Genomic DNA, 286,842 nt, shown 5'->3' with positions numbered 1-286,842 from the left:
ATTTACATCCAGGTGACACTGGTTAGTTTAGTCATCAAAGGGCAGCCTGAGTGGGAAGGAAAGGATCCCAGAGTGGATATGAGAGACATGATCATATTACCTACCTTCCTGGTCAGTGGTGTCCATGGAAATAAGGTCCCTAATCCTCCCTATACCCCTGCCCTGCTTGACCCAAGCTGTATGCCAGCCTTGATCTGTGATGGTCCCTCATGCCCCAACCTCAGTTAAGGCTGTTCCTCCTGCCTCAGGACCTTTGCAAATTCTGTCCATTATTGATTTCCTCAGCTTTATCTGTGCAACTCCTCAAGCTAAGGTCTCAGTCTGATTGTCACTCTTCCAGGGAGGGCTTCCTCGAAGCTGTGCACAAACCTCCTCCTCCTTCTCCCCTCCTCCCCCATAACACCCCTTTCCGGATTAGGTTAGGATATTTGTTTTTCTCCCTTATTACACACACTAAGTTCTATGGATTTCTCCTTCAGGGCACTTTGCACAGTTGTTACGAACTTTTTCTTTGGTGTCCATCTGCTGGAATTCTTAGCCACTAATGGTTCACAGATGCATCCTTCACTGTGCCCTACTGGTTCCCAGGAAGCTGCTCACTCCAGGTCACATGTGTTTCCAGGGGTGACCCATGGACAGTGACTGGCTGATGCTGGAATACAAAGAGCCAGCCTGCTTGCCTCGATTTGAGACAACTCTTAAGGGCCATCTGAGCTCTAGAGTGTCCCATAGGATGGCTGAGGCCTCAGTTATAATCACACGGCAGGCCAGCTCCTCTCTGCCCAGCCCTGCCTTCCTTGGTTCCTTGTCATCTTCTGCAAACACCCCCTTAAATACTTTCTGCACACAGCTCTCTGAATTAGTCTTTCCACGGACCCGCATCTGAGATACCCACCTTATCCACTTCTTTCAGAAACCTCTTTTTTTTTTTTCCTTATCAAAGCTTCTCTCAGAGAAGATTCTGAAAAGCTCATTTACGTGGAAGTACCAATGGTTAATAATAGCTCAATGGGTTTCCTTTCCCAGAGTCATCTGCTGTTTATGATGCTGTTTATCTGCTGCTTACATCAAAGCCTAGATAAAATTTTTAGGAGTCAGGGAAGTGGGTAATGACGTAAGGCTGGGGCACTTCGGATTCATCAGCAAATCTAGGACCACTCCTTGCCAGCAGTCTAAATGCCTGCACCTATGTTCATTGGTGAGGCGGATACTTTTCAGAACCATCGAGGTCCATCATCTTGGGGGGCTCAGAGGGAGAAGCAGGTGGGTGTGACAAAGAGGGGCCTTCTTAGCTGTGTGACCACTTCCCCTTTGGAGCTCAGTTTCTTCAACTATAAAATGATGGATTGTAGTACCCGTTATAAAACTGCATTCATGGATTGGCCAAAAGTTCGTTTGAGTTTTTCCATAAGGAAAAACTTTTGGCCAATCCAGTACATATGTGCTGTTATCAAGACAATTTACACATTTGTTTCTATACGTTAAAATGCCAGAAATAGATCCCTTGGAACAGAGGTTCCCAAACTTCTTTGTTCACAGCACCCTTAGAGTCAGTAATTTTCTATGGTGCTCTCAGGTCCTGGTGGCTCAGATGGTAAAGAGTCTGCCTGCAGTGTGGGAGACTCGGTTTCAATCCCTGGGTTGGGAAGATCCCCTGGAGAAGGAAGTGGCAACCCACTCCAGTATCCTTGCCTGGAAAATCCCATGGACAAAGGAGCCTGGCAGGCTACAGTCCATGGGGTTGCAAAGAGTCAGACACAGCTGAGCAACTAACACTTAGCCCAAAGGAAATACTAAAGAGGTCCTTTGATTAGGTATTTAGGTCTCAATAATGCAAAACGTGTTTTGTAGTCATCTACAAATCTAAAAATAGTACACATAAATTGAAAGAAAAAAGAAAAAGTTTACATTGATCTGTAAATAGCCACAGTTATTTACTAACGGGATGTGTGTTGGGCACAGCACGACTTCTCAAACCTTGGACACCATCACTCATTTCCTGTACCACAATGATTTTCACATGGTATTGGCTTTTTATCACAGCAACCACCAGAAAACGAACTTCACAAAGATATGACGTTGTTGGAAGGAATGTCACGCAGTCTAACATGGAAACTGGGACCTAGTAGAGCCAGCAGTGTGCTGAGCACCCGACAGATGGCGCTGTGCTTCCCTCAAAACTGGAAGGGTCCTGGCAGCGTCTTCAGCTCAGTTCGGTTCAGTCGCTCAGTTCGGTTCAGTCGCTCAGTCGTGTCCGACTCCTTGCGACCCCGTGGACTGCAGCACACCAGGCCTCCCTGTCAATCGCCAACTCTCAGAGTGTACTCAGACTCATGTCCATTGAGTCGGTGATGCCATCCAGCCATCTCATCCTCTTCGTCCCCTTCTCCTCCCGCCTTCAACCTTTCCCAGCATCAAGGTCTTTTCCAACGAGTCAGCTCTTTTCATCAGGTGGCCAAAGTAGTGGAGTTTCAGCTTCAGCATCAGTCCTTCCAATGAATATTCAGGACTGATTTCCTTTAGGATGAACTGGTTGGATCTCCTTGCAGTCCAAGGGACTCTCACAGTTCAAAAGCATCAATTCTTTGGCCCTCAGCTTTCTTTATAGTCCAGCTCTCACATCCATACATGACCACTTGAAGAACCATAGCTTTGACTAGATGGACCTTTGTCGGCAAAGTAATGTCTCTGGCAGTGTCTTAGTGGATCTGTTATTGTGCCCTGATGTCTCAGGGCACCTTTGGGAGCTGCCACCTTAGCATTAGGTCTTCCCAGGTGGCTCAATGGTTAAGAATCAGCCTGCCAATGTAGGAGACGCAGGTTCAATCCCTGGGTTGGGAAGATCCTCTGGAGGAGGAAATGGCAACCCACTCCAGTATTCTTGCCTGGAAAATCCCATGGATAGAAGAGCCTGGCGGGCTGCAGTTCATAGAGTCACACAGAGTCTGACACTACTGAGCACAGATGCAACACAACCTTAGCACTAATCACGATTATTTGCAGGGAGTCGGATTTTTGATAATTTTTACTTCTTTCTTTATATTCCCCACCCCCATCTCTTCAATAATGAACACATGATGCCTTAAAAGAGATCAGAATCAGGTGATCTGATTCAGAGGTGATAGCTGTACAATATCATGAATGTACTAATATTACTAATGGTAAATATTTTTTCTTTTTTAAAAAATAATTTTACTTTATTTTACTTTATAATGCTGTATTGGTTTTGCCATACATTGACATGAATCCACCACGGGTGTACATGAGTTCCCAATCCTGAACCCCCCTCCCACCTCCCTCCCCATATCATCTCTCTGGGTCATCCCAGCGCACCAGCCCCAAGCATCCTGTATCCTGTATCGAACCTAGACTGGCGATTCATTTCTTACATGATAGTATGCATGTTTCAATGCCATTCTCCCAAATCATCCCACCCTCTCCTTCTCCCACATAGTCCAAAAGTCTGTTCTATACATCTGTGTCTCTTTTGCTGTCTCACATACAGGGTTATCATTAAAACATCTTTCTAAATTCCATATATATGTGTTAGTATACTGTATTGGTGTTTTTCTTTCTGGCTTACTTCACTCTGTATAATCGGCTCCAGTTTCATCCACCTCATTAGAACTGATTCAAATGTATTTGTTTTAGTGGCTGAGTAATACTCCATTGTGTATATGTACCACAGCTTTCTTATCCATTCATCTGCTGATAGACATCTACTAATGGTAAATGTTATATCATGTGCGTTTCACCACACACACGCACACACACAATTTCCTTAAAAAAAAAAAGAAAAGAGAGGTCAGAGAAAAAAATGATTTCCATGTTTTTAAAAATCTCAAACCCTTCAGAAAAGTTGGGTGAGAAGACCAAAAGAGATGACTCTAAGCTGGGAAGCCGTAAGGCAAGCACCACCCACAACTTGCACCAGAGAGTTTTCACCGTGCTTGCGGTCCGCCTTTCCTTGGAAGGCAGGCTATTCACCATTCCATCAGTGGGCCTCCTTGTTGGCAGAGATGAGAACACAAGCTCTGGGAGGTTATCCTCCCAGAAGATGACGCATCAGAAAGACTTCTCTGGGGGGAAGTGGCCAGCAGGGGCCACAGGAGATGAGTGGTTGGTTTTAATTCTCTTACTTGACCATGCCTGCAGTGACTCTCACGCATGATATCTCTCTTGTGGATGCTGTACCTGTCCTTTCAGTCACATAGCTTGGGTCACCCACTGCTCCAGCTGCCAAGTAAATGTAGAGAAAGAAAGATGGGGTTGTTCTGCATGTGGTTGTGTGTGTGCACACCTGCCCCTCTGATAATATCAGGCATCTGAGCCATGCATGCCTTCCTTTGCTGGACTTCCAAGGGCAGCATCTTGTGCTGATCTGTTTTAGCCACGAGGAAAGATGGAGGTTCAAAGCTCCTCTAGGAGTGCTCAGAGGTGGTCATGAACCTGTTGCTGGAGGTTCAGATGGAGACACAGTGAAGGAGAATGCCACGAAAGAGATGATAATCTTACCACCTGGTCATCTCTACTTGCATCTGCTTCCTTTCCAATCTGGGACAGTCCCCTCCAGCTTTCATCTCTCTCTCTCTCCCTCTTCTTATAAGGCTACCTATTCTATTGGATTAAGGCCCCATCCTTATGATCTCATTTGACCTTAATTACCTTCTATAAGCCCCATCTCAAAATATAGTCACATTAGGGGTTAGGGCTTCAAGATGAATTTGGGGAGACACAATCTATAGAACAATGAAAAGTAAAATGATGTTTTCAGTATGTGACATGTAATATTACATATCCCTTATTGGTACGTAAGTGTGGGCCTGGAACTACGTTTAAAAATAACTAGATAAATAAATAAGAGAAGGTACTGAAATTGAAACATAACCTCCTCCACATTGAGGAATTTAAAATCTATTTGGGAAAACAATACAAAAATCTGTAAGTGTGAAAAACAAAAGATTAAAGGACAGTTTCAGATACATGTTTCTTCTGCTATCTGAAAGTAGAGGTTTCCTATGAAACCTTTTGTAAGTGAAAATGGTGTAAAGCAAAGAAGCAACTCCCTTAAAATACATCTTGCCTAAGACGCACAAAATAAGTCAAGATAAAGCATAGGTGCTCACAGACACTTCAAATCTATGTTGGCTCGATGTTGAGGTGCTAAGTGCAGCTGCTGGGGAAGGAGCTTGGCAGCGCCACTCTTGATGCTCAGGGTGCACACTGCCTCTGTCATAGTTCGCTGCAAAACAAATGCTGAATGCTTTTTACCTTCCACTTTCTTTTTTTCAAAAAAGCAAAAGTGGTCTTCATTTTCACTTATTTTTTGTAAAAGCAAAAGTGGTCTTCAAATCTCTCTCATTTAGGGAAATCAGGTACTAATGTACATCTTTCACAAAAGGGAAGTTGTATAAAACTTCTAAAAGCGAAAGAAACTTTTGAAAAGTGTAGGATACTTGTATATGTTCATGTACTGCTGAAGCCTAGCTTGAAGGATTTTAAGCATAATCTCATAGCATGCAAAATGAGTGCAGCTATACAGTAGTTTCTAGATTCTTTGGCATTGCCCTTCTTTACGATTGGAATGAAAACTGACCTTTTCAAGTCCTGTGTCCATTGCTAAGTTTTCCAAATTTGCTGGTGTATTGAGGGAAGCACTTTGTCAGTCTCATCTTTTAGAATTTTAAATAGCTCAGCTGTAATTCTGTAACCTCTACTAGCTTTGTTCATAATAATGGTTTCCAAGCTCCATTTGTCTTCAGACTCCAGGAAGTCAGGCTCTTGGTGAGTGACCACACCATCGTGGTTATCTGGGTCTTTTAGACCTTTTTTTGTATAGTTCTTCTGTGTATTCTTGCTACTTCCTTTTAATTCTTCAGCAGTCTGTGAAACAAAAAGTTCCAGATGTATAATCTGGGTTTAGAAAAGGCAGAGGAACCAGAGATCAAATTGCCACTGTATGGTGGGTCACAGAGAAAGCAAGAGAATTCCAGAAAAATATCTGCTTCTGCTTCATTGACTATGCTAAGGTTTTTGACCATGTGGATCACAACAAACTGTGGAAAATTCTGAAAGACATGGGAATAGCAGACCAACTTTCCTGTCTTGTGAGAAACCTGTGTGGAGGTCAAGAAGCAACAGAACCTTATATGGAACAACTGACTGGTTCATTATTGGGGAAGGAGTACTATACGGCTATAAATTGTCACCCTATTTTTTTAACTTATATGCAGAGTACATCATGCAAAATGCCAGGCTGGATGGATCACAAGCTGGAATCAAGATTTCTGGGAGAAATATCAACAACCTCAGATATGCAGAAGTGGGATATCTAATGCCAGAAAGTGAAGAGGAACTAAAAAGCCTCTTGATGAGGGTGAAAGAGGAGAGTGAAAAGCTGGCTTAAAACTCAGCATTCAAAAAACTAAGATCATGGCATGCAGTTCCATCACTTCATGGCAAACAGTTGGGGAAACAGTGGAAATAGTGATAGATTTTACTTTCTTGGCTTCCAAAATCATTGCTGACAGTGATTGCAGCCATGAAATTAAAAGCTGCTTGCTCCATGGAAGGAAGGCTATAACAAACCTAGACAGTGTATTAAAAACCAAAGACATCACTTTGCCAACAAAAGTCCGTATAGCCAAAGCTATAGTTTTTCCAGTAGTCATGTATGGATGTGAGAGTTGAACCATAAAGAAGGCTGAACACCAATGAATAGATGCCTTCAAACCGTGGTGCCAAAGAAGACTCTTGAAAGTCCCTTGAACAACAAGGAGGTCAAACCAATTGATTCTAAAGGAAATCAACCCTAAATATTCATTAGAAGGACTGATACTGAAGCTGAAGCTTCAGTACTTTGGCCACCTGATGTGAAGAGCTGACTCACTGTAAAAAACCCTGATGCTGGGAAAGACTGAAGGCAAAAGGAAAAGAGAGTGGTAGGGGATAAGACGGTTAGATAGCATCACTGACTCAATGAATGTGAATCTGAGAAACCCCAGGAGATAGTGAAGGATAGGGAAGCCTGGCATGCTACAGTCCATGGGGTCACAAAGAGTCAGACACAACTTAGCAAATGAACAACAACAACAATAACCTGCATATGTGGAATAAATGCCACAATGTACTCTAGTGTAAGGGTGAAGTGACAGTAGCTTTCATAATATGATAAAGTATCAGCCACTGCCTATCTCCTCATTGACACTCTCTTAGATTACATTAGGAGAAGACAGAGGATGTTAGAAATATATTTGGTCTACTGTTTTTGCCTGGATACCGATTACTTGATGATCAATCTCATACTGAAGCTTCATTTTTATGTTTTTAAAGAGTTATACTTAGTTTATAAAAATAACTTTTTATCTTGAAATGATTTTTGGACTTGAGGAGTTGTGAAGATAGTACAGAGAATTTTCTACATCCTTCCTCTAGCTTCTCCTAATGTCAACAGCTTACACAGCCATTTGATAAGGTTCACTTATCAAAATTGAAACATTAACATCAGTACAAAATTACTCACTAAGCCATAGACAGTTTTGAGTTTTCTCAGTTTTCTACTGACGTCTTTTTTCTGTTTTGAGATTCAGTCAATGATACCACATTGCATTTAATTACTGTGTCTCCTTAGGCTCCTAACCTGTGACAGTTCAACGTTCTCTCCTTGTCCTTCATGGTCTTACTGTTTGAGGAATACTAATCATATTGTAAATGTCCCTAAATTTGTCTGATATTTTCTCAAGGTTAGACTGGGGTTATGGCTTTGGGGGAAGAATATCACAGAGGTAATAGACCTTTCCAATAGCACCCCATCAGAGAATACATGACATCAGTATGTCTTATTACTAATGATGTTAACCTTGAATTGGTTAAGGTGGTTTTTACCAGGTTTCTCTACTATAAATGCTACTGTGTATCCCTTTTTCTAGCTATTTGTTATAAGTGAGGCAATCCAGCCCATGCTCACTGAGAAGGGAATTAAACTAACCTCTTGGGAGAAAACTAGTATGAATTTGTGGACATGTGTTTAAAATGCCATAGTAGTTAAGAAGTATTTGGGAGGGGGGGATGGGGCTACTTTGAGGCTGTACAAATATCCTGATTCTTCTTATATTTTGCCCACTGATTTTAGCATCTCTGGGTGGGTCTTGCCTGCAGCAGTTATTACTGCAATGATCTATTAATAGTAATAGAAAATAATTTAAAAAATAAGCATTTTCTATTTCCCTCAGTCCTCTAAATAGAATTCTTGGGACTTCCCTGGTGGGCCAGTGGTTAAGACTTCAGGCTCCCAATGCAGGGGGCACAGGTTTGATCCCTGATCAAGGAATTAAGATACCATATACCACACAGTGTGGACAAAAAAAAAAATCTGCTGTTTATTTTTTTATTAAATTACTTATGACTTCATGGGGATTTGTTTTGTTGCTGAAATTGTTGTAGCTTTGGCCGTTGAAAGTTCTTTCAGTTCGGCTCCTCTGGCTTCTGACCTTGTTAAAATCACTTTCTTACTTCCTGATACCACAAATGCTTTAGGTTCATTTTGCATTTTTCCTGTCCCAGACATAGAGTTCCTTTTACTGGAGCCTGGTTCCTTGTTCTGGACGATGGTATTTAGAAACCAAGATCTGGGCATGAAGTATGCTTGTTACTACTGAATGTCAGTGCTTCTAGATTCTCTTAGTGGACAGAGCTAGGAAATGTATCTATCTACAGATGGTGACTGCAGCCTAGAAATTAAAAGACGCTTGCTTCTTGGAAGGAAAGTTATGACCAACCTAGACAGCATATTAAAAAGCAGAGACACTACTTTGCCAGCAAAGGTCCATCTAGTCAAGCTTATGGTTTTTCCAGAGGTCATGTATGGATGTGAGAGTTGGACTGTAAAGAAAGCTGAGCACCAAGAATTGATGTTTTTGAACTGTGGTGTTGGAGAAGACTCTTGAGAGTCCCTTGGACTGCAAGGAGGTCCAACCAGTCCATCCTAAAGGAGATAAATCCTGGGTGTTCATTGGAGGGACTGATGCTGAACCTGAAACTCCAATACTTTGGCCACCTGATACAAAGAGCTGACTCATTGGAAAAGACCCTGATGCTGGGAAAGATTGAGGGCAGGAGAAGAAGGGGATGAAGAGGATGAGATGGTTGGATGGCATCACCGACTCAATGGACATGAGTTTGGGTAAACTCTGGAAGTTGGTGATGGACAGGGAGGCCTGATGTGCTGCAGTCCATGGGGTTGCAAAGAGTTGAACACAACTGAGCGACTGAACTGAACATCTGTCTACATTTGTGTATCTACAGTTGAGGCCTGTGAGATCTTGTTCCTTTGCGAGGGGTCAAACTTGGGCTCCCTGCATTGGAAGCATAGAGTCTTAGCCACTGGACCACCAAGAAAGTCCCAAGTTTTGAATCTGGACAATTATACATGCTTTTTTTGTTTCCAAAGGTTCAATCTGTTCATTTTCAGATCTGTCACCCATTTTAAGGGTACCGTTTGTTGAGTTTTTACAAATGTATATACACCTGTGTAACCACACCCACAATCAAGATAGTATGACCTCATCTTAACTTAATTACATCTGCAAAGACCCTATTTCCAAACAAGGTTGCACTCATAGGTACAACGTGTTAGGACTTCTACATATCCTATTGGGGGAACAATCTAATCCATGACTCTGAGCATGAAGATATGAAATTCATCCATGCTGCAATGTATATAAGTATTTTGCTTCTTTTAAATGATGAATAGTATCCTATAGTATGGATATTACACAATTTATTTATCTATTCTTTTGCTTCGGGCATATGAGTTACTTCCAGATTGGGGCTGTTATGGATAAAGCCTTTTGTAATATTCATGTGCAGACCACAAGAGCTCGAGCACTGAATCCTCGTCAGTGCTCAGGTATTGTCAAGCTTTTAATTCTAACCATTTGAGTAAATCTGTAGTGGAAACTCAATTTGTGGTTTTCATTTTCATTCCTCTGATGATCAGTTCAGTTCAGTTCAGTTCAGTCACTCAGTCGTGTCCAACTCTTTGCAACCCCATGAATCGCAGCACGCCAGGCCTCCCTGTCCATCACCAACTCCCGGAGTTCACTCAGACTCGCGTCCATTGAGTCAGTGATGCCATCCAGCCATCTCATCCTCTGTTGTCCCCTTCTTCTCCCGCCCCCAATCCCTCCTAGCATCAAAGTCTTTTCCAATGAGTCAACTCTTCGCATAAGGTGGCCAAAGCACTGGAGTTTCAGCTTTAGCATCATTCCTTCCAAAGACCACCCAAGGCTGATCTCCTTCAGAATGGACTGGTTGGATCTCCTTGCAGTCCAAGGGACTCTCAAGAGGATAAATGAAGTTAATCAGTGTTTCGTGTACTTGTTGACCATTGCATATTTTCTTTGGTGAAATGTTCACTTGACTTTGTTACACATATTTTATTGGGTTGCTTATCTTACGGGTTTAGACTGTTTGTTATATATTCTGGATGCAAGTCCTTTGTCTGGTATATAGATATATATAGTAAATATTTTCTCCCAGCCTATGGCTTAACTTCTTATTTTCTTAAAGGGATCTTTTCAAGAGTAGAAATTTTCAATTTTAGTTAGGATCAATTTATGAGTTTTTTTTTTCTTTTATGGTTCATGTGTTTTGCGTCCTACCTCTCTTAGGGAAAATAAAACGGAAGTAATCTTGTTCAGGGCTTCAGAGACAAGAAAGAGAGCAGGCTTATGAAGTGTCTCTGACCTGCCTGGACACTACTCTGACTACTTGTGAGTGTAGTCAACCCCATGAATTGCAGCACGCCAGGCTGTTACCAGTAAGTCGAGATATAGATAAGATTGAGAGTGGGTCTTGGAATTTTTGAGCCCCTAGCTGTCTGACCAGCCATGCCCAGTTATTTCAGTCACTCAGTCATGTCTGACTCTTTGTGAACCCCATGGACTGCAGCACGCCAGGCTTCCCTGACCATCACCTACTCCTGGAGCTTGCTCAAACTCATGTCCATCGAGTTGGTGATGCCATCCAACCATCCCATCCTCTGTCATCACCTTCTCCTCCTGCCTTCAATCTTTTCTGGCATCGGAGTCTTTTCCAATGAGTCAGTTCTTCAATTCAGGTGGCCAAAGTATTGGAGCTTCAGCTTCAGCATCAGTCCTTCCAATGAATATTCAGGGTTGATTTCCTTTAGGATTGACTGGTTTGATCTCCTTGCAATCCAAGGGACTCTCAAGAGTCTTCTCTAGCACCACAGTTCAAAAGCATCAATTCTTTGGTGCTCAGCTTTCTTTACGGTCCAACTCTTACACCCACACATGAATATTGGAAAAACCATAGCTTTGACTAGATGGACCTTTGTTGGCAAGGTAATATCTAGAATCAGACTACTGCTATCACCACTATCAGACCACTGCTAGTATAGCTGGTGATGATGTTAGGATAGCAGGGGCATCAGTTTGTCTCCATAGTTAACAGGCTTATGGGCTTGGGCGAGTCATATAACTTCTCCCAGATTAATGGGGGGAAGTCAGTCCTGGTCTGTGCCTTCTTAGCCAGTCTACTGTAGGAATAAGATGGAGATAAGGTGGGTAGTTTAATGAGGTCTGCTTCAAATTGCAGGCAGGCACACGAAGTGTGTGGAAATACCTGCCATCTCATCTTCATAAAACTGTGAGGTAGATATTGTTTTCTTCATTTTTATACATGGAGAAATTTTCATACATGGAGGCTTGGAGAGGCTAGGTAACTTGTTCCACTGAAAGAACTGGGAAGTGCTGGAATTGAGATAGATGCTCCTCTTTGCTTTCTGCCATAAGGGTGCTATCATCTGCATATCTGAAGTTATTGATATTTCTCCCAACACTCTTTATTCCAATTTATGCTTCATCCAACCCAGCATTTCACATGATGTACTGTGTGTATAAGTTAAATAAGCAAGGTGATAACATACAGCCTTGACGTACTCCTTTCCTGATTTGGAACCAGTCCATTGTTCCATGTCCAGTTCTAACTGTTGCTTCTTGACCTGCATACAGATTTCTCAGGAGGCAAGTTAGGTGGTCTGGTATTTCCATCTCTTGAAGAATTTTCCACAGTTTGTTGTGATCCACACAGTCAAAGGTTTGACATAGTTAATAAAGCAGAAGTAGATGTTTTTATGGAATTCTCATTGGATCTCTGGTTCCTCTGCCTCTTCTAAATCCAGCTTGAACATCTGAAAGTTCTCGTTCACATACTGTTGAAGCCTGGCTTGGAGAATTTTGAGCATTACTTTGCTAGTGTGTGAGATGAGTACAGTTGTGCGGTGGTTTGAGCATTCTTTGGCATTGCCTTTCTTTGAGACTGGAATGAAAACTGACCTTTTCCAGTCCTGTGGCCACTGCTGAGTTTTCCAAATTTGCTGGCATATTGAGTGCAGCACTTTCACAGCATCATCTTTTGGGATTTGAAATAGCTCAGCTGGAATTCCATCACCTCCACTAGCTTTGTTCATAGTGATGCTTCCTAAGGCCCACTTGACTTCACACTCCAGGATGTCTGGCTCTAGGCGAGTGATCACACCATCGTGGTTATCTGGGTCCTGAAGATCTTTTTTGTGTAGCTCTTCTGTGTATTCTTGCCACCTCTTCTAATATCTTCTGCTTCTGTTAGGTCCATGCTGTTTCTGTCCTGTATGGTGCCCATCTTTGCATGAAATGTTCCCTTGGTATCTCTAATTTTCTTGAAGAGCTCTCTAGTCTTTCCAGTTTTATTGTTTTCCTCTATTTCTTTGCATTGATCACTTAGGAAGGTTTTCTTATCTCTCCTTGTTATTTTTTGGAACTCTGCATTCCATTGGGTATATCTTTCCTTTTCTCCTTTGCCTTTAGCTTCTCTTCTTTGGTCAGCTATGTGTAAGGCTCTTCAGACAGTCGTTTTGCCTTTTTGCATTTCTTTTTCTTGGGGTGGTCAACCATGCTCAGGGCTTAACAAATACTATGACTCACAAGATGAAACAGCATTGTGAAAAGGTTAATGTGACATCAGAGCTGCAATTTGCTCACAAACTAGTGCTGATATCAGTTTGTAGCCTGGAATTATAAACAGGAATCCCCCAAACTGCAATTTGAAGTCTCGCCTGTGGAGTGATTGCACTGTCTGGGGCCTTTTCCCATCTGGGCCTCCAGATTGCTGGTATATGGGACCTCCCAGTGCTGTTTGAGTCTGGATATTAGTCGGCCCAATTTGGTGATGTTTGTGCTGTTACTATCTTCAACCGTTTCTATTTCTTTCTTTTTTTTTTTTTTTGATGATTGTATATTGAAAGTAGATAATTCTCTGTTAAATATTGAAATTATTTGTGTACAGCGAGTGATGTTTTTTGTTAACAAATCCTTAGAAGCTGAGACAAAAGTTAAAACTTTTGGTTCACCAACCTCAAAGTCATGGTCTTCTAGCAGTTTTAGTTTTTATGTTTAGGTCCTTACCCATTTTGGGGTATTTTTGTATGTGGAGATTGAGGGGTTTTTTTTTCATATAGTCATCCAATTGGTCTAGAATCATTTATTGAAAAGACTAGTCATGGTACATTAAAATACCTTATATCTTTGTCAAATCAACTTACTTCCATGCATGCGTGGATTTACTTCTGACTTCCTAATATGTCTATCCTTATGCCAGTATTACATGTTTTGATTAGTATCGTTTAATAAAACTTGAAATCAGGTAGTACAAGTTCCTAAATTTTCCCTTCCCTTCAATATTTTTGGTTATTCTAGGTTTTTTGCATTTCCACGTAGATTTTAGAGTCCGCTTGTTAATTTCTGCTCCCCCAGAGAAGCCCTTGGGGATTTTTATTAGATTTGCATCAAATCTGTAGATCATCAATCGAGGGTAATTGACATATGTCCAATATTGAGTCTTCTGACCTATGAGCATGATATAGTCACCATTTGTTTGGTAGTTTTTAGTGTATAAGTCTTACACATACTTCACTGAATTTATTTCCAAGTATTTTGGGGGTACTATTGTAAATGATATTTTCCACTTCAGTTTCTAGCTGTTTATTTTTGGTATATGGAAATATAATTAATTTTAATATGTTAACTTTGTATCCTGCAGCTTTGCTTACTTCACTTATCACGCTAGTGACTTCTTTGTAGATTATTTAAGATTTTGTATGTATGTAATTGTGCTGCCTAGAAATAAAGACAGATGTACTTCTTTTCCAGCCTGGATGCTTTTATGCTTCTGGGTCTTCCTATTCTAGTGGCTAGGACCTCCAGTAAAATCTTGAATAGAGATAATGATAGGAGACATCTTTCTCAATAAAAGATGATAAGACAATTAGATAGCTGTATGAAAAACAAATGAACTCTAGTGATTCCTAGCTCTATGTGGGTTCTGGGAATTTTTCCGTGTACAGCTCCCTGGTAATTGTTCTGTTCCCAGATATTCTTTGCTCAGCCTTGGATATTTACCCTAGTCTGCACAGGTTGGAATCCAGCCAAAGATTCAAGGGGACCATGCAGATTTTAGAAGTTCTTTCTCTGCATGACTGTCTTTTCTCTGGTATTCTGTCCTGAAAATTCTGGGCACCTTGGTCTCTCCAAACTCCAGTTTCTATCTCTTCAACCCATTGAGAGTTCCTTTCCTGAACTCTGCTTGGGTTCACCCACTCTACTCTGCATTCCAGAAACTGCCTCCACGCAGAAGATTGGAGTTCAGTCTGATCTCATTTGTTTCTCATCACTCAGTTCTGAGTTGCGTGTTGTCCAAAGTCTGAAAACAGCTGTTTGATTGTCTGTATTTGAGGATTCCAACATTTGTAGTTCTCAGGCATGTAAACCTCTGGTGACTCATATCCGTGTGTTGTTGGTGATTTTTGACTGCAGGTTCGTCATCTTTGGGCATCAATCACAAGGGTCTCCATTGGGAACACCTTCCCCCAGAGAGGATTTGTACTTGGTTGGGAGCCAGAGAGGTACATCTGATCTGGAACCCTCCCCAGCAGACCCTCTCAAGAATCTGAGACTTAATTTAGGAGCACCAGCTTCAGCTCCCCCAGCCTGCAGGTGGCTCCCTTTGGTGTTGCCAATAAGTATATTTACCTTCAGGTCCATATCACCGTTGGGTTTTAGCTTCTTGTGATTTTTTCCCCCTTATTTGAATAGTCTCTAATATTCTATAAGCTTAGAAATCCGTTCAAAAGTCTGTGTTATAATTTATCCAGGTTTGAGTTTTTTAACAAGAAGGCTTTTCCAAGTATCTCGTTTGCCATCATGTTGGAATCAGAAGTCCTGGTCATTCATTCTCCATCTGTCCTTTTATTTATCCACCCATTGATCATTTCTGTACGCCTTACTCATTCTCCATTGACCACCACACTGTTCCCAGCTCCTGCAAGATGCTTCAGAGAGAACAAGAGAAGGTGCTTGCCTTTCAGGAGTGACATAGTTGAGAAAGCATCTCTAACACTTGGACCCTCTTTTAAAATGCCCCTTCTTCACCTGCCAGCCCTTCCTTCCTTCATGGCTATGCTTGACCCTGGCATCGCAGGGCCCAGTTTTGAGCGGCTCCCAGTGCGGGAAAGGCTTTGTCCATGAGCTAGACTTCAGTGGGTCCAGGGCCACTCTGGACCTGGGACCTCTGTCTCACCCTTGAACTCACCCCTGCCCCTTACATGGTCACTGGTCTACCTGCGGCCTCAGCCCCATCCAGACTTCCTTTCCTGAAACTCCAGCAGCTGATGGGGTGGTGGGGAAAGGAGAGAGAGGCAAGGGTTGGAAGAATGTGAGTAGGGACACACTGTGGGGTGTCTGGGTCTAGAGAACAGGATCAGCAGGTGCAGCCCGGGTCAGAACAGGCCTGGCAGCATATGCTCACAGTCCCTGAAACAAGCCTCGCTTGTTAAAGGAGAAGACAAAGCAGCCCATCTTTCTCTGCGTAGACTTCATGCATCTTTGAGGCTTGTGGCTCCTTAAGGGCCCAGGTGGCTGCTGCTGTTCGTGTGTTTGGCCAGGCTGGCTGCCAGCCCGTGCCCTGTCTCTCGCCCTTGCATCCCAGTGTCTGAAGCAATAAATCACCCACACGCTGTCTCTGAGGGGAAAGAGGTCTCAACCTCCTGGGGCTGTGCAGAAACAGGGCTCCCCGCACAAACACGCTCCTTCCCACCACAGACCGGCAGCCTCTGTAGCTGAAAAGGATCGGGGGTGGTAGTTTGCGCAGTGGGGGTACTGCTGAGGGCGGTAAAGGGATGAGAGAGAATGAAGTCTGTTCTGCCCAGCGGCCTCAGGAATAAGGTGAGAGCAAAGGCCTATATTTCCTGTAAGTCAGTGCTTTCCAAACTTACACTTGCCTGTGACTGACCTGGAGGTCTTTCTCAGAGCAGATTCTGATCGGGGGGCAGGGGGCGCTATAGTGGGGCCTGAGGGTTGTTGTTGTTCAGTTGCTCAGTTGTGTCCGACTCTTTGAGACCCCATGGACTGCATGCAGCACACCAGGCTTCCCTGTCCTTCTCTGTTTCCCGGAGTTTGCTCAAACTCATGTCCATTGAGTCGATGATCCCTGAGGGATGCAGGACTAATAAGCTCCCTGGGTTGGCCACACGGCTGGTCCAGAGGTCACGAGTGGGGAGGCTTCAGGGTTTTGTCCCCTTAAAGGGTCACTGTGCTAGAGGCTGGTGGAGCTGCTCCCTGGAATCATCTGGAGAGCCTTAAAGGTGCCTGGCCCCACCCCAGGTGTCACTAAATCAGCATCTCTATGCCAGGGCTAGGACTTTGTGTGCTTTTGTTTCTAATGCTCCCCCAGGAGGTGTGGAGGTGCAGTCAGGCTTGAGAACCACTGGGCTGGATTACAGAAAGTCGACCCTCACCTTCAAATTCCGTGCATGCGAGCACGCTCAGTCGTGTCAGACTCTTTGCCAGCCCGTGGACTGCAGCCCTCCAGGCTCCTCTGTTCCAGGTCATGACCGATAACTTGCACTTGGGGAAGAATGACTGGAAACAGTTTAGCATCACACTCTTCCCAGGAGCATCTGCATTTTCACCAGGGGCCTGTTTGGCCATAAAGGAATAGCAGTGGTGGATCTCCGGGGAGGAACAAGTGGCCTGGCGAGGCCTGTGATCGCGTTCCAGCGATTTCATGCTCTGGCCTCGTGTCTTGGCCCTGAGCAGCAGAACTCCTGTTTTGGTCTGTCTGTTCTGCCCAGAATTCCCAGAGGTCCTGCAGCTTTCCACGGCTCAGGGGCGTTCTCTCCTCCACTCCTTTATCGTCTGAGTGAAAGAGGCAGCTGGGGACCCTTCCCCGCAGAAGGCTGTGCTCCCCGTTGGTGACCCCACACCACCACTGAGGACAGTAGGAATGAGGTGCTAAGGCCCCGGTCTTGAGTAGATCCCTCAAGGCCTGCACATCTGCTTTCCATTCCCTCTGCAGCAGGCCAGCTGAGCAGAGCCTTTCTCTTTGGAGCCCTGGGAAGATCAGATCTGAAGGCCGGGTTCAGGCCACCCTCCATCCTCAGTCCCCCAGGAATCATTCCTCTGAGACCCTCTGCTCTTCCCCATGACCCCCCTGGGAGGTGGCTGGCTCACGCTACAGTGGGGGGCAAAATGGTGGAGGTGGCACACATGTTGGTTCCATGGAGAATTCAGGAAGTGAGACGGTTGAGCCATTTAAAAAGAAAAGAAACCTGCTGTGTAGTACGGGGAGCTCAGCTCAGCACTCTGTGATGACCTAGGTGGATGGGATGAGGAGTGGGGCGGGAGGGGAGGGAGGGCCATATAGCTGATCCACTTTGTTGCACAGCAGAAACTAACACAACTATACCCCAGTAAAAAGAGGGGGTCACACAAGCATCAGGGAAAGTGAGAGTGTCTTCTCCACCTCATCTGTGAGGATTGCCACGAGGTCACCCAGGGCAAGTGTTCAGAAGGCTGAAGTCTCGTCCTCAATTTCACTGCCACCTCGATCACTGTCACCACCAGGCTGGTAAGAGGGCAGCTCGGCCACATGTCCAGGATCCTGTTGCTCTCACCCAGGCCCCCAGGCGCAGAGAGAGCAAGGACCCTGTAGGGTGGGGATGGAGCTCTTGGGATCAGGCTCTACTTTAAGGAATGTCAGGGTCATAAGGACAGCAAATGTGCAGTGCTTGCTGACCAGAGTGTCACTGACACTCACGTAGTGTCCCCTCGTCGTTGGGGCAGTGCACTGTGGCAGCTGGGAGCCTGGCCCTGCCTTTACCTTAGGTGGCTCATGGAGCCCCTTTGAGCTGGTTTTTTTCTTCTGCAAAGTAGGGGCAATAAAGTAAAAATTGGACTGGGCAAACTCAAGCAAAACATCCAGCCTAATAACAAACAGTGTATAAATGGTGGCACACATCTCTTATCCATCCTGCCACCATCCATCCATCCGTCCGTATGTATACCCATTCATGCATCTGTTTACCTATCACCTGTCTGTCTAATCTGTATGATGGAAGGATCCAGTGGGTCTTACACCTGGGGAGCCTGTTAGCTCTGTTGATTCTGGATCCTCTCCCAGAGATCCTAATTCATCAGTCTGTGATGGGGCCCAGAAATATGCATGTTAAACAAGCTTTCTGGGTGATACCTCTAGAGGTGGTCCTCAGACCCCTCTCAGAGAACACTGACCTAGGCCCTCACCCCATTTTGCCGAGGAGGAAATGGAGGCAGAAGAGGGTGACCATCAACTGTGTGCCTTGGTAATTCCAAGTCCTTGGTTAGGACTCGGCCTAACCCCTGCCTCTGTGAGTGCGGTGTGTGTGTGGTGAATGGGGGTGGAGGTGGGGTTGTGTCACCAGGGGCCCCGGTGGCAGCTGGCAGCCCACCACGCTGCCCTCTCTCCTGCACCCTCCCTGCCCACCAGCACTGCCCCAGCTCCCACACTGAGCCTGTCGAGGAGCAGGGATTTATTCCTTTGGGCCAGCTTTCCACCCTTTATTTCCTGTGTTATTTATGTCCCTTGCTTTTATCTCCTGCCTGGCTGGCCCGCAAGGCCCATTATGTCGCTTTGGCCATGGCCACATCAATCTCCAGCCCCGGGGGTCCGAGCCCCCCAGCCCATCCTCCTCATTTATTTCCCAAGTCTCCTCAAGGCGCTGCCGGCAGCTGTCCCCACGTGCGGATGGCCTCTCGGGTGTTGTCCTCAGAGGGGACCATTGTGAAGGGGCCGTGGGCCCATTGGATCAGACCAGCTGCAGGAGGCTCGTCTGGGGCACAGGAGTGAGGTAACCGTTCAGGAATCAGCATTGTGGAGAGGTGCAGTGGGCTGGCTGTCAGGCCTTCCTGTCCTAGCCCAGAGGTGCCCAAGGAGCTCCCTTAGACTTAGACAAGGAGCAGCCCGTCTCCAGGCCTCACTGACTCCATCTGTGCCATGGGGGCTGGGGGTGGGCCGGGCTGACCCAGATACCAGCTTCCCGGGCTCCAGTATAGGTGACAGCTCTTTCCAAACTGTGTTTTATAAATTAGCAAATGTTCATGACAAACAACAGGAGGCAGTTCCATAATCTGTTTAGGAAGTTCTGGGTTGAACAGAGATGTAGAGAAGCTTCAAAAAGATATGTTCACCTCATAATCCCCAGAAACTTGAATGTGACCTTATTTGGCAAAAGGGTCTTTGCAGATGTAATTAAGCTAAGGTTGTTGAGATGAAAGGGCTTCCCACATGGCACTTGTGGTAAAGAACCTGCCTGCCAATGCAGGAGACATAAGAGATGCGGGTTTGATCCCTAGGTTGGGAAGATCCCTGGAGGAGGGCATGCAACCCACTCCACTGTTCTTGCCTGGAGAATCCCATGGACAGAGGAGCCTGGCGGTCTATAGGTCCATAGGGTTGTAAAGAGGTGGACATGACTGAAGAGACTTAGCACGCACACACACACACACACACAGATGAAATCGTTTTGGATTTAGTGAAGGCCTAAGTCCCGTGACATGTGAAAGGTAGAGAGAGCTTGGAGACTCAGACACATACACTCTGAAGCAGGGTGCCATCTTTGAGCAGCTGAGTCTGTTCAGCTGAAGCTGGGGTGGGGCTGGACCTGGAGACTTACCTACAGCCACTGGGGGAGGCAAGCAGTGCCCTAGAGTCTGAATTGAGGCACAGATTACACACCCAGTCTCCAGTCTCAAGCATCACCCCACTTCTGGGTCTCTGTGCCAAGTGACAAAAGCTCCATTTATTGGCCTTACTATGTGCCAGACAGTCTGTTAAACACTCTCCATAAACTATCTCATTTAATTGGGTAGCTCAGTGGTAAAGAATCCACCCACTAATGCTGGAGACGCGGGTTCGATTCCCGGGTTGGGGAGATCACCTGGGGGAGGAGATAGCAACCTACTCTAGTATTCTTGCCTAGAGAATTCCATGGGCAGAGGAGCTTGACAGACTACAGTCCACGGGGCTGCAAAAGAGCTGGACATGACTTAACGACTAAACACAACAAAAAAACCCCATGATATGCGGTTACTGTCACTCCATCCAACACAAGAGGATCAGACGCTCTGGGAGGTCGTGTAACACAACCGCGCTGTGGATTGCACACCATCTGACAAAGGCCTGGGTATAACCAGCAATGACAATCAACATGTTTGACAACAGGGGCTTTGGGACTCTGACCTCTTAATTAAGGTGCCGCCCAGGAGCCTGCCCAGTGCAGACCAGCTGAACATCCACTTATAACCAAAACAAGTATATACTGGAATCATGTTGGGAAGACAGTAGGCACCAACAGATTCCAGCTATTCTTTTCCTTGGTGTTATTTTCATTATCAATCACTCCTCCTGGGACTATGGGGAGAGCGAGGCATTCTGTTCTATTTCACACTCCATCCAGGTTTTCTAAGCTCTGATTTGCAGGTTGTTTTGCTGCTCAAGCGTCTGCAAGGGCTCCTGACTGCCTACAGGAAGTACTCCACCTCCTCTGCCGGTCATAGCTCTTGAGGACTGGCTCCAAGCTACCTCTGCAGGTGGATTTCCCTCCTCCCCTCCAAGGAGGCCTTTCTCCTCTGGGCTGCTTCCTCGCTGTGCCCCTGGACAAGCCATGCACCTCCCTCCGTGGGCCTTCACTGAGCCATTCACCCTCTTCAGATGCCTCTTCACTGAACTGTCCTTCACGGCTGCTAGAATCCAACCTCCAACCTTCAGAATACTCTGACATTCAGGGGCACCCACTTTTGAAAATCCTACAACTCTCCCTACTTGCTCACACTTGTTCACATGCCACATAGCATCTGTTTTTGCCTCCCAGCAGCCCAGTCACAAAATCAACATCTCGATGTCAGGAAGCCATGGCTTTGCTTCTAAGTCAGCACTCCCCAAACTTTAATGTGCCTATGATTCACTTGGGGATCTTGTGAAAATGAGATCCAGATTCATCAAGACAGGATGAGGTGTGACCAGCCCCAGGGTGATGCTGACCACACTTGGAACAGCAAGCCCCATGCCTCTCAGTCTTGGGAGTTTATAACTAAATGCTACATCTGGGCCTCACCCCGAGTCTCTTAATTAGCCGTGGGTAGTCTGGGCGCTGTGTTTTTAAAAGCTCTTCGGGTGATTCTGATGGGCAGCTGGGGCTAAGAGTCACTGGGCCAGCACCATGGTTGAGGATGCTTAGACTAGAAGCTCTTGGAGGACAGTGACCTGATCCTGGAGACAAGGAGCAGGCTGGGGAGGCTGAGGTACCATAGCATTTCATGATGAAAAGGAAGTGAAAGTCATTTAGTTGTGTTCAGCTCTTTTGCAAACCCATGGATTATAGCCCACGAGGCTCCTCGGTCCATGGGATTCTCCAGGCAAGAACACTGGAGTGGGTTGCCATGACCTTCCCTACCAGGAACTGAACCCAGGTCTCCTGCGTTGCAGGCAGATTCTTTACCATCTGAGCCACCAGAGAAACCATGGTCAGGGCACTTCGAGAACATCAAGGGAGAGTACCCACGCCTGACGACCCAGCCAAAAGGCATCTCTAAACCTGCAGAACCGGCTGCTGGGAACTGAGCCCAAGAAGATGTTAGCCAGGAGCTCCCTCCTTCTGCCCAGCAGCCCAGCGGGGTCAGTTGGTTCAGAAGGACTCCTGCCCTGGCACCCAGGAAACAGGCTACTGTGTGGAGTTAGAAGGTGCAGGGTGCCCTCTGCTGGGAGGTTTGAGCTATTTCTCTCCAGAGACTCCCAGGGTGAAGTGACCAGAGATGGAAGGGTACAGTGGGAACATATACTGAGGCCTGCTTCTCCTAACCCCTCGAAATGGGGGGAGATCAAGGCAGGCCAGGATGCTCTGTGTCTCTTCTGTCTTCTGATTCCAGGATGGGAAATATTTGACCACACAGAAATTACGCCAAGTCCCTTCCACCTTTTTGTTCTCATCACCGTGACCATCTTCGTCAGGTGACATGAAGTGGCTCATACTAGAGGTAACAGGACTAAAAACATTGATGTTTGCTCTATGTACTCAAGAGGGGCTGGGCTCCGGGCACCCGCAGATCCTGGTCTGGATTGCTCTGTGGTTTATGACACACAGAGGTCAGTGTGGGGTCAGCATCAGCAGTGATGGGAGTTAGACTTCAGTCTGGAGCCAGGGCCAGGGGTCAGCCTATGGCTGAGATCCAGGGTCATCCTTGCAGAGTGGGGGTCAGCCTGTGTCCAGGGTTGAGGCTCAGTAACCAGGGAAGCACCAGCTGGCAGGTCTGTCTCATTACAAGTAATGGCCACAGGTCTGCCTATGGTGAAGGAGGCCTGTGTCTAGGAGACCTGGGCAGGAGAGAAGAGAAGAGAGTAGAACTTTCCAGTTTCCTCCAGCTCCCCCAGGATGGCTGCTCCAGCTCGTCACCAGACTGAGGGAACGAGGGTCCAGGCATCAGTGCACCGTGCATCCGAGGCCAGTCCCCTGGGCATGATCCACAGAGGGCCCAACCCCTGGGCTCCAGGTCAGGGCCCAGTGCCTCCTTCTCACGTCTACTGGCTTTGACACATGCTCCGGACCAGGAAATATGGGCAGTACTGCGGGGACGGGGTCCATCTAGCGTCATTTTGGGGGTGTTGAGACTCAGCCTGTGGAGAGGCGTGGGAATTGGCCCTGCCATAGACCAGGGATATGAAAGCTGGGGTCTGAGGGTGGATTTCACAGGTATGTGGCACTTTCTGTGATTGTATCAGATTCTTAGAGGGGCCATAATCCAAAAACATAGTTAAGAATCATCGCTTAGGCCCATCCTCAAAATCCACCCTCCCACAACCTGTGTTTGTTATAGCTTTCTTCAGATACCACTGACAAACAATAAACTATACACTGTATATTTATAGTACCCAATTTGATAAATTTCAACATGTGTTTATACTGTGACATGATCACCACAGTTAAGATAATGAACATATCCACAACCCTCAAAATAAATCTGCCTTCCATCACTATATATAAAATTAGAATTTTATATTAATGGAATGATACACTTTTGGGGGTCCAGTTTTTTCCATGCAACTTTTTTTATATTTATGCATGCTATTGTGTATATCAATAGTTTATTACTTATTATTGCTGAGCAATATTCCATTGTGTGGCTTTACCACAGTTTGTATATCCACGCATCTGTTGATGGATGTCTGAGTTGTTTCCAGTTTTGGGCTATTACAAATGAAGTTGCTGTGAACATTTGTAACTAAGTATTTGTGTAGACATACGCTCTCACTGGGCTTCCCTGGTGGCTCAGAGGTAAAGAATCTATCTGCCAATGCAGAAGACATGGGTTTGAGCCCTGTGTCAGGAAGATCCTCCAGAGATGGAAATGGCAACCCACTCCAATAACCTTGCTTGGGAGAATCCCATGGACAGAGGAGCCTGGCAGGCTACAGTCCATAGGGTCGCAGAAGAGACACACTTGACTTAGCAACTAAACAACAACAACTCAGTTTCTTTTTTTTTTTTTTAAGCTTTAGTGTCATTCTTTAAAAAAGATATATTATTGATTTCTTTTTGGTTGCATGGGTCTTTGCTGCTGCTCAGGCTTTCTTTTGTGGGGAGCAGAGGCTACTTTCTGGTTGTGGTGTGAGCTTCTCATTGCAGTGGCTTCTCTTGTTTCAGAGCACAGGCTCAATAGTTGGGGCACAGGAGCTTTGTTCCCAGGCACGTGGAATCTTCCTGGACCAGGGATCGAACCCAAGTCCCCTGCATTGGCAGGTGGATTCTCAACCACTGGACCACCAGGGAAGTCCTAACTCACTTACTAATTCTAGGATCTTCTTGTCGGTTCAACGGGGTTTTCTGTGTATAGGATTGAAGAAGGAATTCATAGGGCCTGGACTCCACTTTAGGCCTGTTCATGCTGATCATGCTCGGCCACCTTTCCAATGGACTCTGAACTCTGTGTTTAGTGCCTATGAAAACAACAACAGAAGGATAAGACCCCCTCCAGACAGGGGAACCATGAAGATCGCATCTAGGTTACTCAGCGCCTAAGAGAAAACATACGCTAATCACCCCTTCCTCCAGACAGGCCTTAAATATTTCTGTATCAATTGGAGGGTAACCTCGGGTTTATTGATGATTGGCTAATTGTTTGACTGTTTGAGCACATGAGCACATAGTATGTGAATCATGGGGTTACTGGGATTGTATTTTCCTTGGTTTATGTAAGTCTCAAGGAATTTGGAGTGGTGGGTTCAGACACGTACACATGGGATATAAAAGATTTTCATAAATGCTGGTCGGGGTCCTTGGCTAAGAGGAGACTCTGCCTTGGGCCCGCCGGTGTAATAAACTGCACTCCACTATCTGCATGGTCCTTCTGAGTGAGTTTGTTTCCCAGAATGCGTAGCTACAACAGGATCATGTTATTTGCAAATAAAGACAATTTTGCTTCTGCCTTTCCAATCTAGGTGTTGTTTGTTTTTCTTGCTTGATTGCACTGGCTTCAACACTAGTACCATGTTAAATAGGAATGGTTCGGGTGGGCTTCCTTGCCTTCCTTCCAATCATATATAGCAAGGAGGTATTCAGTCTTTCACTGAGTGAAAGCTTTTATTTGCCCTGGTAGGTTCTGGGCAACCTCAAAAGGGTGGCATTTTAGGACTGTTTGGAGGACCTTGGAATTAGCCTTGGGCAGTACGCTCTTCTTTTCCCCTTTTTGGTTCAGACCTCATGGAGACTCCCAGTCCCTTGAGGGCAAAGATGTTATGTTTGATTCTGGTTCCTCATGCTATTCCTGACGTGGCTGGTAGGCTTGACAGATTCTTACCACCAACCAAGTCACTGAATCTTGCAGAAAGGGCCTATGTGACATGCCCTTCTTTGCTCTGTCCCCTTTGCTTTCCTCCTAACCCAAAGGCAGCCATCCTTCCCTCCTTCCCTTCTGTTCCCCTCCAGAAACCTGAATGGAAGGCGACATGAAAGCAAAGGGATCAGGTTTCCTGAGCATCAAGTTCCTTTCACGAAGAGTCCTCATTCAAAAATAAACCTGTGGGGAGGAGGGGCGGAGGGTGACTGAGACAGGAGGGAGCTGTTAGCATAGCTCTGCTTCCAGGCTGTATTTTTAGGGCTGGCATTTAGGCTTGGCCTGGGGACAAGAGGCTGGAAAATGCAAGGTATTTCCTCTTCCTGTCAGCTGAGACACTGTGTGTGAGTGTGTGCATGAGGCCCCTGCCACCTTCCCACTTAACACCTCCCCGAATGGCAAACAAGATGCACTTCCTCCACTGGCCTACTCTCCGCTCTGCTCTTGGCTAGGCTGATTACCAGTCCTTCAGTCCTGTCTCATCTTGGGACACTCTCGAGGTTCTTCCCCAGACCATAGCACAAACTGCTTCCTGCAGGGAGAGGAGCACCTTGTTGCCTTGGGGGTGGGCTCTGCAGTCTCTAGCATCCTGCATGGGAGACTCAGTGGTGACATAACTGATTCACTTGTTCGATTATTTATTCACATGTTGCTAGCCGTGTGGCTTGTGTGAGTTACTTAACTGCTCCGTGCCTCAGTTTCCTCATGTGTAAAATGGGGATAATAACAGAACCTGCTTTATAAGAGTGTTGCAAGGATTCAGTGCATCAATATTGATAAAGTGCTTAAAGTGGTTCCTGGTAGGTAATGAGGGCTCTGTAAATGGTAGCTGTTACAATCTGAGTGCCTATTGCATTTCAGCCTTGAGCTTGGGCAGGGGCTGGGGTTGGGGCTGCAGTGCTGAACTAAACAGATATGGTCTCTGACCTTTATTTGCTTATTCAATTAGAGACTTGGTTGCTACCTTTCAGAATTTTAAATTCTCAACCTCAGCTTTAGACCCGGGCCCTGCTTTCTCTCCATGGAGGAAAAGGTCTCTTTTGCCCATCACAAGGTGATGAAATATATAATCAGAGAGGCAATGACATTGATGTTAATAGCACTTTGTGGAATTCTTAGTGATTTTGTCCCTTCTCTGCTTTGTAAAGTTATTTCACTTTTCACGGTCTCATTTGCCTTATTTATGAATTGGAAGGGAGGACAGTTACCGTGGATGATCATCAGGTCTGTCCCTGCCCTTCTTTCCCATAAACAGAATCATCTCTTTATCTCTCCTTGCTGTCAGCGGCCTGCTTCCCGCTGCGGATGGCACGCCCTGGAGTTGTGCAGTGCAGAGCCTGTTCAGCTGTATAACCTAGCCTGCTTATGAGCCACTGAAGCACCTAATGTCCCATCTCCTGAGTTTATGCAAAGCAGGAAAAAAAAAGTATAACATCAGTCAGCTCAAACAGGAATGAAAAAAAGCAAAATAACACTTATCTGATTCCTCCCTTCCTTCCCTCCTCCCTCCTCCCCCGTCCCCACCCCAACTGTGTCATTCCCTGAGCTTGGATGGTTATTCTACTGTTGGTTTCTTTTGCCCAAGACTTAATTCAGCAGAGGCTTGTTGACATTCCCAGTCTTCCATTTGCAAATATTTATTAAACACAACGGGCTAGGCACCATGGTACATGCTGAGATACAGTGAGGCCGAGGTCCTTGCTCTCATGGGGTGTGCATTAGAGTTCAAGGAGATAGATAAGAAACAGGCAGACAGAGAGGCAGGACAGTGTCCAAGAGGGTTAGGTACAGTGTAGACACTCATTACTGGCTCTGGATGTGGGGAGGTGAGGGTTATGTACAGTGTAGACAATCACAGAGAGTCCTGGATGTGGGGAGGTGAGGGGGCCAGTAGACTGAGGGGAGGGAAGACATCTCTGGAGAGGTGACACCAGAGTTGAGTGACGTGGGCATCCTCACACTGGCCTGGCCAGGAAGGGCTGAGCCACCTTCTATGCTTGGCCTCCTTCCATCGCCCCCTGCTCTTTCTCTAGACCACCGCTCTACTTCCCGCCTCCTGAGAAAAAAGTCTCCAGTGGCCTTTCATCTGAAGAACGGAGGTGGTGTTCAGTCGCTCAGTCATGTCCAGCTCTTTGTGACCCCGTGGACTGCAGCACGCCAGGATCCTCTGTCCTTCACCATTTCCCAGAGCTGGCTCAGCTCATATCCATCGAGTCGGTGATGGTATCCAACCATCTCATCCTCTGCTGCCTCCTTCTCTTGCCTTCAATCTTTCCCAGCATCAGGGTCTTTTCCAATGAGACAACTCTTCACATCAGGTGGCCAAAGTATTGGAGAACAGAGGTGGAGGCTCATAAATCTTCATTCAGACTGAAACAGACAGATCCAAGCAGAGAAAGGAGTCCTTTAGGTCTCTGAGTGGATGTTTGGGGTGGGTCTCCCCTCTGAGCCAGCTGTTACATGGATATGTGAGGGTCACCTTGAAGGGAGTTGTGCATGCCTGCCAGGCTTACTCAAAGGTGGCCTAGGCTGGAATGATGGGAAAACCAGGGTCACTAGGTCAAGCTGGTGAAGAAGAATAGAATTTTCTCCACTCCCTATAAGAACAATGTGTAGAAGCGAGATAGTCATGGGTTCCAAACCCCATGCCAGCCTCTTACTGGCTGGCTAAGTTGGGGAAGGTACTTGACCTCTCTGTGTCTTAGGTACCTTGTTTGTTATAAGGGGCAAGAGGTAATCGTATATACCCCCACGGGTGCTCTGAGGATCCAGTGAGTTTGTACACACAGCGCTTAGAGCAGCATTTGGAATGCGTGAGCACGTGTGTTCAGCCTGATCTCATTTTTCAAGAGGATTATCTATCCACTGGCAAGTTTTCTTCTGTGTGTCAGAGACCTCTGTTCCAACGGTACAAATGCAGTCTTCATTCTCTCGTAAGAGGCTTGCCCTGGAAGAGAAGAGTTGTGCATGGATCGGGGGAAATGTCTGAGTGTGTCTTTTTAATATATGGAAGGAGAACCAGCACAGCACGCATGGGACATATGCCCACATTTCCCGGGTTGTGTGCATCAAAGTTTTTAGCTTGAAGATGTGGGTATCCACATTTGCATCTCTAAAAGGAAGTTCTTTGTTGAGTTCTATAAATGAAGGTTTTTATTCCTTCTCTCCACCCCCTCATCCATCCATCTACCCATCCATCCATCCATCCATCCACCCATCCATCCATCCATCCATTCAACATTCTATAGCACTTTATTTTTTTGCTAGGTGTTGTACTGCTTTTTGCTTATTTGTTTTGTTTCACCAAGGCAAACCTTAGTCCAGGTTCATGAGAAAACAGACCCTACAGCAAAGCTTGTGTGCTAATGCTTGATTGTGGGATACAATCCCAAAAAGCAAGAGTGAGGTGGGGTGGACGTAGGACAGTGAGGAAGAAAAGCAAAACCAAGGTGATCTGTTCCTGGGCCGGCCTCAGCTTCTCAGAAAACACAGCTGGTTGCTCAGTCATGAGGGTCGTCCCTGGAGAGGTCCTGCGGAAGCACTGTATCGGGCAAGCCGCTGAGGGCGGAGAAAGAACAGGCGGCATCTTTGCTGGCCCTTCCGCATCCACCAGGCAGCTGACTGCTCTGTAGTTCTAGACTGTATTGCTTGGCCCCTCCTGGCAGCCACTGCGGAAGCTGGAGCTTGGTGGGTCCCGTGGAGTCTGACCCTGGGCATAGTGGGTGTCAGGGTTTCCATTTGTGGCTGTGATGCAAGCTGCTCACCCACCGTCACGCCCATGGGAGGCCGAGCTGATGGGAGCTAAGAAGGAAACAAACAGAGGAGCAGAGGCCAGGCACCACTGGGAAAGGCCACTTTAGACAGGGGTCTGAGAATGCCTCTGGAGCAATAGTATTTGAGTTGAGGCCTGAAGGATTAGATGGAGCCCTAAGGAAAACCGGAGGAAGGGCACTCGCAGAGGTGGAACTGGCCATGCAGAGGCCCATGGATGCTCGTGTGTTGAGGCTGTGAGAGCAGGTGGGGCAGCCGGAGAGGGTACTGGGGGTGAGGCCGGAGACCCCGGGGGCCAGCCCCTGAAGAGCTTCCGGGTGGGATGTGGAGTTTGAATTTTATTCTGAGAGCCATTTGAGGGTTTGAGGCAGGAGTGACCTTAGGCAAAGTGCAGCTTTCAAAGTCAGGGTGGTCGCCACGTGAACAGATAGTTGAGCGCCACCTTGGAAAAGTTATCTCAGTGTCCAGGCTGGGTTCTGCCACCATCTGACTGTGTGGGACCCCAGGATCATCTCCCTGAGCCTCCTGCCTCCATGCAGGCAAGAGGTCCTGGGAGGCCTGGATGGAGGGGTGCAGGGGATAGGACCCCCCAATCTCAGGTGGGGAAAACGGCAGTGTTGGAAGCTTCTGTTCTGTGTCTGTGGAGAGGGAAGGAGGGACTGTGTTCAACAACAGCAAACCCCACTGGCCCTAAAATGCAGAGTGGTGAGGCTTTTCGCCTTTCTTTCTGTTGGTCTGCGGAGAGGGACCCAGGGCTTGCTTGGTGGTTTCGAGGCTCTGGCCAGGAGTCTGCCCTGGTGACGTCCTCACCTGACTGCTGAAAGGAGCTCTGAGTTAATCACCTTTGAAACTGCGGAACAGTCTTCTTTTTTTAAACTTTTTTGTAGATTGTGGTAAAACAATTGACCACTGTAATGATTTTTAGGGGTATGACTCAGGGGCATTAATCACACTCACATTGTTTGGAAGCATCACCGCCAACCATCTCCAGGAAATTTTTCCTTGGCCCAAACTGAAACCTTGTAATCGTTATTAAACAGCCACTCCTTCTCCCCTCTTCCTTCAGCCGCCGGCAATCACCATTCTAATTTCTATCTCCATGAATCCGACTAGTCCGGGTGCCTCCTAGAGGAAGTACTTATAAGCAGAATCGTATAGTATTTTTCCTTTCTGCGACTGGTGTATTTCACTTAGCATAATGTCCTCACGGCTCATCATGTTGTAGCCTGTGTCAGAATTTTATTTCTTTTTAAGGCTGAATAATATTCCCTGTGTGTGTGTATCTCCCCCAATTCGTTTATCTGGCCATCCAACAACTTGGACACTTGGGTTCCCTTCGCCTTTTGGCCATTGTGATTAATGCTGCTATGAACATAGGTATAAAAATAGCTGAGTTCCTGCTTTCAGTTCTTTGGGTGTATACCCCGGAGTGGGATTGCTGGACCATACAGTAATTCTATTTTTAATTTTCTGAGGTACTACCGCACATACTATTTTCCGTAGCAGTTGTACCATGTTATGTTCTGCGGGCCTTTCTTTAGTAGGAGGTGGCGGTGGGAGTGTCAGAGGCCCTGCAGATTAAAGGCCTACCACGCGCTCCTGGTGTCCTCCCTTCCTCTCCACAGTGGCTTAGGGTTGTCACGATGGTCTGGCTTCCATCTGCCACACTAACTGTGAGGTAGGGTCACTATCCCTCTTTAACTGAAGAGGACGCCAAGCCTCTGATTCTATGGCAGACAGCTGCTGCTCTTGCCTGCCCAGCCTCCACTCACCTCCTTCCGGTTTTTCCATTAGGGAGTCACCCTTCCCCCAGTCTCGGTGTGTGCTGTTCAGTGGGAGCCAACTCTGACCCTTGGCTGCAGGGGTAAGTAAGGATTCTGCTTCCTCTGGACATGGTGATTAATTCAGCAGAAGTTTTATGACCCAGACCTGACCAAACAAGAGCTGGTCGGCATCTTCCAGAAGTGTGCAAGAGTTTGGGGAAGTAGAGTTTGCTTTCAGCTGGGGTTAATAAAGAGACAGGATGGAGCCTCCAGCTTCTGGTGGCCATTTTCCCCACCTATTCGGGTGATTGTAATGGAGCATGAAGTCAACGCAGAAATGCAGAGGCAAGAGGTAGAAAGAGAGACTCAGAGAATGTTATTCAAGCACCCGGATCTAACTGTACCTGAAGCTCTTAAGTCTGCGCCTGGACTTTTCAATTACAGGAATCAAAAAATCTTCTTAGCTTAAGAAGTTGAGTCAACGTTCTCTCCTTTGCACCTGAAGGGAATCCCACTCAATTTAGAGGTTAAAAAACTTGCCCAACATCACTCAGCCAGGAAATGGTGATGCTGAAAACTCAAATCCTTAAGGGAGTTCCTGGCTTAGATCTGGATCCCAGCTCAGGATCAGGAGTAACCCTTGTCTGGCTCTCATTCAGAACTCGGAATCTGCTAGATGTCAGGATGCGGCATCCCGGGACAGAAGCTCCAACCTAGCCAAAGAATTGCAGGATCCAGCAGAGCCACGATGCACAGGCTTTGTGAGCTAAACCCATGCGGAGTTGGTAAATTACAGCCTGTGGACCAAATCCAGCCCAACCCCCGTCTTTGTAAGGCCCGCAAGCTAAGAAGGCTTTTTACATTTTTAAATGGTTGGAAAAAATCAAAATCAGAATATTTTGGGATATGTGAAAATTGCATATGTTCAGATTTCTTTATCCATAAGTACTGTTTTATTGGCTCATAGTCACTCACTCACTGGTTATCTGTGGCTGCCTTGCACTGCACTGCCAGACTTGAGTAGCTGTAACCAGAGACCGTATAAAGTATTTACTGTTTAGCCCTTTACAGAAGAAGTCTGCTGACTGCGGCCATATCTCGAGCTTCCCTTCTTAGCTTTCCACACTCTCTTTCCAAGCTAGTCTTCGTGTCCTTTTAAGCTTCCTCTCCCTCCATCTCTGCTCCTTAAAAGAGCAGGACCCTCATGAAATCAGTGAATGCCTGGAAAGCGCTTAGCACAGGCCTGGCACTTGGTAATGGCTCAGGAATGAAAAAGCTGCCATCAAGGAACCTGATTCAGCAGCTGAGGACATGTGTGGTGGCTATGTGTCCCATATCCGTTGCTTACTCCTTCAGTGGCTCCCAACAAGGTAAAAATAATAGTAGTATTTACCTCTTACGGTCCTTGTGACATCAACTTAGCCATTACATGTAGGGTTCTTGGAACGTAGGAAAGGCTCAGTGAGATCCTAACTGTTACTGTTCCTATTTACTTAATCTCCTTGGAGGTACCTGGAATCTGCCAACAACTAAACCTAGCCCCGGTCTGGCCCAGCATCCCATAGCAAGATCCCATAGCAACATCACCCACTGTGATGGGTGCAGAGACCTGCTGTCCTGACTCAGAGCTGTTATGTCATATCGAGCGGGGGCTCCATGTTACCCCTTAGGAAGCAGCAGGAAGCCTACCAGCCAGGGGCTAAGAGAGGGGTCTGAAAACAGGATATCCTGGGGTTGGCCCCTACCTGCAGAGGGGTGTGTGTGGTGTGTAGCTGGATGATACTGACTCATTTATAGGAAAAGAAAGAGCAAATGGGTCCAGTGCAGGATGGAGATGAGGGCAAGGTAGAAACAGCCACCTGAATAGCGGAGAGGGTGTCCCTTGGTTCAGACTATAGTAAGTTGAATGAGAACAGGTAGAATTGAAGGGTCCATGGGACTTCTGCCCAGGCTTAAGGCCACTCGGACATTCAAGAAGTCTTGTGGGAGGGGGTTATCTGTGGACCTGCTGCCTCTCCAAGTCTCTAGCTTTGTCAAGGCCTTGGGGCAGGGGGTGAGCTGAATATTCCTTGCCTGAACCAGCCCCAGCCCACTCGCAACCACTCACTGCAGTGCGTTCCAGGCCAGAGCCCAGCGTTGCTGCTCCCCATGGGGACAAGCATCCATTCTCTCACCCAGAGGGTAGGGCAGGGGCAAAGGGGCCTTCCTGGGCCATTTCGGGACCTGTCCCTCCCTAGTAACCAGATATGACAGAGAGCAGGGGACTATCCAAAAACAAGCCATGTGGACACGCACACACATGACACACACACCCAGCATGCTCTTCTAGCAGACACATCACACTCTACACCCACACAGAGAAGCGCACAGCCCTTTCCCACCGCACACCGAGACCCACATACGTCCTCTAACACACACACACCGTGCTGACATGGCCCGGCCTAACTATGAGCGCTACTCCCATGCTTGTTGGAGGCCAGGGCAGGCCGACATCAGCCTTCAGGAGTGACCGAGAGAACCAGGTCCAGGGGACATCACATAGAGGCCACCAGAGGGCCAGCAGGTTCTTACACACCACGTGGGCCAGTGATTCCCACACTGGGGGCACACGCTAGGGGCCTTTGTTGACAATTCTCAGGCCCCGATCCCATCTGAGAACTGGCAAACCAGAATCTCGATGGTGAGTGGGGGCTGGTGACCAGGGTAGGAGGGCTGGGATCTCACAGGCTTTCTCCAGTGCCAGACGGACTTAGTAACCTGCTCCAGCCCAGTCCCCTCACTGTTCAACACAGGAACCAAGGCTAAGAGCGGGAGACTGACGTGCCCCAGGTCACCCAGCAGTCTCATAGGAGAGCCAGGATGAGAACCCAGGTCTCCTCACTCCCAGTGCCCAGACTTCAGGTCTGCAGACCCTGTGCCCTTTCCTGCCCCCCACCAGCCCGAAGTGCCCCTCCTCTCCTGCCTCCCAGCAAGGGGCCATCTGGCTCTGACGCTGTGCAGGGGCAGGGGGCCCACAGCAGGCAGACTGTCCCCATCCCCCCTTCCCACGTGAGGGAGGCCTGGCTTAGGGCATGGAGGGCTGGGCTCCCTGCAGTCGCAGATGTTTGCCGCTGCATGCTGAGCCCTGATCCTGCTCCTGGGGGAGGCCGGAAAGGCGCATCCACACGCTGCCCAAACATCTGGACTTTGCAGAGGGAGCCAAAGCACACCATCCAGATGTTCTCAAAGCCCAGTGCTGGGCGTCAGCAGAAAGCAGACATCTGGTGGAGGTTGTGCTTATGTTGGAGGGGACAGAGTGGGTTTTGTTCAAAGATTCAAGGTAGTCTTTGAACAAAGCTGGTCATGGGAGTGAGCCTGGGGTCTTCAGCCTCCCACCCCGGTGTGTGGAGTGGGCCAGACCTAGCCTCTTTGAGTAGGATTCAGATCCCAGGGACAGCAGCCAGGTGGGGTGAGCAGTCATAAACTCACAATAATAGCTACCATTTGTGGAACACTCACTGTGTGCCAGGCACTGTTCTGTGCTTTACACATACTATCTCATTTTACACTGGCAACAACCTCATGGAGCAGGTACTATTACTACTCCCATTCTCTAGGCCAGCAGTCCCCAGCCTTTTTGGCACCAGGGATCAGTTCTGTGGGAGACGATTTTTCCATGGAGCAGGGGAGGAGGATGGTTTGGGGATGATTCAAGGGTGTTACATTTACTGTGCACTTTATTTCTATTATTATTACATCAGCTCCACCTCAGATCATCAGGCATTAGATCCCGGAGGTGGGAGACCCCTGCTCTAGGCAGCCTAGAGGCAGGGAGGTCATATCACTGGCCCAGAGGCAGTGCTGGGCTCATGTGGAAGCCGATGCAGGTCACCACTGACCCCCTATGCCATCTCATGTGCACCCCCATGGTTTCTAGGGGCCAGTCTCAGCATGCCCTTCCTTTCCCCAACACCATTTTCATATGAGGGATTTTTTCATGGAGGGGATGGGAGACTGGGAGGTGCCCCTTTTTCTCGTGGTTGAATCTTGGGGAGGGAGCCACGCCAGGCCTTCCTCCTAGGCTTGTGGGTGGCTGGTGGCGGTGGGTGCCAACTGTCCCAGGGCTTCCAAGGAAAAGTGAGCTCCCTGGGGCCAAGGCCAGCTGTGGCCGGCAGGGCTATTTATTTTTCTGCCCCTAAGCCTTTAAGTCATCTGTTTACATAGGGAGGAAAGGAGTTGGGCTCCGTGGCCCTGCCCAGCACCCTCCCTTCCCCACAACCTGGGGAATGGCAGGCTGAGCGAAGGACCCCCAAGATCCCGTGGAGGAAGCTCTGGAGCCAGAATCATAGGCCCACTGGGGGACACTGCACTGAGGGCTCTGACTGGAATCCTGACCGGCCCTGAGCCAAGGACTCCGTGCTCCCTCCACCCTTCCTGTAGCCCCGGTGGAATCCTCAGGCTTATAGGACCTAACAGGTTCTCAAGAGCAGCTGGATATCAGCCATTCACCCCTTAGTATAAATGGCTCCTTGTGGCACAAAATATTGTGTCCTTTCTCAAGGCAGCATCAGGGGAAGGGGTGACAGGCCAGGAATGGAGTTAGGGAGGCGTCCTGGGCTCTGTGGCCCTGGGAGAGGCAGGCCCTGCTTCTGGAGGCTGCTCTGGCTCTTTCAGCCCATGAACATGTCTCAGGATCTAGGACAGCACGCTCTGGGGCAGGCGTACACAAGGAGAAGAGGTTACTGATCTCAAGGAGCAGGGGAGCTGGGAGCATGAGGAGCAATCCGTGGATGTCCTCAGCAGCTGCTTTCCCCAGGTGTGGGAGGAAAGATGGGCAGCATCCCGGGGGGCCTTGCAGAGGAGGTCACACTTCAAGTGGCTCTAGAAACAAGAGTGGTTTCCCTAGCTGGAGAGCAGGAATTCCGGTGTGTGCAAGAGTCAGGTGCCCAAAACTCAGGGCTGACGTGAGAACAAGCAGATAGAACATTCAGGGCACTGACTGGGAGAGTGAGGCTGGAAAGGTTGGAGCTAGAGCAGGAGGGGCCTTGGGTGTCCCCTCAGAATCACAGGCAGTGGGGAATCTTTGAGAATTTGGAGCGAAGGAGTGACAACCTCACAGTGCCGACAGAGAGAGAAATCCAGAAAGGCGAGACAAGAGGTAGGAAGACCCTGTGTGGCCTGCGAGCAAGACAAGGCAGACAGACAAGGGAGGGCAGAGGTGTGGGCAGGCAGATGGACTGGGCAGACATGCACGGACCATATTTATCTCATTCCAGAGGAGCTCGGAGAAGGCAGTGGCAGCCACTCCAGGACTCTTGCCTGGAAAATCCCATGGAAGGAGGAGCCTGGTAGGCTGCAGTCCATGGGGTCTCAAAGAGTCGAACACGACTAAGCGACTTTACTTTCACTTCTCACTTTCCTGCAAAGAAGACGGAAATGGCAACCCACTCCAGTGTTCTTGCCTGGAGAATCTCAGGGACGGGGAAGCCTGGTGGGCTACTGTCTATGGGGTCGCACAGAGTCAGACACGACTGAAGCAACTTAGCAGCAGCAGCAGCAGAAGGAGCTTAGGAAGGGAATGTGGATAGAGCCAGGGAAAATAGAGCTTCAGGGTCCTCCTTTCTCTGGATCCTGCAGAGGAGGGGGTCAGAGGACCTGGAGGGAAGATGTTGGCTTGGAGGAGGGAAAGGTCCAGTTGGGTGGGCAAGCAGGACAGCCTCATAGCCAAAGAAGGGGAGGCACTCAGGTTCGGCTCTGAGTGATGGGCTGGATTTACAAGTAGACATAGGGTGGGGAGGGCATTCCAGGGAGAAACTGGCTGAACAAAGGCGAAGGGCACAGCGAGAGTCCACATCCTTATTTCTTCTCGAGCCCCTTCACCAGCATCATCTTGCAGCCTGAGGGTATTGATGACAGGATGTAAGCCAGGGCATCCGGCTGCTGTTTGACCCATGGCTCTCTTCTCCTGGCTCCCGGGACCCTCTCCCCAGTTCCTGCCCTTCTTGCTCTCCTTTGCTGCTCCCTCCCCATCTCTCCCATCTGATGTTGGCACTCAGGGCTCCTCCTGAGCCTGTCTGCCTGCTACACGCACCCATCAGGGACACCTGGGAGAAGAGGGTGGCATGTTGCAGACAGAGGGACAGCTCAGGCAGGCTCTGTGGTGGCGGAAGCTTGGCAGGTTGGAGGGACCAAGTGAAGACGGCGTAACTGGGGTGTCGTGGGCAGGGCAGAGATCTCCAGGGCTCTGTGATGAATCAGTTCCAGAACACAGAGCCTCTCAGCCAGGGGAAGGTCGAGAAAAATTGGCTCTATTTCCAGAGAGAGAACCGAGGCACGAAAGGGCCTTGAGAGAAGGTAAACTCTACAGCTCTCCGAATTCTGTTTCTCCTTGTGCCTGGGGTTCCTTCTTCCTTGTGGATCCTGTTTCTTGGCAGAGGGGCTAGATGGCAGAAGCGGCTGAGGACCGGGAGGCTTGGTACTGCCTACATTCTCCCACTAACCCTCCGTGGGACCCCTGCAGGCCCCACCCACCTCAGCTTCCTGTGGTTAAGAAGGTTCCAGGGTAGTCCGGAACCGAGTCAGGCCAGCAGTGAGCCCCTTCCCAGTCAGGTCCACACCTATGCAGGCGCCGGCAATTTTCCTGCCTCTGGAGGGGCCTCCTGTGCGGCTGTCCACATGTCTGCCTTGGCCAAGGCTGCAGCCTTCACTCATCTACTCTGGCCTCCCCCGGCCAGGACGTGCAGGGCAACAAAGGGATGAAAGAGCTGAGACTAGCTCGACTTTGAGATTGCTCTTCTCTGCCTGGCTTGCTGGAAGCCTCTGTCCTTCTTGGTACTCCTTGGCCTTCATTTGGGCTTCCCTGGTGGCTCAGATGGTAAAGCGTCTGCCTGCAATGCGGGAGACCTGGGTTCGATCCCTGGGTTGGGAAGATCCCCTGGAGAAGGAAATGGCAACCCACTCCAGTAATCGTTCCTGGAAAATTCCATGGACAGAGGAGCCTTGTAAACTGCAGTCCCCGGGGTCGCAAAGAGTCGGGCACGACTGAGCGACGTCACTTCAATTTGGAGGAGTCAGCCAGCCTTGGCTGCTGCAGCCAAAGAAGATGGCAGATGGACGTGCACGTCATCTCTCGGACTGACGTCCTACACCCTAGAGTGACCCAGAACTACAGGGTTCAGGCTCTGTCCTCCAAAGCATACTGGGCATTGGGGTCTCATCTGTCACAGAAAGAAAAGGACCAGATCCCCTGGGTGCTCAGGGGGCTGAGGCCATGCTTCCAGGGATACTAGCTGTCCCCTCCAGTGACTGGGTCACCATCAGACCCAAGCTGGGTGCTGAGGTAGAAAGAGCACTGGGGGCGGGGGGTGGGCAGGGGGAATCCTGGCTTTCCCATAACCCAGTGGGTGATCTGGGGACGGCCTCCCCCACATCTCTGAGTCCCCCATCCTCCTCTGAACGGTGAATGGTACAAGACAACCTCAAGGGGCCCCTTTGTTCTATAGCTTGTGAACACATGACTGCAGGGTCTAGGCTGCCTGGGACACACCCCTGGGGCTTGGAGGAAGGTAGGTGCTTCAGTTTTGGCCAATAGTGACCACAGGGGTCCACTGGCCCGTGCTTTCCATCCACAGAGCACAGCCTGCCTGCTGCAGCCACAGTGTAGCCAGAACCAGCTGAGCCACTGCCTCCTGCGTCCCTCTTACTGCTAGGTACCTCTCTGGGGCTTGAGGCTATCCTGGCCCTCACCTCGTGCCTTCATTTGCCTTGCTCTGGAAAGTCAAGCAAGACTCCTCGAGAAACTGATCATAAGCTCTGTGAGGGCAGGGGTTGTATGGGTCTAGTTCATGGCTTTACTTCTCGTCTGCTCAGGAAGGGCAGGGCCCTGAGTGTTCCTGTTTTGGGAAGTCCCACAGGATGGGCCCAGCGAGCAGGACATGGAACCCACTGGCCAATGCCCTTCCTCTTGGGGGTCCCCAAGGAGCAGAGAGGAAGACACCCCCTGAGATGCCCCAGAAGCAGGAGCCACAAGGAGGTGGGCCAACAGCTGCCTTTTACTCCACCTCTTGTTGGGAACTGCCCAGCCAAAGGACTCAGACATTTGGCTTCCAGGTCTAGATTTAGTTTTGATTCACTGGGTGACCTTAGACAAGTTACTTAACCCCTCTGGGCCCAAGTTTCTTCTTGGGAAAATTACAAGTAAAATTCTCATTGTTGTTCTTTTTTTTTTTTCCTCTTCACTTTCCCACTTCTAAGGGGAGGAGAAATGATGGGAGATATAGTCAACTGTGTGATACAGATATCAGGGGTTGCAGATGATAGAGGACAGACAGACCAATCCAGAACCCTCTGATGTGGCTTTGAGATCCATCACACACCTTCAAAACACACACACACACACACACACACACACACACACACACACACCCCAGTCTGCACTCCCTTTAACTCCCACAGTTTTGCCAATGCAGTTAGATTTTTCCATACCTGAGGCCCAAGAAGAGGCCCCAGGTTACCAGAGGAGCTGGGCAGACCTGTGCCGAGGCAGTGGTGTGCTTGTGTTAGCCATGGAGAGGGCTAAGTGTGTGATAATAATGGAAGGAGTAGAAGTTGTGGTTTTGTGGCTCCATAATAAGCTCATTTTCAAGTCTCGATTTCAGTGTTTTGAGACATTACTAGTATCTCCTCCTGGCCCACCTCCCAGTGAAAGAAGCCCATCCATAACTTTAGAGCTCAGGGCAAGGCAGCCTGGAGAGGTAAGCTCACTGGTGCAGGGTCCCACTTTGGTCGTGAGAAGTGGGCAGTGCTGCCCTCTGCCCCTCCCCTACTCAGCCTCCCTTGCCCCCGCCCCCCCCCCCCCCCCCCGCACATGATCCTGTTCCCCAAGCCTTTGAGAAGTCTGGTGAGTCAGGTCATTAGGACCCAGGGTCTGCCCTGTGTCTGAGACTCAGCGAGGGACAGAGAGGGGCCAAGACCAGAAGCAGGAAGTGGCAGGACACAGAGCGCGACTCCCGACCGAGCAGCTGGCCCCTGGCTGGGGTGACCGTGCTCTTGCCAGTTCCCAGGGTGGGGGTGTTGAGCCGGTGGAGCGGCTGTGGCCTGAGAGCCGCCTTGGCCCCCGACCTGGACCTTGGGGAACCTGGCACCCTCTGGCCTTCCTCTGGGAGGCCAGCCCCTTCCACCAAAGCCACTCCTGGCGGGACAGCTGATGCCCAGGCATTGGAGGGTGAGAAGCCTGGCAATGAGGCCCTCCACTGCCCTCTCACTGCCCCCCATGGTCAATCCACAACAGCGCGATGTCTCCACACCTGTCTCCTGGCCTGCCGGGGGCGGGGGCCTGGCAGGAGCCTGCTGTCCTCCTTAGCCTCCCCTAACCTAGGAAAGGCCTCCTCCACTAAGCACCATTCATTCCCATTTGGTCCTCTCCCCCTGAACTCCTTGATTTGGGATAGATACTGGGAATGAGAGGCTTCCCTGGTGGCTCAGACGGTAAAGAATCTGCCCACAGTGCAGGACATCTGGGTTTGGTCCCTGGGTCAAGAAGACCCCATGAAGAAAGGAATGGCAACCCACTCCATTATTCTTGCCTGGAAAATTCCGTGGACAGAGGAGCCTGGTGGGCTAAAGTCCATGGGATCGCAAAGAGTAGGACACGACTGAGTGACTAACACACATGCTGGGAATGAAGGGGTCATTCCTAAGGCTGAGGAGGGCTCAATGAGAGATGCTCTACCTGAAATATCTGAATTAATAAATGCACTTTCATTGCCCTGCCAAGTTCTGCAGTGGCAGACTCAATACTGACAAAGCTGTCACGGCTGTCGCTGGGCCATGTCCCTTTAATGAAAGGATGAAAGACTCTGGAGGCAAGCCCAGGTAGCAGCTGGGTCATGAGCAGTGATTGGCAAGTCTGTCTTCAGAATATTAACAATAAAACAACAACAATAATAGCTAATTCATATACCGCATACCGTTTGCCTGCCACTCTTTTTAGCACCTCTCACGTGCTAACTCATTTAATCTTCACAACCCTATGGGGAAGGTTTCATGGATGGGGAAAATGAGGGACAGAGAAGTTAAGTGCCTTGCCTGGGTCACACAGCCAGGAGATTGCCGAGGTGGGGTTTGGATATCTGCAGATAAGCTGCACAGCTCCTACACTTGAGCATTCATGCAGACCACCTCTGGATCCTTTGGTTGTTCAGTGGTCTCTCTGCCATCCTGTTGGTCCTGACTGAGCTCCACATACTCTTTCTTCCTGGAAGATAGGAAAGCCCACGCTGGCCTGATCAACATGCGCACTCCTTTGTAAAGGATGTACCCTAGTGGATCCCTTGTTGGTTTCCCCTGCGGCTGCCCCCTGCTCCTCACCCCTCCCTGGCATCCTCCAGGCCCCCAGCCCTGCCACCCCTTTGTGGGGACCATGGCCCCCAGGGCCAGCCTGGCTCTGCGGGACCAGTGATTACACCCTCCCTACGGAAAATCGCCCGCTGTGCCCTCCCCCTACCCTGTGTGCTCCTCAAACAGCTGAGCCCGTGCAATGTGAGAGGGGCGGCTCCTTGCCAGAGGTTTCCGGAAAGCATCCAGAGGTCACTGTGGGCTGGCTTAAGTAGGCTGGGCCCTGACCACCGCTCTGAATAGCCACTGTCCCTCCTGGGGCTGCTCCCTCAGCTCCAGAGGGGGCTAATTGGTGGGTGGGGAGCTGTGGAGGGCTGGATGCTAGTTTGCAGCTGAAGGAGGCGACAGGGGAGCCAGGCATTTGGTTCAGTAGCTGCCAAATAGCAAATGCCAAGAGAAGATGGAATGGAGCATACGAATCTTCAGGCTAAAACTGCCTTCCCAAGCCCCATCTTTGTCTTTAGACCCAACCTCCTCCCAACAGCTGGCCTACCCACCCACCCACCTAACAAGCCCACCCCTTACCTCTCAGACCACTACCGAGCCAGCCAGCTTGGACCCAGGCCACCTAACATTCGGAATGCACACTCCCCACCCCGACCTGGACCCACAGTGCTCATCCTTCTCACCTTAGCCAAGGATGCACGGCTCTCAGCAGGCCTGCACCAAGTCCGCACCCTACCTAGGTCATCTTGGGCCTGTATCCACTCACCTTCCACCAGATCTGTTGATTTCTGTCACCCAGCCTATGACCCCACTGCTGGGCAGCCCATTTCATCACCACCCTCCTCCCCCAGACCACTCCATCTGCCCCCATGGCCCTTCGCTGCCCATCCACAACATCAACCAACTGCCCACCTGCTTACCTAATGTGCAGCCTGCACTTCATAAATCAGCCACTATTTCCAGACCCAACTCCCTCCAGGCTCTAATAAATGTGGTTCTCCAGCTCTTCTGGAACTGTCCAAGTACGAGAGGCCTCATCTTGAACAGAGAGAGATTTTCTACTCAGGTCTCAAAGGAGCAGGGCATGTAGGCTGGGGCTCTTGAAAAAACATCGTTTCTTCCTCCCTTACAATTCAAGTACTGCCCTGCTGGGAGAGCATGAGATGGCTTTCCATACCCTCTGTTGCAAAAATCTCATTGGAAAGACAGAAAGTTTCAAAAACTAGGAGACAGCTAAAAGGGTCACCAGGAAATGAAATTCAGGAGGCCCCAGATGGATGGAAAGAACTCTTTAAAAAAAAGTTATTTATTTGCCTGTGCTGGGTCTTAGAAATGGCAACCCATTCCAGTATTCTTGCCTAGAGAATCCCAGGGATAGGGGAGCCCAGTGGGCTGCCGTCTATGGGGTCGCACAGAGTCGGACACGACTGGAGCGACTTAGCAGCAGCAGCTGGGTCTTAGCTGCAGCACGTGGGACCCTGCATCTTTGCTGTGGTGGGCAGGGTCATTTAGTTGCAGCATTCAAACTCTTAGTTGTAGCACATGGGATCCAGTTCACCAACTAGGGATTGAATTTGGGTTCCCTGCATTGGGAGCACAGAGTCTTAGCCGCTGGACCACCAGGGAAGTTCCCAACAGAGCTCTTTATCTAAGTTCCACAGAAAGGAAAGCAGAGTGGAATAGTGAAAGGGTCACAGGCGAGGATCAGGAGCCTGGGTTCTACTCTTGCCCCTGCCCCCGTGGGTGAGCTTGGGCACTGGACCATGGCAGTCCGGGGTTCTGGGTTTACACCCAGCTCTGTCACTAACCATGTGGTCTTGGGCAAATCACCTGGCCTCTCTGGGCCCTTTCAGTAAGATGGCAGTGTAAGGAGGTGACATCTGGCCTCCCCAGGCTCTGGCCCCACTGCTGTCCTTGGGCTGGTGGAGAGGCCCTGTCAGGAGCTTGGCCAGGCTTCTGGTGCCCTCTGTCCTTGGCACTCTGGTTCCAACAGCAGGAGCCCTGCTTCAACCACTGACCAAGCTCTGCCTGGTGCATGGTTCCTGTAGGATTCTCTGTGCTGAGCAGGGAAACAGTAGACAGGGAGGCCGCTCCAAGTACTTCCTGAGAGGAAGACATGTCAGCAACATCCCCACGGCCAGATTCTGTAGTCCGGGGAGAGTGGCTAGGCACCATTTCACATGTCAGCACCCACTGACTGTTCATGGCTGCCTGGGGCACAGCTCAAGGAAGAAGCCTGTGCTCAACTAGTGATGTCTGCATAGGGGACACGGAAAGGGGACATGAACGCCAGGGGCTGGGCCTCTGGGTTTGTTTCCCTATTGTTATCCTCAAACCTTTAGTAAAATCTCATTTAAAAGAGCATTCCCTCACTGTGACAGGAAATGAAAGGAGAATAGTGAGTCTGCCCCCTGGATCAGATGCCAAGTGGGAGCTACCTCCCATCCCCCCACTTCAAGTCAGCATAATGGTGGAAGGGGAGATTACCTGGAGATCTTCCCTAAAGGGTGACTCTCATGGTGCTGTAAAGTGTGGCCTTTGGGGCCCACGAAAGGTCACACTTCACAGAACCTAAGGGTTTCCCTGGTAGCTCAGTTGGTAAAGAATCTGCCTGCAAGGCAGGGACCCGGCTTCGATCCCTGGAACCGGAAACATCCCCTGGAGAAGGAAATGGCAACCCACTCCAGTAGGTTTCTTGCCTGTGAAATCCCATGGACAGAGGAGCCTGGTGAACTACAGTCCATGGGGTCGCAAAGAGTTGGACACAACTGAGGGACTAACACGTACCTTAAGTACATTTACCAAAAATTTTCAGATTTCCCCATGAAAATGCAGACTCTATGAAGATAACGTATAGTCTAGTGTCTGCTATTTCCAGTTGGATGAATTGTTAGCCCTGGATGACCCGGCTGTGTTACTTATCCACTCTTCTCCTTCTTCCTTGCTTTATTCATTCACTCCATTTGTTCACCCGTCCATCAATCCATTCATTCATTCACCCATCCCTTTATCCTTTCATTTATCCATCTGCCCATCCATTCATTTCTTTCTTCCTTTCCTCCATATTCACTCACTTTGTCCAGTTATCCATCCACTTATCCATCCGTTCATTCAGGTATCCATTCATCTATCTTTTCATTCATTCATCCACTCATTTACTCACTCCTTCAGCAAACATTCAGGGGCCCCGCCTCACCCCTACTGCCAGGAAATCTCTTCCTCCTTGTCAGCTAGGCCAAGGAGGACTCCCAAGCTCGAAAGTTTTGAAAAATGACTGCAGAAAGCATTCGAGTGGGCAGGGGCCTACCGCAGACCCAGGTAAGTCGCTTTCCCGGTTTGGCCTCTGTTCTCTGACTTGCAAATGGTCAGAGGGCAGTGGCACGAGAAGGAGAAGAGAGGAACTGCCAGAGTGACGGGCAAGCGAGCAGCTTCCTGGCCTCTATGTGCTGCCTGTGGGAGAGCGGGTCCCCGGGTCTATCTTCCTGAGGTCTGGGGGAGAAGAACGTGTCCTAGGAGCTGGCCTGGTCCAGCAGCCCCTGCACTGCTGCAGTGGGGCTGATTTCTGTGTGAGTGGGCACGTGTGGGTGCTTCTGAGGGGGTTGTGTGTGTGCTCATGTGCATGCGTGTGAGTTTGCAGGAATGTGTATACACACTGCACGGTACTTCCAGAATGTGAATGGGGGTGGGTTTCCACCCTGGGGGCCCTTCTTTAGAAGGAAATCACAGCCCTGCTGTCCCCACTGGTCTCTCCATATCCCCCACCACCTCTCTCTCGCTGCAGCCCATCTTCATCTTAGGAGGTCCGCTTAGCATAGTGGCAAAGATTTAAACTCTATACAGCGTAGATCTCAATCTCAGATCTGCCAACTACTGGCCAGTCATGTGGTCTTGGGCAAGTGACTTTCCCAGTGGCAAAATGGGTGTCGGGTGCTTCTGGGGACACAGGGGCACAGTGAGTAAACAGGGAACAGCCCTGCAGGCGTGCCCCCCGAGTTACACTAAACAGTGGGGCCTCTACTCTGAGTGGAGGCGGGAGTAGAGGAAAGACCCATTTCCCAAAAATAATGACTTCGACCCTGAACCCAAGCAGCTGGTTGGAGCTGGTGGCCTCTTTCTGGGATTGTTTATGTAGCTTTTCTTATAAACACAAAGGATGGAAAACAAAACAAAAAAATGTTTAAAAATAAATGAATGAATGAGAAACTGTTTGTGGGTGGCATGGACAGGGCCTGGGGCTGCCACCATCCTTTACCCTGAGGATTAAATGCTTGCATAAGCTTGGGGCCTGACCCCAAGGCTCTCTCCAGCCACCCTCTTTCTAGTCACACCTACCAGTCCTTGCCACCTTCCCAGAGAGGTCTGACTCCTCAGCACTGTCACCTGGTCACAATCATGAAGAATTCCTGGAAGCCCCTGCCAGGAATTGGCCCTGCTCTACCCACATCTGTGTGACCTTGGGCAAGTCACTTTCCCGTCTCAGCTTCTGAGGATCCCTAAGTATCCTTTCAGCATTAACATCCTGTGATTCCCTTCTATCTAAGAGAGTGGTTATGAAGGCACTTTGAGAAGAATAAAGAACCCCATCAAGAGATGCACACTGCACATTGTTGGAGGATAGGGGGCCCCCCTTAAAGGATTCTTTAAAAAATTCCCAAACTTTCCGTTTAGGGTTATTTTGGCCAGACTATGCCAAAGCCTTTGACTGTGTGGATCACAATAAACTGTGGAAAATTCTGAAAGAGATGGGAATACCAGACCACCTGACCTGCCTCTTGAGAAACCTATATGCAGGTCAGGAAGCAACAGTTAGAACCGGACATGGAACAACAGACTGGTTCCAAATAGGAAAAGGAGTACGTCAAGGCTGTATATTGTCACCCTGCTTATTTAACTTCTATGCAGAGTACATCATGAGAAACGCTGGACTGGAAGAAACACAAGCTGGAATCAAGATTGCCAGGAGAAATATCAATCACCTCAGATATGCAGATGACACCACCCTTATGGCAGAAAGTGAAGAGGAACTCAAAAGCCTCTTGATGAAAGTGAAAGTGGAGAGTGAAAAAGTTGGCTTAAAGCTCAGCATTCAGAAAACGGAGATCATGGTGTCCGGTCCCATCACTTCATGGCAAATAGATGGGGAAACAGTGGAAACAGTGTCAGACTTCATTTTTTGGGGCTCCAAAATCACTGCAGATGGTGATTACAGTCATGAAATTAAAAGACACTTACTCCTTGGAAGAAAAGTTATGACCAACCTAGATAGCATATTCAAAAGCAGAGACATTACTTTGCCGACTAAGGTCTGTCTAGTCAAGGCTATGGTTTTTCCAGTGGTCATGTATGGATGTGAGAGCTGGACTGTGAAGAAAGCTGAGTGCCGAAGAATTGATGCTTTTGAAGTGTGATGTTGGAGAAGACTCTTGAGAGTCCCTTGGACTGCAAGGAGATCCAACCAGTCCATTCTGAAGGAGATCAGCCCTGGGATTTCCTTGGAAGAAATGATGCTAAAGCTGAAGCTCCAGTACTTTGGCCACCTCATGCGAAGTGTTGACTCATTGGAAAAGACTCTGATGCTGGGAGGGATTGGGGGCAGGAGGAGAAGGGGACAACAGAGGATGAGATGGCTGGATGGCATCTCTGACTCGATGGACGTGAGTCTGAGTGAACTCCAGGAGTTGGTGATGGACAGGGAGGCCTAGCGTGCTGCGATTCATGGGGTTGCAGAGTCGGACACGACTGAGTGACTGAACTGAACTGAATTGAACTGGCCAGATCTGGGCCTAGATGCCCCCTGAAATATTAGTTGATGATCTGTGCAATGAGAAGACCTTCCCCCTTCCTGCTCAGGGGCCAGTGCTGTCCTGGGACAGATTTGCCCAGCACACATCCTGGAGGATGGCCGACCCTTTCTGCAGGCTTCCCAGATGCAGAGCCCAATGGCAGCAGTGACCGTGCTATGGTTTCTGGTCTCTTTCTTGCTCAGAGAAGACCCAGTGTGGGATCCTGGTACCCTATCCTGAAAGCAGAGGGCATAGTGACCCTGTCTTCCAGCCAGGTTCTCCTCCAGCTGAGGCTATCTGCACCTTTGGAGGTTTTGAATCCTCGCCCTTAGATGGAAATACAGATACACAGCTTGGGGATGAGGAGAGTGTGAGGTTTGACAAGATCACGTACATGAGTGCAAAGTCGCTTCAGTTGTGTCCAACTCTTTGCGACGTCGTGGACCATAGCCCATGAGGCCTCTCTGTCCATGGGATTCTCCAGGCAAAAATACTGGGGTGGGTTGCCGTGCCCTCCTCCAGGGGATCTTCCCCACCCAGGGATTGAGTCTGGGTCTCTTATGTCTCCTGCATTGGTAGGTGTGTTCGTCACCACTCGTGGCACCTGGGAAGCAAGATAGCAGAGGATGGCTAGTCAGGAGACCCAGACTCACCTTGGGTCTTTGGACAAGTCCCACCTCTCACTCAGCATTGTTACGGTTCTAGGTTCTTTTACTATAATGCCTAGTTATTGATCATCAGCCTTGTGGTAGGCACCATGCTGGGAACATTAGTGAACAAGACTTGACCCCATGCCCTTGAGGAGGGTACACTTTGGTACAGAAATGACCACTCTCCTTTGCATCAGCACTATTCCTCTCCTTTCTGCCACTCACTGCAGGCATTACTAATCAATCACAGCACTCTATAACACTGAGCCCTGGTGTAACCACAGGATCTCTTGGAACCCAGCACTCCAGGTTCCAGTCAACTGGTACCGGGTGGGGATTATCCCCTGCCCAGCCTTTCTCACAGGGTCATTCAGGGAATAAAGCAAGATGGTAGATGGGTGAAGGGAATGTGCTCTCAAAGCAAATCCAAGTGCAGAGTCTGCTTCTAAACTGTGCAAGCATGCAGAACCACTGACAGGGTAGGAGGGGGCTCCCTTCCTAAATATTCTTGACAGTGAAACCAAGGAGGCAAAGCAGTTTGTGTGCAGAGACCAGGCCTGTACCCCAGCACTCCATGGCCTAGCACACACGGCCTGTTCCATAAATGCCCATTGCATAAGTGAATGCATCCACCTGTCTTTGCCCAGCCCCCTTCACCTACCTGGGAAGGGGGCCTTGCTTCCTTATTCCTCCTTTCTGGAATAAGTTAGGCCAGAACTGAGGGCTCCAGGAAGAACTCAGGACAGACAGCTCTTCAGAAGGCAGATCTAAGGCCCCTAATGCAGAGAACTGCAGTCAAACGCCCCTCCCAGTGTCCAAATGGCTTCCTTTTTTGGCCAGAGCCTCCTGGGTCAGGTTGTCCTCAGTGAGGCGGGGCGCGTCTATTTGGCACTGTCTCCCTTCCCACTCAGCAGCTAGCTAACCCAGTGTTCAGGCTGATTGTGGAAACCTCTGGGGTGTCTGGGGCCTGAGGCTGCTCCCAGAATGTGACAACACTTGTGCATTAACGAGAAGGAGAGGAGGCTGGGGAGGGAGGCTCCTGGCCAGGGCCCTGCCAGCTGGGCTTCACCACCTACTTGTTTCCAAAGCAGGCAGGTGAGGAGTGGGGAGGTGGACTCCCCCGGGGGGAAATGGAGTTTGGGCTTGGCGGGCTCCACTCTGTGTGTTTTTGAACAGGAGTCTGGCCCTGCAGACCCTTTAAGGCCCCTCTCTCATCCGGCATCTGATACAAACCCAATAAGGCTCTGGGAAAATGGTGCAGCAGGATTGCTACTGCTGCTCTCACTGTGGAGAGCTGGACCAGAGTTTCAGTGGGTCACTCCAGGACACACAGCCTCATAAGACATCATTTTTGCCACCTTTAGAGAAACCTAGAGATGCTGGGGCTCCAGAGTCCACAAAAGGCTGCCCATAGGAGCAATAGAACACTCGTGGCAAGCACCTAGGCCCTGGAGTTAAGCAGTCTAGAGCCAAACCTTGCTCCCCCCACCCTCAAGCTAGGGGACCCTGGGCAAATGACTTAACCTTCCTAAGACTCACTTCCTCATTTGAAAACTGGGGGAAATTTTATCCATCTCATGAGAGTTTTAAAGAATTGTCTTTCTCTCTCTCTCTCCAAACATGAATTGAGATTTATTTTATGCCATACTCTCGAATGCACTGAGGTACAAAGATGGAAAAGTTGCCGGCTGTGCCCTTCAGTTTAACCTAGGCAAAGAGGTCAACAAATAATAAAATACAGTGTGGTTAGGGCCAAGATTCTACACACTGGTCTGGAGATGCTGAGGAAAGGAGTATTAATCGTTGGGATGGGGAAGACCAGGAATCAGGGTATTGAAGGATGAGTAGGAGTTTGCCAGGTAGACACAATGAGTTGGAAGGGTATTTGGGGAAGAGGGGACAGTCTTGGAAAGACTTGGGGGTTTGAAAGAATACCGCAGATCTGGACAACAGGATCACTGGTATGACTGACTCATGTGGTTCACCGCAAAGGTGACCTGGAAAAGTTGTTAGGACAGAGTGTTTATTTTGAAGCCAGGTAGTCTGCACAACAGATGGGGAACAATGGGAGGATTTTCTGCAGGGCAGAGGTATAAGGCCTCTGACCTGGGCTGCTGCTTCTGGAGCTGAGGTCCAGGCTAGAAGCTGCAGCAGACACCTGCATCCTTGGGACAGGAATGGGCGAGGGGAGCAAGAAAGAACAAAGAGCTAGGACCTGATCCAGAAGCCAAACCAGGAGGAGGTACCCCAGGGCATTGATGCCCCCAAGCCTCATGCTGACCTAGAAAACTTACACTCCACAGGAAAAGCTTGATGAAAGCAGGAAAACAGTCTACCAGGGGTGCTCTTGTTCCTTGGTTTCCATCCCCAGGCACTTGGCCACCCCAGGGAAGGAGGTAGGTTCTTGGGCAGTGAGGAACTTCACTTTCCAGAGCAGAAACCTAGAAACTCAGAGAAATTGACCAGGTCCCCCAGGGCACACAGCAGATCTAGGGCCAAGGAGAGACTGAAGGGAGGGTTTCCAAAACTGGAAATGCTGGGGCCTTATTTGCCTCTAATTGTGTGGGGGAAGACTGAGAGAAGAGCAGAGGAGGAAAAGTCATTTAGGGGACTTCGTGGGCAACACTGGCTGGAAGCCCACTTGGAATCTTTCATTTGCAAAACCCAGGCTCTTATAGTGTCCTTGTGCTGATTGCCCTGCGTAGGTGTGACAAGGGGGGAAAACAGAGGATAACTCAGGGACAGGTGGGAGTGCTTGCTGAGACAGAGGTTTAGAGAGACGCCCCCCCCCCCGCCCCGACCCCGGACTGGGAAGAGAAGAACGTCTGTGAGGCTATGGAGACCAGGGCCCACTCCCATGCAGGCCCCTGAGAGACCCCTAAGAACCGCTGATGGGGAGACCCTGGGAGGCAGGGGGAGTGAACATTAGGGACTTGGATCCCGGGTGCTAAGTGGTTTTAGTCATATCTGGCTCTTTGCGACCCTATGGATGGTAGCTCGCCAGGCTCCCCTGTCCGTGGGATTTCCCAGGCAAGAATACTTGGAGTATGTTGTGGTCCTGAGAGCTGCAGCCAAAGACCCCAGGAACAAACGGGGCAGCCAACTTCACCGCACCATGGGACGTGAATGATGAAGCTACCCCCTAAATCCTTGCAACTGTGGAAAGAAATGAGCTCCTCCTACCCCCAAAATGAGGCTTTCATAGGCTGTTTCCTCCTCTCCTGGGAAACTCAAGGTCATCTCTGGAAATGACGCCTCTCCTTTGATGCCTAAGCCAAAGCAATGACCCAAATGGTGGAATCTTTAGACAAAGGAGGGTGGGGGGAGCACCCAGGGAGGTCGGGGAGGAGAAGCAGTTCCTTATTACTGAGCACTGGCAGCAGAGGCAGCAGGAGTATGACAAGGAGGCTCCTCATGTTAGGTAACCTGGCTTCAAGTCCTTGCGCTACCACTGAGCGCTCTGTGCCCCTGGTTGGGCTGCAGGAATGCTGCTCCAGGGCTGGCATTGAGACAGGGAACTCACTGGGAGAATACTTGAAACAGACACAACCCAGAAGGAATTCGCATCCATAACATATCAGGAATGGTTACAAATCAGTAATGTTTTGTTTATACACAAATGTTTGTTACAATATGTTACAAACAGACTGCTTACAAATGACACAATGGAAAAGTGAGCTATTTTGAACAGACAGTTCACAAAAGGAACACAAATGACCGATAAACTCAAGCATGCTCACCCTCCTTGGTAATCAGGGAATTTAAAACACAGTAATGATTTTATCATCATATTGGTAAAACTTCAGCCTTATTATAGTGAAAGAAAGGTAGACAAGAATGTGAGACAAGGTCTCATCCCCACCAGGACAGAAGTGTAAATTGGTGCAACCACTGTCCACAGCAATTTATCTGTAGTGAAATATTAAATCTGAAAATGTGCGCAGCAATTTTGCTTCTAGGAACCAATTGAAGAAACATTAGCACATGTATACGATGTTCATTTCAGTATTAATGGTGAAATTAAAATGTGAAGCCAACTAAATATTTCCAATCAGTAAGATATCACTGAAGTATAGTTTATTTCACAACAGAACACAATTTTTTAGTTAAAAGATGATCCCTATATATTTATGTGGCTAAATCTCAGAATCATCGTTGAATGGGAAGGAAAAACCAAGTCATAGGTTGACATATGCAGGTAATCCTGAGTCAAGGTTCCTTTTTGCTCTAAACAACCAAGTACCCAACCTACTCTAGTTTAAAGGAAGAGGAGTTTATTTTATTTTATTTTATTTTTTTCAAATAGCAAGTAGTCTAGAAGAAGTAATTGTGAGAGCTGGGTCAGCTGCTCATTAATGCATTCTCAGGAATCTCCTTGGCCTTTCTTTTCTGCTCATTGCCTCATGGTTATAAAATGGCTACTGTAGTTCCAGACATCACATTTGTATTCAAGGCATGAAGAAAGGAAAAGGAAAAGGAAAAGGGTTTTCTCTTTGCAAAACCTTGGCTTTTTCTTTGGTAGAGGAAGCCCTCCTTGGTAGCCTTCCCCTAATATCTCATTATGTAGAACTGGATCATCCACCAACCTTTAGACCTTTATGTTTAACAGGTGAGGTTATCAGAAATCATTTAGAGTAGATTTTTTGATTATGTCTATTCTGACTGGTGTGAGGTGATACCTCATTATAGTTTTGATTTGCTTTTCTCTAATAATTAGCAATATTGAGCATTTTTTCATGTGTATCTTGGCCATCTGTATGTCCTCTTTGGAGGAACATCTATTTAGGTCTTCTGCCCATTTTTTTTATTGTGTTGCTTGTATTTTTGATATTGAGCCACATGAGCTGTTTGTAAATTTTGCAGACTAATCCCCAGTCAGTCGGGCCACATTGTTTGCAAATATTTTCTCCCCTTCTTTGGATTATCGTTTTGTTTTGTCTATGGCTTTCTTTGCCGTCAAAAGATTTTGAGTCTAATTAGATTATACCCCCCCCTTTTTTTTTCTAATTTCTATTAGTCTAGAAAAAGATACTGCTGAAATTTATGTCAGGGTGTTCTGCTTATTTTTCCTCTAAGAGTTTTATTGTATGTGGTCTTACATTTAGGTCTTCAATCCATGTTGAGTTTATTTTTGTGTATGGTGTTAAAGAATGTTCCAATTTCTTTCTTTTTTTTTTTTTTACATGTAGCTGTCCAGTTTTCCCAGCACCATCTAAGGAAGAGACTATCTTTCCTCCATTGTATAGTCTTGCCTCCTTTGTCATGGATTAATTGACCATGTGGGTTTATTTCTGAACTTTCTGTCCTGTTCCATTGATCTGTATTTCTGTTTTTGTGCCATTACCATACTGTTTTGATGATTGTAGCTTTGTAGCATAGTCTGAAGTTAGGGAGCCTATCATGATTCATTCTCACCCATTCTCCCTCATTTCAGCAGGTTTCTGCACATCCCTTGACTACATCAGATTCCATTAGCAGGGAAGAAAGGGGTGCCTGCTGGGTGGATGGTGGACAGTGTTGGCTACAGTTAAAATTTATATGGAAAATAAAACACACTCATGTTTCTATTTTTGTACCAAACACAAGGGTTATGGGGGTGGGATGGGAATAAGCAATGGATTTGGGTGTGACACTCAAAAGGGCCTTGGGTTTCATCTGCAGTTTTTAAAAGGAAGGCTGAAAAAAAGAAGACTGTTCATGTATCACTTATGTAATTAAAAGTTAGTTTTAAAAAATACTATCAGTGTTCAGCTTTGGCACCCCTAAATCTGGCCCAATCCCAACCCAATCCAACACTGCAGAAACAAAAGCAGTCACCTGGCCAGTTACTCCAAAAAGTTCAACACGGGGTCCCCTGGGAGAAGAGGGAGGAAATTGCCTGAGTGACTCTTGGCTCCAGGAGAAAAGTTGGGAGCTGATCACTTACGGCTTCGCAGCCCTTTCAGCAAGGCTGTCTTTGACAGACAGAAAGACAAGCCCTCGGTATTTCCTTGCAAATTCATGGGGCCTCCCTCTGGAGTCCTTCCTCCTTCTTCAAACAGAAACTGCAGTCTGATTAAACCTCCTGTCAAGTAGCAGCAGGGCAGCTGCTGTCCTTAAAACCGCTTATGAGAGGCTCAGGGGCACAGGAGGCAGGACGGATGGGAGTGCTGGCTGGGCCCGCTCAGCGGGGAGGGCTGGGAGGGGCAGAGGAGAAGACTCCCTGTGTCCGCCACTGGGGTCCACAGATCTGTGTCGCCAGAGTGCAGAGCCGTCAGTACGTTCTCCTAGCACATTTTACCGATGTCTCAGCACGTAAACAATCCGCCTGCAATGCAGGAGTCGTGGGTTCAATCGCTGAGTCAGGAAGTTCTCCTGGAGGAGGGCACAGGAACCCACTCCAGTATTCTTGCCTGGAGAATTCCATGGACAGAGGAGCCTGGCGGGCTACAGTCCATAGGGTTGCAAAGAGCTGGACATGACTGAGCAACTAAGCACCACCAGCACATTTTACTGGTCCAGAAACGGAGTTCCAGGGAAAGGAACTACCGGAGTCCACATGGTACAGAGGCTCTCAGCCTCGTCTCTGACTCACAGCTTCCCTGGAAAGCAGGAAGAGCAAAGGAGAGAACTGGGATGGGTCTGGGGGGCGACGATCGAAGGCTGTGGTTCTTAAGCACCAGCTCCTCCAATGCCCACCTTCGTTTCCTCCCTTGCCCTGCAGTGCCCAAACGATATTACAGCGCCAGAAACCCTGCTGAAAAGACTTGGTCTCTAAGAAGGTCCTTGGAGATCACCTAGTCCAGTGTGGTGTTCTAAGAGTGAGCAGATAAAAATCAAACTCAAAAAAAAAATGAAGTACATTAACTAGAAAAGATCAGTGTATTGCTTGAGGTAAGGGTCAATATTGTTTTGGGGAATTTGTCTGTGAGTGTTTTCGAGTCGGTGGCAATGGTGTTTCTTCCTTCGGATCCCAGATAGAAAGAAAGGAACAAAGAAAGAAAGAAAAAGAGCAAAAAAACCCCCACTGATTTGGTCTGTATGCATCATTTTACAGACAAGAAGACTGAGGTCAGGGTCGTACAGTGGGCAGGGATGGGACAGAGCCTCAGGGCTCCGTGGCAAGCCGCAGCTCAAGCCGCTTCCCTGGTGATGGGGCTCCAGATCTTGTGGGTCCTCCCAGGGCTGCAGACATTACAGGAAGCTCTTCCTGGCTGCTCCTACATTTGGGCTGCTTGTTTACCCAGCCCTGCTCCATGGGTCCCCAGCTAGAGGGACCCGTGCCTTTGCTATTCCTGCTATTGTAAATATCCAGATGTAATCACCTTGTTTCTCTCTGAGGCCTCTAGCTTGAAGAAGTTCCTGTTCCTTCCTGTGGAATCTGGAAGCGATCGTCTCACAGTGGCTGGGTGTGGTCTGGGGTACTGGTGGATGAGGCCCTTAAAGGGTATGAAGGACCAGGCCCCATGTTTCCGCTGGGAGGGCATCTGGCTGGGCTGGCTCGCTTGGTGTGGCCACGTCAGGACCAAGAAACCTGAGCTCCAATCCTGTTGTGCCTCCGCCTTGCTGCGCAGTATTGCACAGGTCACAAGGTCTCTGAGCCTCAGTTTGCTTCTCTGTAAAATAAGCTAATAATCCCTACCCTCACAGCAATGATCAGATTAAATCAGCGTTGATAGATAAGCTCACTGGTTTGGACATGGGTGATTTTTACCTGACTAGCATCTGAAATGGCACCCCACTCCAGAACTCTTGCCTGGAAAATCCCGTGGACGGAGGAGCCTGGTAGGCTGCAGTCCACGGGGTCGCTAAGAGTTGGACACGACTGAGCGACTTCACTTTTCACTTTCATGCGTTGGAGAAGGAAATGGCAACCCACTCCAGTGTTCTTGCCTGGAGAATCCCAGGGATGGGGGAGCCTGGTGGGCTGCCATCTATGGGGTGGCACAGAGTCAGACACGACTAAAGCGACTTAGTAGCAGCAGCAGCAGCATCTGTTCCTTACCCCTCACTCTTTCTGCTAAGTGTATCCAATTTTCTTTTGAGGGACCACATCTCTCACAGTTGGCCCCAGAGATGGGTGTGGCTGACCCCCAGTTTGCCCCTGTACTCTCACCCTTGACCCACACCTGGCAAGTCAGCGTGTTCTCTCTTCCTGGCTTAGTGATGGTTCAGGCATGAATGCATGAAAACGTGAAGCAAGCCAGACCAAGGGATGGAGAAAGGGGGCTGTTGTCTGCACCACTGCTAGGGCTTCTGAGCTGATAGAAGAGCCCAGAGCTGCAAGGAGTCAGTATCTGATGAGCCAACAGGCTGAAAAAGAGATCTGGGAGACGGGGGAGTAAGAGACAGCTTGCTGACACTGCTTGGGTTTCTCAGTCCAGATAGACATAAGGCAAACTCTGCTTCCATCCTCTCAAGCCAATGAATTCTCTTTGTGGGTAAACCAGCTTGACTCGAGTTTCTTTCACTGGCAGTTGAGAATGCTGACTAATTCAGTAGCCAAAACATATAAAGTGTCAAAAAAAAAAAAAAAAAGCGCCTTTTCTCTCTCTGGGACCTCCGAGGGCCCCTCCTCTTTTTGCCTTTCCTGCTCCTGCCAGCAGCCTCCCTGCCTTTCCTGGCAGTATCCTGCATGCTCAGTGCCTCCTGAGACCCTCTGTTCTCGCTGGCTGGGGAAGCGCCAACCTCACCTCTCCTGTGAACCCATCCTGGACAGGAAAGGGGACCATTAACTGACCACATTTGGTTCAGACATTGATTTCTTTAGCACAGGGCTCCAACTCACTCAGTTCTGCCCCAGTGAGTCCCACTCCTCCTCCAGGAAGCCTTCCAGGCCTTCAGCCCACTTGGACCATTTCAACCATGCAGCATCTCATCTCTGCCTGGGAAATTCCTCCCATTCACCAAGCTGCCCGAGTCTGAGCTCTGCCCTGGTCCTGCCCCCTTCTCCCCACCACTCCTCCCAACCCTCCACACCCTTCCCCTCTTCCCTATATGGGATCTGTCCCTCGGCTACTGCTTCCTGCCTGTCCCGTTCTTGGCAGCCTCTGCTCTGGCTCTCCCCAGGCTGTCAGTGCACTGAGAGTGGCGTCTCCTCACCTGCAGATAAGGAGGGCCATGCCGCATGTCCCCTGGCAGGTGGCCGGGACCTGCCCAGATGATGGGGGCCTCTCGCTCATCCCTCCTAACAGGTGATGGCCATCAGCCATCAGCCAATATGGCCTTTCACACTGAATTCAGCCTACTGACCCCAGCGTGGACTACTGTCCAGCCTGGGGGGTGGGATCCGAAGCATCTCCTCTCCTGTGCAACTTGGCAGTGCCTCTCAAGTTGCAGGGGGAAGTCAATGCTTCAGGGCCAGTCTCTAGCTGGAGGTGAGATGCACTCACAGTCTGGGGTCAACATCAGCTTGAGATACGGTCCTGCTAAGAGGTGCCAGATGAAATGTAGGACACCCAGATACACTTGAATTTCAGATAAACAGCAAATTATTATTAGCATAAATATATCCTGAATTTTGCTATACAAAGCTCATGATCTGAGCCACAGTCAATTGAAGACAGTAAGGAAAACCACTAGGCCATGTGGGTATGACCTAAATCAAATACCTTATGATTATATGGTGGAGGTGACAAATAGATTTAAAGGGTTAAATCTGGTAGACCAAGTGCCTGAAAAACTATGGATAAAGGTTCGTAACATTGTACAAGAGGAGTGACCAAAACCATCCCAAAGAAAAAGAAATGCAAGAGGGCAAAGTGGTCTGAGGAGGCTTTACAAACAGCTGAGGAAAGAAGAGAAGTGAAAGGCAAGGGAGAAAGGGAAAGATATACCTAACTGAATGCAGAGCTCCAGAGAATAGCAAGGAGAGATAAGATGAACTTCTTAAGTGAACAATGCAAAGAAATAGAGGAAAACAATAGAATGGGAAAGACCAGAAATCTTTTCAAGAAAATTGGAGCATTTCATGCAAGGATGGGCGGAAGTGGCAAGGACCTACAGAAGCAGAAGAGATTAAGAAGAGGGGGCAAGAATACACAGAAGAACTATACAAAAAAAGGTCTTAATGACCCAGATAACCATGATGATGTGGTCACTCACCTAGAGGTGAGCTTCCCGGAGTGTGAAGTCAAGCGCGCCTTAGGAAGCATTACTATAAGCAAACTAGTGGAGGTGACAGAATTCCAGCTGAGCTCTTTAAAATCGCGATAAAAGATGATGCTGTGAAAGTGCTGCACTCAATACATCAACAAATTTGGAAAACTTGGCAGTGGCCACAGGACTGGAAAAGGTCAGTTTTCATGCCAATCCCAAAGAAGGGCAATGCCAAAGAATGCTCAAACTACCAAACAGTTGCTCTCATTTCACATGCTAGCAAAGTTATGCTCAAAATCCTTCAAATTAGGCTTCAACAGTATGTGAACCGAGAACTTCTAGATGTACAAGCTGGGTTTCAAAGAGGCAGAGGAACCAGGGATCAAACTGCCAATATTTGTTGGATCATGGAGAAAGCAAGGGAGTCCCAGGAAAACATCTACTTCGGTTCATAGACTAGGCTAAAACCTTTGACTATGTGAATCATAACAAACTGTGGAAAATTCTTAAAGAGAGGAATACCAGACGACCTTACCTGTCTCCTGAGAAACCTTTATGTGGGTCAAGTTAGAGCCAGATATGGAACAGCTGATTGGTTCAAAATTGGAAAAGGAGTACAACAAGGGTGTATATTGTCACCCTGCTTATTTAACTTATAGGCAGAGTACATCATGCAAAACACCGGGCTGGATGAATCACGAGCTGGAATTGAGATTGCCAGGAGAAGTTATCAACAGCCCTAGATATGCAGATGATACTACTCTAATGGCACAAAATGAAGAATTAAAGAGCCTCTTGATGAAGGTGAAAGAGGAGAGTAAGAAAGCTCACCTGAAACTCAACATTAAAAAAACTAAGATCATGGCATCCAGTTCCATCACTTCATGGAAAATAGAAGGGGAAAAAGTGGAAGCAGTGACAGATTTTATTTCCTTGGGCTCCAGAATCACTGCAGACAGTGACTGCAGCCATGAAATTAAAAGACATTTGTTCTTTAGAAGGAAGCTACGACAAACCTAGACAGTGTATTATTGGCTATGGGTTTTCCAGTAGTCATGTGAGATGTGAGAGCTGGACAATAAAAAGGGCTGAGCACTGAAGAATTGATGTCTTCAAACTTTGGTGCTGGAGAAGACTCTTGAGAGTCCTTGGACAGCAAAGAGATCAAATCCTAAAGGAAATCAATCCTCAAGTATTCACTGGAAGGAGATGCTGAAGCTTAAGCTCCAACACTTTGGCCACCTGACGTGAAGAGCCAACTCATTGGGAAAGACTCTGATGATGGGAAAGATTGAGGGCAAGAGGAGAAGGGGGCTACAGAGGATGGGATGGTTGAATAGTATTAGCAACTCAATGGACATGAATCTGAGCAAACTCTGGGAGACAGTGAAGGGCAAAGGAGACTGGTGCGCCTGCAGTCCACGAGATCACAAAGAATCAGATACAACTTAGCGACCAAACAACAACATAAGTATATCCAAAATAATGCATGAGAAATACATTAATATTTTTCTGTTGATTATCTGAAGCTAAATTTTATGTCGGTGTTCTTTTTGTTTTGAATAAATCTGACAACCCTAGCTTTGTGGCTAAAGCTGGCAGAGGTTACAGTGGGTTGGAGAGGGATTCCCTGATACAAAACCTTGCAACAGGTGGCTGTGGAGTTGCTACCTCTGGAGAACTTCAGAGAAGATGAAGAGAGAGGGTCATTCTGGAAAACACATCACCGTCTGCTTGGAGGTGGATGAGCTTCCAGTACTGTCTCTGCTCTGAGTCATTAACTGCAGGCCTTCGTGAATCTGTGTTTTGAGGATCTGGCTGTATTTAAAGTACTGTGAACTCTGATCTCCTCCCCAGATCTCAGGGGTTAAGCTCAGGACTTCACGGTTTCACATTAGAACCGCAGAAGTCCCCTGCAGGTGGCCCTAAATGCCAAAGGGCCTGGAGAATAAAAGCAGAGGAGGGACGATTGCAACAGACATTAGCAGGAAGGGAATCAACTTCAAAATTAGTTTCTGCATATTGTACCCGAGTTTTTCATTGACTTTAATTGTTAAATTGGAGATGGATTCCTCTGGAGGGAAAATTCTGATTTCAGGATGTAATGAAATGACTTTTTTTTTCTTAAAAAAAAAAGGTAAATTGCATATTTAAAGGGAAAATATTTTCCAGTGTAATAATGGCAATATTGAAAGTAAGTTGCCAAGCTTAAATGCAAAATGATTACAAGTATGTGTTTGCATTTGGCCCAGAGTTTCAAAACACCCAGTGACAGCTTAATTGAGCAGAACACAAGGCTCATAAACCTCTTTCCTCAATTTCCTACAGCAGCAGACAGTGCTGTGCTTCTTGGCTGCCTGGGTTGCGTTTCAGGGCACACTGGAGCTGCTGAATTCATAGGTATGATCCAGTTTCCTGTAAGCAAAAGCAGGTGGAGGAGTTGACATAAAGCTGAGCAGTGATTCCACAAGTGGCACAGGTGATCAGGTCGGGGCAGGGGGGCAAACTGCAACGTAATGGATGGAACGAGTGGTTGCAGGGACACGTCAGGGGGGAGGACCCACAGAATATTCTAGAAGGTAGAACTCGAGTCTTTATATTTAGAATTAGCCTCAAGACTAATAACAGAACAAGAGCACATTTCTGTGCACTGTGTTTCTTCCATTGGGGGTCCATGTGTAAGCAGGAAGCCTAAAACAGGAAGCTTTGGCCCATCAGAGATACCCTGGAAAATAGCTTTGCAGCACCTAGCAGACACATATGGAGTGACCCACCTCCTAGTGAAGAAGGGAACTCCTCCAGGACTTATTCTAATGTGGGGCAGTCTGCATTATGGAGCCAGTCTAGCACAGGAGCGGGAGTGGGAGGCAGAGGGAGCCGAGACCGGCAGCTGTGGCCCAGTTTCCTGATATTTGCAAGCTTGGCTCCCATTGTGTTTCTCTGTTTCCCTCTTGCTCCACCCTACCTGGCTCCGTCATCCTCAATTTCCTTCTTTTCTCCACTTCGCTCTTCTCTGCTTCCACCAGGCCGAGGCGAGCCGTATCCTGGGCCGGGCCGTGCCCTTGGCTCTGGCCTCTGTGTGCCGTGTGTGGTGGGTGCACCGGGGGTGGTTTGTGGCTCAGAGGATGGAAACTGTTTTCCCCAGTTTGGAACGCTGGCCTTGTGTGGGGGCCGCTCAGATTTTTCCAGACGCAGTGTGCTACTGCAAAGAGCCCTGGTGTCTCCGTTTTGCAAGAGCAGGGTTCGGGTGGGGATTTTTAGGCTTTCTTCCCCCTGAAATGGAAAGGTCAGTGAGCAGATGACAACCCCCACAAAGGGAAGCAGAAGGATGTGGCTTTTGGCCAAACCCATAGCTAAGCGTAAAGGTAACTACTAAATGGGTGAATTCAGAGCAACTCTGGAAGGAGGGAGAAGAGACTGGAGAGCTGGAAAGCTTCTGGAGAAGGGCACAGGGAAGAATGAAGGGGCTGGGCCTGTGCTAGAGAGCAAGGGAGAGAGAGTGGTTCCAGGAGAGAGAGTTAGGGTAGGGTGGATACCAGGGTTTGAGGAGAAAGGAGGTTTGGGGAGGGCAGTGCCATGGACATCTCAGGGGAGAAAGTTTGAAATGGTCCATATGTCAAGGAAGAAACAAACCTCCTCTCAGATCCAGGATGGATAGTTCTGAGGGCAAGTAAGCTCAACTCAGCAGAGACCCCGTGCATGTGGCTTAAACACAGTTATTCATTCTTTTCTTTTCCCCCCCCCATTCATCAGACATTTATTAAATACCTACTGTATGCCAGGATTTAAGCTTCCTGCCCTCTGGAAGTTCTTGGGCTGGTGGGAGAGCCCAGCTTCCATAAACATATCCTGGGATATACTGTAGTAAAGCCTAGATGAACCAGTCATAGTTCAGGTGCTGGTGAGAGAAGAGGGGCAGGCCTGTCCATCAGGCAGCTTGTGTGAGGCCTTTGAAGGGTGAGAGAGCTGTCTGATTAGTCTCTCACTCCTCCCAGGCTCACGTGAGCTGGCCTCGACTCTCCCACCCGAATATTCAAGGGGGCTTCTCCCGCACTCCAGGTCCTCTGCTCTGTAGTGGACACCAGGCCTTCTTGCCCTGACTCTCCAGAACTTTCTGTATCAGTCGAGCTTTTGTTCACAGGGTTCTCCTCCCTGTAGATCCTCCCACACTCTGTGTAACCTCTGGTGCTCTTTTGGGTCACTAGACTAAGCTAATTTGAAAGAGTCATTCCCCCTAAATGTTGAGAATGAATAAAGCCTTCATGTCTAGCCATTCTGAATCATCTTCGTCCCTGTTAACACCATCATTGTCATCATATGTTTTGCTTTTAACAATTTCTTAATGACTTTAGGTTCCAGCAACCCAGGTGAAATAGACAAGTAGAGATTCTTGCTCCTGTCTACGTCATTCACCTATCCACCCAACCATCTATCCATCCATCCACCTTACAAAGTTGGCACAATCATGGGGGAAGGCTTACTGTGACAAAAAATAAACATGAGTAAAACTCCATGTGGAATTGGGCATTTCCTTTCTAGATTATTTACTAATTATATGCAGACATATATATCTATATATTTTTTCAAAGTTGGTACCATTTTTCAGAGAAGGCCTTGTTTGTTTTCATTTAATGACAGGTGACCACTGCTTCATGGGAAGGTGAAATACATAGCCTTACAAGGAGTCATGAGGACAAATTCATGTGAGAAAGATGGAGCCCATACAGGCCTGGGTGGAAAGCTCGGCCCTTGTCTCTAACCACTAACAAGGTCTCCTTCCTCTGTCTGGGTCTCAAGGAGACGCATCTGCAGAGCGAGGGGATTGTCTCATTGATTTCCAGAAACTCTTTCAGCTTTTGTTTCTCTGTAACAGCTTTTATTTATAGAGAACTTACTGCAAATGAGCTGATTTAATTCCCACGAGCCTATGAGTAGGTGCTATTTCTACCCTCATTTTAGAGACCAGGAAACTTAGGAACAGAGAGGTTGAGTACCTTCAAGGTCACACAGCAGGGCATGACACAATCAGGACCTGAACTCAGGTCTGTGTAACTTCAGAGCCTGTGTATTTGGTCACCACATCATACCATCTGCTGCATGTCAGTGGACCCAGGAAAGGACAGAGCAGGCCTGCTGTACTCGGGCTAGTAAAGACCTCGGTGCAGGGTCACCAGCATGGAGTTCAGAGTAAAGCAAGACATGCACCCTCCTAAACTAGCTGGGCTTAACCCCCAGAGCCTGCGGCATCACAGGGCATCCAGGGCTTCTGCCATTCCCTCTGCTGGGCAGGGCAGGCACGGCACAGGCTCAGCTGCCCTCGGGGAAAAACCAGTGCTTTTACTCCAAACCGGGTGTCTGGGCCTCCCGGCAGTGTAGGTTTAGGCAGTGTAGTTCCCAGAGACCCAAACACTGTCCTGAGGCTCAGAGGTCACAGGGAGGGTTCATCCCTGGAAACTCCATCTGTCCAGAGACTCTGGGTCAGGATCTGGCTGCCTCAACTGAAAAATCACCCCTCCCCATGAGACAAGCATCCTTCGTGAAGCAGCAGGGCCACTGAATGCGGCAGGTCTCTGCGTTCTCAATTATTTATCTACCCCCCGCCTCCTGCCACCCCAGTTATCCGCATCATCTGGCTGAGTCTTGGCGGCCGTGACCAGACAAGGAGACGGCACACCGTGGCTCCCATAGCTCCCAGCGCACCCGCATGGGAACGGGAAGCCTCAGCCTTGCCTTCCCTCTGCCCCCTCCTCCTCTTCCACCACCTCCAGCACCCCAGTCCGCCTGCAATTGAACCCAGATGCCAGGAAATATCTTGGTTGTACTGCTGAAGTGAAAACATATGGGTCTGATGAAAACTCTTCTGTTACAGTTTCATTAGTATCTTCCCCGGAAACTCACAGATGGAGGGGGAGACCTCCGAGGCCAGCGTCTGGCACTCCATGTGCAGGAGGGCGGCACACACGTGCCCTGCTGTCTCGGAGAAGAATCCACGCAGGCTGCTTGGGGGCTGGAGAGGGAACAGGGGAAGGAACAGAAGGCCCTCCACCCACCCGCTCTGAGCCCTGTCTCTGCCTTCCCAAGAAACTCAAGATCCTAGATCCTAGTTCTGACTCTGATGCTCACTGACTGTGTGATGGTGGGCAAGTCACAACACCCCTCTGAGCCTCAGTTTCCTCATCTGTAAAGTGACGGTAAGCGAGAGTGTTAGCACTCAGTTGTGTCTGACTCTTTGCAGCCACGTGGACTGTAGCCCACCAGTCTCCTCTGTCCATGGGATTCTCCAGGCAAAAATACTAGAGTGGATTGCCATTCCTTTCTCCAGGGGATCTTCCCAACCCAGGAATTGAACCCAGGTCTCCTGCATTGAAGGTAAATCCTTTACCATCTGAGCCAGCAGGGAAGCCCAAAATGATGATAAAAATGTCCTTTTCTCAGAGTTGTCGCAGTGCAGCCAAGGTACCTTGGAGAGTGGACGATAGTCTGAGAGTGCAATTGACTGACGAAGCAGACCCCCCCCCAATCCCGCAAAGCTGTGAGAACCAAGACCTTGTGTGACCCATTTGGCAGCAAAACTTGAGCTAAACGGACATGAGACTACTCATTGAAATTATGTGTCCTCGCTGGTGTGAATATCCATATTTTTGCCCCCCAAATATTATTATGTTTGATCTTGAGGTGCTGCCCCAGTCCCTGCTAGGAGTTTCACATGTTTAGATAGACATTTCAAACCCCAAATGTTCTGAAGGCTGGAACACATCCAGCCACAAGGGTTTGGGGTAGGGGTTTGTCAACCTGTTTTTGGAAATGAAGGGGAAATTCATTTGTGGTTTTAGGGGATTTTTTTTAAAAGGTCTAGAGTTGTGCTGGATTTGAGGTCTTTTTTCAAAGGCTTCCCACTCCGTCCACATTTCCCAGGTGTTAGCTGTGACCCAAGAATAATTAATCAGGATTCTATCAAGCATGTACCAAGTATTAGGCACTGTACACACAATATTTTATAAGTATTATCTATTGTAACCTCCCAACAGGCCTGTGAAACATTTCTGTGATTTTCACGTTTTACAGATGAGGAAATGGGGGCTTGGAAGGTGGGTGACTTGCTCTTACAGGTAAAGCTGATAAGTTGTTGTTGTTTAGTGACTAAATTGTGTCTGACTCTTTGTGACCCCATGGACTGTAGCCTGCCAGGCTCCTGTGTCCATGGGATTTTCCAGGCAAGAATACTGGAGTGGGTGGCCATCTCCTTCTCCAGGGGATCTTCCTGGCCCAGAGGCTGAACCCACATCTCTCCCATTGGCAGGCTGATTCTTTACCACTGAGTCACCTCGGGGGCCCAGGCTGATAAGAGGCAAATTCAAACCTGGTCTGACCAGCTCCAGAGTAAGTGCCTCAGGGTGCCATGAAATCGTGGAGAGAGGAAGGGGCTGTCTTGGGAGGGGTGACATGCAAGGACAAGGTCCTGGAGAGGGTGAGGGATCCTCAGCTCTTCCCTCTAGCTGAGGCGCGTTCTTCCCAAGCCCAGACCTACATGTCTTTCCCATGCACACCTGGTTCTTTCCCTTCTCCAGCAGGGACCACCACCTCTAATCAAGCCTGAAGCCATGTCTTCTCTTTCCTCCACGGTGAGGATGTAAGCTCCCAGATTCTCCTTGGTCCTGTCCTGTTGCCCGTGGTTCTCAGTCTTCTCATCCCACCAAATGGACCCCATAAGTTCCAGACAGCTCATCTTGGAGTGACTGAACAGGCTGAACAAGGTCCAAAGTCCACGAGAGCTTAGGCATAAGGCGCTACAGACCACCGCCAGGGTGATAGGAGCTGCCCTGGGGAGCATCAGGCCAAGATCTCCCTGGGGACATCTTGCCTCTGGACCATTTACTCAGCTGCCCCCAGCTGCCCTCAGTGTCTCCTTTCTCTGTAGATCCAGCTCCACTGGGAGCAGTCCGGGCCTGGGTTTGGCTTTGTTTTTACATTACACAAGGGGATCATGAACATATTCTCATCAGAAAAAAAACACACAAGTGCACAAAGAAAACAATAACAGTTCTACTTTACCTCCGCCCTCTTCAACCTATTCTCTCCCCAGGGTAACTACTGTTTACAGTTCGGTGTGTATCATTGCTGTCCATCTTCTTGGTGTTTATTTGCACATATTTATCATTTGGACTTGTTTGGGGCATTTTATATACACATCTCACATAGTGTACTGTACTTCGCTTTTTTTTCTGCTCACCATATGTTTTAAAGATCTTCCCATGTCAGGTCATATAAGTCTGCCTCATTCATTTTAGCTGTTGCCTCATAGCTATCCCATGGATGTCCAAGGGCTTACATAACCACTCCTCCGCTGATGAACACACAGGTCTTCTGCAGTGAACATCATGTGTTGGTATTATTGTACCCTTGGGTGATTACTTTCTATAAGAGGAATTGCTGCGTCCAAGAGTGTGATAGTTTTTATTTTTGCTAGGTTCTGCCAAATTGCCCTCTAGATGGCTGAATCAATTTAGCATCTCACTAATCCCTTGGGCAGCAAGAGATCACACCAGTCAATCCTAAGGGAAATCACCCCTGAATACTCATTGGAAAGACTGATGCTGAAGCTGAAGATCCAGTACTTTGGAGCTAACAACCGACTCATTGGAAAAGATGCTGATGCTGGGAAATATTGAGGGTAGGAGGAGAAGTGGACGACAAAGGATGAGATGGTTGGATGGCATCACTGATTCAATGGACATGAACTTGGGTGAACTACGGGAGATGGTGAGACAAGGAGGCCTGCACGCTGCTGTTCACCCCCGTGGGCAAAGAGTCAGACACAACTTAGCAACTGAACAACAACAAAATCCCATTTTGAAGTCAGAGGCAGCAGTCCTCCTAGCTGGCCGGTCTAGGACTCCCCGGCAGGTGGCTCTGAGATGGCTCATTTCCCCTCTGGGGAAGTTCTCTGGCAGCAGTGTGGGAAGGTGGACTCTAGCTATGCCAGGGTCATAGGAGGGTAATCAGTATAATAGCGTGATTACACCGAGAAGGCAATGGCACCCCACTCTAGTACTCTTGCCTGGAAAATCCCAGGGACAGGCGAGCCTGGTGGGCTGCCGTCTATGGGGTCGCACAGAGTCGGACACGACTGAAGCGACTTAGCAGCAGCAGCAGCAGCAGCAGCATGATTACAAGCAGGGGATTTGGAGCCATTAGTACCTGAGTTTCAGTCCTGCTCCATCATCCATGAGCGTTGTGATCTCCAGCAAATATAACTTCTCTGAAGCTTTTCATGTGAAGAACAAGAGTAACAATAACTAATCATGGTGACAGATGGCCTGAATCTGAAGCCAGGTGATACATACATGTAAAGCACTTAGTACAGTCTCTACCTACAGCAAATGGCAATGAATGGAACCTGGCACTTTATACTGACTCTGATTGCTAAGATCTGGGTCCTGTTACCCAAAACATGGCCTTCTTTCCTCTAGGGCGTCCCCATATCTGTGTCAGCCACTGAGCCCTGCCCCAGGGCGGGCACAGTGTTGGCTGGCTGCTGGCCTGTGCCTGCGGCATGCAGAGGTCAGAGCCCATGGGGAGCAGGGGATAGCACCCACCAGGCAGGACTAGCAGTTCTGGCCTCCTGGCCTCCTGGCCTCCTGGCTAGGAGGGCAGACAGGACACACCTGGATAAACACCAGTAAACAGAGGTGGGGGATCTTACAAACACAGGCCTGTGCCAGTGCAGCTTCTCCGAGATAAACACACCGGAGCCAAGTCCCCAGGTGGGAGCGGAGGGAGACGTGGAGAGTATGTGGGTTGTAGGTGGGGGCAGGAGACGGTGGGAGAGAGTGCAGCCAGACAGATGGCACAGCCTGGAAAGGTGAAGGGGAGGACAGAAGTGGGGTGCAGGGGGTTACCCAGAAGGTGGCTGTGCTCCTGGCACCCACTGTGGAGAGGAAGATGCTCTGGGCTAGTTGCCACCACAGTCCTCAGTTCAATTCCCAACCCACCTCTTGGCAGCTTAGCCTTAGGTAAATCTTCCTCCTTTTCTGGACTGTGGTTTAAGCATCTTAAAATGGCTTATGTGGGGGCTGCTGAACTTGGTTATCTAGAATTGTTTCCAGCTTGAAACTTCTAGGAATTACTGCCCCATAATAACATCCCTGCTATGACCAGTCTCATCTTGAATTTGAGTCGCTGTGGCCATCACTCTAATCTCTCCAAAGTGCCAGCACTTAGTACTTTATGTTCACATCTGTTTCTTGTCTACTTCTGCCCTATAGCTTTGGATGCAGGTGAACCTGAAATTCAGATCTCATTCTACACGAGAGTACATGAGGGACCTGGGGCTCACTAAGTTGAAACCAGTTACAGGAGGCTGGCATCCTGCCTCTCCAGATGCCAACTGAGTGGTCCAAGGTGCAGACAGTGGGTCAGACTTAACCACTCAGTGTCCCCACACACACCACCAGCAAAAGACGTCTGGCTCTGGTCACACCCACCGTGTCAGGCTCTTTGCCCAAATCACCTTGTCTAATCCTCATAGCCACACCAAGGTAGGTGCGGTCATGATGCCCACTGTACAGATGAGGAGTGGGAGCTCAGAGAGGTTGAGTTAGTGCCCAAGGTCATGTAGCTGGTGAGCAGTACAGCTGAGCTTCCCAGGGCCCCACAAGCAGACCTCACCTCTCCTTTGCTGCTCTTCCCAGAGAGGGAGCTCACACCTTCACTGACATCTGAGAGCTTCACTCACCATCAATTTCACTTTAAACCATTCTCAAGGTCCTGTTCCCTTGCCATCTCCTCCAGGAAGCCCTCGCTGACCATTCCTGCCACTCCCAGGCATTTGTCCTTTTCTCTTTCCCCAGGGCACACTTTTGACCTTCCCGTCTGTATCTTCCTGGTGCTCTTAATCATGCTCCATTGGGTAGAAAAGGGGTTCTCCTCCTCTCCAGCTGGAACTTGTCATTGTAAAGTGGGATTTGCCATTTTCTAAATAAATATATTTTAATGTAATCGTAAAAAGAAATACCTGTTTTTATAACAATGAAAACTGTAGAGAACTATTAGGCTAGTGGCTCACCTCTCTGTAACCCTACAGTATAAAATAGGACCAATCCTTTCACAAACGTGAGGCACTATCTTAGTTTGGGCTCCCCTAGAAGTCAGCTCTGGGATAAGGTTGTGATTTATTTGTGAGGTTTCTGTGGGAATGGCTTATCAGTAGTTGAGTTGGAACATGAGATGGGGAGTGGAAGACAGCCAGGAGAGGGTGTGTTGCCAGCAGGTGACCGTTATGGGCAACTGGGTTCCATCTTGCTGGAGAACTCGGGGAACCAATTAGGACCCAAGACATAGAGTTACCTCCCTGCAAGGGTGAGGGACCTGGCTGTTTAACTACAACTCTGTCAGTCACTGATGGAGAGCTACTCGCAGGCAGAGCTGGCTCCGGTGGCCAGAGAGAAATCTCAGGCAAAGAGATACAGGTGCTGGAGGGCATGGGAGCCGTTGATGAGGCACCAAGAGCAGCTGCCACAAGTGCCTGCAGGTAACTGGCTCCTGGTAACACGGCAGTGAAGGAGGTAGACCAGGTCTCTACAAACAAGGAGCTCATAACCCTCTCGTAGACACATCATGATGGAAAACTGCAGAGCAGATGGGGCTTCCCAGGTGGCTCCGCTGGTAAAGAATTTGGCTGCAATGCAGGAGACCCGGGTTTGATCCCTAGGTCAGGAAGACCCCCTGGAGAAGGAAATGGCAACCCACTCTAGTATTCTTGCCTGTGAAATCCCCTCGACAGAGGACAGAGGACAGAGGAGCCTGGCAGGCTATAGTCCATGGGGTTGCAACAGTCAGACATGGCTTAGCGACTAAACCACCACCACGGAACAGATATCAGCATAAAGGAGAGAGAACCTCCCAGGTCTGAAGTCAGATGGCCAGGATCAGAATCCCAAGTCTGCCACTAGTTTTGAGCCAGTTATTTAGTTCTCGATGGAGCTCAGGTTCCTCATCTGTAAGACAGAAATTACAGAAGTAGAAACATCTTGGAGTGATTTTGAATTTGTTAAAATCAATGCACACAAAACACGCAGTGCAAGGCTCATCATTCGCTGATGTTCACTCACTCAGCCGTGTCCAGCTTTTTGCGACCTCCCTGGACTGCAGGACAGCAAATTCCCTGTCCTTCACTCTCTCCCTGAGTTTGCTCAAACTCATATCCATTGAGTTGGTGATGGCATCCAACCATCTCATCCTCTGTCGCCTCCTTCTCCTCTTGCCCTAAATCTTTCCCAGCATCAGAGTTTTTTCCAGTGAGTCAGTTCTTCATATCAGGTGGCCTGTATTGGAACCTCAACTTCAGCATCAGTCCTTCCTATGAATATGCAGGGTTGATTTCCTTTAATATTGACTGGTTTGATATCCTTGCAGTCCAAGGGACTCTCAGGAGTCTTTTCCAGCACCACAGTTTAAAAGCACCAGTTCTTTGGTGCTCAGCCCTCTTTATGGTCCAACTCTCACTTCCATACATGACTACTGGAAAACCCATAGCTTTGACTAGATGGACCTTTGTTGGCAAAGTGATATCTCTGCTTTTTAATACGTCATAAAGTGCATTCAATGTTACCATCATCATTCATTAGACATCATTTATGTCCTTAGACTATAAAAGAGGGCCTTGCCTGAGCCTGGAGTTCCACTTTCACAGAGGAAAGGGAGGCTTCCAAGGCTAGCGCAGGGGACCAGTCCTGCCAAGGCATTCTGATGGCCTTGCACTTGTCACACAGACCACCCAGCAAAGGCCTGACCCACAGTTACCTAAGTCTCAGTGTAACATGTAAGCATTTAGCTGCTGATGGGAGGGAAGATAGGAGTTTCAGTGTGGGTCTGGAGGACTAGTGGGGATGGGAGAGGTACCCGAAGTGCCCTCTGACCCCAGGTTGGGCCCATCCTGTCAACTTGTAGGAAGAGAAGGGAAGCGGAACCAGGGCCTGAACCATTTTGTTCACACAGCGCTGGTCCTTGCTCTGGAGATTGGTGCTGAGGAAAGAGGGAGCTGCCTTCCCCTGGCCCCTCCTGCCAGTCGCCCCTTAGCTGTGGTTGCTGGTGTTCCCTGGCGGCCAGGCTGCTGCCAGCAAGTGCTTTGCACAGCTGCCGTGCACAGCAGCCAGACTCCGAGGCAGCTCCCCGGCTGAGGGAACATTCCAGGACAGATTGGACTCATTAAGCACTCTCTGCTCCCTGCTCCTGGCAAAAGCCTGGATTCAGACCCAGGCCCTATCCTCCCGCCAGCCTTCCTCTCGCTCCCCTTCATAGCCTGTGAGCCTCTTGGGGGGAGGGGACAGGATGTAGCTCAGCCCCTCAGCGTCGCTTCCTTTCTCTAGATGTTTTTTCCCTCTTCTCCCCATGGTTCCTTCTCCTGCTGCGCAGTGTGAAACGAGCCACGACAGGCCCTGGAAGGCAATGAAAGGAAAGCTGGGTTCTGGTGTCGAGTCTGCTGTGTGACTTTGAGCAGGTCACCTAACCTCTCTGGGCAGCTGTCTGTTTGGATTGTCAGCAGGAACTCCTGGTCCCCACCTTCCCCACCACTTTGTGGAGATGAGGAAAGCGTGTCTGGAAAGCACTGATGTGGGAAAACGGATGCTCCCGGGGGCTGGAACACATGCTTTCTAGAGGGGTCAGGCCTTGGTCATCTCAGAGCACGCTGAATCAGAGAACCGAACATCGGAGGCATCCAGTGAACCAGCCTCACTTTACAAGTAGGGAAACTGAGGCCCAGCCAGTGACCAGGCAAGCTGGGGTTGGAAGCTGGCCTTCTTTGCACTGTACCACCTTGTCATTTGAAGATGGTGATGATGAGACACACGACTTTGGAGCATTTGTGGGCCAGACCCTAGTCTTCATCACTTTCCATGGGCCTGTCTGTTCATCCTTACGAGGTGGTGTTAGTAGCATCCCGCAGAAGTGAGACTGGAATGGTGGGTATGGCTATGCCAGAAATCTGTTTGCTTAAACAGCACTTTTTTTTTTTTCTCCTGGGCCCAGAAACTTCTGAGGATGTTTTGCAGACACAGAAGGAAAAATTATCTTTCAGGACCTGGGGGTATGCTGGAAGAGAGAAAGGCTTAGAGATGTGCCCTGGGCCCCGAGGGGCACGGCCACCCTCTGGCCCCAGTGTGGCTAGGACGGGGGCACGAAGGGGTGGCCTCTTCTCCCACACTTGCTTCTCAGTTTGTGCTGGGGGCACAAAGCAAGGTGGGAAATCTCCCTTGGAGTGGGGGGCAGGTGCCGGCACTTGTACAACGGGAGGTGAATGGACCTAGGGGGTATCACCAAAACAGGTGTGACTTCCAACTTCAGCCTCCACTAGCTTTGCAACCCTGGACACATGAGAACATATCTAAGCCTGTTTCCCTATCTGTAAAACAGCCTATATTCAGCATTTAACACTGGAGAGACTTGGAATAAACTTCTGATAGACTCAGTTCAGAAGCCAAGTTCTACGGTGAAGGCGTTGAACGAAGGACAGTGGGGGGTGCTCTGAGCTCAGCCTGGGGAGGGAAACTTGACCCCAGCAGAGGTTAGCTGGCAAGAGGGCAGGGAGTGGGCGGTGGGACCTCTCCAATCCCTCCAGCACCCTCCCAGTAGAAGCTGGTGTCTGCCCAGACACCTCTTGGCCAGGGGCTCCAGGGAGCCCACACCCAGCCTAGCTCGGGCCAGACAGGCTTTGACAGAGACCCCCCCACCCCTCGGTTTTCTCCCAGCCAAGGGCGGGCCAGGGAGCTGACAGCGCCAGAGAGACTTCCTGTCTCCCTGCCCTGCCCTTCAGGTTTGGGTGTACCCTGTGGTCTTCCCGCCGAAAGGTTTCACTGGCTATGAGGTAGTGATGGAGTTATACATCCTCCTGCTTCCTGGGCCTCTGGGAAGAGGGACGCGGCAGCTCGGGTGGCTCTGCGCCTTTGTCCTTGAGCCAAGCAGCCCCTCAAGGGGACAGAGCTGAGTCAAAGAAGAACTCCTCGTCTTCAGGCAAGGCCCCCAGCACAGGGCCCTGGCCTCAGGGTCATTCCCAAGGTGCTGAGAAACCCACTATTCTCCACCCACCCACCCATCTGAGAAGAAAAGAGCCTCTCCCGACATGGGCACGTGCCCATGTGCCTGTGCGTGCATGTGCGTGCTTGTGTGTGCGTGGGTGGGGAGGGGTCTGGAACCGAGAGTCCAGAGCGAGCTGCCGACCTCTCCCCGCTCTTCCTTCTGGGAACTCCCCTTCTGTGACAGCAACACGACAACGAAAACAAAATGATCTCAGAGAACAAAGCACAACGGGAAGAAATTGAACAACAGTGGGCGCGGGGAGCCGCTGTGATGGGGGCAGGTGCAGGCTGTCTTTACCCCCCTTCTCCTCTCTGATTTTTTGGGGGTACCAGGGAATGAAAGTGAGGCGTGAGAGCTAGGAGGTTCAGAGAACGCTCAAGGGTGGTGGGCGAGGGCTGTGTAAGACCCCCGGGGCTAGCTCAGCGCTTCTGGACACATCATCCATGCATGTGGGGCAGGGGGCCCAGGTCTTGGTCCTGGAATCCCAGCGCCCCACCCTCCCGAGGCAGAGGTGGCATCCCTGTCTCTTCTGACAGCCACGGAATCCCTACCCTTTCAGTTCAGAGTCTGGTAGTTTACTGCCAGGGGAAAAAAGGAACAAAAAGGGAAGAAAGAGGAAATTCCATTATAAACTCTTGATCAAAGCGCAAGCCTCCTCCCTTCCTTCCACCTTCCCCTCCCTCCTTCCTTCTTTCTTTCTTTTCTTCTTTATTTCTCGAGTAGAAAGACCCAGGGAATGTAAACAAAGAATCTCCTAGTACAAATCAGGCTGCCTTGTTCCCAAACCCCAGGAAGAACATGTTTTCCTGGAAGCTGGAATCTGAGAGGTCTGCATGGCCAGCTGGGGCCAGTGGCTCAGACAGGGATGTGATGAGGGCACAGAATCAGTCTGTGGGCTTCCTATGGAGCTCTGAAATAGCTGCCACTTAGGTCCAAATGTGCTACCTGAAGGAGGGTCCCAGAGAAGCCAGAGGGGTCCACTGAGGTCACCTGGAGCCAGGGTGCCCTGGGAGCTGATTTGCTAGAAAATGGGTCTCAAAGAGCAGGATGAGCCTTGCTGTCTGCAGAGTCCTCGGCCTCTTCTGGGAAGGTCCTTCCGACCTGCAGATGACTCCATCACGTGTACATCGATGCACAAATCCTCCCTCCAAACATTCTGCCCACTAATGGCTTTGTTTTCTTCTGAAATGAAACCCCTAACAAGAGGCAAAGCCCCAGCCATATCAGTCACTTACACTTGAATATAAATGGGTCATCTGACCCTTTTCCAAGGGCAGGGTTTGGATACAAGGAAGGGAAAGAGCATGAGAATGCTGGGTCTGCAATAGGGGACACCTGAGGGGGAATGACCCAGAAAAGAAAGGGGAAGAGCAGGAGAGAGTGTTCTCAGATGTCATACTTTAGGATGGGGCCAACACTTCCTTGAATAAAATTAAGACTTTGCAAGGTCATGCCAAACCAGAGATCAGAAAGTCTACCTTCTCATAGAACAGTGTGTGTTGAGAAAGGCAGAGGTAACAAGTCCTGGTGCTAGGCACATATCAAGTTCTGCACCCGTGGCATTTCATGCAATCCCCACAGTGCCTTTGTAAGGCCAAGACCACTCATCCCATGTGACCAAAGAGGGAATGAAGAGGCAGAGAACAAGTTGGAGCAAGGGGCAGAGCTTCGGTGGAATGTGGACTCGTGTCTGCAGCTTTCAGAGGACCTGCCTTTGCTACCACAGCCTGCAGCCACCTGCGGTGTGCTCTGGCTATTTTGGGCACGAGTGTGTCAATTCCAAGGCTCAGAGCTCAAGGCTCTAAAGCTAGAGGTGGGAGGTGATCTGACCAAGATCATGCAGAGATATACCAGCACACGTGCAAATGCTTGGTTCAGTGTCTTGCACATATTGAGGGCTGGATAAAATATGCACTGTTATCATTATTATTATTATTCCATAGGGATGGAACAAATATCCAGCCCAAACACTATCACAGCATATCAGGATGTCAGGGCTGGAGGCACCCTCTAAAGCAGATCCCCCAACATGGCCATCCCCCTGTGACAGAACAGAAGACTGAGGTCCATTTATGGGAAGTGATTTGCCTAACGTCACATGCATGTGTACTAAGTCACTTCAGTCCTGTCTGACTCTTTATGACCCTTTGGGCTGTAGCCCACCAAGCTCCTCTGTCCATGGAATTCTCCAGGAAAGAATACTGAAGTGAGTTGCCATGTACCTCCTCCAGGGAATCTTCCTGACCCAGGGATTGAACCCAAGTCTCTTATGTCTCCAGCGTTGGCAAGCAGGTTCTTTACCTCTAGCGCCATCTGGGAAGCCCCGCCTAAGGTCGCATAGGTTACTAAATAATGTGCAAAGTTGACACCAAACCCCAGCCTACTGACTCCATGACTGGCACCCTTTCCATTCTCTTTTGCCCAGCTTTTCTGGTGGAGTGGACTCAACAAAGCCCCTTAAATCCCTGTCCTAGGCCTCCCTTCTCCTCCAGCTCCTGTCCCCAAGACAGCATCAGAAGCTGATTTCACTCTGAACCATGGGGCCTGGAATGTGCAGAGGCACCTCCCAGGCCATGTGGCTGGAACAACATCAAGAGACACAGACATCAAGGAGAAGCAGGCTCCCCACTTGAACCTAGTTCCCGTAGCTTCCCAGACTCCCCTGGGCCCATGCCCATGGCTGGGTTTGTGGGGGAAGCCAGAGGTTAATGATGACAGGTGAAGCATCCATTGGGCCTCCAGCACCAGACAACAAGCTCCCTTCTCAAGATCAAGCTGTGGAAGCTGGCCCACAGTTCGGGGTCTGGTCCAGGGGTCCCATCACAGGGCATTTGGCGCCAGAGGGAAGTAGGAGTGCAGATGGAACACCCCTGCTTGGACCTGGAATCCTGTCTCTGGCTGGATCTTCTGCCTTGCCTTCCTGCCTCTCCTCTCTTGCTACCACTTTACATTCGTCAAAATTCTAGCCTGGTGACACGGAGCTCACACCTGTGACTAAGGGCACAGCAGAAGGAAGCCGTGGTTATCAGCAGACTGGCCCGTAGGCAGTGAAGAGGTCAGCTCACTTAACTGGGGAACCACCAGCCCTGAGGACTAGTCCAAGTCTGGCCAGTTTCCCGAATGACCTTTGGTAAGTCACAACAACACGCTGGGTGGTTCCTCTGCCCACAGCTCCTCTAAAGGCTCTTCCAGGCCTGATATTCTTGTGTTCTTTCATGGTGCCTGCCAGCAAGGCTCAATGGAGAACAAGAAATGAAGCATTCATCCTGTGCTATGCAGCCACTAAGTGCTCAGTACTTTACCCTGACCTTTTGGAAGGATGGTGTATCAGTTAGCTATTGACGCAATACTGCTGCATAACAAGAGCCCCAACTCATTGGCTTGCCACACTGATCGTCTGTTCTCAGGGAGGTTGACAGAGGTTCAGATGGTCTCAGCTGGGCTTGCCTTACACTCCTTCTTGCTGCAGGTTTGTGGGGATGAGTCTGCTCTTTGTGTCCATCATCCAGCTGATGCGGAGTGGGGGTGATTGGGCAGGGCCTTGTTCCTCCCGTGGAAGTGGCAGAGGTGTACGAGGGAAGCAGAATCACACGAAACTTCCTAAGAAGTCAGTTCCTTGGCCAAAATAAGTCACACGACCTCACCCAGAGTAATGAGGCAAAGAGAAAAGCTCTACTGGGGTGAGCCCATGCCAAGGCTTGGCTGCCAGGGAAACCTGTCAGCCAATTCAGCATAAAAGGAATGATTCAGCTTCCTTTATAGGGAGATTAAATTATTTACCTGACTTTCTTTATCACACAAACTGAATACAAATATTTCCCTTCCCTGTTGCATCTAAGGATTGAAGATTTGAGATTCAGCCCTTCCTGTGTGCATGCGCGCTAACTCACTTGAGTTGTGTCTGACTTTTCATGACCCCATGGGCCATAGCCCACCAGCCTGCTCTGTCCATGGGATTCTCCAGGCAAGAATACTGGAGTGGGCTGTCACACTCTCCTCCAGGGGATCTTCCCAACCCAGAGTCTTCCTTCCACAGGAAATTTGGCTTGTAAGAACTCGACAGGAGAGGGTAATGGATAGTCCAAAGGAGTGAGTGTCTAATAGTGGAATTTTGTTAAGCATAGCCACTAAGGGAGAAGAGATTATCAGACGTCCACATCTGCAGTCACTCTCTTCATGGACGCTTAAGTCCCATCCTGATTATCGTGGCCTAGAAAAGTTTTCCAGCAGTTTCTCAGATCCATGCCATGCTCTTTTCACATTTTCTCTTGCTAAGCCATGATTCTTTGCTTCTAGAAACATAATACCTCTTCCGAGAGAAGTACTATGGAAACCTCACCACAAATACACTCCCGTCCCTGATTGTACCCAATTAAAGGAAGACGCTGGTGGAAAAATGATTTTAAGGAAACATAACTTTATTATTTTTAAGTTAATCCACTTGCTCAAGTGAACTAACCACTAAGCATTCCACAGAGCTGGTCTGCAGGGGGCCTGCTGTAATGGATTCATCGGATGATCCATTGGTTATTAAACATTTATTGCACAACCACCATGGTCTAAGGGCTGGGGATTCAAAGCTGAGTAAATCCCAGCATCTGCCTTCCAGGAGCTCAGTCTGGAGGGGGAGACAGACACATAACCATGATGTTAAAGCGGAGTGGATTGGAAAAGACCCTGATGCTGGGGAAGACTGAAGGCAAAGGGCGGCAGAGGATGAGATGGTTAGATAGCATCACCGACTCAAAGGACATGAATCTGAGCAAACTCCAGGAGATAGTGAAGGACAGGGAAGTCACAGACATGACTGAGTGACTGAACAATGAAGGTGTGATGAGTGTGATGTGTGTGGAGACTGCTGGAGCACAGAACAGGGCAACTGTACAAGGGTGGCGACTGAGGTTACTGGGAAGATTTCTAGAGGGAGGAAAAGCGGACTTCCTACTTGGGTAGGATGAACAGATGCCTGCGGTGGTAAAGTTGAGGGGTGAGATAGAGCTGTCGGGGACTTCTCACAAGGGAGAAAAAGTGGGATGACTAGAGAAACTGACCACAAATTGGTGTCCCTGGGATGTAGCATGACATTGCAGGCGAGGTAGTAAGAGCTGGGTCTAGAGTTGTCAGCAGAAGCCAGATCCTGGAAGCCCAAAATCCTTGGTAAGGGTTTGAACTTCATCATACAAACAAGGATTGGGGGACATTGAAAAGTTCTGAACATGGAAATGATACAAACAAATCTGTGTTTCAGAGAGAAAGAGACAGCATGGAGGATGCGCTGGAAGCAGTGGGATTGGTGGGGACAGACTGGGAAGGAAGTGGCAGGTCCTCTCCCTGGTAGCAGGAGGAGGAATGGAGGGGAGGAGATGTTTCTGAGAAATGCTTAGGGACAGAATTAGTAGGACCTGGTGGTTTATGAATATAAAAGAAAAAAGGGAGAAGGAAAATGGCAGAATCACAGTTAGATTTACAGCTTGGGTTACAAAGCACATGGTGGTCCCTTCAACTGAAATTGAGAATTCTGAGGGAAAGCAGTCTAGGAGGAGAAAAAACAGAATCAGTGTTTGATGTGGAGTTTGAGGAGCGTGTGGGTGGGACACCAGTGGAGAGACAGCAGGCAGCTTGCCCCTGTGGAGGAAGATCGGGGCTGGAGGCAAAGATCTGACAGGCGTGCGTGGTGGAAAGCACAGAGGAGGGGTGGGCTCGTCCGTGTGCTCATCAGGACACTCTAGGCTTCAAGGAACAGAGCATACACTGAAAAGCGGCTACAACAAACAAGGGCATTTCACTTAATTTAGTTATTTCACTTAATAAGTTTAGGAGGTCGGTCTTGGGCTTCTTCTCAATATGTCATCAAGGATCCAGAACTTTGCATATCTTAGCTCTGCCAACTTTGTCCATCCATAACCATGTGTCCCACAGTAACGTGAAGATAGATGAGGCTCCCAAAGGGCTTGGAACCCAAGGGAAAGAGGGTAGAAAACACTTGATGAACGAATGTCACACCTGCCTTTTGCTGTGTTTGGAAAGAGACAGGAAAGGGATAGGCTCGGGGAGGAACTGGCTGGTTGATGAGCAGGAATAAGAGGCAATTAGATGTCTATTCATTAGCGCTTGTGGGGTTGGAAGAGACAACTGCTTCTTAACCCTAAATAGTAAAAGGTTAAATCGAAAACTACTTTGAGTGAGAAAGGCTGATGAAAACTTACCCTGTGTGGAATTCTGCTTTGGGCTATGGTGAAGTAACAGATATTGGATGAAACCCCACCTACCATAAACAAAGAGAAAAGTGGGGAAATTATATGAAACATCTGTTTTCAGACATTGGATAACCAGCAGAATAAGATTGTGTTCCCCGAGAGAAGGAAAACAAATGAGATGAATTCTATGATCAACCTGACTTTTTGCATTTACCAGACCATAGCCTGGGAAAGGGGGACCCAAGCCCCATAGAAGCCTCACTGTTTTGAGGAGACAGAGATCAGAATTCAGAGAATTGAGGCAGCTGGAATTGGCAAAGAATGATACTGGAGACGAGGGAATTATGCAGATAAAAGAGCTTCAGAAAATCACATAGAAGTCCTTGTGAGCTCTTTTGGCTAAATACTAAACTGTGCATGTATATACTGGGGCTCCGTGAGACTGGCCAAAGAACAAATAGTGGAGAAAGAATAATTACTGGGAGTTGTAAACTGAATGACTCTCTGAGCTCAAGCAGTTGGGAAATGTTCAAGTTCAGGACAACCAAGGTGGAGAGACCTCACTGAGCTCCCAGCGTATTTAGCGGAAACTTCAGAAAGGCTACACCTTAAGAGTAGAGCTAAGCTAGTCTACTAACTAGTCTATCAACTACTCGCTCAACTAGTTTAGCCCTGGGGTGAAAGCTATTATAGACTCATCATGCTGCTGCTGCTAAGTCACTTCAGTCGTGTCCGACTCTGTGCGACCCCATAGACGGAGCCCACCAGGCTCCCCTGTCCCTGGGATTCTCCAGGCAAAAATACCTGAGTGGGTTGCCATTTCCTTCTCCAGTGCATGAAAGTGAACAGTGAAAGTAAAGTCGCTCAGTCGTGTCCGACTCTTCACGACCCCATGGACTGCAGCCTACCAGGCTCCTCCGTCCATGGGATTTTCCAGGCAAGAGTACTGGAATGGGGTGCCATCGCCTTCTCCGATAACAAAGCATAAAGACACGCCTTGAAATGATCTAACTGATCTCCAAGTAACTTGCCAGAACAAAAGTTGATACTCTTTAAAGAATGATAACAAAACAAACAAAAAAAAGAATGATAACAAAATCCAGGGCTCAGTAAAATAGTATTCAAAATGACTGTCTTTCAGTCAAAAATTGCTGGATATGAGAAGCCAAGTAATGACACTCATAATTAAGAGGAAACAAATCAATCAATAGAAAGTGAGAGATGACAGATGTGATGGAATTAGCAGACGTGAATTTTAAACAGTTTCTCCCAAAGCAAGCGATCCAAGAGAGAGAATGAGAGGAAGACCAACATAGAAGCCATGCTGTCTGATAACCCAATCTCAGAAGTGATATTCCATCACTTCGGCCGTACTCTATCGGCCACACTGTCCAACCCTAGCACAGTGTGGGAAATGGTTATGCAACATAAACTCTAGGAGGCGGGAATGTGGTCGCCACAAAGACCTTGAAGGGAACAGAGAAGAAGACAGCAAGAGAGATGGGGTGATATCACAAGGGCAAGGCCGAGAGTTCCAGAAGAGAGACGTTTAATGGTTTTCCAACAGTGAGAACCAGCAGCTAAGGATTGAGGCATGTCCACTGAATTTGCCAAAGTCACTAAAAACATTAAGAGCCATTAAGAGCAGCTTCAGTTAACCAGTTTGCAGTGGACTGAAGTTTAAATAGGTGGTGAGCAACTGGAAAACAGACGATGTAGGCTACTGTTCTGGGAAGGTTGGATGAAAAGGAGAGAAGGGAGATGTAGGCAGAAGCCAGAAGAGGACGTGGAGAATTTTGTTTCGGGGGATGTGAGGGCCTGAGAAGATTTTTACGCTAGAAGAAACAGCCAGTGGACTGAGAGAGGTGAAGATCCAGGAGAGGGAAGGATGATGGATGGGGCAGCCTCTCGGAGGAGGCAGGAGAATTAGAGGTCAAAGACACAGGTGGGATGCTTGGCTTTGAACAGAGAGACACCTCATCCTCTGAGGCCGCAGTGAGGAAGGCAGGATGTCTGGCTAGGGCAAGACCTGAGGGCGCAGATGCCTGGGAATTGAGAACTCATACCTGATGGCCTCAATTTTCTCAGGAAGAGTAGGAGGCAAGGTCACAGTGAGCAGAGAGTGAACAATGATGTCAATTACCATGATGATTGCTTACATATGAAGAAAGCCTCGGAAACAGTCTGTTCTCATAGGCAGGGCAAGCCCTTCCCTTGTAATCTAATTTCACTTTCTATCTCTCAGCAAACTCATTTTTCATAGTTGGTGATGTCTTCAGACAGCACCTGTCTGAGTTACCACAAGATACGGATTAACGAGGTTGAAATGCATGAGGGTGGGAAATACTTTTCCATGAGTGTGAAAAATCATGACATCTCAGTGGGGCAGGAACCTCCAAGGTCTCATTGAACGTTCCACACAAAGGTTTGCCTTGTCATCAAGCATTTGTCCACCTTTCTGCTTGATCATCCCACCAACAGGGAACTCACTACCTCTAGGGAGAGTCTTCCCACTTTCAGATGAATCCTTAGGTCTTTTCCTTCAACAGGGCTGAAGTCTGACTTCAAGTGTCCCTCAGGTCCTATAGGAAGTCCCAGATCAAGCCTGTCTCCCACTTGACAGCCTTCAGTGATATTTCTCCGCTAGAATAAATCTCCGCTGTTTCTTCACCCTCCCTTATATGGCAGGGTTTTCTGACCGTCTCCTCAGACCCACCTTCTCCAGATTTCCTTCAACAAAAACAATCGTTCTCAAGATTCAGCTATGACCTGGCCCTGCAGCTTTCTTCTGAGTGCCCAAAGTGCTTAGATGAATGTCAGGCAACTCACAACTTCCCAGTGCTTGTGGGTGATGGAAACTTCAGTTCTTGCTCTCCCAGGATGGTGGTCTTAAGGCTTTCTCACCATGGCTAAGCATGATCGAATCCTTCATTTGGCCTGCAGAAAGAGGTTCCAGATTTCCCTTTTGGACCTATGGCTGGTATGGCTTTATGTTTTTAGGTCACTTAAATCTCTCTGAGTTTCAGGGGAGCCTTGGCAACACCTCAGGTTAGTGTTTTGAAATATTAAGTAATGTTTCATTTCTCTGGTATTTCTCCCTTCCATACTTGGCTCCTCTCCTCTCATCCCAATCCAACTTCTGTCCTGCGCTCTTGTCTCGGGGGAGGACTATGGCCTCAGGAGGCAGGGAAAGGAGTCTCCTGTTTCGAGTTGCAGATGCATGGCCCATAAGACACCAGAAAGGGCTCACACCAGCAAAATGTGGAAGAAAACTTGAGCCATGATTCCACTCCTCAGATTTGCAGAAATTTCCTGCATACCAGGATGGCCCCACAGAATAAGAATGACCCAAGAGAGGCAGGGAACTCGATGAGGGAGACTGGCAGTGGTCTTGTGAGGGGACAAAGGCCATCTCCATGGCAACTTGCAGGAACCATTGAGCAAGGACAAGCATAGTGATGGGCTTCACAAATGAGAGTGAAGCCCTGGATGACTGGATGCCACTTAAACTTCCAGGAAATTAAAAAGGTGAGGACTCCGGCTTGGCTGGGATGACACAGCTACTGTGTGTGTGCGCTCAGTCGCTCAGTTGTGTCCGATTCTGCCACCCCATGGACTGTAGCCCGCCAGGCTCCTCTGTCCATGGGTTTTCCCAGGCAAGAATATTGAAGTGGGTTGCCATTCCCTTCTCCAGGGGATCTTCCCGATTCAGGAATCAAACCTGCATCTCCTGCTTTGCAGGCGGCTTCTTTACTGCTAGGTCACCAGGGAAGTCCGAACACAGCTACTACTGTCGCATAAAAAGGCTTTGAAATAGAAACAGAGTAGTGAAGACTATGGGTAAAGAATCCACCTGCAATGCAGGAGACCCCGCTTCGATTCCTAGGTTGGGAAGATCTGCTAGAGAAAGGATAGGCTACCTACTCCAGTATTCTTGGGCTTCCCTGGTGGCTCAGATGGTAAAGAATCCACCTGCAATGCAGGAGACCCGGGTTCGATCCCTGGGTTGGGAAGATCCCCTAGAGGAGAGAATGGCAACCCACTCAAGTATTCTTCCCTGGAGAATCCCCATGGACAGAGGAGCCTGGCGGGCTACAGTCCATGGGGTCGCAAAGAGTCAAACTCGACTGAGTGACTACGTACAGCAAAGACTAGGGACAGTTCTTTCTCTGTCACACCTGATCCTAGAATTCATAGGATCATGCTTCATGTCCTTCCCAGTGCTTCACTCCCCCACTCTCCTTTGTGGTCCTCTCCCCTGGGCAAAGGAGCACGTCATCCACTCTAAGAGGTTCCAATATTTTTCTCTCTCCTGAATGAAGCACAGAGAGGTTGAATGACGATTCCAAACCACAGAGCTACCACGATTCCAGTATTTAGTGTCTATGCTCCCAGAGGTCCTGTATCTGCTCCAGTCGTCTTAGCCTTGCCTGTCTTTCCTGGACCATATCTCTGTTTAGCCTATGCTCCCATCCCCTACCCATCATCACCTCTTTTAAAAACTGGCTCATTTCTTTGCTCTTCTCAAATCCTTTGTGCTCAAAACACCAAATCCTTACAATGTGGAAATGGCAACAACCAGCAGCTCATGATCTAATGCAGTCAATTTGTGATAGATGAAGTCTGTAGTTATAATATTTGCCGGTGGGCTCTCATGAAGTAGTAGTAGGTAGTTTAGAAACCATGTGATGCTGCAAGGTATAGTTCTTGGCTTTGCTTTGAGCTTATCAGATTGGTTCAAAGAAAGGAAAGTCCTGGCCAAAAAAGCAAGCAGTTAATTAAGGATGAAGTTGTAATGTGACCGTGAAGGCTCAGGTCCTACGGTTAACCCCTTGAATATAATATGACGCTTTCATAACGCCCATTGAGTTTCAGATGAAGAGACACAGATTAAGGAAGATGACAGCAAAGACGAACACGTGGCCTTTTATAGTTCCGCATCTCTGCACTACTCTTCCCTGGACCCAGACATCCTCCCCCTCTCTCTGGAGTCAGGTTCCCCTTCCCCTTCCGCTGAGGGGTACGTACCAAGGCTGGCCCAGTGAGTCCTGCCATGCCTGCCTATGCCCCTCCTCCCCCATATTCTCAAAACACACAGTTCCAACTCCACCTCTCATTTGCCCTGTAGAATAGCCTGCCTTCTCACATCCTACCTCCCCCAGCTGAGGTCTCTGAAGAGCAGGGTTGCATCTCATGCTCATCAGTGCTTACTGAGCGCCCAGCTGAACCTGGGCCTGGCAGGAGCAGACACTCAGTGATATCTACTGAACTGGACATGATCAAAGCTACACAGTAGGACAGTGGACACGTGGTCCCACGAGTTATGGGATTCTGTTGACTTGAATTCCACAAGAACGTCTCAGTTGGGTTAAACTTAGCTGCCTGGGACAGACGGGCTGAGCAAATAATATGTGGAATGAAAAATACACAGCAAAGCTCTTCAAATTACTTAGCCATTTGAGGAAGGGCTTGAGTAGGAATTTGTAGCAAAGCCATGTGCATTCTCTCAGAAACATTCCCACCAGCCAGGCTTCATTTCCCTGGGGAGTGACCCATACCTCCTTCCCACCCCCGCCCCATGATGCCTCTGTAGGGGTGCCTTTCTCTTCTCCCTTTGGAGCACCTCTTTCTCCAACATTTCATGGTAATGATCTCACTAATGATGGCCTGACACTGTGACTTTGACCCATTATAGACAAATGCTTTATCTTCTTAATAGGCTCTGTGTTTTGATACCCCCAAGCAGAAACAACTAACAGGGAAACTGTCCTCATGGAAAGCCTGGGTTCTGCCCAAGATGAATCAGGTGATTTTTTCCCAAGGTGAGTGGGGGCGGGGCTAAGCTAAACATACACTCTCTCAGTTAGGACACATTGGGGTACCAGGACAGAAAGCCCAATTCACTGGGCTTGAACAACAGCAAGGAAAAATAATTATTAGGACGTTTTCCTGAAAAATCCAATGTAGGTCTAGCTTCAGGTGCAGCATACCCCAGCGTTTCAAACTGTCACCAGGAAGCAATCTTGGTTCATTTCTCCCTCCTATTCTTTTCTGGTAGTCGTCATAATTGGGCTCCAATTTGTGGTTAGATGGCCAACAGCAGCTCCAGGCTTTTCCCTCCCAGATTCAAGCTCAGTCAAAAATAGAAGAGATTTTTTTTCCTCTTCTAATTAAGAAAACAAGTGCTTAGATCTGGCTGTCATTGGCCCAGATCCAGTCATGTGTCTATCTCTGAGCCAACCACTGAAGCCAAGAGGGTGGAACTGCACCTGACTGGCTAATCCTGGGTCACATGGTACCACAAGGTCAATTTAGGTTGCATGGTCTCATTCAAATCACATGGACAGGGAGTAATAAGGACAAATTATTCCCCCAAGAAAATCTGGGGTGCTAGTTCCATGAGGAAGGTAAGGTGCATCCATGTGGCATGGATTATGCACTGCTAATAATGTGGTCCTAAGTTGTAATAAAAACAAATATCCATTATACGACTAAAGAGAAAACCACATTATTAGCAGCCCATAGTCCATGCTGCATGAACGCATAGTTGGGGTCCTAGGAATCTACACACATGTGCTCAGTCGCTTCTGTTGTGTCCAACTCTGCGATGATATGGGCTGTAGCCCACCAGGCTCCTCAGCCCATGGAATTCTCTAGGCAAGAATACTGGAGTGGGTTAACATGCCCTCCTCCAGGGGATCTTCCCAACCCAGGGATCAAACCTGCATTTCCTGCAGCTCCTGTATTGCAGGCAGATTATTTACTGTGTGAGGAATCACAAGCCTTTTTGCGCTAATAAGATATTTAAATGTGTTTTTACTGATAAAGACATCGTGGGGTCCACAGCACCATGAACCATGTGGGCATTTATTGGTTACCTCTCAGGCCCCAGTTGCACCTCCCAGGAGCCCTGTTTTCGGTGTGAAGCTAATATTCCGGAGGGTGGACCCTACCCTCTCTCCGTATCAGGGGTGAAACCAATTAGCACATTCCCTCTTCCTGCCCACCAGGATTGGTCCACAGCGAGCATGTGACCCCAGCCAGTCCAATCAGAATGAATCTTATTACCAGGACTTTTGCCGGCAATGCTAGGGTAAGATGCTGTTGCTCTTTCACACGATATGAATGAGAAAGGGTGTAGAGCTGGGAGCTGTGGGCAGCCATCCTGGGACCACAGGGAAGAGAAGCTGAAGAGGGGAGGATGGAGGGAGAGAGGAATAGAAAGTGAAATAAAGAGAGGAAGATAAGGGAAGGAGGGAGGGAGGGAAGGAAGAAAAAACGAGTCTCAGTGACCCTGAAACTGTATATCAAACATCACCAAAGCCAGACTTGCCTATGGGTTTTTCATTCGTGTGAGTCAATATCTTCACGTTATTATTCCAGCCAGTTTAAATCAGACTTTCTACGACTTGCCGTCTAGAACATTCTAAACATTTTTTGAGCTGCTTCCAGGTCTGAGCAGTCTGTGGAAGTGGCTGTATACAGGCCCGTCTACCCTGAGTGTCGTGAGAAAAGGTGGAGGGCAGCTCCCCTCAGAGTGCCTGGAAGACTTCCCTTCAGAGATCCAGTGTTCCTGGGTATCTGGGAGGATGCTCGATGTACAGAGCTATTTCAGAGTTCTGTGGCCTGGCAAGAGGGATAGAATTCTATCGCTGGGCAGCTGTGTGCCTGCACCTCCAGGCACCCGGTGGATGGAGCTCTGGACTCAGAGGGGGGTGGAGGGGGAAGAGAGGAGCTTAGATGCAACCACTGAAATGCCCGTCTTGAATTTCCCTGCCTTGGTAGCCACGTGGATGATGGCAAGGAGTCAGGTGTGTGCTAAGTTAAGAGTTCAGAGAGGGACTTGGGTCTTTTCATCAAGAGTCTCCCTCCTACTATACAGCTTTTAACCTTGTATAGTGAATGTTGGGACCACCCTGATCCCCCTCCAGGACAGAGGCACGGGTTCCCCAGTCAGAGGAGTGTTGCTGCTGATGGCTCGCACATGGCTAAAGGGAATAGCCCCGCCCCAAATCACCCTCCCTCCCTGGGGAACAGTACTGAGCTAGTGAAATCCCAGGGTTAGAGCAGGAGTGGAGACCAATCCCCCTCAATCCAGGGCAGCTCTGCAGGGCATCCCCACTCCCAGCTCTCCATGGAGTTGACAGAGACCCCTTACTACAGCAGACCTCTTACTACAGCACCTAAACTTCTGCCTCTGTCCCTCTGCCCTGGGTCTCTGGTACCCCCTGCATGCACATCTCTTTCTCAAAGCCTGTCTCCTTGGAGATCCCACCCAACAAACGACACTAGTGGAGATAGGTAGCTGTCTATATGACAGGATATTAGAAGCCTGATCCCAATTACTTCTTTTCCTGAGTGTATATTAATAATGCTGAAAAAGAAATGGAGGTGAAAAGCACAGACAACTAGTTTGTGTTTTATTTAAATGAAGAATTTTTTTTTGTTGTTAGGGAAGCGATGATGATTTCTTGTGATTTGAGTTTAGAAATACACTTTGAGTCCTTTCTATGTACTGGGTAGCTCATGCCCTCCAAGACCCAGTGTGGCAGCCTCAGTCCTCCTTTCTGCAGATCAGACAAGGGAGCCTTGGAGCTGCGTAGTGACTTATTGGGCAAAGAGCAGGTGGATAGCCCTCATGGCTTCTGGCTTCAGATTCACAACGTTCCTCACTGTGTCCCAGACCAGCGAATTCATGTCAGAGATTCTGGAGCACGTGCTTGGATGGGGCAGAGTGGCTGATGTGGAAGGAAGTCCCTAGGCTAGGAAACAGAAGACTTCCTTCTAGTCCTGCCATTTACTTTCTGAGTGGCCTTGGGCCAGTATTTTCACCTGGCGCATCCTCAGTATGGGGTCACCAAAGTGCTTCTTCAGATGCTGAGTCCGACTGTATTGCCCTTTCCTTCCCCAGAGAGTGTTTCCAACCCAGGGATCAAGCCCATGTCTTCTTCCCCCACTTAGCCATTTGGGAAGCCCTACCACTGTGCTTAAAGTTTTCAACATTCAGAAAACTAAGATCATGGCATCTGGTCCCATCACTTCATGGCAAATAGATGGGGAAACAGTTGAAACAGAGTCAGACTTTATATTTTTGGGCTCCAAAATTACTGCAGAGGGTGACTGCAGCCATGAAATTAAAAGACACTTACTCCTTGGAAGGAAAGTTATGACCAACCTAGACAGCATATTAAAAAGCAGAGACATTACTTTGCCAACAAAGGTCCATCTGGTCAAGGCTATGATTTTTCCAGTGGTCATGAATGGATGTGAGAGTTGGACTATAAAGAAAGCTAAGCACCAAAGAATTGATGCTTTTGAACTGTGGTTTTGGAGAAGACTCTTGAGAGTCCCTTGGACTGCAAGGAGATCCAACCAGTCCATCCTAAAGGAGATCAGTCTTGGGTGTTCATTGGAAGGACTGATGCTGAAGCTGAAACTCCAATACTTTGGCCACCTCATGCGAAGAGCTGACACATTGGAAAAGACCCTGATGCTGGGAGGGATTGGGGGCAGGAGAAGAAGGGGACAACAGAGGATGAGATGGCTGGATGGCATCACCGACTCGATGGACATGAGTTTGGGTGAGCTCCGGGAGTTGGTGATGGTTAGGGAGGCCTGGCGTGCTGTGATTCATGGGGTCACAAAGAGTTGGACGCGACTGAGCAACTGAACTGAACTGACCAATGTGCAGCCTACTATGATGATGATGAAAGTAGCTCAGTCGTGTCTGACTCTTTGCGACCCCTTGGACTATATAGTCCATGGAATTCTCCAGGCCAGAATACTGGAGTGGGTAGCCTTTCCCTTCTCCAGGGCATTTTCCCAACCCAGGGATTGACCCCAGGTCTCCCACATTGCAGGCGGATTCTCTACCAGCTGAGCCACAAGGGAAGCCTACCATAGATACTGGTTAACAGGTGCAGTGGTACTGGCAGCCTGCAGGGGGCACCACCGAGAAGAAAAAAAAAAACACGGGAGGAGTGGGACACCCCTCCCAAAGCCCACATTCCCTCTGTTGAACACCCCCATCCCCCTTAGGCTCCCAGGGGCACTGGAATGGATGCTCCTGAAGCCTTGGGAGCCTCCAGCAAAACAAAAACCACCACATCAGGGTGGAGCCCAGAGCTGGAAGCTTCTGGGTCTTGTAAAAGGCTTCGTTTATCTTAGTTCTCTTTGGCCCAGGGAGACGACAGGAGACTGTTTTACTTTCTTTCTTTTTTTTAAGGAAAAGTTTCCATTATGGAAATGGCACGTGTTTATTTTTAGAAATCCAGCCACTGGGATCTATAACTTCTGTGGGAAGGAAGCGGCTCAGGGCCAATGCTGACCCTCCTATATTAAAGGTGGGTCTGAGTTTCTTTAGACCCTGGGTTCCTCCCTCCTAGGCCTCTTTCATTTGTCAGCAGAGCAGGAAAATTGCTCATAGACGAGAAAGAGAGTGACAAAAGATTGAAGTCCAGGGATTACAATAGCGATAGCGTCAAAAAAACTGGCTGACATTCATTGAATGCTTACTGTATGCCAGGCACTGGGCCATGTGCTTCATACCTTGAATAATTCACTCCCCATAACACTGAGAAATAGGAATTATTACCTGTACTTTACAAGGAAGAAAAAAAATCTAGTCTCAGAGAAGTAGTAACCAGCACAGAATGGTGAAGTAAGAATCACACACAGGTTTGTCTGACCCCGACACTACTCGGACAGTCTATGTCTGAACAAAAGCAGAGGGCTGCATGCTCACTACTACAGGTAAGGGCTCTCTGTTGGGGAAACCCCAAGGAAGAGGCAGGCACTTCCAAATAACTCAGCCTGATCAGGGCTCCTCCCCCAATGCGGGTGGCAGGACCAGGCAGCTCCCTAAAACAGGTGGCTTCTTCCATGGGACCCACAGAAGCTCACTGCCTCTCCCACTGGCCCCAGGCCCTCCTTCTGGAAAACGCTTTCATGGGTAGAAGGGGATGACAGAGGAGGACTTCAGGGAAGGGACTGGATCAGAAGCATTGCTGAGGATGGCGTTCACCCTGATCATACTTCCCATTGTGCTATGATAAGTTAGAGGGTGGGACCTGGTGCCAGGCTGCCTGGCTTCCCACTCTGACTATTGTGGGAGGTTTTTTGGCTGTACTTTGAGGCTTATGGGATTTTGGTTCCTCAACCAGGGGTTGAACCCAAGCCCTCGACAGTAAGAGCAGGCAGTCTTAACTACTGGGCTGCCAGGGAATTCCTCCACCCTGCCTTTGTAACGGTGCAGCTTTGGGTGAGTCATATAACCTTTTCTCTCTGAGTTTTCTCGTTTGTTTAATGGGGAGTAGAAATACCTGGGCTTCTCTGATAGCTCAGCTGGTAAAGAATCTGCCTACAATGCAAGAGACCCCAGTTCGATTCCTGGGTCAGGAAGATCCCCTGGAGAAGGGATGGGCTGCTACCCACTTCAGTATTCTTGGGCTTTCCTGATGGCTCAGATGGTAGAGAATCCGCCTGCAATGTGGGAGACCTGGGTTCGATCCCTGGGTTGGAAAGATTGCCTGGAGGAGGGCATGGCAACCCACTCCAATATTTTTGCTTGGAGAATCCCCATGGACAGAGAAGTCTGGTGGGCTACAGTCCATGGGGTCACAAAGAGTCAGACACGACTGAGCGACTAAGAACAGCCCAGCACAGAAATGCCTATAGTTGCAATGATTTCATCATGTGAGATGATGTATGGAAAACACTTACAATGGTCCCTGGCACACAGTCAATGCTTAACAAAAATTAGCTGCTATTATTCTCCAAGTAGATGACAATGAATAAATAGTCACATATAAACAAAGTATAAATGATCAGACAGGAGGTAAAGTCCTTTTCTGTTTGTTGTCCCACCTCAAGTTCATCTTGCCTGACCTCCAGAGACACTTGGAATTCTCCAAAGGACCTGATGGGGTTGGAGACCCTGGGGTTTCTGTTCCAGGAGGTTCTAAAGCCCTTCTGAAGTCCAGCACGGTACCATCTGGGACTCTTCTATTCAGGTTCAACTAGGATTTATTTAGCTAAGAAAAACCACCTAACGTTCTGGAAGAACTTGTTCTTCCTCCCCACCTAATCCTTTCTTGGGTCTTCTGGGTGCATGCCTCTACGGTATGTACCCAGATTAGATCGGTAACACCTCAGCATCTTGAGTGGCTTAGCATCCAGCACAGCATCCTCAGCAGCAGCGCCATGAGGGGCACTGCCCTCGTCACCGTGTCGTTCCCGTTCAGGTCACCGTCAAATCTGAACCATCACCACCACCGCCTCTGTTTCTGGCAGCACCGCTGCACCTCCGTAACCACCCCATCACTCCTGCTGTCTTCACAATCTTCACTTCCATCTCATCACTGTCAGGCTTCTTCTCACGTGATCACTACTCTTCCATGATCGCCTTCTGCTCGGAGGCAGTCAGGACCCTTTGGTAGCAAAAACTCAAGTCGACTAACTTACCCAGAAAGGGCAAAGCCTTCTTATGGGTGACTATTCCCAAGGGACTCAAACACCGAAGGATGCTCCATCTCTCATCTCCACTTCTTCCTGCTATTCATTTAATTTTCTGCTGGAGACAGACCTCTGTCCATGTCATCTAGGGATTTGCATCCTGGCTTCTCAGTGACCCTGAAGCAAAATAATTTTTGTTGCTAAAGCTCAGATCGAAAATTCCCACGGAAGGTCCCTGATTGGTTCAGTTTGGTTACCTTTGGGGCCAATTACAATGGCTAGAACTGTGTGTTCTTGTGATTAGCCCAGATTGGTCACGTGCCAAACACAGGTATGGCAACTGGGAGAAATGTGTTGAGCAGGTGGATAATGTAGTTTGCAGCCACATCCACCTGCCCCGCCTACCACCACCACCCCTCTCGTCTCTACCGTAACCTCCACCGCCATCACTACCATTCCTACCAAATCACCCTCGTCCTGAGAATTATAATGTGCAAGTCCTAAGCTTCAAATTCCTGAATTTGGAATTTCAACAAATTGGAATTTGATGAAGTCTCCAGCCCTTCAGGAATTTTCCATCTCTGGAAAACAAGAAAGTTGGCATGTTCAAGGAGCTGGGCTCCTAGTCCTTGGCCGTGGGATGGAGCAAAGAGGAGAGTTGTAGGGACAAATTCCAGCACCTCCACAGCCCTGGCGCTAATCCCCGGGCAGGCCCAGCATAGCAGCAGCGTGTGTCTAGCCCAGAGAGGGTACCATTCCTTCAAATGCACAAAATTCCCACCCCAGTCAGAAGCTGTGCTTGCAGGAGCTCTCAGCACGTCTGCCCCCCTTCTCGGGGGGGATGGGGCTTGCTTTTGGATCCGGGCCTCCTGCTCCTGCTCCATCTCCAAGCAAACATCTGTTTCCAGATGTTGTCCCCGAGCCATATAAAGCCAAAGGGAGACTCAAGTTAATGTATCTACAGCAGACCCGACTGTCAGCGGCAAGCTAGCGTCGGGAATGGATCACTCAAGGAAAGCAAGAGCCCTCATTTCCTGGTGGGACATATAGGAAAGACAAACAGGGCATTTCCCCTGCAATGTTTAGAAATGACCTTAACAAAGCAACAGGCTTAAGGAAAAGGAGAAAGAAAAAGAAGGCCTTTGTAATGAAGTTTACAGGAACAAATGTTCCAGGTGGTTCTGGTTTCATAGCTACTGCTGGCCAAGGAACAAGAGGGAGTGAAGCTCTGTGGGGAGGGCAAAACGTCCTCTGGATTTACTGGCCATCAACTGCAGCCCAGACTCTGGGCCAAACTTGAACCTGGGGGCTGTGCTATACCTGGTGGGGAAGAGACCTGGCCCAGATCCAGCACCGCCACTGCCTGCTGTGTGACCTTGAACCACATTCTGACCTCTCTGTGCTCACTTTCTGCAGGAGTCATGTACCACTGGAGCCTTGGGGGATTTATAAAGGTTCTTCTGGTCTAGGGATGGCGATACCCTCCACTTCCAACCAGGAGAGCCGCTCCTAAGATGAGGCTAAGAGACAGAGGTCCGTGGTCAAGGCAAAGAGTTCCACAGCAGTGGGGGTGGGCAGCGAGCTAGGGATATGAGAGCACGCAGAGGCACAACACCCTAACTTGCAGTTCCCAGATGCTGGTAAACAGGGATCTGCTTCAGTAAACTAATTGTGCTCTTCATTACTCGTCTGTCATCAGCCAGAAACATCTGTCTCTTAACCCACAGTTGCCTGCCTTTCTGACAGCTTCCCCACCCCCCACCCCCCACCCCATCAGGGAGAGCTCTAGTCCTGGGCTTCTTCTCCGAGCACATGCTTGGGGCGCCCTTCCACCATCCCCGCGCTGAGGCCCAGATTCCAAGCCCTGTTTCCATGGGCTGACAGCTCAGAGGGGCTGTGTCTCACTCTCACCCCTCAACTGATTGTTCTTCCTCCAAAAAGCAGCAAGTAGGGCCCTAATGGATGCATTTGCTCGAGCCTTCTGACGTCTGGCTGCAGCGTGATCATTCACCATCATCTCCTTCGGATTTTGTACTTTATTAGAGTTTTGCACACATGATCTCATTTGAGTCTCTCGGTGCTCCTCTGAGTAGGAATTAATATTCTCTTACCCCAGGCAGGAGGCTGAGATCCAGAGCAGTGAAGATACTTACTGAAAGGCACACAGTTTGCAGATGGAGAAGCCAGGACACAGCATTTCTGGATTTCAAAGATGGTGCTTTGTTTCAGCTCAAACCTGAGTCAGCAAATTGGTTTCACCCCTTCAAGCACTAACCTCATTAGACTGATAATAGCTTTCTACTTTGAGAGGCATAAGCAGAGTGGTTGTGTGTGTGTGAGTGTGTGTGTGTGTGTGTGCGTGTGAGTGTGTGTGTTAGGAGTGGTGTTCTACAGTTGATTAGTCATGTCTTCCAGTGACGTGGGAATGGGAATGTTGGTATGTATGCCATACGTGACCAGACCATGCCACCTGAGAAGAAAGGAATGGAAGGGACAGATGATTAGGGTTGTTGAGGGTCAGGTGGTCACATGATGTATCTCTGGCAAGGGCTTACCGCAAAGGTTTGGAACATGTGCTCTGTTACCCCAGTCCTCTCCTCTGTCTGGATCTTACCATGTTTGAGGCGCCTGTTCAGTACTCACCTCTTCCAGGAAGGCTTCCTGCACCCTCACCCAACTCTAACTCCCCACCTTTCTTTCCTTCTCCAAGTCCTGAGTCATCTGCGTTTGTTTGGCCTTCAGTTCATTCTGCTGGGCCCTGCTGTTCTCTTTCCTATGTATGTAGCTCCCTACAAAGGCCCCATGGTCCTGTTTTTACTAGGAGCTCAACAGTAGATGTGGACTGCTGATGGATCAATGACCTACACCATCCCTCCTCTCAGCTGCAGGAAGCCAGGGCTTGGGAGGAGGTGTGAACTCTTGTTTGGTCTTTGCCATACGTCCCCAGTCTCTGCAGCTATCCTCATGGCATTGATGGCCTGTGTTGAGTACTGACATGGCACTCAACACGTACCATCTCGTCCAATCCTCACTACAGGAGATGGGAATTGTTCTCCCCATAGTTCAGATTTTAAAAGTAGATGCAGATTGGCTACACAATTTGCCCAAGATCACACAGCCAGTTAACAGTGGAGCCAGCACCTGAAACCACTCAGAACAGCCTCCAAGTGACAGGAAATGAGTCTCAGAGCTGTCCATGCCTGACCTTGAAATGAGGCCAGGTAGAGTTCTGCTGAATTATTCTTGATCCTCCTGAGACAAGAGGGATGTGGGCTGTTTGGAGCCTCCAGATGTTCCTGCAAGAGGTCATCAGGAGAAAGCTGGGAAGGATCTGGGCAGTAGAGTGGACAGTTGGTCATGGCCCTGGCTAACCACAATATTCCCCAAATCTGACTTTTTAGAGTCATGTGATCCTATGGACAGGTCCACTAGCCCACTGTACTAGGCATTCTTCTCAGGTTGGGGTGGATAGCTACATCTGTGGATTCCACCTGGAACCAGGTTCATAGGTAGGTCCCTCCCCTACAAAAATCTGGGCTTCCCCGTGTGACTTGTTTTGGCCAGTGTCACACAAGGGGAGGTGTTCTAAGCACTTGCCACCAGGACTTGGTATCTTGGAATTTCCCTTTGAAAGCCGGCCACCATGCTGCTCAGATATACCATGAGATGTTGAGAGGCCACTCTAGGTGGGGGACAGGGGGACAAGAGGCCATCTGGAATGTTCCAATCTCAGCTGAGCCCCCAGCCAAGTTTCCCCAATGCAGCCTCATGCGTGACCTCAGCCATGTTACTTGGAACAGAAGAACCACTCCACTGAGCCCTGTCAACTCGCAGTATTATGAGAAATAACAAATCATTCTGTTAAGAAACTAAGAGTTGGGTCCATCTGTGATGCTGCTGCAGATGCCTGAAATACTGTCCCTGGTTACTGCCCAATGACTCCTAGACACAGTTGGGGTCTGGATCATTTAGAAGCGTGCACCTGATCTCATATACACATCTTGACCAAAGCAGATTGCTTGTGGGCAATTTAGCACACACCCATTCTTGGCACAAGTATGAGTGCACATCCTCATCCACACACTCACTGGCGGTACCTTAGAGACAGCCCAGCAGTACTGTGGGCATCTCCATTCATCCACAACATTTGCACTCCTCTGCATGTCCACGCTTATACGTGTGTGCAGAAATGTGCATGATCTGTGTACTAAAGCACAAGAGTACATACACACAGCTTGAGGGAGCTGGGGGGAGGGGGTCACACCCACACACACATGCACACAATCACTCATGGCCTGAAACTGTAAGTCTCTGAACTCCTCTAAGAACCTGCAGCCTGCTGAACAGGGTCCCCCAGCGTTTTCATCAGTGTAGCCTCCACACTTGGCTCTGCTCTCTTCTTAATGAGAGAGTTTGTTTTGGCCCCAGTTAACAAGGCTCCCAGGGCCTCCTGGGCAGGCTGGCCCTCCCCCGCACATCTGCAGCCCCTGCTCCTCGACCCCCATCCCCAGCTCTGCAGAGTCACAGCCAGGGAGCTGATTGGCGTGGTTGCGTGGGAAGGAAGTGGGGACTCAAGAAAAGGCATTTCCAAATGTTCGATCTTCAGCTCCAAGCAGGGGCTTCAGACAACCCCAAAACACTCTCCCCCGAGACATGGCATGCTACTGTCCTCTAACCTGAGGCAAACTAATTTAATCTCAGATCCTGTAGAAGGGCAAGATCGAGGGCTTGAGCCCAAGAGAATGCCTGCATTTCTCACCTGATTTCTAACCTGGGACTGGCCTTGGTGCATTCTCTTTGGGATCCCTATCTGGTACAGGTCAGTACCTCCCAACACCCTGCACAGGGGTACAGCCCTTTCACTGGCTCCCCTTTGTCTTTAGGGGACTATCCTGCTCAGCCCCTGACCACCTCTTCAGCACTTTACACTCCACTCCACTCTTCCCCTTTACACTCCACATTTCAGCCATAGTGAACCACTGACAACTGCCCCAATTTCTCCACCATGCTCTTTTTCCACTCCAGGCTTTTGCACAGGCAGCTCCCTCCATTTGGCATGCCCTCTCTACACCCCTTGACCTGACTAACTATGCTCATCCTTCAGGTCTCATCTCCCAAGCATCCTCTCTATCCTGCTTGGTAGCACTTATCCCTGTTGGCCTCCACCACTAGTCCGCTGTGCTCACCACTGTGTCCTCAACTCCAGCAGGGCCTGGCACTAGAAAGTGCTCCATACATTTTTACTGAATGGATGAACGTCTGAGTTAGGAAGGCCCTTATACATCCCAGTTTTCCTTTCCCTTCTTTGCTCATCAATTTCTAAATCTTGCATAAGAGGAAGATGCACAGGTTAATACAGCTGGGAGAAAGCAAGAAGTAGAATCCATCCATCCTTCCACTCTTCCATTCGCCCATTCATTCATTCAGACCACCATTTCTTGGGTATCTACACTGTGCCTAGTGCAGAGCATACAGAGATGAATACAGTCACCCTGCTTTCCAGAAACTCACAGCCTAGGGGAGGGAACAGACAGACACAGGTCATAGTTAGGACATAGTTTAAGCTACACAAGACAGGCCAGTGGCTCAAATGGGGTAAGTTGCTTCACTCGTGTGAGAGTCTAGGCTTCTCTGACAACTCAACTCCGCAAAGTCACAAGGGGCCCAGATTCTTTCTGTCTTGTTGCTCACTGCATGCAGGAGTTGGAAGCAGAGCCGAGAAACAGGGCTGTGATGCCAGTGACCATAAGGCCTGGGAGAGAAATAAGGAAGAGTCTACGATGCCTGGAGGAGATTCTGGAAGGTCCCCCAGAGCTGGCTTCCTTGGGTGAGGTTTCCCAGTTGGGGCTACTGTGTGGGAGAGTTGGACCTGTTTAAAGGACTAGGCGTGGGGAAGGCAGTGGAGCAGAGAAATCCAAAAGGAAGAACAGATTGGAAAGAAACTAAGCAGGTGCAATCTACAGGACCTGATCCCACCTGACCTGCCTCTTGAGAAACCTGTATGCAGGGCAAGAAGCAACAGTTAGAACTGGACATGGAACAACAGACTGGTTCCAAATAGGAAAAGGAGTGGGTCAAGGCTGTATATTGTCATCCTGCTTATTTAACTTCTATGCAGAGTACATCATGAGAAATGCTGGACTGGAAGAAATACAAGCTGGAATCAAGATTGCCGGGAGAAATATCAATAACCTCAGATATGCAGATGACACCACCCTTATGGCAGAAAGTGAAGAGGAACTCAAAAGCCTCTTGATGTAAGTGAAAGAGGAGAGTGAAAAAGTTGGCTTAAAGCTCAACACTGCAAACAAAGATCAAGGCATCTGGTCCCATCACTTCATGGGAAATAGATGGGGAAACAGTGGAAACAGTGTCAGATTTTATTTTGGGGGGCTCCAAAATCACTGCAGATGGTGACTGCAGCCATGAAATTAAAAGACACTTACTCCTTGGAAGAAAAGTTATGACCAACCTAGATAGCATATTCAAAAGTAGAGACATTACTTTGCCGACTAAGGTCCGTCTAGTCAAGGCTATGGTTTTTCCTGTGGTCATGTATGGATGTGAGAGTTGGACTGTGAAGAAGACTGAGTGCCGAAGAATCGATACTTTTGAACTGTGGTGTTGGAGAAGACTCTTAAGAGTCCCTTGGACTGCAAGGAGATCCAACCAGTCCATTCTGAAGGAGATCAACCCTGGGATTTCTTTGGAAGGAATGATGCTGAAGCTGAAACTCCAGTACTTTGGCCACCTCATGTGAAGAGTTGACTCATTGGAAAAGACTCTGATGCTGGGAGAGATTGGGGGCAGGAGGAGAAGGGGACGACAGAGGATGAGATGGCTGGATGGCATCACGGACTCAATGGACGTGAGTCTGAGTGAACTCTGGGAGATGGTGATGAACAGGGAGGCCTGGCGTGCTGCGATTCATGGGGTCGCAAAGAGTCGGACATGACTGAACGACTGAACTGAACTGAACTGAACTGAAAATGGAGTGAACCCCTCTCTGTGGCTCTAGGTTCTTTTACTTGCAAAAGAAGAAACCCAACTCAAACAGGTTTGAGCAAAAATGAGTCCTGTAACTGAAGAGTGCAGGCACAGATCAGCTTAAGCACAGTTTGATCACTGAGTTTAAATTAAGTCTTCAGAAATTGGCCTCTCTCCACCTCTGCTTGCCTCCTGTGTTGGTTTCATTCTCAGGCAAGATCTTTAAGAACAGAGGGAATATACCCCCTGTGGTTCAGTTCAGTTCAGTCGTTCAGTCATGTCCAGCTCTTTGTGACCCCATGAACTGCAGCACGCCAGGCTTCCCTGTCCATCACCAACTCCCAGAGCTTGCTCAAACACATGCCCATCAAGTTGGTGATGCCATCCAACCATCTCATCCTCTGTCTTCGCCTTCTCCTCCTGCCTTTAATCTTTCCCAGCATCAGGGTCTTTTCTAATGAGTCAGTTCTTCACATCAAGTGGCCAAAGTATCGGAGTTTCATCTTCAGCATCAGTCCTTCCAATGAATATTCAGGACTGATTTCCTTTAGGATGCACTTGTTTGATCTCCTTGCAGTCCAAAGGACTCTCAAGAGTCTTCTCCAACACTGGAGTCCAGAAGCATCAATTCTTCGGCACTCAGCTTTCTTTATGGTCCAACTTTCACATCCATACATGACTACTGGAAAAACCATATCTTTGACCAGATGGACCTTTGTCGGCAAAATAATGTCTCTGCTTTCTAATACGCTATCTAGGTTGGTCATAGAACCTTTGTCGGCAAAGTAATGCCTCTGCTTTTTAATGTGCTGTCTAGGTTGCTGTCTAGGTTGGTCAGCCCCCTGTGGTAGCTGATACTCTTTCAGAAAGCCCTTTGCAAAGAAATAGCATTCCTTTTCCAATCATTCCAGCCTGATTCTCCTTAGTCTGAACTTGGCCACAAGCCCATCTCAGGCCCAAACCCTGTAGCCAAGGGAGATGGAGATGCTAATTGGTCAGATTAGCTCACATACCCTAGAGACAGGAATGGGGTCAACGCTGCCAGAGCCAAAGGGACTCAGCTTGGCATCATTGGCAGGATTTTAGGGTACAGAAAACGGGTGAAGGATGGACTTCCTGGCAGAGGGAACTGCAAGAGCTAATACGTGGAAGCAGAAAAACACAGAAAATACTTTAGGAAGTGAAGCTTGTATGCACAGGGACATTTTTTTCTTAGCTCTCCATTCTGGTACCCAGAGTATCTGTTTTTATCTTGGAGTGTAATCATGACCACAGATTAAACTCAAACTCTTTGCTCTAGCACTGAAAGTCTATCTTCTTGCTCCAACCAAGAAATCTTATTTTCTAGAGAGGTTGATTAACTCCAACATTGACAGAACATTGATCCAACGTTGACAGAGAATTCCCAAGTTTCTTGACACCAGAGTCCCCCTGGATGCCTCAGGGTTCATACAGGTCATTTCTGAATGTAGGGGTCAGTCTAGGACCCTCCCCCTTCAGCTCCCAATCACAGAGGATGCCCCAGCCCCCAAATCTTTTAGATTTCACTGCCTTGGCATTCCTGAGGGCCCGTAAAGTCTTGAAAGGGAAAACATCAGCTTGTGGAATAAGAAAGGGAAGAAACTACTCTCCTAGTTCCCTTCCTTCGTGTTCCTTACCCTTGCAGGGGTTGGGAGGTTGGGGGATGTGAAGGGGGAACCAAATCTACATTCCTGGATCCCCTGGCATATACCTCTCAGTGCAGAAATTCTCTAGCGCCCCCTGGTGGTCACTAACACTAATGGTTTCTCTCAGGGTTTATTCTGAGCAGCCCAATTGAGACATCCATCACGGGGTAAGGAAACAGGCACACTTACCCCATATCCCATATTAAGGAAATGCTAGAGCTGGAATGGACCCAGAGCTCCTGGCCACCAGTCCTTTCTGCAGCATCACTTTCTATCTGCGGCATCACTTTCTATCCCTGTAGTCCTCCCTAGTGGCTAACTGACCTGGCAGGCAATGTTATAACATTTATTATTTATGATGTAAGTACTTTATTACTATGTAGCTCTATCAAATACACCTGCCACACTTTGAGGTGTGCCATGATACTGGATTATATGCTAACATTGATCAAGTCAATATATAAAATGTGCAGTTGGCAACGCTGTTTCTCTAAAATGGAATCGCAGAAATTCTCCTGCCACCAGACCCACTACCCACCTGTTTTACATTTCAGGAACCAGTCTTTTATCCCCCCATCCCTTCTCGATGTTCTGGGAAGTAAGCTTTCTCTGTAAACTCAATCCCACCTCCTCCTCATTCACAGGAATGTCAAGAGGTGCAAGGAGATAAAGTCTCTCTGGGATACAAACGTTACTTAAAATGGGAGAGGTGGCAAGAGAAGAGAGGAAACTACAAAACAGCCTTCAGGCAGCTTTCTCTACTGGACCATAGGAAATGATGGCGGAAGGGAGCCCAGGAGAGAATGGCTCACCTTTAATGGCCGCAATGGTTGGGGCAGGCTGGGCTGTCGGCGGAGGGCTGGAATGAGTCTCAGATCTACGGCAGACAAAAAGAGGAGGGGTCAGGACTGGCAGCGGGGAGGATTGACTGGCCTATTGGATACCCTGAAATAACCCTCTGCTCAGCTTGTATTCACCTGTGTCCTGAACCACGAGTCCTGGTCCTGAAAGAGAGACAAGGGCACCAGTCTGCTGCCCCACCCCCACCCCAGAGGGTTGGCTTTTCACCCCAGAGTAAAGCTGGGATTGGTGAAGTGAGCCCCACCAAAGGCGCTGGGGCCGCTGGAGGTGCAGAGTCGGAGGTGGAGCTGGTTTGGGGAGGAAGAGAGGGGATGAGACATGACAGGGGGTGCTCGGCAGCAGCTCAAGAGAATCAGACAGTCCTGCTCAGGAGGTAGACATCCATCTAGATCCCTGACAGTAACTCCACTGGGTTCCTTGGAGGATCACAAAGACTGGCTGTGCCGACTTGTCAGAAAGCAGAGTGATGTCTGGACCCGTGACTTAGCAGGAAGGTAAAGAGGACCCTAGTGTGGATTGGGAGAAAGGGAGAGAAGCAACCCCCAGCTCCACTCCACACCCCCTTCCTGCCTATAAATAATCCCAAGTGTCACTTCAAAGGGGACAGGGAGCGCGGGAGAGGGGCTCCCGTGGCCGGTGGGTTGGGGCAGCGGGCGGTGCACACCACGCCCCCCACCCCGGGCGAGTTTGCATAAATAAACAAATCCAAGCCGTCGGCCCCGCAGGAGGGGGAGGAGGAGAGGGGAGGAGGAGAGGGGAGGGGGGCGGGAGAGATTAGTTTGGGAAGTAGCACGGATTGCTCATCCGATCCGTGCAGCCGCTGCTAGTGTGTCAAGTTACAGAGGCGCCGGAATCGGCCCCAGCGCTCCTCGGCAGCGGCCACGACCCACCTCTGCCCATGGGGCCCTCCATGTGCACCCCTTCGCCCCGGGACTGAAACTGGCTCGCCCGGGCGACGGGAAACACCAAGAAGGACAGACATTGCTGAACCAACTCCGGACTGCAGATACTTGAAGGGAAAGACTGGGCAGAAAAGAGAGCCGGCCAGATTTCCCTAACTTTCCTGGACTTGGAACGTTCTTCGAAGCAACTTTTTTTTCACCTGGGTGTACCCCCCGATTACTGCTGGTTTTTTTTTTTTTCTCCCCCCGTTCCCCCTCCAGCTGCTATTTTTTCCATCCTCTTTGCCGAGAGCAAAGGAAAGGGACATTTTTCCAGCGACACAAGCCTTTTCCCTACTGCCCCGGAGCTTGAGATCGCGCTTTGGGGCAGCGGCTCTCGCCTTTATTTATTCTATTTATTTATTTATTGGTTCTCAAGACGCGAGGGGATGGTAGCGGAGCGCTCCCGCAAAGCGACAGCCGCCGGTGCCCGCGGCCCTGGGGAGCTGGGCGCACCCGGGACAGTGGCGCTGGCGGTGGCGCCGGCGGAGCGCTGCGCGCGGCTGCCTAGCCCGGGGTCGTGCGGGCTGCTGGCGCTGGCCCTCTGCTCGCTGGCGCTCAGCCTGCTCGCCCACTTTCGGACGGTCGAGCTGCAGGCCCGGGTGCTGCGCCTGGAAGCGGAGCGTGGGGAGCAGCAAATGGAGCCGGCTATTTTGGGACGAGTCAACCAACTGCTGGATGAGGTCTGTGCTCTTTGTTGCTGCCTTGTATTCCTTCCCCGCGGCGCCCCCTCGCGCAGCCTCCAAACTTTGGACCAGCCAGTGCCCGTGGGCTCGCTCTCCACCGCGCGGTGCGCCCTGGCCTCGCCCCAGTTGTCTGCGGGAGGGATGGGGCCAGGGACGGACGCTGCCCTGCCAGCGGGCAGGAGGACCTGGGCGGCTAGCGCAGGACCCCTCGGCTCCCGCCTAGAGCAGGCGTCTCCCACGTTCCGCGCCGCCGGGAGCGCCCTGAGCGCGCGGGGCAGGTGGAGGAAGGCTAGGCGCGGAGGCGCGCAAAGGCGGCCAGGCTCCGTTTCTCCCTCCCGGCTCCTCGCCAGGGCAGTGTGAGAGCCGCCCAGCGCCCACGCGGCGGGACTTGAGCCCGGTGGCCCGGGGCCGAGGCTTGCTGGGCCCCCGCAGCCCTCCCCATCCATCCCTTGACGATCAGTGCTGCCTTTTATTGCCATATTCTGTTGGGAAGAGAGAGGGAGTGAGTTATCCCCGGGGCTGAGGGGGACAGCGAACAGTCCTTGCAGGACGTGGTGGGCTGGTCTCTGCCCAGACCGCTAGGGCCCAGGTGTTGGTGGTTTCGGTTATGCTGTCCTTGGGCACAAACAAGCCCTCACTGTCTTGTTCTGAAGCTGTGTTTCTTGTCCCAGGTCCCCTGGAATGGTCCCCAACATTTTGTGTCTGTGTGTCTTTCTGGGAAAAGGATGCTGAGTTTTCTCCCATTCCCCAAATGTCCTTGAACCTCAGTGTATTAGAAGCCACTAGTGTCTCTTAGCCAGGACAATCCCGAGAATCATGAAGAGACCCACAGTCCACAGAAAGTAGGGACACACAGTCTGAGGGGTGCTACCCGACTAGCGATTGGCCAGGAGACCATTAGGCCAGGTGATGTCTGAGGATGTGGATAGCTCAGGGGACCCAGGGCCTCGTATGAGGGGAGGATCCACAGGTAAAGGCTGCGGCCATCCGGGAAGAAGTCCTGGAACAGGCTGGCCATGGACAGTTTCCGAGGGGAAGAACTGGGGGCGCATCTCTTACTTAGTAGGAGATGGTGTATCGAACAATGAAGAGCGGGAGGTAGAGCCCAGCAGGCCTGGCTTTTATCCCCACTCTGCTACTTAGAAGCTGTGCCACCTGAGGCAAACACTCTAATCCCCTGAGCTCCACTCTGCCGTCACAACGGTGGTGCTGATGGTAAACGTGAGAGCCCAGCTCTGACGGCAGCGGTGCCGTGGCCATACTGGCATGATGCCCCAGTACCCTACAGCCAGCATCTTCTCAGTGCCTCTACCAGGCAAAGGCTGGCACTTGCCGAAGCAGCTCTCTGGGGCAATCACAGAGAGCGAGGTCAGAGGGCCAGAGCAGAGCAAGTTTACTGATGCCAGAGGTGCACCCGTGACTGCTGCCGTTAGCTCATTCCCACGCTCTGCCAGGCCCCAGGGAAGCCGGATGGCTCCGTCAAGCCACCCACGGTCCCCTGGGACTCCGGGGGAAGCCGGTGGACTCCGCAGTGCCGACAGACGGCCTTTGCTGGCTGGTTGGCTGTGCACAGGGGACTGCTGCGTGGAAGGGAGGGTGTTGGGACGTGAAGGCTGCCTCAGGTATCCCTGGGGTCCTGGCTGCTGAGAGACAAACGTCTGACCCTGAGTGTCCTGCCCAGTTCCTCTCTCCATCATCTCCCCTTCCTGGCCCCTCCTGCTGGCCAGGGCGTGCCCCTGCCCTTTCCTCAATCCTGGCTTCCTCCGCTTAAGACTTAGCCAGGCCACGCCTCATGCTCCCAGGACCTTGGGGGTGACGGTGTTATCCACCAGGCTGAGCCTTCCTGTCTAAACTCCTACTGACTGTCAGACCCCCATTTTGCAGATGGGGGAACTAAGGCTCAGAGTGGGGCTGTAGATTCCCAGGGACATGTGGCGAGATCCAAGATTAAAACAAGCTTCCAGGGACTCTGCCCCCAGTGCTCTCCCCAGTGTGTCTGCCACCTTCCATTGTCCACTCTCAGGCGCTTATTCCGAAAGTGAACCTGAGAGCCAGCTGCAGGTCAGGCATTGTGGTGTGGGGCACGTTTCTGCCTTCCCGAACTTACAGGCAAGTAGGACACAGAGACGGGAGTGGACAGTGACCACGTCATGTGAAAAATGCTACGAGGATGGAAGTAGAAGAGGTCTAGGGCCCCTGATGGCAGTGGCTCCCTGGGAAAGTGATTTTTCAAGTGAAGACTTACAGGGTGATTAGGAGTTTTCCACGCAAATGGGGATGAGTATGGGGCAAAAGGAACAGCTTCTGGAAGCTGAAAACCAGAGAGAGAGACAGGTAGCTGAGGTCAAGAGGGGCCTTAGAGACACTTTGATCTTTGTACGAGCAATGGGGAGCCGTGGAGGGGTCTTGAGGAAAGCAGTGATGTACACAGAAGGAGGTGAAGAGCCAGGTAGAGGAGGGATGCCAAATAAGAGGCTAGCACGGACCAGAGAGGACAGTGGCCTGGCCAGGGCCCTTGTGGAGACAGAGAGGAATGAATGGAAATGGCAGCCTCAGTGGTGGGACCTGAGGTCATAGCAGAGGGCATTGGGACAGAGGGAGGGAGCGGTCCTGTGCGGGGAGGGGCAGGTGACCTGGTCTAAATGGCGATGACCTCAGGAGCCCTCTCCTGGAGGGGCCTGCGGGCCAGTGGCTCTGGAAGTGACTCTCTCAAGGCTGCACTGTCCAGTACAGTAAGCACTAGTCACACGTGACTCATTAGACTTAAGTTAATTAAAATTAAATAAAATCTAAATGTAGTTCCCCAGTCACACTAAGCCATCTTTCATATAACTGCTTGACAGATACCTGAGTGGCCATCAGACAGGACAGTGCAGCCTTAGAACATGGATGTCACCACATAAAATTCCATGGGATGACTCTGTGCTTGGAGCAGGCAGAGTCTGGGCCAGCAAAGGTGTTCAGGAGCAACTCCACCCTTTCCCTCCTCCACCCTCTCCTCTCCTCGCTCTGTTCTAGGTCAGAACAAAGAGCAGAGGTGAGGAGAAAGGTGAGAACTGGGGCCACCGGAAACTCCCAGGTGAATAGGACAGGGGAATGGTTTTGTTGCAGAATGAGTCTGTGAAATGGGCATGCAGAGGATTCCTGCCCACGGAGGCCCAAAGGCACCCCGTGTGCCAGGATTCCAGCTGGGCCTTGCCAGCCGTGTGGCCTCAGGCACGCCCTCACCTCATATCCCTTTTCTGTGAAGCCCTGGCCCTGCCTTCCTCCTGGGGTTGCTGTGGGGCTCTCAGGAGATGGCAGGTGGAAAAATGCCCTGAAAGGTGCCACCACAACAGGTCACGAGTGCCTCTGGAGAGCTCCCTGGAGCACGGGGCAGCCAAAGGCAATCCATCCCGGAGCCAGTGAGCCTGGGTCCCTCCCTGAAGGATGGAGGAAGGGCCGTGGGCAGGGCCGTCCTGGGGAAGCACACAGCCTGAGCGATGGCCTGGAGGCAGCGGTCCAGGGCCACATGCTCACCACCCATCCCAGTGGGGAAAGCAGCATGCTGGGGGCGGAGGCCGTGTCTGGGAAACAGGAGGGAGAGAGGGGGCCAGGCTGAGGGGACTCCATAGGAGAGAAGCCTGTAGTGAGGTGAGGCAAGGGCAGATGTGAGCAGAAGCTGCGATCTGAGTGATCTGAGCTACTGGGAAGGGGGTGGGTCAGGGCCAGGAGAGGAGTGTGGGGGCGGGCGCCCGCTCAGGGGAGTTGGGAGTGTGGCTTCCAGACCGCAGCTCCAGCTCTTCCCCCATCAGCGCCTCTCTCCCGGTCTGGGACCCTTAATGAGCGCTCCAGCTGCCCGTTAGTTGATTTGCTTGCTGTGAAAAAAAAAGGAATGTCCCAAATGGAGGAAATCAGATGTCACCTAGGGCTGGGCAGACAGTGTGCGATGACAGAGAAGAGGGTGGAATTTAAACTTGCCAAATCCATTTAGCAGGCTGAGGGGGAGCAAGGGGGTGTCAGCAGCCACCTTCAAGGTGAATGCTGAGGGAGGCCAGGCTGATTCCCCTTCCCCAACCATAAGAGTAACAGCAACTCTGATAGGAGGATACAATGGCCAGTGCTATGCACATTATCTCTTTCCATCCTCATGACTTCCCCAAGAATTGACAGGCTTATTACCCCATTTTACAGATGAGAAGACTGATATCACTGTACCTCCATCCCACTGTCTCTGATTCAGTCCTTTGGGTATTGATGGCATTTTCCACTCCAAGAATCCCCTGGGAGAGGAAGTAGTTGAAACTTCCAGGCTAAAATGTCAAGGAACCCCAGGCAGACTCTTTCATCCCTAAAAATAATAATAACAACCCTTACAAGAGGAAAGGCTCACATTTATAGAGTGTGTACAGGAGCCCCTTATTGAACTCTTTCCAGGGGCATTTGGAGGAGAGATCAAAGCAGTGGCTGAGAGATTAGGGCTCTGGATGGGGTCCTCTAGGAATGAAGTACTGAGATGAGACAGGAGCAGGCTCTTAAACAGAGAATGTGTGTGTGGCATGACCTGTGTAGAGTGCCCTGCGTACATCCCAGGTACCTGGACCTCAGTTAATGGACAGACCTTAGATCCAGGTGTCCTCAGATATCGCCAGTGCTCCCCTGAGTCAGTCTTAAAACTACTCCTCTTTTCATGCTGTGAGTAAATGACTGGTCTTAAATGACTAGTTTTAATAAAAGAAAGACCCTCAGAGACCCTGAAGTCTAGTTCCCTCACTCTACTGATGAGAAAACAGGTCCAAAGCTTCACACCAGGCGTCAGATGAGCCTGGAGGCAGGACCTCTGTCTCTGGTGGGCATCTCCCTTCCACACCGCACCTCCTTCCTGGACAATAGTGTTTGCCTGGCCAAGTGGCGGCCAAGACAAGGCAAGCGTGCGCTTCACTCTCCACTTCTTGGCCCTCAGCAGACATTATTAATCACTTGCCATACACTTTCTCACTGAGCTTACAGACAGCCTTAGAATCCTCTTCAACACAGGAAGCTACTACCCCGCTAGGAAGAGTTGGCATTCAAGACACAGAGCTATTGGGGAATTCCCTGGCAGTCCAGTGGTTAGGGCTCAGTGCTTTCACTGCCAACGACCTGGGTTCAATCCCTGGTTGGGAAACTAACATTCTGCGAGCTGTGCTGCCCAGCTAAAAAAAAAACCTGAAGAACTATTTCCTGACTCTAATTTTTTAAAAATACAAAGAAATATTTCCTAGAGATAAAACTAGGGAGAGTTGTTAAAGTTTCATTGCTTCTCTGAAAGCCTTAAAACTAGCAAGTGGCTCCAAACCACACTGAGGACCCCCAGCCCTCATAGGAAGACAGTGGGGAAAAGTCAAAGCATATGAAACAAAACGCCGTCTGCCTTACGCATAGTCTCCCAACTTGACACTCTCAGAGAGATGCCTTTTCCCCTATTCCAGACTTGCCCCCATGCCTCTGGAAAGTCTTCCCAAAACACCGTGACCCAAAATGGCCCTTCCCCCTGCTGACTTCCTGAATAACTGCCTGGCCGTGCCAAGTATCTAACTCAGAGAAGGAAAATAGGGCACGTGCTGACTTCTCTCACCCCAGAACCACAGCAGGCATTACTAATCACTCAACACACGCCCAGGGAGCCTACCTAGGTTTCAGAATCCTTCTCAACACAGCTCTCCAGGTGGCCACTCCCAGTCTACTCGAGTCAACACACAAGATAAAATCTGTTGCCAACCATGGCTTAGCTTCAGACGCATTGTGCAGTGAGCCCTCCTCTCCACTGCCTTTCAACATCTTATCTCTGCATTTGATCACATACAACTGAACGGGTGGGGGCAGGAGCTCCCTGGTCTCCAGTCCTTCACTGAAGCTAGCCTGGGGCTTTGCACAGAGTAGGCAGCCCTCACCAATTAGCTGCTGATTTAAGGTCCCACTGCCAGAGGCCAGTGAAGCCATCTCAGAAGTCAGCTCCCTTCCACCCACTCCCCCAACCCAGACCCAGCTGTCTGCCCAGCATTTGCTCAGGGGGTTGTGCCCTGGAGCTGGTGTTTTGCAGCAGTTAGAGGCTGAAGTGAGGAACTCCTGAGTCACAGCTGCACCGCAGGTCCCAGCTGAGAGTGGGGATGGCTCAGTGTGGTGTGTCCTCAGCTGGACAGAACAGCTGGGAGCATCCCTCCTCTGCCATTACCTAGTTGTGTGACCTGAGTCTCAGTGCTCCAACCTGAAAAATGGGCACAACATCCTCTTAATAGTGTTTTTGCAGGATTCAGATAATAACAACTGGAACCATTACAGCCTCACTCATCACTGGTGGAGACAAAATGAGGCTGCATAGTGTCCACAGGTTTTTTTAAATGTAAATAGAATTTTTGAGAAAAGTGAAGTACAATTTTGAACACACCAAAATGGTTAGTTAAACTTTATAAAAATAAGTGTAATATTTGCTGCAGAGCAGCTTGTTCTATGCGGAGAGCCAACTCTTTGGAAAAGACCACATCTATTAATTAATTTAATTCTCACAATAATCCTATGAAGCGGTTATATTTTTACTATTCTCTTCTTACAGAGAAGAGTGTGGAGGCCCAGAGAAGTTGCTTTACTTTCCCAAGGTCACACTGCTGCTAGTAAGTAGCAGAGCCTCAAACCCAGGTAGTCTGCCCCAGAGCTGGCATTCAGAGCCACATGTGTAGACCGTCTGTATAAAGTACCACATTGCCCTAAGTCAGCTGAGGCAGGTCACAGAGGCCAGGTTCAGGGACTGTTCAATTCAGTTTGTCACAGGGGTGGCACTGACCGAGTGGTCAGTTCAGTTCAGTTCAGTCGCTCAGTCGTGTCTGACTCTTTGAGACCCCATGAATCGCAGCACGCCAGGCCTCCCTGTCCATCACCAACTCCCGGAGTTTACTCAGACTCACGTCCATCGAGTCAGAGATGCCATCCAGCCATCTCATCCTCTGTTGTCCCCTTCTCCTCCTGCCCCCAATCCCTCCCAGCATCAGAGTCTTTTCCAATGAGTCAACTCTTCACATGAGGTGGCCAAAGTACTGGAGTTTCAGCTTTAGCATCATTTCTTCCAAAGAAATCCCAGGGTTGATCTCCTTCAGAATGGACTGGTTGGATCTCCTTGCAGTCCAAGGGACTCTCAAGAGTCTTCTCCAACACCACAGTTCAAAAGCATCAATTCTTCAGTGCTCAGTCTTCTTCACAGTCCAACTCTCACATCCATACATGGCCACTGGAAAAACCATAGCCTTGACTAGACAGACCTTAGTCGGCAAAGTAATGTCTCTGTTTTTGAATATGCTATCTAGGTTGGTCATAACTCTTCTTCCAAGGAGTAAGCGTCTTTTAATTTCATGGCTGCAGTCACCATCTGCAGTGATTTCGGAGTCCAAAAACATAAAGTCTGACACTGTTTCCACTGTTTCCCCATCTATTTCCCATGAAGTGATGGGACTGGATGCCATGATCTTCGTTTTCAACCTTGAGCTTTAAGCCAACTTTTTCACTCTCCTCTTTCACTTTCATCAAGAGGCTTTTGAGTTCCTCTTCACTTTCTGCCATAAGAGTGGTGTCATCTGCAAATCTGAGGTGATTGATATTTCTCCTGGCAATCTTGATTCCAGCTTGTGTTTCTTCCAGCCCAGCGATTCTCATGATGTACTCTGCATATAAGTTAAATAAGCAGGGTGACAATATACAGCCTTGACGCACTCCTCTTCCTATTTGGAACCAGTCTGTTGTTCCATGTCCAGTTCTAACTGTTGCTTCCTGACCTGCATACAGATTTCTCAAGAGGCAGGTCAGGTGGTCTGGTATTCCCATCTCTCTCAGAATTTTCCACAGTTTATTGTGATCCACACAGTCAAAGGCTTTGGCATAGTCAATAAAGCAGAAATAGATGTTTTTCTGGAACTCTCTTGCTTTTTCCACGATCCAGCGGATGTTAGCAATTTGATCTCTGGTTCCTCTGCCTTTTCTAAAACCAGCTTGAACATCAGGAAGTTCACGGTTCACATATTGTTGAAGCCTGGCTTGGAGAATTTTGAGCATTACTTTATTAGTGTGTGAGATGAGTGCAATTGTGCGGTAGTTTGAGCATTTTTTGGCATTGCCTTTCTTTGGGATTGGAATGAAAACTGACCTTTTCCAGTCCTGTGGCCACTGCTGAGTTTTCCAAATTTGCTGCCATATTGAGTGCAGCACTTTCACAGCATCATCTTTCAGGATTTGAATTAGCTCCACTGGAATTCTATCACCTCCACTAGCTTTGTTCATAGTGATGCTTCCTAAGGCCCACTTGACTTCACATTCCAGGATGTCTGGCTCTAGATGAGTGATCACACCACCATGATTATCCGGGTCGTGGAGATCTTTTTTGTACAGTTCTTCTGTGTATTCTTGCCACCTCTTCTTAATATCTTCTGCTTCTTTTAGGTCCATACCATTTCTGTCCTTTATCGAGCCCATCTTTGCATGAAATGTTCCCTTGGTATCTCTAATTTTCTTGAAGAGATCTCTAGTCTTTCCCATGCTGTTCTTTTCCTCCATTTCTTCGCATTGATTGCTGAAGAAGGCTTTCTTATCTCTTCTTGCTATTCTTTGGAACTCTGCATTCAGATGCTTATATCTTTCCTTTTCTCCTTTGCTTTTCGCTTCTCTTCTCTTCACAGCTATTTGTAAGGCTCACATTAGCATTTTTGTTTTAAGAATGGCACTGAGGCTTACATCAAGTCTTGGTGATAAGGACCCTCAGGAAAGTCCCTGTCCAGCCTTGGCTTCCAGAATGTTTGGGCTTCCAGGAGGGAGGGGCTGGGTCTTGTCCTTTGGACACTGAGCTGTCCTCTAAGGAAGCGTAGCCCAAAATCTGGGAGTCATCCCCAGGCAGAGCAGAGTCGTTCAGGCAGAAGATTCTGCACAAGCCCCAGTCTCAGCCCTGCTGTGTAGCCCTGTGCTGCTTCTTTTTTTCCTCCCTCTTCTTTCCTGCTGCCTTCCTATATCACGTGCATCTATCTGTCTGCCTCTGCAGTTTCTTGAATGTTTCCTTTTGGATCAAGATAAGGATAAAAGTCCTCCAGAAACTTAACCTTTAAAAGTGACTCTCCCCTCCTTCTCTCATGTCTGCACACCCTCAAAGGCCTGCCCCTGGACTGGTGATGGGTCAGCTGCATACTGGTACCCGGAGGACTTTAAAATACACCAGGGCTGACTCCCCTTCCCTAAACCCTGATGTGAATCCCCGTGGGCAGGGTCTGGCAGTGGGTTGTCTAACGAGCTCTGCAGTTGATAGTCCCTCCCAGGTTGCTCTGCAGCAAACGTTGCACTTATTTTTATAGATTTCTTTTAACTAACCATTTTGGTGTGTTCACAATTGTACTTTATTTTTATCCAAAGAGTCAGAGACAGAAACTGCATCTGTTTCCCCTGAGCCAGGACCACCCTGTGCAGTTTACCCAGGGCCCCTCGCCTGAGTCCAGAGCAGTGCTTCAGGGGCTGATGGAGGCAGTCAGCAGGGTCACAGTGAGACTCAGTAACAGCCCTACCACGCACTGCACGGTTTGAAAGCATGGGAGGGTTAAAGAAGGGGAAGCATTGGGGTTTATTTTTTTTGGAGCAGGATGTTGGGTTTTGGTTTTGGTCTTGTGTGTCCATGCTAAGTCACTTCAGTCGGGTCTGACTCCTTGCGACCCCATGGACTGTAGCCCACCAGTCTCCTCTGTCCATGGGATTCTCCAGGCAAGAATACTGGAGTGGGTTGCCGTATCTTCTTCCAGGGGGTCTTCCCCACCCAGGGATCAAAGCAGTGTCTCTTACATCTCCTGCATTGGCAGGCAGGCTCTTTACCACTAGCGTCCTTTGTTTACATATATATTTTCCCCCCTTTGGCTGCAGAGGCTCTTCATTGAGGTACACAGGCTTAGTCGCCCTGCAGCATCTTAGCAGTGGGATCTTAGCTCCCGATCAGGAATGGAACTTATGTCCCCTGCATTGAAAAGTGTGTTCTTAGCCACTGAACCACCAGGGAAGTCCCTTGGTCTTAGTTTTTCAGAGAATAAAATCAGCTGAGTGTTTGTCATCCACCCAGAAGAAAGGAGGTTATAGGAGAAGCCTCAGGAATGCTTCTCTCATCTCTTTTGGTTGGATTCTTCCCCTCCCAGAAGCAGTCTTATTGAGTCCTCAGTAAACTGGAAAGAAAGTCAGCAAGCTCCTCCAAGGGAAACTGAGGCCCAGGTGTAGAGAGGGGCTGGGAGGGCCAGAGGAGGCTGGGGTCCTGGCTCTTCCACGTGTCGTCTGCTTGGCAGGCAGGCCTCAGCAGCAGCCTCAAGTGGGCACTCCCGTCTCCTGTCTACAGAGCTCCTGCCCAGGGTGCTGGCCTCCCTGCAAAATCTCTCTGTGCCCCAAAGGGCGGGGATGTGGCTGTTGGCAGCAAGGACTCTTCCAATCCTTCAAAGGGTGAGGGCAAGCCAAGTACAAAGGGGCGGAACTGCCCGCTTGAGAAGCTGGGCACAGCCTTCCTGGAAGACACTGGACCCCTGTCTCCCCTCCTGGAGATTATTGTGGATTTTCCCAAATCCCTACGTGGCTGGAGTCTACATAGACTGGGTCTCCTCAGCCCCCTTTCTTCACCTTTCCCTCATCCCCACCTTCCCTGGCCTCCCCACTGCCCACAGTCCAAAGCGAGGTCTCTGTCTTTCCTTAGCTCAGCTCACAAGCCGCCACGGGCAGCTCTGGTCCACCCTGCCCCCTGCCAGGCAGCTCATTCTTACCTGTTTTTTAAGTTCATCCAGGGAGGCCCTACTACCCCCGGAGGACACATCTTCCCCACAAAGGCTGTCGCAGGACGTGGGACTCTTCCATCCTCGGGACTTTACACCTGCAGCCTCCTGGTACACTACAGATGGCCCGTGAAGGTGCCTCTTCAGCCACCACTTGGAGGTTTTCTGCATCGGATCATGTTCTGACAAGGTGGCCTGTGAGGCAGGACAGGAACAGGGATGAAGAAAGGGGGCTGGTTAAAGGGACATTAGCTGAGGTTCTCCCAGAAATGGCCTATGTGACTTCCCTGGGAGCTGGGAAGGTGGAGACTTGGGAAGTGACATGGGAAGTGAGGGTGGTCCTGCCACCTCCAGCATCTCCCTACTCATAGAATCAGAGTGTTAGAAGGAAAGGAGTCATGTGCTGGGATGAATCCCCCAAACATCCCTGGTTCTCAGACTTACACACCCTCAGTAACGGGGAGATCCCTAGCTTGTGCAGCTGGCTACTCCGTGATCAGACAGCTCTGGCTGTAACGTGTGGGTGTTCTTCATCTCCTCAGAGCTCCAGGTCCATCCTACACCTGTCATCCCACTCCTCCAGCATGTCTTGAAAGCACCTCACATCCAGCATCTCTCAGCTAAGCAGGACGTCCGCCCCTGCACACGCAGCACTGCACGTCCTGCCTCCAGGACAGACTGAGCATCTCAGCCTCCCACAGAGCCATCCTCTTCTGTGTGTCATGCCTGCCGTGAGCCACCCAGGCCTCCCTTGGCTCTCCTAGGCCACGGCAGGAGACCCTCACTCATCTGCCCCTGTTCACTCTGCCCCGCCCCTTTCATCATCTGCGTGGCAGCCAGGATAATCTTTCAAAAACTCTAAGTATGATTACCCCAGTTCTCTGATTATAGCCCTTTAGTGACTTCACTGGAGAAGGAAATGGCAACCCACTCCAGTGTTCTTGCCTGGAGAATCCCAGGGACGGGGGAGCCTGGTGAGCTGCCGTCTATGGTGTCGCACAGAGTTGGACACGACTGAAGTGACTTAGCAGCAGCAGCAGTAGTGACTTCATATTGCTTTTTACTATGATCCATGAGGGGAGGCCCTTGCCACCCTCTCTAACCTCATGGCTCACCTTCTCTTAGAGTCCAGCCAAATGGTTGTATGTGGTCATGGCTAAGAACACAGATTCTAGACCCAGATTGCTGTATTCAAGCCCAGCTCTGCTAATTACTGGCTGTGTGACCTTGGGCAAGTGGGTTAACCTCTCTGTGCTTTGGCTTGTATCTCTATAAACCGGGGTTAAGGATAGTAAGAGTATCGCCCCCTTGTGAGTGTTGTTTTTAGGATTAAAGAAAGTTAAAATAAGTGCTTTGAGCAGTGCCTGGCACTCCAGGAATAGATGTTGCAGTCTCCTGAAAAGAGTCAGTCTCCCCACTGCCCCACCCACTTAGGACAGCCGCAAGGAGAGGGTCATGGGCGCAGAGCCACGTTCAGATCTTGCCTCTGCTCTTCTTGGCCGTGTGCTAGTTGATTCACCTGTCTCTGTCTCAGTTTCCTCATTCATGGGTGGGTTTCTGTGAGCACTGAGTTAATATGTATAAGACTGCTGCCTGGTTTCTGAGAAGCACCTTATTATATCAGATCTTAGCTGTTTCCCCCATACCTGGGCCCCTCCCCTGGTAGGCTGCTGCGCATCCTCGGATGTCAGCTCAGCTGTCACTTTCCCATGCTGAACCAGCCTAGTCTGCGCCCCCGGACTGGCTCTCGACACCTCCCCTCTCCTGCCAGAGCTCTGATGACGGGCTGTTCCATGTTGATATGTGTGGTTTAGAGGCCCTGAGGTGCCCCTCCCTGGAGAGTGAGCCCCGTGAGGGCAGCCTCCATGTCTGCTCTGCTCACATGTGGGTCCCCAGCACTCCGCATGGCTCTGCAAACAGAGATGCTCGATACCCACTCGTGAGAGGGAAAGAAGTGTCGGAGAGGGTCTGATCTCCATCCCAGCACTCTTGCTTCCAGCCCCTCCCCACTCTACTGTGGGGGACCCTGCTTCATCCTGCACTGAGAGCAGGAATGACCTCAGGCCCCCCGAAACTGGAGGTCCTAGGCCTCGTGCTAACCCAGTGCCCATCCTGTTTCCTGTCTCCTGAGGCTGCAGCAGAGTCTTAGCTGAGCTGGAAGAACTTTCTCATACGAAGGCTGGCAAGTTCACACCGGGACGTGCACCTCTGTCCCCCGAGTTTTCTGGCCTGCAGAGCCTGGAGCAATATCTCTCTGTGATTCTGGTGAAATGGGGAGGCAGCAGCAGCTCATGGCATCTAGAGAGTCCCCTATTTTGTGGCCCTGGCAGTCTGTGATCAGACGCCAAGTCCCTTGCACAAAGAGAACGGGGGAGGAAGGAAGAAGACAGTTCCTCAGACTGCCCCGGGGCACCCGCTCCTGGCCCGAAGCACACAGCCTCCCAGAGCAGACAGGGCGAGTCCAGTCTGGGTGGGTGTAGGCTGAGTGTCTCGGTTTCCTCCACTTTGATTTCATCCCACTGAGCTGCCTGCGCTCAGAGGCAGGCAGCCACACGCGGGCCTGTCCCCTTAACAAACCCCTCTGTTCCTCTCCTGCCTTCTCTGGGACCCAGCCTTTGCTTCTCCCTGGATTGCCCTTCCCTGCCCTCTTTTCTATCTGAATTCTCCCCATCCCAAGGCCAGAGCCCACGTGGGACCACAAGGATGGATCCTCAGGGGGTGGGGGAGGCAGGCCTAAAAGTAAGTAATTTGGTTCAAGTGTGGATCAGTGACACTGGACCAGGCCCTGCCCTCAAAGGGCCTCCTCAAGTCTCCAGCGGGGCACCAGCCCCATAGCAGCTATGGCGTGGGGTAAGGAGTACGCTCCAGCAGCTGGGATGGAGCACACACTCTGTGCCAGGCATTGTAATCAGATGCTAGCACAGAGCTTTGCCCAGCCTGGTCATTTCAATGGGCAAATCCTTCTTTCAATTTCTCGTTCTTGTGGTCAAAAGGCAGGGTGGCAGACAGGTCCCTCACTCACCCACCCCCTTGTAGGAAGAAGGGGTCTGAGTTTCCGAAGAGGTGGAGGGGTAGGACCACGTGTCGGCAGCAGTACATGAGGCCAGGCCAGCCTCACTGCGGCAGGTGGGAGAAGGCAGGCCTGGCATCCGCTCAAGAGAGAAGTGGCCTTCATCTGGTCACTAAGAAAAACAGGCCAGCATAGCAGGTGTTTGCCCTTCTGCACATCTGGAGCCCTCTTTCGATTTTCTGGTCTCATCTCATCTTATCCCTCCAGCTGTCCTGTGTGGTCCAGTGATATCTAATAGTATTCCTGTTCTATGGATGAGGAAACCAAGGCCCAGAGGGGCAACACCTCTTGCTTTGCAGTTAGTGGGAATGCTGGGACTAGACCCCAAGGTCCTAAGACTCCCAAAGGTAGCTCCAGTCTGTATCAACACCACATGCTCCATACAGAGTGATGTTTCAGCAGGGGGTGGGGGGCGAGGGTTGGGGCATGTGCTAACCCCAAATAGAATTCCATTGCAGCCTCCAAGGGCAGGTGGGTTTTCATGGGAGTCATACACTAATATCAAAAATTAATTATTAAATACTAAAGCTCTTAGCACAGTGCCTAGTATATACAGCTCAATATGGATAGCTATTACTATTAATATTACTCCTATATAATAAGTCTACCTGGTAAGTACTTCTTGGTTTCCAAGGCACTTCCCACAGCAACACTTGAGAGGTTACTGTTGATCGGTCATGTCCGACTCTTTGTGACCCCGTGGACTGTAGCCCACCAGGCTCCTCTGTCCGTGGGATTTTCCAGGCAAGAGTACTGGAGTGGGTTGGCATTCCCTTCTCCAAGAGATCTCCCTGACCAGGGATCAAACCTGGGTCTCCTGGAAGGTGGCTAATATCCCCATTTTGCAGATTCTCCAGGGGGGAGGTGCCAGGCTCAAGGTCATGACTATTATAGAATTCGGAGCTCACCTGGCCTCTGCTCTGGGCTCCCTCCCTCAAACCAGGACTTGGACCCACCCATGTATTACAGAGGCCCAGGCTGAGCCTGATCCCTTTAAGAGCCCTGGGGCTGGACTCAGGGAGGGAATGGGCCCTAAACCCCAGGCCAGACCGGAGCTGCATTCTCTGGGGAGAGCGAGTGGCCACTTGGCATTTTCCCTTTGATACTGATACAGGCATTTTAATAGCTGCAATGATCAGGCAGGTGGTATTTCAGCTCTGGCCATGAGGGGCATTCCAGGAGGCCCTGGCTGCCAACGGGTGAAGCAGGAAGGCTTCTCTGTCCAGGGCGGCTGGGGGTCCACCCCAGGGACTCTGAAAGTTTTACACCTGCCCCAGAGCCTCAGCGTGGGGATTTCAAACCCAGAGTCTCAAACTCAGATGCCTGGGGTGGGGCAGGCTAGTGGCCTAAGGCAGTGAGGCTAGCCAGGGAGAGGGTACTGTGGTGGTCGGGATAGCACATGCCCACCTGAAAGGGACAGCCATCCTCCCGTTTACAAGACAGATCAGAAATCTAGAAGTACATGAGATCTCCTGAGCAACGCGTATTTACTGACCACCTCCCATGTGCCGCCGGGCCATGCTGTAGGCACTGAGGATATATTAATGAATGAAGCAGATCAAAATATTCGTGTCCTTGTATAGCTTGCCTTCTAAGGAAAGGGGAAGCAATAAGTAAGCTAAATAAGACAATAACAATGACAACAAAATTGGAAGGAGAAAATAAAACAAGGAAGAAGGCTAGCAAACCTGTTACAGAAAGGCCTCATGGAGATCAAGCCAGGAGAGAGTCTAAGAGCCTGGTAGGAGTGGTCCAGGGGAGAGCAGGGAAGACACCCTCCATCAGGGAGTTTTTCCAGGAAAAGAGCTAAGTAGAGTCCATGAGGACTTTTCATTTCTTTTCTTTTTTTATGACGGGAGGAAGAACAGCATGTTTGCATAAAGATTGTATCAGGGGTGAGCAAGCAAGCACTGAATCCCATTGGAAGGCTGTTATAGTAAATCCGTTTTTATGGGAACACGGCCGTGCTTATTTTGCCTTTCGCCTACACAGTAGAGCTGAGTGGTTGTGATAGAGGTCGTATGGCTTACACAGCCTCAGATATTTAGTAACTGGCCCTTCACAGAAAATGTTTGCTGAGCCCAGGCCCTACCCCCACCCCAAGTTCATCCTGTGCCCTGTCCATTCTTCCTCCTGTGTACCCCCTTCCCTTCATCCGCCACTCTCCATCAAGCTGCCAGGCCATAAATGCGACCTCCAGTGTCTCTCTGTTGGATGCGTGACTGACAGCCTTCAGAGAGGAACCTCAGCCTCCAACCTTCTCACTGTCCTGGTCTTTCTCAACATGCTGTCGGACCACCAAGATTTGACCACGTGCTTCCTCTGCTTCAGGCCCGTGGTTGGCTGCTTTGGGCCAAACCCTTACCCATTCAGCTCTCAAAGTCTGCAACCAGCTGGACACTACTCAACACGTGTCTCCCACATAAAGTTCAAACTCCTTTGTTGATGGGGACTGTCTTGTTCTCTGTTTTGTAGTCGCACAATTAGTAGGAGCTCCATATATACAGGATGAATTGAACCAAAGTATTGAACCTGGGCTTCCCTGGTGACTCAGTGGTAAGGAGTCTGCCTGCAGTGAAGGAGACCCGGGTTTGATCCCTGGGTCAGGAAGATTCCCTGAAAGAGGGCATGGCAACACATTCAAGTACTCTTTCCGACAGAATCCCATGGACAGAGAAGCCTGGCAGGCTGCAGTCCATAGGGTCACACAGAGTCAGACACGACTGAAGCAACTAGGGAGCAGTAGCCATATATACAGGATGAACTGTATATGGCTGGGGGAGGGGGCAGGCTAGTGGCCTAAGGCAGTGAGGCTAGCCAGGGAGAGGGTACTGCGGTGGTCGGGATAGCACATGCCCACCTGAAAGGGACAGCTATCCTCCCATTTACAAGACAGATCAGAGTATTGAACCTGGCTTCCCTGGTTAGCTCCCATTTACAAGACAGATCAAAGTACTGAACCTGGCTTCCCTGGTTAGCTCAGCAGCAAAGAATCCTCCTGCCAACGCACGTAGACATAAGAGACACAGATTTGATCCCTGGGTCAGGAAGACCCCCTGGAGGAGGAAATAGCAACCCGCTCCAGTATTCTTGCCTGGGGATCCCATAGACAGAGGAGGCCGGTGGGCTACAGTCCATGGGGTCGCAAAGAGTCCAACATGACTTCGTGACTAAACAGCAATGACACCACAACATTGAACTTGAAGGTGGAGGACCTGGAATTTAATTCCTCTGTTGCTTACCTGTTCAAAGTAATCCCCTTTTCTCTCTGAGTCTCCGTTTTCTTTATTACTAAATGAGGCTGTTTGTGGCCTGCCTTGCTGGGGGAGCGTGGATATGACCCTGGTCAAGGCAGCTCCTTCAGCTGAGAGTGGTTCCTAGAGAGGGGCTGAGCTGTCAGCAGCCACTGTACCCCACAGCTAAGGAAGAGCCTGACTATGAGAGCTGGATGGCTCACCGCAGCGTCTGTGCTAGCTCTGGAGTCTTCTGGCTGTCAAGAAGCTGTGGGAATGTCACGAATCTGTGTCCTTCTAAATCTCAATGCCTTTGCCAGCACCCCAGTGCTCTGCCTTTCCCACCACATTCCTGTCCTTCCTTCCTTGCCCGAGTCACTCCTGCCACACTGTCCCTTCTCCTCTTCCTTGAAAACTCCACATGCAGCCCTGTCTCTGAGCCTTCGCTTCTGCTGTTCCTTCTGCCCGGAACACACTTCCTCCAGATTGCTCCCTGGCTCATTTCCTTACTTCAGCCAGTTCTCTCTTCTCAAATGTGCCCTGCACAGAGAGAACTTCTCTGACCCCTGAGTTTACAATACCACCTTCTGTCACTCTCTGTCTCCTTACCCTGGTTTACATTTCTCTATAGCACTTATCACCGCCTGGGTTATATATTCATCTGCTTTTCTGTTCATCGTCTCCTTCACTGGAAGGTGAACCCAGGAGGGCAGGGTCCTGTCCACCTTGGGCTGCACGCTCCATCTCCAGGGTCCAACCTGTGCTTGGCATTTTGCAGTTATTGAATGAGTGACAGCCCTAATGGTTGCAACCTATAGCCAAAATGCTGCACGCTCAGGCAACGGCTTGTTAGCCATTGACCAGCTCCTTCATTTAACAGAGTTGGGTCACACACCCACTTGTGTGCAATGCACAGCCAGAGATAAGCCCCTTGGAGAGCCTACAGGTTGTTGGTGGGAAGGGATGTGGAAGTGGGTATGCACAGTCCCTTCCCGGAAAGTGGTGCTAGTCAGCTGGGTTCAGAGCTGGGCATCACAGGGCCTTCCGCCAGACCTCATTCTGGGATGTCCTCGATTTGCCCAGTGGCCATTCTGTGCCCACCTCAGTGTTCATCTACCCAGCATTTGTGTGCCAGCCTCCCTTTCTGAGTGAGGGGCTCCCCTTAGGGCTGTTCCTCCCTTCCTCCTCCTATATGCTTTGACCTCCTGTCCTCTTCTGCCCTCCCCTTCAACACAGCATATCTGTCCCTACCCCAACACACACACACACACACGCACACACACACACGCACACACATGGTGGCTGAGCTCCCTCTGCCAGGGGAATTTGTATACGTCAGCATGTAGTAGACTTTGCATCAGAAGGCCTGAGTTCTCGTCCCATATCCACCACACACCAGTCCAAGTTCAAGTCACTCAGTCTCTCTGAGCCTACTTTCCTTCATCAAGAAATGCAGTCACTATTTGGCTTCCCTGGTGGATCAGAAGGTAAAGAATCCGCCTGCAATGCAGGAGACCTGGGTTTGATCCCTGGGTTGGGAAGATCCCCTGGGAAGGGCAAGGCAACCCACTCCAGTGTTCTTGCCTGGAGAATCCCATGGACAGAGGAGCCTGGCAGGCTACATTCCATAGTGTTGCAAAGTCGGACACGACTGAAGCAACTTAGCACGCATGCAGAGTTTGATTATGAAAACTAGATGTGATTCCCTATGTGAAAGCACCCAGCTCAGTGCCAGTACACAGCGGGGGCTCAGCAGATATTAGTTTGATGGGAATCCTTGGGAAGATTTCCTGACCTTCTGTCTCCACTGCCAAACTAGAGGTGACACCAAATCCTACAACACCTTCCAGGTGACTTCCTTTACCCTCACCCTGAGTGCGAGAACTACATAATGGTGAGGAGGCAAGTGCTGGGGAAATGCTTATGAGGAGCCAGCTGGCATCATAACTGGTCAGTGCGTTGGAGTGGGGCCCACAGCGCACAGGACAGTCAGTCGCAGCCAGCCACGCAGCAGAGGCCCCGTGTGGCTAGATCTTCCAGTTTGTTTAAAAGAAGTTAGAAATGTGGACTTTCATGTGAAATCAGCCTCCTCAAAAGACTGGTGACAAATTCATTGAAAAAAAATCACTTTGGAACCAAATAAAAGATATCTAGGGGCCAATTTGACTCTGGGGCTACTGGCTTCTAACTGCAGTCCTAGCTTCAGAGAAACGGGTCCAGATCTCAGCCTTCCTCCACCATAGTTTTGACCAGATTAGCCTCCTCTCTGAGCCCAGGTCCCTTACCTATAAAAGGAATGTAATTATTGTTGTTTAGTTGCTAATTCATCTCTGACTCTTTGTGACCCTGTGGATTGTAGCCCTCCAGGCTCTTCTGTCCTGTACTATCACCTAGAGTTGCTCAAATTCATGTCCATTGAGTTGGTGATGCTATCTAAACATCTCATCCTCTGCCACCCTCTTCTCCTTTTGTCTTCAATCTTTTCTAGCATCAGGGGTCTTTTCTAGTGAGTTGACTCTTCACATCAGGTGGCCAAAGTTTTGGAGCTCCAGCTTCAGCATCAGTCCTTTCAATGAATATTCACGGTTGGTTTTCTTTAGGATTGACTGCTTTAATCTCCTTGCTGTCCAAGGGACTCTCAAGAGTCTTCTCCAGCGCCACAGTTTGAAATCATCGATTTTTCAGCACACGGCCTTCTTTACGGTCCAACTCTCACATCTGTACATGACTACTGGAAAAACCATAGCTTTGACTCTACAGACCTTTGTCAGGAAAGCGATTTCTCTGCTTTTTAATACGCTGTCTAGGTTTGTCATAGCATTGCTTCCAAGGAGCAAGTGTCTTTTAATTTCATGGCTGCAGTCACCATCCACAGTGATTCTGGAACCCAAAAAATAAAATCTGTCACTGCTTCCACTTCTTCCCCTTCTATTTGCCATGCAAGTGTAATCATAGCTAACACTGATTGATGCCTTCTGGGGATCAGGCACCTTTCCTTCTATGCACCAACCTCTTTGATCCTCTCAGTAACCTATGAGGTTGGAACTGTTAACAGCTCAGGGTCTGAGAAAGGCCAGGAGTCCAGCAGTCTGGCCCCAGAGCATACCTGTTAACCTCTGGCTTCCCCTCCAGCTCCCTCCCTTGGTGGTGGTAAGGATGCGGGTGCTCAGCACCTGGCCTTTCCAGGAGCCTGGACTGGCAGCTGTGTATGTGCTGTCCATTCATCTCCATGGAAATGGCAGCTCCTTGGGCAGGCATCTCAGTCTGCTTATTGCCACATCTTTGGTGCCTTCCAGATTGGCTGAAGGGTAAGGAAGCTGATGAGGAAGGGGTCTGATGGAGGGACAGTGGTCCTGCCTGTGTCTGGCTCTGTGAGTGACACCAGAAGAACAGAGGTCACTGTCCCTGCCCCCGGGATGCATAGACACTCAGAGCTAGACAGGAAACAATTAGCAGAAAGCCGAGAAGCGCAGGTTGCTGTGCTCATGAGTGTCGGGTGCAGGGAGGCCAAACTGCTTTATAGGGTCTTGTGCTCAAGTTAATTTTCTTCAGAGCTCTCCAAAGACATCAGACCCCGAGCTGACTGAGATGGGACCTCTCCATCTGCTTCTTATTACCCAGATGCCTGGTGGCCAGTGTTTGATCCAGGATGGGTGCCCCTGTCAGACCCCCTGTCCCCCATCCCCCTCACTAGCCCCCTACCCTACCCTCAATCCCTAGTTGCTTTCCAGGGCTTGGCATTTACGACCCCCAGTGACCCCTCTTCTCTGTCTCATTGTGCAGAAATGGAAGCTCCACTCACGGAGGCGCCGGGAGACCCTGAAGACTTCCCCAGGATGTCACTGCCCGCCAGGTAAGGAGCCCTGCGCAGGGGTGACAAGGCCAGGGGCACATACCAGAGGCCTCCCAGTGGCCAGCCCACACTCTGTTCAGAGCCTCGCCTTTTGTTTGGAAGATGGGAATGACAGTCTGTGATGTTCGCCTTCCGTGTTCCCACTGATTGGCCCCCGATCCCCATCCGTCATTCATTTACTTATTCAAGCTTTCATTTATTCCTAACTCTTCTATGGGCCAGATACTGTGCACGCCAGCCTGTGAGATCATATATGATAATGAAAATGGTGAATTGTGCAGCGTTGCCCAGAGTTGAAAGAAGCCCCTGAGGAAAGGGACCTGGCTCCTCTGATTCACCTGCGCCCGATAGAATCAGTTCCAAAGCACTTATTCCCAAATGAATGAATTACCCCATGATTGAAAAATTTTGCCTGTCCCACCTAGGTTGCTTAGGGGGCTGTGTGTTCACTATCTGGTGTCTAGGCTACACACACACACACACACACACACACACACACACACACACACACTCTCTCACCAACAAGGTTGAGGTTGCTGGGTGATGTGCTGTGATCAAGCTAACCAATCTAATGTGGATTCCGAGCCACGGTCCAGGAAGACTTTTCCAGGTTGCCCACCATTGCTGTTAAGCTGCGAGAACGACAGGTGGGCAAGTTTCATCATCCCCAGGAGTAACTGGAATGGGCAGCACCCCTTCAGGGGTGAGGGGAGGAAGCTTCAAACAAGGGTGTGTGAGGCAGGCAGCACTTGCAAGGACCTGCAGAGGGCTCACCCCGCTCCAGGTCTCTGCTGGCTCAGAGGCAGGCCCCTAGAAGCCTGCTATAGCAGGACACTCCCTGGGGGCTCTGGCGGGCCCTCCGCTGGACACAGGGGCTGAGGAGCTGGCACTCAGGGTCCCCAAGCCAGGGAGGGGTGGCCAACAGATGCTGAGCTTGTGGGAAATGGAGGGACCACATCTGCTGGCGGGCGAGTGGGCTGAGTCACAGCTGGGAGTCACAGTTCAGGTGCCACCGGAGCTCGTGAGGCCATGACAGGCTTCAGCTGGCCTCAGTCACAAGAGGGTCATCTGGGTTAATTAAAAGGGTGTCCAGGAGCCCTGGGAAGCTCCTTCCCTCCCTTGGGGCCCCGGAGATTGAGCCCTGGGATCTGGGATAGCTTTTGGGAAGAGAATGCCAAGATTAATGAGATGAAGGTGAGGCTACGTTGACGGGGCCTGGGCAGAGCAGCTGTGTGCATCGGGGTTTCTGAGGCAGCCCAGATTTCAGATCACAGTGTCTGTCATCCTCATAATTCCCCGTCAGTTTCAATTGTTCTTGCTTGAAGTACAGAAAGCTGGTGAAGAGCAGGAGATTTGGAGCCAGGGAACATAGAGGTTTGGATTCCAGCTCTGACATTTACCAGCTGTGTGATCTTCAAGGGAGTTATTAACCTCTCTCTGCCCCGATGGTCTTGTCTGAGAAATGTGGGTAATACCTTGCAGGCATGTGGCGGAGGTTCAGAGAGTTCCGTGGAGAGTACTTAGCGCTTTCCTGATTCCTAGTTAGCACTGCTAGTGTTTTTTTTTTATGCTCAGTTCCTCTAGCACTTTACAGATCAGTGAAATCCTTATCAGACACTGTGTCCTGGTGTCAGAGGCACATTTACAGGCAGAAAGAGGCTTGGCTGTTTCCCTTCCCTTTCTGATAGGATGTCTCATATCCTGCCTGCCATCACAGTGGGGACCTAACCAAGAGGGATCCATTCTGTGCTCAGGAGAGTCCGGCTCAGGTGGTCCTGGGAAGCTGGGAGCTAGGAAGGGATGCCACAGGAGGGAGGAAGAATCTAGAAGAGTGCTGCTTCAGCTCTTGGCTGGTGAGAAAGCCGTGATGCAGCATGAGTGGCTCAGGGATTCTGGGGACGAGGAAGGGCGTATGCAGGTCCCTGTGGGAAGGGTCCCCAGCAGGGACTGATTCGGCCAGGAAATGGGAGGAGAGTGAGCAGGGACACCTTCAAGGGGTGTCCTGGGTGTTGGGAAAGTCCCTAGAGGGCAGTTTGGCCCAAAGTACAGATCAGAGCCAGGTGGGCAACACCAGGAGCATTTAAAGGCCCCGAACTGAGGCAAAATCAGAAGGAGAGTAAGGTGTGTTCCCAGCTTTTTGGAGAGTCAGTAGAGAAGGATATGAGGGCTGCGTAGAGGTGTCTCAGACAGCAGAACTGTAGAATGCAATGCATCTCCTGGGACAGGCTGGGCCCAGCTCAGTCCCTGGACCTGTCCCCCTGCCCGACCTGAGGCTTCTCACCCGGTGGTAAAGGTATCTCCTCTGCACACAAGCCTGGGCCACGTGGCCAACTTGTGCTGAGCAATACTAGTCACTGCCCCTGCCCCTCACTGGGCAGCCAGGCTGTGCCAGGCACAGTATCGAACACTTGATGTTGACAGATGACCTTCCCCAGAACGCTGGAAGCTGGTGCAATGGAGTTCTGGCATTCTGAAATGTCTGAAGTTCCCATAGTCAGTGGAATACCGCTCTCATCTTTGTACCTGAATCATGCCTCTCCGACTATTTCCTTAGGGTCAGAGTTTATAAACTACTTTATGAACCGCTTATAGTCTCCTGATACTTGCAGACGAGGACTTACGTAACTGTCAAGTGTCACATACATCTTCACTTCTTTTTCTGCCAGTATCTAATATTGTGCTCCACATGTAGTAAATGCTCAGTAAATATTAACTAAATTATTATCAATTATCATTCCTGGATGATTAGATTCTTTCTGGTGTTCTCCATCTGACCTCGGGTTGGTCTCTGACACCTTCTCTGCTCTGAGACCCCTCGGTGTCTTGCTTGATGCTGAAATCACTTGCTGTTAGGACATGACAAACGAGCACACGCTCCCTCTGCCCACTGTGGCCACAAGATTTGGCCCCAGACCTGTGCCTGCCCTCGGTTTGCCTCTGTGGCCAACAGGGCCGAGGCTGGAGCCCTGTGGTGGGTGTGTTCTTCCTTGTGGCAGCCTCGGGCCCCTGGGCGGCATCCAGAGAGGGCTTGGGACACACAATCATGGGCAGAAAACCCACCTCTTTCCTTTCCTACTCTGACCTCGCCAGCATCCTCCCAGGATCCTCCCTGTCCCAAAATAGCCATCTACTGCCCGAGATCTGGCCGCATCCTGCTTCTGGGCTGCGTGTACTGTTTGCCCGGGGAGCGATGGGCCTGCAGCCCGGGACGGGATGCCAGAGGTCGAGCCTTATTAGAAAGGTCACAGTGGCCAGAAGTTCAGAGGAATAGGTGTGGGCCATTTGCAAAGCATATTGCCTGGTGGGACAGGAGGAGGGTCTCAAGAACAGATATAAAGGCCATGGGACTGCCTCGGCCACTTGAGAAGAATACACAGCTCAGGCAAACTCCCCTTTCTCTGTCCCTGTTCTCAGTAACAAACCAGGAGCAGGACAATGTAGGCTCCAGTCAGCAAGGAAGCAGCTACTTGAGACCCGCCACACTGGGGCTGGGTGGGGCGGGCAGTGGGTGGGACAGTCCTCGGTCACACACACACTCAGAGGGAGCTGTGACCAGCTGAGCCTCTGGATCAGATCACTTCACAGGCTGGGCCTCATCTCTAAGGCTCAGAGTAGGTCAGAGTCACATGTTGACCGCCAGACTGAGAGGTCTGCACTTTAAGAGCAGGGCCAAGTGGGTGATATGATCAGGTTTGGACATTCACGCCATCACCAGCACTGGTCCAGGGGATGGATAGTGGAGAGAGAAGTTGCCTTCAGCCAGGATGGCGGGAGGGGCCACGGCCATCCTGTGGTTTAGGACTGCAAACAAGAGGTGTGCATAAAGTGGGGATCCCAGAGGAGCCTGGGGCTCTGGGAAGACTCCATTGAGGAGGTGGTGCTGGAAAGTGGCTGTAAAGAACAAGAAGCAGGTGTGAGGGTACATAGAGTACAAACTCAGCTGCCACCATAACCGAAGACACCCTCCCCCACTCCCCCACCAAATACAGAGATTTCAACGAGGCAGAGGAGTGTAACTCTTCCCTAGCAGCCAGGGGATGGTGGTCCAGGCTGGAAGGCTGGCCTCCCATCTTCATCATGTGGCTTCTGTCTCTGGGCTGCTGGCACTGCTTTGTTCTCACCATCAAATGGCCATTGTGAAAGGGCAGGGGCCCAGGGGAGTATATGCCCAAACCCTTAAAGGCAGAACTTGGGGAAATAGTCAAAATCGTATCACTTCCCTTTATATCTCACTGGCCAGCACTTGGCACATGGTTACCTTCTGGTCCAGGGGAGGCTGGGCAGTGTTTCATGCTGGGCGGCTGTGTGCCCAGACACAGGTTTATTGCTGTGGGAGAGCATGTCCTGGGGAAACACTGACAGTCTGCACAGAGGGCATTCCAGGCTGAGTCACGACACGGACAAAGGCTCAAGGAGAGAGAAGAAGACATGTCTGTTCAGAAATGGCAAGCAGTTGAGGGAAGCCAGAGCATAGAAGTAGTGATGGGAAACACAGGTGGAAAAAGACAACAGAGAGACAGGCTGAGGCATTCCGGCTCTCTCTGTTCAATGGGAGGCAAACGATTGTCATCCTGAGGGTGGTAGTTGATTGGTAATGTCTGCCTGCAAGGCTGTGCTGAGTTAGATCCCGAGGCTGCATCCAGGCCCAGCAGAAAGTGCGGGGTCATTTAAGGATGTCTACCATGGGTATAGGAGTGGTAGGCAGTGAGGCCTGTGTCCTGGCTTTGTTACCCACAGAGAGTAAGATGTAGTGTCAGAGAAGGTTTGGGGACATGGTGATGTGACCTGATCCAGTTCATATTCTGGAGCCCAAACTAGCAAGGATGTGGAAGGCAGAGAAACCCCCTTCCAGCAACACAGTCTGTGATTCTGTGGACAGAACTTTATTTTCTCATGTGCTGCTATTTGTGTTGAGGTTGAAACTGCCTCTCGGGCTTGGTTATTTTCCATAGGTTCTGAGGGCTGGCATCCGCATGTCCTAAAGTCTTTCCTTTGTCTAGCCTGGCCCTGTCTGTCCTGGCACCAGATTTCACCTACAAGAGCCTCATGGTGTTAACAAGATCAGAGCTATGACCAGAGCTTCTATCCCAAACTGGACTGCAGTAGAGTGGATCCATCACCTCCTGCCCATTTCTTTGCAGTTCTCCTTAGTTCAGACTTGGCTAACCCAGAAATGGGAGAATTTAAACCAAAATATTCCTTGCTGCCATTGGTGAAGAAAAGGATTAAAGAGCTGATGGTTATTTTAGGGAGAACATTTAAACTAAAGAAATACTATGTCAGAAACTCTGCTTCACATGCCAATCACTGATGGTTAATTCTGAGTCATTTTGGCTATTCTTTAAAACACATCCCTAAGGACCAGTCTGGGAAGAGACCCCCCCCCCATTCAATTCAGACTCTCCCTTATTCTGCTTTCACATGCCGTGTCAGCTTCGTTCTCCCCACCCCTGTCCCACCTCCTCCTCCTGACTTTGCAGGTTTGACCTCCCACTCAGGCTCCAACCCATTGTGGCAACATCAATGCCCCCCTGTCCCATGCTCTCTGCACTCCATCAGTGGCTGGGTTCTGTCAGTTCCACTCCTCTGCTCAGAGAGTATCTGTGGCTCCCTAGTGCTTATAAACAGCCCCACTCCAATGGGAAGCCCACATTATCTCTCCAGCCTAGTCTCTGATCAACATCCCACCGTGCTGCACTCTTTGTTCAGGAAAATTGGGCTGTTCACCTGCCCTGCCTCTATACCGGTGTCTCACGTGTGTGTGTCTGCTCATGCTGCCCCTGTAACTTTGTTCTCCATTTCTACCTGATGAACTCATCACCCCTCCAGACCTGCTACAGTATCCCCACAGTTCCCTCCATCTTTCTCTCCCACCCTAGTTCTGCTATTAAGTTACTATGTTAACATATTGCCTGGTGTGTGGTCAATGTATAATCCAGGCAAAACCACTTACTGGGACAAGTCATTTGTCTTCCTATGAGAAGTGAAAACAGACCAAGAGGTGCACACCTGTGAAGGTTCCTCCTTGGCCGTGAGCGTCAGTGATTTGATTTAGATCCCACAGGTGCAATCCTCAGTGTGAGGCACTTACACAGTGAGAGAAGTCTATGTGGGTTTCCAGCCAGGGAGAACCTTCCCTGCCTATGAACTCCACCAGGCAGCCTCCTTGATATCTCCCCCTGGATGTGTTCCAGGCCACCCATCCTCAAAAGGCACACAGCTGAAGCCAGTGTCTTTTCCCCACACCTGGCCCTTTCCCGGTATTCCTGATCCTGGGGAATGGCACTGTCAGCACACCTAGGCCAGAAGTTGGGCGCCAACCTGAACACTACCTTTTCCTTCCCATCCCCTAGATCACTAAGTCTCAGGTTACCACCCTGCCAATCCCTCCACCTCCACTACCACCATCATCAGCCTGCCGCCATCTCTCACCTGACTTGCTGCAATAGCCCCTAACAGGCCTCCTCCAATACCCTTTCACCCAGAAGTCAGCAAGTGTGACCCGAAGGACTGCAGCCTGCCAGGCTTCTCTGTCCATGGGGATTCTCCAGGTAAGAATACTGGAGTGGGTTGCCATGCCCTCCTCCAGGGGATCTTCCCAACCCAGGGATCGAACCCAGGTCTCCCGCGTTGCAGGTAGATTCTTTATCCCCTGAGCCACCAGGGAAGCCTGAAGTCTTTTTCAAACTTAATGCATCACCCTACAGTTTCCCTGGTAGCTCAGGTTCAATACCTGAACCCCTGGAGGTTAGGAAGATCCGCTGGAGAAGGAAGTGGCAACCCACTCCAGTGTTCTTGCCTGGAGAGTCCCATAGACAGAGCAGCCTAGCAGGCTACAGTCCATGGGGCCGCAAAAGAGCTGGGCACAGCTTAGCGACTAAACAACAACAAGGCTTTAACTAGGCTTTAACTTTCAGCACTTTCAGTCCCTTCCGGTATAAAGGCCCAAGCCCCTAACGTGACCTGCACACCCCCTAAGTCTCCCCTCCTGCCGGTCTTCCAGCGGGCTCCCTCGTGACACCCAGCTGTCACTCCTCTGATGGCGTTTGGATGGAGGGGCTGTAGATGAAGGGAGTGGCAGTCAAGCCAGAGCAGGGATGCTGTGCTTTAGCCATTAGACAACTAGTTCAATAAAGCCTGGACGCTGGGCTTCAGACAAAGGCACGTCCTGGAACCTTTGTGGCCTCTTTCAGCTCCAGCTTGTCCCAGAAGAGGGCTGGCTGTGGCCTTGGAAAGGGCACCTGGCCTCAAGGAAGCCCTCAGCCCTCGTGGGAAGGGGAGGGTCAGGGAACAGGCTTCGGAAGGGCCGCACAGCCGGGGTCCAGGTGCTGCCCTCTAAGAAAACACTGCCCCCTCCACCCAGCCCAGCCCCCTGGAAGGGCCTCCCCTCTCAAGGCTGACAGCAGGAGGTTTAGAGCCGCCCAGGGAATTCTCTGAAGTTAATTTCTTCCCCATTTCCTCTCAAAAGCACTCCCAGACCCCCAGGCCACCTGGAGGATGCTGATAATGTGTTTCTTCTAGATGGGCTCTGATAACGCCCACCCGGGTGGTCGCGGAGATTTGTAGAGAAATAAAAATAAGGAAATGGGGGTTCCGGACAGGCAGTGTGCTGCGCCCAGAAGGGCCCTGGACTGGGAACAGGTCCCAGACCCTGAGGGCTCCGAGCAGGCCACTGCCCTGTCTCTGGGCCTCAGTTTCCTCACTTGTGAAGAGAGGTGGACACCTGTGAAGAACAATTTAACCGTATCTGGTCCAGTGCAGAAAGCTGCCCCCCGCTTGCCACACCCGAGAGAAACACTCACGTGTGTACGAGAGGAAAAGGGGTCCACCTCAGCACTGTGTGTGCCACTGACCAAAGGGAAAGAAAACCTAAATATTTGTCAGTAGCAGAGTGGAGACTCGTTGTGGGGCACTGAACAGTGGTACAGTTAAGCCCATGCATACGAGTGAGTTATGTCCTAAGAGCACGTTCCTAAGCCCAGTTTGTTTGTACAACCAGGTTAGCTTAGGTACCCAACTGACGCAATCGGCTATACAGTACTGTACTATAATAGGTTTATAATACTTTTCACACAAATGATACATGAAAAACAAAAAATAAAGCATTTAACATTTTTGTAGTACACTACCTTGAAAAGTACGTAGTGCAATACGATAGCTGGCATACAGGGGCTGGCATCAAGTGAACAGGCTGCCTGTGGGCCACATCAGCAAGGGGACATTGGCCCACTGAGGGTAAAACAGGGACCTCATTTTGTCCAGGGTTGGGTAAGTGCCCGACAGAGGCATAAGCATCACATTTGGAAAGTGAGGGAGTAGGAGTGATGCTTTTGAAGAGAGGAATCAGAAAAAGGCTTCCTGGAAAAAGTGGCATGTGAGGCAGGCCTCGCAAGACCAGTGAGATGTCAGTAAATGAAAACCTTTCTAAGAACATTGTGAGTGACAGAAACAGTGTAAGAAAAGTGTAGAGACAGTGTTTCCCACTGTGGAAAGGGAAGAATAATCTAGAATGACTATAGCAAGCTCATGTGGAGGGATGGCGGAAGAGAAAAGGATGGGAAGTCGGGATGAGGGAGATGGACTATGGAGGGAGCTGGCTGACATGCTGAGGATGCGTGGCAGGTTTCTCCGAAAGGGTGTGACATGAGCCAGCTGAGCGCAGCTGCAGGGGGAGGAGAGTTAGTGTCGAGGAGCCAGGAAGAGGCAACACCGATCCTGCTAAGAGAAGACACGGAACATTGGGAGGTACAGGCTGAGAGGTGGTGAGACTGCAGAGGTAAATGGCAAGTGTGGGTTACTGGTTAGGCGTGGGCAAAGCAGGGGTCAAGGCCACGCTGAAGTTGTGAGCCCGGGGAACCAGTGACGATCCTGGCATGTATTTCTGCTAACAGATGGCATTATACCTCAAGCTTAGGACAGTATAACTTACATTCCCACCAGGCATTTTGGGCTGCAGAGCTGGGGTTATCCCTAGTTCAGTGATGAGGAGACAGGATCAGAGGTGTTCAGAGACTGTCCAAGGTCTACAGCTAGAAGACAGAGTCCTCAGGGACAAGGCAGAACAGAAGGGAGTAGGGTGGAGAGGAAAGAAGTAGGGCTCTATTTTGCGTTTTGGTTTTTTATTTTTTGGCCACTCCATGAAGCGTGTGGGATCTTAGTTCCCTGACCAGGGATTGAACCCCGTACCCTCGGCAGTGGAAGTACAGAGTTTCAACCACTGCCAGGGAAGTCCAGGGCTCTATTCTGGACAAGCTGGCCAGGGGTGGGGTGGGGGGTGAGGATGCAGGATGTTTCTGCGGAAGTGCTGAAGTCCTGGGAGGGCTTCTCCCCGGAGGTGGGAGGAGGAAGCTCTGGTTCTGTGACCTTACCTGTACAGGCAGCCGTCTGGCCACTAAGGCCACTGCTCAGGGCAGAGAGGGCAAGGCTGCACCTTGCTGGAGACTTTGTGCCCTGGGAGTTGTCACCTCTCCCAGGGTGAGCTCTGGCCCCACATGTGCCAGGGACACGGGGCTCCCTGACCCCCACACAGTGGAGCGTTCTCCTCTGCCCGCTCTATCCTGGAGGACCCCGAGTGAAGCTTCCAAAGCAGCGGTACTGAAGGAATGCTGGTGCTGCTCTGCCAGAAAGGAGAAGTAAACGGGAAGGGCCGTGGCCCGCGTTAGAGACTAGCAGGTCAGACACTTAGAGACTAGCAGGTCAGACCCCCTTGACACGTGGACGCAGCCCTCAGCTCTTCCTGGAGCCACCCAACCGCCCACTCCCTGGCTGGTGCCCCCGCTCCTTCTCAGCCCCGCCAGCCTCTCAGCTACTCCCTGGCAGAGTCCTGTCCACTGTCAAGGCAGCTTGGATGGTCTCTGACAGCAGCTGGTCTGACTGCCCGCTTCGTACCTTGCACACCTCACTCCATCCTCCCAGCCTCTCTCTGAGGTTAAGACTCTCACATGACCACGTTTCCAGATGAGGACTCTGAAGCTCAGAGCACATCTTTCAAGGATACAAGGCTAAGAAGTGGCAGGGGTGGGACCTGAAACAAACTGTCAGAAGTTATGTCCTGAAGGACTTCCTCCAGCCACGGGAGTGAGTACTTCCTGGGAGCAAACTGCGGACTTGGCAATGGCCATAATTCTTGTCCAGGGAAGTAGTATTGGATAAGGCTGGAGGACATAAATGAATAATGATAGCAACGTGTATCAAGGGCTTACTCTGTGCCAGGCACTGGTATAAGCTCTTTATCACATTATCTCATTTAATCCTCATAATTACTTTACATGGCAGTTCCTATTATCTCCGCTTTATAAATAAGAAGACTGAGGCCCAAAGAGGTTATGTCATGTGACCAAGGTCGCAGAACTAGCATGTGCTGGCCCCAGAATTATTTTAACCTAAGAAGTCTAGGGTCTTCCCAAGTGGTCCAGTGGTTAATAATCCACCTTCCAATGCCGGGTTGCAGCTTTGATCCCTGGTTGGGGAGCTGCTGCTGCTGCTGCTAAGTCGCTTCAGTCTTGTCCGACTCTGTGCGACCCCATAGACGGAAGCCCACCAGGCTCCCCCATCCCTGGGATTCTCCAGGCAAGAACACTGGAGGGGGTTGCCATTTCCGGCTCCAGTGCATGAAAGTGAAAAGTGAAAAGGAAGTTGCTCAGTCGTGTCTGACTCTCAGCGACCCCATGGACTGCAGCCCACCAGGCTCCTCCGTCCATGGGACTTTTAAGGCAAGAGTACTGGAGTGGGGTGCCACTAAGATACTGCAAAAAAACAAAACAAACAAAAAAAACAGAAGCAGTGTTATAACAAATTCAAGCAAGACTTTTAAAATGGTCCACATCTATATACATATATCTTAAAAAAAAGTCTGACTCTAAACAAACCAGTACAGTGTCAGAAGGCTTGCTCTGCCTCCCTCTGTCTCTGTCACTTTCTCTCCGTCACTCAACAAACTGATGCTGTGCTCTGTCCTCAGGAGGCTCAGAGGAGCCCAGGTGAAGCGAGTCCAGGTAAAGGGAAGAACAGGCAAAGCAGCGGCTGCTGCAGAGTCCGAGAGCTCCGGTAGGGGTGGGCCTACTGGAGATAGTGGCAGATAGTGGCAGATGGGTCCCCTGCATGGGGCAGTCCAACTGCAGTCCTGGGGTCACCTCTGTGAGACGGGCCACAAGCAAGGCAGGGACCAACACTGTTGACGATGGCCTGCATAGCTGGCGTTTGTCCTCAGTCACTAACCCTGGGGGTTAGAAGAGAGCCAGTAGCCCAGATGCACTGGGCTCCTTGGTGAGGAGAAGGAGAGGCCCCCAGATCCGCCTGAGGGGGTGAGGCAGAGGTTGGTGGGGGCTGGGCAGGCAGAGGAGGGAAGGAGAAAAGGATCCAAAGAGTCTGACTCTCCGGTAGCTGAGTGGCAGCAAGACTGCCCTGGACCTGCCTGCTCATTCTTTCCAGCTCACTTGACCAGCTCCTTGTAGCCCAGCGCTTCTTCCCACCCCGCTGGCCTTTGCCGTCCACTTGTGTATGGCAGACATGGCAGGCAAGGCAACGGGGAAGTGTCAGAGTGGGCAGAGGTGCAGCGAGAGGAGCTGGGCCCGTGCCTGTGTCCCCACGTTCCTTGGCACGAGGGCACCTCCGCCCAGTGGAGACCCTGGGCAGGGCGGGACGGGGGCTTCGTGGGGGAGTCAAGCACCAGCGGGGGGCTCCAGCAGAGGAGTCTGCCACTTCAGCCAGCTCAAGTAGGGGAGGAAATCGGTGAACCCTGGCATGGAGTTGCAGGAGCGCATCCAGCAGGTGCAGGTGGCTGAGTGGATGCCAGCTCCCCACACGGCTATGGGCGCTGTCACAGGGTAGCCGGGCACATGGCCAGGGAGGCCTGGGCCTCCAGGGGCAGCGTGGACAGGGAAGGGGGCAGTGGGCTCCTGGCATGGTGGCCTGGATGGGGCTCCCCTGGCCATACCTCCAGACTCCCTCCTGGACACCTAGGGGTGCCCCAGGGGTTTGGGGCCCAGAATGTCCCCTTCACCGCCCTTCAGACTTAAAAGCTGGTGTCAGCCCTCCTGGAATGAGACTTTCCTCTCTCTCAGGTGCTTGAGAGTTTGCACACTGTGGCCGCAGGGACATTCCTGTGGCTTCACCCATTCAGCGCACCAGCGTTGGTCCTGATTGGCGGGTCTCCACGTGGCTCTAGTTCCCAGTACCTGACTGCATCACCCCCCTGCTCTGCTCTTTGCTGATTGGAACTTGGAGGTGTTGACAGGAACATGATGTTCTGTTTTTACCTCAGGGAGTGGGGATGAGGAAGGGGCAGATGACTCACTGGACTGAATGTACACTGACTCTGGGAAACAACACTGGTAGTTTACCGAGATATTTTTCTAAAATCTATATCATGTTATTCTTTTGAAGTCATGTGCTCTTGCTCTGGAAAGTCTGTTCAACTCTAGAAGAATCTGGCTCCCAACTCTTACAATTACAATCCTGGCTTCTGCCAAGTGCCCCCCAGCTTAGCTGAGGAAGGAGCGGGAAGGCAAGCTGTGCATTCAGAGAGGAGAGTGAGGAGCCTTTAAGGTGTGGGGAGAGATCAACCTTAACCCTGGATCCTGACCAGGTGCGGAGGGATGAAAAGGGCGCATCTCCTCCTTACAGTGGCCAGATCCAGACCGCGACACCAAATGGACATCAGAGGCTGCCTTGAGGGGGAGGCAGGGGTCAGCCCTTTCTTTGAAGGGAAGCTTCTGAGCAATCCAAACTTTGTGTGCACGCTCAGTCATGAGCGCTCTGTGAAACCCCATGGATTCTAGCCCAGCAAGCTCCTCTGTCCATGGGATTATCTCAGCAAGAATACTGGAGTGGGTTGCCACGCCCTCGTCCAGGGGATCTTTCCAACCCAGAGGTCAAACCAGTGTCTCTTGCAGCTCTTGCATTGGCAGGCAGGTCCTTTACCAGTGAGCCACCTGGGAAGCCCAAATCCAAACTTCACCTGTCACGTAAACATAGGAGCAGAGCCCTACAGGTGGGATTGGTGTGTCCCACTGGTGACCCCTCCAGATACCTGGATACTCTAGAAGCAGGGTACAGAATACACCACTGTCCTCCAATCTGCTTATTTTTAGAATTGGGAAAAATGAGGCCCTAAGAGGAAAAAAGGAACTTGCCTCGACCTGCAGTTAGATGGGCACGGCCAGGTTCTCAGTGTCTTGTCCTCCAAGTGAGTCCCCAGAGGCACTCCTGGGGCCACAGGAAGGGTGGACTTTTACGGAAACTAAGGCAAGGCAGAGGAATGTAAAAGAGCCCAGTGGCCAGTGTTGGCCAACACTGTGATGCATCCTGAGGCCAGGAGCTCCCACCAAGATGGGCAGCTAGTTCCGGACTCATCTGTCCATTTGACAGCCTGTCCTTCCTGCCAGGATAAACGATGATGTCATGTCCCTAATGCTGATTGGCCCCTGAGGCCACCACCCCCCTCCCCCCGCCCCCCCCCCCCGCCCCGCCCCGCCACGACTATTTCCAGGGATGAAGTCAGCTCCAGTCTTCTCGACTCCTCCCCTGGGCATGTCTCCCTCACCCTTCTTGCTTCTGCGGTGGGCGGTAAGTCCTTTGAGAGTTAGACATCAGCCTTGACTCTCACTTCTTGCCCATCCTGTCTGCCCAGCCCCCTGTAGGGTGGACAACCCAGGGCAGTAGGATCGTGTTTCTGTAGAACAACAGACTCAAAGATTCTGAAGAAAGAAAGGAGAAAGATACAGAGAAGGAATGTTATTTTTATTGTCCAAAGGAAGCTCAGGCTTGGGGCCCATTTCTGATGCTCATTCTAACAGCTGTAGGAGGGCTAGCTGCTACTCACAGCGTTTGCCCACCATAACACCCCCTGTGATATAAGTCACTCTCTTAGTCTTGGGAAGCTCCAAGGTCCCCCAGCCCTTCTGTATTTCCACTCTATCTGGTCTTTGTCATCCACCAGCACAGGAGACCAGGGCCCTGTGGACTGGCTACCCTTAGGCACTCCACCCACTAAGTCCTGGGCAGGCAGGGTGTGTTCCTACTCCAGGGCATCCAATCAGCCCCTTCCTCATCTTGCAAGGGCCCCATGTCTTGCTCTTGTCCCTCCCTGACTTGTGTCAGAGCTGGACAGGCCAAGACAGGTTTTAGTTTGAACTTTGGCTTTCTAGACAGAGTCTAAAACACAGAGCAAGAGGCTTCTTCAGCCGTGTGTGGAGGCATCTGGCAGGATTGTCTGCTGGCTGAGTTCTAGGATTTGACTGTGTTACAATGGGCAAGTGACCTAACCTCTCTGAGCCTCAGCTTTCTCATCTGTAAAATGGGGATAATGACAGCATCTATCTCATTGTTCTGTTGTGGGCACTGAGAAGATGTATGTAAATCTTTTGGCACAGTGCCTAGCACAGGGAGGTGCCTACTACATGCTGCTGTTCGGCTTTCCTGAAGCCCCACCTGGGACTCTTTTGACTGCCCACATTGCCTCTGAAACACACTACCCTGAGACCAGTCCTTCCAAAGAGATATGTTTGAACATCTGTCTGTTAGCCACAGCAAATACAGAAATCTCCACTGAGGCCCTGCTATATGCAGAGCACCAGGCACTTAGGTAGATACAACCTTCATAAAGGCTTCAGATCTGCACTGAGTCCTAGCTTTTGTGCAGTGATGTAGCCCTGGCTCTCTGGTTCTCAGTTCCTGAATCTGTGAAATGGAGCTGTGACAGTCTCACTGCATCGCTCAGTGAGTTCCTGTGTATGCAGCTCCTTTGAAAGCTCTAAAGCGAATTGCCATTTGCTGCAAACGTACCAGCTGTTATTTTGTAATTTACACAAAGATGAATCCCTGCCTTCTAGAAGCTCCTCTCCTGACTGGGACCTGAGCAGTATCCACAGGAAACATTTCACTATTTATATGTTGCAGTGTATACATACCAGCTGTGGCATTTAGAGAGTGTGGTGGGCTTAGAAGCCTCTCCCAAGCAGGTGACCCCTTCACTCATTTCAGGGGCAGGTACTGTGCTAGACTCTAGGGGTATAAAGGTCAAATTAACTGACCAGCCTTGCCCTCCTGGGGCTTCCAGTCTGGTAGAGAATGTAAGCATATAAAGAAATAAATGAGAGAGCTCCCCTACTGGTCCTGGGGTTGAGACTCTGCACTTCCAATGCAGGAAGTGCGGGTTTGACCCCTGATTGGGGAACTAAGATCCCACATGCCTTGAGATATAGCCAAAGAACATCTTTATATTTTTTTAAAGAAATAAATGAGAAAAAAATTCCATTGATCATTATGATGAAATTGAATCAAAAGCATATATTCTGTGGAGCCTGGTAGTGGTGGAGCAGTGGTGTCTGTGTTTGATGGTGGCCCGGGAAGGCTTCCATGAGAAGGTGACCTATGAACTGACAAAAGGGACCCAGTCTTGTGAAGAGCTAACATGATCCAGAACTTGAGAACTGCTTAGATAAACCTGGCATAGAACAGAGCACCATAAAAGTGTCTATTAAATTAACTGGGCTTCCCTGGTGGCTCATGTGGTAAAGAATCTGCCTGCAATGCAGGAGAGCCAGGCTAGAACCCTGGATCAGGAAGACCCCCCATTGATTGAGGATGGGGTGTGAGCATTCCAGTCAGTAGGAATGGCTGTGCAAAGGCCCTGAGGTAAAAATGAGCTCAGTGTGTCTGAAGAAGAGAAAGGGTGGAGCCACCTGGTGGAGTGAGTGAAAAGGAGAGAGGTCATGCCTCCAGAAAGGCACAGCTCTGGCCTGTGGGGTTTGTAAATTTCATCCCTGGTGAACCAAAAGTTTTGAAAGGGGGAGTCACACATTTCATGTATAATTCACATTCCTCTTGGCTCTGGTAGAGAATGGGTTACAGAGGCGGGGAGCAGAGGTAGGGAGAGAAGAGCCTACTGTGGGTGTCCAGGTGAGAGGCGGTGGTAACAGAGGAAAAGAGGAGAGGCCCGGGCTGTGTTTTGGAGGTGACATTGGCAGGCCTTGCTGCTGGGCTGTCTGCATTGAGGGGAGACAGAGAAGCAAGGCAGGATTCACAGCTTTTCAGCTGGAGCATTGGGTTGTGCGGGGCATGGGGCTGGAGCGCGGCTGAAGCCCCAAGAGCCGGGTTCCTGGAGACACAGCAGCAGCCCTGGGGGAAGAGACTGGAGGGACAGTCAGTGGCATTGAAGGCGCCGGCTACTTAAGGATCTTATCATTTACACACCCGCAGCTGTGGCATCTGTTGACTGGAGTGAGGAGTTGGTTGAAAGGCCTGGTTTCACTTCCAGTTCATCAGTTCATCCCCGGGTTTATCAGGTGCAGAGAGGGGCCTGGGTTTGGGAGGAGGGAGAGACGGGCCTGTCTATATAGTTGTGGAACACAGCTCGCTGGCTGGTGTGATGCAAAGGGCCCCCAGAGTAAAGATGTCCTGAGTTCCCCTTCCCACCACACGGCTCCCGGCGCACTTCCTTCTCCAGACTCCCGCCTGGCTAGGATGAGGGGCCCCCTTTGAAACTTGAGCGAGGTAAATTTAGGACAAATTCAGGAAGTGCTGCTTTTCACAGTAACTCGGGAGCTCAGGGACCGGTTACCCCTCGAGGTGCTCCAGGCTGGGAATGTCACAGGATCCCAAAGGGATCCAGGGAAAAGGACAAAATACAGAGCCCTGAAAGGCTCTGGAGAGGAAACCTGGGATCTGAGTGACCTTTAAGTTGACGTCATGGAGGAAACCAGTCCCGCGAGGCTTGTGCTGGCAATGGCATCGGGAACCTTCCTCACTAGCTCCAAACCCCCCGGGCCCCAGAGCTGGAGGGACCCCACACTCTGCCCCACTCAGCCCTCTCCTTTTACCCAGGAGGACAGTCCTCTGTCGTCCCTGCCGGAAACCCCACAGTGGCACGAGTGCCTTCATGTCAGAGTCCACTTGGCCCCATCTGGTTCCATCTCGTCCCCCTGCCCACCTTGCAGTCTCATGAGGGCTCTCCCCCATCCCTTCCTCTGCCCTCTGCTGAGAACACTCTTTCTTCATCTTTGCCTGTTAACTCTCTCTTACCCTTCGGATTGGACCTTAGTTGTAATTCTGATCCAGGGAGTCCTCCCTGGTTCCCAGCCCCTCTCCCACCAAATGCCTCTGCTAAAAGCTTCCTCACAGCCTGCTGCTGGTCTTCCAAGCATACCCTTATCCCACGGTGTCATCATGGCCTTTTTAAATGTCCATCTCCCCTCTGCACAGCCAGCTCTGTGCCCTTCCCAGCACCTGGGGTGGAGTCCATACTCTACAAACCGTCGTTTTTAAGGTGTCAAGCCCGGAGAACGGAGTTGCCTTGCACACAGTCACAGCAGCATCCTCTCATTCATTCATACATGCATTTGTCACAGAGCACCTGTTCCACGCTGGGACCTAGCAAGGTGCTGGGGACCCCAGGGCGTGCAAAGCAAGTCCCAGAAGCTACAGTCCAGTGAGGGAAGCCCCTCCATCAATCCCACCAGCGGATGTGCCATTGCAGGGTTGACCACTCCTACCAAACAGGGTACAGGCTTCCATGACAGACTGGAAAGAGCTCTCAGGGTTAGAAGGACCAGGAAGGTTCCCCTGAGGAAGCGACCCTTGAGGAGTAGAAATTAACCAAGCAAAGAGGGGAGGGAGAAAGTTTCATTTCAGGCAAGGGAACCAGCATGTGCAAGGATGCTGAGCGGGGAAGGAGGAATGAGGAACAGGAGGAGCTGTGTGGCTAGCCCAGGGAGCCTGTGGGGGGAGAGTGACATGAGCCGAGGTTCATATTAAGGTTTTTGCCTTTATCTTGAGAGCAATGAGGAGCCACGGAAGGGTATTGAGCAGAGCTCTCACCGAATCATACTGGTACTTTGAAAAGTTCAGACTGACTTCTGTACAGAGCAGGGACGAGATCCTGGTGTTCTCACACCCAGCCCCCACGTGACATTCGTATTCTGTACACCTGCCCCCTGAGGTCACTGCGTCTCTAAGGACTCTCTCCCTCTGCCCCACCTCCTGAGCATTCATCTGCCCATGCTCCTTTGGGCGCTGGCATTATCCCTACGCTGAATGCTGGCCCCACAGTCTCGACACCCTTGTCTTCAGCAGACACAGCAGGCAGAGGACCCAGATGCTGGGGATTCAGCCAAAGCCCACAGTGATTGGCCAGCGGCATTTACACCAGAGCTGTGGCCCTCACAGGCCCCAGGTCTGCAATCGTTGGAAGTCAGTGCCAGATACAATCTAGGTTAAATCTTCCCCGTTGCCTGGGCTGCAGAAACGCAGTGAGAGTAAACTGTTTATATTCTCCAGCTGCAGAGCCTGGGACCAAAGGCCTCCTGCAAAGAAATCGTGGCTCATAGGATGTGGGAGGATGTGGGATCATCTCCTCCAGCATTCACTGTCACAGCAGGAGGTGAGGGCCCCGGGGAAACCCTGAGTCTCACACAGGGCAGTCACGCTGCACAAATGGTCAGGGGATTCAACTGGTGGTCACAGAGGTCACCAGCCTGCACGGGGGCTCATGTGATGATGCTAAACTACCCCCCATCATACCCACAATCTGGGGGTGAGAAAAGGATATGGAGTTAAAGCCTGGTGGCTCAAAGCATGGGTTTGGGGCCAGACAACCCCAGTTGCAAGTCTTGCCTTTATCCCTCCTTACCTTTGTCACTTGGTCAAGTTTCATAATCCCTTCAGTCTGTCTTAATTTCCACTGAAATGTCGATTACGACTGCCAGTAGCCACGTGTGATTTGTTGTTCAGTCGATCAGTTGTGTCTGACTCTGTGACCCCATGGACTTCCAGGCTTCCCTGTCTTCCACTATCTCCCTGAGTTTGCTCAAACTTAAGTCCATTGAGTCAGTGATGCCTTCCAATCATCTCATCCTCTGTCACCTCCTTCTCCTCCTGTCCTCAATCTTTCCCAGCATTAGGGTCTTTTCCAGTGAGTCAGCTCTTCACATCAGGTGGCCAAAGTATTGGAGTTTCAGCTTCAGCATCAGTCCTTTCAATGAATATTCAGGACTGATTTCCTTTAGAATTGACTGGTTTGATCTCCTTGCAGTCCAAGGGACTCTTGAGAGTCTTCTCTAACACCATAGTTCGAAAGCATCAATGTTTTGACACTCAACCTTTTTTACGGCCCAACTCTCACATCCGTACATGACTTCTGGAAAAACCATGGCTTTGACTATATGGACCTTTGTCAGCAAAGTAATGTCTCTGCTTTTTAATATGCTGTCTAGGTTTGTCATAACTTTTCTTCCAATTTTACTTCAGTTAATTAAAATTAAATAAAGTTTAAAATCCATCTGCTAGGTCCAATCTTATTTCAAGTGCTCATGTGGCGACTGTGTTGCACAGCCCAGAATCATTTCCACCATTGCAGAATGCCCTGTTGGACAGCTTTGATCTATAAAACGAGGATGAGGAGGAGACTTATCCTGTGGATTTTGATGAGGATTAAATGAAATAATGAATGTTGAGCAGCCTGACACAGCACTTCAGGCAGAGTAAATGTCAACCAGTGTTTACTGTGATGGTGAAAGTGGAGACAGGGTTGGTGACAGTCTGTTCATTTCCATGTACTTTCTCACCACCCTTCTGCATCTACCAGAGAGAAGCTGCCATCCAATAAAACACCAAGAAACCTGGGTTTATTTATCAGTAAAGGGGTGCTGATCCTTTGCTCTGGGCCAGGCTCTGTGACTGGCTTTCAGTAGGTCACAGACTGGAACAAGAAATGGTCCTCATCCTCCAGTTGTTGTTGTCTGTTAGCCACTCCATCATGTCTGACTCTTTGTGACCCCATGTAGCCTGCCAGGCTCCTCTGGCCATGTGATTTTCTAGGCAAGAACACTGGAGTGGGTAGCCATTCCCTTCTCCAGGGGATCTTCCCGACCCATGGGTTGAACCTGAGTCTCCTGCATTGCAGGCAGATTCTTTACTGTATGAGACACTAGGTAAGCCCCATCCTCCAGGAGAGATGCCTGCAAATGAAGTGTAGAATGTAAAATGCACCCAAGGAGATTCAGAGGGTGTCACTGGATCTCAGTCCTAAAGGAGATGTAGGGTTTGATTTGGGGAGGGGACGAGGACAGCCCAGGCCGGGAGCAGCAGGTGCTAACACGCGGGGTATGAAAGGCTGTGTGTGTGACGGAAATGATGGACAACTCAGCATGGCTGGTGCAGAGGGCATGGGTCACAGGCCCTGTACTCGTGAGACTCTGGAGTTGTGAGGTCGGCGATCCAAGGGAAGCTTGTAACTGTGTCCCGCCTGCCTGGGCCTCACTTCTGTTTCAAGCACACCTCCTTCTCTACCTGGAGTTACTGGGTCCAGAATGACATTCCCCATTTTCCTCTTGAACCAGCTCATTTCTCTTGTGTCCTCAAGCCTCAGGGAGAAGCAAATCTCACCCCTGACCACCAAGACCAGAAACTGGACCATCATCACTGCTTCCACCCTGTCCCTCCCCCACCCCCACACCTCCTGGCCCCTGAGCAGGCATCACGACCTACACCTGGGACTCAGCCTCCTTGGCATTCCCCATTGTCTGCCCCCACCCCACTCCATGGGGGGAGGACTTACTCTCCCCATTAGTCCTCCTCCAAATCCTTGCCAAAGTCTGCTACCAATTGCCTCTCTTCAGTTTTGGTCCCTTCCCCCTCCTCTCCACCTCGCAGCCGGTTCTCAAAACTGCAACCCCAATCGGCATCTCCATTGCTGAAGACATTAACCCCCGCTGAGATGCTCCCAAGATTTTGCTTCTTGCTCAGCCTGGTCTTTTTCTACGTCCCAGCCACACTAACCAAGGCATTCCCCAACCTGCAAGCCTCCTTCACCCCTTCTTCTCCCTCAGCCTTGCCCAGCCTCCCCAGCAGGAATCAGCTTCAGGCCACTTAGTCTGGAAAACCTTTTCTGCTTCCTGCACCCACTTCCTTTCTCAGTGTTACCCCTGCTCCTTCCATTTCAGCCTTCCTCCACGTTGACTCTGACATCCACCTGCACAAATATCACCCACACTGCTTCACTATGCAGATAGGTGCCCAGAGCCCACACCAGACCTACAGCATCAGGACCTCTGAGGGTTTAGACAGGCATTCCAGGTCATCCTCTGTCCACTGACTTCTGAACACCGCTGCTGTCTATACTAGGGGTCCCCAACCTCTGGGCCTTGGACCAATACCTGCTGTAAGATCAGTGGCAGCATTAGATTAGAAATAAGGTGCACAATAAGTGTAACGTGCCTGAATCATCCCCAAACAATCTCACTACTGCCAGTCTCTGGAAGAATTGGCTTCCATGAAATCGGTCCCTGGTACCAAAAGGGTTGGGGACCGTGGGTCCGTAAGTGTCCTCTGGCGCAGTGTTTTGTTCTCCTTCCCCTGCTGGACCGCACGTTCCTGGGGACAGGAGCTAAGCCAGGGACAGGAACGGAGCCTTGATATCTGTTTCCCCAGTCTCCGCCGCAGGACCTGGCCTGGAGCCCATGCCCAGTCGGTTCTGAATGAACCATTCCTGGACGTGGCATGCTTCCCACACCCTCCTCCTTCCAGCTCGTGCCGGAAATAACCTTTTATGAAGGCTTTTGTGAGTGGCTTGTGATCTCTCTGGGAGGCCGTGCAGGTTTCCTTTGGTTACAGGGGAACTGAGATGAAGGGTGGTCCAGCCCTTGATGACAAGGGGCTGGGGGTGGCCCCGGGACAAGGAGCCTCGATGAGGTGGGGGTCTGGTCATGTTCGAGGGGGGTTGGGGAAGAGTGTCCTGATTCCTAATCAACAGGAAGGGCCTTCTTCCTCCAGGATCACTTTTCAGCCCAGCTGCTTGGACATAACCTGAGCTGGGGTTGGGGCTGTGGGGGAGGGGCAATGACAGACAGGCGGATGGGAAGGCCAGTGTCTGGACAGACAGCGCGTGGCCCTGCAAGCCTGCCCAACTCCCTCACACCCCCAGTTGCTGGGGAAAAGCCTGTCCAGGGAGAAGGCTCAGCCGGTCAGCACAACACCCTCCTGCTCCCCTCCTCCAGCCCTCTCCTCTCCTCCTTCTGCTCTCTCCAACCTCAGGGACATTCAATCCTTCCTTTGATGGACAGCCAAAAAAAGACTCCTTCCACATCCTAAATTTGTTAGCACCAGCTAATCATCTTAACCTTCCTCCCTCCTGCGCTCCCAACAGGCGCCTCCTTAAAGACACAGGGTACTTTTTTTGAATCTCAGCAAGGAGCCCCAAGAGGGACCAAATTCCCCACCCCCACCCCCAGATGTCCCTCCTCTGTGTAGTGGCTGCTGGTAAGAGCGGGTGTGCTGTCATTTGGGGTCAGGGCAGTGGCTGCAGCTCTGCTGCCTGGAACCCTGATTCCCCCTCCATCAGTCTTAGCTGGGGCTTCTCAGCAGGAGCCGCAGGTCTCCTTAGAGGCTCACCCGCAGGGAGCTACCTGAAGGCTGAAGCCAGGCAAATCCCAAGCGAGCAGATGGATTCTGTTGCTCAGGCACTCCTCCTCACCCCTCTCCTATTTTCTCCACTCTCTCTCGACCCTATGTCCTAGCCTCTCCCTCCTCCTCCTAACAGCTCCCATCTCCTGTATGCCCAACAGTGTACAATGATGCATGCTTGGGGCTTGACTCCAGCTCCTCTAGAACTCCAGGAAGTAGATAGTCTTATCCTCATTTTACAGATGAGAAAACTAAGACTCAGAGAGGTGGAGGAATGTGTGTGTATGAAATCATCCCATGAGAGTCAGGGCTGGAGACTGGACCCAGGCCTGACTCAAAAGCTGTGCTGTTGACCATCCTATCTCCAACATACACGTCTGCATTGCTCACATGTGCACGCGCTTCAGGTAAAAGTGACCTATGATCTGTTCAATGAAGTCGCCCAGGACCAGGCACACAGTAGGTCCCCAACACACAACTGCCCCTTCCTCCATCCTGTGTCTCCCTCTCTCTCCTCTCCCTGCTTACAACCCAGGTGAGAAGAGCCAGGACAGCAGAGAATGTGGCTCCGACCTCATCCTGGCCCTAAGCCTCCCAATAAATAATGGGTCTGTGTATAAGCCTCAGGCTCTGCAGCATCTCAGCTCTGGAGGACAGGCATTTGCAGGCAGGGGATTAGGAGCCCTGGGAGGAAGGGATGGGTGCTCCAGCCAAGGCTGAGGAGAGGCCCCGAATCATTCTCCACCCTCCCCGTCTGTGACCTGTAAAAGCGACCAGGCAGGCCCCACAAAACTAGCCAAGAACTTAAACAAAATTCAAAGTCCTCAGTGCGGGGGTGGGGGGTGGGGGTGGGGGTTGTTGCTGGGGAGGGGGTCCTCCCCTGCAGGGGCTGCATCCTGACCCGCAGGAATGGGAGTGCCTTCTGAGCACCGGTGTGTTTGGAACTCAGGCGGGAAGCATAGCCCTTCTAGCCCCCTGGCTCCACCCTCTTTCCCCTTCCTAGCCTGTCTGGGTTCTAAGAGCAGGCCCAGTGGATTCTAGGATCGTTTGCTCAAATTCTAAGTCAGGAGGTGAGGGAGCCCTTGGGAACAGCCGAAGCAAGGGGCTCTGGGGGAGGGGGCAGGACAGATGCAGAGGTTGCCAAGAAGATGGATAGATGGCAAAAGGGCATCACGAAGCTGTACAGCTGAGGTTGCTGACAAAATGTGAGCGAACTGTGGCCTGAACTGAATTAAAACCACCCTGTAACAAACATCCTGAATGCATGTAATGGCCGAGTAACAAGAAACAAAACTGCCGTTGAGCGAATGCTTGTTCAGCGAGACACTTGCATCGATATGTCCTGCCCTCACAACTACTGCAAGTTGCTACTACCAGCTCCACATGTAAATAAGGAGACTGAGGCCCCGAGAAATTGAAAGAAACTTGTGGGGGGCTCCACAGCTACTGAGATCTGAGCCCTGGCATCTTTCACCAAATCTCATATACCGTGGCTCCCAGCGTTACAGGAAATGCTGGGGGACTTCTCTGGTGATCCAGTGGTTGAGACTCAGCCTTCCAATGCAGAGGATACTGATCAATTCCTAGTCAGGGGACTAAGATCCCACGTGCCAGTCACAACTAGGGAGGCCCATGCCCTGCAGCCTGGGTGCTCTAGGCCCATGCCCTGAGCCTGTGTGCTTTAGAGCCCATGCTCCGCAACTAGGGAAAGCCTTTGCGCAGCAACAAGAATACAGCGCAGCCAAAAAAAAAAAAAAATGCTGGGAGTGCAAGCAAAACCCCTCAGTGAAAGAGGGAAAAGCCCGCCAGCTGTGAGCTGATTTTCTGTTTCACTTGGCTGGCATCTGACTCACCTGTCTTCCCTGCCCCAAACTCCTGTTGTATCTTTCTGGAGGCAGATGGACAAGGGTGTTTCATTGGAGCAGAAGGGAATTCTCCTCTTCTTATAAAAACCGAATGAAGCATCTCCCTCAGAAGAAACAACCTTCACCAGGGAGGAGCTTACAGCAAGAAAGACTCCTCTATCACCTCCAGTATCCTCCTCTACAGCGAACCTTGTCCCTACATGTCATGGGCAGTGCTGACGTTTGTCCAGTCAAGGGCTACCACATCCAGATGGCATTTGCTCCTGGGACACCATCCCCAAGGGGTACTCTGTATTGCCTTTGTCCCCAGCCGCCCAAGGTCCCTTTACCCTCCTCTGCCTGAACCATGCCAACAGATCGTCTCCTTATTCTCCTCCAGCTCAGATGGACTCAAACTGCCTCAACAACTTTACCAAAAACAAAGAGAAGTTTCCTGGCTGGAAGTCTAGTGGTTAGGATTCTGTGTTTCACTGTCAACAGCCTAGGTTCTCCAATCTCAGGTTGGGGAACTAAGATTTCTGCTCCCCCCCGACTCAAAAAAAAAAACCAAAAGAGAAATGTTAAAACCAATTATTATTTTTTCTTTCAGTTGTGCCATGCGGCATATAGGACCTTAGTTCCCCAACCAGGGATTGAACCCATGCCCTCTGCATTGGGAGCGCAGATTCTTAACTATTGGACCATCAGGGAAGTCCCCACACCAATTTTAAAATGTCTTAGAATGTTCAGTTCAGTTCAGTCACTCAGTCGTGTCCAACTCTTTGCAACCCCATTAATCGCAGCACGCCAGGCTTCCCTGTCCATCATCAACTCCAGGAGTTCACTCAGACTCATGTTCATAGAGTCGGTGATACCATCCAGCCATCTCATCCTCTGTTGTCCTCCTCCTGCCCCCAATCCCTCCCAGCATCAGGGTCTTTTCCAACGAGTCAACTCTTCCCATGAGGTGGCCAAAGTATTGGAGTTTCAGATTTGAAAAGGTTCTTAAATCGCAGTGCCTACAAGGAACAGTTTCCTGACCCTAAGCCTGCAGAATGTCATATGCAGGCTTTAGCACTGTTCCTGGTCCCACCAGAGAGAAGAAGGGCATTTGCTCCCCTTGAATCTCTTTCCTGCTTTCTCCAGGAGGGCAGCTGGGGGCTGGCAGAGATGCCCTGGTCACCTGACCAGGTGCTCAAGAGGACTGGGGTCACAATGCTGACTCGCCATTTCCCTCCATCCCCCCATGGAGACCACGAGTGGGGCTGAGCTAGGCAGCCCTTCTGCCCCATCTTTGGGAAGGGTTGTGGGATTATTGCCTCATGGTGGCAGGTTTCTATTCTAATTTTTTTTCGAATAAGAGGAGAGGATATTGTTTCTCTTTTTTCTGCGTCTCTTTTTGATCCTGGCTTAGCCCTAGCCCCCTCCCACCAACCCTGGCCCCAATCCTGCAGACTTTCCGACCACAGTAGCATGGGAGGGCCTGTTTCTTCTGAAGCCAGCTGTGAAGTCTGGTGTCATGTCCAGGGTCTGGTGATAAGGATGGTTTCTTCTGACATCTTCCCAGGCTGTCTCAACCTGTCCCCAGGGTCAGTCACCACTCTCATCCCCAAGTGACTGTTTTATGGGTGGTTGGTTTTTTTTTTCCATCTGCTTAAGTCACAATGTTCCTGGACTCTTTCCAGGCCTTGCCCACTGTGCACTGCCTTCAGGGGATTTCAGCTTCCCCAGATTGTTCTGCCCCAGTGCCTGGGATAGGCCTTCATCCCCCAGCCAGCTCCCAAGGGAGCTCAGAGGTCAGGAGAGTAGCTGGATTGACCATCTTGGCCTCCACTGAATAATTTATTAACCACTGTCTCCATTAGGGGCTGTTAGCACATCAAAGGAGTATTTGTAGAGTCTGGGAAAGTAGTGACAAAGACAGACATTAGATGGTAGCTGCAGCTATACCGTAAAGTCTCTCTGGGTGACGTGGAGGTAGAGGGAAGAGGATCCCTTTTGTTCTTGATTACAGCAAAGGCGAGATGAGCCCCAAGTGTCCACACTGCCTGACATGAACGTGTGCTTTGACTCATGACATCCTTGAGTTCAGGACTTTCTAAGTTTGCATTGCCCGGCGCAGTACAGCAAAAAGAGTAGATTCCAGAATCAGCAAGATCGGGATTCACATCCCAGTCCTGGCATCTGGAAGCCGTGGGAAACCCAGCTCACTGTGGAGTGTCACAAAGGCCGAGCTTTACTCCCAGAAGGATGAGAGCTACGGTGCTGCTCTTAGAGGCCTGGGGAGGGGCCCAGGGCCAAGTGTGTAGACTGCGTGGAACAGAAGGGCACTCAGTGAGTGTGCCCCCGCACCCGTCCGGACATGTCCCATCTGGGGACCCTTTGGGGGCGCTCTGGTGGCCACCCTCACTTGGAGGCGGCTGCCTTCTGATCACGGCTGTGCTTGGCTTAGTGCTGTCATCATAGCGACTGTGCACGGACTCCTCCACTGTCTCCCACCAATGGGCGAAAGGGCCGGCTGTGCTCCTGTGATGCTGAGGGGCTGAAGCCAATGGGGTGCCCTGGAAGCTGACTTTGAAACAGGGGAAGAGAAAGGGAGGAAGCAGGAGTGGGCAAAGGGAGAAGCTGAGCTGCAGTGCAGTCTCAAGGAAGGCCCAGCCCACCCCAGGGAGCTTTGGCGCTGGGATGGCCCTTCAGTGGGCTCAGGAGCAGGCCCACCGTGAGGGGCCTTAGACAAAGGGATTCTATGCAGCCGAGGCAGTTCATGCAAAACACTGACGGTGAGGGCTGCACGCCGGCAGCCCCTCTGCCTTCACTGAGGGAGCCACACATCCCCCGGGGGAAGGCCAGTCCACAGGGAGTTTCTGCGCTGTTCCTGTGTAGAACTTGGAGGCTGGGCAGCTTCAGCAAGCATGTCTGTTCCCCTTCAGCTCTGACTTGGAGGATTCCTCAGGTTCACAAAAGTGGGAGAATCAGCAGATGCGCCTCCCTACCCCTAATTCGAAATCTGGACACCTTAAGGATTTCCCAGTGCACTTAGGACAAACACCAAGCACCTTGCTTTGACCTCCAAGGTCCTTTGGGGTCTGGCCCCTGCTTGCCTTTTCTGCCTCATCTCATGTCAACATCTCTTTTTCTTTCCCTCCCAAAGCTCTAGGGCAGAGATGCTTAATAGAATTTTCTACAAAGATGAAAATATTTTGCACCTGTGCCATCCAATACTGTAGCCATTAGCTACACATGGCTATAGAATACTTGAAATGTGGTTAGTGAGACTGAGAACTGAATTCTTTATTTAATTTAATTTTAATGGCCACAGGTGACTAAAGGCTACCAAATTAGACATGGCAGCCCTAGCTACAAAGGCCTTTTTTCTTCCCAGACACCCAAGTTTGTTCCTACCTCAGGGCCTTTGCACTTGCTATGTGGCTTATATAGAATAATCATCATTTGGACCTTCTCACACTGGCTCCTTCTCGTTTTTGAAGTTCCAACTTCAGTTTCATCTCCTCAGAAAGGCCTTCCTCTACCACCTAAGCTAAAGCATTTTCACATTTTCTCAAATTCCATCCTCTCTTCATTACGTTATCATATTTTAACTTCTTCAACAGCAGTTACCAATGCCTGGATTTTTCTCATTTATTTCTGATTTTTGTTTGCTTATCACTTGCAACTAGAAAGAATAATAACAATGTAAAAATCTAACATTTACATATCACTTGCTGTATATTGGGTACTGGTTTAAGCACATCACATATATGATCTCACTTAATTCTCACAGTGCCCCATGTATCCATGAGGACACTGAAGTCAGATGTTGACTTGACCAAGGTCTCACGCCAGGACTCTCTCGTTTACCTCCGTAGCCCCAGCATCAGCTCAGGACAGTGCCTGACACAGAAAGCGAGGGCTCCGTAAGTAACCATTGACTATGGGCTGGCTAGGACTCTCCTGGGCTGGTGTGAGCCCAGGGTGGTCTCCAGCCCTGGGTGTGGGGCAGCAGCCCTGAAGCTCTGTGGAACCACAGCCCGAAACAGTGGGCTGGAGGTGAGGTCATGGGTGTAGCCTACAGTCATACCCACCCAATCCTGGAGCCCCCAGTGGGCTGAATGGGAGAGGAGTGGGGACTAGATGGGTGAAACTGGAGAACTTCTCCCAGGCAACGAAGTGATGCTCTCAGCCAATGTGGACTCAGCAACCAAAGCTGGACAGGGCCGGGCTGGGGCCAGGCTGGGGCTGGGCCAGGGAATGGGGCTGAGCTGGGGCTGAAGCTGCTTAGCCTGTGTTTATTGTGCTTTCCTGATGCCTCAGGCAGAAGGGGAACAGAGCTTTGGAGACCACCCAGCCTTTCCTTCCAAGAAAGCTCTCACGCCTGCCTGCCCCCCCATCCCACCCCATGGAAACCCTGGCCTCAGGCTGCCCAGCTGCAGGGGCGGGGTGGAGGGGCTGTGTATGGTGGGTAGCTGTTTTTTCCTGGGAATCAGCACCTGATAAGATGGCCTGGGCTCCCAGGCCCCCCCAACCCCTGCCGCCACCCCTTCTGAACAGCATCCTCTCTTAATTAAAAAGTCAGGCAGGGCCTCCTGTCGGGAAGCGACATTCCATAAGGAGGAGACACTGGTGGCCACCAGAGAGGCTTCACCCTCCCCTTGATGCTATGTCCCCATTTCCTGTGGGCTCCGCATCCCACCCCCTCCCCACGTGCAACCCCCTCCCCTGCAGGCAGGGCTTATGGACATGCAGGAACTCCATCGAGGCCTCTTTTCCACTGGGGGGCTTGGAGTAGGCGTCCCCACCTCCCAGCTAAGGGATAGCACTTTGAAAACTCTCAAGAGTTTATACACATATGAAGTCAAAAGCAAGGGCAGAAAGTCAGAGTGGTATTCACACAAGGTTTCATATCAACCCAATAGTCTTGCTTCCTTAGCCTAAGAAAAGTTATCAAAAATGCTAAATGCACAAAGATATTCATTGTAACATAAAATATAAAAAACAGAGACTTTCAGATCTAGTAGCCAGCAACTCTAGGCCAATCACAGTATATTGTGTAGTCATTTAGAAGATGTCATTTGGAAGGCGGAACGAATGTGGGAGTGTGATTACCTTGTCGTGTTGAGTGAAAGAAGCAGGCATTCCCTATTGCGTGCTGGCTGGTTTCAGCCCTGCCTAGGTATGCATTTGAAGGAGGATCAGAGGGAAGAAGGGAAAATGGAAACAGTTGTGTGCGAGCAGGGGGGATCGGGGGGTGATGCTTTTCTTTCACAAAATGTCCTTTAATGTTCCTGAAGAGCTGTTTTAACAATAAATAAGTGCCAGAAAAACAAACCAAACTCTTTTTAGAAAGCAAAGCCAAATGCGAGATCCAAAGTGTTTTCACTCTTCTCAGCTCAGATGTATCCAGTTCCTCGGCCCCTCTTCACCACAGCCATCCCGCGGCCCCAACACAGACCCGTGAGGTCACCCAGCTCACTGCGCAAACCAGGCTGGCCCCCCAGCCTGTCTGGGTTGGGATATAAGACCACAGACAGAGCCCAACTTCATCCTTTCTCCTTCCTTCTGCCTCTTCTATCACATGTTTAGGCTCTTTCAGTTCAAAAGATAGTGGTTTCCTTCTATCTCTGCTTGCCACCAGACTCTGGTTAGAGCTTCTACATCCTCCATTTATGAGAGTTCTTTCCCGGCCACGGATGGCAAATAGGTTTGTTCATGGGAGCCAGCTGTGATTGACTGGTTGTGGCTGCCAAAAGTATGAGAAGCAACATAGAGATGGATTAGTTATGTCTGCCCTGGGCCCTGAGTAGATGAGTAGTGGTCTGTATCCCAGGTATTTTCTATCCCAGAGTAGTCTGGTACTACAAATAGGAGTTTGACATCAACCCTGCCAGTGCATCCCTGTAGAATCTTGGGTACTAAACAACTTTGTTCCATATAAGGAAGAATGAGTGTGCCCAGTTCCTTAGGGAGTGTGCTGGTGTGGGAAGAGAATGGACTCTGCAGTCTGATGGGCCCAGGAGAGAATCCTACCTCCATCATTTATTAGCTGTTTGACCTTGGAAAATCTATTTAACCTTACTGAGCCCTGGGATTTTCATCTGGTAAATTAGAGTGTGTGCAGATAGACTGTTGTTATGGGGATTAGAGATAGTGAGTAGGAAGTGCCCAGTCTACTACCTGGCATATGTTCAGAGGATTTGGTGGTACCGTCCAGGCAGGTGGCATGGAAGAAGGCCCGTGCCAGAATGCCAGTCCGCTGCCCCTGAGACTATATATTTTGTTATGGCTAAATGGCCCACAGGGACTTCACTGGTGGTTCAGTGGTAAAGAATCTGCCTGCCAAAGCAGATGTAAGAGACAAGGGTTTGATCCCTGGGTTGGGGAGATCCCCTGGAGGAGGAAATGACAACCCACTCGAGTGTTCTTGCCTGGAAAATCTCATGGAGAGAGGAGCCTAGTGAGCTACAGTCTATGGGTCGCAAAGAGTTGGACATGCTTGCCAACTAACAACAACAAATGACCCACAATTAAGTATGCTTACCTTAACCATGACCTCGTAGGCAGATAGCACAGGTGCATGAGACATGGTTAACTGAGAGATAGAGACAGATTTTTCACTTGGTTATGCTATTTTTATAAGTTAAACACTCTGAATTTTGACCAAACAGTAACATTTATTAATTATTCATCACAGTGTATATTTTTAATTGTGTTCAATTTAAAGTAAGATTTAAGAAAAGTAGATACCCAGGGCAATTAAGCATCTCACTAATTGTTAATTAATCTCAATCACTGTTCAACACAATCCTGCTTTACCTGCAAACCTGAGTAAAGCTCAGCTTTCTAACTCACGGGCCACCCTGAGGCTTAGGGCTTGTTCGGTGCCAGTCCTCAGTTCAGGGCTTCCACGCCCAGCAAGAGAAGGGAGGCAAAGCTGAGTGAGTGTAAACATGCTTGAAGTTGGCATAGCTAAATAATTCCACACTTGATTAAAGCTAACTCTCACACAGAAGCTCGGTTTGCAAATACTATTAGGACACTGTTTCTTCAGAGACTCCCAGCTCAGTGACAGCCAATCGGCTCACCCATCCACCCATTCATGTCCTCAGCAATATGAGCACATATTCTGGGCTGTGGAGTTGGAACACATCAGGTCTGGAAGGTTTCCAGAGGTTATGAATTGTGAATTAGCAGCTTGAAGACCAAATGCAGCTTTGTTTAGCTTGCAGAGTAGTAGTTTAAAAAAAAAATTTTTTTTAATTAATATCAGCATTTAGAAATCAGAAGATTTTACATGAAATATCCAATTGGAGCTTTTCTTGCTTATTCAAGATCTGACAATAGTGTGTCTGCATCCCCTCCTGGCAGTACTTGGTTGGAACTGATAGGCAGTGACTATCTTAGGCGCATAGGCACGCCTCTGGCACTTTGCCACAGTCTCTACCACTCCCTGTTGGGCTACACCTGGCTTCATTCATTCATTACCTGTCTGGTTTCCCAGAGGCTCTGGAGTTGGCAGCATCTAATCTTCCTCAACTTCTCTTAGAACAGTGACTAATGATTGAAGGTTGCACCCATCAGAAATCTTACAGTCTCACAGAAAAGACAAAAAGGAAAAACATGGAATTGGCATCCTCACATAGAAATGAGAACAATAGCTAACTAAATATTTTAAGAACTTTGAGAGAATTGTGCGTAGGACTCGGGGGTTGTAGTAAATCAAAGCCGACTGCCTGGAGGAGGTGCTGTGGAGCTGCGGTGTACATGCTGTGACCTCTGCTGGAGAACTCTGTGTGCCTTCTGGATGTGACAAAGGAGCATTGCTTGCACAACTGCTGACTTCTTGGGAAAGACCCAAGCTGAGGGATGGGGGCGAGGCAGGAAGTAACTCTCCTCGGGAGAGCTGTCCAGAGCTTGTGGGAGGATCTCATGGCTTCTTGCCAGAGTCAAACAAGGGTGATAAGTTCAAGTGGGACTCTCGATCCTTATCAAAATACAGGTCAGAGCCAGCAGAATCTGATGGACACCCCAGCCCTGACTGATTGCCACCCTGACACCCAGGGAATGTCTTGATAGAAAACCTCTCCCCATTCCCTGGCCTCACTGCCCCATCTGTGCTCCAGCCGCCCAGCCCCTCTGCCCTGTGCCGGAGGCCACTCAGGAAACTGGTGGCCAGAGAACAATGCCTGCCCTTGGCCTCAGTCTGCAGAACTGGGCCTGCAATCTCCATCAGCAAGACCTATACTGAGATTTCCTCACTCAGGACTTCTTCTTCTGACCCCAACCTGGAAGTGTCCAAGGAAGCAAGAAAATGCGTAATTCGTCCTGGTGACTTCATACTATTTCATTCACATGGTGGCCCAGCCCCATCCATCCTGCTCTGCTTATCTCAGCTTACCCTGACCCCTGCCTATTTGTTCTTTGCGGTTTCCAGGGTTTCAGGGGCTTATCTGGGAGGCAGGGCAGCATGGAAACTAACAGCCTGGGTCCTGGGTCACCAGCCGTGACCTCACACAGGAGATACTATCTGTCTATGCCTCAGTTTTCTCATCTGTAAAATGAGGCTCACAAAGGTATCCACCTTATAATGCCTTTAAGAGCTGAATGCAGTCATATCCATAAAACACTAAGAATAGTGCCTGGAACATGGGAAGAGTTCTCTGTGTTAGCCATACTTGTGGTCGGAATGGAGGAAGGCATCGTAGCCTTCTGGGATAGAAGGTCATTTGTTCTAAGTTCATAACCATAGTAATTATCATAGCTATCATTTACTATATATGCTTACTCTAAGCCAGGAATCGTGTTAAACTTTTTGTCTGTATTCTTTCATTCACTCCTTGAATCCAACAATGTAGACAATATGATCGGGCTTCCCTGGTGGCTCAGACGATAAAGAATCCGCCTGCCAGTGCCGGAGACCTGCGTTTGATCTCCGAGGCAGGAAGATCCCCTGGAGAATGGAATGGCTGCCCATTCCAATACTCTTGCATGGAGAATGCCGTGGACAGAGGAGCCTGGCAAACTATAGTCCATGGCGTCACAAAGACTCAGACACAGCTGAAAAGCTAGGCACACAGATACTATCATTACCCCCATTTTATAGGAAAAGACACTGGGACTCAGAGAGGTTAAGCAACTTGCTGAAGTTCACACAGCTAGCAAGTAGCAAAGTTGGGGTTTAAACCTGTGACCGTTTGGCTCCAAAGCCCATGCTCTTACCCGTGATTCTGGGCAGGAGCCCAGTTGGATAAGTGGAAAGGGCAAGTTGTCAAGTTTCTGTCCCTCTGCTTCTGAATAAAGGGACAAGGAAGTTATGAGACTGAGTGTGTGTGTGGCTGCCTGTAGTTCCTGCTCAGACAGGCAGTGTCTCGGTGAAGTTAACAATCAGCCTCGACTGGGGGTGCTTGAGGACCCAGCTTTAAGAGAGAGGGGAGTGGTCTGAATCACCATGCAATCCTCAGAGGGACTGTCGTTTAGTCTCTCAGTCATGTCCAGCTCTTTTGAGACCCCTAGACACTGTAGCCCGCCGGATTTCTCTGTCCATGGGATTTCCCAGCCAAGAATACTGGAGTGGGTCGCCATTTCCTTCTCCATCAAAGGGACTAGACAGGACTTATCACAGATTTGCATTCTCAGCTGTCTAGCTTTCTCGCTCCACCACCAAAGTCTTACAAACTTTTATTTGCTTTCAATGAAGCAATAAATATAGGGGTCGAAAAGGAGAGCTTTAGGGTATAACCGATTCCAAATGCCAGCTTCTTAATAGCTGTGTGACCTGAGATAAATTACTTAACTTCTCTGTGCCTCAAGAGACCCATCTGTAAAATGGAGCAATGAGAGCTGAACCTGCTTGTCAGGGTTGTAGAGGCTAATCAGTGATGTGATGCACAGCTCTGCCACTAAGGCCATGGCAGAGCTGCCCTGGCTCCGGCTCTATGACCATAAGCCACTGATGTGACCTTTCTGCCTCAGTTTCCTCCTTTGATGGGTGTGGATAATAGTAGTGTCACTTTGCAGGGCTGTCGTGAAGAGTAGATGAGATGATGTAAAACATACTTGGCTCTTGATGGAGGTTGCTGAGTCCTTACTAAAATATTACTATTTATAACCATGGTGAGACAAAACTCAGGATACCAGCCCCATAAAGGGTTGTCAATAACTCTGACTTTAATATAAAAAAGTTCATCCTTGGAAGCTATAGGCCTTGTTGTAAAGACAAAACCTAAGAAACCTATGGCCTCTCCTGGGCCTCCAGGGAGGGGAGTGGGTAATGTCCCATTGTGGGTCCGACCAGGGTCTCGAACCCCCACCGACCCAACCCTCCCCTCCTCCAGCAGTTGCCTGGTGGGGCCCAGCCAGCAGAGCTGTGATGTTTGAACGGCCCAGACCAGGGCCTGTCATAGGAACATCAGATATTGTGGCCAGATCCTGTGACAGGAAGAAGGTCTGGGGTCAGAGGGGCGATACATCGGAGGCTTGTCCTCCTGCAGGACCAACATGGCAAGCAAAGGGACAAAGAAAGCCCCAGTTCAGGGCTCAAGTGCAGGGGGATAGGAGGAGAGAGGCAGTCAAGGGTCTTGTTAAGACCACTGCCCCTCCCCAGACCATCACTGGTCATTGGCTTAAGTCAGCACAGGGGCTGGAGCCAGAGAGGGAGACCCGAGTTCCCCGGGCAACACTTCTCCTGCCTGAACCCCAGACCCCCGCCCATAAAATGCGGCCGCTGATACCTGCTGCAACCTTTCGGGGCTGTTTCGTGGGTCAAATCAGGAAAGGCAAAACAGGAGCCTTGAGAGGGCAGAGGGCTATGTGTCCATGGACAGCCAAGTCCAGGCACATGGCACCCCAGGCAGGAGCTCACCGGGGAGTAGGGACCAGGTAGGTGGGGGCTTCAAGGGAGAGAGGACAGCATCCCTCCAAGACCCGAAACAAATCTGGTTCCAATCTGGATGAAAGTCAGGGTCCAGCACCTGAAATCAGGGGGAGAGCCGCAGTCTGACTGGGGGGCCCCTGGTTTCTGTCTGCAGGAAGAAGCTGTCAGATGCTCAAGCGGAGAGACAGAATGTCCAGGTGTCACTTAGGGTGGGGAGGCCCCTCCTGAGCTAGAGGAGCCCCCAGGAACAGGGACAGCGTCTGACTTTCATGGTGTCCAGCACAGCAGCCCGCAGGCAGCCGGTGCTGAGCAGGTATTTACAATGATAAACGCTCAGCCTGTGAGCAGGCAGGGGACACCCCTCACGCACACAAACATGCAGGTGTCTTCCTCCTCCTCATACTGCTCTCAGGTTTGCTCTCAAGCCCCTTCCTCTGCTGAGGGTGAGAGAAATGACCCAGAGAAACTCAGCCACGTCCTGCTTAATGCTTAGCCCGTTAGGCTCATCGCTTGGTCAGTTCAGGACACCAGCCCTTGCTCTCTCATCCTCCCACCGTTACAGCTGTCATGGTGCTGGGGAGGGGACGCAGATGTGGCCTGTGGACATCTTTGGTCAGAGCCGTTGTCCATTCTGCAGGGGCTGGTGCTGCCCTGTGTCCCCTAGGTAGAGCCCCTGAAGCCAGGTCCCCACACCCAGCCTCCTTCTCCTTGTCTGTGGCCTCCTGCCAGCCCGCAGCCCTTGGGGCCACTTCCTGGAGCCCCAGGGCTGCTTCCCCATCACTGGGCATCTGCGGGGTCTGGGGTGGTGGGAGCTGCAGTAACGGAAGAAGAGGTTCCGCCCCTCAGCATCCTTGGCTGTACAGACCGATCAACCCGGCAACCAGAGCTGTCTTCTGGAGGGTTCTTGACCCCAGACACTTACCCTCACCCATTCCCAGCCAGTCCAGGGACTGGCTTCCCTGGAGACACAGGGCTGTGTGAAGAATGGATGGAGACGAGAATGAAATCGGGGTCCTGTAGGAAGGAGGGAGGGAGAATGAATGCCAGGGAGACAGGAGAGACTCTGCTACCCCTCCCACACACATCCAGAAGTAGAGGGCAGGGCGCCTGAGCCTCCCCCATCCCACCACCTCCGCCTGTCCCCAGGCCCTTCCCAAAGAAGATTGGGGAGCAAGGTCAAGGAAGGGGGACAACCTCCATGGTGAAGGAGGCTGTTGCCAAGGGCAGAGGGGTCCAGGAGCCATCAGAGCTGGCCCCAGGCCCCGTCACGGTGTCTGCAGGAAGATATCAGAGCTGGCCCCAGGCCCCGTCACGGTGTCTGCAGGAAGATATCAGAGCTGGCCCCAGACCCCGTCATGCTGTCTGCAGGAAGATGGCCACCCAAGCTGCCCTCCGGTGGCTCCAGATGTAGCAACAGTAGGTCGTCTGGGGACCTCCTGGGACCAGGACATGAGCCAGACTGGAGGGGATCTTACTGGCTCCTATCCCTTTTCTGCTCACCTCTCCCAGTCCCTCTGCCAGTCTTGATAATTGGATGGAGAAAGGGCTGCAATTGATGTTAGTTCCTACCCCTGGCATGAGGTATGGCTGGGGAGTCCAGGGTACCCAGCCTCTCTACTCTGCTGCCCCTCAAGGCTAGCCCAGCCCTCCCTGATTAGTCAGAAAATAATCCCCATGTTTCCCTACTTGATTTCCTGTGTCTCACCCGCCAGATGGCTCTAGTTCCAAGATGACTAATGGATTTCATCTCACGTGCCAGCTTCTGCTGATTGATAGTAGCCATGCTGGAAAAAATTATGAAGCCTTGTCAAGGCTCGCTGGGGGAAGACTAGCTGTGATTGATTAGCAATGTCTGCCACGAGTGCAGGAATACAGAGTGTGGTATGTGTGATTTTAGCTCACTCCTCTCAGGACCTGTTGCTCATCATCAGCCTGAGCTGGAAAGGTCTGGAGATGCCTTGTGGCTGACATCATCATGGGACAGATCAGAGCCACAGTGTGCTGGAATATGGTTAACAGTTGGCTCTTGGGTCAGGGTGAGGCTGCTTTGTAGCTTTTGCCAATTTCTGTGGTGTGAATACTCCTACTGTGGTTGATTTCTAGCTGCCAATGTGAAGTCACTGAATGCAGAATTGGGAAGAGATGAGCATGACCGGCCCTCACAAGACACCGTCTGAGCACTTATATATATTTTCTAAAAACTGTAAAGCCTGCCACCTCTCAAAGCTCTGCCAGTGGTGGGCTGCTCCAGGAGGGGCGCTAGACTGGAACTCAGGACCCCTTACCAGCCGTGAACCATAGGTAACTCACGTCCTTTCTAAGCCTCAGTTTCCAGATCTGTAAAATGAGAGCTGGGTTGCGGTGAAGCTCAATGAGCCAAGATACAGTGTTCTTAGCATCAGTTCACTAAGCATGATTCATCAGACATGCTTCCAGGGCACCAAATCCAGATGCTTTGCTCAGAAATTTGCAGTGACCAGCCCTGTAAAGCCAGTATCCCCACTGTGAGGTTGCACAGGAGAAGGGCTTCCTGTTTTCTCTGATGTCAGCCTCCAAGGGCGGAGGCTGCTCATTTCAGTTTCCCTTCATAGGCCACACACCTGTCACTGACCAAGTCCTCTTGGTAGTTTTGAGCTACTCGTGTTTCTGTCTTTCAACGCTCCTTCATGCTGAGGTTGCTCCGTCATTTCCGCTCCGTGTGTGTCTTCTTCAAGCTTGGGAGCCTCATGGTCCTAAGAGGCTGTGCCAGGCTGTGTTCATGCCACAGCAGTGTTCTGCAGGCCTGCATGTTGAGGACAGCTCAGGAATGCATGACTCTGTGACCGTAAATACATACCCTCAGGGCCTCCGCTTTTCTCTCTGTGGAATGGGAATAATAATAATAGCAGCTACTTTGCTCATTCATTGGGAGGTATGTAAAATTGTTTGCATAGTGTCAGGCACAGAATAATTGCTCAATAAATGAATTGTCCTTTGTCCTAGCAAAGTCTTGAGTGGAGGGAGAATGGGCTAACATATAGAAGATCCTCAAAGTTGGCAAACCATAGGTAGAGCGAGGACCAGGGCCTCAACCTAGGAGCACAGGCAGGACTACAGGCATGTGGGAAACCTGGAGATAGGACTTCTTCTGTTAGACCATGCTGGATTCCTCACTCTTGGCACTTGAGATTCGGAGTCAGATAATGGTTTATTATAGGAAACTTCCCCGTACATTGTAGGGTGTTTAATGGTACCCCGGCCTCTATCCACTAGAAACCAGAAGCAGCCTCCCAGTAGTAACAGTCAAAAATGTCTTCAGATATTGCCATCTGTTTCCTAAGGGACAAGATCCACCCCGATTAAGAATCCCTGTTTTGGCAGACAGAGCAAGGCAGGCACTGTAATTAGTCACCCAGGTCCTAGGAGAGCCTGGGGTGCAGAGCCTGTCCTGGCAGGATGGGTGGGTCGGCACGTGGCGGAGACAAGTGGCAGGTGGTCAGCTGCAGGCAGTCTGGCAGCAAGCACCAGGCGGCATGGGTTGGGGCTAGGACCCCAGCTGCTAGGAGCCCAGCAGTCAAACAGGGTCAGATCACAGCTCATGACGTTGAACTCGGGCACACTCTGTGGCCCTTTGCTTGTCTATTCAGGATCAGGATTGGATCCAAGGTCTGGATGGGCAGAGCCCTCTATGTTTTGGGGGTCGGGGCGGCGGGGGGCGGGGGGCGTTGGGGAGGAGGGTTAGTAAGAGGGGAGAGCTAGTGAGGAAGGGAGGGGGAGGGGCCTTACTGCCCAAATTAGAAGGCTGCCCCTTCCAGCCCTGATGACCTTCATGACCTCCAGTCTGGAAAGCACAGGCTTCCAGGAAAGAGAGACCAGGTTCAAATCCAGGCTCTGCTACATGGAAATTGAACCTAAAAAATAACAGATGCTGCCATTCAAGACAGGGAGACCACCTTAGGCAGGTTGCTTAACCTTGAAGCCTCAGGTTCTTCATCTGTGAAATGAGGATAATGCCAACCTCATGTGGTTGTTGTAAGGACTGAACATGCTGTTATAAGGGCTGTGTTTAGCAATATGTCTGCCACATCAGCTCAGTAAACGTCGACTGAGTGGATGAGTGAATCCTCCTGCCGCCCATCTCCCTGAAATCCTTTTGCTCATTTTAGTTCTCTTCTCTGGAATCTCTCCAGCTCTCTGACATAGGAAACTCTTGATTTCTCAACAGGAGGAAATGAGTTATTCATCTCTGTATCACTAACACACCAGGCCTGGTAGATATTAGGTAATTAAAAAATGAAGTTTTCCTTCCTCACAGGCAAGGACTGTGCCTTACTCATCCTTATAGAGCCACAGCCAAGCATAGCTCAGGATACACTGCCGGCTTTTCTTAAATGTTCACTGAGTGAATAAACGAGCATGCTAAAAGTGGGTGAAATAAAGGTGTGACATAGAACACGACCCAGGATTCTTTACTGGAGTCCATCCCTACGTGTCCTTTCAGGAGGAACATGACTGTCTTGGTTGGAGGAGATCAGCCAATCCCTAGGAAGGGCAAGTGTGGCCTCACTGAGGTGGTGGGTGAGAAAATCGACTACACAGGCCATGAGAGGCAGTGTGGCCTGCTAGGAAGACTCCCGGGTGGGAAGTCAGGAGACCTGGGTTCTGGACCCATCCCTGACACCCACCTACGTGGTGACCCTGCATGGCCTCTCCCCTCCCTAGGTTCTGCTTCTTCATTTGTACAATGGGGACTTGGCCGTGCCTTGGGGTGACTCTTATGGTGCTTGGCCAGGGTGACCCGTCAACTAATGGCCACATGATTGAGCATGGCCAAGTGACCCACATGGGAGAGCCACCAGTGGCATCGAGGCATGGCTGATTGCACAAAGCCATCAGCTCCCAAGCTGCTGCCGGGAGCTGGGAGCTGCCGGGCATTGAGCATGGTGCTAGTTGAAGCGTGCTCTCTGAAATCCAGAGCTCTGATGGAAGCTAGCAGGGGTAGGACTGCAGTTAGATTTTCCAAGGGGCCTACAGATTTTCCAGGGGGACCCTCGAGGATTATCCTTAACAAGGGAAAAACTGTTAATGATAGGGTCTTTTTTGGTGAGTCCTCTATCCCTCTTCCCCTTCCTAAGGCACAGAATCAACTGAAAAACACAGGCTTTTTCCATCCTGAAGTCTGTGTGAGTGGCAAGTGGGGGAACGCTAGCCTGGTAGAGTTTGACAGAACCACATTCCCTTGCATCAGAAAAGCGACCTATAAAAGAGAGATGAGAGGGTGGGGTCCAGAGAGAGGAGTCAGAAGCTGAACACAGTGGGCATGCGTGGGAGAGGACTGAAGAGGTCTGTGGGCGATTTGGGGATGAAGTGGATTGTTTTTCCTTTTGACTTTATTTTTAATTGAAGGATAATTGCTTTACAATACTGTGTTGTTTTCTGCCATACATCAACACGAATGGGCCATAGGTATATATGGGTTGCTTTTTGAGTTAGAGGCGTGGACGAGGAGACAGGAGCTCCACCAGTAACTAGCAGCTTGACCTTGGGGGGTTTGTGCTGTGCCTCAGTTTTCTTATCTACAAGGTAGGTATAACAGAATCTATCTGTAGTGGAAAACACTTAGAATTGCGCCCAGCATGTCGTAAGGACCATAGCAGTAGATGCGGCGGTGGTGGTGGTGATATAAAAATCCTTGATATCAGCAGTAGAATTTATATTCCTTGGGAGGACCCAGCAAACCTCTCCTCTGGGTGGGACCTAAGTGCCAAGTCTCAGGTTGGCTTAATGGCTGCGTCTGGTGACAGTTGCCTGGCTAAGGCCGTTAGCAGCAGACAGGGCCATCGCCTGGGCTCTGCTGCGTCACCACGGACGCCGCCCCCAAAGCCTGTGCACTGGGAGCCCGGTGGGTGCAGGGCATCTGCTCTCCATGTGGCTAAAACCATCCACATTGCCGTGGGCTGAACTTTGTCACCAGTCTGTTTCTCACGAGGACACTTAGCCGGGCCAGGAGGCACGGGCTTCCCAGCTGGGCTGGGCCCCTCTTGCTAGTGCACTCGGGATATTTTCAGATTCTGGGTGACGTTCCCCTGCCCCTCCATCTAATAGGTCCCAGATGTCCCCTCCTCCCTTGGCCTCCCTCCTTCTTGCTGTTCTAAAGCCTCGCTGCCGGCCTGCCTGGGGCCTCCTCACCCGGGAACTGCCTCTCTCTGTTCCCCTTAATGTGATGGCTTGACAGAGGCCAGCATGAAAGAGGCTGCTTCCTCTGAGGATGGAGAAGCAGGCAGATGAAGGCAGAGAGAAGGAAGCGGGCTTTGGGAACACGAGGAGCCAGGGGAAATATAAGGAGTCTTTATTGGCCAAGCATAAAAGAAGCGACAGGAGTCGCAGCTGTGTTAACGTGGCCAGGTCACCAGGGGCTGGGCAGAGGCACCAGGCCCAGCCAGGAATCCCACGGGCCCTGGGCTTTGGTGAATCATGTTTGCAGAGATGCCTTTCAGTTTGCTATCTCTCAGCTGCTGCTTTTTTCTCTCCCTTACCTCCCTATCCATCCTCCTGCCCCTTTTGCGGAACATTTGAATTTGTAATTCTCGGCTCTTGGTAATGAGATAGGGCTCTTGCTGAGGCCTGTGGGAGGGAGGAGGGGGGAGGTGGCCACAAGGAGGAGGAAAGTAAGGAGGGAGGCTGAAGGGAGGGTGGGGCAAGGGCACAGAGGTGCGCAGTGAGAAAGAGGGAGTGGGCAGTGGACCCGGGAGGGCAGAAAGCCTGACTCAGAGCTTCCCAGAAACCAGGACAGGCCTAATCGCCATCGGGGGGAACTCAGGGGAAAACCTCCTTCGGCTCCTGTTGCTCCTGCCTGTTTTCCGTCGTGTTTCGTGGGAGCATGGAGAGACAGCAGGCGTGCTGATGGGCGCAATCTCCAGCTTCTGTAACACTCTGACCCTTGTCGAAGTGCCTTGGTGCCCAGCACCCCACATTTAGCAATGCCACCAAGAGCCCAAACTGGGGTGGATCCCTCAGAGCCTGTTTTCTAGGGTGGGCAGCTGAGGTATGGACTGGAAGTTAGGGCCACAGCCCAGCTGCACCTGGGGCCCAGACCTCTGGATTTCTCATCCAGTGATAAAAAATACAGAGGTGAAATAAAGGGGGAAGAGATTAGATGGGTGAAAGTGGGCCAGGAAAATGCAAACTTCGGAGACCAGCTGGAAACCCCACAGCTGAAAAATTCTTGGACGCTCCCTCTAAGGCAGCCCTTGTGGCAGTGACACTGACGCTGGCGTTTTCTCTCTTTCAGGGCCTCCTGTAAGTACTCCTGTGAAGTCTGGTCTCCAATGTCCAAAAGGCCTTGCTCTCTGCCGGTAACCGGGCCCGGGGTGGGGGGTCTGAGCCCCTTATACTCTGCACTGAAGTCTGCAGGGTCCCCCCCGCCGCAGAGGGTTGACATGGGCATCACTTTGCTTCCCATCCGCCTCTGCACCCCCCAGGGCCAAACAGAGGTTGTGCCCGGGGGAGCCTGTCCCTGAATATAATCTGAAAGCCTGGCTTGCCCCATTGTTAGCCTGCTCCTTTGTCCTACAAAGAGGCAAGTGGAGTCAAAGGAGCACCAGGTATGAGAAGAAAGAGGTCATCTCTACTCAGGTCTGGGTCCTTGAAAGATCTCCTGCCCTTTCAGTAAACAGGTCGGTGAGTGGCTCTAAGTGTGGACCGCTCCTAGGACATGGTCTTCGCCCCACTGTGTGGGCAGCTCCATCTGGCCAAGTCACTTCAGGCAGGTGGTGGCTGTTGGTGGTGGTGTTTTTATGTAAGAGAGTGATGTCAGCGGGTTAGACTGGGAAACAACACAATGTTGAGGCAGCCGGTCGGTCTCCTTCCCCCGGCATTGGCCTAGAGTCCAGGGCAGGGAGGGGGAGCCGAGCCATTTCCAGAGAACCTGAGAAGAGCCCAAGGAGACTGTCTCCCCGAAGTAATGGATCCAGAGAACAGGAGCGTGTCTTCTGAGGACAGCATTTGATATCCCAACAAAAGGCCCAGAGGCCACGCCCCGGGGAGCTGGGGATAGGAGTTGAAAGGGCCAAGCCCTCCACATCAGATCTTTCTCAAGGATCCTGAAAGCCTATCACCAGCCCTTCCTCGGAGAAGTCATTTCCATAGCTGTTGTCTTGATCTGAACCGTGGAGAGCAGCCACCCTGTTTGTAATGAGACCATGATGTTCCGTTCCATCCGTGTTCTGAAAGGCACATTGAACCCAGGCTGACGATACCGCCCAGCTTGCTCGTTGCTCACTTAGAGAGAGAGGAAAATCTTGTCATTCCCTGAGAGGAGGAGGGCTGATTTATCATGCATGTTCTGGATGTCAGACCTCAATTCCTGTCATCAATCTTCCAAAATAAACTCTGCGTAGGAAACTTCGACAGACCACCTGCTGGAAATGGGCTGCTTTTCCCTTTCTTTTCTGACAAAGCCAGAAAGAGTCCTCACCTCCCCCACTCCAGGGACCTCCCCCATATACCTGGTCCCCACAGCCAGACTTCCCAGCTAACCCGAGTTAGTGCTGGGTCCCTGCCTGACTTGGGGGCTGTGCTCCCCAGGAATGCAGTGTCCTGAGAGCTTCTGCAGGCCTTATCCCACAACAGTCCCCAGCCAGGGAGGTGCTGTCACTGCTGGGGGCTCTGCAGGGTGGGAGCAAATTGGGAGGTGGTTGGGTGGGCTTCGAGGTGGCACTAGTGGTAAAGAACCTGCCTGCCAGTGCAAGAGATATAGAAACATAGGTTCAATCCCTGGGTCAGGAAGATCCCCTAGAGGAGGGCATGGCAACCCATTCCAGTATTCTTGCCTGGAGGATTCCATGCACAGAGCCTAGTGGGCTACAGTCCATGGGATTGCAGAGCGGACACAACTGAAGCGATTTAGCTCGTATCCATGCATGAGTAGAGATGATCCTCTCCTCACAATGCCTGCCCACCCAGCCCCCAGAAATGCAAAAAAGCAAAATGGCTGTCTGGGGAGGCCTTACAAATAGCTGTGAAAAGAAGAGAAGTGAAAAGCAAAGGAGAAAAGGAAAGATATAAGCATCTGAATGCAGAGTTCCAAAGAATAGCAAGAAGAGATAAAAAAGCCTTCTTCAGCAATCAATGCGAAGAAATAGAGGAAAAGAACAGAATGGGAAAGACTAGAGATCTCTTCAAGAAAATTAGAGATACCCAGGGAACATTTCATGCAAAGATGGGCTCGATAAAGGACAGAAATGGTATGGACCTAACAGAAGCAGAAGATATTAAGAAGAGGTGGCAAGAATACACAGAAGAACTGTACAAAAAAGATGTTCACAACCTGGATAATCCCTACGGTGTGGTCACTCATCTAGAGCCAGACATCCTGGAATGTGAAGTCAAGTGGGCCTTAGGAAGCATCACTACGAACAAAGCTAGTGGAGGTGATGGAATTCGAGTTGAGCTATTTCAAATCCTGAAAAATGATGCTGTGAAAGTGCTGCACTCAATATGCCAGCAAATTTGGAAAACTCAGCAGTGGCCACAGGACTGGAAAAGGTCAGTTTTCGTTCCAATCCCAAAGAAAGGCAATGCCAAAGAATGCTCAAACTACCACACAGTTGCACTCATCTCACATGCTAGTAAAGTAATGCTCAAAAATCTCCAAGTCAGGCTTTAGCAATACGCGAACCGTGAACTTCCTGATGTTCAAGCTGGTTTTAGAAAAGGTAGCGGAACCAGAGATCAAATTGCTAACATCTGCTGGATCATGGAAAAAGCAAGAGAGTTCGAGAAAAACATCTATTTCTGCTTTATTGACTATGCCAAAGCCTTTGACTGTGTGGATCACAATAAACTGTGGAAAATTCTGAGAGAGATGGGAATACCAGACCACCTGACCTGCCTCTTGAGAAATCTGTATGCAGGTCAGGAAGCAACAGTTAGAACTGGACATGGAACAACAGACTGGTTTCAAATATGAAAAAGAGTACATCAAGGCTGTATATTTTCACCCTGCTTATTTAACTTATATGCAGAGTACATCATGAGAAACGCTGGACTGGAAGAAACACAAGCTGGAATCAAGATTGCCGGGAGAAATATCAATCACCTCAGATATGCAGATGACACCACCCTTATGGCAGAAAATGAAGAGGAACTCAAAAGCCTCTTGATGAAAGTGAAAGTGGAGAGTGAAAAAGTTGGCTTAAAGCTCAACATTCAGAAAATGAAGATCATGGCATCTGGCCCCATCACTTCATGGGAAATAGATGTGGAAACAGTGGAAACAGTGTCAGACTTTATTTTTTGGGGCTCCAAAATCACTGCAGATGGTGACTGCAGCCATGAAATTAAAAGACGGTTACTCCTTGGAAGAAAAGTTATGACCAACCTAGATAGCATATTCAAAAGCAGAGACATTACTTTGCCGACTAAGGTCTATCTAGTCAAGGCTATGGTTTTTCCTGTGGTCATGTATGGATGTGAGAGTTGGACTGTGAAGAAAGCTGAGTGCTGAAGAATTGATGCTTTTGAACTGTGGTTTTGGAGAAGACTCTTGAGAGTCCCTTAGACTGCAAGGAGATCCAAGCAGTCCATTCTGAAGGAGATCAGCCCTGGGTGTTCTTTGGAAGGAATGATGCTAAAGCTGAAACGCCAGTATTTTGGCCACCTCATGCAAAGAGTTTACTCATTGGAAAAGACTCTGCTGCTGGAAGGGATTGGGGGCAGGAGGAGAAGGGGACGACAGAGGATGAGATGGCTGGATGGCATCACTGACTCAATGGACGTGAGTCTGAGTGAACTCCGGGAGGTGGTGATGGATAGGGAGGCCTGGTGTGCTGTGATTCATGGGGTCACAAAGAGTCGGACATGACTGAGCGACTGAACTGAACTGAACTTCCTCAGTCACTGCCGATCTACTGGAGTCCACACTAGCTGACAGTTGTTGGCCATTCCGGTTCTAGATTTAAGAGAGAGTGTCTTAATAATGCCAACTGTGAGACTGAAACAGATGACCAAGGGAAGTATATGTGTCTCTTACTTGAGGAAACACAGGATGTTCAGCTGCTAGCCTTGGTTGAAAGTGATGCTTGCTGGAATACTAGCTAACACTTAGTATGTGTTAGACACTGTTGTGTTTTTATGGAAGCAGTGTAATAAAGTGATTACAGGCATGGACTCTGGAGCCAAGCCGCCTGGGTCTGAATCCTGCTTCTGCCACTTCTAGCTGTGTGACCTCGGGCAAATTACTTTACCTCTCTGTGCCTCAGTTTCCTCATCTATAGGATGAGAATAGTAATAGTACCTGCCTCATCCAGATGTAAGGAATATATACATAATTATATGTATGGCCTGGAGAAGCAAATGGCAACCCACTCCAATATTCTTGCCTGGAGAATCACATGGACAGAGGAGCCTGGCAGGCTACAATCCATAGGGTCACAAGAGTCGGACACGACTTAGTGCCATCTTTCTTTCTTTTATGTATGGTTATGTGTGTATATGTATACATATTATACATACCTATATGTGTGTATAATTATGTATATGTCTTTCCATGTAAAATATATTAACTCATTTAAACTCTAGAAACAGAAGGCTTCCCTAGATGATCCCCAAAGATTTTTAGGAGGAAATTATTATTCTTTGCAGTTTTATTCATTAATTCACTACTTTGTTTACTTCCATCCCACGTTATTCCAAGAAACATTTGGGAGGGATTCATAAACTAAATACGGAAACAGTGGGTAGGTGTGTGGAGGGCAGAGGCAAGAAAGCAAGGGGCATCCAAGCTGATGACCCCACAGCATCCTGTGCAGCCACAGGTTCAGCCTTGAGCTTCCTGGTGGACAGAGCGATCAGGAGAGCAGAGCTGCTGCAAGAGGCAGGGAGCACGGAGGGTCAGGGGAGCACTGGGTTGGGAACCCTCTGCAGATGCGCCTGCCTCTTGGGACTGAGGGAGGTGGCCGCCCCTTGTGGGCACACTCCCTGATGGCATTTAGAAGCAGCAGGAAGAGGGACTAGCTCAGCGCTACAGCTCTGGATCAAGGAGGACACCAGGGGGGCCCCAGGCTGTCTTTGTGGGGCTGAGAAAAAAGGCGGCTGTGTTCCTAGGTTCATTTGTTCACAAGCATGAATTAAAGACCTGCTAAAAGCTTGGCACTCCTTAAGGCCACAAGCAAAGGAGAAAGTGCCCTGCCTGCCCTGGGAGTTTACCTTTTGGTGCCCCGGGGGTAAAACTCAGCAGAGAGCAGGAGTGGACACTGACCCTCTACCTACGGAGCCGCTAACCAGCATCCCCTGAGCTTGGTTCTCCGGGGGGCGTCACTGCTCCCCACCCCGCCTCCCGGACATCCTCAGAAACAAGGCCGTAGGAAGGGGGCCTTATCCCTGGTACTGCCTGCATTTGCTCAGCAGCCCTGGGGCAGAGGGACTTGTCTCCAGATGGGCACCCTGAGACCTACTCCTGGTGTTGCCGTGGGTTTCTGGGAAGAGTGGGATGTCTGGAAGGAGAAAAACATGCCTGATGGCTGTGCCTCTGAAAGGAGAGCACGGGCCTAGCTGCACTTACCTCCCAGCCAGTCCTCTTCTCTTCTGATGACTGCAGTCCTCAGCGCTGGCTCCCTGCCAGCCCTGTGCCACATGCTCTACATACATCAGCTCATTCGATCCCAAGAGGTAGAGATTGTTCTCCCATTTACAGGATGAGGAAACTGAGGTGCAGGGAGGCCAAGCGGCTTGCCTGAAGTCACTGACTAGTAAGTGACAGCCAGGCCGGCCGACACCAGAGCCCTGCTCTTAACTGAAGCTTGCTTCTCCCTTACCACGACCCTGTCTCTCCTGACCCCAGGCCTCAGCCATGCCAGGGTGGGGGCTTGGCTCCAGAAGCTCTCTCAAGGTGGTCCTCCCCACCCTCTGCACGGCACCCCACCACCCTCTTGTATCAGATCTATCTGGAAGTTGGAGGCCAGAAGGAAAAACATATGAGTTTCTCAGAAGCTCCTTTGTTCCTGCGCCCCCTCCTGTGCATATTACTCTGAGAATAACTATTATGATCAATGCTTTGTTGAATGTTTTCCTCTCTTCAATGGGAATTTAGATCCATCATAGGGTATCTTTAGTCTACACCCGGAATTGTGCTAGGCAAGAGTCCTAGAGTCATTCACATTAAGGGTTTGAGACAGATATGGCTGTGGTCAGTGCAGACAGGTTCCCAGAGCCACATGGGGTGGGGTCCCGCCTCCTGCTCACCCTCAGCACCAACTCACTGTAGAGAGAGTGGCCTGAAGCCAGTTAGAGGCATCAAAGGAAGGAAGTCCCACTGCTCCCCTCACCATCCTGGTGGAGGGGAAGAGGTCCCCCCGGGGAGGCTCCCACCTTCTGCTCCCTGGTCATGGTCCATTGGCACAGATGGGGCAGGCCCCCCAGAAGTGTCCCAGGCAGACTGGCTCCATCAGAGATGGTGTCTGGCTTCTCCAGTATGGCAGGACAGGGAGCGCCAAGCCCCAGGCCCTCAGGCCCTTTCCCAGGCCAGGGCCAGAACACATGCGTGGGAACCCTGAGGCACAGAGGCTCAGAGAGAGGGGGCATGCTGGTGAGGCCCAGAGCTCTGATGGTCCTTGAGGGATAGTTAGGAAGCGGCATTCTTGTCTTCTGTCCCCTGCACAGGCTCTGGGCCTGGCACAGAGAAGGCCTCTGCCAGCGGCTTTCCTGAACGAATCAATGAATAACTGAATACTGAATGCATGCTACAACTGAAAGGAAGCTTAGCGATTAAGGCCCTGTCTTCATTTTGTTTACAAAATAACAGAGGCTCGTAGAGCACAAGGGACTCCAAGGGCACACAGCTAGTTGGAACTATCAGATATTGCAGTACCCTGACCTTCCGAAACTTCACTCTTCCTCCTTAATTTCAGGGTCCTGCTGGAAGACCCGGCCTCCCGGTAAGTACCTTTCGTTTCTTTTCCCCTTTGCCTTTCTCTCACATGCTCTTCCTCAGTCCAAGGACCGGAGAGGGTGGGTGGCCACTTTCCACCAGCTGTGTCTGGATGGGAGGCCTCTCTTCAGCATCTCTAACCTACGGCTGAGGGCGAAGCACCTGGGTACCTTTCCTGGCGGGCTGGGTGGGAAGGCAGCCCCCTGGCTTACTGGTTATCCTGCATACCAGCTTCATTAAAGGCCACTGTCCCTGCTATGCCCCTGGTAAGAGTAGACTCAAACACTTTATTTTCCCCCCCCGAGTTACCATTTTTGAGTGCTAGAGAAGCTGGGTCCAGTAACCATGGGGGCTTTGGGACAAAAGTAGAAATAGTACTCATAGCCATCTCTCACTGAGACCTTAATACATGCCAGGCACCAAGCTAAATGCTCTCTATACATTTGATATGTTCATCAACTCAATAAAATGGGTACTATTATGCCCATTTTATAGATGAGGAAATAGAGAGGGGAAATAGCTGGTCCGATTGTCCAAGCCTCAGTTGTAGACCTGTTGAAGGCCCCATGTTATCACACAGCATCCCATACTACTGTTTTCTGTGATCCATACTGGGCATCTGAGACCCATCTTTAAAGTCTTCAAAGACATTGCCCTGTGGGATGTAGCCTGGGGCACCGAAGCATGGAGTACTGGATACCATGGGCCCTCGGATGGCTGTTGGCTCAGGCGAGATGCTCTAGCCAGCCAGAGGGCCAAGGTGGGCATTTAGGGGGAGCCAGGGCTGGCACCAGGCTGCCCTCTCTCCCTGCCCCAAAGGCCACATCAATTGGATTCCAGAGCCTCCTGTGCATCTTTCTATCCCAGTTACTCCTCTTTTCAATGTGAGTTGTACTATAACCTCTTGACTAAACCAGTAACTTCTAGAATTCAAATCTAGCAAGGACTCTCTTAATGAAATACATGTGGGAGAATGTTTAGCTTTGAAAATGAAAACTGTCCAAGCAAGTATGAACCCTGGAGCAAAGAAGGACAGGGCAATCTGTCCCATGAAATCCAAGGAGAGGGAAAAGTCAGATGACTGGGGGAACGTGGGCAGACTTTGTTTTTTCTCTGACAACGTCCACCTTTAAAAAGCATTTGGGGGCAATTCGCAGAGCAGGGGCCGCCACACAAGAATTTCCAGTCTCCGGCCACTTCATGCCCGTCCCTAAACCAAGCATTTTATGGCCAGGACTGCAAAGACCATTAGTTTAAAAAAAAAAGAAAAGAAATGAAACCAAAACACACATCCTGCAAGATCATTCAAAAACACAAGAGTAAGTGGGCCATTGGGATGTCGTAAGTGACGACCAGTGGGCCTGGCATCCTCAGTTGGAAGGGTCACAGCCCTACTCAGGCTTCCCCATGAAGGGACCTGGGAGTGACCAACAAAAAGATCTGCTGATGCTTGTTGTGAAGTGCAAAAGTGTGAAGCACACACATGTTTATAACAATCGCTTCTCCGGAAACTTGCTGGGCTCGGTACCTGTAGACAAAGTCTACACGGCACTCACCAGGTGGCAGGCACCCAGAGTTAGATGCCCAGGGCCATAGTCTCTTGGCATCCTTTCAGCAGCCCCAAGAGAGAGACCTGGATGTTCAGGGAGCTTCAGGGAGCTCATGGATCATGGTTATGATCCATGCTCATAACCCTTGCTGCAACCCTGCCACTCTTTCCCAAAGTCTGAACGCTTTACTGAAGACACCTTCAGTCTTGACAGTGTGCGTGTAACAGGAGCCCAATTCAGAGCTGGTTGCTACTCCCTAGTGGGCCCATGAACATCTTAGGATGTTAATTATCCCTCACAGAATTTGCCTAAGTGGCGTCAGCAGACACAGAATCACTCCAGAAATGCCCACCCTTCAGATGAACCCACAAACCCAGCTCTTTCCTACCGGGACAAACACTGTCTGATTTTCAGCTCCTGTGGCTTTCCATCCTTCCAGGCTCCCAGCAAACCCCAAGCCCTACCCCAGATTTTATGAGTCTGCACATATATGATTGCAAAAAAATATTCTCTACCAAATGAGGGAGGAATAAAACTTAATAAGCAGATTTCCAGAATGAGGAGATATAACCCCTGGCTGCAAAACAAAGCAGTTCCGTCTGAGCAGCTGAAACTCGTGATGTGGCTGAAGCCACATGGCGCAGTGATGGTGCCGGGTTGGTGGCGATGAGGGGCAGGACTCTATTAGTAGTCTTTGCAGACACAGGGCTTGGGGAGGAGCTGGGGACCATGGGTGCTGTTCCCCAGCTCTGGCAGAAACAGAGCAAGGGTAGGGATGCACCCTTCTGTCAGATGGGAGCTGCCATTCACTCTCCCTACCTTGAAGCTGAGCGTGACAAGGATGCGACCAGTCTGTGGGGCTCAAGGGGCAAGTTCACCCACGATGCCTGGAAATCATTCCAACCGCCCAGGCAAGCCAGATCTTGGGTGTGTAGCTAGCCATGGGGCCCCTCACCTGCTGGCCCGGCTCCAGCCACTTCTAATTGTTTCTGCCTCCTTCATCAGGGGGACAAAGGTGCCATTGGGATGCCTGGACGTGTGGTGAGTTGGAGCATCTCTGCCCGCTCGGGCAGCCATTGCTTGCTTCCCTGTGCTGGCCTGGCCTACAGACCACCCCACCCCCTAGGAGGCAGTCGGACCTCTCGCTTCTCCCCACCCAAGGCTGCTGCAGAAAGGACACTCGAGGAAGAGGGGAATGGTTTATTCCAACCCTTCAGATCTTGCAAAATGGCTTTAACTCCCCCAGAGAACTGCCACGGCAAAGGAAAAATCCAAAAATGGCACGAATAAAGGCTCTTTGCCAATCACTACCAAGGACTCCCATCCACTCTATGCCCTAACCACCTCCACCGCCCCAAGACAGGCAGCTCACCCTCAGATTTATAGCTGTTCCTGCAACCATCCTCCAGCAAGAGCAGTGAAAGATGGCAGGAAACACAAATGGAAAGTGCCCTACAGAAACTACAGTGTAGCCAGCGTCTGGAAGCATCTTCCCTGGACAGAGGCTAATGATGAAGACAGGGCTTCCTTCCAGGCAGTGCCTCCAATCCTCACCAGGAAGGTGGGGGTTAAAACCTTCATTTCCCGCTGAAAAAATAAGATGGTGAAACAGAAGACATGATAGGGAGGTTGTGTCACATATGGGAAGGTTAGCACTAGGCTTTCCTGGTGCTTGGAAAGGCAGCACCCGGTGGCCGCCTAAGGCAATGATGACCACACACCGGCCTCCCCGGCCCCCCAAGTCTAGGACATGGCCCCAGCGCCTCTCCCCGTCTGACCTCTGACTCCCCACCAGCTGCCAGCCTTAACCTCCACTCTGGTTTCCAGTGCCCCCTGACCAACCCCATGTCATCTCTCCATGTCACTCACGTGCTTTGCCTTGTTTACATCACCTCTTGGCCTGGGCTGGCCTTAGGCCTGGGTTGTGCATGGCTGGCCTGGTGTGAGCCCAGTGCGCAGAGGCACCAGATCATAGCTAACACTTGAAAGTGCTGTCTCTTGTGCTCAGGGCCTTACATGCATCAGCTCATTCCGTCCTCCCAAGAACTACATGAGGCAGGCACAATGTCCACCCCCATCGTTCAGATGAGAAAACTGAGGTTCAGATGCTCAAGTGTCTGTCCCAAGGTCACAGGTCCAGGAAGTGGCTTAATCCAGTGGCTTAATCAGGCTTTAATCCAGGCAGCCTGACTCTAGATCTGTGCTCCTAACCCTAATAATGGAATCCTGCCTCCCACCTCCCAAATCCCCTCCATGGGAATCACAGCTCTAAGGAGGGTCTGATCCTTAGGGTGAAGCCACAGTTCTAAGCCTAGGTTCTGGGACATTTCAGAGGTTCGGGACAAGGGTTCCATGTCACAGAGCTTTGAGCTCCCTTGGGCCACCCAAGAACTGTCAAGACAGGGAGACTGGGAGCCCTGGGCCACCCCGTTGGGCAGTTCTCCTGCCGCTTCCCAGATCACAGCACTGTGGCATCCCTGCCTCACCCTTTCTCTAGGCTTCAGCTCTCTAAGCCCAAACCCAGAGTCCCCCAAGCTGTCAGTGTGTCCTGTGTAGAGTAGGGGGGTAACATTCAGCCAGCCTTTCTCAGGGACTCACTTTGGGAAAGCCTGGGCCAGGTTCATTCTCCACCGCAGCCCTCTGAGATCCTGTTTGTCTATGAGCATGTTGAGACTCAGTTAACCCAGGATTGGGGTGGAGTTGGGTCTGGTACCCAAGACACCCAAGTCCTTGCTCCTGACAGGTAAGCTTCAGGAGTCTCTACCCTGTGTGCAGCCGCCAGCCTGCCGGGAAGCCTGCAGAATGCAAAGCAGCCCCTCCAGGCCTGCCCCCTCATGCCCTCCTTCTTGGGCCCTATGGATGTATCCCCCCAGGAAGTGTCCATCCAAGCCTTGTTCTGACCACAGGGCGGGAAGGGGGCGGGCAGGAGAAAGAGCGACAGGAGGTCTCCCCATTTCCTTCTACACAAAGCTGTTTTCAAACCACCTTGGCGCTTTTATGCTGCTTGTGCTGTTTTAAATGTGACAATGGGGCCATTTGGCTGCCCCGTAGGTGTCCTGGCACGGGCCACCTGAGAATACTGGGGTGGATGATGGGTGTGAAATGCCTGAGATGTTCTCGTGATTTACCAGAGATGGTGCTCCTGGCTGCTATGAATGAGGGTGGATTGGTCACCGTGGGTCCAGGGGTCCTTGGCCATGACCCACTTCCCTCTGCATCCCGGATGCGTCCTCCCAGATGTGTGTCCTTCTGTCTGTGTTCCTCTTCGCATCTTGCCTGGCCACCCCTAACGACTCCTGTCGCATCTAGCTTGGCAGTTTCGTGCTTGGTGTTCAGCTAGACCTTCAAAAGGACTGGACTGCACCTCACCTCACAGTCCTTGAAAGTCTCTCCCATGCCCACTCCCTCCTCAAAAGACCCAGGCTGCTGGGGCCACAGCTCCTCAGACACGTTTCTGGCCTGGGTGGGCTCTCCTTCTTTCTGTCTCTCTCTCCCTGTCACACACACACACACACACACCATGCACACAGATGTCAAGAGGGCTTCTTAAGGTCCCTGCCACTATTTCCTTCCTAGTTATCTGGCTGGGGCCAGCCTTTGGGCTGAGACGACAGCCGTCCACGACCTATGCCTGTCAGGCTCGGTACCTGCTGAGTGTCAACATCTGTGTTTGGTTTTGTTTCTCATTTCACGGTGATTTCTCGTGTTTGGCCATCATGCCATTAACACGAATTCTTGCGCGTGTGTCTCCCTCTCATCCTTTCTTTTTTCTCTCCGTCCCCCCTCTCTCTTCCCTGCACCCCATGTTGCATGTGATCGCCCCAGGGAGGAAAGGGCCAACCAGGCGAGAAGGTGAGTCCACACTTTCCCCTCCGCACCAGTGCCTCCATCCCCTGGAGTCATGGGGGTGCTTTTGGAAGCCCCCCATTCCAGCCCTCCTCCTGGTGCACAGGCCCCAGTGGAGGCTGCCAGCCCAGCCTGCTCTGCCCTCGCAGCCTCTCACGGCCGGCTCTCCTAACAGCCTCCACCCCATCAGGCAGTAGTCGTGGGCGGAGGTCCCACTTCCCTGAATGAGGTCCCACTTCCCTGACTGAGGTCCCACTTCCCTGGCTGAGGGGTCTCTGCTGCCCGTGGGGGCTGCACATGGCCTCCTGGCACTGATTTTGGCCTAAGACAGTCACCCTTCCCAGAGGTGAGGACAGCACCAGCTGCCATTGTATGTGGCTGGTCCTACCCCCATCTGCAGCCCACCACTGCCCCCTCAAACCGAGACACTCTCTTTGTGCTGCCCCCCGAGAGAGTCCCCCTGCAAACGCCCAGACAGACTCCCGGGGTGTTACAGTGGAGTCTCCCAGGAAGCTAGACGCCAAAGAAACAGTCCTCTCCTGGAACTGGGTGGGCTCTGAGGGATTATAGAGCAGTGTAGCTAACCAGCTGGCTCTCGAGATGAGGCCCAGAGTGGGTGTGGAGCTTGCCCGAGGTCCCACAGGATTAGAGATGACCAGAGGGCTAGAAGCAGACTCCTGGCCCCAGCGCCACACTTCCTCGCTTGGACACCGCAGTGTGTATTTCTGCAAGTCTCCCCATCTCCGAAATGACAATGACAACAGTGACGACAGCAACAACCATATATTAAGCGCAAACTGTCAGGCGCTGTTTTAAGCGGTTTACTCTGTAACAGTAACGTCCCAGGTAACAGTGGTGTGGCCCTTCCAGGGAGGCTTGGTAGTCCCATTTACATGAGAGGGAACTGAAGCACAGAGAGGCAGGGTCACATACCCGACGTCACACAGCAGAAAGTGACAGAGCTGGGGACTTCCCCGGCAGTTAAGACTCAGTGCTTCCACTGCACAGGGCACAGGTTCAATCCCTAGTCTGGGAACTAAGATCCCACATGCCTCATGGCGTGGCCGAACTATTTAAAAATTTTAAAAAAAAAAAAAACTTTTTTAAATGACAGAGCTGGAGAGGATTCCCAGGGTGCCTGACTCCAGGTTGAACTCAGGTCCCTAACCACTGTGCTATGCTGTCTTCCAAGTATAACGAAGACTGGGTCTCACCCTCATGGGCGGTTAAACCACCCAGGGGAAAGACAGGGGACATGATCACAGTATAAGAATAATAGCAGACACTTGTTAGCCCCTTCGGAGACCCGGCATTCTTTCAAGCATTTTACACCATTATCTCATGAAGTTTTCACATCTACCCTATGAGACAGGTGCTATTATCTCTGCATTACAGGTAAGGAAACTGAGGCAGAGAGAAGTTGAGTAGCCCAAGGTCAGCCTGCACGGAGCAGAGCTGGGCTTCAAACCCAAGCATTTTGGCTCCTACCCATCACGCTATGTTGCCTTGTATAAAAATTATTACATAATTGCAATGGAATAAACAGCTACTTAATTTGAATTCACTCTTCACCTGTGTGTGAGGCATGACATTTTACAAGTAAATGTATTTCCATCCCTTGCCCTGTAAGGGGAGCAGAGCTTCTCTCAGCATCCTGTTCACAGAGGAGATTTGTGGGCTCAGAGAGGTTCTGTGAGGCAGAGCAAGACCTGCAGGTGAGGCCTGGGCATTTCCTGGACTCCTGGAGGGAAGTAGCATCCTGCCATCCTCCAGCCGGGCACTGTCAGGATCCTTCTGCCAGAACATCACCTCTCATCCCCACCTGTGTTCATACACCCTTCATCCTCCTTCTGTCACACTTCCTCAAGCTCCAGCACACACACACACACACACACACACACAAGCTTATCTAGGCAGCTGGACCGCATGGCACTTTGAGCCTCCAGCCCAGCATCCACCATCCTCTCTGGGCTGAAAACTCTGCCGCAGGCTTAACCCCTCTGAGTCACTCCACACCAGGACTAGGAGGCCAAGGCAGCTCTAACCTCCAGGCTCAGGCCTGCTGGGCCCACACAGCAAGTGTGTGTCTTGTCCCCACCTCTGTTTACAGCAGCTCCATACGGGGGCAGGCTGCTGTCTGGCAGTTGCAGGGTGTGCAGCCACCTGGGCACTGGGGACTGGGGAAGAAGGCTCAGGGGGTGTGAAGTTTGGCTGGGGCTGGGGCAGGCTGGGGAGCATCCTGAGCAGGGCCCTGTGGGGACACCTCTAGGGCCTGAGCAGCCATGGCTGAGCTGAGTCTCCCTCCTTGCCTCTCTCCCCCCACCCCCTGCTCCTCCCTCTTCCCCATCACCACACGGCATCCTCTTCTCCCACTTCCCGGCCTGGGGGCCACCGCCCTCTTTCTCTGGTCCCCAATCATGTGCTGTCACTCATATCTCTTCTCTCCATTCCTCCTACTTCCCCACTGCCCTTCTTGATCCTTCTGGAATGTTCCATGCATCCTCTCTTCATCTCCTCTCCTGTGAGTCCCTCATCTTCCTCCACCTCCTCTGCCTCCTTGTCCTGTGGTCTCTGGGTCTTGGGGTCCCCCCTCGCCCTCTCTGCCTTCCCCACCTGCCAGCTTCTCCTTTCTGTTCTTCCCCCCTCCCCTCCCCTCCCCTCTCCTCTCCTCCCGTCCCCTCCTCTCCCCTCCCCTCCCCTCCCTCTCCCCCTCCTCCCTTTTTCTCTCCCACACAGGGCGCCCCAGGAGATGCCGGCATGTCCATCATTGGTCCCCGTGGCCCCCCTGTAAGTGGTTTTTGCCCTTCTTTGGGATGGATGGATGGATGGGTGAGTTAATGAGAAGGGCTGGGTGGGGAGGGGGTACGCAAGTCCTGGCTGTGCCTCTGGGTGTGATGCCTACCACATGGGATGCAGTCAGCCTGGCCAGGCCTCAGTACTGCTGTCGATGTCAAAGAAAGTAGCCTAAATCCGCTTAAGTTACACCCTCTTGGGAAGGTTTCTGAGAGCCGACCCTCTAGCCACGAAATGACAGCAGTTGTGAGGCGGCCCTGCCGTTTACAGGCAGAGGGAGGAAGTGCTGGCTCTTCTTGGGGTGGGGAGGCCCGGTGCTCCAGCTTTCCAGGGGAAAGCCTTGTTTCCAGATGCCCAGGGAGCAGCTACCCCAGAGGCCTGGTTCCCTGACCCAAGCTCCCACTCCTGGTCTTGGCAAAGCCTGCCCACCACTCGCCCACAGAGGCTCTGTTTTATGCTTGGTCTGGGTCCCAGTACCCTCTGCCCAGTGGCCAGGGGCTTGGGAAAATCGAGAGACACTTCCCCTCCAGTACAGTTCCTTAGGGATCAAAAGGGGGGCTCGGGTGATGCTGTGGGAAGATACCGTGACTGTGGGAAGGAGGACTGACTGTTTTTCTCAAAGAGTGTCCGACCCACGGGGCTTCAATCAAATCTCCAATTGTCAGAGCAGAAGGGACCTCTCAGAAGGGAAAACTGAGGCACAGGGAGAGGAAGAGGCTTGGCCGGGGTCCCGCAGATAGAGAAGGATTAGAACCCAGGACCCCTGGCCCCAGGGCTCCACCCATAGCAACGGGCTGCCGTCTCCATGCTCTCCTGGGCTCTTTTGCTGACTGACCATGCATGGGAGGTGGAAGGGATGTGGAGGCCTAGCCTCAGACTCCCAGAGCCTCACCCAGTGGGTGGATGAAGCCCTCTAACTTATCCCCCTGTGTTCAATGGCAAGCAGGAGTCTTCTACCCACAGACTAAGGAGAGGGGTCAGAGAGCAAATTGCTACGCTCTGTCCAGGGGAGGGGACACTTGGACAGTCAGGGAGGGGCTATGGTGAGAGCTGGGAGCAGAGGGGCAGAGCCCAGGAATTTTAGCAGGGGAAGCCAAAGGACAGAGTGGGGCTGGCAGGGCTGGCCGGTCGGGGACCTGGGCTGGAGGCAGGGATTGAGGGTCCTGGGCTGCACAGACAGGCTTCAGCAAGGTTTCCAGGGCTCAGATCACACAATAGTGCTGAAGACTGACACTTTGCACTTACTCTATGGCAGTATCCTGAGACCGTTACACATAGCAGCTCACTTAACCCTTACGAGAACCTCACAGGGAGGTACTATGAGCACACCCATTTTACAGACGAGAAAATTGAGGCCCAGAGAAGTTGAGTGACTTGCCGAAGGTCATACACGTGAGTGGAGCCTTGCTAGGCTATGACACTCAGCCAGGCTGTGTGCTCAGAGCCTGCCCTCTGACCTCTGCTGCTGTAGCAGACCACCCGGCCACAGAGTTCCCATCACCTGTGTTTCTAGGCTCACAGGGCTGCTGCCACAATGGACTGTAAGCCCCCTCGTGTATTGGGTATTCCTGACAAAGGTGGTATGCAGCTGGAGGGCAAGGCAGGAGAGGGGAAAGTCAGAGAAAGACAGTACCCTAGGTTCAAAAGGCAAGGACCAAGCCTGGGGTGGGCCTGTTAGGAGGACAGGGGAGTAACACAGAATACGGGCCGTACCCCTTGGCCACCATCTCTGCCTTCCTCCCCGTCTGACACAATGCTCCATTTGTGTGGATCAGGCTGGTCCTCTCACACCCTCTTAGCTGCAGCTTTCAGCAGGCTACGTAGAGGTAGTTGAAAACACCCCACATCCAGAGAATACGGGCAGAGGGCGGGGTCTGCTTTACCCAACACCCGCCCCGCCCCCCACCTTCCACCCTGCTTCTGGCTCAGCGTGCATAAATATAACCACCACGCTGGACTTGGTTCCAGCAGTGAGAAGTACTTTCTATTTCCGGTAATAGTGACTGTTTCCCTCTATCACGGACACCTGGAGACATGCTGGGTCCTAAACTGAAAGATCATGTATGTGCTGGTCTTCAGCTCCTAGGAAAGCTGCGAGGCAGGCCCTGCCAGCCCATTTCCCAGAGAGGGAAAGAAAGGTGCAGAGTTGGCCTGTGGTCACCTGGCTCCTCAGTGCTGGAGCTTGGTTTGGGCCCAGTCAGCCTCATTCCAATGCCAATGTTGTTTCCCCAACACCCTCTTTCATGTTTTAAGTTCAACTGTTTAAAAAGGACAGTTACCTTGAGGAAAAAGCCCTCCCTGTGAGAGCTTGGTTGGTGTTAAGAGAGGCTTTATGGCACCAGAAGGCTTGACCGAGCCCAGGGCCCTCTGACTTTGGCCTGTGTGTGTGACCATCACAGAGCTGGCTGGGCCTACCCCCACTGAGCCCTCACTAGACACCAGGGCAGCCCCTGCAGCTCCTCGCAGCAAGCCCCCTGGAGCTAATGAAGGTAGGGGACCTCAGAAGACCAAGGGACCACTGCAGTCAAGGGGCAGAGGTCAAGTGGGCAAGCCCTCTGTGACCGGCGATGATGGGGAACATATGGCTTTCCACTCAGCCAGGAAGGGCCTTGAATACACGCTGCTAATGAGAACCAGCCTTGCTGCTCTAAGGGCCACCTGCCTCCTCTCTCGGAACTTTAGAAATGGTCTTTGCAAAGGGGGGACCTCCACGCACTTTGGTGAAGGATGGTTCAAGATGCCAGAACAATGGGCCCCATTAAGCTGAGCTGGAGGCTGGGACCCCGAAACGCTAGCTGGCCCTGCAGGCACTGGAAAGGTCATCAGCCAGGCTAAGAAAGCCCACCATCTCAAAGGAAGCTTGTTCCTTCCCAGAGCCCCTAGCTTTTCTTCAGAGGCAAGAAAGAGCTGTCTAAAGTTCCAGCCCTCAGTCACAAGGAGACTCCCTACAGCCAGCTTGATACCCCTGCTGGATGTGTCTTCATTTATTCATTCCACTAATATTTGTCAGGCACCGACTGCATCCTAGACCCTGTGTAGACGATGAAAACCTGACTGCATCCCACTTACCCTTTTGCAGAGATAAACCACCCTATAGTGATTATAGTCCAGATGGTCAGTGCTTGGCTGGGAACAATTAGGGACACGGAGAGAGGCACCTGACCTGGGGTGCAGGCAGGCAGGGAGGACTTCCAGGAGGAAGAGGTAACTAAACTGTGATCAAGAAGGAGCAGAACTTCCAAGGCAGGTGCAATTCCTGTAAACTACTGGAGAAATGGGCAGAGTCCTTTCTAAAAAAAAGTATTTGTTTACTTGGCTGTGTTGAGTCTTAGTTGCGCCACAAAGAGTCTTCCGTTGCAGCACACAGACTAACTGGGGCACGTGGGCTCAGTAGTTGTAACACGTAGGCTTAGTTGCTCCGTGGCATATGGAATCTTGGTACCCCAACAAAGGACTGAAACCAAGTCCCCTGCATTGTAAGGTGGTTTCTTAACCACTGGACCACCAGGGAAGTCCCAGGAAAGTTTCTTCTAGAACAAAGCAAGAGCAAGGATGGTGAGAAGGAGGTTGTCAAGATGAGCGAGGACCCAGTTGTGAAGGACATGATGTCCAGGAGTTGGGACTTTATCCCTTGGGTTATGTTCTGCTAAGGGGGAACATGACCAGACTTGCAGTTTACAGAGCTCCTCTGATCCTTCTGGCTCCAGCACTGAGCATGTTTAGAAGAGGCTGCAGGTGCGGGGCTGGCTGGAACGCTTAAAATGGGCTGTGATGAGAGTATTTACAGAATCACAGATTTCCAGAAATTGGCAAATGCTGCACAAAGCAGGGCTCTCTTCCCTACTCTCCCCAGCGTGAGTAAGTAAGTGTTTACTAGCACAGAGTCCTGCTGAAAAGATGGTCAGCACTGACTTGGGGTGGGGGAGGTGGAATGAGGCAGGCTGTGGACAGATCCGTGACTGGCCCTCTTTGAGAGGTCAGCCAGGAGGGAAGTTTCTCTCCAACCAGAAACTTTGGTTCGTCTATGTTGCTTTACCCTACACACACAGGCAGGAGAAACGAAGGGAGGAGTAGACACAGGGATCCACCTGGCTCCCTCTCTTCCCTGGCCTTGAACTAAGGGAAGCGATTTTAGAAAGCAACGTAAAGCTTATTTCCCTTGTTCTTATATTGGTGTTGTTTAGTCCCTAAGTCATGTCCAGCTGTTTTGCAGCCTCATGGACTGTAGCCTGCAAGGCTCCTCTGTCCATAGGATTTCTCAGGCAAGAATACTAGAGCGGGTTACCGTTTCCTTCTCCAGGGGATCTTCCTGACCCAGGGATCCATCCCAGGTCTCCAGCCCTGCAGGCAGATTCTTTACTATCTGATCCACCAGGGAAGGCCTTGTTCTTGTATAGAAGGACATAATATTAATCAGCAAATTAATCTACAAGTAAATCTATCATCCACAATTTTAACATGATTCTAATACCAGTAGATTTGGGGGTTGGTTAGGAGTTTAGTGAAATAATATTCAATTTCATTTGGAAAAAAATCTTGTAAGAATTTCAGAAACTTTTTGAAAAATAGAGAAAGGGGCATAGGAAGGAGAGGTGTAGTTCTTCTACTAGATAGTAAAATGTATTGTAGAAACGGAGCAATTAAAACAACAAACAGAACAGAAATAAAGCTAAATGCATCTTGAAATTTGGTCCATGATAAAGACTTCACATCCCAATAGAAAAAGAAGATAGATTGTTCAGGAAATGATGCTGAGACAACTACGAACAGCTTAGAAATCAGAATAAATTTCAAATGAACAAAATACTTAGATATAAAATATGCAGCCATAAAATTAGAGGACAAACATGAGCAAACATTTATATTTCTGAACTGAGGAAGGTCTTTCAAAACGTGACCTAAAACCCAGAAGCCATAGGAAAATATTGATACATTTGTTGACATAGACGTAGAGTTTCCATATGGCAGAAAGTATACCACAAAAAAAGACAAACGCCAAATTGGAAAGAATATTTGCAACACATATGACTCCCAGTTAGTATTCTTGTCCAAGAGCTTTACTCAAATCGGTAGGAAGAAGATAATACGGTAGGAGTTACTGGTTAAGAACGCACACAGGCAGTTCCCAAATAAATACAGCCAGTCGATAACCATCGGAAGAGATGTCCACTTTCGGCATAGATGTGAAGAGATAGAAATTAAAATCCAGCTTCAAGCCTCTCCATGTGCCTCGCCAATACCCAGCCTCTCAAGCAAGTGGAGTCTCAGTTTCCAGCTGGTCAATGACAACATCCTTCCCAAGATCTCCTGAAAAAGCCTTGGTTAGCCCCAGACTTGGCTCTGGGTTGGAGAGACGCACCCTGCTACCAGGGACGGCTCTGTAATTAGCAAACCATGTGATTATCCCCACCATGTAAATATTACCCGGAGTGGGACTGAAGATGTTTCTTGGAATCCTTTCCTCCTGACCTTTTCTTCGGGCCTCTCAGAGTTCAGCGTAACTGAAAGTTTACACTGGGAGGTTTCCGGGTTCTCCTTTGTGCTATTCTTAGCATCACTTATATTTGAGAGGAGAGAAGCCTGGGCCCTTCTGCTACATGAGTGGTATCTCCACCCTCTTGCCCTTTTGGATGCTTTCCACAAGCCAATCCCAGGCCCAGAGCATGCTCCAGTGTGCTACCCGCCTGACCAGTGCATGGATTCTACCCACAGGGACCCAGTCCCACCCAGCCTTGTCCCCTGAGCAGAGGCCTCTGGACACTCAAGTCCACAGCTTCAAGGAGGACCCAAGCAGCCTGGAGAGGTTTCACGTTTACAGCAGATGGACCCGGAGAAATCCTCCTCTAGATGTAGGGTCTGATTTGAATCTACTGCTTGGCAAGGACAAGCCTCCATCGACCCTGAGACGTATCAGATCAAAAGCAACCTTACTGAGTTCTGGTGCCCTTAGGTTCAGTTCAGTTAAACAAATTTTAGCTCAGGTTACCGTGATGATGGCAGCTACCATCTCAATAGGCTCTGAAGATATAATTGAATGACCCTGTGAGTTTATATAGCTAGTCCCATTCTATAGATGAGGAAACTGAGGCGTGGGAAAGATAAGCGGCTTGCTCCAAGTCACACAGCCCTCGGTGGTGGAGGAGACAGGATTAGAACTCAGTTTGCCTGACTCAAACCCCAGACTTGGGAAGAGACAGAGGCCATCTCAGCCCAGGGGAGACTCCAAGCTTAGAGCTAGACATGTGAGGGATGTGGTGTGTCCAGGGACAGGCAGGTCAGCCAGGGTGTGCAGGCAGAGAGTAGGTGGGAAGGTGAGGCATGAAAAGAGCTAAAGTGGTGCACCAGGATGAGATTGAGGCTGACCTTGAAAGATGTGTGCGCGAAAGAGAACCCTGGCTTGTTCTTCGGATGGGGAGTGATGGGATCCAGGCTTCTCAACTCTATCACCTTGGACCTCCTGGTCACCCCACCCCAGCCCTGGATCTGCACAGCCTCAGCCTTCTTCTCACCTCCACTCTTCTCCTTTGTCCTGAATCTGGATCATAAACCACTGGACTGTGGCCAATGAACCTGCCTCAGATTTCCAACCTGAATACCGATCTGTGTACTTTGTACCCTGGGGAAAATGGGCATGATAGCTCTGCACCCCACAAAGATGGTGGGTATCCAGACATTGTCCAGCCAGGAGAGCCCCACTAGCCAGGGTGAAGGGACACTGGACAGTGGATAATCTGACCTGTTCTGGCCTGAAAACACATTCCGAAGGTCAGTTCTGATATCCAAACCATCCTTAGATAGGTGACCATGAGCACTAACTGTGTGAATGAAGAGGACTTGGACAATCACAGTCAAGGAGTTCAGTGTGCTGTAGGCTGAGTCCCCAGCATCCTTGCTCTCCACCCTATTCCCACATAGGGGTTCAGAGCATCTAGGCGGGCAAAGAGGAGCTCAGAGAGCTACTTCCCAGAAAGACCCGAAGGAGGCTGACCACCTGTGTTCCCCTTTCCCACCCCCAGTTCCTGGAGGAGATCTCCTATGATGGTCCATGCCCATCTTTCCCCATCCTGCCTCCCAGGCTGCATCTCCCAGAGACAATCACAGCAGAATGGGAGGGAAACCGTGGACCCTCTGGGAGCTCAGCTGAACCAGGGACTAAGGTTTGGCTTCCTCAGCTCCTCGCCCATCCTCACTCCTCTCCCACTCTTTTCAGGGTCAGCCGGGCACCCGAGGTTTTCCAGGATTTCCGGTAAGTGGAGAGGACTGGTGAGTTGTGTCTGCAGAGACCCCTGGTTCTGGCTGGGTGATGAACTTCAGGCAGGGCTGGCCCTCAAGCTGCCTGTGCACTTCTAAACCCCCGTCAGCAAGGACCTCTTCCCGCTGGCTCTCATAGAAAGCCACCAAGGCGAGTAGCCTGGTGCTCGACTCACAGTGCAGAAAAGGACAGGGACATCAACATGGAACTATAGGCGTGGCAGGCCAGACAGGCTGCAAGGTCACAGCCATGAAGCCTGGCTGGCCCGTGGACTCTGGGGAAGGTGATGCCTCTCAGGGAGGCCACCTCCAACCTGGCTTTGAGGGTTAGTCCGCCTGGGGTGTGGGGCCGACGGCTGGCCATCTGAATGTCCGGGGAGCCCCTCCTAAGGCCTAAGACAGACTCTGAGAGCAGGATAGGAGGCAGGCCTTTCCTGCAGGCCTCGGGACTGGCTGGCCCTGCTATCCAGGAACACACCATCCACTCTCCTCTAGGGTGAGAAGGATTTTGGTACCAAGGTGACTGCCACCTGTCAGGTGCCAGGCATGGGGCAGGTGGCATTTCATTCACTCCTCACAAAAACCCCATGTGGGAGATTCTTTCATTCCCATTTTAGAATGGGAAGCCAAGGCTTACCTGTTTCATAACAGCCAGTGGTGAAGCAGAGACATGAACCCTACCTTGTTAGAGTCCAGAGCCTGTGTCCTTAGCCACCCCCAGGCTGCCTGTCTGCCAGAACGCCTGTGATGCTCAGTCTTGACATCTGGCCTGTTTATCTTTCAGGGTCCCATTGGGCTCGACGGCAAACCGGTGAGTGGCCCCTTTCATTCTGTGGGCTCCTCCCCCCGCTTAGTCCAGATCACTAACCTGGGGTCTTTTAGTCCTTCTCGAGACTGACTCCTTAGAAGGTGCTTTAGATATGAATGAATGTTCTTGGGGTGTACAGTCATTGCCAATGAGAAGGGGAGGAGGGGCCATTAGAACGAGTTGCCCCAACCCGCGTGGGTATAAGTCCACGGCCAAACTGTGCCCTCAGCATCTGGAGCAACAGCCGTCCTAGAATTTGCTGATTCCGGGCCTCCTGAAGGAGCTGGAAAGGAGTGAGGAGGGGAGAGAAGAGAGCTGGAGAGCTCAACTTGCTATTCTGAAAGGAGCCCGGGCTCTAGCTCACACCCTCGCCCCCCGAACCCCTACCCCACCACCTCAGGGTGCCTCCTGTGTTCTCCTCGGGGTCTCCCATCCTGGTTGAGCCCCCACATATGCCCAAGTCCATGGGGAGGCTGCTGCCCGTCCAGAGCACCTCTCTGTTCATTTCAACCCTCTTGACATGGCCACAGACACAGATGTTCACGAGAAGGGCAGCTGTTGGGAAGGGGCTCCTGGTTGCAAACAGCTCACTTGCTCTTCTCCTTCCAGGGCCGGCCAGGACCAAAGGGGGAGATGGTAAGACCAGCTCACCCTAACCCTAAGCCTTCTCTCAAGGGCGGGGAGTGAGGGGAGTCAGACTGGCCCTCCTAGGCTAACAAACCCTACCCAGCCGAGGGAGTGTCTGCCCCAGGGTCACTCCCCAGCTGGGTGCCACGCATCCCACTTACTCGGCTTCTCCACCTGAGGAATGAGGAAAGAGAGGTCCAGAGGGTGTCAAAGAACTGGCAGCTAGTGTCCCCAAACCATCGCTCATGCTCAGCACTCACACTGGGAGCGAGGTGTGTCCATCCAGCTCTACGTCCTGAGCCTGATTTTCTTTTTTTTATTTATTTATTTATATTTTTTTATTTTCTTTTTTAAAAAAATAATTTTATTTGTTTATTTTTGGCTGTGCTGAGTCTTGGTTGCTGAGCAGGCTTTTCTCTAGTTGTGGCAAGCTGGGACTACTCTCTAGTTGCGGGGTGCGGGCTTCTCCATGCAGTGGCTTCTCTTGTTGCCCAGTGTGGGCTCTAGGGCTCACGGGCTTCTGCAGTTGCTGCGTGTTAGCTCAGTAGTTCCAGCTCCTGGGCTCTAGAGCACAGGCTTAATAGTTGTAGCACACGGGCTTAGTTGCTCCACAGCACGTGAGATCCTCCAGGATCAGGGATCAAACCCGTGTCTCCTGTGTGGGCAGGCAGATTCTTTACCGCTGATCCACCAGGGAAGCCCTGAGCCTGACATTCTAGTGTTCCCTGCTCCAGGCTGCCCAGGGCTCCAGGCGCTCCTGCCCCAGCCAGGCAGACAGCAGACCTGGGGAAACACACCACTGTCCCCACCTTCCTCCTGCTCCTTCCCACCTTCTGCAGAGCCTTAACACAGTCCATGCAACCCCAGAAGTAATAATGATGGTCATCAGCTGGGCGCTGTGCCCTAATCCTCATAATAACAGCTTATCGTCCTCCACTCTATTGAAGGGGAGATAGAGGCTCAGGGTGGTTGAGTATAGTGCTCAAGACTACACAGCTGGTAAGTAACAGAATGGGATTGAGACCCACATGGTAGGATCTTACCCTCCATCATGCCTCCTTTTGCTGCCAGGGCCCTTTGTTTAGAAAGAAAAGGACCCTTTTAAGGGGCTCCTCCTCCTGCCCTCCCTCTGCCCCACCCCAGTTAACCACCCATGAATCTTACCCGTCTGTTCTGGAGTCAGAACAAATTTGAGTGGGGGCAGGGGGGAGGGGGGAGGAGAGGCCATCCCTTCCACCATGAACCCACATCAGTGTGATAGATTCCCCCATCTGCCTCATGGTCATCCATCAAAATCCAACAGGCCACAGAGCCATTAGGCTCCTGTCTGGCTTGGCACAGGGACCCCAAGCTATTAATTCCACAGGCCATCTAGTGTCATCATCTTGGCCTGCTTATCAGCTGTCCGTCTCCCACTCTCCCCGCTTCCCAGATGGTTTACCATCTGTCAGGCATCCAACTTGAGGGCTGGGGCTTACCCCCCCTGCCCCGCTTAACCTGTGTCCTCACCTGTCAAAAGGGGGTCACCTCTGCCCCACCCACCTCCCAGTAGCCCCGAGAACCTGATGTAAGGTGTAGACAGGATCAGGGTCCCAGTGGTGTAAAGGAGAACCAGGACTCCAAATTCACGTCTTGTCCCACCACTCACAGGGCTGTCGTAAGGTGGGAGGGGTTAATTCACATCAAGCATTTCAAACAATGCCTGGCCCAGAGGAAACACCACCAGAGGCACACTGCCCTGACCCCGAGCTGTCCTAAAGGGGCAGCCTCAAGAGCTCATTGGTGCCAGGTGTTTCTGGACCTTGAAATACTTAAACTCGAAACTCAGATTTTTGTTGTACTCTCCATGCTCTCCAGTATTGGCAGTTAATTGAAATAAAAGTGTGTGGGCTCAGCAGAATATCCCTGGGGACTGTGATTGTCCCATGGGCCACCGTTTGGGATGTCCAGACTCAATCCTCCATGTCTCTGCAGTCCCAAACCTTCGGGTAATTTTGCTGGGTCCCTGGACCTCCCTCTCTCATCATACTCCTTTCTCTGTAACCAGGGAAGGTGGCCTGGTCCCCTGCAGTTCAGTCCCCTGCCAGATGCATCATAGTCTGTTGAACTTGATACTAAACACTTGGTCAACCACATGGGTTGGGATGACACATGGTTTGTCCCAAAGACCACTTGTCCCTTCCCACAACCTCCTGGGAATCTCCCAGTTTGGTAATTGGCCCAGTTAGCAAGTCAGGGACAAAAGGAGGCCTTTCATCCACCCAGATGAATCTGTCCATGGGGATCCTGAGGTCTCCAAGCCCTACAGAGACTGGCCTGGCAGACGGGCCCTCACAGGCCCTCAGGATGGTGGCTGGAAGGGACCTCAGAGCCCCAGGGGTTGAGGCACTGCCTGTGACTCCAGCCAAGTTTGGAAGCCCTGCCCCCTGGGGTTCCAACTCAGTTTCGAGCATGCAGCAGAGTGGATGCAGCTGGACCTTCACGGTCCCAGTGCTGCCACTGCTCACTGAGCCACAGGGCCTCGTCTCCATCACCTCGTCTGGGAGAAGGAGCGACGCCAGCCCCTTCCTCTCGGGCCGGCGTGGGCGTGAGCTCAGCATGTCCCAAAGCCTGCCCCCAGGGGGCTCCTCAAAACGAGGGGCGCCTTCTATCTCCCTCTCCACTCCACACCAGCCAAGCGTGAGGCCTTCTCAGCCCCGGCCTCAGGTCAGGCCCCTGAGAGAGCCAGCTGGACGCTGCATCCCCCTCAGAGAACTGGGGTCCACCCTGAACCCAGCCTCCTTTCTCAGCCCTGCGAGCTTTTGACCAGAACCGCTGGAGGGGAGCTCTGAGGCCCTTATGTTCCTCCAAGGAACCCAGAACACAGAGAAGAAATTCCTGCTTCATCTCTTTGGCCAAAATTTCCTCCAGAATTCCTGATGTCTGGAACATTGCCCCAGCCCCCGTGTCCCCAGAAGCCCTTCTGGCTCCGTGGGTTTGATGCTGAGGCTGCGGAGGGTAGGAGTTAGAATGTACTTTCGGTTCTGAGAGGAAATGGCCTGAGAGTGCAGGGCGCCTGGCAGTAGCAGAGCCCTGTCCCGCACGTCCATGCAGCCTCCACTGTGGCCAGCCCACAAGATGCTGGCAGGTGCAGGGATAAATGAAAGATGACACCTGCTCTTCATCGTAGTCAAGTGCGGGGAGCAGGGCACGCCTAGTCATGTCTGCCGGTGGATGAAGAAGCTGGGCCACAACAGCTGGACTCTCTCGGCACAGGAAGACCAGACATGGGTGGCTAAGCCTGGCCTTCAGGACTCAGGCCTTCCAAAAGTTTCTTGCATGATCCCATGCAGGCCTGCATGACTGATTCTGCATGTCTTCTTCGTTCCACTCACCTGTGGGTGTTTCTGTCCCTCAGGGTCTGGCGGGTCTCTGGGGACAGCCGGTTGGTATCTCACCCCAGGGCTTTCCAGCAGAGAGGCTTCGGGCCCTGAGTCCTGAGCCTCGGTTTCTGACTCTCTGATTTCCATCTCTTTGTAGGGACCTCAAGGACAAAAGGGAGAAAAGGTAAGCCGATGGGGGTTTTCTAGAACTTTCATCTCAAGAAGCAGTCTTCCAACAGGTAGAAAGGGTTATTTTCAAACTTCAGTTTTTATCAACAGAAGCAGGGAATCCACTGTGGCGCTCAGTATATGAGAGAGAAGGGAGGCTGCCCTGAGTGGGGGTCTTTTCTTGAGGGAAGGGGACAGCCTGGAGCCTGGCCCTTCTCAGCCTCTTTCTCTACGCATTCCACCTGCCACCCCCATAGTATTTCCTGACCACCTCCCATGAGCCTCTAAGATTTCAGGGGGTCTGTTTTGTAAACTCCTGGCTTGGCCCTCTTCCCAGCCTTCTAGGTGCTCTGTCTCCTTGAGTTTCTGATGGGGGCTCTACTGGGCTTGCCCCCAGATGAATGGTGCAGGGACCTGGCACCTCAGCTCAAAGAAGGCATGTCTGAGGGCTCCATGGCCCTTGCCTCGGTGTCCACTATTCCCATCCAGGGACTCCTGTTTAGGGCCCAGGCAGAGGATGGACCTTTCCGGAAGATACTCCCAGCCAGGCCTGAAGCACAAGCCCTGACTCCACTGTTACAGCCCATGATGTAAGGTGGCAGAGTCCTGCCCTTGGCTCCATGGGGCCACATGCAGGCAGGCCCTGGGGGTTTCTTCTCCGCTGCCAAGCAGGCATGAGGGAGGGAATCAGACAGAGCCCGGAGGCTGGTGGTGTGTGTGCGTGTGTGTGGTGTGTCCCCGGGTCCTGAGGTTGCCCCCCAGGGTCCACCTCCCAACAAGTGTCTAACACCTCCTCTCCTTCCCTCTCTTCCCCAGGGTCAGTGTGGCGAGTACCCACACCGGGTAAGTGAACCCCGAAAACTGATCCATCCCTGGGGCACAGCCCCCAGCTTGGCCTCATCTTCCCTACAGTGCTTGGGGCCAGGGGCACACAGACCCTCTGCACTCAGCAGACAGAGCAGCACCATGATGGGGGCAGGACGGTGGCCGGCCCCCAGGGTTGCGCCTGGTGATCAGCGTGTGTGTGTTTGTGCAGAGCTATGTGTCTCTACCCCCATGCTGGCTGGGCCTGGGAGCCGCCAGCATGTGTGTATCTGGAGCTCCAAGTGCCTGGCTGTGCGCTCCTCTGCAAGTGGCCTTCAACATAAGGCTGTGCAACTTGTGTGGGTCTGGGTCTGGCTCCCTACCCGGCGTTTCTGTGTGTCTGTCTGTCTGGCCGGCTGCCCGGCTGTCTGCCTGCCCTGGCCAAATCACAGGGACTTTTGGGTTAGTCATTGTTTCGGATGACCCAGACCTGCATGCTGGGAGATAGTTGGAAGCTGACTATCAGTGCAAGAGTGAAGTCTTTGTTTTGCCTCTAAGAGTCAAGGCAGCCCCTCCAAGTGGGGTGGGGCTTTCAGGGCTAGTGTCCTGCTCTTCCCCACCCCGGATCCAGTTCCTCCATTCCCTTGCTGCACAGCAGGATACGGAGCCCAAAGCCTGCTGTAGTCCTGTTGAGGGCCCTCAGATGTGTGCACTAATGTTGAGAGCCACTCTCGGGGACGGGGCTGAGGAGGGGCAGTGGGGAGTGAAGGTGCAAGAGCCCCAGTGAGCTGGGACACCCCTCATTTTGTGGATTGCCCTCGCCACTCTCAGCCGCAGGCAGTGGGGACAGGGATGACAGGCATCTTTAGGTGTCCATCCCCCTGTTGCGGGCTGCCTTGTGCCCCCCAACACACACAGTGTGGCCACCCTGGCCATCCACCCCTGCCAGGCAGGGGACTTCAGAGAGTGGAGAGAAAGACTAGCCAGACTCGGAGTCAACCAACCTGGCTCCAAAAGGCCCCAGGAGGGCCTTGCTAGGTGCTGACCTCTGGTTCCCAGGCCAGAGAGAGGCCGGGGGCAGGGTGCAGCCTTGAATGTGAGTGGCTGGGGTAGGGGTGAGGCCGAGGCTGAGTAGGGGGCGCAGGCAGGCCGGCGGCAGTGCAGGCAGAGCCAGCCTGTCGGCGGCATGTGCTCCAGGGAGTCAGGGGCCCTGGTGTTCCGGCCAGCCTGATCCCGATACAATAATAGAAGGTCAGCTGTGTTTATTTGAAACGATGGGCTCACAGGATTGTTATGTTACCCGAAAAAAGACAGCATCCCCCAGCAGCAAAGACAACGCAACTGTAGCCGCTTTGACAGTGTGTCATTAGCTCTAAGCATGGGGCAGGGAGAAGGGAGGGACTCTGCCCTTGAGCCCAACCCAGGAAGAGGGAGCCAGCAGGGATGGAAGGCTCCAGCACTTGGCCACAGGCTGCAGAGAAACCCAGGGTTATGACTGCGCCAGGGTGGGTAACAAGTCAGGCTGGGTGAGAGTGGAGTTGGGGATCCAGCTGATGGGCAGGGCAAGGCAGCTGGCACCTTCCATTAATCTGGAAGTGGGTAGGAAAGCAGGGTGTTTCTCGGGTAGGGGGGCTGTTGCCTTTCTGAAGGGTCTGCAGGCCTGAGGTGGGTAGCAGGCCTCCCAGCCCACGAGATACATGATCCAGGTGGTCTGGGCCTCTGTGCCAGCCTGCAGCATCCCCAGGGAAAGAGGGGGAGCCCAGGTGGACAGTGGGTGTCTGGGGTGCCCTGGGAGCGGGAGCTGGTATCTGAGCCTGGCATTCACTCTCCCTGTTGCCCTGTCTTCCCCTAACCCCTACCCCTTACCCCACCCCAGGAGCACCTAAGTGGCTCTCTAGCAGCTCTACGCTCCAACCAGATAATTACTCTGAAGGTTTGTAGGTTCTGAAAGGTCTCTGGGCCCCTCTGGTGAGAGGCTCCATGGACACAGAGCCCAACGTTGCATATCCCCAGGCCCCAGTGGGAAGGCTGGGGCTCCTCACGAAGCAGCTACCCATGAAGGTGGCAATGACCCAGAAAGGCCTTGACTGGGCTCCCGGGTTTCTGGCTGGGTGCATCCTCAGCCCAAGCAGCCCTTGCTTCTTAATGCTCCTCCCAGCCACCTTGTGTGAGCTACAATGCTTTCAGAAACAAGAGGTGGATTATATGTCCTCTGTTTTCACATGGGTTTTAACCCCTTCCTAAAGCTGTGGGGTGCTCAACTCCACTGGACAGAAAGATTGGAAGCAGCCAGAATTTCCAGAAATGAAAATTGCGTTAGCTAACATGATTGCCTCTCCTCGCCCCAGCCCCCTCAAAAAGTGGTTGAACATGCCAGAGACGTCTTTGTCCAGCCTCGATGTTCCAAGCCCCCGGGTGAGGCCTCAGTAGCACTGAGCTGGTGCCCACACTGGTCACACCCTCCTCCTGCTCAGCCCTGGGGAGCCGGGTTCGGCTCTGCCCTTGACCATCTTCCCCAGATTCGCTGACACCAGCCCTTCTCGTCCAGCCGAAAAAAGAACCCAGGGGTGGCCGCCCACCAGCCTGGCTTCAAGTACCAATTTAGGCTGATCCTGCGGCTCCCAAGTCAGAGCCTCAGAGTCTGTTCCCCTAGCCCTGCAGCCTCTGTCCACGACCAGGGACCCGAGGGCCTGGCAGTGCAACGTTGGGCAGTGTGTCAGGAGGGCTCTGCGGCCCGGCTTGGCCATGGAGGGCAGGCCTGGCCGGGGGGCCCCCTCCCCACTGGGGAGTGCTGCTGCCAACACCCCGAGGGCTTGCCTTCTCCCAGGGATGGGGTGCCTTCCAAGGGCAAGCTCAGAGCTGCACCCACAAGCCTCGAGCGGCCCGTCCACGCCCTCCCTCCAGTGCCTCAAGCCCGCTAATCTCTCTTCTCTCTTCCTCTCCTCCCTCCCTCTCGGCCACCCTGCCTTCCTGGTGGACTTTCGACCCTCCTGAACACCTGCGATCTTTGGCTTCTACCCTCTGGCCTTCCAACTCATCTTTCTCCTCAGCTGCTGCCTCTCCTCAATTCAGTGCGGCTGGCTCCACCCCCAGTCATTAAAAGGCGGACCTTCCAGGTAGACACCTCCCTTGGCCAGACCACACGGGGCTTCCCAGGGGCTGGCGAGTCTCTGGGCCCTGACGAACCAGCTGAGGCTGCGACAGTGAAAGCTGCTCAGTCATGTCTGACTCTTTGCGACCCCATGGACTATAGCCCACCAGGCTCCTCTGCCCATGGGATTTCCCAGGCAAGAATACTAGAGTGGGTGGCCATTCCCTTCTCCAGGGGATCTTCCTGACCCAGGGGTCAAACCTGGGTCTCCTGCATTACAGGCAGATTCCTTACCATCTGAGCCACCAGGGCTATTGGCAAAAGCAGGATCTCACTGCACTCCCATTGCATTAAATTAGACAAAGAAGGACCTGCAAATGCCGTACACGTGGAGATAGATGCACGACACCCAGGCCCAGAAGCCTCAACCACTATCTCACTGTTACTGCTCACAACAGCCAGCAAAACAGCCACCGCTGTGTGCCAGTCACCAGGCTATGCGTTTTACCACCTGCTTTCGTTTACATTCTCACAGTGGTTGTATGAGTTAGGCTTGATCATCCTTGTTTCACAGATGAGCAAATCAGGCTCAGAGACGTTAAGTAAGTTACCTGAGGTCACACAGCCAGTAAACTGCAGAGCATCCACATTCTCCAGCTCTTACTAGTTATGCAATTTGGGGCAAGTTACTTAACCTTTCTGTGCCTCTGTTTTCTCATCTGTAAAATGAGAACAATAGTGGTTCTTACTGTATAGGGTTCTTGTGTAGGCAGAGCACTGGGAATACTTCCTGGCAGGGTTTAAGCGCTGAAATTACATTGAGGCTCAGAGAGCTGAATCTGTGCCCAAGGTGGCACAAACAGCAAGAGGCAGAGCTGGAACTGGCAGTCGGGTCTGCAGACCCCACACCCAGGGCTCTCTCAGTTGGACCTACACCCTTTATATTTAGAAATGCAGATTGCTTAGCATCCAATCACTTGTAACCTGAGTTTGAGAAGCAAGGGAATTTGCAGAGGAAATGTAGCCCACAACCAACAGGTGTAATCATTGTGGGCAACTGCTTCCTTCTTCCTGCCTTACTAAGCCAAGGAGGCTGGGATAGGACCAGATCACAAAGAACAAAGAGCAAGAGAGCACAGACCCAGGGATCCAGGCAGAGGCATTGCAGCTTGATGCCAGGCCAGGAATTCCATGGCTGCCCTCTCACCCCTAGTCTTGCTCACACTGGGGGTCAGAGGTGGACCCCAAGGTCGCAGGAGTGCTGGAAGAGGCAGGGCTCTGAGACGCTCTCTGAAAGCCTGACAGCAGGGCCTGGAGCCAACATCTGGGCTGACTCAGGAGCCCAGGGGCCTGAATGTTCAGGCATCTGATTGAACAAGGCTGAAAAATCACTCCAATTAATGGCTAAAAATACAGAGGGGCCCGTGACACGTGTGCTACCCAAGCCTCCATATCCCATTACACCAGCCGAATCCTCGAGAGCCTCCATGTGCTCCAAGCGCTTACCCAGCGCCTGGTTATTCAGGGGGCTCACTGGCAGCTCAGAGAAGCACCAGGCCCACCCCACTCTCAGCCACCCCTACCCATGTCAGACCCCATTTCAGGAGAGCTGAGTCCTTGCTCTCAGAGTGGCCATCTGCCTCGGCCCCCATCACCCACCTCCTGGCCCTAGTCGCACTGACTGCGATGCATTGAGCCCTTGCTGGGCTCCGAGCTCTGTTGTAAGAATTCTACACGGATTATCCCACGTAATCCCACACGGGCCACCATGCAGTGGAACTGACATCCTCATCGCCACCTTACAGACGAAGAAACTGAGAGGGGCCGAGGCATGCTACTGCCTCCCTTTTCAAGAACAGGAGGAGGATACACCAGAGCTTTCTGTGATGCCCTGACCTGATTTCTAAAGTAGAGACAAACTAGGGAAACCCTGTCTTTCCTGCTACAGATTCGGCCTTGAGAATAAGGTTTTTATTCTGTCGGCCACCGTGGGACACAAAAAGGCTTGTCCATTTCCAATCAATAAACCAATATTGATTTCACAGGCTCTGTAAGATGCTTAAACATTGGGTTTAACATTAGTTGAAAAAAATGATGTGTTTAGCAGATGGCGTTGAAGGTCATTGCCAAAGTGCATAAATTTGGATGGTGAACAGTTTTTGCTGGGGGCTTATTTGGAATGAATAGAAAAGTCTAGAGTTCTGGGTTTTGATTCCAGTTCCCCCCTAATTCTCCATGTGACCTTGGTCAGGGTGCCCAACTTCTCTGAGCCTCCGTTTTCTCCTCTGTAAAATGGGACTTGGGACCCATCTCTGCACCTGCCTTCTCCACCATGGACTCTCGAGCCCTTAAGTGGATTCTTAGAGTGTGTGGCAGGATGTAGCTCAGGCCAAGAGTGGCACTGCTGGTGCCCTCTGTCCTAGGTTATCCCATTGGAGAGACGGTTCAAGCGGATGCTGCTAAAATCTGAGTTCCCATTCTGAGGTTGTGCACTCCTATTTATGATATGGGGTTTGCAGCAAGCATCATCAGGCCCCGTTTCTATGTACAGTGTTATAAAGGATTACTGAGATCACACTGAGAAGGGTGGTCTGGCCTGGAGTCTGGCCACCTGGATCTCCTGCATCCCAGCCTGGAGCACTCACACCTGCCAGACTGTTCTACCTGAGTCTGTCTGCAGGGCTGGACCCCTCAGCAAGAGCTGAACCCAGAACCTCCCCAGAGAGGTCGTGGAGAAAGCAACCTAACAACGCTGGTCTGCATAGATCGAGGATGACATGGGCTGGCCCCCAGCCCCGAGAGCTGGGTCACGTGGACCAGGCTCTCTCCTCCTCCTGAGGGAACACGATCCCACCCCTACCTCCCTGGGCTCTGGGTCCACCCTGGGCACCTGCATGGAGTGGGGTGGCAAAGGCTTCAGGATAAGGAAAAAGAATAATAATAGTGACTCCAGAAAGGCACGAAGCACTTTACACCTTCAAAACTCAACCAAACAAAGGGTTGCAAACTCAACTGTCCTCTGAGGTCAGGCACAGATCACACAAATGACAAAGCTGGCTGCACACAGAATGGTTTGGAAGGGTGGGGCCTGAGGGACCCGGAGACCCCAGCTGATGGCGGCCCCCGAGCAGTGTGGGTCTAGCTGGCCCAGGCTCCATTTTTTTCAGCAGAAGCTACCAAGGTGTATATATATATATATATATATATATATTTACATAAAATCTATTGCCCAATTGTTTGGTGAGCTAAACAAAATTCTGTGGCCTCTGACCTAAGGACTCAGTTGATCCTCTGGGCCAGATGATCGAAGATGGCAAAATGTGACAAGAAACAAGGAGCAGCTGTTCTCATTTGAAGGCTGGGAGGCCAGGGCGCGGAGATGGCGGGCTCGCCACACGCAGGGAGAGGTCAAGGCAGGCTGAGGCCACCAGCCACCTCGGCTGGACCCTGGTCATCTGACCGACCTGGGGACAGGACTTCGGCTGGGCCGGGAGGCACTCACCCGCTCCTCCGCCTCTGCCACCGCAGCAGGGCTGTGCCCTGGGGACCAACAGCTCACGCAGCAGATCTCTCTGGAAGCCTCTCCTCTGGAGGCCTAGTGTCTTAGCCTCCTCCTCACCGCCACCGGCCTCTGCATGCGTCGCCACCACCGCACCGTCACATCACGTCACTGCCGCCTCCCCCAGAGCCCACGGCGGGGCCTCACCGGGTGCATGGCACTGGGGCGGGACGGTTCTGCAGCCCAGGGCTCCCTCTCTGACACTTGTTTCCACCAACCTCAGGGTGAACAGGGCCAGGCTGGCATCCAAGGCCCACCAGGGCCACCAGGCCCTCCCGGACCGAGTGGACCTCTGGGGCACCCAGGACTGCCAGGGCCCATGGGGCCACCGGTAAGTACCCCTCCTGCACTCCACCAGCTCCTCTCCTTCAAGTTCATCCCCTGAATTCTCTGGAAGTTTGGGAACTAGGTAACCAATGGGACTCTGGGCCCCCGCTGAAAGGGCAGAAACACATTGGCAAGGCTGCGGGGCATGGCTGGCCCCATTCCTGAGGGAGCTGCCCATCCCCGTCACGCTCACCGGTTGCTCTCTGGTTCTGAAAACACATAATGGGACCATGTGTTCCTCTTCAGCCACTGCCTCCTGGGGGGAAACCATGAGCAGGCCTGCCTCTCCCAGCCTCAGGAGAGAGGAGCTTGGAGGGAAAGTTCCCGGGACCACGCTGATGTCCCCTGCCCCCTGGGCTTAGGAAAACTTGAGTTGGGACGATGTGTCCTAAAGGAGGTAGCAAGGGGGCATCTGATGGCCTAGCATCCCTAACAGACACGCCTTTGCTGGTGTGTGCGGATTTCCTGTTCCCAGGCCACTTTCCAACCAAGTTACACACCCGGTTGGGCAAGAGGCCCCTGCCTCAAGCCTGCGGATTGGACCACTGCCAGGAGGGGCCCAGGGGAGCCAACAGACACCCCTCTGGGCAAGACCACACTCAGGCAATAGGTCAGTCCCAGTGTCCACTGGGTCATCTGCTTGCAAGCTCTAGCCAAGCCCCAACTCTTTCTCAGCCCTATTTCATGCAAGAAAGCACCAGGGCAGAGTAACTCAGAAAACCCTGGACTTCTTCTTTAGAGAAAATGCATCTCTACCCAGAGCTAAGACCAATGTCAGCAGTTATTAGAGGCAGAGGGATTAAGGACACAGTCTGTTTGATAATGTTTTTCCCACGTGGATTTTTTTTTTAAGTGTTTTTCTTTCGTATGACGAAAGCATCATATATCCATTGTGAAAAATTTGGAACGTAGACGAAGAAAAAGTTTTAAACTGTCTGCTTTCCCATACCCAGGGTTCCCCATCATTCACGCTGGGGAGAGCCCTTTCCATTTTTCTCCTTAGACTTCTTTGCACATAAACGTTTTTCAGGTTGGTGATGTTTTGAATAACATAACACTTTGTATCCTGTTACTCTTTTCAGTTAATCTCGTACACCATGCCCTTTCTTACGTCAGGAGTCTCCCATGATACAGATTTTAGGACTGCTGGGTCTCTTTACAGTGTAGTTAATGGGTTCCCTTCTGTAATATACATCCTTAAACATAAATGCGTATGCACATCTCCAAAGATTTCATGGCAATAGATTCCCAAAAGTGGAATTACTGAGTTAGGGGTGCCCCTGTCAAGTAGCCCACGATGAGTATGGCCACATTCCAGGTCACTTGGCTTCACACCTGGGCCCTCGGCTACCCCGGCTTCCAAGGCTAAGGTTTTGTATAGAGTCCCCCTAGGCTGGCTGACAGCTCTGGCCAACCAGGGCAGCCAGCTTGACCAGAAGGCAGCATAGCAGAGTGAAAACCTACCTTTCTGGGAGAGCCAGCTCTCCTGCTCAGCTTGATTCCCATAACGGATTTTAAATAGTTCCATGATTTCTCCCCAGAACCCTGGGGAGGGAAGTTAGTCTCACTTCCATGGATTGATGGATGGAAAAGCAGAAAACCTAAAAGGAAGCAGAATTTGGAGAACTGAACCAAACAAACCAAGCCAAGAAAATAAACCAAAATTTTAAAAAGTGTTCAAAATCCACTTCTTTCCTGACGGCCCTCACCCGAACACACTGGGCTCCCGATCACTGAACCCAAGCCAGGCAGTTTTCTTTGTTAGGTTGTTTATGAAGAAAAAAACCAGAACTCATGTTTTGAAACCAACTGAAACAGGCCAGACTCAGGCATCATGGTTTTCTCCAGCCAGTGTTTGCCATCCAGACCCACGCCCAAGACCACGCTGGAGCCTGCCTTCCCTTTCCTCTCCCTCGGGCTCCTGCAGGGCTCACACCACTTCCCCCAAGCTGGCTCCTGTGGTCACAGCGCCCCAGGGGTGGGGAATGGAGACAGAGGGCTCCCCTGCAAGCTGGCAGGGCCAAAGGCAAAACCCAAGCTCTGCTGGGCAAGGTCGGCTTTCCAGGGAGCGGCTCTAGTTAGGAGGTGGGTGGGTGGGGACCTGGACCAAACATACTATCAATTTCACATGATGCCATTGACCTATTTTACAGCGGTTCAGCACAGCAGAGATGCCTGAGGCTCCCATGTGGCTCCAAAGAGGGACAGGAGCCTGTTGTCCCCACTTGCCCTGAGCAGGTTTCAGATGCCCTTTGAGGACCCTCTTGATCTGTTCTCTAGCGCATCCAGAGCCCGTTACAGCCTCCACTGTGAATGTGTTTGTGTGCGTCCGTGCTCAGTCATGCCCGACTCTTTGCAACCCCATGGACTGTAGCTGCCAGATTCCTCAGTCCATGGGATTTCCCAGGCAAGAATACTTGAATGGTTGCCATTTCCTACTCCAGGGCATCTTCCCGACCCAGGGATCGAACTCGTGTCTCTTACATCTCCTGCGCTGGCAGGCAGATTCCTTACCAACTGCACCATCTTAACGTGTTTAGCCCTCACCATTTGCCAGTGGAATCCATCTCCACTCACCTTTCTTCTTGCTTCTGCAGGGCTTACCTGGGCCTCCTGGACCGAAGGTGAGGGTCCTTCTGGGTGATGCATCGAGTGGGTGGGAAAGTTCCCTGGTGGGTAGAGGGTGGCAAGCTGACAGGTACTGAGTAAGGGGCTGAGAGGGAATTGATTGACTTCCAAAAGGATTGCACTTTCATGGGCTCAGGCCAAGCAAGTGCTGTGGCTGGTATGGAAGATGCGGCCCTGCTCTCCAAACAGATCGTGCTCTGAGTTGGGAACTCAGGTGCCCAGGATATTGTCACAACATCCCAGTAAAACAGTGGCCCCTAAGGGGCCAGAACTGGAAAGGACCTTAGGGGCCATCCGGTTCCTTTCGAAACCTTATCTGGAAGCCCAGTTTCGAGTCTCCCTTTGAAGCTGGAGCCCCTCTGGCAAAGCACTGATCCAGCCAGCCTTTTCACAAACGCAGAAGCTGGAGTCCCGGGGAAGTGACTTCTCCAGGTGCCACAGAGAGCCCGTGGTGGAACCAGAACTGACCCTCAGGGGTCCTGTGCCCCTGCCGAGTTGACCCTTCCCTCCTCCCTCAGCCTCTGCAAGACAAGGACTTGTTCTAAAAAGTCAAACAGTCCCTGCTACTGTTCCAAGGTTGGCTGGAGGTGGAGGTCAGAAGATTTGGAGTCATTGGAAAGAAGAGGGATGGTAACGTGGAGGAGGGGGTGCAGCAAGAAAACCCCTCTAATGGCCTTATCTTGGTTCCCCTCAGGGAGACCCAGGCATCCAGGGCTACCACGGCCGGAAGGTAAGAAGGAGGGGGAAGGGAGGACCCACTCTCCACCAGGTGACTATCCAAGTAGGGCTTCACCACAGTGTACACAGGGTCTGGACTTGGTTCGTACATGCTTTTGCACACACATCAGCAAGGGGCCTCAAAAGTCTTGAATTTAAGTGAGGGTTTGTGCCTCCACTGAGGAAGTAGGAGGCTGAGGGAAGGAAGGGCCTTAGGCAAGTCAGTGGCCCTGCTGGACCTCAGACCAGGAATGTGTCCCCTGCCAGCCCAACTGGCCGTGACTGCAAAGGCAGACCAGGTTCTCACCTGCCCCCTGAGGGCCTGGTAAGCAGGGACCAGGCAGAGCTTCTGAGTATGGTAGGGGATATGGAAGGTCCCAACTCTGCTGTCTGGCCACTCACAGGCCAAAGAGACAGAATTCCTACACAAATAACCCTAGTGAAGGCAATTGCACTAACCACTACCATCCCAAAGCGCCGTGCCAATATTGGGGTAGGGGGTTCAGGGAAATTCATTCTAGGTTGGGAGGATTTCGGGAAGTCGTCAGAGAGAGGACAGCCTCTGAGTTCAATCCTGGTGAATGGGTAAGTGTATCAGTTTTCTATTGCCGTGTAACGAACCATCCCACACTGACTGTCTTAAAACAGTTCTTTCTCAGGATTCTGTGGCTTGGCCAGCTGTCTCCTCGGGGCTCACTCATGCAGTCACATGGGATGGTGGCTGGAAAAGCTGGGGGGCCAAGACGGCCTCGTCCACATGCCTGGGGCTGGCGCTAGCTGTGGCCTGGGTTCCTCTGTTCTCCTCCACGTGGCCTCTCAGCCCCTAGTGTAGGGCAGATGGATTTCCTCACAGCATGGCAGGCCCAGGTCAGCTTTCAAAACAGGCGAGTCCCAGTGCACAAGTGCTTTTCAAAAGCATCTCTTGCATCACATTTTCTGAGGTCCAGTTGGTCAAAGCAAGTAACACAGCCAAAGCATTCAAGTCAGTAGGGTGGGAGGACTCAGCCCCTGTTCTTCTTGTGGGAGGGTGGCAAAGCCTTTGTGACCATCTTTAATCTACCACTGTGCTCCTTCAAGCAGCAGATTTCAAGGGAAATGGCATTTTAGACAGGGAAACAATTGAGCCAAGGCCCAGAGATGGTCATTACAATAACTTTAATAATGTAACAATAATTTTAACACTGTACACCCCTTACTGAATGTCTCCTGTGTGCCAGGCTGGCCTTCAATGGGACCTGCATTATATCTAATCCTAGGAGGCTGGTACTCTTCTTCTCCTATTTAACAGATGAGGAAACTGAGGTACAACCTAAATGGCTCATAAGTGGCAAAGCAGGAATTCAAGTCCAGGTCACGGCCCTTCCCGTGATGCCATGTGTCATAAAGAGCCCATCCCACTCTCCAGGCCCCAGCTGGGAGGCTCTGGCGCCTTCCAGAGGAAGAAAAGAAACAGGAAAGAAAGGCAGGGCGAGGAAGGGGAGGGATTCTGGAAAGGGAGGAATCAGCTCCGGAGAGGCACATTCCACAGGCTCTGTAGCTCTGTAATCCGCCGGGGGCCTTCACCGCATTGTTTTATGGGTGCTTGGTGGGTGAAATGGCAAGACCCGAGAGGTCTTTCATCAGCTCTGCATAAACTGCGAAGTTTGTACTGTGTCAGGAAGTGGAAATTACAGCCCCCGAGGTTGCTTCCATCCACTCTCGCAGACTCACAAAATTCACTGCCTCCCAGTGCAGCGCAGGGTCGGCCTTCCCATTAGCAGCCAGACCAGCTCTTTCAAGCTGTGAAGAAACTTCAGGGCAGCAGTTTCCCCTGGGGTCATGGGGATGCCCACGGCTGGCATCCCTACCATGGCAGGCATCTGCATTCCCCTGCCAACTGGAAGTCTGGTCCATTCAGAAAGGAGGTTGGCCGGGGTGGTCTGTCGCCCTGAGGATAGAGAGGCGTCAGCTTGGGGCCAGGGTGTCCTGATGGTACAGGGCCTCGTTCCATGATTGTGGCCATTCTGGGTGAAGTTTGTGGGAGGAGTCATTCAGCCCTGACTGTGTGGAATTTGCAGAGGAAACCAGTGTGGTCCTACTGACAGAGGGGCAGCGTCTGATCCCAGAGAAGCCTGCTCTGGAGAGAGACGGCTCAGGGCTGCTAGAGGGGGCTCAGGGCTGCTGGAAAAAGCACAGATGTATTTCTTTTGCCTGACTAAGGATAAAGCAAGTACTGATGGGTACCTTGAGAAGGAGGGAGCTCCCTGTCATCAGAGGCATTTAAGGAGAGGCTGGAAAACTATGGGTCTGTCATGTGTTAAGAGAAGCTCCTATATCCGATGGGACACTGGATTGAAATCCCTTCCTGCTCAGGGAAGCAGCAGCTTCCTAAGAACAGAGCTGGCTCCATACTCCCTGGAGAGGAGCAGCCTCCCACCCCACCCTGGCTTTATGAGTCAGACCCCTCGAGTCTATGTCCAGGCCTTTCTCCATCCACATCCAGGGCTTGTCAGAAGCATCACCCCTCTTAGGTCTCCTGGGGTTCTGAGAAGGCCCTGCTCCTTCATGCTCAGCTCATGTTCCCCACACTTTCTTTCTCTGTTGACCAGCCCCTGCCCTTCCACAACAGTCTCTTCTCATGGAATCCAGGGGGAGCTGTGAGGCTGCCGGCTTCTCTGCGTTTCTGGAAGGCTCCTGCCACCTCCTTTTCTCCCAGCCTGTCCTTGAGACTTCTCAGTAAGCGCTCCGGAGCCACCAAGTGGCCCTAGAGCTCTTGTCTCTGTGCCGGCCCTCCCTCTGCTGGGACCCTTGTCCTGTCATCACTGAAGCCACAGCCTCCTTAGTCCAACAGAGGCCAGAGGGTGTGCCCTGGAGACCGATGGCCAGCAGCAGAGCCCACCCCCAAGAACTTGGGGGTCATTCCTCTAGGTCAGGCGATACTCAGGAGGCTACAAGTGCCTGTTCCCGCTGCCTGAGCCCCAGTGATCACCATACCCAGGCAGAAGTATTCTTTCCATCAGAATTCTTAGACGAAGAGTCCTTTTTCCATGAGATATTACTTTTCTCCTTAAAGTGTTTCATCCCATTTTTCAATTCTTGGATGAAGAATCTTGCCCAAGGACAAGGGCAGTAGTTACTTCACATCTCTGGTTCAGCCAAAGTCCTTTCGCTCCGTCTCACTCATCTCATCTCATCTTGGCCCAGTAATTTGATGCATTATCCCCACTGTCAAGAGATGAGAAGCTCAGAGAGGTCAATACTCTGCCCAGCATTGCACAAGTCAAGTGTTAGTCACTCAGTCGTGTCTGACTCTTTGCGGCCCCGTGGACTGTAGTCTGCCAGGCTCCACTGTCCATGGAATTCTCCAGGCAAGAATACTGGAGTGGGTTGCCATTCCCTTCTCCAGGGGGATCTTCCCGACCCAGGGATTGAACCCAGGTCTCCTGCATTGCAGGCAGATTCTTTACTGTCTGAGCTACCAGGGAAGCCCCAACATTACACAGCTGGTGATAATCATGCTGGGATTGGAAGCTAGGTCTCATGAGTCTGAACCCAGGAGCCAGTCTTCTCGCCCTAGTGCAGAAGTAAATGTCTGCTCAGGGGAGGCGGGGTGTCACCCCAGGCTAAGTTAACTGTGCAGAGACCACCCTCCCCTGTGGTTTCTCTGGGATGTGGAGGGGTAACTCTCTGGCTCTTTTCTTTTGTCCACAAAATCTCTTTTCTCTCTTCCCCTCTCTGCTCTCTGCCTAGAAAGAGGCCTGGAAGGAGGGACCCCCACGAAGGGCAGCTTGGTCACAGATGCTGGGAAGATGAGAGTTTGCTACCCCCCCCCAGCACCCTGTGCCACCCAGTGGGGACATCGAGCTGGGACAGAGGCCACGGGACGCCCCGTGTGTTCAGGGTGTGAGGGGGCCCCACGGGGTAACAATGGACCCTCCACATCTGCTTCCATTACTCTGTCCTGGCGACTGACACACATGCAGGGAGGCCTTTCTTTCAGGAAGGGATGGAATGTAACTCTCAGCAAAGGCGCTTCTGGTCCTGTGAAGTTTGCTGTTGATCAATTCCATCCACCACCGCTACCACCACCACCCTCCCCTGCAGCTGGTCCCAGCCTGGCACCCTCTCTAAGGCCGGCCAAGGCCGGCAGGGCAGCGTCTCCACCGGCTCCTGGAGATCACAGCCCAGTGTAGCCGGCGGGCCGTGTGCTGCCGCAGCCCCACTCACACCCAGCCCCGTGGCCTAGACACTGGGAGCATTGTTGTGCGCCCATGTGGTACCTATTTGATCCAAATTTATGGCACCAATCTACTTTAAATGAGTTGCAAGACGCAAAATGTGTTTAAAGCATCGCAATCTTGGCTCTCTTTCAAGAGGATTGATGAGTATTGTCAGACTGTGTATGGATCACAAAACCTGATGAGAGCTTATCTCCAAGCACGTCAGAACTGGCCCGTCCATCTTGGCAGTAGGGGGGTGCCTTTGACACATGTGGTGGTCTGGGTGTTAAGCCTTGGGGTTTGCATGAAGGACCAGAGCTGACCACACATTGCCATCCTGCCAGCTCCGGGCTGTGCGTCTTCAGACCAGTGCAGGCAGGATGTGAGAACCTCGTGTTTACTCAGCTTGTAACTGAGGTCACACCTCCTGGAGGCTGTGGGGCTCCCCGGAAAGAGGGACTCCCAGGGAAGGAGATCCAATGGGCCCTGTGGTCGGCTGGCTAGGGTACTGAGTGAGGGTGTGAGGAGCAGAAGGGCACCCACCCGGCCCGTCTGCTCACCCTACCTTAGTTCTTCTACAAAAGGGCAGGATCATTCTGACCTGCCAGTCAGAGCAAAGGATCACGTGGGTGGACACACTTCTGAAGAATGATAACTAGAATTATTATATCTACCTTTCTGGGCCTCTTTGTGCCAGGCTGTATAGGGGCACTTTGCTTGCATCATCTCATCAGATCCTCTATCCCTAGTTTACAGATGAGCAAACCGAGGTTCACAGAGGTGAATCCCCCTAGGGCCACAGCTACAAAGCAGTGAAGCCACGTCTTTCTGGCCCCTAAGTCTTGTTCTGGATGACTTTACTACCTGGGTTTTATGAGCCCAGGGGACCCATAATTTCCAGTATCCCACCACCACTGCGTACTCCCATCTCCTCCACTAAAAGGAAAGAAGGAGGGAGCTGGCCTGTTTTCCTTCTTGTGAGAAGGTTGTGGCTGGATTCAGGCCCTCCTCCAAGTCTCCCAGGCTCTCTGTGAACATCTAAGGCAGAGAACTTGGGGGTACTTGGTGTATTTTATTCAAAGAACCAAAGAAGGGGAGTGCTTTGCCCACTGGCACTGATTCTACCCGAATGCTTCCCCAGGGAGCTGACCTGGTCCTGCGACCTCCAGTAAAGCTAGGAGAAGGCTGTCTGAGCTGTGCACCCCAGCGGAGAGACCTCCTAAAACTTCGCTGCATCCCCTGACTCCCAGAGGACCTGGGCAGCCCTAGGCTCCATGCCATGCTGCCGTGCAGCAGAGCATGCCCTGCAGAGGGAGCTGTAGAGGCAGAGGGGGGACAGCACTTGCTTTCAAAGCCAGGAATTCCTGGGGGGGCATCCAGGCCATTTCAATTAAAGCAGATCAGGGAGCTGAGACATGGGCCCCACATCTGAGGCCTCGTGGGGGCTGACAGCCCTCCTGCTCCGCCTGCCTGCAGCCCCCAGCCTGTGCTCTCTGCCCCCTGTTTCTCCTGCACTCCCAAGTCCCCAGATTAATTAGAGCTGACTTTTCTTTTTGGAACTAACTACAAAATCAACCGATCTCAAATCGAGATTACAACCCAGCCGCCCTTCCAAAGCCCTGGCCTTCGATGGGGCGCCTGACCCCGGTAATTCCCTGGATCACTTCCTGCCGGTCCTAATTACCGGACGACCTGGCGTTTCCGTGGCCCCAAGGCTCTCCAGTCTGGAGCTGGCTCGGTGAGGGTGAGAAGAGGGAGCCGAGCTGCCCTTCTCCTGGAAGGGAGCCCTGGGAACTCTTCAGGGAAGAGAAGGACAGTAGCTCTCCTCACCCAGCTTTTCCAGCCCAGGAAAGGGCCCTGGTCCAGAATTAAGGCCTGAGTCACCTGCTGGCCTCCCCTCAGTCCTCCACTCCCCACACTTCTCTCCTGCAGAGAACAAAGCGTCTGTGTGGAGCTGCTCTGGCTCAGCAGCCCCCCCACAACCCGCAGCAGGAGCCTCACGTTAGGGAGGTCCGTTGTCTCCCCCTGCTTCTCTGGCCTGACCTTTGCTCGGCTGGGGAACTGACCTGGAAGCCCCCCACCTCTTGCCTCCTTTGCCAAGTCCCTGCCCTGTTTGTTCAACAAACAGTAAATCACCAATTAAGAGAGCAGAACACGACTGGTTTGTGCTCCAAGGAGTTTGCTTCCATCCCATCATCTCGGCAAAGGATGGTTCCTCCCACCTGGAAACAGAACCAGAATACAGAACCTATTGATGCTTGGCAGGCGCTCCAGGCAGGGGCAGCAGGAGTCAGTGGCATCCTAAAAGTGGTGGCTGGGATGGCCTTCAGGGTCATTCAGGGCAGTCCCCTGACTACCCACGTGAACTCACCCAGCACTTTCTTAGCCACCAAGACCAGAATCCACCCCTTGTAGGCCAGCCATCCAGCATCCTTGGTTCAGGGAACCAAGGTTAAAAGAGCCAGCCTTTTGCAGGCCTGGCTCCACAGCATCAGCCACCACCCATGCTCCGGGCATCTGGGGCAAGACCCTCTGTAATGCTTGGAGCACCCACTTCCGCAGCCCCCCAGGCTCCCTGCTCGGAGGACAAGAGGTGCAGGAGGTAAATTGGGGCCCTCGGGTTTTGGCAAACTATGAGAGCTCTCTCCCCAACTAAGATGTTCGTGAGTTAGTGGATCTAAAATCAGCACAATTCCAAAGTTAAACCTTTTAACCAAACAAACAAAATACTTTCATGTAGGAAAATGGGAATGAAGGAGCCTCTAAGTGTGCTCTTACAAAGACACATCACAAGGAAAAGCTCTGTGAACACACGCGTGTCACTGTCCTCCCTTTAGCAATGGCCCCGGAAACACCCCCAACTCCGCAGCCCCCATCACCCCTGCAAACGGATGCTCTTGCTCACAGCCACCCTGGAGTCCTTGATAATGACTCTCAGCCTGCTCTCACCAATCTCATCGTCCAGAATCAGTGTTTTCTGGTGCAAGCTGAGTCCAGACCCTGGTTCAGAGGTCAGGCTGGGCTGAGACCCCGGAGACAAGCCCCGGGGAAGGAGACTGATGAGACTGGAATGAGCCCGCAGGGTGGGGTCAGCCAGGGGCACCCTGGCTTCCTGCCCAGCAGAGGGGTGGGGGGTGAGGGAGGCCCTGAGATGGGGATCAAGGGAGTCTGGGTCACTTGCAGAATTAAGAGACTTGACCCAGAGGGAGGGGAGGGGCAAAAGGTCAGCCATCCTAACGAGGAGACTGCCTCCTCCAAGGGGCCCAGATTTCCCTGGAGAGTGCGGTTGTATCTTCACAGACAAACCTTTAGGGTCTGAAGACAACCCTGATTACATCAGACACCCTCACTCCAGGTTTTGATCTGCACAGCGCGTGCGGAGACTGGGGACAGAAACCCAGGGATGGAGCGTGGGCAGACCCCAGCCTCCTCCCCTGATGAGGCATCCCAGGCTGTCCTTTGGGGCAGGAGGAGACCCACTGAGCCCCTTGTAGAACCACAGTTTTGCCCAGAGCTAACATCCCTTCCCCCACAGAACCTTGTTCTGGGGCTGCCAACACACCCAGAGTCAGCTCCTCGGCTTGGTCCTCCCAGGAGCAGAAGTGAGTAGGAGGTGTCTAGTCCTCACTTTGCAGGATCCTGAAGCCAGAGAGAGAAAGTAAGTTATCCGAGATCACACAGACACCCAGCTCAGCTCTGTTACTGGAGGTGGGAAAGGTGAGGGCAGATGCATTGGAGGAAAGCTGTCAGAAAGATGGGAAGAGAAGGAACGGGGTTCAAACGGGAGATCTCTGAGTAGTCAGGGCTGTGCAAGCTGACCTCCCACCTGCACCCACCACCACCCCAGGGAACTCTGTCTGGTGTCCCTCTGGGCTGAGTCAATCCAGTTGAATTGTTTGGAATGGAAACTGGGGACTTCAGCTTATGCGCTGTGGCGAGTTACCAGAATTCTGATGACGTCCTGTGGCGCCCTCTGCTGGCCATAGAGCAGAACTGTGGTCACAGGCCAGCCGGGCTCAGCCTCTCTCTCTGGTGCCAGAGGTTGTAAAGACAGTCCTGGGTTGAGCACTGACCCCTCACTCCTATGGGGCACAGACCTGAGGACCCTCCAGAATATAGGGCTTTGCCCTGCTTTTGGCCTGCAGAAGGGGTTTAATGGAAGCAACGGATGCTTGGGGTTGCCAAGCGATAGAAGCATCTGATGCATGGGGTTGGCTGAGAGAAATGGGTACCTGGGCTTTGGCAGATAAAAGACCTGTGTTCAAATCTCTGCTCTGCGTGACCTTGACTATCGTACCTGGCCTTCTAGAGCTCACCTGTGGGACAGAAATAACATCCGTTCCTACACTGACTGGAGGGGATGCCTAGAGATTGAAGAGAGGATGGATGTGACGGCTTCACTCAGTGCCAGACACAAGCGCAATAAATGGCTGAGCCTTTCTCGGCTCTTTCCCACAAGAGGGATTTTCCAGAATTTAGTGCCTGGGGCACAATCTTGCCTGTTGCCGTCGCTTCTGAGTCCAGCTCCATCACCCCTGCCTGTGGCTCAGGGGTCCTGGTGGGGTCGAGATGAGGGAGGGCTCCTGCATCGGAAGCTAAGATTTCTGGGCCTTTTGCAGAATTTCGAGACCTGGCCCAAAGAGGATGGGGTGAAGCCATCCCTGGCAGACATGATTTGAACGGTTATTCCAAGCTTCCGGAGCAACCCCTCTCGCTGACATCCTCGAAGGCCATGCTTCAGAGCCGAGCCCTTGGGCCCTGAGTCTGGTCCTCTTCTCATTGTTTCTCTTGTCTCTTCCTGCAGGGAGAACGGGGCATGCCAGGGATGCCGGGCAAACACGGAGCAAAGGTATGCAGCACGCCCCCTGCCCAGCAGCTCCCGCAGCTGTAGTGCTCCCTTCTGGCGCCTCCTCCTTCTGCATCCTATCCTCCCATAAAAACAGAGATGGGGTGCACATTTCTCCTCATCCTCTCCCCTTGCTGCCTGGCCTATTGTTCAGGCAGGGGTGTTCCTTTTCAGCCCATGAACCATCACTCACCAGCAGCCTCCTAGCATGGCCAGGCCTCCTCCTGGGGATCAGTGGGTCATAAAAAGAACTTCTCAGGTACCCTCAGCTCTGGCTGCAGTCCTGAGACCCATGTGGGAATCAGGATCCCCTAAAAATGACATTCACTTGAAATTTACTAAGTGCTGTGCTTGGCAGCTTATTTACCTCAAAGTTGGTGGTCTGGAGCTGATAAGGAAGCGGGGTTCACTCCCAGCTGCTCCCTAGTCCACTGGGACTTAGAACTAGAGGGCTCCCTTAAGGAGAGCCCTACAGGCAGCCTCAGGGGCCAGCAAGCTTAGTAAACTCAGCCACCTGCTGTTGTTCACTTCCCTGTGGCTCTCCTTCCCCCACTTTCTCCTCCATCTCCTCCTCTCGTATCCCCCCCAACTCCACCCAGGAGCGCCCCTCATCTAGCCCAGCCAGGGACTGCCTGCCATGATGCCCTCTGAGTCTCCCAGGAGGGTCTAGAAGCCCAGGGAGCCTGGCTGAGCGCAGAGGGTCTTTCTCAGGCCATGAGCTCAGCAACCCCCTTCCCTGTATACCTGAGCGGCAGCCCAAAGTCTCCATGTCTCATGTCTCTCCAAGAGGAGGCTGGCCACCTCTTCTGTGCACCGCACCCCTCTCCCAGGTGAGAAAGTCCCCATGCCTTTCCTTCTCTCTGCCAGGGGGCTCCTGGAACCACTGTGGCCAGGATGAAGGTCAGTGGGCCTTGAAACTCAAGACCTGAGGGGCATGATGGGAGGGGTGGAGAGAGTTGGGGTTTCAGGGGCTCAGTGGGTGGCCACTGGACCAAGGCAGGAGCAGACAGAATTCAGAACCATTGCCCTTAAAGCAATATGTATGCCAGATGCTCAGCTTGAACAACAGATGTTAACTAAGCCGTGCAAGCAACTGGCAAAGGTTTACCAGTCTCAGCTGAAGGTCCCACCAGCCTGCCAACGTGAAAGGAGTCTAGTGCTCTGCTTTACTCTCCAGAATTCAGCCGGTGGGCAGGAACACTCCCGAAGCAGAAATTATCTATGTGGATCTCCTCCAGGTCATTTACAGGGACACGGCATCCAAAGCAAATGCCCCTTCCTTCCTCTCCCTCCTCCTGGGCCGCCTGCCTCTCACCTGCCACCGTCTCACCTCGGGGAAGAATACGGAATAGTCCAGGCGGGGCCCGAGTCTGAGGCAGAGGAAAGCCCTGCGCTGACCGGACACTTCTGCCCCCAAATGCCTTCACTTCTCTGCTCCTGGCCTCTCTCATCTGGCTCTCTCCCATTCTTTACCAGAGTCTTCTTTCCTCCCACACAGGGTGAACCTGGGATCCCAGGAGCCAAGGTACTGATACAGAGGAAATGTTCCGGGCAGCCCGGAGCATCAGGCGTGGGGTGGAGGTGGGATGGGCTGCTGTTGTTTTGCTCCTGGTCCCTTGAGGCTGATCCAGAGCTGGGGACCTGACTGAGCAGAGGAGAGCCCACCCCGGAGGGGCTTGCTTGTCAAGAATGCGCTGCAGACGCCTCGCGTCCCCCTCCCTGGATCCTGTCCCGGGCAACTGTCTGGTTTACATTCCCACCAGCTGCAGCGGGCGGTGACATGGTCCCCTACACCCACAGGGATCTGTCTCTCATCCAGTCCAATAAGAGGTATAACATGAGAAAAGTTTCCATGGTCAAAGACATTTGAGAAATAATGGACCTTGAAACTATTACACAGGCTTCTTTCCTGCAGGCCTTCTCAGAGCCTTTACTGTGCTAAATATACACTGGGAAACTCTTTTGGGGGCCGCAGAGAATGAGATGGTTAGATAACATCACTGACTCAATGGACATGAATTTGAGCAAATTCCGAGAGATAGTGAAGGATAGGGTAGTCTGGCATGCTGCAGTCCATGAGGTCGCAAAGAGTCGGACACGACTGAGTGACTAAAGAAAAACAAAGTAACTTCTGCAGCATTTTCAAACTTTCTGATGAGGACAATCTTTTTTTAAGAGGTGCCTCTTAGGGGGCAGGTATTCTGGAAACACTCGTCTATGATTACTGCCCCTTGTACCCCTCACCACTCCCATCCCATCCTCTTATCAGTGACTTTTTCTTCTTACCCCAAAGGGAGACCCAGGAGCAACAGGGAAGCCGGGGCCCCCAGGTTTGCCGGGAAAGAGGGGGCAGAGGGTAGGATACTGTGTCTCTGAGTGTGTGCTCCCTTCATCCCGGCCTCTCCTGGTCCCCCCGCCGTTCCCACCCCCCGCCCCCATGGTTGTCAGGCTGCTTGCAGTGTGAGGAGGGTGCATGTGTCTCCAGGAAGAAGGGAGTGCTGGCCAGGATGGCCTGCAAATCTTCGGAAATTCACACTCGAGGGCACAGCCTTTCTCCCTGAAAGCCACTGGATACCCCAGAGGAAAGCCCAGCAGAAGGAAGGGAGGTCCTCCCTGCCCCTGCTCCCATCCCCCAGGACCTCAGCAGAGCAGCCCCACACCCTTCCCCTTAGACCACCCCTGCCTCAGACAGGGGTATGCCCCTGCTAAAGCCTCAGGCACTGCAGAGCGAGCTGGGGCCTTAGGATTCATGTCCCTCTCATCACTGGGGCTTTTACCTGGCCCTCCTCGCCTCCCGCGTGTGTGTGCTTAGTAGCTCAGCCATGTCCAGCTCTTTGCAACCCCATGGACTGCAGCCCGCCAGGCTCCTCTGTCCCTGGGGATTCTCCAGGCAAGAACACTGGAGTGGGGTGCCATGCCCTCCTCCTGTCATTCACTCTTTCTGCCCCAGGGCAGGTGGCAAGGGGATGACTGCTAAAGACCCGGTGCGGCACCGTTTGTGTTGGCCGCTGAAAAGTTCGTTGAGCCATCCGAGTGAATTATGAGCGCAGGGCCCTCAGTGTGTATTATTACATATGAGAACCACCAACAGGCTAGAGCAAGTGGAGCTTCTCACGCTGGCCTGGAGGGGCACTCTCGTGGGGCCCTCCTGATACAGGACGCTGTGAATCCAAGTGAAGTCTGTGACACAGAAGGAGGAGCATCAGGAGAGCTGGGTGCCTCACTGAGGGCGTCGTCCACAGTCACAGAGACCCTTCCTCTCTGCAATGAGAGCGGGGCTCTGGGACATAAGTCACGGGCAAGAAAAAGTATTCTTTGGTGGTAGAATAGAGAAGGGTACTTGTTTACTGGGCTTCCCTGGTAGCTCAGCTGGTAAAGAATCCGCCTGCAACACAGGAGACCCCGGTTCGATCCCTGGGTCAGGAAGATCCCCTGGAGAAGGGAACAGCTACCCACTCCAGTGTTCTTGGGCTTCCCTGGTGGCTCAGCTGGTAAAGGATCCACATGCGGTGTGGGAGACCTGGGTTCGATCCCTGGGTTGGGAAGATCCCCCAGAGAAGGGAACGGCTACCCACTCCAATATTTTGGCCTGGAGAATTCCGTGGACGGTATAGTCCTTGGGGTCACAAAGAGTCGGACACAACCGAGCGACTTTTGCTTGTTTGCTAGGGCTGCCCTAACACGGGACCACTGACTGGGTGGCTTCGGCAGCAGACATTGACTGGCCCGCAGTGCTGAGGCCGGAAGTCCGAGATCAGGTGTCAGCAGGGTTGGACACCCTTCTGCGGGGTGTCCCGTGCCTCTCTCCTGGTTCCTGGGAGCTTGCTGGCGTTCCTGGTCTTCCTCGGCTTGTTGAAGCATCACCCCAGTCTCTGCCTTCGTCTTCACGTGGTGTTCTCTCCATATGCATGTCTGTGTCCAAAGTTCCCTTTTCTTTATAAGGACACCAATCTTACTGGATTAGGGGCCCACCTGACTCCAGGGTGACCTCATAATTTAGCTAATTACATCTCTAGTGGTCCAATTGCCAAGTAAGGTCACATTCTGAAATACCTGGAGTTAGGACTCCAGCATATGAATTTCATAGGACACAATTCAACCTGAGGCACACTTCTCAAAATATTCCTCCAAAGGAGAAGTGCCGGTATGATGGGTTTAGTCCTCCCTAGAGGCAGGGGGGAGGTGTGCAGAAAGCTCTCCCTAGAGACCAGGAGCATCTAATTGCTAGATGTTACAAACATAAAAAACAGCAAAGCAGTTTTTAAAAAGTAACGCCAAATATTTGCATTCTGAATGGCTCACGTCTCCCTAGGAGACCCCCCAAAGGAACTCAATGCTGTTGGTTCCTCTCCCTCCATAAATGCCAAGGGCCCTGCCCACACAGGACTGGGAGGACAATGATACCAATGGGAAGTGTCCCAAGGAAGGAGTCAGGTCCCTGATAGGGTCCAGCAGGAAGTGAGTCCTTCAGAGAACAGCCCAGGTAAGGGCAGGGAGGCAGGAGAAAAGAAAGTTAAGACCCTACGTTGGAGGGCTGGTCCCTTCGCCAACAGACTAGAGAAATAGTTCCTAACCCAAACTGTCTGCATTTCCTCCACAGGGTGAAAAGGGGGCTGTGGGGTCCCCAGGGCCACTCGGCCTCTTGGGGCAGAAGGTGGGTAGCAACCAGCTCTGAATGGTGGGTTCTGTGTAGAGGTCCAGCATCCATCCCCACCCACATTTCCCACCCTGCACATTCACACGGGCCCCAGCATTACAGGGGTCCCTCCCAGATTGGGGAAAAGCAGGTGGAACACAGCCAGATTCTGTTTTGGGGGACAGAAGCATGGGGTACCACATGGGAGGTCCTGACTGTCCCCAAAAAGCCCCAAATTCAAAGAATTTACTAGCTATGACTTGGTCTGATTTCTCTCCACCAGGTCTGAAAGTGTAGTCTACAGTATGCAAGCTCCACAGACATTCCATTAAAAAAAAAAAAAGAAGTCAAATAAGTTTGGCTCTATACAATAGTACCCTCAGAATTCTACTCAATACTCTGTAATGGGCTATATGGGAAAAGAATCTGAAAAAGAGTGGATATATGTACATATGTATGTATGTATAACTGATTCTCTTTACTGTACACCTGAAACCAACCCAAGTCAACCATATGCCAATAAAAAATTTTTTAATAAATAAAGCAGGCTCCTCAGAGAGTCATGAGCACCTTGGCCTGTCCAAGAGGCTCCTGGCACCCCGTGGTGAAGGAGCCTGGAAAGCTTCATTTCATTTTGCCTTTCCGACATTGTTTGGCCACCAGACCCCTCTTTGTCACAGTCTGAATATTCCCAACCTGCTGAGGGAGTGTTCCCTGAAACACACTTTGAGAAACCTCAATTCTGGTCCTGCGGGGATCTTGTTCTGGCTTGCACCTGTTCCGCTTGAGTCACCAGCTCCATTCTCTCCTCACATCCCATAGCCAGGCTTCTCAAAGCCTCTGGTCCCCAGCCATGCTGGAGCCCACGGTTCCCCAACATTCAGCACAGACTGAGGGGCAGGCTGCTGTCTTCAGTCCTTTGAGCTATGAGGGGAGGAAAGACAGGGACCAACCACCTCCCGCAAAGTTAGTGATGGGAACTCTACCTTCCACCCCCAGGGGGAAAAAGGTGATGCTGGAAACTCCATTGGAGGAGGCCGAGGGGAACCCGGTCCCCCAGGGCTTCCTGGACCCCCAGGGCCAAAGGTGAGTCTTTCCCTGGGATCAGTGCTCAAGTCAGGTGTTGGCCTGTGGTCCTTATCCCTAGTCCATCTGGGGGACTCTGTATCCTGGGCACCTTGCCTTCTCTCCTCCTCTGTGTGGTTGTTCCAGTGGATTCTAAAAAGGTCTGAGCTCCTGGGACCGAGCTCCTATTTCCAAGCTGTGACCTTGACCCTCCAAAAGACATGCCCTATCTGGGGCAGTTGGAAGTAGGAGCCATTGACTCAAATGGCTCTGATGTAGCTGAGTCAAGGACCAGTGGCTGCCAGGTCTTTGGATAATCAGAAAGGCCCATAGCCTGGACTCTGAATCGGCCACAGAGACTCCTGTCTCTCCCTGCTTCTCCGGTCCTAGGCCTCCTGGGGCCCCCTCCCCACATGCTTAGGCCCTTCTCACTCACCTCTGCCTCCCAGGCAGGACCTGGTGAGGTGAGCAAGTGTTCCAGGCTCCAAAATGACCTGCCTCCTACAGCCGGAAGTTGATGAGGGTCCATAGTTAGGGGCCTCAACAAGCTGGACACATGTGTGTTAACTAAGAACTGAGGAGGGCCTGGCAGCACAGAACTCAGAGAGAGAAAGGAATAGATCAGGAGGGCTGCTTGGAGGAGGTGGGCCTGGGCAGGGCCCAAGGGTGGGGAAGTCAGACAGGTGGAATCGGGGGAGTTAGGAGATAACCAGGCAAAGAGATAGAGCCCAGAGACACTTGCTACAACATGAACAGCCAGACCGTCTCTTGCCCCCTGCGTGTCCTCATCCCATCTCTCTCCTGTTGCCCAGGGGGAAGCTGGAGCAGATGGCCAGGCAGGCCCCCCAGGACGGCAAGGAGACAAGGTACAGAGGGCCCCGATCTAAGAGCTGCAGGATGAGGGTCAGCTTGGGAGCTCAGAGGGAGAGAGTCTCGGCCGTCGCTGCCACCAGGCCCCCAGGCACAGGGCTGACAGCCGTGACTCCTGCCTGCCATCTCTTGTGGCCACCTTGGGCTTTGGGGAAGCCTCTGAGATGCTGGCCAGGCACAGGCAGGCCCGGGTGCGAAACGCTGGGCCTGGGGAATGCAGTGGCCCAGAGCCCCTGCATCTGCTATTTTCTAACCGCTGGTAAAGGCGGGCTCCATTCTCTCCAGCTCCTCCTGTGGACAGGTCAGCATGGTGTTGCTGTGGGCACTCTAAGACTGTGGGTGCGGGGAGGTGCCGGCTGCTATTTGGAGGTGACGCTCCCTGAGCTGACCAACTGAGGGGTCAGCAGAAGTTGAGTTATATTAAAGGGTTTGTTTTCCCTTTATTTTTACTTTCTGTCTTCATTTTTAAAGCTGTGTTCACATTTTCCCAGATCAAGTATGGAACTGTGCTTTGCTTTTCACAATTTATACCACCTTTCATTTATTTCCCACGGTTCTGTCCTGTTTCCAACAAGTACATATCCTCCCCCACCCAACCTGCTCCAGGAGGCAGGGTATTTCTAATCCCTCACCCTGGCCCCCCGCGTTTCCTCCCACAGTTTGGGTCTTCCACCAGCAGACAGGAACCGCCGGGGCTCTCCACTGCGATTGGCGACCACCCAGGCAATTGGCAAAAAGTTTCTGAACCCTTGCTCCTTGAGCACGATGGGAACAGAGGGGCAGAGGGTCTGGTCTCTGCTCCCAAGGAGGTGGCTGACTTAGGGGACTAAAGAGAGGTGCCCAGACAAACAAGGATAGAATCACCAACAGCTAACACAGGACAGAAATAAGACCTTCCAGTGTGTGAAGCTGGAGGGAGCTCAGAGGGAGAGAGGCATGCGGGCTGGTGGAGGCGCTTCCCAAGGGGTGGACCCTGCACCTGGCGCCCTGCACCCTCCTGGCCTGGGCTGAGCTGAGCCTCCCGGCACCTCCAGGGACCCAACACAGACCATCTGGGGACATCAGGTTCTCTGTAGCCACTTTATGCCCATTTCACTTCAATTTTGTCCTGCAACAGGGGGAGCCTGGAGCAGCTGGAGAACAGGGACCTACTGGCCCCAAGGTACGTGCATCTCTCATCCAGAGAATCAGGGCAGCCCAGCCCAGCTCCCTGGGGCCATGGTGTGAAGTGGCTCATCTGGGGCTCTCCGGGAAGAGCAGTCTGGCCGGCTGGGTTGTCTGGCTAGGATGTCTGACATTGCAGCCACAGTCAGATTCAGCGTCCCCCAGGTCTGTCTAGTCTAGGGTTCTCCACTGGTTCTGGATTCCCGGAGCATCCTCTGAGCGTGTCTGGAGCCCCGGGAGCCACCGCCAGTGGCTCTGGATCCACCTGTGCAGCCAGCATCGGCTCTGATCCCCTTTGGCAGGAACAGGAGGTGCCTGTCCTGAGGTCCCCGCTGGCCCAGACCCTGGGTACAGGTGTCATTTGTCTCCTAGGGCTCCAAGGGCGAAACTGGGAAAGGAGAGATGGTGGACTACAACGGCAACATCAACGAGGCTCTCCAGGTAAGCGGGGCCACCCAGAGACGGAGATCAGGGGTTCCTCGTGGTCCTTGGAGCTGGGCCCCAGGCCTGCTGGGAGATCTGAGCCTCTAACCCTCCAAGGCCTGGCCACTAGGCAGAGCTTCCAAGGAGCTCCCTTGTCTTCTCTCCTTCGGCATCCCCCAGGCACACAGCTCCCTCTTTGAAATCCAAGTGGCCCAGCTCTGGGTCACCGAGAGCCGTAAGTGGAGCATCCTGGCACCTGTGGGGTGCTCTGGGTCACCGAGAGCCGTAAGTGGAGCATCCTGGCACCTGTGGGGTGCTGGCCCACTTGTGGTTCTGAGACTCCCATTTCTCTGGCACACAAACTCCCCCTTCACTTGGCAGCACTTGTCTTCCTGTGACCCATCTACCTTTGTGTCCGTGTAATAGTCCAGGTTCATACGGCTCCCTCCTTTAAAAGTGGGGTTCTTGGGACTTCCCTGGTGATCCAGTGCTTGAGACTCCATGCTTCTACTGCAGGGAGCCTGGGTTCAATCCTTGGTTGGGGAACTAAGATCCCTCATGCCATAAAAATTTTTTGTAAAAAAGTGGGGTGTAGTGACATTTGGGGCTGGTTGATCTGGGTTGTGGGAAGGCTGTCCCGTGTGCCAGAGGATGTTCAGCAGCATTCCGGGTCTCTACCCACTAGATTCCAATAGATGGCACCTATGTCATTGCCTCCCAGCTGTAAAAAACAAAGTATGTCTCTGCAAACTGCCGAATGTCACCCGGGGGACAAAATCACCCCAGACTGAGAACCACTCCTTTAAAGGAATCCTTGTACCTATGTGAATCCATTTTCAAGGTGTACAGATTTTTTTAAATGCCAACAATTGTGCCTCTAATTTATTTCCAAGTAGCTCCGTGTTTTGTTCTACTGTGTTTAAAGGGAGGTACATCAAAGCCTTAAATCTGGGTCTTAGAAGAAGGGGGAAGATGAAGGGAGGGTCCTGGTCAGTGATTAGAAGGAAGACACGCTTCTTTCTTCCCTCTCTGGTAAAGGGACAGTTTGCAATTCCCTTTAAGGCTTGTCTGAGTCTGTTGTAGACAGCATTTGGTGCTCGTGGGGTGTTCTCTGTTCAGTGATTACGACCCTCTGGGAGAGGTGAGGGTGGAGTAAGTCTGAGAGACACAGAATCCCCGAGAGGGTCTACCTCTGTGGTGCTCCTTCAAGGGGCCCAGCACCCACACTTCAGGACTGTTTTGAGGGACCTTCCAGGTGGCTCTTGATTTGCTCAACTGATCATGTGATGTTGATTTTTAGGAGATCCGGACACTGGCCTTGATGGTGAGTCCTCATCCCTTGATTCCCCCCAGGTGCTGGGCTGAGGGCTGGGAGTGGGCAACCTGAAAGCCAAGCCTGGAGGTCTCCCCTCCAGAAGATTAGGGTAGACCCTGCTGTGCTGAGGCAGGGACTGGCCTGAGCCTGAGCAGGATCATAGCTGTCATCTAGAGTGGCTCTTCACCAGCTCAGCAGGGTGCTCTTGTCAAAGGATAAATGCTGGTTCTCTCTGCAGCGGCATCGAAAAAGTAGTGGTGTGGAGGAAGATATTTCCATGTTTCTCCTTTTACCCAACCTTTCACTAATAAAGTATAATCCTAAGAAATCAGTAGCAGTCCTCCACCTTTTCTAAAAATCAACTTCATTATTTGCATCTGGAAAACCGGTGTATTCTAAGCCTGGATCCTGCCTGGGTGCCCACCAGTGATAGGCCCTCAGTGAATATCTGCAGTTAAAACAATCACCACCTGCTTTAACTTCCAAGTCAGAGGAAAGAGGAGAGATCAAGAAGTTCTCAAACTACTCATATTTTGTCATTCAATATTTTTTAGTGGCCATATGCCAGAGAACACACTTAGAGATGATACAAATCCAGAATTAAGCACTGGTCATATGATGCCTCAAACCCAGAGATTGGTATTAACCAAATGGTTCTAGAATCAGTGAGCTTCATTTGGAAACATTAAAATATATTATTTGAAATAGCTATTTGAAACAAAACTTTCATGGAAAAATTTTTTAATTTTTAAGATCAACCTTGAATTAACTGTACATACAATAAAATGTACCCACTTTAGGTGTAGAATTTGTTGAGTTTTGACAAATGTATATAGCCTTGTATCCACCACCTCAATCACTCCAGAAAATTCCTTCATGAGACTCAAGACTCAATCCCACACTTACCCCACTGATGTGCTTTCTGTCACCACAGCTTAGATCTGTCTTCAGTTCTGGAGTTTCTTATGAATGGAGTCAATCAGTATGTCAGCCTCCGCATCCAGCTTCTTTCGCTCTGCGTCACGTGTCAGAGTTTCTTTTCTGGCATGGCCTGGGCCGTGCTTGGTTCTTTTTCACTGCTGTATAGTATTCCAGACACTCACCTGCTGATGGACATTTGGATTGTTGCCCAATCACTGTCAGGGAAGGTCAGATTTGTCTTCTAGGAACCCAGGGATTCCCCAGGGTATAGAGGAAAGGGGAGGAAGAGGCTGATAGGTGTGGCTGTAGGATCCCCACCCCTGTCTTTAGCCTAAACACACTCAGAGCTTAACTGCCTTACACTCTAGGATCTCCTTGTTATTTTCTTTGCAAAAAAAAAAGTGTTCCAACTGCTGATGAAATGTTTGGAAATAATCAGCCTCCACATACACCTCCCTGGAGACAGGCCATCCCTCCTCAGTTGTAAAGTTCTCCCACGAGTCTCTCTTTCCTTTCCTAGGGGCCCCCTGGTCTTCCTGGGCAGATCGGCCCACCCGGAGCTCCAGGGATCCCAGGCGAGAAGGTAACACTGTCTTGACCAGGCAGATGCAGACCCTGCAGAAGCCCCACATGCGTCTCTGAGCACGGGACCCCCGGCTGCCCCATCTGTGTCTTTCTCATGTTCCCAGGGCCACCACCCCACTCCAGCCTGTAATTCTCCCCAAGCTCCAAGGCGTTGCCTGCCCTCCATCCCTCCCACACCCTCAACTCTGCCGTTCTCCCCTCACCGTCTGTCTCAGGCTCCTGTAATTAACAGGCCCCTCTGTTACGGTGAGGCCTGGGTCTAGACAAGCTCGCACCCTAGCTGGACCCACAGCAGGGACCCAGCCCGCCATCATAGCACGTAGCACTTGAGCCCCTCCCCAGTCTCACCTCTCCCTCCATTCCTGCTTCCTTTTGTCCTCTGCCCTCATCCCTGCGGGTTTTCTCAGAAAGCCAAGCTCATTTGTCCTTCTGCCCTCTACTCATGAGGCCTTCTGCCCTGAAGTCCCTTCTTGTCTCCTGTACCATTCAAAGTCCTTATATTTCAATCCCACCTCGAAGGCTGCCACCTCCTCCCCGAAGCCTTACCTGATCTGCCAGGAGGAATTCACCGGTCTTCCCTCTCAGCTTGCTTTGGTGGTACAGCTGGTTATTTGCTGTGCTGTGCTTAGTCACTCAGTCGTGTCTGACTCTGCGCGACCCCAGGGACTGTAGCCCGCCAGGCTCCTCTGTCCATGGGGACTCTCCAGGCAAGAATCCTGGAGTGGGTTGCCATGCCCTTCTCCAGGCGATCTTCCCAACCCAGGGATTGAATCCAGGTCTCCCACATAGCAGGCGGATTCTTTACCATCTGAGCCGTGGGGGAAGCCCAAGAATACTGGAGTGGGTAGACTGTCCTTCTCCAGGGGATCTTGGCTCTTCCCTACCCAGGAGTCAAACCGGGATCCACTGTTCATTAACCACAGGCCTTGGGCTCACAACTCTGCACTGGGGTCCTCACCTGTAAAACAGTCAGTGAAAGTGCATACCTTCCACGTGAGTGCTGAGGACACCTGACCCAGCAAGTGCTATGTAAATAAGAGTTACTGTTCTCTGGTCCGAGAGTGACCTTGGGTTGTTCTGGCTGCAGGGGGAGATTGGACTGCCAGGCCCTCCCGGACTTGATGGGGAAAAGGTAAGGACACGCCCAGACAAACCTCTAAAGATTGTCTTTGCCCTGGTGGTGAGGGTGCAGAAGGCTCTGGAAGGAGCCTGGGTGCACACCTTGTGGGGAAGGGAGGAGAGGGGAGGGGGGACCCACCTGCAGAAGCCCCCTGATCCCCACTGCTGGCCCCAGGAGGAGCCAGGCAGACCCACGCTGGGATGGGCCAGGGCTGGTGGCCAAGGCCCCTCAGATTCACACAGGCAGCTGCACAGACTCTCTGCCTGGTCCAATAAAGCACCAAAGAGCCAAGTCCTTTGGGGCCCCCACACCCCATTCTTTCATGTTCTTCCCCTCGATCCTCCATGAGTGTATCTAAATACATGTTGTTGATCTTTTCTCGAGGGACCTCGAGGCAAACCAGGAGATGTGGGCCCTCCTGGTCCCCAAGGCCCCCCAGGAAAGCCTGGGCCTGCAGGAATGAAGGGAGAAGACGGCCTCCCGGGGAGCCCAGGAGAGAAGGGGGAGAGAGGGGAGACGGGGCAGCCAGGACCACCGGTGAGCGCCAGGGCCCGCCTAGCATGATACAGCTGTGTGCTGTGCCCGGTGCAGCTGGAGGCCAGGGTCGGGAGCCGGGGACAGGGGCTTGCCTGCTTTCGCCTCCAGCCTTACTTTATGAAAGCTAGTTTCCTGCCTCAAGAGACCTGAGTCCTGCTCTGTCAGCTCCCATTCGCAGCAAAGTCACTGAGCCTGGCAGAGCCTCTGTTGCCTCATCTGTAAAATGGGGATAATACCATCCCTGGATACCTCACTGGGTTGTTGGGAAGATAAGGTTGTGGGTGTAAAACTGTCTCTTGGGATAGCATACAGAAGCCCTAGACCCAGGAGAGGTACAAACAAGGGACCTTGCCCAGGCCAGCTAGGTTTGACCTAGGAACGTTCTTTGGGCCTCACGGCTTCCATCTGAGAAATAGACGGCACCCTAGACATCTGCTTTTGGGAGAAGGGGGTCCCACGTACAGGCCGCAGCTTGTCCGTAGACCTCAGTGTGATGGCCTAGCCCTTGATTAACAGAGATCTTTGTCAATCCGTAGGGTCTAGACGGCCCAACTGGGGAGAAAGGAGAACCAGGTGACCAAGGGAGAGCCGGAGCAACTGGACTTCCTGGCCCAATCGGGCTCCCAGGATTTATAGTAAGGCGAGGGGACTGAGCATCACAGTTGCCAGCAGACCTCTGCTGACGAGGGCAAGCAAGTCGGGTGCCCTGACTGCGGTCACCTGCCTAGCAGGTGCCTGGTGTGATGAGGCTGCACCGACCTCATCTGCCATCCCAGCCTGGGGACGGGAGGGTCCTCTGAATGAGCAGCTGCTCCCTGAGGGGCAGATGGGTGTCAACAGGGGTTCCAGCTCCCTCTGCTCACAACATGATGGCCTCCCTCTCCAGGGGCCAACAGAGTGCAAAGTTGCCAGAACCTTGAACTTGGAGGAATTCTCTTCTTAGAAGTAGAAAGAACCTCAGAGGTCAACCAGTCCCACCTCTGACCCAGTGCAGGGGCCCTCGGAGGCCACTGACTGCCCACTCAGCTGGGACAGGCAGGCAGCTGGTGGCTTCCTGACATATCCCCTCCAAACTGGAGGGAGTGCTCCCTATGTGGTGTGAGGGTCCCCCATCAACACACTGTGGGCCTGGCTCTGCTTCTGGAGCCGTATTTGCTTTCGGTAGCTGCATAGCAGGCCACCACAAATTCAGTGGCTTAAAACAGTACACGTGTTATGGCAGTGTCCCTGGGTCGGGAGTCCAGGCACGGGGCCTCCGCCCAGCGCTTCTCGAGGCTGCAGTCAGGTTGCCATCAGCTGCATTCCCGTTTAGCGCTGGGGTCCTCTGCTGAGCTCACTGCCGCTGGCATAACTCAGTCCTTTCTATAGTAGGACTGAGTCCCTCAGCTCCTACAGGTCACCTATGGTTCCCGACCACACAGCCTTTCTCATAGTAGGCAGAGCACATTACAGTAGCCTGCTTCTTCAAGGCCAAGGCCAGCAGGAGTGTCTCAGTGCACGCAAGCAAGACAGAGGGGTGTGTGTATGTGTGTGTGAGAGAGACATACTTGTAACACAGTCTTAACCTATCAGTTGTGTAACATCTGTATAATTTGTACCTAAGCTTATAACATAATCACAAGAGAGACAGACCATCACCTTTGCCACAGGCTGTATTCTGTTGGTTAGAGACAAGTCCCAGGTCTATGCTAGGGTCTCTACCCTATAGGATCCATGCAGAATATCAGCCTCTCCTCCCATGCGCTGTTAATAGAACCTCAGATTCAGGAAGCCAGTGATCACAGGCTCCCTGTCCCGGTCTTCATCCTCAGGCCAGTTACCCCCCATAGCTTCCCAGGCGATCCTTGCAGACACCTAGACACAGCCTAGTCCTAGTCCTTGTCTGGTTTGTCACAGATTTGAGGGTGACTATCCCGGACTCCCCGGAGTGCTGGCATCCATGCCATGTTGTTTTCTGTCCACAGGGAGAGAAAGGAGAACCAGGGGAGAAGGGTGACCCAGGAATGGAGGTAGGTTGTGCCTGCTCTGCGGCTTGTGTCACGGGGACTGTGACAGGGACCTCATCGTGCCACAGCCTCCAGTGGGCACAGCATTGCCGTGCTCTAGAATGAAACTCACAACCGCCTGGCAGAGGAAGAGGGCAGGAAACCAGATTTCCTGAGCATTTCAGGATCGTTGTGAAGTTCGCTCCACTGATCAGGTCCCTCAGCGGCATTCACATGGCGCCTGCCACACTCCGTTCCCAGCGCTAGAGCCTGGAGACAGGAGATAAGCAGACCGCCCCTGCGCAGCAAGCAGTCTCCACCTGTGGGCACTAGAATGGCAGCAGCTCGGGGAGGCGGGTGAGCACCCCAGCGGATGGGTCTTTGGGGCAGCGTCTGTAGGAGTTTGCCCAGAAGCTTCAGAGGTAAGGTTTCCAGGGAGAGACAGTATTCGTATGAGAAGTGTGGTGGTGAAGGGGAAAGGAGAGAACTGTGGAGTGAGAAGCAGTCAGGTTGGAAGCCACCTTCTCATAAGACAGGAGGGGATCGGGCTCAAGGAGAGAGCCAGGAAAGCAAGAGAAATCAAGGATGCGTGAGGGAGAGGCTATTTGTTGGGAGAGCCTGCACCACCCCAACACCACTGCAGAGAGAGACCCCCAAACCTTCTCAGTCCCCAGAGAAGTCTCCTCAGTCACCCTTCAATGTCACCAAGCCCCGTCAGCATTTAGTAACCCAGACTTGATTATAGAACACGTGTGTTATTTATTTGGATAGCCTCCTAAGGAAATGCTCTGAAATTCAGGAAACACATAATATGCAAAAATGTTCCTTCCAGATGTATTTAAAGTACAAATTGGAAACAGCCTGCATTTCTAACAAGGAGGAAATGATTAAATAACTTACCACAACAATACTAATGGTAATAATAGTCCCCATGTTGGAGAGTTTTTCTTATGCCAAGCCCTGCTCCAAGCTCTGACTAGTAGGAAATCATTTTTATTCCATTCAGTGAAAGAGCTGAATATATATATATATATATATTATCATCATAAGTATAGATACACATTCAAATACATTTTATGTATCAAAAGAGTGTAGAAAAAAATAAAGCAAAATATTAGCATTACTCAGAGATATTTATGCATTTTCTTTCTTTCAATTCTCTTCTTCAATTAATTTATTTTTTAACTGAAAGATAATTGCTTTACAGAATTTTGTTGTTTACTGTCAAACCTCAACATGAATCAGCCATAGGTATACATTCTCTTTAATTTACTATGTTAATGAATTTGTATTCCTTTAAAAATGTTAACATTTTAAATGATCACATAATAAAATTGACTTTTCAGGTCTATGAATTTTAATATATGCATGATTTGTGTAAACTCTACTCCCATCAGGATATATGATTTACTTGTTTATACTAAGAAAAAAAAAAGTAGTAAACATTTTTTTTAAGAAGGTAGAGTTTGCAAAGATTGCATTCCCTACAAGGTGACTATAGTATCGTGAAGCTAAAAACTCCACATGGCCAGGGGACAACAGGAGTTCCCTGTCTGCCAAGTTCAGGGGCTTCCTTTGTGGTCACCTGGCAGAGGGTCCCCATGCTGGCCACACTCCAGGGGATTCTGTCCCTGGAAAGGCGAGGTATCCAAGGAGAGTCCAGAAGCTGAAGTGGGGGGACCCACTCAGAAAAGGGCAGGCAGGTCTCCTCCCAGACCGTGGACGATGGATGTCCATCTTCACCAGAGACAGAATCTGCCCGTCACAGCATCCTCCTCTGAGAGGAAGACCTCCCAGGGTTCCTTCATCTTCACTCTCCAGTCCAAATCTCTTCTACTTTAACCTACCTTCAAAGGAAATAGAGACCCATATTCCCCCTCCTGTCTGTTACCAACCTGGGGAGCTTGAGGAATATACTTGAGAAGCATCTCAGTCTCCTTCCATTCCAGATAACCAATCTCTGTTTCTTTAAGCTAAAGGTCTCAAACTCAAATGCCAGCCAGGACCAAGCATGAAACAAATGACTGCAAAAGGTCTGGGTTCAAAACAATAGAGAGGGACCTCCCTGGTGGTGCAGTGGCTAAGACTCTGCACTTGCAGTGTGGGGGCACAGGGGTACTCCCTAGTCAGGGAGACCCCGCATGCTGCATAGTACAGCCAAAAAAAAAGCTTTAGCAAAAAGCAATAAGGAGTGGTGAGGACTAGGGTAAACCGAAGGACTGAAGCCCCACCCAGTGGGGAAAGCTCTCCTTGAGCTTCAGGTAATTGTTGCCAGGCAAGAACAGGAACAGGTTCAACAGTACGTGAACCGTGAACTTCCAGATGTTCAAGCTGGTTTTAGAGGAACCAGAGATCAAATTGCCAACATCTGCTAGATTATTGAAAAAGCAAGAAAGTTCCAGAAAAACATCTATTTCTGCTTTATTGACTATGCCAAAGCCTTTGACTGCGTGGATCACCACAAACTATGGAAAATTCTTCAAGAGATGGGAATACCAGACCACCTAACCTGCCTCTTGAGAAATCTGTATGCAGGGCAGGAAGCAACAGTTAGACATGAAACAACAGACTGATTCCAAATAAGGAAAAAAGTACGTCAAGGCTGTATGATGTCACCCTGCTTATTTAACTTATATGCAGAGCACATCATGAGAAACGCTGGGCTGGAGGAGGCACAAGCTGGAATCAAGGTTGCTGGGAAAAATATCAATAACCTCAGATATGCAGATGACACCACCCTTATGGCAGAAAGCGAAGAACTAAAGAGCCTCTTGATGAAAGTGAAAGAGGAGAGTGAAAAAGTTGGCTTAAAGCTCAACATTCAGAAAACTAAGATCATGGCATCTGGTCCCATCACTTCATGACAGATAGATGGGGAAACAGTGAAAACAGTAGCTGGCTTTATTTTGGGGGGCTCCAAAATCACTGCAGGTGGTGACTGCAGCCATAAAATTAAAAGATGCTTACTTCTCGGAAGAAAAGTTATGACCAACCTAGCATATTAAAAAGCAGAGACATTACTTTGTCAAAAAAAGGCCCGTCTAGTCAAGGCTTTGGTTTTCCAGTGGTCATGTATGGATGTGAGAGTTGGACTATAAAGAAAGCTGAGCACCGAAGAATTGATGCTTTTGCACTGTGGTGTTGGAGAAGACTCTTGAGAGTCCCTTGGACTGCAAGGAGATCCAACCAGCCAATCCTAATGGAGATCAGCCCTGAATATTCATTGGAAGGACAGATGCTAAAGCTGAAACTATAATACCTGGGCCACCTGATGTGAAGAACTGACTCATTGGAAAAAACCCTGATGCTGGGAAAGATTGAAAGCGGGAGGAGAAGGGGATGGCAGAGGATGAGATGGCTGGATGGCATCACTGACTCAATGGACAGGAGTTTGAGTAAACTTCGGGAGTTGGTGATGGACAGGGAGGCCTGGTGTGCTGCAGTCCATGGGGTAGCAAAGAATTGGACATGACTGAGTGACTGAACTAAACTGAACTGAAGAACAAGAGCCTGGGGCTGCCAGATTTTCCGGTTTTTCAAAAACGTCTAGAAGAATAGACATTTTGAGGCGTTAGGGTTTTTTCCAACATTGTGTAGGGAAATGAGTTTAGGAGTTTCTGGCCTGTTCTAAGCCTTCGTTTGGGAGGCCGTGTGCTGGTAGTTCTGTCTTCCCCCTTACGACTCCAGCCGGACCCCAGACTATGGCAAAGGCAGGGCCACTGAGAATATAACGGGGTGAGCTAATCATTTCCCTTTGGCTTCCAGGTTCCTGGGCCACCAGGGCCAGAGGGGCCTCCTGGACCTCCGGTAAGTTTAGAGGGCTTTTCTGTGTTTTAGTCCACTGTGACTAGGCCTAATGTCCCCTCTCCATGGCAGTCACTGGGCTTAGCCTCAGCCTTAGGTCAGCTATCATCTATTTCCACAGAGGGATTTTCACATCCACGTGCCCCCTCCATGCTCCTCTTCCCTCCCACCTTAAACAGGCATCATCTCTGTGACATCAAGGAGCCTGAGCATTGCCTGGTTTCCTGGAAAGAGCTGACGGGCTTGACAGCCCCGAGGTCTGGTCACGGGGTCTGGTCCTTCCTCGCAAAAGTCAGAGTCACTCCGTTCCTTTGCTATCAGACTTCTGTTCTTCTCCTTCTATTCTGACTAACCAGCCAGCAGGATTAAAATAGAAAGTGACCCATTTAAAACGGACTCCACTAGGTTGGCCCTTTCATAGTTACAGATGACAAGGCACCTTTAAAGGGACCCCTCTGCATTATACCTAAAGGATCCCTAACCTCCCCCTGGATCAATAGATGCTGGTCCCTGCCTCTGTGGGGTTCACAGTCCCCATGAGGATGGGTCACCCCATTGCCACTGGTACAAGTAGTAGCAATAGCAATAATGGCAGTCACCAACATTTATTTAAACTTACGATGTGCCTGATATTATGCTAAGCACTTTGTACATATCAGTTTATTTCACTTTTGCTGGATTCCCTCTGAATCTTCCTTTCATGACACTGAGTATTCTCTCATGAGTCAGCTGTGGGGGCCACAGAGCGATTCTCAGTTAGTACTGGCGGGGGAAGCCTGGCTCAGGCCTCACTCCAGAAAGCCCCAGCAGACCCCTTTTAGCATTTCCTTCTATCTCCCCGAGGTGGGGATCCCAGGCCAGGCTCTATACCCTAAGTCCTTGCCCTTCTGCAGTCCAGCTTGTGGACAATGAGATTGACTTAACCAGAAATGCAGTTCTGAGGTGCCTTGTTTTGATTCCAAATGCAGGGGCTCCAAGGCGTTCCCGGACCAAAGGTAAGATGAGGTCACGTGGCAGGTGCTGGGCGAGGGGGTGGAGGAAGGAGCCCTGTCGGTGAAGACAGGGAAGCGAGAAAGTGCTTCAGAGGCAGACCAGCTGACCCCTTCCCTAGACGGACTTATGTGACACTTCAGCCAGTGGGGTAGAATTAGGACAGAATAAAGTTCTGCGGTCCCATTAACATCCATCACTGATGCTGGACAGGCTTTGGATTTAAAATTTTCCCATCCGTCAATTGACCCTACAGAGTGACAGGTTAGATTCTTAGCAAATGATGAGATCCTTTTTCCATGTAACCTACCCCAGACCCTTCACTCACCCTGAAGTATAGGTGGGAGACAGAGGGTGGCAGAGCATAGGACCCCTTCTTGGAACCAAGCCCACTGGACTCTGGCCTGGGATTCTCCCAACGCCCTCCCCCCACATCTCAAATGGATACAAGAGGCTGCAAGCTGCTGGCAATGGGGAAGCCTGTGTCTCCTGCACTGACATTCTTCGGGGGACAGTTTCTTTCCCTGATTAGTTTGGGAGACTCAGGGATCCAGCGGCGGCATTTCAGGCATTTGCCAGCCAGGATCCCCAGCGTCCCAGTTTTTCTGCTATGCAAATGGTCATCTATGCCAATGCCTGACCTGGAACTGATGTGGGTTTGTCTTCTCTCTTGCCATCCTCTTTCCCTTTGGGCACCTCAAAGTTACTACAGAGACACAAGGGACTCTAACATGAGTGAAGCCAGGCTAAGAATTCAGTGATTCCTGGAGTCCCCAGCCAGCCACCCCTGGATCAGCCACCTCCACCTCGTCCCTCCTCTGTCTGCCCTGCTCCCCACCACCCACCCCTGTCTCCAGGACCTCAGAATGCAAGGGTGAGTTGTCTGGGCCATGCTCTTCTGTGATCTCGCCCATCTCCCTTCCCTGCAGGGGGAAGCAGGACTAGACGGAGCAAAAGGAGAAAAAGGCGTCCAGGGAGAAAAAGGAGACCGAGGTCCTCTGGGATTACCCGTAAGTATCGCGGACCCTGCACACTGGTGTGAGGAGCCCAGCCTGGTGGTTTTGAAGAGGTGCTGAGCAGGGCCCCTGGGAAGACCACTGGAAAACTCAAGGTTCAAAAGTTGTGAGCATCCCAGAGCTCCATGGGGTTTTGCTTTCCCACCTGGACTAGACCGTGGGCTCGAATTCTCTTGCTGAGGGCCTCCTCTGGGCTGGGCCTGGCCTAGGTTCTGGAGGAATGTGGATTTGAATAAGATAAGTCCCCACCCCCACCCCAAGGAGCACCCAGCTGGAGAACCAGAGGAGCCCAAGAACAGCCTTATTGTGCTCAGTCCCAATTGTGCTCGTTTGAGGCAATAAAAGCAATAAAAATAAAAATCTCCCTCTACTGGGGCCGAGCTTAGAGGACTTGAGGGCACTGGGACAATGGAGTGTCCGCCATCTCTCTCCTGCTTTCCCAGGCAGACTCCAGGAGAGCCCCTGCTCTCTGCTCTTAAGCACTGGCCACAGCAAAAAGCTTGCAAAAAGTCAGATCCTCCTGTCCCAGCAGGCTAAGGCCACTCACGGCTCGGTTCCCTGAGATCTCTAATCTCAGCTAAAGGCCCCAGGTCAGGGCGGGGGCTGCTCGGCAGGCCTCTGCATCTCCAGACGTGGGGCCTGGGCTCAGTGAATTCCTGTGTCCCGAGCTCCAGTGGGAACCCCACTGGCCTGGTCACTGCCTCACCTGTCTCCAGGGAAGCACATGTCACCACCCTCCCCAGAGCCCTGGGCTCCACCCTCCCTCACACCCCAGTGAGGTTGGCACACTTTGTTTGTTTTTCAAGATCTGGAAGGAAACTTTATGATTCCCTGTAATCATTTTATTAATGGGTCCGGAAAACAAAGTGAGTCACTTGAATTCACAGATGAAGTCAATGGCCCAGCTGGGCCAGAAGCTGAGCCTCTACTGAGGCCACAGCCTTGCAAAGAGTGATTTTCCCAGCTACTGGGGCTTCTTCTCTCCCAAGCACAAGGCCAGCTCCCACTCCAGGAAACCATAAAAAAGCAGGGGAACGATAGGAAGCCCAGTTGCCCCAGCTTGGCAGGGCTAGAAGCTCTGGTTAAGGTAATCACAGCAACCGAACAGCAAGAGCAAAAGGTATGATTACACCTCATTACTGCATCAAATGTGGGAATATTTAAGGAGCTGATTTTGCCTGACAGACTACAGTAACTGATGACTTTAGCAGATACTTTTCCCATGTCTTAAGCTGTGTCCAGAATGATTAAGTGCTTTTTACTATTAGAGAGACTTCCAGTCCCCCACTCAACCACAAACCTCTCCTTGCTCACTTTCATGGCCCCAACGACCCTAGTAAACATTGGGGAATTCAGCCAGGGCTTGACATGAAGACCAAACAGGTAATATAAACAAAGAAAGCGCCAGAAGGAAGACAAAGGAGCCAACTGTCTTTAATTTTTCAGCTTTCGATAGAGACAAGGGGACGGAGAAGTACTTTTGCTGGCTTAGGAAAACAACAGAGCAAACAATATTCGTAAAAGACAATTAACATGGACTTCAGAGGGACAGTAAGGAGTAGTGGGGACTATGGTTCCTGGAGACCTTGTGTCTCTTCTTAAAAAGCCCAGTCCCTGCTCAGTTCAGCTGACTTGCCTTAGGGGAGTGAGGGTCCAGTATTTCTGCATACTCTAACTTTTCTAAGGAAGCTAGACATCTGGCATTTGATGGAATATCTCATTTTCTAATATTAAGTCAAAATTATTTGCAATACTACAACCCATATAGAATATGTTAGTGGTCCACATACGGCTCCAAAACCTCCAGCTCATGCTCTCTGCTCCAGACCGCTCAAGATAACTCGGTATTAATCCTGCATAGATGGATTTCCCTGGTCTTACAGTGGGTAAGAATCTGCCTGCCAGTGCAAGGGACACAGGTTCAATCCCTGGTCTCAGAAGCTTCCACATGCTCTGGAGCATGCACCACAACCATTGAGCCTGTGCTCCAGAGCTTGGGGACAGCAACTGCTGAGCCCACATGCCTCGACTACTGACGCTGTGAGCCTAGAGCCCATGCTCTGCCACGAGAAGCCACCACCACAAGAAGCACATGCACCATGTTCTTCATTCTATATAATGAAGAACAACCCCAGCTCACCACAACTGGAGAAAGCTCACATGCAGCAAAAAATAAATAAATAAATTATGTATGTGTATATATATATATATACATATATATATGTATATATATATTGCCTAGACAAAGTATATGGATGCTTAGCTCAAGTTCTATTTTTAGGCTTCACCTAAGTGTTTTAGTTGATACAGCAGCAACCTGTTTCCAGGCACATCCTACTGAGTTCTTCCTATTTACCCTGCAGAAGAGATTCTCCATGCAGGCTGTACACTGGACTCACCTGGAGTTTTCAAGTGTGCTATTCCCCAGGACTTCCTCTTGGAGACTCTGTTTGAATTGGGTTGGGGTGGACCCAGGCATCTGTGTTATTTAACATCATCCCCAGGAGATTCTGACATGGTAGCTGGGGTTGAGAACCACAACTTTCTAGGGCATAAGCAAGATCAGTCCCAGGATTATGTGGTCCTAGGACTGAGAAGCAAGGCCCTGTGAAAAAGTGAAAGTGTTAGTTGCTCAGTCATGTCCACTTTTTGCAACCCCATGGACTGTAGCCTACCAGGCTCTTCTGTCCATGGAATTCTTCAGGCAAGAATGCTGGAGTGGGTAGCCATTCCTTTCTCCAGGGGATCTTCCCAACCCAGGGTTTGAACCCAGTCTCCTACTCTGCAGGCAGATTCTTTACCATCTGAGCCACCAGGGAAGCTCCCTGACTGAGAAGCGAGGCCCTGAAGGATCCTACTACCTGATATCCTTCCCCCAGGATGAAACAGCTCCCTTCCCCCCTCTTTCCCGGGGGGTATTCCCCCACCTTTAAAATCCTGAGGCCTAGGCTCATTTCTGAGGCTCAGCTGGAAGCCACTTTCAAGAACTCAGTCTTCACCAGCCTCGAGTGTCCTAGCTACTTCTCCCTGGCTGTCACATTCAGCTCTCCTAGGTGGGCTGAAGGAGCAGCATCATAGCCCAGCACAGGAGCAAGAGCTCTAATTCCCACTGTACTGTCACTGGATGCTGCCTAGTGAGTTGGTCTTAATAGCATCCTCCCTGCCAGCCAGTTTAATTCCAAGGGGTAAATAGCTGTAGACCTCTGTCCTAGGAGCAGTCAGCTGCTCCTAAAGCCTTTTTCTACAAAAGAGGCCCTGTCTGGGATAACATGAATGGATTGAGTTTGTGTTGAGCTTTGCCAACTGTAAAGTGCCAGAGAAATGTCAGGCAGCATTAGTATCATCATTCAAGGCCCAACTCCTCCCACCTAGCTAAAGCTGAAGTAGGCCAGCATGTACTGATGTTGTGATCCAATGCTGAGCCTCCTGGGGTCCCCTAGTGTGGACTCACATCAGCAGGTATGCAGAGGAGGCTGGGAAGACCATCCTTACCTGGGCCCCGCCTGCCATGTCTTCCCCAAGTAAGACTGGTCGTAGAAGGATGCACTCGCTCTGGTTCAGACACCTCTCTGTGAATGTACTTTCTGTATCTCTTTCCCTGGAACACTGCAACCTCTTGGGAGAGAGGTTTCTGAGAGAGGATGGAAGGAGAGAGGGGAGCAGGGGGCACAGAGGATTGGGGTGGCCGTTGGCACTGCTCTCCATCCAGCTTGCTCAGCAGTTGGCCACACTGCACTCAGTGTCTCCATGTTTTTGTTGGTTTCCATGTGAATACATTACCTGTCCTCCCAAGCTTATTTCTCCCATTTTGTTTGATGACCAGCATTTATGTCTGTCCAGAGTCACTGCTTCACTCACCTCTCCCCTCCCTGGCCCCTTTTTCTCCCTCCCGTTCCTCCCTTCCCCGTCTTCTGGTCAAACTGTTCCCTTTGTCCAGGGAGCTTCAGGTTTGGACGGCAGGCCTGGGCCACCGGTGAGTGTCACTTCTCCATCACCCCTCCACCCACCCCACCCCACCCCACCCCACTCCTGGCCTATAAGCCCTTTCATCTGTCCTGCTGTGGCCTCCTGTTTTGTTTTCTTTTGTTTTATTTATTTTTTCAGTAAATCATGGCTTATCCCACCACCGACACCAAAAAGTGCCATCTGTGCTCAGTTCACAAGCGCTTATTCAGGCCTCTTGACCAAAGACAATAGGCCTTCATCTTCATTTCCCTGTTCATAGTATGCACACAGGGTCCTCAAATCTGAGTTTCAAGACCACCGGATGTTGGGTGGGAGGCTGCTCCAGTAGCAAAGACTCTGTTCCTAAAGGAAAGCTGAGTTCAGCCTGGGACTCAAGCCCTAGGGGTTTGGGCCGCGACTCAACCCCACCAAACACAACGGTGTCTGTATGTGCCCGTCATGCTGTGTTGTTGTCATCCTGTGACCTCTGTCCATCTCCTGTCTGCCCACAAGGGCTTTCTAGTCCTGTGCAGCCACCAGCCTGGCACGTATGTGGGTGAGGCCAGCACTGACGGGCGAGGGCGGGTGGGGCATAGATGAGCACATGGGCAAGTCCCGGCTGAGTGTTCTGAGAGCCTTTGACACCCACTCCTTTCTCCACATCTGCCTCACACCACAGTCCCTTTCTCTCTATCCTCCTTGCACCCAGCACACCTTTCCCAGGTGGCCAGTCTGAGCTAGAGGGATTATCTGTGGCTGAAATCAGAGAAACCGTGACTTCCTCTCAACTACTTATTCATATTGGACAGAGGGGAGCAGTGCTATGTACATTTATATCTTCTGTCCCCTTTGAACCCATCAAATCAATAACAGAAAGTTAAAGGAAAATGCTTACGGGAAGAGTGATCCTATCTTGCCAATACTAACATTTATTGGGCACTTCCGAGGTGTCAGGCCCAGAACCAAACGCATGCCACATTTTCATCCATTCTAACCTGGCAGCAGCCTGGGAGGCAGACACTCCTGTTCTCATTCCCATTTTACAGGTGGGAAAATGGACCCTTAGGGAAACCAAGAAACTTCTCCAATATCACAGTTTATAGGCCTTCGAGGGAGGAGTTGAAGCTGACCAGTGACTTCGGAGTGCTATTCTGACACTCTGTCACAGATGTCCACAGCTTTCCCTCCTCCCTCAAAGGGGCCACCGCAAACATCTCATGTCTCTTTTTTCCACGTAAAGTAAATCAGCCTTTGCCCGCTTGCTCCTGCCCCACCTGTCACAGCTACATCCCAGCGCCACTGGGAACCGCCCATAGGCCCAGGCCCAGTCCTCATGTCCTGAGCGAGAAATATAATCACTGAGGCTGAGCAATAGGAAGCTCTGAATTATAGGTTTCGCCTGGCAGCACTGTAAATCAGGAACCTGGAGAAGATGTTTAATTATGCCCTAGCAAGCCCCACTCTGTTTCTAAGCAACACGGCTCTGATCACTCCCACTGCCCTGTGGGGCTGCAGCCCCAAGTCTGGGGCATGGAGGGCACACCTCCACGGCAGGCCAGCATCAGCAGACATCCACTAATCTACTCTCCAATCCAGCCTGTCCCTCAGGGCCTGGGATGGGGACAGAAGGCCCGGCCAGAGGCTGAAGGCCAGGGCCCGCAGTGGGGACGGGGTGGGGGTGGACGATGGCTGAATGACCCTCCCACGCCTGCCTCTGTGTGTGTGTCTGCATCGGTCTCTGTGGCATGAAGACCCTCCCGCTGCATGTGGAGCTGCGTCAGCAAAGGCGTGCCAGCCCCCAGCCTCCCCACCCCTGGGATGGTGTCAACTCCCTCCCGAGCGCTTCTGGGAGCCAACTAAGCAACTGTTCTCCTGCCGTTTTCAGCCTTGGCAAGCTTGGCTGTGAAGCGAAAGGGTTTCCTTCCTCAAATCTGGCTCTGAGGCAGTGGGGAGAGCTTTCTCCTCGAGGCCCCCAAAACCAAACAGGAAAGCGGCCCAGTCCAATGACCACCCTGCACGAGCCGGGCCTCGCCAAACCTGAAAACTGGGCCTCTGGACCTTGCTCATCTCCAGGCATCGGGCGGGGATTCCGGGCTCCCCTCAGCGTCAGGGCCCTCACCTCCGCGTCTTCTCACCTCCCCAGGGTACTCCAGGACCAATCGGAGTTCCAGGCCCAGCGGGACCAAAGGGAGAGAGGGTGAGTGCCCAGCGAGGTAGACCAGAGGCCCCTCTGCCCCTCCTCTGCCTCAGGCCCTCAGTCCTGGTTCCTGAGACCCACAGGGCCACCGCATCAGCCCAGCTGTCTCAGCCCCCATCTGTTCCTCCTAGACCCAGCCAGCGCTTCATGCACGTCTTCTCTGATGATCCTCCCAGCCTGTGGGGGTGCAGCAGGCCTGGGGTGCCCATTTTTTTTCTGGCCATGCCACTCAGCTTGTGGGTTCTTAGTTCCTCAACCAGGGATCGAATCCATGCCCTCTACAGTAGAAGCTCTGAGTCCTAACTACTGCCCCTGCCAGGGAGGCCCCGGGGTGCTCATTTCATAACTACGAGTGGACAGAGACGTGGAGAGCTTCCTCCCCTCAGTTTCTAGTCACGTGGCCTTGGTCACAGGTGACTGCCGAGGCCCCAGACCCTGCTGTCACCAGCCATGCCTGAACTCTGTAGTGACTTAGGGAAGCAGCACGGAACATAGTGCCAGGTGGTGTTAGGAATCCTGGGGACATCAAGAAGCCAGGAGACCTGTGCATCAGACCAGCTCTCGTGGGTCACTTTCCCCCAGCCAGTGTGGGGCAGGAGTTGGGGGAGGAAAGCTCCCTACACCAGCTCCTCCCAACCGGGCCTGGTTTCCACACTCTCAGGGCCTGGCATCACTGGAGGGCTGGCACGGGCACTGGACCTCTGAGTGGGCATCTGCTGGGCTCTCCACCTGTAAGAGCCCACCCTGCTGACTCTGCCCACAGGAGAGGCTTTGTCTCTTTAGTTCTCAGACCACACAACTGGGGGAGGGTGGGGTGGGGGAGGGAGCTTCTGGAAAGACATGTGGACTTCCCCGAGCTCTGCAGCCACTTGGAGAACCAGGGTGGCTGCTCTAAGGGGTGACACCTGCAGCTTCAGAGAGAAATCAGAGCTCTCTTTCTCTCTGCATTGCCCCCCTCCTTCTCGCTCCCTGTCCCCCTTGTCCACACCCATTTCCTGTTCCTTGCCCTCCTCCCCTGCTTCTCCCTGTGGCCAGCCAGTACACCCGCCCCAACAAACACACGGTCCCCAGAGGCCAGGATCTGTGGAAGAAGAGTTAGAGGAGCTCCCAGGCCCCCTCCTCAGGGCACATAGTCCATGCAGTCACCCCCCCTCCACCCAGCCCTTACTTCCTGGGAGGCTCTTTGAAGAGACTGGAGAGCTTGACCAGGTTTCGTATGAAAACAGAAAATGGCTTTCGGAAGGTTGTTACCATGTCAGGGAAGGCTCATGCGTTCTTTCTCTGGTTTCAGGGCAGCAAAGGTGACCCTGGGATGACAGGACCAACAGGAGCAGCTGGGCTTCCTGTAAGTCTCGTGGGATCAGAGGCTCCACCTGCCCGGATCCCGCACCACAGAAGCGCTGTCAAAACAGAATACCCAGGGCCTGGAGCAAAAAATCTAGGGCCAAGCAAGGAGAATTCTCATCTCTGTGACAGATGAAGCAGCCAACTGCCACTAGCCCATTCTCTAGAACTCTCCTGCTGGGCTCTGCTCCAGGCAAACCCAGGGCCCATGGCCCCTGATAGGGAACCAGGTCCTCAGCAGTGTGGACCATCTGGCACACATGGCTGAGCCCCTTCCCTGAAGGCCTCTGTGTTTGATGCAGTGAGGGTCTCACAGGTGACAGTGCCATGGACCCTGCCCTCATGGAGGGACAGAGCCACATCCAGATCATGAGACGCAGGGAGACGTCTCCCAAGACAGGCAGCTTCCCAGGGGGCTGGCTTCCCATTTGCAATGGACTTCTCCTTGCTGGGTTATAAAAGTCGGCTGCCTGTGAGGGACAGGACATTGGTTTCCCACCCACTTGAAGGTTGTACACTAATTGGGTTCCATGCTCGGCAGTGCCTGGCACCTCCAGCCAGTCTTTGCTTTACATCCCTCTCCAGCGGAAGACAAGAGGGAAAAGAATTGAAAGCAGCCTTGTAGAAGGGTTTAGTCACAGAAGCATCATTTGCAATAGCTAAAACTGTGAAGCAACCAAAGTGTCTGCAGATACATGAATGAATAATCAAAACGTGGGATATATGCGCAATAGCGTATTTTCCAGTCTTAGGAAGGAAACTCTGACATTCTACACTACAGTGAACCTTGGGGACATTTAAGTGAGATGAGCCAGTCACAGAAAGACAAATACTGTATGACTTCACTTATATGAGGTATTTATAGTAGTCAAAACCATAGTGTCAGAAAGTAGGACGCTAAGTGAAAGATGGAATGAGTAGTTACTGTCTAACGATATAGAGTTTTAGTTTTGCAAGGTAAAAAGGGTTTTGAAGATGGAAAGTAGTGGTAGTTACACAAAAATATGAGTGTACTTAATACCACTGAGCTGAATGCTGGGAAATGGTTAAGAAGGTAAATTTTGTGCTGTGTGCTAAGTCACTTCAGTCATGTCCAACTCTGTGCGACCCCATGGACTGTAGTGCACCAGGCTCCTCTGTCCATGGGATTCTCCAGGCATGAATACTGGAGTGGGCTACCATGCCCTGCTCCAGGGGATCTTCCTGACCCAGGGATTGAACCCACATCTCTTATGTCTCCTGCATTGAAAGCCAGGTTCTTTAACAGTAGCGCCATAGTTTACCACAATAAAGAAAATTGAAGGAAAAAATAATCAAGATAAAAAGAGCAACTTGCGCCTTGAAAAGAGGGGCTCAGGAGTTTTGGAGTCATTTTTCTAGCAAGAGGCAGGTGGGATCTAGGAACTCAAATCTGGTCGGTACTCTGACAACCCAGAGGGATGGGATGGGGTAGGAGGTAGGAGGGGGATTCAAGAGGGAGGGGACATATAGATACTTATGGCTGATTCATATTAATGGATGGCAGAAACCAATACAATTATTGTAAAGTAATTATCCTCCAATTAAAAAAGAAGAGGCAGGCGGGAAAGCCATGTGAACACCTGCGTATCCAGGAGCAGTCTTTGCTCCCGTCTAGAAGAACCCGACCCCAGGCCGGGTGTTGGCTGCAGAGTGAGAAACCAGAACTGTGTTTGACTTTACCCATAACTCATTATCTGTCTCTAGGTCAAGTTCCTTAAGCAGGTGTTCTCCTTTGTACCCCTTCTGTAAAATGGGCTCATGGAACCTGTCTCTGATGAATTAGGCACCAGTAAAGAGCTTTATCGGAGAAGGCAATGGCACCCCACTCCAGTACTCTTGCCTGGAAAATCCCATGGACAGAGGAGCCTGGTAGGCTGCAGTCCATGGGGTTGCGAAGAGTTGGACACAACTGAGCGACTTCACTTTCACTTTTCACTTTCATGCATTGGAGAAGGAAATGGCAACCCACTCCAGTGTTCTTGCCTGGAGAATCCCAGGGATGGGGGAGCCTTGTGGGCTGCCGTCTATGGGGTCGCACAGAGTCGGACACAACTGAAGCAACTTAGCAGCAAAGAGCTTTATGAGCCTGGAAGGAAGGACTGTGTGGTCATCCTGTGTTTTCTCCTTAATGTGTCTTTGTTTCTCTGATTTATTGCAGGGTTTACATGGACCACCCGGGGACAAAGGAAACCGGGTCAGTCTGAGTCCTCACACTTTGGCTCTGATCACTAATGTCTTCATGGCGAGGTGGAATGACCAACTGGGGATTTCTGACTCAATGTGGAAATACAGTTTTTCCTGATAAATCATTCTAAATTAAAAGACTTTCTAGTGAGGGGCTTAATCCGTGGCACTCAGGGAGCCTAGGGACCCAATCCTGAAATTGTAGCACGTATTTTTCCACGAGGAAAGGGGAGGCTGAGTCCCAGGGCGACCATCAGATTAGCATCGCCATCCAGTGACAGGGGTCACAAGCCCAGCTCTCTCTAGGTTGCCCTGATAATGGGCCCCTAAACGAGATTTTTACATCCATCATTGCCGAGTCCTAGTCTTTTGACACTTAGTTTTACCAGGCATCCCAGGTCACTGGTGAGAGAGAAAATAAATCCCAGCTCCAAGAACAAGCAGACAGCTGTTGTACACAGGCAAGCCTTTCAGAAGGATCCCAGCCATTGTTTCTCTTGGAAAGAGTCAGCAGGACTATGACATGGCTCATGGCTTTCAAGGACCCTGCTCCTCCTTTGGTTTCTGCCATCTTCACCAGGACACAGTTCTGAGTGTCCACGGCACCCACGGCCACCTCACGGCCACATGGCACATTGGTGCCCAGCAGCAATCATCTCACAAGATCTGACCAAGGGCTGGCCTTTGGCTTCCTTTCTAGAACGTCTTGGTGGCTGCCTCATCACAGTGGTTCTCAATGGGGTGCACATCCCCTAGAAGGCCAAGAGCAACTTCTAGTGGGAATAATATTCAAGGATCTTAGAGGTAGAAAAAGAGTGGGAAGAACAGAAGGGGAAACATGCTCCAAACTATAATAACACGTTCTGAGTCCCCACGAGAGTTAGACACAGAGCAGGGGACTTGCAGAAACCCGGCCTTCTGGCTGATCTTTGAACACTGATAACAGAGCGTTCGTGAATAGAGCATGCCAGAATCTGTACATTTAAATCCGGCATCAGCACCAGTCTCTTCCATCTAAGATGGCTTTACTGAACAGTTCCATATCCCTAAAGTTTCCTTTCTGGCAGCTGGTCAGAAGCAATCCATTTATCCCATATATTCTATGAACAGGCAAGGAAAGGCAAAGCTACCCCTCTCAGACTGTCCATGAAAAGCCCATTGTTGCCTCACTGTTGCTTGTGGAGGTGAAGCTGGAGATGTTCAAAGCCCCTCACGCCCACTGGCTATGGAAGGGGTCTCCTAAACTTTGCCTCACATCACACCTGGGGTACCCCATCAGAGAGGCTCGGAATAAACCACTGGAATAAACAGACCCACTTCCAGAAATAAGCCAGCCAGTTAAGGCGGCCTGGAAAGCCCATCTCTGACACTGGCATCCAAGAGTTCAGGCCACTAAAATAATTGATCATTCCACCTCTCAGTTGGCATACTAACTTCCTTTCTAATTTATTTCTGGAATGTTCTGGTTTTCTTTGTTATGTTCAGTTAATACTTGTTAAGCCTCTTTCTTAAGACTTTTTCAGTTGGCTTGAGGCACTGGGCCATTTGAAGGCTACAAAACCAATCCTTGCAGTGGTGGTGACTGTGTTGCTCTAGAGGCAGAAGCAAGGCAAGAAAATGCCCTTGTCAGGACTTCCCTGGGAGTCCAGTGGTTAAAACTCTGCCCTTCTAATGCAGGGAGCTCGAGTCGGGGAGCTAAGATCCCACACACTGTGCACTGCAGCCGATAAATAAATAAAATTTTTCAATACCCTTGTCACAGATGGAGAGAAGGTGGGAGGCTAGTGGCTCTGATGCTTAAAGAACCGAGGTCATTGAATGAGCCACTAAGGCCCCATGATTCAGTGGGAAAATATTTCTTCTCCAGTTCCTATTCTAAGCTTTTATATACTTCTCCCCTGTCCCACATATAAATTAGCAATATGTCACTTAGTAAAAATCAAGTCCAGAAAACAGGCAAGTTATATGAACCTTCCTTGGAGTGCCTCATAAAAAACCAGTAGACTTCTTCCAAAGGGCAGGTTTCCAAATCAAGAGCCAGATAATTCTTCCATCCGAGAGATCTGACTCTCAGGATGCCAGAATGTCCTAGAAGAGTACCCCCTACAGCTCACCTCCTCTTTCAGACCTCTTTATACCACTGGCCCTAATGGGGCTTTTGAGGGGAGAGATGAGGGCTTGGTGATAAAAGCCTCCAAAATGAAGAAAGGTCCAAGCAGAGTCAGCTCTGTGCCATGACCTGGAAACTCAGGTATGGCACCTGGAAACTCAGAATGCTGACACTTTGGTCCAGGGAAAAGGCCAGCAGTGCTTAGGTGATGTTCAGGTTGGAAGTTTCATTACTGCTCGTGGAGGTGAAGCTGGAGATGTTCAAAGTCCTTCATCCCCACTGGCTATGGAAGGGGGCTCCCAAACCTGGCCTCATATCACACCTGGGGCACTCCATCAGAGAGGCTCGGATGGGGGCCCCAGGTCTGTTATCCTATCTCCGAGTGACCCAAGACACACCCTTAAGACTATGCTACTCCAAGTCCCACCAGAGAATGGTCTTGGGGCCTCCTTTCTGCTCATGGAAGGAGGATGGCCCTCAGTGGTGGGCAAGGCCCAGAGGCCAAAACAGGCAGTTTTCTTAGGGGACACACATGCCAGGGGAAAGAGTCTGTCCTTGTCCCTAGGGGCATTCTCCTTGTCCCTTAACAGTTCTGTGAATTTAGACACTTTTAGGATGAAAAAATCCATCACAGGGTAAAGGGTGGTGTGAATTTGACAATCAGGGCATCAGGAAAATTGGGTTTCACTGCGCAGCTTCCTGCAAACCAGCCAACTGAAAGGTCTGGGAGCATTCATGCAGCTTCTGTCACTCTCCGAGAGGTGCCATCTGCAATGTGTGTGTGTGTGTGTGTGTATGGGAGAGTGCACGTGTGTGCATGTATGTACATGCTTGCATGCATGCATGTGTGTGCACGTGCGTTTTGGCGTCTTGCTTTCCCAGGTCCCCTTGCCTCCTTCCTCTCCCCCATCTGCTCTCTCTCGGCCTGGGCCTGCTTCTTCCTCCCTTTACTCCCTGAATATTTCTCCCTCTCGATAGGTTCACCCATTATAATAATCCCATAGCCTCATCCTTTCCCTTCCAGTCCTCCAGCTTCAGTTTATTTCCTCTAAAAGCAGTGTTGTTCATTTTTTAAGAGCGCCCTGCCACTTGGGCTCTTGCCACTTTTAAGAGGCCTGCCTGCCTCCCACACCAATTTGACACCCCTCTGCACCAGGGCCCTTTTCGTGTCCTCTTTGGGGAAAGGGAGAAGCAAGGATGTAGGTGAAGTTACGACTCTGATGTCTTCAAGGGGCACCCAATAAGGCCACTTCCTGTGCCCTTAGAACCTGACAGCCCAGAGTGCAAGTTTCCCATCCTGAAGGGACCTCGGCTAACCCTCTGCCCCCACAGGCCCATCATCAGGACCTGCAGAGCCCCACTCCTGGGAGCATTGCTCACCCTCTGAACTTAAGGAACTGTGCTCACTTTTGTGCTGGCCTCACCCAGAGTATAAGGGGCACCTTCCTGAGGAAGTGTCCCACGGGGCTTCCTCATCCCAATAGCAAGTGGTTTCACTTGTCCACTGTCTGCAGGTTAACGGTCCCATGATTTCCTCATTGGTGGGCCTATCTTAGAGCCAATGCCATGACCTCTAAGATGCATAGACACAGTGCCTCTTAAACACGCTCAGCAGGCATCTGCATTTTAGAAAACTCACTCAGAAGGATGCGTTGGCAGTTGCAGGTAACCTCTGAAATCAAGAAATGGGGGTAATTTTCAAAGGCCTGGAGAAACGTCTTAAGTATTCTTATCCATTGCCTCCCTCTAAGGAACCCTGTAGCCTTCCACTGCTGGAACGCAGTAGACAGGAGGCCCAGCCTCTCGGCAGCCTTGGCTCCTACAGTGGCTGACGAGAAGTGGCGACTGTTACTGCTCTTACTATGAAGCTGCGGTCATGACTGAGCACACACTAGAGGCCAGTGCACGCGTGTGGGCTAAGTCGCCTCAGCCGTGTCCAACTCTTTGCGACCCCATGGACTGTAGTCTGCTACGCCACGCTCCTCTGTCCATGAGATTCTCCAGGCAAGAATACTGGAGCGGGTTGCCATTTCCTCCTCCAGGGGAACTTCCCGACCCAGGGGTCAAGCCTGCGTCTCTTACGGCTCCTGCATTGGCAGGTGACTGCTTTATCACTATGATGGTTTAGTCGCTAAGTCGTGTCCAACTCTTGGATTCTTGCGACTCCATTGACTGTAGCCTGCCAGGCTCCTCTGTCTATGGGCTTCTCTAGGCAAGATTACTGGAGCCGGTTGCCATTTCCTTCTCCAGGGGAATCTTCCCAACTCAGGGATCGAACCTGGGTGTCCTGCATTGCAGGCAGATTCTTTACCAACCGAGCTATGAGAGAAGCCCTTTATCCCTATATGCCAGTATTAAGCACTGCTGCTGCTGCTGCTAAGTCGCTTCAGTCGTGTCCGACTCTGTGTGACCCCATAGACGGCAGCCCACCAGGCTCCCCCGTCCCTGGGATTCTCCAAGCAAGAACACTGGAGTGGTTGCCATTTCCTTCTCCAATGCATGAAAATGAAAAGTGAAAGTGAAGTCGCTCAGTCGTGTCCAACTCTTAGCAACCTCATGGACTACAGCCTATCAGGCTCCTCCACCCATGGGATTTTCCAGGCAAGAATACTGGAGTGGGGTGCCATTGCCTTCTCCGGTATTAAGCACTAAATGTGCACAAAGACCTCGCAACAATGTTCTGAGGGCGGAGTTATTAACCCCACTTTACAGATGAAGAAAATGAGGTTCGAAGAGGTTAAGTAAGCTCCCAAAGTCTCATGGCTGATAAGAGGCAAATCTCGTTCAGCTGCAAGCCTTCTCTCTGACCATTAGGCTACCCACCCCGAGACACACAGTGGAAGCCCCCAAACCTGAGACAACCGGCCTTCAATAAAGGAGAGTTCCAAGGAGACTTCCCAGGGGCATGCTTGGTCCCTTATAAAGAAATCCAACATATTAAACCCCAACTCAATTTCATTACACAGAATTTCCCACAGCCCTTCTTTAAATGGAGAGTGACCTTGACATATGTAAAACAGAGTTCAATTTAGAAAGATGATGTTTACTGAAGCTTTTCAGAAACAAATGAATGCCTTGAGTCAACATATCCGTATACAAGTAGCTGCCCATGACCTCAGGCCAGGATGGGCCAGAGAACGGGAGGACCCAGCTGAGAACCCAGACACACAACATACACACATGCACTTGTACACACACGTGAGAGCACACACTCATGCATGCACACACCGTGTACACACACACAAGCTCATGTACAACCATGTGTGCCGCACATGCCTGCATGCCAGGTTCACACACACACACACACACACACACCAGGGCTCTGATCAAAATCACCCTGCCTCCTAAGAGAATATCAAAGGGATGGACCCAACTGGGACACAAGCTGTTAGGGCAGACCCTTTTTTTCTAATATGAGTGATCTATGATGATCTTTTATTTATTTATTTTTGGCTGTGTAGCACATTGGATCTTAGTTCCCTGACCAGGAATCGAACCCACACCCCTTGCATTGGAAGATGGGAGTCTTAACCACTTGACCTCCAGGGAAGTCCCAGACCCCTTAAAAAATGAACCCTCAAAGAGAAGGAAATGGGTCCCCCTGTGCATTATATAGATGCATTCTGGGCTCAGAATTAGTATCATCCATCTGCACTTCCTCCCACCTCTGGCTCTCAGCCCTACTGACCCACACGCACACCTGCCTTAGCCAAATACGCAGGTTCTTCGTGGGGTGGGGTGGACACTGATCCCTAATCCTGTTGAGGAGACTATCCTAATTGAGAGAATCTATTTCCCCCCTTTTTTTTTCTGTCTCTAACTTTAACACATGAATGATCCTAAAGTTTTGATGTGTTTTTTTTTTTTTTCTTGGACTAAACCATTATTTACAGGGGGAGAGGGGGAAGAAAGGCTCTAGAGGGCCTAAGGGGGATAAGGGAGACCAAGGAGCGCCTGGATTAGATGCCCCCTGTCCATTGGTATGTTTCCATCTATCACTTGGTTTTTCTGTTTTTTCCTGGAGGTTTGCAAGCTGGAAACAAAGAAGGCAAATAAACTAAGATGAAAACCAAATGACTCCATTGCCACTACCAAAACCGGTCTGCTCATGTGGCCGATGAAATTCTGCCTGCTGTTGGTGTTGCCTTAAAACCACAGCTGCAAGCAATTCACGCTAAATCCCTTCCCTTTGAAGATGCCGAACAACTGATGTGTGGAAATGGAGACACCACAAGGAAAGGGATTTGGGAGCAGGCCTCGGCGCTTAGCTCCGGGATGGCTTTGGAAGCCAGGGTAGCATTTGTGAACCACCCCCATTTGCCTTCTTTGTTTTGGGGCCACCTCGGTGGCCAGCAGTTCAAGTCATCTGAATTCCCACTTGGTCAGGATGCAGGACACCAGGGCTAGCATCTCCTGAGGGTCATCTTTGCCCCAAACGGGGCAGAACAAGGCCAGAGAGGGGTTTTTATATACAGCTTCTCAATGCCCACCAGCCATCCAGCCCAAACCTGCAAAACTGCAGACCAAGGTCAGTAGACAGACACCCCCAGGAAGCCTTCCCAAACCAGCCAATGAGGAATGATTCATGGCACATCTGCTGGGCTTCTCAAGTGTCCCTCATCCCATTGGAAGGTCCTGAAATTATGATGCATTAAGTTGAAACTCGTGTGTGCTGACACCAAGTGCGTCTCTAAATAGAGAGGGGGCTGGATGGACACGTCACCAAGCTCAACGTTCCTGGAGCCAGAGAGAGCAGAGAGGCTGAATTGGGAAGGCAGGAATCAACTGGGGTTTGAGGTTTACCTGTAGATGCCCTAAGGGTCCTGCATCCTGGCCAAGATAAGCCTGGGCCTCTCCACGCCACAGTCGGAGCTGGCCACCCTTGACCGAAATAATCATCGTGGTTGGTTTTGTGAACAGGGACACCGAGGTTTTAAAGGAGAGAAAGGGGAGCCGGGGTTACCAGGGCTGGACGGACTGGATGCCCCGTGCCCATTGGTATGGCATCTCCCTCCCTTGCCTGCACGGCCAGTATGGGCTTCCCCACGTGTGCGGTTTTGCCTGTGTGCTTCTCCAGCTGCCCTCCACACCCCTGCTCCCTCCACCTGGCCTCCGCTTCCCCCCTCCTCACTCTGTAGACACCAAGGGTCACCCTGCCTTGGCTGGCCCTCAGGGGCTCCTGCACGTCCCCCTCTTGCATGCAAAGACGGCCAGGAGGCTTTTTTTTTCTTCCTCTTGCAGCAGCTTCAAAAGCCCATCACTTAATGTGAGCTGGTCCTGCCCATCAGTGCCAACTTTAGCTGCATCAGACCCTCCTTTCAGAACTGCTTCTAGGCAAACCTGCCACTGGAAAGGAAGCCAGGGAAATGGAGTCTCTGCATTAGCTCTCAGGACTGTGACTTATCTGCCTTCACACACTGCAGTTAGTTGGATGAACATTTGAATGAGATGCCCACGTTGGCCCCATGTCCCTCTCCACTCCAGCATCTCACTATTTAGCAGAGGACAGATGGACACCCTTATAAACACAGGGCAGAATGAGGAGTTCTAGAACCAAAGTTAGAGGAGGGGGTACTCTGCCTGACCTTCCAGCACAGATCTGGGATCACTGTCCAGGTGACACCCCAGTACCAAAGGATGGTCCAAAATCAGGAGTCTCGATCCTAGAGGGCTCATCCTTTTTAGCTGGAATCCCAGAAGATGCTGCAAGACCCTCCCTCAGTTTCCTCTTTTTTTTCCACATCTTTCAGTGGTTTGCCACCAAAAAGTCTAAAACAACATGGAAGCGTTGAGAATGTGGTTAAGGAAGGGAAGGGAGGAGACAGGGAGGAAGTGAGACATTGGGGACCCACTCCCAAGCATAAGTCCTGCCTAAGTGGCTACAGTTCTGGTTCCCCAGGGCCCAGTCTCTCTCCAGGCAGGGACCTTCTAGGCTTCTACAGCGACCCTTTCAGTGCACCAGGGGGGAAGAAGAAGATGGCCCTTCACTCCACGGCAGTTTGCTCACAAGCTTCCTGCCCCCCTAAATTTCCCGAGGAGGTTTGGAGCTCATGGAGCTATTTTCACACCAGTAATTGTCAGATGAGAATTCCCAGCCTCACATCCCCACTCCAGGGTCACACAGGAATTATCTTGGGACAGAGGAGAAAAGGCTATAAGAAAAGATGCTGTGTGACCCTGACAGGTGATCACAGAGCCCCTTGAAGGGACTTTCAGGGACCAGGAGAGGCAGATTAAGCTGACAGAGTGGCTGCTCCCTGTCCCCTGCCCAGCCTCCTGAATCCTCAGCATGCAGCATGCAGCTCACAGGCACCTTTCTCAGCCATGGGATCTCCCACGCCCTCCACGGCACCTCCACTGATCATTAGCCAGTCATCCCTTCTGCCACAGCCTTTTCCAAGATTCCGAAATCTGAGTTCTGCCGGCTGCAGCCCTGGCTCCTCACCCTGCTCTTCACCCACACACTGCCACTGCACCCCCTCCCAGCCTGCCCAGCCCTCCTCTGCCCCCCCCCCCGCCACCGTCCACGTGCCAATGGGAAGCCGCTGTGGCCCGCGGAGGCTCCTGTCCCTTCCAGAGTCCATGGGAAGTGTCGCACTGTGGCGGGCTGGGAAACGGGACCCAGGTCTTCATGGAACCCTGGGATGTACCGCCTTCCCCTGCAGAACCTCCCCAACCCAGAATGGATGGTGAAAGTCACCTTGATTTGACCTTTAATGCAAACTGGCAATTTCTCCAAAAACATGTCAATTGTCTATTAATTTTGCTGTGGAAGTTTACATACCTTCCCTTTCTTGTTTTGCGTTGTTGCTGTTTGCTGTCTCCTGCATTGTGTTACAGTGGGCGTGGGGCAGTGGGCGGCGGGGGCGGGGGTGGGAGAGAAGCGCCGCTGTTGATCAGGATTTTTAGTACAAGGTAACTAGACTTCTTCAACATCCGTGCAGGGCCAGCTGTCTGCTGGGCTCCAGGTGAGCAGTTTCCACGCCTGTCGTGGGTGGATGAGTAGGTTCAGGCATAGGGGGCTCCCATTCCAGCCCCCCGAGGGCTGACCACTTGCTCGGGTCTCCTGAAACCCTGTGTGCATCTCCTTCTCTGCCCTGGAACCTGGAGTTCTAGAACCTGGGCTGCAGTTCTAAAAGACTCAGACTGAGAACCAGATCGCTGCCCTGGTTCAACCTCATCCTCCCTGCCTGCTCCTCAGGGGTTTCTAGGTTTATCCCAGGGCGCACCAGAGCAGCCAGGACAGCCGGGCAGAGGAGACTCAGGATGTCCTGAGGCTTCAGGTACTCTGTGGGTGCACCAGCAGAGGGGACAAGTGGCACCTGGTGGGTTCTCATCCTACCACTGCTCATCCCCCCAAGTCCCCAGAGAGAGCTAAGGCTGTGCTGGGAGCCCCGCCTCCTTGCTGAAGGCACCTCGGCCCCATGTTGAAAGCCTGTGAAATCAACCCTCCTCCTCCTTATAGATAAACAGATGGGAGCTGCCTGGATGTCCGCCCCGAGCTGCTAAGGAAGAGAGAGAAATCAGAGAATGAGAGAGTGGGGGCTTTGTTCCATACAGCCGCACCTTCCCCAGGTTTTATAGAGGAGGAAACTGAAGCCTCCAGCTGCTGAGTGGCTCGCCCACGGGCACCGCACACTCAGTACAGCCAGAGAGGAGACCAGCAGGCCTCTGGACTGTCCTCTCCCCCACGCTCAGGTCGCCTCTGCTCACGGGCCCACAGGCCCATCTCAGCTTTGAACTGTCACTACATGTGAGCTCAGCCTGCAAGCAGACAGGCGGGCTTGCTTCCTGCCTCCTTCTGAGGCTAGGCCCTGGGGTAGAGAAGAGAAACAGACAATATCAGGTGGGCCGCACCCTGATCAGCTGACACGGTGTTTGTGGCCCTTGTTCCCCTTATCCTGCTGCTTGTTGGGCCGTCCCGGTGAGTCTGAGCCGTCTGCCTTTCTTCCTCACTGCAGGGTGAAGATGGCTTGCCAGTCCAGGGCTGCTGGAACAAGGTAAGTTTCCTGGGGTTCCAGGGCCTCAGGGAAGAGTTGTACGTGGGCTCCATTTTCTGCCGTGGGATAAAGCACGCACGATTTCCATTCCAGGCCTTCCTGCAGATAAGGCAGCAAGACCTGGGTCCAAAAAGGAACAGTCCTAAAAGCAGGGATAGTCCCAAAAAGGAACAGTCCCAAAAGCAGGGTGCCCATTAAGCATTCCACTCACTGCATGCACTTGAGAACGTTTAAAAATGGTTTTTAAGGCATCAGCAAACCCAGAGTATAGAATTTCCATGTAGCCGGACAGATGACATCTTTATGCTTCGTGAGGTTAATTTATACCATACTTCTTCTACAAGGAGTTCTAAACCATGTTTCAAAATCAGTTATTATTAGCTAGTCTCATAGTGTTCATAAGAGGCCATTTAAGCCATATGATGACGTTTATCCAGATGTAGGAAATCTCAGTTGCTTTAAGTATAAAGTCATATGGATTCTATACCTCCTCATAGAGACCTGCCAGCTCATCATTCAACCCTTCCCCTTGAACTTAAATAGTCAGAGTTTCATGCTTCTGCACATTGAGACCTGCCCACCCTCTCTTGGAGTCCCACAGTTCCTACCAACAGGGAGGTTTCATTTGTTCATACCTGCCTTTGGCATTTGCCATCATTAAAGCCACCTGACACCACAGGGCTGTGCCCTCAACATAGTCACCCGACTCATCCAGGGACCCCAATGTCCAAGGCTCCCCTGCATGACCGGGGCCATTGGTTTCCTAAGCCAGAAACCCAACTTGGTCTTGGAAAAGGCAGTCCCACCTATGGCCTCCCTTCACCTTCCTCCTGTTCAGTGACTTTCCACCAGCCCTCCAGCACCACTGTCTCAAGATCTTGGTTCATTCTCATTAAAGAGCTGGAGACCCTTACCTGTCCAAGAGTCTGTGCTTAACTAATCCAGTCCCGCCCAGTGACAGCACTCACACTTACAGTGAGATGAATCCCCTCCTCTGGCTAGACGCCCACCGTCTCATTAGCTCACAAGAATCCGTGAAAGCAGTGAAACCACCAAGACGCCAGGCTGTAGGTTGAGCATCTACTCACCCAGATACCTAAAACACCCCACAGCCAGAGAGAGGAAAAGCTCTGCTTTCAAGGGAGATGCCTCCCCAGGAATCTGTCTGTCACTTCATCCTCTTGGTTAATTCCCCTAGACCTCGTTAAAGCTCCAAGAAGCAGGAAAGAGGTGTGTCCCCTAAGAAAAAGATTTTCTTCTTCAGGGTTGCTGTGGATGGTTAAGAGATAGAAATGATTGAGCTCAGCAGGGGAAGAAGAGCCACTCTCGAGAGGTACAATGTCTGGGAGAAGCAAGAAGCAGCTAGAGAGCCTGACTGGCTGTTGATTCACATCATAAATTCATTCTGGGAAGACTGGGTTATTCAACAGCCAGGCCTCCAAAGGCTGCATAAAGAGAAAGTGCCCTCTAGTGACCAATAAGGGGAATGACTGGAAAGAAAAAGTATTAAATAATTTCCCACCCTCAGGATGCTGACAGTCAGCCCCAGGGTCTTGGAGGAGGGGGTTCCTGGCTCCGCCAGGTCCCCTACCCAAAGCTCTCCCATCCAACCCAGACCTACCTCACTTCCCACAAGGGAAATAAACACTCACAGACACTAACCCCATGTTGTTTTGTGTTTGTTTTTGTTTTGCAGTGATGCCTCTAACCTGGGATTGGCCTGTGTGTGTGTTTGTACATAGAATATTTATTTTTATACAGTTTTCACTTTTTGAAAATGCCCGAAGTATGATGCATCTTACAGATTTTTTAAAAAAGGAAAACCTGCATATTTTGTACAGAAAATACCAACCTCTTCCCTTTTGTTTACAAGATGTTTTGCATACGTCTAAGACTCTAATACACTTTTCATTTGTGAGTTCGGCTGTACGTTTGCATGACATTTGTGCACACTTATTAAGTATTAAAGCTTAATAAATTATTGTGTTCCAGTGCCAAAAGGGGCCAACCAGCACTCAAGGGCTGGCTGGTTTGTGTGTGACTTCACAGATACAAGAAGGTCCATGGGGTTTGCTAAGCTAGGTGTGTCTCAGAATATTTTAAATGCTTATGGATTTTCACTATTAAAACAAGTGAAACATGGAAATTCTTGATCCTGATTCATCCCTAAATCAATTACATTCTTTTCTTGTTAAATCAGGAACTCCCAGAAGCAGGGGTCCTCAAAAATATAATGGTTTGAGGACTTCCCTGGTGGCCCAGGGGTTAACACTCTGCACTTCCACTGCAGGGCACAGGGTTTGATCCCTAGTCCAAAAAGTTCTACATGTCTTGCAGTATGGCCAAAAAAATAAAAAACAAAGAAAGAAAGAAATATAATGGTTTGAACCATGTTAAGTCCAACAGAGGAATGGCCAGGTCTGTATTAAGCGACGTCTTTTGTCACGTACCCCACGTTCATGACAGCTCGATGTGCACGTGTCAGGTTCCGATGCACTGAAACCCTTCAAACCCCCAGGGTTACAAAGGGCTAAGTGCTAGTACTTTTGACTTTTGGTTTGTTTTCCTTCCTTTTGAGCTGCAATCATTAATACCAGCTATTGTTGATGATGGCCATTCATTTGCTATACATTTGCAGGGTCCACTCACAACTAGCTACTGAAAAGTTTGCCCCAACGGTCTTTTCACTCCAACAAAGGACATTCAGAAGCAAGTCTGGTTAAGATACTGGCATTCTGGTTTTGTTTTTTTTTTTAAGAAATCGAATTTTACTGCTTTCTGTACTATTCTTAGTACACTATTTATAAAGGTCTCGCTGCTTATAAATAAAACAAACCTATTTTAATGACTAGGCAAATATTACCTATGGGGTAGCACACAGGTTTACTGTTAGGTATTACAACATAATTGGTGCTTCTAAAGGGCTTGAAAATACCAAAGTACTTGAGTAATTTAAATACCCTTCCCCATTTTGTTTGTACTTTGTCTTTATATACGTATATCCTTTCATCATAGACAGCACAAAAGCACCCTGAAGTACAGCTCCTGTCCACACGTAGTCACACGAAGTCTAAGTTAGTGAGCTTCACATTCACGGGGCCCCTGCCGCGTTGTGGGGTGAGGCTGCACTCACAGACTCTGGTCTTCAGGGGACCACATGCTGCCCAAACCCCAGGGACCTCACTGGTGTTCTTACCAAATGTCCACTCAGATGATTTGGACGTCAGACACCTTCCTCCCCTGAGTCTTGACTTCCCTGTTTGAAAAGTGAAGCAGTTGAATCAGAGCCACTCTCTGTGGTCATCTGTCCCCTCACCAGGCAGCAGAAGCATGAAGGACCCAGGCCCCAGGTGCCAGCTGGCACAAGTTACTTTTCTTACTGAGGGGGTCCCAGGATGCTGCACTTCCCTGATAATGCCTAAGCCCACCCCCCAGACCCCACCCAGAGCCAGCTGCTCCACCAGGCACAGTGAACACAAGCCTGGGCCTTTGGGGGGCTTTCAGAGGATAAGACAATATCTTAATATTTTCATTTCTTTTAAATCCAAAAGAAAAAAATTGAATATATAATCATGCATCCAGCCAGGATTATATTTATCTTTCTACCAGAGCAGTCATAAAATGTAATTTAAAAAAAATTTTTTTTGTTTTGTTTTGGAGTACAGCTGATTAACAATGCTGTGATAGTTTCAGGTGGACAGCAAGGGGACTCAGCTGTACATACACATGCATCCATTCTCCTCCAAACTCCCCTCCCATCCGGGCTGCCATGTAACACTGAGCAGAGGTCCCTATGCTGTTCAGTAGCGCCTTGATAATTTTTTGTATTTTTCGGAAGGAAAGCGTCTGCACAGTCAGAAGTGCCTGTGAGTCACAGCGCAGCTTCGTCCATCCTCTCCTCCTGGAGACACGCCCTTGTCCTGGCTCTACCGACTTGTGCTTCCTGCAATGCCAGCCTCTTCACCGTTTCTTTTTCTTCCTCGCCCCCTCACCCGAAGTCCTAAGGAATCAGAGTGGAACCTGGCTTTTCTAGACTCACTGCCTCATTCCATTTCAGGGTCTCACTGGAGCAATCAGAACCCACTTGTGATTTTGAAATAGGGTCAAACATGCACTGGAAAGTTCCAGAAGTTGAAATACTGTGTTAGCTGAACACCCTGAAGAACTCTGGGCAAACCCAAACCTTACTTTGTTTCCATCCTCATCTTTTGTTCATTTACTCCTTGCTGACCTGTGCTTAGTCGCTCAGTCGCGTGCGACTCTTTGCAACCCCAAAACTGTAGCCTGCCAGACCCCTCTGTTCATGGAATTCTCCAGGCAAGAAGACTGGAGTGAGTTGCCATGCCCTCCTCCAGGGGATCTCCCCAACCCAGGGATCAGACCCAGGTCTCCCGCATTGCAGGCGGTTTCTTTACTGTCTGAGCCACCAGGGAAACAGCCCTCATTTACTTCTTACACCTCAGCTGATATCACAAAGGATTCAAAGTCACTGGCAAGAATATAGATAATAAAACAGAGAGATGTGTAAAGAAAAGTTTGTAAGTCAGAGTCAAGGAAAACAAGTCAGAGGCGGGGGCAGGAGAGCCCTGGAGAGGCGGGGAAGAACCTCTCAAGTTTCACCTCCAGGGGCTTGGTGGTCAGAGAAAGTAAACCATCAGCCTGGTTTCAGTGTCCACACTGCCCACCCCTGGGGGCAAGTTCACCAAGTACCATGTACACACACCATCGCCCGCAAAGTTTGGCACTTCCTTAGCCAAGACATCCTCCCCAGCAAGGGCTGCAAGCCAGGCTCCACACACCCCTGACTTCAGGGTGCCCCGAGCCTCTTTACTTGGACCTTAACCCAACTCAGCTCCATGTCAGAAGCATGGAAACAAATAGTCAAGAAGTAGCTGTGGCAGTGGGGTGAGGGTGGGGGGTGGCCTCCTTGGGGACTCAGTAGTAAAAGAATCCACCAGCCAGTGCAGGAGACAAGGGTTCTATCCCTGAACCAGAAAGATCCCCCATGCCACGGAGCAATTAAGCCCCTGAGCCACAACTACTGATCCTGCGTGCTAGAGCCTGGGACTTGCAATGACTGGAGAGGAGTCACTGCCTTTCGCAACTAGAAAAAAGCCCTCACAGCAATGAAGACCCAGCACAGTCACAAATAAATAAATAAAAGCAGCAGCAGGAGCTCCACACTCATGCTGGCAGGCAGGAGAACAGGAAGAGGCAGGTGTCTTGCAGGAGAGATGGGCCAGGGAGGGCCACGCAAGGGGCTGGCGGCAGAGAGGACTCAAGGAGGTTAGAGACGCTCACTCTGGTCTTGGGGACTTTCAGCCCCCCTTGTGAGAGCCATCTGCTCAAGGAGTGGCTGGGGCACCAGCCCTGCCCAACGGGGCAGATCACAGCCCTGTTGGTGACCTTCTCGGAGCTGCTCTGGAGAACCACCTTCTCTAGTTTGCTCCCTTCCCCATGCTCTGGCACCAAAGGCACCTGGTGGCAAGCACTGTCTGCCTGGAGACTTGCAAACACCCAGCTAGACAGAAGACTGAGTCAGCCCCGTCCAGGTCCTTCAGGTCCAAGTCAGGATTCTCACCAAGGTCGGCCACTTGTACCTGTGCATCTGGCTCAGGAGACAGCCCCTCCCACGCGCCCGGAGGCCCCACCACCGCCTCCCACGCGCCCCGAGGCCCCACCACCGCCTCCCACGCGCCCCGCGGCCCCACCACCGCCTCCCACGTGCCCCGCGGCCCCACCACCGCCTCCCACGCGCCCCGTGGCCCCATCACCAGCGCCCTTGGTGCTTCCTCCCCACCTGGTCTCCCTTCCCGGGATCCCAGCTTTTTACCTGGCAGAATGGAAAGCCACAGACATGGGGAGGGTCAGCGTCAGCCCGAGAAGGAGATCGGCTCTGGCCAGGAGTCAGGAGCCTCAGCTGCCAGACCTTCCTCCACCACTCACTTTCCCCAGGTATCAGTGACAGGTGACCTCTGACATCTTGAAACCCCCTGATTCCACTGACTGGTCGGCTCCTGGGAGGACTGGGACACTGGAGCATGCTGTGCCCCTCAACCTAGAGTCGTTTTCAGCTGTGACAGTTTTGTGCATGGAGCTGGCATTGCAAATCCATGAGCCGCATGCATGTGCTTCGTAACCCTGAGTGACTAGACTCCAGGGCATGCCCTCGGGAGTGGGTGAGCGGCGTCAGCTTTCCTGGGGCAGTGGTGGCTGCAGACCTGGTCTCTCCCAGCAGTGTCCAAGTTGCCACATTCTTCAGGGACTCAACAGCACAACTTTCACCACCTGGCATGCAGCGGGAGTCCCAGAGCCCCACAGATGTACAGGGACATGACTGCCTTCCTAACTCCAGGCTCTTGTGCCCTTCCCGGGGCCCCACCCACACACCTACAGCCTGGGCCCAGCCCCAGCCCCGCACCTGTACACACTCTTGGCAGCTTGAGATGTCAAGTACCTAAGACCCCATTCACACCACCGAAAAGAGGGCCCAGAAAAGAGGAGGAGATCCACACCAAGACGGAGGGCAGAGAAGGAAGGAAGGGACAGGGGAAAACCAGCAGCTCGTTGCTCCAAGGAGGGGCGTTTTCAAGGGGGAAGTTTCCTTGAAGCGGGGAGGACATGGGGAAGGGAGCTGGATTTGACAGGCCTAGGGAGAATTCCACATGCAGAGACCCTCAGTTCCTGGAACAGCCCTGCTTCCGAGAAGCAGTTGGGTGTCTCTGTTGAAGGAAAACGTAGATGGAGGCAGAGCTGAGCCAGGGATACAAGCCTCACACCATGGGGCCTCCTTTTCCAGGTCTATTCACTGGCTCCTGCACACACCCTCTGCTTCCCCCTACGCACACACACGCACACACCCCGCAGCCTGTGCGGGCTCCTGGGTTCTTCTGTTGGATGAGTCTCCCTCTCCAAAACAACCAAGAACTCTGTCTTGTTTTTTCCCCCCTCCACCTTCTATTAGAGGAGGAAATTTGGTCTCCCATACTAGACAGTGAGCTCTTAGAGGAAAGGACTTTCTCTTTCACTGGGCTCCTCAGGGACCTAGCTCAGGTCTCCCTGCCATGGCTGGGACTCATAAACATCTCTGACCTGCTGACTTCTCAATATACTTTATTAAGCACCTACTGTGTGCAGGCAGTAGGAGGGAAAGGGGGCCACTAAGGACCGTAAGCCTGCCCTCCGGGAGCTAATAGGGTACCAGGCAGAGGAAGGACTGTGCTGAGCGCTAAGTGAGGGTACATCTGAGGATGCTATGGCTGCCAAGGGGTCAGAATGAAGAGAGGACCCTGGGGCCAGGAAGGAATTAACAGCAGCGGAGAAGGAGCTGGCCACTGCAGACAGGGGCCCCTTCCTCGTCTCGTCCTCCTCATAGAATCTTCCAGTGAGCGGGATCCTGGGTCATGCTAGCTTCTGGAATTACAGGAGGGCAAACCGGATTGTGGTGGAAGGAAGGGAATATAAAGAGGGTGGGTCCAAACTGGGAGGGCCCTTTCCAAATTCGCAGGTCCGTGGGACTCCGGGCTCAGGGAGGCATCCCATCACCAGCGGAGCTCCTCCTCAAACACTCGCCTCTCTCTGCCTCCTCAAGGGCCAGAGTCCATGGTTAGTCGCCAAGAAGTGAAGCCAGGCAGCCCAAGCTTTGGGAAAAGCGTTTTACCCTGGAGGAGGGAGAAGACGAGAGCTGCCTCTGGACAGAGGGTCGCGGGCCGAACCCTTCCCGGGGGTCTGGCTTGAGGGTGATCAGGAGACTTTTAGACACCTGCTGTTACCCTGCCTGTCTCCTCCAGCTCTTTGCTGGGCTTTCTGCCGCGGCTCTGCAGCTAGCGCCCTCTGCTGGCAGCTAGCGCCCTCTGACGTTGCCGCGCTGCAAGGGCGCTGGGATGCCATTTAGGCGGTGGCTAACTGTGGATCTTCGAGCAACTTCTCTGCAAAGTGGCTGCCGGCATGGTCACCCTTTGACCTTGAAAGCCTCCCCCAGGAGCCTGTGGCCAGAGACTGGTCACCTTTCCCGGCTCCTTCTCAACAGATTTCCTTTAACTTCCTTTGGTGCTGCCACCATTAACCTTTTAACTTCCTGGGCTCCTTCAAATGTTGTAAGCTGATCAACATACCAAGCAAGCTGCAAAAGCAAAGAGCATGTGTCTTCAAGAGAATGGCACAACAGTGTCGTAGAGGAGAGAAGCCCATGAGCACGACTGGGCGATGAGCTTGGACATCTGGGCTGGCCCTCAGAGCCAAGGGCCTCACGTATCTCATGATGGAGATAGGCAGCAAGCTACCTGCTTCCAGGAGGATCTGGAATAAACCTTCTTCCTTTAGGTTGAAGGGACAGTGCCTGGGATGTACCCACCACTGCCTTTCTTCTTCCTTGGTCACCATATGCAGAGGCTCAGTGGGTGCCGCTGGGTTTTTACAGCCAAATTAACCAGCCATCCAATGCTCCTTCCATCCCTGGGCCCATGGGAGAAATATAAAACAACCCTCTAGAACATGGTATTAAGGGATTTGAGGACTTTCACTGACTCACAGGATCCTGGACATGTGCATATATCAGTAGTAAAATGGTCTGTGTCACGTGCTGGCAAACCACCAGCTCTGAACCTACAACACTGGAGGAAGACAGATCCATCACGGCCACCTTTTAAAGAGGAAACTGCCGGCGCCCGGGTTCATTTTACTGTTAAAAAAAAAAAAAATACAGGGAAATCGCCTGCTAAGAGACATTTTTCTTGCACTCTGCTCATTCCAAAGACAAAGTGTTTTATTGCAAAAGTCTGCCAAAATAAGCCAGCCTGCAACTTCCCCTGCCAGTGGGAGGCACTCTGGCCTGGGAGGAAGGAGGTGTGTGAGCTGGCCCTGATTGCCCAGTGCCAGCTGGGCCACCTTGGACAAGTGCCTGCCATGCTCTAAGCCTCCTCTGTAACCTGGGGAAGGTTCTGCTTGCCTCACAGGCCATGGGAGGACTATCTCCATGAATGGACTTGGAACATGGGAGAGAGCTGTATAAAGGGTAGACAAGGAGATGGTTAGTATTCAGTTCAGGGGAAAAACCTTGCTTTTTGTAATCAAACCTCCATTAACTGGAATCACTTGAGAAATTGTTCATTAAGATTTCTGGAGAAATTTGGTTCAGAGCAGGCCCCCTTGTGTCCACACAGAGGACCTGCTTGACAGACATCTTGGACACTGAAAAATGGAGATGTGGGAATGGTGGCCAACCTGATGTGGGACAGGATAGATGTGAACTGGCTTCCCCGCCCCAGGGAAGTTGCTTTTTAAAACTAAATGTCATAAATGTTCATACTTTTTATTTTCTTTTCTCTAAAAAGAGAAAAATCAGTAAACTTTAAAAATCTTTCTTTAAAATTCCAGTTACCCATATTCCTAGTTGAATGAGGACTTTTTCCCCTTTTGTTGGCTCCAATATAAGATGTGTTATTGGGAATTCCCTGGCGGTCCAGCGGTTAGGACTCCACACTTTCACTGCTGAGGGCGTGGGTTCAATCCCTGGTCAGGGAACTAAGATCCCACAAGCCTCGTGGTGTGTCCTAAAGACAAAACAGCAACAACAAAAATAAGATGTGTTGTTTATTCTGGGCCTATTACTATCTCCCCAGCAGCAACTCCCCGTTTCTGCTCCCCGCCTGTGGCCTCCTGGACATTGAAGCCAACATTCCCCATGCAGTCAATCTGTCGTCTTAAGTTTAACAATCATTTCCTCGGTATTTCAATAGAAAAACTTCTCTTGCGCTGCGTCTTGCAGGAAACTTCAGTGCAGTTTATTGAACATTTGGTGTATTTTTTAAATGAGTCAGAACCTAATTTTCCGAATTGCATAATGAAGATCAACAGCTTATCTGACTGATTATATAGATTAGAGAGTGAGGAAAAATAAAAGATTTTCAAGAGTAATTCCTCGATGATAAAAGCACTGGTGAATTACATTTTTTTTCCTTGTGTAATTATTTTTGTAAGGACCTATCCATACTGCAGGCAGTGGGTCTCTTGTATGGAAGAAAAAAAATTTACCTGCATAGAGTTTGCTGATGGTTTAAGTTTCTCTAGCATTTCTGTTTTGATGTTAAGGTGAGATGTCTTCTTTTTATTTTTAATAATTGTATTTTTCCTACGACTTTTAGAAAGTTATTTCCTCCAAGCTCTCCTTTGGGTCAAAAGCGCCTCCCGTGAAGGCAACCTGGTGCTAAGTTCCTGGAGCAAGGCATCCTATACTGGATTTCCTGCCTTAGGGACCCCCAACGACAGGCTTTATTTTTCTGGGCTCCAAAATCCCTGCAGATGGTGACTGCAGCCATGAAATTAAAATACACTTGCTCCTTGGAAGAATAACTATGACAAACCTAGACAGCATATTAAAAAGCAGAGACATTACTTTGCCAACAAAGGTCCGTCTAGTCAAAGCTATGGTTTTTCCAGTAGTCATGTACACATGCGAGATTTGGACCTTAAAGGAGGCTGAACACTGAAGAACTGATGCTTTCAAGCTGTGGTGTTGGAGAAGACTCTGGAGAGTTCCTTGGGCTGCAAGGAGATCAAACCAGTCAACCCTAAAGGAAATCAACCTTGAATATTCATTGGAAGGATTGATGCTAAACCTGAAGCTCCAATACTTTGGCCACTTGATGCGAAGAGCCAACTCATTGGAAAAAAAAAAAAACCCTGACGATGGGAAAGATTGAAGGCAGGAGGAGAAGGGGATGACAGAGGATGAGATGGTTGGATGGCATCATCAACTCAATGGACATGAGTTTGAACAAGCTCCAGGAGATGGTGAAGGACAGGGCAGCCTGGCGTGCTGCAGTCCATGGGATCACAAAGAGTTGGACACAACTGAGCTACTGAACAACAACAGGCTCTCCTATCCTGACCACTGCAGGAACCCCTGTCACATCCTAGTGCCTTTTCCCAAAAAGAGATCAATTTTCAATGAGCAGGACCTCTCGTAGCTCCAGGTCAGTCACTGGTCTCCATGGCACCCCTTCACCACGTCCCTCAGTGTCCTGGGCTTGCATCTCCTCCCCTTGTCAAGCAGATGGTGAGAGCCTGGAAGGTTTCTACCCTCTTACTGCCTTTGTCACTTTCCCAAATGGTTCCCAAAGCCTCTTACCAATCTCTGACCCTCCAAGGGTGAGTGTACCTTACCATTCAGCCCTTCAGCCTGAATGGTCGTCTCAGCCTTTCCTTTTGGTTCCCCCTGAGGATCTCACCTCCTTATCTCGCCTCCACCCACGACCTGTTTTCTTCATTTTTTCAGTTCTCTCTCCATTCAGACCGCCCTCAGACCACCCACCACCTCCACTCTCTCACCCTCAGACCACTTGGCTCCCTCATCTCTCTCTCCCTCCTCGTCTCCTTTTGCCTCTCTCCCCATCCTCAGCCCCCACCCAACCCAATCCCCCAGTTCCCCCACACTTCTTTCAGCTCAGTCCTCTGAGCATCATTTTAGCTCACCTCTGCAAAACAAGACCCCTGGGGAGAAAGATCTGCAATTTGGTCGACATGTGTGACAGCTTTGTTTTCCTACCAAACACTCCTGGTGCCTTTCAATTACATAGAGTTGTTGACAGACGTAACATTTATCCTATTGTGTTCCTCATAAGAAGAGAAATCCACACCTTTGTTTTATTTGATTTTATTTGGGGTTTCTATTCTGAATCTGATAAAACATTGTGATTAGGACCTACCAGTGAAGCAATACTTTGTTTTCTGGCTTCAGGGTCATAACTAAAGTCTCTAGGGTTTTTTTTTTTTACTGGTTTTAAGTTCAATAAGTCACAGCACATTTCTTAGTCTAGACCTGTGACTTGCTCTGTCTCCAGAGGAAGCCCAGAGGCTATGATGCAGAGTTTCCTTTTCCTCATCCTTAAAGTGAAAGGTTGAGACTAGATTTAATATTTTGTGCTTCTATAATTCAGTAGCTTTTTTGCTGATTTCAATCCATCAAATGCATTTTTCCTTATGCCTATCAGGGATCGGTTTGGTTTGGTTTTTAACCAGGTGTCTATGTTTTCTAGTTTAAAGAGGGGGTCTGGCTCAAGCCTGGGTTGAGAAACACCCCCTCCCCATCGAACCTGGGTAGAAAGCTGTTTTGGACAAGGAGGGGCAACAAATCCCTGTGCTGGTTCTTTCCTTTTCTTTGGGAACTCACTTGGTTTCCTTCCATGCATGAATTGCTGGAATCTGGGATAAAGCCTCTAACACATGATAAGACATTCAGAGAAACCCAGTGCCAAGTATTTGTGGCTAAAAACATAGCTGATCATTTTCTTTAAAACTGAATCTTTGGTTTATAGCTTAGCCAAAATGAAACAAGCCAATTCCATGGCCATCCAAGACCCCCACAAAAGACCCTCAGTGTTCCCCATGAATGAGCAAGGGTCTGCAGGGTCCCTGCCACCATAGCCATTAAAGTGCCATGTGTGCTCCTGAACGATCAATGTGAGAAAGTCAGTCTCTAAGTAGCTCTGTTGCTGTCCTATGGCCAAAAGGGTATATAACTGTGTCTAAGAGAAAATTAACAGTGTTTTATGTGTTATCAGAAGGCATAATGCAAGTTCATGCAGGACAAAGTGATGTCTCTGGGAAAAGGATTGTGCATGGACAGTGTAAAAACACATCTTCCAAGCCCCTGCCCAGCAGGAGTAGGGGCAGAAGAGAGCAATGTTTAACGATACCAACTGGCCAAGAAATACACTCTTCCTGGGCACACAGACTTGGAGGAACTGGCTGGTTCTTTGCTGGGACACAGTCCTCCAGTCCAAATGTTAACCTGATCATAAACCAAGCAGGTTCCCAGTCGGAAGGAGACCCTGAAAGAAGCCTGGTTTCTCCAGTTAATGTTTTCATTTCTGAAGTAGCCATTGGCGAGGACGTCCCTCATCTAGCCCTGAGGCATTCACACTGGGCTCTTCAGAGCAAGTCCAGTTCTGAACGTCAGTGCCCACATTTCCCAGCCGGTCTACCCCAGACTGCTAACCACAGAACAAGATGACTTCCTGGGGCCCTGGAGACCTGGGGCCTCATGGACTCTGCAACCAGCCACACAGAGACATCCACCAGATGGTGGAACCCCAGAGTGTGTCGGCCCAAGGCCCTACCTTCAACCTCAGCTTCTCTCTACTGACCACAGAGACCATTTCAGGGCAGAATCCCTGTGCCTCAGACCCTGCTTTGCTTCAGTAGCCAGACTCCACTAAGCACCATGACCTCTTCCAATCATATTCTAAAAAAGGCCTTCAAAGAATTTAATTAATCTATTTTGAGAATTTTCTTTGAAAGAAATGGTGTAGAATCTCATATTATATTCTAGCGATTCAGCAAAAAAAAAAAAAAAAAAAAAAAAAGCCATTTTACCAGGAAAGAAAAGCACAAAGGGCAAAATGCTTGATTCCCTTATTCCCAGCATTTGCTTTCTGCCCAGCTGGACTTTGCAAACTTCCACTGTAATCCCAGGCTGATCTTTCCAGCCTGTTTATTGAAGCAATTGGGTTTTATGCATTTGTTAATTTTATAATTTCATGTAAGATTTTCTTCTTGTTATTTGGTGCATTTGGAGTACAATGTTTAAACACACAGCATTTTATTTCCATGGTGAGCTTGATAATGGAACAGTTTCTTTTGCTTCTCACAATCTTCCGTTTGTGTTTCATTGTACACACCCATTGATACATTTTGTGCTGCATACATGTAAATATTTTACATCATACATGTAAATATCTCGTTATATTTTGGTATGTAAGCATTGCCTCTTTTTTAAACTGTGATCACTAGCACTATTATTCTTTTATCATTCTTAATTTTGAATTTTTTTTCTGGGACGCTCAATTTATTTTTCTAATCACCTTTGATATTTTGGAATTATGTTAGTTATTTGGGGTAGCAGACATAGGAAAGCACTGTTTTTAAGCAGTGAGCAAGCTCTTTGATAGACAGATATTGACATTAAAAGATCAGTCCTTTAACATGTTACCTATATGGTTTTCTTCTTCTTATCAGGTGCTATTTCAACAAAACTGATTCCTCTGCTGGATTGTTCTGTCTTTTCCATTTTTTACTTTGATTTTTAATTGCCTATGATTCAGTTTGCCAACCTGATCATACCAGGTCAAAGACAGCATGGAGTGGGGTCTTTGCTCCATTTGAGTAACTTCCAGGCTACAGGTGAACCACAGGGAAAACATCCCAGGTGATCAGTACTTGCCTACGGACCTATTTCTAGATGGTGTGGCTTCTTCAGTGTTTTTGACATAGAGGGCAGAGCCCCCGGCTGACGCATACCCACACCTGTTTGAAAGTTCTTGCCTCCCACAACCAGGCATTCTGAGCAACTCCAGCCCAGCCACTGTGACACCAGGGTTAGGGCACTGAGAAGGGGTCAGTTTCCATCCCAGGTCTGCCAGTGGTGCACTATCTGGCAGTCTAGTTAGTGACCAGTCTAGTCTGGTCCTTGGCCCCATAAAGTTCAAGGCTGCATAGTCTTTGCAATTGGAATTCTCTCTACTGAAAAACATGGCTGAGCAAATGAGCCTATTCCTTGAAATGTACCCTTGCTCCTCCCAGATGAGTAACATTGCAGCAAATAAGTCCAACTACTCTTTTAAGTAGAAAGCCGTACCCACTGGAAACCCACAAAGGCCAGTGGCCTGAACCACAGTATCCTAAGGCTCAAAGGTGAACCCACACAAATGATGTGGCAAGATCAATTACTAATTATTCTGAACAAAGGCTCCTTTGGAGAGCCCATCAAGCTAAAGAGATGAAACAGTAACTGCCTAAATCAGCAAAATGTTAGGCAATGGTTAGCCTAATGCACTTAAACCCATAAGGAATAAAAGAGACAGAAAACTCCCTGCCAAAATTGCGGTCCTTCCTGTCTGTGTCGTCCTAGAGTTTTATATGCTGTTTTGTACTTAATATCTATGGTGTAAATACTTTCCATGGCAAAAGATGTAAATATGAATTATATATTTTCTTTTTGTCTTTTCTAAAATGGAAGTTGATCTAAGTAATAAATTACAAATCATCTACATCTTGTTCTTTTTTTTCCCCAGAAATTATATACCTTTACTTCAACATCTTTCAGAAGGAAAAAGAGCTTCATGATTAAAGGAAGCATTCATTCCTAACTAATGGAAGTAAGATGGTACCATATAAAGAGGAAAGGATTAGGGTTCAGGAGAGTGGGTTTTAGTTCTGACTCTTTCATTAACGGATGTGAGACTGCCTAAGTCACTTAACCTCTTGGAGCTTCATCTAAAAATGAAAACAGCTGCCACAGTTGTTTTTAAAATTTGAAAGGTAGCAGATGCACTTGGAATTACTAAGTCTTAATTTTCATTAGGCCAACTGGTTGGAGTATGAATATTTTATATAAGGGAGATTTCTGTTTAGTATTTTATTTTGCTTCAATTCTATTTTGGGACAAAACCAAAAAGAAATTGAACGAGAAATGAACTTTTTCCACTGTATAAGACCCATGATTAATAGGGGTCTTATGTATAAGACCCATGATTAATAACCAGAATTATCTTATTATCTTTAAGAGCATTTAGGAAAAAAATAAATTCCAACAATTTTTAATGAAACATTCAAACTTTGAATATGTTCTTGGTTGGACCAAACTTGTTTCATCGATGTCTAACATCACATGAAAAAAACCTTTGCCAAGGCAGAAATATAGTCAAATAACCTGGAATCGACAATCCATTGAAAGTGGGTAGGAATTCCCAAGGAGTGTCCCAGGCAAACTCTGTGATGGAGCCAAGGAAATCCTGCATGTAACTTCATCAAAGCTTAGAAGTGGCATTTTATCCTTTGTGGATGACCAAACTGAAGCCATACAATTCAAAAGAAAGTCATGATGAATAGCAGGTTGCTTCCAACTTCAGCTGACCAAAAGGCTCGATCTTGGCTTCCTACCATGTCAGAGTAGAAACAAGCCTTTGAGATCATCTCCAGTCCCCTCCTCATGTATATGAGAAACAGAATTTTTGTGATTCAACATCATGGTCTCTCCAGTTCATGAGAAAAACAGCAAGGGATAAAGAAGGGACCCAGGCCCTTCTCTGGGGCTATGGCCTCTCCCTCTCTGCCCACTGTTCCCCACTGTTCTAGGTGATACTTGTGGACTTCCCTGGTGGTCCAGAGGTTAAGAATCTGCCTGCCAGTGCAGGGAACATATGTTTGATCCCTGGTCCGGGAAAATTCCATATGCCACAGAGCAACTGAGCCTGTGCGCCCCAACTACTGAACCCCAGGCATCTTAGAGTCTATGCTCCAAGACAAGAGAAGACACCACAGTGAGAAGCCTGCACACCACAAACAGAGAGTAGCCCCTACTCACTGCACCTAGAGAAAGCCCACACGAAGGAATGAAGACCCAGCACAGCCAAAATAAATAAATAAATCACCTTTAGATGATGCTGTGGAAGGCAGGTGGGAGGGAACTTGGGGCATTCACCTTGTGGCCCTCCCTCTTCAAAATAGAGCATCAGAAATACAGTCATTGCATCGAATAATTTAGGGGTCTGATGAAGAAGAAGAAGAAAGTCGCTCAGTCGTGTCCGACTCATTGCGACCCCATGGACTGTAGCCTACCAGGCTCTTCTGTCAGTGGGATTTTCCAGGCAAGAATACTGGAGTGGGTTGCCATTCCCTTCTCCAGGAGATCTTCCCAATCCAGGGACTGAACCCAGGTCTCCTGCATTGTAGGCAGACGCTTTACCATCTGAGCCACCAGGGAAGTCTGATGAGGGTCTGACGAGGGGCTTCTAAAAGGAAAAACGTCTACCTCGCCTCTCCTCTTCTGAAGCAGAGCAGACCAACAACTCAACAGGATATATGAGTTCCCCATCTGACTCTGCCATTAAATATGACCAGGAGCCCTTCCTGATCTGAAATGCTCCCACTGGGGTGAGGCACATAAAACACCTCTTCTGTTTTCTGTTTCCTGACATTTTCTTTCCCACTGTCCTCCCCCACCCCAATCCCCAAACTTCTATCAGCTCCTTAATGTAAAATTGGTAAAACAGACAAGTACTTTAGATACATAGACCTGTAGTTTCGAATGATTAAACCCCACAATGCAGAAAATAGCATCAAAAAGGAGGAGTGGGAAGGTTTCAACTGTTTTTTGTTTTAAAGGACTGATATTTAAAAGTGCCCGTGAAGAAGTTTTCAGGGAGCTGATCTGCGTAACAAAATCTCAGAAAGACGTGGAAGAGGAGAGGGGCTGAACTTTTTCACAAGCAATCAGGCAACAGAAGTATTTTTCTGTTAAAAGACAACATTCAGAAAAAGGTAAAATCATGACACTCTCTGATATAAAAATGAACACATGGTAAAGATTTTATTTGACTCATACGATGAGAGAAGCAGACAATTGTCTTAACCTGTCCAGAGGAAAAGTTTAAAATGTACATATGTGTGTGGATGAAAGGAATGTTGAGAGGAATAGCAGGGAACAAAGCCAATTATTACCATCGGGATAGAATTTACATATCTGGCCACCACCTACAACTTACAAAGGGTTACAAAATACTGGTAACCCAGAAGGATAGGCTGTAGAGTACCGATCCCCAGCCTTTTTGGCACCAGGGGCTGGTTTTGTGGAAGACAATTTTTCCACAGACCATGGCTGCGGGGGATGGTTTCAGGATGATTCAAGCGTACTGCATTTACTGTGTGCTTTATTTTTATTATTATTACATCAGGCATTAGATCCCAGAGGTTGTGGACCCCTGGTGTAGATGAAACATAGTTTTCCATTAAAACACAAAAATATATTTCACAATTGTAAAGCCATGCTCTGCTTTAATACCCAGACCTATTTCACCAATATTAAAACCCATCATCTTTTTCAACTCATACGTTATGCTGGTAAAAGTATAATCAGGAAAACCCTTGAACAGCTATTGATGGAGTCCCATATTTGAGCATTAACCTTCTGACCTTTGTGAGCTCTGGGCCCTTCCCCTCTCTCTGTTCACTGTCTCTCCCACTGTCACCCCACCCCCCACCCCCACTTAGCTTGGGGCTAAGAACTCATGACATAAATAACTAACTCAGCAGAGCTTATCAAAAGCAGATGTGGTGAAGGGTGTTGACCCTGGATCTCATAGCACTCATCACTGGGTGAGCAATAAATCTCTACGTATATATGGCTAGAGTCTTTCCTCTGAATTAAGGACCCCTGACCCTTCACGTTCGTGACTGTTAACTAAGAAGACACTCTTTGCTACTGGCCCCTTGATTCAGTGTGCTGACAGTTAAGATGCTCTTAGCATAATAAATTGCGGTCTCTCTTTTTTGAACTCATAAAGCTCCCCCCACCATGATGCTTCATGCATATCACCCACCTGGCCTTTTTAATCGGCTGGCAAATTCACAGCATCTTAGTCCTGGAGACATGAACTATGTCCCCCACCCCCTCCACTTTTTCCCAGTATTAATTTAACTAAAGTGGCCACTGTATTAGTCTTACCACTGCTGAATAGTGGTTTCCTTAGGATTTCTGGATTTCAAGTTTAAATAATAAATCTTAATATTCATTTGAGACAGGGCTGTGGCACTAACAAGGGATGAGACCTTCCCTAGCTCTCCATCTTCTGAGGCCTCTACTTTGCAAAAAAAGTGAAATCATTGAACTCAAAATCTCTTCTGATACTATGATGGCCTACAGCGATAGCTAAAGATCAATTGTGATCAATGGTACTTTTATATGATATGACTATAGTTGTTGTTGACAGCTGTAAGTGTGGCTGAAGAAAGTCAGCATATTACCTCTCAGAGACAAGATTTGTAAGGTGGGAATTGAGGGAAAATTGGCTTGGATAGCACCAACACATAGAGATCTCTTTCCCAGCTCAGGCTCCACTCGAGAGAACAGTAAATTCTCCCAAATGAGCTGTCAAAGGGCATCTCTAGGGATTCTGAGCTTGAACAGGCCTTGAGGAGCCTGGGAACCGAATATTGCAGAAAGAGATTGCTTACCTCCCTGGCTCAAGAGTGAGAAGGGGTCAAGCTGAGCTGAATACACTCTCCTTCAGTCCTCCCACCTCCAAACTCTCACTAACAACATCGGGTGTAAGAATACAATGTAAATGGAGAGAGATTCAACAAAAACATGGGCCTGTACTCTTCAAAAATATTAATGTCATGAAAAAACAAAGACAGACCAAGGAACTGATCCAGAATAATGAAGAATAAAAATTAAACAGACATGAGAACGAAGTGGATCCTGGATGAGAAAAAAGGAAAGCTATAAAATTTACTATAGGGCAACTGGAAACACTTGAATATGGTCTGAAGCTTAAATAGTATTGTATCTATGTTAAATTTTCTGTTTCTACAATGGCATTATAGTTATATGAGTGAATATTCTTGCCTTTAGAAAATGCACAGTGAGTAGATAAATAAAAGTAAAGGGGAAGGATAACTACAATTTTCAAATAGTTCAGAAGAAAATAGAAAGGGATAAAGACAAAAATAAAATAATAAAACAAATGTGGGGAAACGCAAAAATGGTAAATCTGGGTGAAGGGTATATAGGAGCTCTTTAAACTACTCTAATTTTTCTTTGAAATTATTTTAAAAAATAGATTTAAAAAGAAGACAATGTGGGAATAATTTCAAAGTGCTGAGATAGAATAATTTTGAACCTAAATTCTATATCCAATCAAACTATTATTCTAGTATCAGAAAAAATAAAGACATATTCAGATGTGCAGGACTCAGAATACTTCTTAGACCATGAACTCTCATTGCAGTTATAATCAAGATGGCCAACCCTACCCAATACTAGAAAGTGTACTTCAACCAAAAAAAGAAAGAAAGAAAGACATTTCTGGTACCTGTGTAGAAATGCAAATCACTCAATGAGAGACCACTTCACACCCACTAAGAGAGCAATAATAAAAAAAGATGGATAACTGTGTTAACAAGTTGCAGGAAAAGTGGAACCCTAATAAACTGCTAATGAGAATGCAAAATGGTGTAACTCCTTTGAAAACAGTTGGGCAGTTGCTCAAAAATTTAAGCACAGAGCTACCAAATGACCCAGCATTTTCATTCCCAGGATTATACCTTAAAGAACTGAAAACATATGTTCACACTAAAACTTGTACACTCATGTTCATAGCAGCATTACTCATAATAATAAAAAAAGTATAAACAACCCAAATGGCCATCAGCTGATGAATGGATAAACTGAATGTGATGGATCTACATATGGAATAGTATTCTGTCAGAAAGAAAGAAAGAAATGAAGCACTGATCCACGCTACAACATCGGTGAATACTGAAAATATTGTGTTACGTGAAAGAAGACAGAGGTACCAAAATGCAAAATAATATGAATTAAAACAATAATAAAAATTGAGAGAGTAGCATAGAAATATACACATTACCATATGTAAAATAGAAAACTAATGGGAAGTTGCTGTATGACACAGGGAGCTCACCTTGGTGCTCTGTGACAACTAGAGGAGTGGGATGGGGTGGGAGCTGGGAGGGAGGAAGAGGGAGGGGACATATGTATACCTATGGCTGATTCACGTTGGTGTATGGCAGAAGCCAACACAATTATTGTAAAGTAATTATCCTCCAATACTTTGGCCACCTGATGCGAAGAACTGACTCATTGGAAAAGACTCTGATGCTGGGAAAGATTGAAGGCAAGAGGAGAAGGGGACGACAGAGGATGAGATAATTTGCTATCAACAACACGATGGACATGAGTTTGAGTAGGCTCTGGGAGTTGGTAACGGACAAGGAAGCCTGGTGTGCTGTAGTTCGTGGGGTTGCAAAGAGTCAGACACCACTGACTGACTGAACTGAACTGAATTATCCTTCAATTAAAAATAAGTTAAAAATATATATATAAAGTTGAAAAAATAAGGCATTCCCAAAATTACTAAACATTTTTGTTTCATAATAATAAATTTCCAAATTCTTCAAGCTAGACTTCAACAGTATGTGAACCAAGAACTTCCAGATGTACAAGCTGGATTTAGAAAAGGCAGAGGAACCAGAGATCAAATTGCCAACATCCATTGGATCATCAAAAAAGCAAGAGAATTCCAGAAACTTGAAATTCAACTTGAACCTACTATACAGAACTTTTCGTATGTTTTCATATGTTTCAAAAAAGAATGTAGGTGCTTTAACATTGTTATAGAAAAAAGTAGAAACAAATCTAAATGTCTACCAATAGAGGAAATATTTTAAAATCCTGCCATAATCCCTTCTGCAGAATACTAAGTGGATGTTAAAACCATGTAGTGCCAACGTGACTAGCTCCAAGATTACGCTGTGAATTGAAAAAGCAAGTCACAGAACAATAGAGAAAAGATGTTACTTGTAAAAAGAAAATAACTGTTTATGTACTTATATATATGTAGCTACAAAGAAATAAACCTGGAATTGTGCTCACCGAATATTTAACAGTAATGAACCTCTAGAGGGAAGGGAGGCTCTTGTGCTAGAATGAAGAGTGCTGTGTTGTTTCTTCTCCATTTAATAATTATTTTCATCTTTTACACAGTAAGAATGTACTTGTGTATTCTGTACTTTTTAAGACAGAAGACAAGGAAAGTAAAGAAACCAAATTGAGGGGGAAATGTTCTAACACAAAAAACAAAACGGGACTTTTCCCTGGTGGTCCAATGGTTGAGAATCCACCTACCAGTGCAGGGGACACGAGTTCGATCACTGATTGCGGAAGATTCAGCATGCCAAGCAACAGCTGAGCCTGTGGACCACAGCTTCTGAAGCCCACTTGCTTTAGAGTTCATGCTCCGCAACAAGAGAAGCCACCGCAATGAGAAGCCCTCACAAAACAACTAGAGAAAGCCCGTGTGTGGCAATGAAGATCCAGTGCGACCAAAAATTGATTAATTAATAAATTAATTTTAAGTGAAAGGAAATATTAATACTACAGTGGTAGTATCAATGGCTAATGTTCTCTCTCTCCCTCCAAAATTTCCATAACAAAATTCCAAACTTGCTTTTGGAATGAAAACCTTTATTTAAAATGTGTCTCTGGACTGGACAGGAAACTCCCTGAGCACCTGGTATTTCTCTGACTAGCCTCCGAAAAGTAGCCTAGCCCTTCCAAATAGAGGCCTAAAGATCCATGCATCTTTGGGGCAAAAGGGATAGGAACATCTTTCTTAATTGCAGTTTAGAATGGTTTCCATCAAAACAGTTAAATAAACTTACTATCTTATCTGTTCAGTTTATCATGCCATCATAAAACCATATGATAATGACAAAGATGATGATGAAAGACTATGGAATTACACAGGGAAATGTTTTTGACAGTTTTAAGTGGAATGAAAATAAACAGGAAACAAGATCAGTTAGTCAGTTCAGTCACTTAGTCATGTCTGACTCTTTGCAACCCCATGGACTGCAACACACCAGGCCTCCCTGTCCAGGAAACAAGATGTTAGATTCTAATAACACATGGACAAAATGAACAAATGTAACTCACACAAAAAAAGTTCTTGATGTAAAGTGACAGGATTATGGTTGATTTTTTTCCCAATGATTCTCTTAAAATTGTCCTAATAATAGATGAAAACAACTGGGAAGAAAAGAAAAATGAGTGGAAAATAAATGGGAAATTATTTCATTGGAACATGAGTATTGTCTATTGAAAGTAAAAACAGAAACATTATGATTAATAGTTCTAGAAACTGCCCTGTGTACAACTTCAAAATATTTTATACTTTATATATCATCTATCAATATTATATAGGTAAAAATATATGCCAATGTATTACATATATAATTATACATATATAGAGAGAAAATCCCATGGATGGAGGAGCCTGGTAGGCTGCAGTCCATGGGGTCACTAAGAGTCAGACACGACTGAGCGACTTCACTTTCACTTTTCACTTTCATGCATTGGAGAAGGAAATGGCAACCCACTCCAGTGTTCTTGCCTGGAGAATCTCAGGGACAGGGGAGCCTGATGGGCTGCCGTCTATGGGGTTGCACAGAGTCGGACGTGACTGAAGCGACTTAGCAGAGAGCAGAGAGAGAAAGAATGCACAAGAATATTTGATGTAACATTGTTTGTTATTTAAAAAATAGGAGCAAACCTATGTGTTCATCAATAGAGGAAACATTTTAATTTCTTTTTATTGGCAAACAATATAATCTGACAAGGGATTAATATCCAAAAGAGTCCAAGAACCCATACAACTCAACATAAAAAAAAAAAAAAGCAAACAGCCCAATTTAAAAACGGGCAGAAAACCTGAATAGACACTTTTCCAAAGAAGACATATAGATGGATAACAGGCACATGGAAAGATGCTCAACACTGCTAATCATCAGAGAAATGCAAATTAAAACCACAATGAGAGATACCTCATGTCTATAGAAATGTGAAAGTGAAAGTCGCTCAGTCGTGTCCAACTCTTTTTGACCCCATGGACTGTATGTAGTCCAGGCCAGAATACTGGGGTGGGTAGCTGTTCCTTTCTCCAGGGGATCTTCCCAACCGGGGGATCAAACCCAGGTGTCCAGCCTTGCAGGTGGATTCTTTACCAGATGAGCCACCAGGGAAGCCCGTCTATCAGAATGGCTATTCAAAGAGACAGCAAATAACCAGTGTTGTTGAGGATATGGAGAAAAGCGAAGCCTCAGGCACTGGAGGTGGGAATGTCATTTGGTGCAGCCACTATGGAAAATAGTATGGAGATTCCTTAAAAAACTAAAAATAGAGTTGCCATATGATCCTGCAATTCCACTCACGGGCATATATCCAGAGACAATTGTAATTTGAAAAGATACATACATCCCAGTGTTCACGTTGTTGTTGTTGTTCAGCCACTAAGTCGTGTCCAACTCTTCGCTACCCCATGGATGGCAGCATGCCAGGCCTCCCTGTCCCTCACTATCTTCCAGAGTTTGCCCAAGTTCATGTCCACTGAATCCAACCATCTCATCCTCTGTCGCCCTCTTCTCCTTCTGCCTTCAATTTTTCCCAGCTTCAGGGTCTCTTCCAATGAATCGACTCTTCGCATCAGGTGGCCAAAGTATTGGAGCTTCAGCTTCAGCATCAGTCCTTCCAATGAGTATTAAGGGTTGATGTTCATAGACTATTTACAACAATCAAGACATGGAAGCAACCTGAATGTCCACTGACAGATGAAAGGTTAGAGAAGACATGGTATGTGCACACAGTGGAATACTACCCAGCCGTAAAGAGAGAATGAACTCATGCCATTTGCAGCAACATGTATGAACCTACAGAATATCACACTAAGAGGAGTCAGAAAGAGAAAGACAAATAACCATCTTATATTACTTACATGTGGAACCTAAGATGAAGCAAATGGGACTTCCTCAGTGGTAAAGAATCTGCCTGCCAATGCAGGGGACAGAGGTTCCATCCCTAGTCCAGGAAGATCCCACAGGCCGAGGAGCAGCTTAGCCTGTGAGCCACAACTACTGAGCCTGTGCTCTAGAGCCCGGAAGCTGCAACTACTGAGCCCACGTGCCACAGCTTTGGAATCCTGCGTGCCCTAGAGCCCCGGCTCTGCAATAGGAAAAGCCGCCACAATGAGAAGCCCATGCCGAGTAACCAGAGGATAACCCCTGCTCGTCACAACTAGAGAAAGAGCCCACACAGCAGCAAAGATCCAGCACAGCCAAAAATAGATGAATTTTAAAAATAAAAAACAAAATGAAACAAATGAACTTATTTATGAAACAGAGATAGATAGACTCAGACATAGAAAACCAACATGGTTATCAAAAGGGAAAGGCAGTGGAGGAGGGATAAATTAGGAGTTTGGGATGAGCAGATACAAACTACTATATACAAAATAGAGAAACAACGAGGTTCTAGTGTATAGCACAGGGAACTATATTTAATACCTTTTGATAAGCCATAGTGGAAAAATATGAAAAATAATATATAGATGCATAACTGAATCACTTTGTTGTACACCAGAAACCAACACAACATTGTAAATCAACTATAATTCAATTTAAAAAAAGGAAGAAGATGACTTTGTGGGTATTATGTTAAGTGAAATAAGTCAGGCAGAGAGAGACAAATACTGTATGATTTCACTTATTTTGGAGTCTAAAAAACAGAATAAACGAACAAACAGAATAAACCAGAAACTGAATCAAGCATACAGAGAACAAACAGCTGATTGCCAGAAGTGAGGACAGTGCAGAGGGAAATTAGGAGCTTGATTCAGGGGTAATTTCTTTTAGGAGTGACTGGTTTGATCTCTTTGCAGTCCAAGGGAACCAGGAGTGTCTTCTCCAGCATCACAGTTCAAAAGTATTAGTTCTTCAGTGCTCAGCCTTCTTTATCGATCAACTCTCACATCCGTAGGTACCATAAGTAAATAAATAAATGTGATGGCAGTAAATAAATTTTTTTCTGTTAGAAATGTGAAGTTGGGAGTCATTTTCTTGCAATTAGATTTGGAGGCATGAGATGGACTAAATGTTTGTTTTTCACTCAAAATTCATATGTTAAAGCCCTGTCCTCCAATTTGATGGTATTTGGAGGTAAGGACTTTGGGAGGTACTTAGGTTTAATCCCCATGATGGAATTAGCGCCTTTATAAGAAAAAAAAGAAAGACCATAACTCTCTCCTCTCATCTTCCCTTCGCTTTCCTTCTCTCTCTCTCTCTCTCTCTCTTTCTCTCTCTCCCCACCATAAGAGCGCACAGCAAGAAGGCAAACATCTACAAGCCAGAAAGATAAATTTCATCAGAAAGAAACCATGATGGCACCTTGATCTTGGGCTTGTAGCCTCTATAACTGAGAATATAAATTTCTTTTGCTTAAGCCTCCCAGCCTATGTGTTATGTTAAAGCAGCCTGGGCTCACTAGAACAATCAGTAAATTCTAAGTAGGATAAATATTAATCAGTTCAGTTCAGTTCAGTCGCTCAATTGTGTCCGACTCTTTGCAACCTTTATTACACACACACAAAATCCATAACCAGATGCATCATAGTAAAAATACTGAAGCTCAAACCCAAAACTAAAATCTTGACAGCAGCAAGGGAAAAATGATTCATCACATATAAGGGAACCCCAATAAGATTAATAGCTGACTTCTCCTCAGCATTGAGAAGCCAGAAGGCAGTGAGATGATATATTCAAATTGCTGAAAGAAAGAACTGTCAACCAAGAATATTGTAGCCAGCAAAACTATCTTTCAAAAATTAAGGTGCTTTTTTATTTATCAATAATTAGATATTTTAAATAAGATCCAGTATGAATCTTCAAGACAAAAGTAAGTGATCTCAGATAATTGTTCTGTGAATTTAAAAGTGCTCTTAAGAATAAAGTCTATAAGAAAATTCAATGTATGAATACTAGAAGTCTCCAAAGAAGAAAATTAAAATAAAGAAATAGAATAAATATCAAAACACATAATTTTAAAAACTTTCTTTAAATTAAAAGATCTTGAAACTACATTTTAAAAGAACATATCATATGTATCTAAGATTATCAACCCAGAATGACCAATATCACAAAATATTCTAATGAAATTGCTAAACTTAAAAGACAAAAAATACTTTGGATATCCAGTTGAAACAGTAGCTGAGTTATAAAAGAAAGAAAACTTAGATTCCCATGAAATATTTCTACACTAGCATTTCTCCAGAAGCAAATGGAGAATATTTTTAAGATTTTCAAAGACAGAAAATACAAGCCTAAGATTATAGTCAGTAAAAGCAGCACTCAGGTACAAAGGTATAAAGTGTTACCAACACACAAAAGCTTATGAAACATTGTTCCCATGAGAACTTCTTGAGAAATATACCAAAGAATGAGCTTCAGTCAAGCAAAATGATTAAAGGAACATTTAATATAAGGATTGGTGATAAGTAATAAACAAGTAGCTATTTATAGAACCAACACGAAATGAGGTCTAAAAGAGAGAGAGATTTATAGTATGAGATGGCTGAAGTGCAAACAAGTAGATACCGTTTAAGTGGGACACAATATGCAAAAAAAATATTTTAACTGCCCTTAGTAATAACACTGGGGGTTGTAATAGTACAGTTATTATTCTGAGGGTGTTTTGTGTGAGGGACAGAGTAGATGAGTACTTGTGGGATATTCTATTTCTATCATCTCTTCTGTCCTTAAGAATCAAGACTCTTGGTGCAGAGGGAGGAAATATAAATGTAATATAGAAGTTGAATTTTACAACTCTCATTATAAATTAGAAGTATCAGTATGAATGCATGAGATAGTCTCTCTCTTAAAAGAAAATATACAGACACATAAACAAATACACATAAAATCTTAGCTCTGTGCACTAAAGAAGCCTGAAAACAATGACCAACAGCAATGACGTAACACTGATCCACTAACAGCAGTGACCATCCCTAGCAGAGTGTTTAAAATGCCATTTTCTATGAAAAGACTTCTTGGGCAAGTTGCCATTCCTGGTTTGGGGCAAGAAATGTACAAGATGAACCTGGAATATATTGGCATATTACAGAGGAATTTATTAAGCTATTAAGGTGTTAAAAACAACTCAGAGCCCTTCCTTTGCTTTCACCTGAAACTGTCACATCGTTTGTTAATCAGCTATACCCCAATACAAAATAAAAAGTTAAAAAAAAAACTCAGAGCCAACTTGAAGAGGTTCCCCCTAACCAGAGACAGGGCAATTTGAGCTTCAAAAAGTATAATTGCAATTGATTAAAACCGATCAGTCAATGAGTTAATAATGATATTAAAAATGAATTTTTAAACTAATGAGTCATCTTGAGAGAATGATATGAAACCAATTTGTTATCTTAAATGAATCATTTACTCTATCTTCCCATATAAGCTGTACCATGAATAATCAAATAGTAATGAGGACATGTGTCTCTTTATAACGCACTCCACCTAATAAATGAAAAAGAAATTAAAGAATTAGAATATCTCCATTTTGCAGTCCTCAGTGAATGAATACATTTAGGCATTAAACATTAATGCTAACATTACAAAAAGAGAAACAACCAGACATTATGTACCTACTGGTGAAATCTTGCCAAAGGAATTGAACCCAAAACTGATCAGACCTCTGGATCTGGCTGCCCACTTGCAGGAAACATAAAAGACTCGGGCAATATGTTAAATTTACACCAAAAATATGCATCAGCAAAAGCCAGAGCATGTGAAAGCATAGTCAAACAGTTCAGTTCTTCCACAGATCAAACCAAAGAAAAAGAAAAGGATGAAGAAGTCTATATATTAAAAGAGACTTAAAAGGTGCATAATAACTTTTTTATGGGCAAGGGTAAAGTTTCTAGAGATGTACCCCTGGGTGATAAAACTACTAAGTAGAATAAAGGAGTAATCACTCTAGAAGTCAAGATAGGGACTTCTGTTTCCGATCAAGATGGAGTAACAGGGACCAGATTGAGCTTCCCACCTGAAATAACTAAGATATAGACAAAATATATGTGGTGGTGGGGGGTGCATTTTTAGATATTGGCTCTCTGGCTGCATAGAACAGCCCTAAGACATGGGAAACAATGGAGGTAAACTCTAAAACTGCCACAGCGTATTGCCCAGAGAAAAGATCCAAGCCAAAATGCAGACAGGAGAAACCCAGCAGTCTTCCTGAGCTGGGAAACAAAGTTGGGAGTCCAGGAGGCCAGGTGGCTAGAGTCCCTGGGGCAAATGACAGGTGAGGAGCGGAATGCATGACAAGAGCAACAGAGGTCCGCAGAGAACCACCTCTGCGTACTGATCAGCATGTGGCTATAACAAAACCACCCAAATCTGGGGAAAGAACCATCACACAGAGAAAGGTGAACAATTCCTGCAGCTCACGTAAATCCAGGTAAAATCCATTACATGGAAAAACCTTATAATTCATGAGGCATTAAGTAGTGGGGCAAAATCAGTCCTAACACAAAAATTGTTCTGACCTCACCTATTGCTGTTTTTTGGTCACCAAGTTGTATCCGACTCTTTGCAACCTCACAGACCCCCAGACGCCTCGTCTGTGGGTTTTTCCAGGCAAGAATACTTGAGTGGGTTGTCATTTCCTTCTCCAGAGGACCTGCACCTCACCTAACAAAGCTTAAAAGCGAACCTCAAAGTGATCAAACTGTTCCCAAGTAACTTCACTGAATCCCAGACATGAACTCAAGAATATCTGCAGAAATATAAAATATCCAGTATCCCACATGTTAAAATTTATAATATGTGTTAAAGATTTTAAAATTTAAAAATAAAAAACTAAATAAAATAAAATAAAATTTATAATATGTGGAGCCAACAAAAAATTAGGTATAAAAAGGAACAGGAAAATGCGACCCATAATAAAGAGAGGCAGAAATGATGCAAATGGTTAGTAGATAAGGACATAAAACAATTGTAATTACAATACACATAGTTAATAAAGTAAAAGAAAGGTTGACCATGCAGCAATTTGAACAAAATATTTTTAACAGATCCAAACGAACAGAGATGAAAACTACAGTATCTGTGATTTTAAAAAACATACTGGGCAGGAGGACCAGCATATTAAATATTGCAGAAGAAAAAGTATTGAACTTGAAGACCTAGCAATAGAAACTATCCAAAATAAAACATACAGAGAAAAAATGTCTGGGAAAGAAAAACCCCAGAGCACCCGGGAGCAGTGGGGTAACTTCCAGCAGCCTGAAAAAGAACAGGTAGAGTCCCCAAAGAAGAGGAAGAGGAGGAATGTGGGGCCAAAATTGAAGAAATAAATAATAGATGAAATTTTTCCAAAATTTATCAAAATTATCAAATGCATATATCCAAGAAGTTCAATGAACCCAAAGCAGAGAATACAAGCAGAAAACTTTACCGAGGCATACTCCCCACTCGATGCAAAGAGCCAGCTCATTGGAAAAGGCACAGATGCTGGGGAAGATTGAAAGCAAAAGGAGAAAGGGGTGGTGGAGGATAAGACAGTTAGATAGCATCACTGACTCAACGGACACCAATTTGAGCAAACTCTGGGAGACAGTGAAGGACAGAGGAGCCTGGCACACTATAGACCATGGGGTTGCAGAGTCAGACATGACTTAGCGACTGAGCAACAGCAAGATTTTAGCCAAACTGCTTAGTCAGTGTCAAGATAAAAATCTTATAAGCAGCCAACTGATAAGAATACAACTAACTAGGGACTCCCTTGACATTCCCGCGGTTAAGAATTTTGCCTTCCAATACAGAGGATGAGAGTTTGATCCCTGGTTGAAATAGTGTCAGAATTTATTTTGGGGGGTTCCAAAATCACTGCAGATGGTGACTGCAGCCATGAAATTAAAAGACGCTTACTCTTTGGAAGGAAAGTTATGACCAACCTAGATAGCATATTGAAAAGCAGAGACATTACTTTGCTAACAAAGGTCCGTCTAGTCAAGGCTATGGCTTTTCCTGTGGTCATGTATGGATGTGAGAGTTGGACTGTGAAGAAAGCTGAGTGCCGAAGAATTGATGCTTTTGAACTGTGGTGTTGGAGAAGACTCTTAAGAGTCCCTTGGACTGCAAGGAGATCCAACCAGTCCATTCTGAAGGAGATCAGTCCTGGGTGTTCTTTGGAAGGAATGATGCTGAAGCTGAAACTCCAGTACTTTGGCCACCTCATGCGAAGAGTTGACTCATTGGAAAAGACTCTGATGCTGGGAGGGATTGGGGGCAGGAGGAGAAGGGGATGACCCAGGATGAGATGGCTGGATGGCATCACTGACTCGATGGACGTGAGTCTGAGTGAACTCCGGGAGTTGGTGATGGACAGGGAGGCCTGGCGTGCTGTGATTCATGGGGTCACAAAGAGTCAGACACAACTGAGCGACTGAACTGAACTGAACTGGGAAGCTAGGATCCCACATGCCTCATGACCAAGAAACCAAAACACAGAACAGAGACAATATTATAACAAATTCAATAAAGACTTTGGGGAAAAAAAAAAAAAAAAGATCCACATCAAAAAAAAGATCTAAAAAAAAAAAAAAAAAACTAGTGAATGGAAACAGAGCGAGTCAGAAGACCACGGAGCAACATTTTAAGAACTAAATGACTACAAAAACTTATAATCCTATAATTTTATACTCAGAAAAAAAATACCTTTCAAAAACAAAAGTAAAGTAAAGACTTTTTCAAACATAAAAGAGCTAAAAGAATTTATTAGCAGCAGACCTGTACTTTAGGAAATGTTAAAGGAAGTCCTGCAGATGGAAGGAAACTTAGATGGAAATCTGAATCTATACAATAGAATGAAGAGCACCAGAAATGGAAATATTTGCGTAAATATAAAGTGTTTTTCTTATTTGTTAAAACCTCTTTAAAAGATCGTTGGCAGTTCAATGAAAATAATAATAACATATTTTGAGGCTTGTAGCATACATAGAAGTTATAAATGATAAAATGCTATACACGGTAAAAGTCAGAATAGTGGTTACTTTCATGGGAGATGAGGGGGTTGAAATGGTGATGGGGCAGAATGAGGGGTTTCTGGTGTTGGTTAAGTTCCACTTCTTTATTTAGATATTAATTATGAGTGCTCACCTTGTGATAACTTATATTAAGCCATACATTTGAGTCATTTTCTAGTTAGAGGTTTCATCTTACAAGACAAAGTCCTTAAAAACAATATGAAGAGTTTTGTGAATCATATAGACATGCCAGAAAAAAGGAAGGAGATTAAAGTGTTAATGGTTAGTTTATGTTTATTGAGAGTGTGGATGAAGACTACTTTTCTTATTTTTTTCCAAAATGCCTACTATGGACATTATTTACTTTTGCAACCAGGAAAAAAATAAATAGAACCAATAAATACTTCAAACAGAAACACTTTATCCACAAATTGGATACGTGGTCTTTTAGGGAAAAAATTCATACTCATTTCACTATCTTTGCATCTTTGCTTTGATTACATCACTCCTGCCCACTTCTCTCCAAATTGGTTTGGAGTGTATGCTAACAGTCAATATCTAGTAGACAGTAGGTATTCCATAAGTTTTTTGTACAGAACTGAATTAAAGGCGACTAAAACCCCATTTTTGTCAATCTGTTGCTCTAATTTAATAATATTTCACTGAGGGATAGGAATCAGGAACAGTTATCCCAAAGCTAGAGTTAATAGTCAGAGACCCTGGGAGACTCTGGTCTTGTCTAGAAGGGCTTGTGATTATTTTGTAAACAAAGAGACTGAGGTATTGCACTCATGAATTCTGTAGAAAGAGCCATAGTTCCAGTATGCCAAACAGAAATACAGAGTGCCTGTAAATATCATCTGACAAAAACCTTATGCCTGAATTAGCTGTACCCCAAACCAGAGCAAACGTAAACGAAGCCTGCCACAAACCTCCAACCGCACCAAAAGACCGTGTCCCAAGGGAGGAAAAATCAGCTCAAGGAAAATACCAGGTTTGACTGGAAATCTGAGGACCTGACAAAGACACAGCCTACTACAAACTTAATTGCTCACAGAGCAAGCAGGAAAGTGAAAAATAGCCCGTGAACATCTGTTGTTTGTGAATGACTAGGGCTGGGTCAAGTAAGATTAGCCACAAAAGAATGTCAGCCCGATAACATTTGCAAGAAAACACTTTACACACTCAAAAGATTAGCAAAGGGACTACAACGTACTTTAAAAAAATAAAAGGAATGTCCAGGCTGATTACTGATTTTTTTATAATGTGAAAAGGAGTGTGGTGGTACATGGGATGTCATGAGCTCTCACTAAGTATAATGTAGGGTTTTTTTCATGACAAAGAGGTTCAAAATTTGGGATTTTATCTAACCTTGAAGCAATGTAAGAAAATTTTAAATAGTTCCAAGAGAAGTATTTAACTGGGGCTATTAACTCAACTGAATCATTCATACACATGACCATTTTAAGGATATATAAATGTGAGCTAAAGGTAATCTGAACACACATTCTGCTTGGAAAATAAAAACATGTTCATGTGAAGCTTAGTTTACAGAATTTATTCTAAAAAGAATTGAGAGCATCTGATGGGTGAATATTTGCTTCTTTGGGTTATGTACCATAATATCCTCAACATAATTTTCATTACAAATGACTATATGGGTTACCAAAGCAAACACAAAAATCACCACAACATTCTGCAGTAATACATGCAGTCCTTTAAGCCAAGTCAAAGATGGATAATACAGAACTGGAATCATTTCCTAGACGGAGGACCACTAGCAATAACCCTTAATAGCCCAGAGTCTCCAGCGGCACATTTAAAGCAGGATTCCTAGAGCCTGCATTTCAGCAACCACCATGGAAAGAAATAAACACTTTGGAGTAGCGCATGAAGCCCTGCTGTTCAGAGCTGGCTGGTTCTGAGCCAATGGTTTCTCATCTCAACGAGCAGCAGCTGTCATAGCCACTCTACAGGGATGTTGTTTTCAAAGTTCTTAAAGATCTTAATTGTGACCAGCCCCTCTGGCTTTGACAGGCTTCCCCGGTAGCTCAGTAGGTAAAGAATCTGCCTGCAGTTCAGGAGGCCCGGGTTTGATTCCTGGGTCAGGAAGATCCCCTGGAGAAGGCAATGGCAACCCACTCCAATATTCTTGCAAGGAA

General features: G+C 50.1%; 1 protein-coding gene across 10 annotated transcripts; it reads left to right on the top strand.

The window, feature by feature from the left end:
* Nucleotides 101,616-255,396, top strand: COL13A1 (collagen type XIII alpha 1 chain). Of its 10 annotated transcripts, XM_018042559.1 has the most exons (39): nucleotides 101,616-102,487; nucleotides 123,358-123,427; nucleotides 152,247-152,254; nucleotides 172,423-172,449; nucleotides 174,998-175,033; nucleotides 177,818-177,844; nucleotides 180,575-180,625; nucleotides 187,842-187,877; nucleotides 188,667-188,693; nucleotides 189,300-189,326; nucleotides 192,837-192,863; nucleotides 193,664-193,690; nucleotides 195,528-195,584; nucleotides 200,525-200,632; nucleotides 203,226-203,252; nucleotides 203,951-203,986; nucleotides 212,977-213,021; nucleotides 214,517-214,543; nucleotides 217,619-217,672; nucleotides 218,654-218,740; nucleotides 219,532-219,585; nucleotides 220,707-220,751; nucleotides 221,126-221,194; nucleotides 222,477-222,500; nucleotides 223,933-223,995; nucleotides 225,085-225,129; nucleotides 225,502-225,654; nucleotides 226,191-226,289; nucleotides 227,619-227,663; nucleotides 231,405-231,446; nucleotides 232,412-232,438; nucleotides 233,363-233,443; nucleotides 237,387-237,422; nucleotides 239,538-239,591; nucleotides 240,883-240,936; nucleotides 243,115-243,150; nucleotides 249,144-249,230; nucleotides 253,212-253,250; nucleotides 254,947-255,396. In XM_018042559.1, exons 1-39 carry the CDS (start codon nucleotides 102,194-102,196, stop codon nucleotides 254,947-254,949), a joined length of 2,154 nt encoding a protein of 717 aa, XP_017898048.1. In that variant the 5' UTR covers nucleotides 101,616-102,193; the 3' UTR covers nucleotides 254,950-255,396. The 10 variants fall into 10 exon arrangements, with proteins under 10 accessions (XP_017898048.1, XP_017898049.1, XP_017898052.1 ...); XM_018042560.1 differs by lacking the exon at nucleotides 177,818-177,844; XM_018042563.1 differs by lacking the exon at nucleotides 195,528-195,584.

The sequence above is a fragment of the Capra hircus genome, chromosome 28, assembly GCF_001704415.2.
Source record: "Capra hircus breed San Clemente chromosome 28, ASM170441v1, whole genome shotgun sequence".
Taxonomy (NCBI): domain Eukaryota; kingdom Metazoa; phylum Chordata; class Mammalia; order Artiodactyla; family Bovidae; genus Capra; species Capra hircus.
Note: the sequence above shows the minus strand (reverse complement) of the source record. Positions and strands in the feature narration are given on the sequence as shown.

What these genes read in the sequence shown, in the direction of transcription:
- COL13A1 (XM_018042559.1), top strand. Translation starts at nt 102,194, where the DNA reads ATGGTAGCGGAGCGCTCCCGCAAAGCGACAGCCGCCGGTGCCCGCGGC. An exon ending in AGGGCTACCACGGCCGGAAG is followed by an intron (nt 203,987 to 212,976) that starts GTAAGAAGGAGG and finishes CTCTTCCTGCAG; the next exon opens with GGAGAACGGGGCATGCCAGG. An exon ending in TAGATGCCCCCTGTCCATTG is followed by an intron (nt 249,231 to 253,211) that starts GTATGTTTCCAT and finishes TCCTCACTGCAG; the next exon opens with GGTGAAGATGGCTTGCCAGT.